Here is a 258,675-nt window from a genome sequence, read left to right on the forward strand (position 1 = left end):
ATATCCACTCATATGGTGATGATACACATATACGATCACATGTTTAAAGCTTAAAGAAAATGTATTCAATAAAACATATCGTTTCTTTCTGAGCCACAGGTTTCAAACCACTGTGCTTCGTCATACTTATATGTCTGAGTTCTAACTTTTTATTCAATTTGTGGCACACTACGTCTCCTCCATGTAATCGACCGAACGGGACAAAAAGCAGTTAGATGCATCTTACTTCAAATAACAAACATTCCTATAAATATATAAAAATGTACCAAAACAGTGATCAGTCAATTTACAAAAATATGTTATAAAGTTCAAGTGTAATGATATGAAGTTGATTACATAACTATTACGGTACATGATATATATATAGTCATAGAGGAAATATATTCATATTTTCTAAAATGTACATAGTAGTACTTATGAAAAGGTTCTTGGATGAAGTATATTTCAGTAACTATTTGTGTCTCTCTTGCAATGGCAGGTATTGTAATCTCGTCCCGAATGAAATGTCAACATATCCATAACAATAACCCAGCAAGTCGCCATCACCTACTGCAAACACAGCACGCCCCCGCGTGACGTCCAGTTGACACAACTCATTGACGGCTCCTCAAAATAATGTGACAGCGGCTCCTGGCTCCTCTGTTTGCTCTCTGATCAGCCTCATTCAACAACCAGCGCCATGCAACAGATGGTCGGCGCCTGTTTGTGTACATACGGCACATATTTAGGTCAGGTACGCGCCGCGGCCGCTGGTTGCCATGGGAACTGGGCATCAAACATGACAGCGATATCTCGGTGAGAAGTTTCCTCCTCTCACACCTCTCGTTCCCCCTCAGCTGGCTACCCGTACGGATTATGTGGGAACATTCACCTGGGGGGGGGGTTATTGTCGTCGAAACGGGCTGCGCGTGCACGGCTTCGCTCTGCTGGTGATGGAGACGAAGCTTCGCTTTGGTCAATAATCCAACACGCATCTGCTGCAGCCGGAAGCACATCGGCGTTGCCGTTGCTGCCTTTGGCCTGAATGTACAGTACAAAATCCCTACTCCCCCCACTTTGACCTGGATTATCATCTCCACCTCACACTTTGCCGCCTGTCTCGGACCCCTTTGCGAATGCCTGTGCGTGACCTTGGGTGACTGAGTGAACACAAAGGGATTCTCCCTGTCTCTGCCTGTCTCCTTCCATCCCACACACACACACACACACACACAAACATGCGCTGTGCATGGTAAGCGCACGTGATTGGATTCAGTGAGCTGCTGATGCATGTTGAATGCTGATGAGATTCTCTGGGTGGTTTCTGAAAAAAAAAAAAAAAAAAAAGAGGAGAAGCGATAAAAAGCTTCCTCTGTGCCGGCAGGAAGGAGAGAAGAGAGAGAGAGGAGGAGAGAAAACGGACCCAGCAGAATATTCATCAACGTCAGAACCCTCATTTCCAGGTCACACCGCGCACGTCCAATCACGCATGACGCGCGCAGGTGGAAACACCTCCACGCGCCCTCACCGTTACTCTGCGGGATGCGCCAATGCCTTTACTCATCACATGATGCCGCAGTGGAATTGTACACAGACCTGCTTTGTCCCACTTTTTCTCTTTTAATGTCTGTTCAGGCTAATGAGGTGAAACATTAGCTTGAGGGACCACCGGGGAAGCTTTCGGGGTCAACAGCACGCAGAGTCCTTTTTGGTGTGAGATCGCTGCAGATTGCGTATTCATGCCCAGGATGATCAGGGGCATCGGTCGCCAAGCCGGGGTTTGCTTTTGCTCCTCGCTTCTCTTATTGTCAACAATGCAAGAAAAATAATAAAATAAACGTCCAAGTATTTCCTGTGTTTTGTAAAGCCTGATATTGCTTATTGTTCTGTGCCATAGATTTAAATTGCTGTCCTAAACTATTAAAAACACATCAGTGAGTCACATCATTGCCCCAGGTGATAACTTCCATTATAACAGTGAACAAGGCAACTGTTTATAGACAGTCCCACAGGTCTGCTGCTGCTGCTATAAATGCTTTGACTCTGAATGCGCATCAATCCACTGCGGCAAATAGTCCCCAGGAAAATACACTCTTTCCTCCTGTTTGGGAGACATGTTTTAAAAACTACAGTGGAACAGGAACATCGTTTTCATTTAACAGACACTCGTGATCTGATCTTGGCTTGTGTTGAAATAAGGATGTTCGGCGAGTTTCCACTGACCTAAATTCAAACAAGTCAACGCAGACCATCTTTTTTTTTGCCACACAGGACACGACCAGCGGCCTCGTGGGGGATCTCTTGACTGTCAATTAGAACCCCCACCCACTCTCTCTCTTAAGTGTTAGCTATCCCTCAACTGGTTGGACATTTAATGGGACAAAGGCTTAGTAAATCGTCCCCCGGAGACCCCTAAAGAAAATGTGTTATTGTTAAAAGACTCACAAGGTCAACTTGCAGCGAAAAGAATTTCCCCTCAGGTTAATTTAGACTGCGGTCCGAGCAGAACGTAATGCCCTGTTGTGAATGAGACTATTGAAATATAGCAACGGCGCGGTGTGACGGACTTGAGAGTGTGTTTGGTCATCCATTCCGCTGTGTTATTTGACGACGCCTGCTGCAGTGTTTGGTCCGTCTGGAAGTTGTTCCCTCTGGGTGCTGCTGCTGAAATCCACCTGACGGTTAGAGTCGGGCACGACGCCGTCTGTCCGCACTTCCAACAACATGACTCGACGCTCGCATTCAATCTCCGGCACACTCAAACAAGTGACATGGCAGCGTGCTGTGTTTTGCCTGCGTGTGGATTCAGATTTCTTTGAGTGACTCGGTGTTGTTTCTTGAAAAGGATGTGCTGAGCCAAAGACATCTGTGTGTCCAGAGTATGCAAAGGTGGCACGTTTTGATAGATGAATATCTCAAATATTTTCATTCCTGAACAGATATTCCTTCACTTGATGTATTACACTTATTTGGTGTAATAAAGATTTGTCAATGTTGATTCATTTTCTGTTGGCTGAGATTTATTCGTTTCACATTCTCCTCAACCAATTATGGTTTAAGTATTAAATTAAACCATAATTGACTCAATAATGATTCTGTTGGACAGACGAGCCTGTGATAAATCTTCATTTAGATGAAGTTGATCTCCATCTCACATCTGAGGAGCATCTTCCCAGATTACCTGTAGGTTAAAATATTTTTCCAAATATGAATGAATATGAAGCAGTGAGTCATTGATGACATCATGTCATCATTGATGACTCACTGCTTAGATGTCATTGCATCTGCATTCATAATTGCACAAACATTATACCATATTATACCTAAAGAGGCCGGAGGAATTAGGTGTACTTTGCCAACGAGGTGGTTGACTCTTGAAAAGCGAGCGGCGTTATGACAGAAGTTCTATTAAAATGTTCAAGTACCTGCTCGCTCTGCAGCGGCATGCACACGCCATAAACAACATGTGTACGTCACGGACATTTAACAACACTAAATACACACAGCCTTCAACAGCAAACAAAGAGCTTCACATTAATGGTGTCACCTCAGGAAACATTTCTGTTTATTTGGCCCAGCTGACAGTTTTTGTCCACCAGACCACAATAATACACCAGATAAAAGACAGCGATGTGCTTATAGCGCCATCTTGTGTGGCTTAAAGGTATTAAAGTTTAAAGGTTATTAACGGTTTCTTTACCGAAGCTTTAAAAAAACACATTTAAAAAGTAGCTTTGGCTGTCAAAAATGAAACTAGAAAATATAAGACATTTTCTTACACGTGTTCTGACACATTTCTATGTTCCTTTGCCGTTTAGCAACCACATGTCTTTTTTCCGACAACAAAGAATGTTCTTTTCTCACCTCTTCTGACATCAACGGACAAATAATCTGCCACACAAACGCACATGCGATCTTATCTTTACTGTTAGAAGCTCGTGTTAACCGTTGAAGGACTGTGAAGTTTGTTCACATGATGGTCCACCAACAACATGTTCACTTCCTTTAATACATGTGAATGTTGATTATAAGAATCAACTTTGGGCATATGAGCTGCCCATTTAATGCAACATTTAACTATTTAAACTTGAGATCAGGCTAAACCTCTAAACTGAGATCACAAAGGCCATCTGATGTTTAAGATTGATATCAAGACAGTTTAATAGTTAGCTTTCATCTCCAAGATGCGCACCAGCAGTGATATTTACCTGATGCTTGGGGAGAATATTGTTCTCAATGCTTTATTTGTTATTTCATTTTAAATGATATACTATTTTCAGTGAAAGAGGGGTTTGGAAAGGTTAACTCAGAGATTTTTTAATGTGTTCATTTCAAGAAAATAAGAAGGAAGCAATACGTCATGTTCCTTGTAGTTCCTTTATTGAGGAAACTGATTTTTTGCATTTCAACATAATGTAAAGTCCCCGACCACGCGGCAACATCCCTGGAACAGATTGCAGAATCGAAACTTTTGAATTACTAGGACAGAAAACCATATCACCACAAACCCAGCAAGTTATGGTTCATTTTCCAGGTCAAATCTAGTGTTGTATTGAGGAAGAGTTTTCAGGTATTTGTACTTTACCTGAGTATTTACGTTTCAAACTACTCCACGATATTCCAGAGAGAAGACTCTCATTCAACATTTGACTGTTTGTTGAGGCCCAAAATACTAATATTCCTGTACTTTTACTTCAGAAAGATTTCACTTGTACTTGCGTGGAGTACTTTGACATCTCTGTATACTTTTAATAAAGTAAATGATCACTTAACGGAACAGAATGAGTCAAAAGTCTACGGATAACTGTAGTGTCTTTAGAGTTTGTCAAAACCATGATAATACTCTCAAGAACTGCTGCTTCCGGATCTACACTCACGGGGCGCCAATAATCCAATCGTTTTGGTACGACATCATCATTATAATCTCATTTTCAGGTGATAATTTGATTCAAAGTTATTGTGTCCTTATCATGCAGCTATTTCCTGTGTCATGGTGACATCCTCTTTTTTTCTTTAGTTTGATTTTACAGTTTTTTCTCTTCTTATCTTTACAAATATAAAGCCAGAACCTGAACAACCAAAGTCCCATGAAATATTTTGACCTTTCTGAATCTCTCCAGAAGCCCAAACGCGTCTTCTTTTATTCTAGTGTCTCCCATAAACCCTCCGCGTGTGGCCAGGGGCCAGGGGCCCCCCGCCGGGGCCTTTTTTTTTTCTTTTTTTTACGAGGCTTCCTGGGGAAGAACTCGAGAGCCTTTCCCGGGAGAAACAAAACAAGGAATCAGCTGCTTTGCCGCGTGGACATTTGCGCACAAACGTCGATAACGTCGCACTTTGACCTCCCGCTTCTGTCGGGTTTTGCCGGTGTTTCATCTTCAGCTGGTGGAGAGCTGAATGAGCCTTGGAGAGAAAACAAGAAAGAAAAAAAAAAAAGAGAAGCCCCCCCCCCTCTCCCTCCCTCCTCCCCCCCGCCTGACCGCCCACAGTCCGGGGGGAGAAAGTGCTGCTTTGTGAATGAAGGGAGCGGCGGAGGACACAAGAGCAACTTCACCGGAATCGTTCCGCACGTCCTCGGACCGGAGGAGCCGCGCGCAGCTGCAGGAGCACCGGGAGGACGACGCGGGTAAGTCCCGGCGACAGGAAGCGGACACACGGGCTTTATTCCCCGTCTCCTTTCCGGCGGGTAGATGCGCGCACGGCCGCCGGGCCGTGACCGGAATTAATGTGCGGCGATGCGGGGAGCGAACTCCCGCAAACTCACTCCGTCGTTTTGAAGACGCCTGTTTGTGTTTTTATCCTTTTATCGATGCTCCAACGTTTGTTTTTCCCCCTGAAAAAGGGATCTGTCGGGTGAACTAAAGTAGCTGCTTTCAGACACTTTGTAACCATCGCGAGTGATGATGATCCTTTTTTTCAGCCGAGCTGCTCCCATTTTGACACCCGACCCGAGTTTATTCACGCAACTAAAAACTAAACGAAAAAGCATTTCACGGTTTCGTGCAAACTTTCCGTCTGCTTCTCGGTGCGTTTCGCAACGTCAAAGTGACTCATGCCGAAGACGTGCGCTCCCAATGTCAGCAGGAGCAGAAAACCAGCCCATAGAAGACTCATTCATGACACCCAGGGAGTCTGCGAGTAGTAAACACCCGATTTCACCATCACTCCTTCCTGCTAGATGGTTTCCTGGTGTTGCTCGATCGTTCGCTCCGTTATTCTGTCTCACAGAGAAATACAACTTTTGTGTTTTGTCTTTTTTTTTTCCTGCAGAAGCTCCCTCGTCTGGTTATTTGTGGGGGAGCTGCAAGTCATGGCGGCGCGTTGGGCCTGCGTGGCTTGCCTCAGCCTGCTGGCGGTAGTCAGCGGTGACCCCTGCCTCATCATCAGCGAGATCAACGCCGACAACCCCCGGCTGGACACCACGGAGTTCGTGGAGCTGTACCACACCGGTGGGCAGCGGGCGTCCCTGGACGGCTACACCCTGGTGTTCTACAACGGCAATGGAAACGTCGCCTACAAGGTGCTGGACCTCAAAGGCCACAGCACGGACGACCGGGGGTTCTTCCTGGTGGGCTCCGTGGACATGCTGCCCAAACCCGCCATCCTGCTGCCCCCCAACACGGTCCAGAACGGCCCGGACGCCATCGTCCTCTACCACACGTCCGCCTCTCGCTACGGCGAGAAGATGAACGTCACGTCCCTGGGGATGGTGGACGCCGTCGTGTACATGACCCGCCGCACCGGCGGCGCGGAGTTCCTCGCCGAGACCCTGACGCCGGGGGAGCCGGCCTTCGTCGAGGACGAGGCGGCCCTCGAGGGGGACGAGTCGATCGAGAGGTGCCTGCTGTCCGAGGATCGCTGGGGCTTTCAGGTGTCCTCACCCTCCCCGGGTCAGAGGAACAACTGCACCCCGCCCGCCGGCCAGGCGCCCATCCCCGTCATCACCGAGCTGAAGCTGGGAGCGGGGCAGGTGGACGGGTTCGTGGAGCTGACGGAGGCTCCGGCCGCCGGGCCCCTGGTGCTGGTGGTGTTGGATGGGAGAACGGACCGGGTCAGCGTGAGCGTGGACGTGAACGTGGACACCTCCAGCAACGGGTTGATCTCCATGACCATCGAGAAGACCTACATGAAAGGTCAGTGTTGCCTCGGTGGCCCGGGCACTCGTAGACGTTTCCGCCCTTCGGTCCATCGGGTTTCACGCTTGAAAAGCTTTGTGTTCCATCTTCCTTCATTCTTTGTCCCTCTTCTGGTTTCTCCTCAGGAGATGAGTCGGGGGCGGTGGCCGTGTACGGTGGCAGAGCCTCAGATTTCCCCGCGGGCAGCCAACTGAGCCAGATACAGCCTCTAGATGCATTCGTGTTCGCTGGACCCGGAAACAAGCCCAGTGCCAACCTCACAGAGACTCTCATCCCGGGCAGGGAGCCCTACCAGCTCAGCCACAGGCAAGACGCCGCCATGGCGCTCTGCTCCTTTTCTATTTCCATAAGCGAACCCCCTTCCCCTCCATTCGGATGCAGCACTTACGAGATATGGGGAGAATCGGGGCGAGTTTGGTGAAGCTCTTTCAGATGCGTTAGTAACAGTCAGTGGTTATTTGTCACGGGTCACGGGTTGTGAAATACTGTTAAAAGACGGTTCCTCTTTGTTAATGATTTTCTTTTAGGTGTCAGATTTGGACGTAATGCGTCATACAACAAGTCAATGGGGTAGTGAGTAAAGTTCGTCACGCTCACAATGGTTGTTAACCACATTCCCCATCTTGGTTAGCATGTTAGCATTGGCCAAATATCCATGGCGGTTATTGGTCATAAATCAAACTATTGCCCCATTGCGAAATGTTTCACACAACCAAAACCAATTTTAATATTCTAACCCTGCAAACTAAGGCTGATCTTTTTTTTTCCTCATTTTATTTCTTCTTGTCAGTTTGAGAGAAGGAGGCTTCTACCTGAGTCGCTGCGGCGTGGCCACCTGGGCCAGAGATCCTGGTGTATTCTGGGAGGCCCCTCAAACACCCGCACAGCCCAACCAGTGCCCCTGGCCTAAGATCTGCCCGCACAGCAATGGTGAGCCTTTCAATTTGCTTTAACATTATTTAGATCTGTTTGTTGTTTTTTCTAATCGGTCACTTCCGAGGAGAAAAGGCCACGAGGTGATTAGAACGAGTCCTTCACCTTCACGGATGGAGACTGTTGTTGGATACTTAGTGTGGACCTGCAAACACAGATACTTTCAACTAGAGTTCTCATTTTAATCCCGAGGAACCGCGGGGTAAATCTCAGAGATACGTCGACATTAAAGGCCGCTGACCTGCGAGAAGCTGCAGGTTCTACCCTTCACCAGCTGAGGAGCAAATCTTAATCACCACGACTCATCAGCAACTGAAAGTTGCAGACTTTGAAACATTCATCAGCCAGATTAAGGACACATTTGGAGATATTAAGATCTTTTCTTTTACTTCACCTTTAACCAGCAGCACGCCGGTCGGGGACACATTACGATAATCCAACTGTGGGAAAGGTTCATGTCTTATTGAGTCCTCGGCAAGTCAACAATGTCAATCCAAGGAGGCGGAGGTTGTTTTTAACTATAGTCACTTAAATTCTGTCTTTCTGATGAATGTGTTGACAGATTATTGTTTCATTAGCATTAAAAGAAGTGTTTTCCCATAAACTCTTTGGTGAAAGAACAATGCCAGTGTAAAGACAAATAAAAAAACAATGTCCGTTTATAGTCCATAGATATAAAGTTAAGCATACATCATTTAATACAAAGTCTCTTTATATAATAAGTGATTAAATAAAATGACATTGTGTTTAAAATGTCATAGTCTTTGATCTTATCACAATTAATACATATTTAAAATGTATTAATATAAAATTCTATATCTGTATATTGTATTTAATATCATTATGCAACACCGCCATCTATTGCCGGAGTATTGTAGCGTAGAGTTAAAGCTTCACTAACTTCTAAAAATAATGTTAATATCTCTGGACGTCCCTTTTTATAATCCAAGTTATAAACAAAGCAGCCAGTCATATGTTGTTTGATGAATCCCCAAAATCCAAGTGAAGTAAAGTAAAACTGCCAATTGACAGCTTTCTGTTCCGCTCTAGTGACTCCGGGAGGAACCGATTCACCCTCTCACCTCCCGCCCTGGGGCAACAGTGACTTCCTGATCAATGAGCTGAACACCGACACACCTGGCGCAGCTGAGGACGGCGAGTACATTGAACTGTGGCACCCGTCGGGGCGCCGGGTCTCCCTGCAGGGCGTCTGGATACTGCTGTTCAGCGCGCACAACAACAGACCCTACAGGGAGATCAGCCTGAGTGGACACTTCACCACGTCTAAGGGCTACTTCCTGCTGGGCAGCGACAGGTTGGTGCCCGCTCCGTCCCTCCGCCTGCCGCCCAACACCATCCAGAACGGACCGGACGCCGTGGCGCTCTATCGCAGCCCGTACGGTCCGCCGTCAGCCGCACAGAGGGGGATCCCGACCGTCGGCCTGCTGGATGCAGTGGTGTACCGGCAGAGAGGATCGGACAAGGAGGCGCAGGAGCTGAGTAAAGCTCTGACCCCGGGTCAGCTGCCTCTGCTGGAGGATCCGGAGGTTCTGGCCGGTGATGAGGCCCTGAGCCGCTGTAGAGGCCTTTACCCCTTTGACCTGTCTGCTTTTTCAGTGAGTACCAGCAGTAGAAGCCATGCTACATTTTAAAAAAAAACTATTTTTCTCTCATTTGAATTGATGCAGATGTGTCCTTGTGCTTGAATCCTAAATATCTGAAATGCATCAACCAGGTGGCTCCAACCACACCTCTGAGGGAGAACAGCTGCCCCCGCCCCCCTCCAGCCCCCGAGGGCGTGGTCATCAGCGAGGTGGCCAGCGGCCACTGGACCAACCACAGCCAGCAGAGGGCCTTCGTGGAGCTGCACGGGCCCCCCGCGACGGACCTGCGCGGCCTGGTGCTCTCCGTGTTCGACCAGGAGCGCAGCGGCACCGTCATTGCTCTTCCTCTCACCGGCTCCGTCGACCAGGACGGATTTTACATCGTTGGAAACGTCACCGGCGCAGGTGAGGAAAGGAGGAGGCCGCGTCGTTCAGGGTTGGATCCCTTCTAGGAAAGAAAATGTCCGGCCATCATTCTCGCCCACACTCCTTCCCCCCTCCCCCTCTGTCCCGCGTAGATCAGACCTTCCTGGAGGGCTCCGTCTTCCCGGCACGCGGAGCCGTGGTCCTCTGCTACGACCTGTTCAGCGTCTGTAGGGCCGGCACTGCCCTGACCAACTCCAGTCTCAGGGACGTACTGGTGTTCAGTGAAAACCAGCAGCTGCTCTCCTCTCTTTCCGCCGCCAGAGGGAGACAAGTCCTTCCAGCTGCCAGGTGAGTGCAGAAAGAAATCCAGCAACCCGAACGAAGCGACCGCGCTTAAAGGTTTGAACCCTTTACACTCGTTATTTAATCTTTAAACCAATTAAGGCTATAAGCGGACCGCTGAAAATGCCATGTAGAGGCCTTCACCTAATTATCTTGATTAGGCTCAAGTTACAGATGGACACATTCTGGTCAAGAACTTTGGTTCTTGCTAAGTTTTAATAAAGAAAACCGCTCTCTCTCTCTTTTAGCAACGGAAGATTACCATGGAAACTAACCATGGCAAATCAATCTGAGCAGCCCGCCTACAAACCACTCCGTATTCTAGGCATCTTACAGTTCACAATACTAACAAACATGTTAAAACACCTCGACATCTATAGTTACTCCTTTTTATTTGAGATCTAGGAAAGCTTTTAACCAGAATGAACACGATCTTTTATTCCATCAGCATGTGGGATTTTCAGCAAGTGATTTGGCTCCAAGTGGAAAACGGTTTGCAGGTGAACAGTTCAATCAGTCACAATCAACTCCGTCAAAGGTGACTCTTCACCTCGGGTAACCAATTTCCTGTGAAAAGCTCTTGATCCCTGACTGATTATGTTGGTTATAGCTTATAGCGATGTACATGAGACCGGTTGTCCAGGGTCACCAAAATTAAGCTCAGTGAGAGCCGGACTAATGTTGTCAAGTGTGACGAATACCAAGAGATGCATTCAAACACGGTTTAAATATCCCAAAGCTCTTTTGCGTATTGAAATAATTGACAGAATATATTATTACTGCATACAATGCATACAAAACATCCATGTCATTTGTTTTTGGTGTGGCTTTGTCATCCCTATTACGGCACGATTTATACGTCTGTATTCATGCATGTTTTGCACGTGCAGGTCGGTGGAAGATGGTCCTGTTTCGCTGAGCCGGTGTTCCTGCTGCGAGGTGAGGAGCCCCTCCTCCTGGACGAGCTCTTCGCCCACACCTCGGGGCACCAACCTCTGTCCGAGCGCCGCCTTCTCGAGTCACATCGACCTATGCCTGGGACCCCTGTCCAGCGACTGGCAGGAGCCGTCGGCAGGTGAGGCGTCATAGCTTGAATTGAGTTGTACAAAATGTGGAAGACGGGTGCCGACAATGCCGATTCTATCGCTTGCTGTGGCCGTTCGTTTTCATTTCTATACGTGATACTAATAATAACTAATAATACTTAATGTTGGAACTGATTAGAAAAGTAACTTGCTTGTGTAATGGTCATATTAAGCATGCCTTAATACAGCTGACTCTCTTCCCCATGTTTCCTAGACTGCGGAGGTCTGATCCAGGGGAGGAAGGTTGCAGAGGTGGCTGATTACCTGGAGCAGAGGTGTCACTGTGGTATCTCTGCTTTGTCTCTCCAAGGTGAGGCCCTCACTATAAATGGAAATCTCCTGCTTTCTGTGAACTCGTCCTTCCAGTTAATCGAAAAAAGAAAAATTTGACTCTGTGGGAGAGAACTGGATGTCGCTGTTACCATGGAGTTGTAAAGTGAGGGTAATTGAGCTGTTATGTAGAGCAGCTAGATTCTGAGTGTAGTGTGGCAAGTAATTCTCACAACACATCCCTGTGTGGCCCGAGAACCGAACTCACAGATTCTACCAAGCACAGCCTGAACAATCCTAGACATATCTGTAATTAAACGTTTTGTCTTTCTCTGCGTGCACAAGGAGCCAACTTCTCCTGTGTGTCCGGGTGGCTCCGAGTGCGGGGCGACATCCGGGCGCTGTCGGACCACCAGCAGGCCCTCATCACCCAGACCTCCCGCGTGGGGCTTTCGTCCGCAGAGGGCGACGCCTGCTCTGCTCCGACCATGGACCGCTACACGAGCACAGGTCAGCGGCCGCAGAGGACGAGGCGATTTCCGACTGAAGCAGCAGACCGCTGGTGTTTGTCGTTAAGGGGAAAATGTGTGATTGCAAAGTGAAAAAAGACCTACCTGCTGCTTTAAGGATTCGTCGGGTTCTTTTTTTTAATTACCATGTTGTGTTGAAAGGTATCTGTCTGGAAAGTGTAGCTGACTTTTAACTTGATTCTCCTAGCGTCTGCCCTGGGGCTGCAGATAGGCCTCGTCGTAGCAGTGCTGCTGCTGCTTGCACTGGGAGCTGCTCTCTTCACATATTTCTACAGGAGGAGGTGAGAACTCTTATTCTGTGGTCTCTCTCTCTGCTCTGCTGGATGTGCCTCATTACTTCAAAAAGGGTAAAAAATGTAATCAACACCTATAGCAGCTTTTCACTTTTTAATTAGTGAGCTTTAGAGGTGTCGGTAGGCAGATTTCTTTTAATTTAGAGGGTTGGCCGAGCTGCCAATTTCCAGTCTGTGCTAAGTGGAGTAAAAGCATTGTACAGCTGTGATTTTGAGGTCCGTGTTAGAGACCCTCTTGGTAGTCTACGCTAACAAAGGACGGGCATAAAGGGAGTCTGTGTCCCAGGGTACAGATTCATCAACCAGCTCCTGCTTTTTCTCGCCCCTATAAAAACAACCTTGTTGTGTGTGTGTGTGTGTGTGTGTGTTCTAACGATTGTCTCCGTGCCCAGGCGCCCTCAGGACTACTGCACCATGGAGCTGAGCGAACACGCGGAGGGGCTGAGCGACCTATAATCCAGGCATCTGGAAGCGCTTGCGTGCCACGGGTGGGCTTGAGCGGCGAGAGAAGATGGTAATGAGAGGTTACTCTGACCTGTGCGTTGCTGATTGTGCGGTTGTTTTGGAGCGAGTGCCGCCACGCTCACTCTCTCCTTCTGTGTGTCTGTGGAAGATTTCTGACAAATCGAGTGGTTCCTGTTTCCGTTGACAGCGTGGTGGGTTCCGATGTGTGGGAAATAGGATATTTCATGGCACCGGTGACAGAAATCCCATGAAATGTTTTAAAAAATAACGTCTTTTTTTTTTTTAAAGGTTGGTGTACAACCTTTGCCTATGAACAGTGCTGGTTGCTCCTTTTAAAGGGAACAAAGTTCTTTTAAAGTACTCGAGCCCTAACCGGTCATTTTTATTGACTTTACTTGTGGAAAAAAAAAAAAACCTTTTGAAATGAAAAAGTTTAAACAACCATGTTATGCAGGACGCGCTGTAAACTAAATGGCCTGCGTCCCGTCGTCAGCTGGTACGGCGTTTTAACAACCAACTCTTTAACGAAGACAATATTCGTCAAGCTCCTGTTTAATCGCGGAAACGATTGACTTCCTGCTGTTTTCCTGCTACGTGCTGTCAAAGTCCATTTAAGACTCGAGTCCCTCACGGGGCGTCTTTTAAATGTGAACGTCTTTAGCTAACTTGTGATGAGTGTCTGTAACCACTTTTGTATGCTTACTTAAAGCTGTTTACATGTTCTTGAAAGTTTATGAAAAAGGAATGTGAGAGGGCAATTTCTTGAATGACCAGTGTTTTGTTTTTTTTCACAAATGAGGGATTGCTGAAGAAAATCACAGCAACTTGTTTAATGTGTGCGGGTTTTTTTTTTTCGCGGCCCAGAAGTTCCACTGTGCCTTTGTACCTGTGTGTGTCATATGATCAGCTGACCCATTTATTTGAGTGTAAATACCATGGACATGTTTTGAGTGAGCAGGAGCAATCATTGCCAATCTGAAGGGATAACTTATTGTGGAAATACAGAAAGATTCGGCGGGATCGCAGTAGAGCGCAAAATATTTTGATTAAATAATTTGGATTCATTTCATTTTGTTCTTTAGATCTTAAAAATATATAAAAGTTTGAAAGGAATCACGAACTTGTCAGTACAAAGCGGCACGAAAAAAGCTCCATTTTTAATATTGTTGAAGTGTAATACCTTTTATTTGTTTGCTTTAATCGTCTTTGTGAGGAAACTTCCCGCCTCCTGGATCGTTTTCCTCACATTTAATGTCTCAGTATTGACATTGACACCTACCACTGTCATGCAAAATGAACCCAATGAAAGAAAATTCACTTTCACTGCGTCTGAAAAAACACTGTTTAAAACCAGCAAAGTCACTCAAATGAAGACTCCCATTTTGTTGTGCAATGTTTATACAATGACTTCTAATGTAAAAGTCTATATATCTTTATGGTTGCGTCTAACGGTACATTTATAAACAAAACATTTAAAGCAAAAAGCAGGAGCAGATTGCAGCTCAACGTGGGACACTTCTGCTCAGAGCACTTGTTTATTTGCACTGACAACAAGTGAAAGAAAACTAAAGTATACTTCTTTTGAGGTACTAACATCGTGTACATGCAGAATATTTCACAGGAAACTTTGGAAAGAAAAAACATTGTTTTTGTCAACACCTGATTTCTAAGCTTTCCTCACTGTGTTTGCCTTCCAGTTTACTTTACCCCCCCGCTCTCCTTCGAATGCCGCGCACATGTAGCAGGTTTGAAATAAAACACGTCCGCAGTTGTGCAATTCTTTCGTTGCCGCTTGCCAGTTGACTCGTCCTGTGCTCCGTCACCGCTTTCTTTTTGCATACATCCTCCGCTGCTTAAATGCTCAAACACATAATTATAATGATCACTTCCCGCTGCTCTCTGGCAGCAGATGCACTCACCAACTACTTGTCTTTCTGTTTGGATGTGGTTGTGTATAATTGGAGCGTATACGTTCCCTCGGCTCTGCTTCTGGGATTTGCGGTACCTACATAAATGTGTATTATTATGCTTCCTTCCTGCCAACAGAAATTTGGAGAATCGTCTCTCTGCTCTTTACAATTATTGTACCAGCGGCTCTGTGGATCGCGCGTCTGCAGCGGTGCTTTCTGAGACGTTTCAAACTCTTTTGTTCCTCTCTCCGAGGAGCCTTGAGAGCGGCGAATCGTGCCTCATCTCAACCCTCATCTCAACTCTCATCTCAACTCTCATCTCAACCCTCATCTCAACCCTCATCTGCGAGATTCGTTCATATGGAGGAAACCAGAGAGTAGTATAAAACTCTCGGGCCTTCGCGTGCCGCCGTCAGCCGGTTCTTTGCTGTCTGTCTGCTCAACCTGCTAACCACAACACAGGAAGGCAGATGAGACAGACGGCAGGGAGGAGCTGCAGAACAAAACGGCACCTCGAGCAGCGGGACGCTGCCGTGTGTGTTTCCTCTTGTCTCTGAGTCTTCCCGTCCGCACTTGTCCTTCACCTGCCTTTTTGTGAGCGAACTATGGTCCATTCTGCACGGTGCGTCCGTGACGTGCGTCCCGCGTCCTTTGACACATTCGTACGCCTTCAAGAAGCCCAAGGTGAGTCGCCAGAGCTTCGTGCACTGCGCCGTGCCCGTTTAACCTTTCACAGCCGCAGAAGAATGGAAATGGAATAAGAGGAGAAACTTTACTAAGAGCGTCGATACGCCTGACTGCTGCTGACAAAACGACACGTTTTATTCTATTTACAAGCCAACCTGGATGTTTTCCACTTTCTGGTGTGTCTGCGCCGTGCACATCATAGCATTCATTGTTACTGTTGAATAATGTAACTATCATTAATGCTTCTGTCGCTCCGCTCTCACAGTAGTGTGCTATTAAGTCGCATGAGAAAGAAATGAAGTATGTAAAGTTTACAGCGGAAGCTGGCGCGTCGAGTTCTTCTGAGTATTTCAAACAGCTTCCTTGTGTCAGAACAGACGTGATGAGAAACAAACCACACAGGAAGGCGTCTGCCATTTCCCGTTACTGCTCAGTAACCTCAGACATCATTTGAATTTATGTTTGCAGAACTTTCACTTCATCTTTGGATTTCAATAATACTAATAGTATACCTTCAAGTGGTAATTTCAAACCAAGATATGCAATCGAATGTGGTTTGCAAAGGCTTAAACATCGATATGAGGAAAAATGCAAAAGATGGTGTCAGGCCTTTCAAGTTGTCTGGAATATGAGTATGTATTTTTTCTGATTTCATCTTACAACGCAACATTTTAATGAGACATAATGAATTCTTATTGATGTAAGTATCAAAATAATAAGCTTCCATTAGCTTTTTCACATAAGTACAAGAACCGTCGGAAAATGTTAGAAAATCGGACCATAATGTCTGTTTTCACAGCTTCCAGCTGATGATGAATGGTAGATTTTTATAGTTTAAAGACCACATGCTTTTATGGCGGGCAGGCTTTAGGGCTCAAAGGGTGAAATGAATACGGACACGTATGTATTTCTTTTCCGACAGACTTACTGAATCAGTACTACGTGACTTAATACACCTTATAAGCAATAACGATTATGGAGCATTAAGTGTTGGGAAGATATTGAGGCATCTGTTCATTTTCTCACCTCCCTTCACATTCTATCAGGTCCAGTTCCACAGTGTGTGTACGTAACGTAATTCTGTATCGTGCAGACCCGAACAGGAACATCTGAGGGCAGAAAGTATCCAACCTTCTGATGGAGAGGAAGGCCCTCTACGATTCTATCCTGGACCGAAGCAAACGCATCACGTGGCAGGACGACTGCTACGTGGACCTTCAGTCCGCATCCTGCTCGGCCGCTTCACGGGCAGAAACCGAGGGTAAGAGGTTTCCGAACGTTACCATTGTAAGGAAGAAAAAACACAACGGTATCAGCAACCAGTCCTTTGTGTAGAGGGTGGATGAGAGGACGATGAAGGGTAAAAGAAGGAATGTGTGAGAAGAGTCCAGATCTTTCAAATGTAAATATATCAAGTAAAAGTATGAGGTAAAAAAACAATGATCCCCATTTTTATAATTCTAAAGATGAATCTTGAATATTAAGCCACAGAGATGAAATTATATTATTATGGTCATATTATACCAGTGGAGCAACCGGAGCTTTGATTAATGAAATCTAATGGATTGAGAGATTTTCCTTTGTGTTTAAAGTACGACTGTTAGAAGAGACAGTCACACAGTGCACATAAGCACAGTTTAAAATATATATACACACATACATGCATGTATATACTGTATATTATCAAGAAGATCTCAGAAATAACTTCTTCACAGGTTTCATCTGAGCTCCGCTTTGGTTTTAGATCTTGACTGGATCCAAAAGCATCAAGACCTGCTGCAACGCTTCTCTACGGCCTCCTTCCTGGAGGTGATGTTAGCCCACCTGAGAAAGGTGGATGCGGTGAGTTCAGCCGAGGAGACAAAGATCAGGGGAGCGACGCGGCTGCACGACCAGGTCAACATGGTCACAACTATTGTCACCGCCAAGGGCGCTCAGAGTTCGGACGCACTGCGGGGCTTCATCGAGAGCTCCGATTCCCAGGTGGCCCAGCTCGTCATCAACCACGGTGAGGAAAGGGATTTGCTCTCTTTGTATGTCTTTGTATGCCTCTTCTAAACTGGGGAAGATATTCCAGGCAAAGTCAGGGTGAGGGTTTGATGCCTGAGTCGTCTTAAAAACTCCTCGGAAAGAACTTTGCAGCCCTCCTCGTGATTACAATCCATTACCTTGCATCCAACAACTTGGTAATCAGAAGATATTAATATGAGCCGGTTTTCTTTTCCGCAGATGCCATGGTGAAGGAGCACAAAGAGGTGCTCCTACGGAGATGCGAGCAGAGCAGAGACAGAGATTCAGTCAGCTGCCCGAAACTGAACGTCTGCTCGAGAACTTTACTTCTGGTTGACGGGCTTTCCGACATCCAGCAGAAGGAACACGACTTAATGCAAGTGGGGGCGACTCGAGGCAGGAAGAGAAATCATCTCAGACAGCTGGGGCTGACCAAACTCTTGGAGCCCCTCACACGGGTCAGTTTGCCACCCCGGGTCTCCCTCACGGTCGGGGTGGCCGGTATCGGCAAGACGACCTGGGTCCGGCACTTTGTCAGGCAGTGGAGCCAAGGGCTCATCTGTGCGGACGTGAGCTTCGTCTTGCCGTTCGCTGTTTGTGAGCTGAACTCGGTGGAGAAAGTCTCCGCTGAGAAGCTGGTGAAACTGGCTTTTCCTCATTTGACGGACCCCAGCGTGGTCCTGAGCAGCTCCTGCCGCACACTGCTAATACTTGATGGCTTGGACGAATTCCGCTGCTCCGCAAATTTTGCCGACGCAGCTTCTTGTAGCGACCCGAAGAAAGAGGTGTCCATCGATGACCTGGTTACTAACATCATCCGGGGAAATCTGCTCCCTGACGCGGCGGTGTGGGTGACCTGCAGGCCGAGAGTGGCCTCGCTCATCCCTGGAGGTTTGGTCGACAGGGTGACTGAGATCCCGGGATTCAGCCCGCAAGACATCCGCCTCTTCCTCGACCACCACTTCTCCGAAAGGGACTTTGGCAGTAAAATATGGACGCACTTGGAGTCCCACAAAATCCTTATGGTGATGTGCTACATACCCAGCGTCTGCTGGATCGTGGCCGAGACTCTGGTGTACATCATGCGGAGCGAAACGGACGAGAGCCTTCCGAGGACTTGCACAGAGCTGTACGCTCACTTTTGCTCCATGAAGGCGGAAGCCGGCGAACCGAGAGGCAGGGAGCCTGTAAAGATGGAGCAGCTCCACGGGAGCAACCGTAAACTGCTGGGGAACCTCGGACGACTAGCCTTCTATGGGCTGCTCAAACATAAGTACACCTTCAGCGAGCAGGACCTCAGGGCCTACGGAATAGATCTCCTGTTAGGTCAGGGCAGTCTTGGTACTGGAGTTCTTGTCCGGGAGGAGTTGGCCATATGCACAACATACCGGTTCACTCATTTGACTCTGCAGGAGTTTCTTGCGGCTACTTTTTACCATATCTCCTCCAAGCGGGCCATCTTCGACCTGTTCTCAGAGAGCACCATGTCCTGGCCCAAGATTGGTTTCCAGAACCACTTCAGAAGCGCCTTTCAGCACTCGCAACAAGCTGAAGACGGTCACTTGGATGTGTTTGTGCGCTTCCTGACGGGCCTGCTGAGCCCGGCGGCGCTGAAGCCTCTGGCTGGACTCCTGGCCGTGGGAAAAGACGAGGGAAACCAGAAGGCGTTCGCCGCGGGGTTCCTACAGGGCCTCTTGGTCGGCGGAGGGGCCGTGGTGTCCCTACGCGCAGTCAATCTGGCTTATTGTTTACACGAGCTGCAGCACGCGGAGCTGTTGCGCAGTGTCGAGGAAGACTTGCAGCTCGGCAGCCTTGCGGGGAAGCTAACGAGGGCCCACTGCGTGGTGCTGGGGTACCTTCTGCACGTGTCCCCAGAGTGCAGCGAGCAGACCAACCTGACAGGCTCTCTGAACTACGCGACGGTGAAATGTCTGCTCCCGCAGCTGCTGTACTGCAGCTATCTCAGGTCAGCGCCGTCTCCCTGTGCACTGAAACTCAGAGGACAGAGTGAGAAGTGAAACGTCTCGCTCCGTCTACTCCACAGGTTGGAGAATAATCACTTCAAAGATGATGTCATGGAGTTGCTGGGAAGCCTGCTGAGTGCCAAAGACTGCCATATCCAGAAAATGAGGTGAGACCACACTTAACAGCCCCGAAGCACTGACTTGCCCGGTTGCTCGTATGTTGGTGACACAGAAATGGATTCATATTTTGTTGATGTGTGTGTATGCGATGGTGACCTCTTTTATTTACTCCCCCAGTTTGGCGGAGAACGCCATCGGTAACAAAGGCGCCAAAGCCCTGAGTCGCGCCCTCTTGGTGAACCGGACGCTAACGTCTCTCAAGTGCGATTCCTTACAAATAACGATAAATGTCACACTGTGCGCTTATCTCAAAGTGTCTCTAACACAAATATGTGTCAAATATTTGCCTTCACAAATAGGAAGTGAGACATGGTATTTCTATTATGATTCTCTATATCATCTAACCAGCAAATGTAATGTAATTTAGTTTGCGGAACAACAACATTGGCTCCAAAGGTACAAGGTTCCTGGCAGAAGCTCTGAAAATGAACCAAGTCCTGGTATCAATTAAGTGAGTAAATTTGCAATTTGGTTTTAGTTCATGCAAACAATTATGTTACAAGAGGTCAAAGCACACTTTTAATTTCGTCTCACTGCTTAATTTCCGCTAATCTTCAGCTTCCAGAACAATGCAATCGAGGAGGAAGGTGCTCAGGCCCTTGCAGAAGTACTGCACTGCAACCGCAAACTAGTCTCTCTCAAGTGAGTAATGCCTGGCGTTCCCCTTTCTTTGTGTGCATATCCTGTGTGCACTGTGTGCCCGTGTTCATACTAACAATGAAGAGTATTTATACATTTTTCTTACATGCATTTAATAATTCAGCATACGGAAGAATACAATTGGAGCTGGCGGAGCCAAAAGGATCGCAGAGGCGCTGAAGACGAACCGGACGCTCACAAAGCTGATGTAATCTTGTATTTATTTATTCACTGTGCTGATTTTGATCATTTCACACTGTATAATGTGCATTCATGCAGAAATGTTACACACCAACTTGGGGCTCAATTTGTCGTGCTAACAAAGCATCAATACTGTATAAAATCATCCAGTAACTGGGTCACATACTGATCATGAAGTCATCATGATGATAATTTAACTTTTTCTTAATGTGTCCAGTCTGTTTCTATTCTCGCCTGCAGTCTTTGCAGTAACCAGCTTGGGGACAGAGGGGCGATCGCTCTGGCAGAGGCGTTGGCAGTCAACCACACTCTGCTCTCACTCCAGTCAGTACTTTGTGCAAATGAACCTCATTAGCATTATTCCTCACTCACTATTCAAAGGTCTACTGCCGTTGCTTTTTAACACCGTCGATGGAATACGAGACAGCTCGTGATTCACTACTTGTGTGTTGATACTTTCAGACTTCAGAGTAACTCAATCAGCAACAAGGGGATGACCGCATTGACCAAAGCTCTCCGGCTCAACCGGGGCCTTGTCTCCTTGAAGTGAGTACACATGTTAAGACACCTGTGTTGAGTTAAAGAACCCGAGACGTCAATATGAGAGGCAGCACTTGCTTAAGAAGGAGATTCACGACATTTGAAAGCTGTGTTGGAGTTGAGTACTTAAAACTCCGAAAAGCATTTTTGTTTTGTGTAGCACGGTAATAAATCAACAATAAGGGATTGAGATTTTAGATTGAAAACAAAACATGAAATCAGAGGACTGGAAGCGGACGACATAGTACACGCAGTTTTTTTTTCATTCATTTATTTTTTTAATTTCACAAATTGAAGCTGTAGAGTAAACAGATGATCTGACAACTGCCTCTTGCCTGTGAGGCGAGAGTCTGTAGATGTTTAAATCGGGCAGCAAGAAACTAATATTCTAATCAACAACGTCTAATTTGTCATTATTACCTAGCAGGGGGTCCCAGCAGGGGGGGGTTTGTGACGTTGGCCAGAGATGAGCCAGCTGTTTCTCCAGTATTTTTGCAATGCTAAGCTATAAGCTAAGCGGCTGCCGTCTTCAGCTTCATATTTACTGTAACTCTGTTAAAGAGGATTTTATCGTCATTGTGGTGATAAAACAACAATTTTGTTTGTTTGCCCCAACAAACAATACACAAAAGATATAAACACACAACTCTTGTTCTCTCACGTGCCGTCTCTCCGTCAGCTTGAGGGAGAACTCCATCGGGGTGGAGGGAGCCAAGAACATGGCCCATGCTCTCCACGAGAACAACTGTCTGCAGGAGCTCGAGTGAGTCCCCCCTCAGTCAAAGCTTTGTCAGATAATAAGTCATACTTATGGGTTCCCACTATTGTGCCATAAAGGATATTTCTTTTTTCTTCACTGTAGCCGCCGTCAAGCTGAATAAATAACAGACTTTTAATCCCACCAAATTGTGACACCCAACTTGTTTTAGACAAGATCTTGTGATTGTGTTTGTACTGTTTATTTATTGTGTTGTGTGTTTGTACCTCAGTCTCACAGCCAACCTGTTGCACGATGAAGGGGTGCAAGCTATAGCCGGCGCGATCAAGTTCAATCGCGGCCTCACCTCTCTGCAGTAAGTGAGGCTTTTAAATAAAACAGCTTGCCTGCATCACACGCTTTGTTTGCTTTGAAAATAATCCAGAGCCAATACTGTCGCCGGTACAAGCGTCGACTTAATGACCACCAGCATCAACAGCAATTACTTTCAAGACTGCCAACACCTCTCAATGTGGACGAGTTACTTTAGTAGAATATAATCGGGTTGGTTTTTTTGTGGAATGAAACATTTTTTCAATGCAAAATGACTATTAAGATATATTAATATTTATTGCCCTTGCCTGGGTTATATAATAAAAAAAACAGACTTTGCCCCACATTCAATCTCCTGCACCTGTCTGTCTCTTTTCACAGTCTTCAGTGGAACTTCATCAAGTGCTCTGCCACTAAAGCGCTGGCCCACGCTCTCCTCTCCAACGGCACCATGCAGCTCTTGGAGTAAGTCCAACGGTTCAGAACTCTACGTCCAAACAGCGGACCGGAAGGATGGGATCGTCCCCGTCGTCCTTTCCTGCTCTCTACACAAATGTCACTGGTCTGAACCAGGTCTTATGAGCCACTAATACGTCGTGTGGGATTCCGGTCCCATGGTGGGTCGTATTTACATTCGCCACCTGTGTGTTTGTGTCTCCGTCTCTTCTGCAGTCTACAGGAGAACGCAATCGGAAACGAAGGCGTCATCTTCCTGGCCGAGGCCCTGAAGACCAACGCCTCCCTGCGTACATTATGGTTGGCATTGCATGTTTAGATCTTCAACGAATGACCCAAGCCACTTTTTAAACAAACACATGACTTTATAAAGTTTTTAAAAAATCGAAATTTGGAATTCAACAAAATCCTCTGCACGTGTGACAACATGTTGTTTTCTATTACTTTCCTCTGTGTGTGTTCTGCGTTCTGCCTCTTTAGTCTTCAGGGAGTCTCCGCGAGCACAAGTGGCGCGATTGCGATGGCGGAGGCTCTGACGACCAACCGAACCCTGCAGACGTTGGAGTGAGTCCAGCCGCCTTCTCGAGTCAAACTGTTCCTTTTGCTATTTGGCATTCAGCCACATAAAAGCTACTCACTTCAAATCCAGCAGAGCTCAATCAAGCCTCTCAGTAGAGTTTATGTTTTCCTCTTCCTGTCAGTTATTGAATCTAAGGGAATTTTTTTGGGGTTCAGCGTTGTGATGGAAAGTTACTGAGACCAAGAAGGAATTTACATCAGTGAGAGGGAAAGTAGCAAAAGAGGAATCATTGTAAGCTGCAGGGTTGACCATTGAGAATATGGAGGCATCATTGTAAAGCCGGTTGACTTGCAGGACTCAATCAATTATCTTCTTGCCTTTTGATCGTCTACTTGACTGTAGTTCAAAGACTTCTGTTCTTTTTTAGCATTATAAGGAGCTTCAAGTGAGTTCAGTGCTGTGCTCACTTCACAAACTCTGTGTGCCTCTTCTTGCAAGGATAAACCCGTTAAAATAATTTTGGTTTATTCAGACCATCTGCAAAGGTGATGACAATGATATTGAGTTTTTTCATCCCAGTGTTGACCAATGTTTTTTTTAATAATCATTTATAATAATTGTATTTCCTATTTATTCAATTAGGCAATATATACTTAATGTGGATCACTGTACATCCAATACAGCCAGGTACTGTTATACAGTCACACTGAGTAATTGATTTATTAATATTAATGTGGTCTTTCAACATTGATTTGGTCTTCATTACCAGCTCAACTCATTGAAGTGCATCTCAGTGTGTATTTAATCAACTTTATCCCAAAAAAAGACATAAATCACAACACAGCAGAAACAAGTAAGACCAAGAAGATGACATGTGTCATTCCTCATACTGTATGTGTGCATCCGCTATTGCTGTGTTGACAGCTGATGCTGATGACAGCACGTTTCCCATTGTTTCAGTCTACGTGGCAACGCTGTGGGGATGGAGGGAGCGAAGGCTCTGGCTAACGCGCTGAAGAGCAACCGAAGCCTCAAGTCGCTGAAGTAAGTCCCAACTGCAGTTCGTCCGCGATCCATGCGAGACAATATGTCTCTATTTCCCTGGGAAATGTTGCTATATTAATGATGCATTACAATTTGTAAGCAGCAAAACAACGATTATCATTAGAGAACAAACAAAGACAAATGAGCAGAGGGAATAATAAAAGAGCGTTTTTTTTCAGCCATATCATTAAAATATCTTGCTCCTAGCCCTTTGTTGGCTGATCGGTTGGCCATAGCTGAAATAATGTACAACAAGGACTCTAAGTGAATAGCGCTGGACGAAAAGGAGACGACGGTCTGCTGAAGTCATAGCTAATGTCACTCACCTGGTTTATTACTTCAATAATTGAGAATGCAGGGCGAGAAAGGACATCCTTCTGCCAAAGGCAACATTATAGCAGCGTGAAAATACATGCTCGTAGTAGCGTCTATGCATCACAGTAGTTGGAACCTTTAAGATTACCACGGGGTGTAAACCACCCACTTGCTCTCCAGGAGACGGGCATTGCCCCAAGCACACGAGCTGATCAGCAATGCAGGGCCATGTGGAGCGGGACGCTGAGGACGGTGGGAGGCCCAAGAGGGAGAAGCATTGTTTGTTTTTTTCCATCAACATGAAAGAATATCCATAAATAGAATCAAATTACTTGGTTTATATTTCTCGTCAGTCGTGTTGTGGGAGAGCAGAGGTTATCTTCGGACGGGAACAGTGTGCAGTCTGGCATTGAAATGCTGCCACTTGGTTGGAAAAACGAGAAATGAATCCCATCACACATCTGTGGAAACACCAATGCTGTACTTGCTGCAGGTGCAATTAAACTAAACAATCCTTTTGTAACCTTTTTGCTGTGAAGGAGTTTACATGAGCTGCAGACGGTCTGTTAAAAACAACCAAATAACTCGTTATATATACATACTCAATTTTCTGTGCAAGCTCAAATTAGAGCAAAAACATGATTATGCGTGCACACAGCGCTTTCAATGGTACGCCGCTTTATTAAGATTAAGCTCCTCAGGTAAAGTATTTCTGCACTGAGCGTGAGGCAGCAGACTCCCACGAGCCTGACAACAGTGAGCTCAAATTATTTAGTCTCTCCCGCTCAAGATTTATTCTCCATGTTTGTCCACTGAAAGTGAGAGTTAAAAACCTCTATATGCGCTGCACGTCCTGTTTGTTATTTTCAAATCCTGCGCTTTGCATCGAAAATAAAAGCTTTCCACTAAACATTTGATTGACATTTTTGTGCACCGTCAGCCTTCAGGAGAACTCTCTGGGTATGGACGGAGCCATATTCATTGCAACAGCCTTGAAGGGAAACCACCAATTGACTTACATCAAGTGAGTCTTTTTTTCAACATATAGAGGTTATTACATGACGCAATGCTGCTTTCATCACAACCCGTATTCTTAGTTTGCAGGGGAATGGCATTGGAGAATCAGGAGCGAAGGTCATATCTGATGCTATAAGAGCCAGCGCTTCGGGCTGTGTGGTGGACATCTGACCAAGGAACCAGGAAAGCTGCTCATGTAACAATTACAGGACGCAGTGCTGCCAGAAGTGGGTGTATGCAATGTAGTTAAAGCTGTATATTGGTGCTGGATATCACTCTGTGACTGTTTTAGATATTCACATATCTATTATGATATTATTACTATGTAAGGAACACAGCATGCACACATCATATATGAGGTGGAGCAGCAGTCCTCTTGTCTTTCTTGTTTCATTTGTCAATGTGTACATTTGCCCAATCAATCCGGTGTACAGCAATAAAATGGACTCTGACATTTAAACAGTTGTATTCCCCTTTTCGTTTAAAAAAGGTCAAAGATCGGTCGAGATGGTCGCTACAAAATGACAAAACTCATGAACGCACTTCACAAAGACTGAAGCGGCTCCACAACTTCAACGTCTTTTGTATTCGAGAATAGAAAAAATTATTTGCACTATCCTGCACCTTTTAAATTCAGTTCATTCATGTTTAAATGTCAACCAGAGATGAACTATTATGTATTTTTCTCCTCTTCTAATAAGTGAAATGTGTGTGCAGGAACTCTCTGTGTGTCCCTGCACACTGCGTTAACATTGGGCTCTTCTATGTCATTTTGGATGTGAGTTTGCTCAAAAGACTTCACATATAATCGTTCTCCGTCATCCTTCAGTTGTAGTTATAGGTTCAGATACAACGGCGACGTGTTGTAGACGGCCACAGTAGAAATGAAACAAGAAAAAGAGAAATGCAACAAAGGATTCAAATCGAGGACATTGTGTTTCATGGTTGGCATTAGAGTATCAAAGTCTAAATAGACACAAAATGGGACAATATTTACGTGAGTTTGCGTGAACTTCTCAAGCTGGCAAGTATGTGTCCGCCGCTTCCATTGTTAAAAATTGTTGCTCCATCCGTCCCCATTTAATGGGTAGTGTGCACAAATGAAGTAGCTGCCATATGAAATGTGCCTTGAATGAAACCTGTAATGACTTATTTTTTTTGGACACTTGGGGAAAGTGAAAAGAAGACACAAATACGGCAGAGTTACAAATCCCAAGTGATTTGGTTTATTTAAACAAAAGGCCTGAACTAAAAAAAAAAGGTCATGTCTCATTGGCCTTATATTATTATATTATTATTATTTGTGCCAGGAGACATTTGGCCGCGACGCAGGTGAGTGTTGATGGTTTTGGAGGGAAAGGGATCATTTGTTGCAGTATTTTTGTTACCGATCAGACCGATCGCTCCACATAAAAATCAATACTGAAATCCTTTATACAACTGGTCAAAGTTAACATGTAAAGGTTAAGAGCTGAGAAACAACATCACGATAACAGGCCGCAGGATCAGAGTCCAATCGAAGCACTCGCAGATGGGTCGAGATCCTGCCGCTCAATTCATCCTCTCAATAAACTAAAATAATATTGATCTGTTTGTCTCAGCAACACACACTTTCTGAGTAAAACAAACAAAAACACAGTCTCGCATATGATGTTGAAATCCATATATTCTGTCATGCTTCCTATTCTTTTATTCTTACTCAAATAGAGAAACCTGCGTTAACGTGTTTTGGGGGCTGTAATTGTTGTGTGTCATTGTGTGTGTGAATTGTACGGGTGCCCAGGTGACTCAATCAGTACAGTCGTGATAAAAAAAATCAAACACAGCAATGTTGTCTTGGATGAATTTGCAGGTAACACATGTTGCGATGCACTGTAGCACAATGTAAGATAAAATAAGATAAAATAAGATAAACTCTTAGACCGTTTTGTTTTGGACCCTTTGTAGAACCGCTAATAAATGCGCAGAAGACACAAACTGTCCATTTGATCAATCTCTCATCTGATCTCCCCATTCAACAAATAGCAGCCTGCTTGCTCCCGTGTTCGCGTCTCCTGCAGCGGATGAGGTGATTATTCGAAAGCACTTTGCGCACCAGCAAATTGCGCGCAAACTGCGCGCAAACCGCGCGCGTCACGCACGCAGCTTTCCGGAGCGAGTGTTTAGTTCACCGCCGCTTCTGTGCCGGCAGCTGCCTCCTTCTCCACGGACCTGTTGTCTGTAAGTCTTCCTCTTCTTTTGTTCTCATTCAAATAAAAGCTGTTTTCGTGCACAATGTGCACCCAGATAAAAGGGAGTGATCCAAAAAATGCGTTTAATAAGCATCGTTTGCTTTACTCATGTGCATTGTCTTTATCTTTCTTACAACTTGATTTAGGTCAGGCAATGAGGAATAGAGTAATATATGTATACATGATATGATGTTATATATCTTTGAAGATAATTACTAAATGTCTACTTTTGTGATATTTGTCGCTATTTAATGCCTCCAGTCTTTGGAAGTGCTAAAACAAGCATTTAGCAGCAAAACAGCAACCCCCATATATGCACAACCACTAACAACCCTTCAGCCAGACTACATCATTATTAGCTACCGCATGATGGTAATTCCTTTATTTCAATTCCCATTCAGACTCAGTGGCTGTCATGGACTCTGTATCCCCAAAGCTTCACTGCTTGTTGAGTCACACTAGTTATTTTAACATTGTTTTCTTTTCAATGATCTAACATTTTGGGGTTAAAACAAATCTGCAGTCTCGTTCTTGAAATATTTTGGTGTTTTTGAGAAAGGAGATTACGTAAAGCTCTGGTCTCATAATAATGACTTTAAATGACACATTGTTATCAACGTTATCGGCGGTCAAACTACTTTTTTAATGTAACGCGTCATCACGTCACACCAAAGACAAACTGCCATGAGGCCTTTCCTGTGCGGCCTCGTTCCTCGGGCCGCAACAAGTGACCGTTTATTCCCAAATGAAGTGAGTGATTTGGCTGTTGAGGCGCAGCGGCGGGCCAGAGGGGGGTGCTCGCTAATTTGCTTCCACTAGAAGGGCCAAATATAACAGAAGGGATAAATATGACAGGACGCGCCGTAGCACACCGAGAGCCCACTGAGTGTAAGAAACACATCCTGTCTCCTATTTGAAGGAGGAACGCACATCTTTTTCAAATTATACACTTCAGAATCACGCTTTACTTAAACTTAATTGCTTTGAAGACATCCATCACAACATATCAGCCGTCAATGGAAGACGTATGCAGTCACGATGAAGTTGTAGAGCGTTAGTTTTTTAAAAAATACATATTGTTGTGTTCCTACAAGACAGTCGTGGTACCTGGATCCCAGCGATGTGGTGTGTTTATCCTGGAAAACTGACAAGCAGCCTTTTTATTGTTTGAAGAGGAGATTCCATCAATGCGCCGTTTAAAACGTGAAAAAACATTATGCATTTCATTTGCATATTGGAATAGATTTGGTGCTTCGCCGTAATTGAAGTAAAAATGCAGGTTGCTCGGATGCTCGAGCTTCACTGAGCGAAACGATTGTTCATTGATCTGTAAATGGACGTTGATGCAACTGTGTGCAATAATTAGCATGGATTCTGGATTTTCCAATGAGAAAGTAATTTATTTATGATGACAGACTAAATGTTGTTTTTTTTATGTCTAAGTGTCTTTCTTTTTGCTTGTTTTCCTCAGAAAGTGTGGCACTTCAACGTGTGTCTGCGTCTAATGCGAAGCAGAACACAACCTTGATTTCTTTCGTACCAATTGTTGAACACCAGACTTCTAACGTACGGGATACAGCAAACCTCCGTTGGCCACGCATTCAAACCACCGCCGGTTTAACTATGTACAAACTGTACATATAAGCTCACTGAACTTACTTAAAATCTACTCTTTCAGCTGTTCTGTTCTCCTTCCTGCTCTCGGTCTTCTACAAAATCGGCAATGATGGACAGGTCACAATACACAAAGTCTTTGGTCTGCTCACTGCTTCTCATGCTGCAAAAGGTCAGTTTTGAAAAAATACACTAAAACATTGTTCTTTTTGATGGAGCGTTTGACAGATACGGACGCTTGTTGAAGTAAAATGTTGGATTTTTTGATATTGCCTTACAGTGTGAGACGGCCAGCGGGAAAGTCTTAGAGGAGACTTATCGGAAGTGGGTTCAGTATAAAGAAGACTGTGTCAGAATGATAGAAAATGAGCCGTTTCTTCAAGGTACAAACTCCCGTCCACAACTCATCCTGCAAATGGCAAGTGGTGGAAGAGGAGAGGAAAGATAAACATGGCTTTTCGTTGGTTTGTCCTCCTAGCTGGCTTGTTCTGCAACAGGACATTTGACATATACGCGTGCTGGCCAGATACTCCCGCCGGCTCCATGGTCAACATCTCGTGTCCTTTCTACCTGCCCTGGTACGATCAAGGTAGCTCGCCCCCCCTTTTCAGTGTTTTTATCGTGCCTGAGTATCGCATCTTTGCTCTGTAACGCTGTGACCGCTGTGACGCTGGCGATGAGAAAGCGGGTAACGGTTGAAGGACTGACTGGCTGTTTCTCCTCAAGTCGCTCGCGGGGTTGTGCGTCGCCTGTGTGGCTCCAACGGCAGCTGGGAGAGAGATGCCAGCGGGCACGTGTGGAGGGACATGACCCAGTGTGAGGAGGAGAAAGAGGTCCAGTCTCAAGAGGTACGGACCACCGAGACGTCACCAACTTCGGGGTTTAGATTACATGAGCATTTGGACTACAGACGATTCTTTATTATCTTTGATTATGTATTAAGGGAGACACACCCATTTGTTTAGCAATCAAATAACCCACTGAACACAAATGAATTTGAGGGTTATTGGCAGAAATTGTGCAAATTGTACAATGTGACTGAAAAATAGGTTCAAATTTAACTTTTCTAAACTCTTTTTTTCTATTGTTTTTATGCCACTGATTTACAAAGTTCTTAACCAATACCAGAAAACATTGAAATCCTAAATACACACAAGTGCTCCTAAAATTCCTAATCAATATCTAATTTACAAGAGTAAAATATCTGATCTAAATTATATCGTTTCATATGGGGCTGTGCAATGACATTTGTCCAATTCCTAGATCTCTGCATTGGCTTCCAGTTAAGTATAATTATAAAAAGCTTATAGCCTAGTTATTATTATTAGTAGTAGTAGTAGTGCAACTAATTCCAGCTGTTTGATTCGCTCTCCATGGATCTAACATATGAGCTGTAATCATTTTGGAAACCAAGCTAAAGACACAGCGTTTCATTCATCATTTCTTACAGCATTCTAGGTATTTAACTCATTTAGTTTTATACGGTAAAGTGGTGTATAGATAAATACGTCTACCTGATATTGTGTGAAAAATACAAAATGGGTTCAGGATGTACATCCATCCAGATCGTCTTACCGTTAGTAGAAGGAAGTTACTGTATGAGGTCCTACTTCCCAGAAGTGACGGGAGGGGATTTGTCTTCCCAGCTGTGGGTGAAACAACTGATGGTGAGCTTCAGGATGTTGTACACGGCGGGCTACTCGCTGTCCCTCTTCACGCTGGTGACGGCTCTTATTGTGCTGCTCAGCTTTAGGTAAGCTGTCAGAGAGCAAACAGCCCATCAGATGATTGGCTGTATTATTCAGAGTACTTATCAGATAACAAAGAAATGGCAGGTAACCATTAAAGTAAATGTTGAATGGAATCAGCAGAACTAGATTTTGCTGTTATATGGGAACTAAAACAATGGCGTTACATCTCAATATGAAAATAATCCAAATTAATGAAATAGATGAAATAGTGTGTCTTTTCAGGTCAGGTGAAAACAATGAAACATTCAAGGATTCCTATTTAATGGCTCTACTTTCTGCTGTAAATGAACCCCAACAGGAAACTGCATTGCACCAGGAACTACATCCACGCTAACCTCTTCATGTCCCTCATCCTACGAGCAGTATCCGTCATTGTTAAGGACACCATGCTGGAACGCCACTGGGGAAGAGAAATCCTAAAACACGGAGACGTGAGTGAGATGCTCAGTCACCAGGTGGGTCTCGAGGTGTAGCGAAGAAGGTTGGCTGTTCAACCATTTTCCTTTTGTGTAATTGTTTGTGTTTATTTCCTCCAGGCCGCCATTGGCTGCAGGGCGGCACAGGTGATGATGCAGTACTGTGTCCTGGCCAATCACTATTGGTTCTTTGGAGAGGCAATTTATTTGTACTCGGTGCTTATTGCCTCGGTGTTCATCGACAACAACAAATACTTACCGTACATCTGTGTGGGCTGGGGTAGGTTCCACTATTCACAGAGCACGCATCGTAACAGCAGTGGGTCTTTTTGTGGATGCATGCAAAGGAGAGGCTTACATAGCGTCCACCTGTGATGTGGTTTTTGAAAGCACCTGCAGCACTGTTTTCAATCATGAACAATTTATTCTGTACTTAGGAACTCCACTTCTATTTGTGGTTCCTTGGGCAGTGATGAAGCAATTGAAAGAAAACAAGGAGTAAGTGCGTGTGCAGCGGTTCCCTCGTGCGCCGGCTCACTCTGTGAATTATGAACTGCTGCATTTTGTTCTCAGGTGCTGGGCTGTCAATGAAAACATGAACTACTGGTGGATCATTCGTTTCCCAATCCTCCTTGTGTCACTGGTAAGGACGACTTGTTTGAATAGTTCTCTCAGACTCGTCATCCGACACCCCGGTGTCCTCTGTAAAATGTATTGCATAATGCAGATTTTTTTTACTCTAGATACGGGAATTCATATTTAGATTTTCTAATCAACAGATCAACTTTTTGATTTTCATGAAGATCCTGAAGGTCATTCTTTCAAAATTACGAGCCAGCAACCAAAGTGGATACCCTGATTATAAACTTCGGTAAGTTGTCTCAGCACATTTTTAATGATGATAACTTCAATTCAATTTATCATCTTTTTGTGTCTTTTTTTTTTTTAAACCGAGGCCACAACTCTACTGTCTGTGTGTCCTGTTAGGCTTGCCAAGGCGACCCTTACCCTCATCCCTCTGTTTGGGGTTCATGAGGTTGTGTTCATCTTTGTGACAGATGAGCAGACAACAGGGGTCCTGCGCTACATTAAAGTCTTTTTCACCCTTTTCCTAAATTCATTTCAGGTGAGTTCAGTTGGACCGGAAACCAGCGGTTTGTTATTGCTGAAACGTTAAAACAATGTAACCATCCAGACATGATTCATTATGTTGCTGTGCAGTGAATATAGTAAACTTTTCGATGGCCTCTTTGCAGGGCTTCCTGGTGGCGGTACTCTACTGCTATGCCAACAAAGAGGTTTGTTGTTTCATCTTGTATTCCCATTTCATTTTATGGATTCTTCACAGACGGTACACTTATTAACATAGTGTTAACTTTCTGTTTCCATGAAATTGATGGCTGACCTCCTCCCATGTGCAGGTAAGGACAGAGCTGAAGAGGAAGTTACGCAGCTGGAGGACCGAGGCTGGGATCGCATGCTGTGCACAGTGACTAGCTGTTCACGACGGTCGAGTTGAAACCTTCTCCATCGCCACGGTGCCGGAGCGCAACAGGTCCTCCGCCACAACAACGAGGGCAATGCCAGATGGTTCACCCACTCCCGAGAGTTCGCTTACTTTGAGACGGCAAGTTCAGAAGACTCCAACGCTGCCCGATGCTTTTCCGCAGCACTGTCTGTCAGTGGCAAATACAGACAGCGCCGTGCAGCAAGGGGGTCAGCTTCTCCCTGGACAATCATCTGTAGAAATGCAGGTTTCATTCCTCATCCACCTCCAAGACCCAGTAGTGTTACTCCCAAATGTTGTGAATATAGACTCAGATTGAAAACATTTTTGCATTCACTGTATTTAAAAAAGATATGTGGTTTGCTGTGAATGTGTAAAATTGTGAATCCGTCTGTGAATAGGTCATTGTTATTCAAACACGATACGTCTTAAATGCAAAGGCAATAGGAATACAAGGATATAGGATGTCTAGGTTTACTTTTGTTTGTGATGAAGGAAGTGTTGTTTCAGGATGGGTTATTCATTGTCAATGTCACTTAAATATGATTAATGGATAGAATGAACAAAATAATAAATAATCGACAATAAAGTCGAAATAAACGTTGTGTACATTTTTAAACTGCTAAGTTGATCCACACCGGAACCATAAATGTCTTCTCTACAACGCATTTGCCCCACAGTCCACATGTGAACTCCATTACCCAGAAGCCCCCCCGGGGAACGCGACGCAGTGACGTCACACACGCCGTAACCAGCGCGGAGCTTGGAGCGGGAAGTAACGTTATACGAACGCTGCGAATCAGCACCGAACTGCCGTTTCCTCGGTAACGTGACCCGGGCCGCCTGGAAAAAGGTCACAGTGGCGTGAAGCTACGCGTGTGGTCGTGTAGGCTGCTCACAAACGGTCATGTAATAGTTGGTGGTTAGCTTGTTTTGTCCCAGCTAACGTCTCAGCTAACGTTACTCGAGTTTAAACAAGTTGACGCGAGACCGAGGAAGCAACAGGTGGCGAAATTCGTCACCCATGGCCTCTAAAGGTAAAGCGGACTTTAAAGCCCTCGAATAAAGTTGCTATGTCAGAATGGATCAAAGTTTGCAACAAACTGTCATGGTTCACAGGTTGGCAGCATCCTTACGTCAACATATTCAAACATGTCAAAGTGGAGGACTGGAGAAGGTCCGCAAGAGAGGGGGACGTGTCAACATACAAGGTGAGCCCGCACACGACTTAAAGTTATACTTTACCCCCCAAACTATGTTTTGAAACATTGGATTTGGCTTGAAAGTTGCACAAAACAGCTGCATGGCCACACGTATTATGTGATTCTGTTTGGAGTGTCGCTTCTAACAACAAGTCTTCACACCAAAGTTGTTTTTTTTCTTCTGTCCTCTTTTGCTGAAATCCCCCAGGACAAGAGACTCAAGTGTTCGGTGTTCAGGATCAGGGGTCCTGTTCCTGCCAACAGCTACATCCGGGTACCCAAAGGCAGCGGCCAGTCTCTGGGGCTGCTGGGGCGCTACTTCTACCTCCTCTTCCGGCCCGCTCCCGGCAAACACTTTGTGGTCCAGCTGGATGTTTCCGCGGAGGTATCCGACCCCAGCGTGTGCATGTGTGTGATGCAATCAGGTGTATTGTTGGACCCAAGCTATCTCAGCGGGCCTGTAGTTTTTGGGGGGGATTTCAATAGAAACTAATCGCCAATGCCCCCTTTCTTTTTTCACGCATTCTTTGTTTGAATTCTTTATTTGAAATTGTGCCATTTCAATGTGTTGCTTTTTTCTACTAATTCATGCCGGTGGATGGATTCAGGTCCTTTGTAGTGTGTCACATTGATATACGTGCTGTAGATGTTGGTATTTTAATACAATTCAAAAGAAAACGTTAGACAACATGTATCTACTATACATTTATGTACGTGAAGACCTCTTTCCCTCATTAAAAGAAGCATCATGTTTTCTTCTCCTCTCTCTTTGTGTGCTGTGATGTGTAGGACGGCCAAGTGGTCCGCATCTCTTTTTCCAACATGTTCAAAGAGTTTAAGTTCACCGCTACCTCGCTTCAGTTTCCTTTCCTCTGCGGATCTGCAAAGGATTCAGTCTATGAAAACACTGCCAGATCTGCAAGGCGAGGTAAATATACGAGCTATTGTACAAATGCATTTGCTTTGTATATAATGTGAGTAATCTTCCAGTAATAACTGTACTCATGTTATTGTTTTCCAGGTTTCGTGGGTCCGGCCCCCACTTCAGTGCGTTGGACCTGTTTGATGCTGGATCTGCAGTACATCCTCTCTGTCTACCTCAACCGCTGCTACAGTCAACTTAGGAGCATTAAGCTTTGTGCCAACATGGCAGTGAAAAACATGTTTACCAGCGACCTGCTGCTAAACCCAGGTGGGACTCAGACTTTGTTGTCCTGTTCGAGGGAAAGGAGATGCCACGGTCTCAACAGAGCCGAACATGAGTGCATGATAAACTACAGCGCCTTCATCCACTCCATACAAACACGCCTCAGCACATTGCCGCTACGCACATGACAGTTACTGGGGTGTTTTGTTGTGTGACGCTGGGGGGAAATATATTGTATTGTATATTTATACTTATTTTCCATTTGTGAATATCTCCAGTAGTCTACATGTTTGAGGATAATACAAATAATGCCACGTATTCAGCTTTTAAGGTCCCTTAAGTGCAGAAATATAATGCTCACAGGCTTCATTTATTTAGGAATTAAGGAGCCTCATTATTTTGAAATTCATTGCTTGTCGAAAAAATATCCTTCAGGTGAATTTAGAGAATGTTTTAGGAGCCCTTTTTTTTTAGAGGAAAAGATATATTTTCTTCACATGCCATTCATTTAGTTTCCTACTGCATCTTCAGATTTCAACACCGCAGTGCGCTCTAAGTGGGTGTGTGACTTTGGTTCTGTACATTCGTCTCTTTTAAACAGGCGTTTCCTTCAGCGAAGCAAAGATGATGGGTCTGGCTTCTTCTCAGGGAACAGGTCCTATTCCCAGGGACATGTCCTATCCTGTGCCTGACGGGGGCTCCTGGCATGACCTCTATGATCATATCAGGTAATGTGACGCACACAATGCCCTTCACTCAAATAGTGCTAAAAATAAATCTGCCCTAAACACTAGTGTCCGTATTATCTGGGAAATTATTTTTGGTAGTAATTTGTTGTTTTCATCCCCATTGGAAATGTATTTTTCCATATTGCATAGGTGCTATATTTTATATATAGGAGTTATTTCCACTTAGATAATGCAATATTTCTAGTCTTTATCATATGCATTTAAGAATTCTGAAAAATGACCTGCTTCTGTCCCTGTGTGTTATTATGAAGTCCCTTATCTTCCCCCACCCCAACAGGTTTCCCTCAAAGGGAACAAAATTACCATTCCACTCCATCCAAAAAGGCCATCTCCAGCCCGAGGATAGTAAGTGACGCATTAACATACTGTTTGGGATCTTCTTCATGCAATATATTTCCTGCTTTTTGCAACACATTCTAATTCTAATTTGTTTTTACAATGTTGTTCTGCTCCACACATTAATGATAAACAAACATCAGGAATATATTGTCGATAACTGTCTACCTTTTCCTTTCTTTTCCAGATTGTGTCTCGAACCCAAGAATTAGAGAAGAGTGTAGCGGTGTCAGCCTCAGCAAACCAGTTAAAGACAGAGTGTCTCTCATTCAGCAGATTACCTCTCCAAATTCAGTGAGACTAAATGCATAATCAGCTTGGAATTTAACAGTGAAGATGTGGCAAATGTCAGGTTTCTCCTTCTGCCTCCTCAGCTCTTGTGGAATCGAACACCCAGGGTGACGGACATACCGGACCTCGGCGGTGTACTGAATGATGACCGGCTTTTCCATAACGACGGGCAGCATCAGAAGGAGCCAACGTGCTGCAGTTCGCAGCCGTCTCCAATCAGGCCTCCCTGGGACACCGATTACGGGGGAGTTCATGTGCATATTCATGCCGAGGACGGCTTCAGCAAACATGAGGAGGGAAGTGAAGAGGAGGTGAAGCTTATTATCGACTAAATTCACCCCCGAAATCCAATAAATCACACTCATCTCTTTGGACATTACACCCAATGCATTCCAGTTCCTCGGATGCAGTATTTTTTCTTTTTTCTTCTTCTTTTTTTTGGAAACACTATAAATCTTGTTTTATTCCCAGTTTGTGTGCGCTCCAGTTCCACATGCCGTCCATCTATCATTGTCCAAAGAACCCGGACAGAAGGTGAGAGAAATGAAACCAGCTGCTGTTCATCATTTGTTTGAGAGCTCATAACAAGCCTTTCACTGTTCTTTCTGAACCCTCCTTGTTAGAAGCTGCTTCCAGACCCGATTCTCGGGCTCAGTCGGATCATCGGCTTCGGAGGAGCCACTACTAAATGTGTATGCTCACGCTGAGTTAAATTGTTATCGGACGGGCTTCACATATTTGGGAATCTTGAGGGTCACAAATAACTGGCATTTAATCAAAAGCCTAATGGAGGTCTAACAGCCGTACTTGATTGCACTGCAGGCCCTGTGGAGCAGATCAGGTGATGCCGTGGTGTATCCGTGTCACGCAATTATCGTCTCCATGAAAATATCGTCGAACCAGCAGAGGTTCTTCATCGGTCACACTGATAAGGTCGGTTGCCGTGCACCCTCCCATCCGGTCCATGCTGGTCCTCATTTTGTGTTCACCTTGTTGAACCTAAATAAGTGTGATAGCCCTCAGTCCCGGCCTCATGATGAAATTGTATTCTGAAAAGTTAGAGCATTTTGTTGTGTTTTTGTGTGTGCTTTTTAGGTATCTGCACTGGCTTTTAACGGCAACACAACACTTCTGGCCTCAGCCCAAACTGGCAACCACAGTGTGGTTCGAGTGTGGAACTACCACGGAGGAAACTGTCTGGCCATGTGCAGGATTCATGCTCATTCATTATCATCTCTTAGGTAACCAAAAGCACACACAGCCCTGTAAGATACGATGGTGTAAGTCTTGAGATGCACTTACAAAAGCAGGTCTGAGCTTTTTTACATTAGCGCTCACTCACAAAACCTTTTCTTTTCTGTCCGTGGGCCTTTCTGAAGCTTCTCGTACGGTGGCGGTATTCTCTGTGGAGTGGGTAAGGATGGCCACAATAAAACAGTAAGAGACACAAATACATTTTTCCCTCTTCAAAATTCAAGGGCTTATTATTTTCATTGCAAATAACAGTGATGAGAAGAAGCTGTGACTAGATTCTGTCGGCAGAGCCGTGGGTGTAACTAGACCCAGACGAGAGAGTGCTAAGCAACACCACGTGTCATTACCTGGGTTGATATCATTTCAAATGGCATGTTTTAAAGCAGCTCGCCTATTTTCGCTCGCGATTAAAATGCATGACTGAGAGAACCTGCAACCTGACGGTCGTTACGCTGATCCAACCTTTCATAGATGGTGGTGGTGTGGAACACTTCTAACGTTGGTAAAGGGGGACAGGTGACCGTCTTGGCCAAAGCACACACAGATGTGGACATCATCACCATGAAGGTTGCCTTCTTTGATGAAACAAGGTATCCTCTCCTCTGTTCACACAACGCTTGTGTATTTATGTTGTTTAGACAACATTACATACTTGGGAACATGTTTTGTGCATGCGTTCAAACATCTGCTGCAAATATTTAATTTAGATTTATTTCATTCGTACTCCTTTTGGAATTAGGAGTTCTGCAAAGCTGGTTCTGTTAATCCTGTCGCTGTCTCACGACCAATCCACATTCAAACTAACACACTCGCAAAATCAGTCGTTCTCAGTAAACGGCAGGATAGATGGATATGGTGCAAGAATTTTAACGAGTAGAGGCAAAACCTAAAGGAGCAATACCAATCTACCAGCCACTTCATTTATCAGTATCAATAGACAATTACCAGCATAAGCCACCATGTTCTGAACATGGTTTCACTGTAACAAAATACTCACATTTGCTGATAAGAGCGCTGCTCTGCATCAGGAAGCAAGTGCTGTGAATCGTGGAAACAATTCCATTAATCCTTTTTAAAAATCCTTTTGGAGGGAGGACGATGATGATTACAGAGACGGGGACGCACTCCAGCCTTCGCCGAGTGCATTCATGAGAGAGACAGATGGGTGGTGGGCTGTAACTATTGCATGCACTGTTTATGTAAGACCGAGTGTCCATATTGGCCTTTTGGCCTCCTACATCTGGTTCCCATGCCCCTGTGAGCCGGTGGTTGAGGTAAAAAGCTTCTGGCTTCAGCCGGAATGAGACGTCCGCACGGCGACTTAGAACTGCGCTGCTTTCAGGATGGTCTCATGTGGTCGCGAAAATATCCGCCTGTGGCGAGTGAGGAACGGGGCGCTGCGTTCCTGTCCAGTCAACCTGGGTGAATACCACTCGCTGGACTTCACTGATGTGACCTTTGAGGAGGGAAATCCCTCCAACCAGCATGTTGAAGAACGCACACTGTGAGTTAGCAAAACAGACACTGACAGCATCCACGTTTACCTAATAAGTCTGCGCCCGATCCAAATGCACTGTTGAATGATTGCTATTTCCTTTTTGTGATTGTCTTGCATTAGATTCGCCAGCAGTCGGAGTGGCTTCATCTTTGAGATCGACTACAGCAGGGTTGTAATTAGGAATGTCAGGAGGCTGTTGCCTGCACAGCAGCAGCATGCAAACCGCAGGGAGAAATTGACTTTTAACACCGGTATGTTCTTTAGTTGTTTTAAAGCAGGTGTTTGGTATAAGAAATCCAATCCACGTTTTAAGAGTGTGTGTGTGTGTGTGTGTGTGTCCCAGGTCCAGGCATTGCCATCAACAGCATCAGTGTGTCCTCCTCGTTTTGTTTCACGGGCTCTGAAGATGGCTTCCTGCGTCTGTGGCCCCATGATTTTTCCACTGTCTTCCTGGAGGCTGGTGTGTGTAATGTTTACCTGCAGACAGGTTTCAATATGTACATGTGTCCGACATGTGTATGTGTGCACCATCCTCACACGGACCAAACAATGACTCGGACACATGTCGATGTTTTGAAGAGCACGAGGGACCCGTGAGCCTGGTGTCAGTCTCACCAGACGGCCTTCAGGTGCTGGCAGCCACGTCCACCGGGAGCCTGGGCTTCCTCGATGTGAGCAGCCGTGGTTACAACACGCTGATGAGGTCGCACACGGACACCGTGCTCGGCTTCAGTGTGGACGGCATCCGCCGGCAACTCACGACCGCCTCATCCGATGGCACAGTGCGCATCTGGAATATGGATTCCTTGCAGCAGGTCAATCAATAACACATTCATCTGTTTTCGGACACCTTGTATTTTTTCACCCTTTTATTATCATCAAATTGACAAACTGATGCCCAAATTCTTATTGTTGGAAATTGTATTTATCTTTATCTTTCTGATTTAAAGAAGCTCCACTGATAAGTATCTCTTTAGCAAAAGTAACTGCCTGTGTTACCATCGCTTTGCCCTCGCCTTATTCACCCTCCAACTGACTGTCTCTCTGCTGTCTCCTGTGCTTAGTTGTATGATTTCGTGTCAGAGGACGGTCCTTGTTCAGTGGCCTTCCATCCCAGAGAGCAGCTCTTATCTTGTGGCTTCAGCTCCGGCATCGTCAGAGTCTTGGACGTCTCCAGTGCCAAGATGCTGGCTGAGCACAAGTACGTGTGGGACAATTACTAAATGCCATTATTTCGATATGTCAAAGTCTGTGCATTAATTGAACACAGAGCCAGATATGGTTTTTAGCTGCGGGCTACGCAACTACGAGAAGCCACAATATCATTGTCATTATGACTACAAGGTCCAAAATACTCCATAACGCGACTGGAATAGTAAGCCTGCTTTGGCACTGCCTTTGTGCGCTTGTTTCTCCATGTGTATTTATTATAGGCACCACAGAGGCGACGTGGTGGCACTCGCCTTCTCTCCGGATGGGGAGTTAATGTACAGTGCTGACTCTCAGGGCTCTTTGGCACTTTACAACGCTTCTGAGGAAAACCACAACCTCATCAGAGTTGTGTGTATGTACACACACACACACAGGCACAAACGATCGTGCAGCCAAGTTCAACGCCATCGTGGTTTGATTCCCTTTGTACCCGTTTGGGTAGGTAACGCGTTGGCCCGAGGCACGGAGCGCGCTCCGGACGCTCTCACGGTGAGCAGTGACAGCCGCTGTCTGGCTTTCATCGGACCCTCGGAGCACGTCGTCACCATCGCGGACTCGCGCTCTCTGGATGAGGTACCTCGGACACTGTCGGCACCGTGTCATCTGCCGCGCTGCAAACTGTAGATCATATTTTATGTAACAGTTCTGAAGGAGTCAGGAGGCAGCACACCCCTTTTGAGCAAACCTAGAAGACGTACCCGAGAATAAAAAATAGTTCCATGTTGTTGTTGCGTCCTTTCGTTTTCCGTCTCTGTCTAGTTGCTCCACGTAGACGTGAGTATTTTGGACGTGCACAGCCCCTGTCTCGACTCTGCACTGAGGGTCTGCTTCTCGCCGGCCTCCACTGAACACTTGTTGGTCGCCACATCGGCGAACAAGATCCTCTGGGTCAGCACCAAGACAGGCCGCCTGCTCCGAGAGGTGAGCATGCAGGGTGTCAAATGAAAGACTTACTGAGAGGGTCCACGGCTGAGTGCATATACCTGAGCCTGAAACGAGAAAGTTTATCGTCACCCTCATTATATATCTCTGTTGTTGACAGGCGTCCAAGGTGCACAAACACCAGTGCTCGTCTCTGGCTGTGAGCGAGGACAGTCGATTCCTGCTGACAGCTGGACACAACGCGTTGAAAGTGTGGGATTATGACATGCAGGCCGATATTAGCTCACAGGTAATCAACACTGTGCCCTCTTGGTTGAATGGATTTATTTCAATTGGCTTTTGATAAAAGCGTCAGCTTAATGTAATGTTTTAGTGAATTGAGCCTCTGGTTGTTAATGTGAATTCTATCTCTACTAAATGCTTTGAATTTAACCTGTCAATCAAGACATATAGACATACAATTCAACGTGGTTCTCCTCACCAGATGTTCATAGGCCACAGTCAGCCCATCAGCCAGGTGAGCTTCACCCCCGACCAACTGGGCGTAGTCTCAGTGGGAGACGCCATATTCCTCTGGGACTTCCTGGCACATCCCGCCGACTCCTTGACAGACAGTCGGTAATAACGATATCTGGAGAATGTTTGAATCTCTTTGATAAGAGTAAAGTGTGTTACACTTTAACAAGTTTCCCTCTATTGACACTCACAGTTCCTCTCTAAGATTAGGCTCCATCTCGGCTCTTAAATCAGGTAACTTGTCAGTTTACATGTTTGTACTCGTGCTTTAATAATAGATCAGATGAACCCTGATTCCAAGGCGGTTACCGATGAAATAAATCATTGATGGACTTTTTCATGTAACAGTTCAGCCTGACGTTGGTGGAGTTCAGTCTTCCAATGGGATGCCTCGACTGACGGCACCCCTCCCCTCCTCCCCGCCGCCCCGACTGGACATCGGCACGCTAGGACGAGTTGACCAGCGGAGTGAGCTCACTTGTTCCCAGCAGCACACCCTTTAAGTTAACTGTATATTTAGCACATACACATTTGTATGGTGTTTGTCAAGTGTTCGTCAAGTGTTCAGGTGTCTCTTGCTAAAAGTGTACCTGAGTGGTTCATGTCCGCTTCATTTACACATATACGGTTTGGGTTTAGCTTCCTACTGTGAGGTAGAGTTAGCAAAGTTTAAAATCACTGGTTTACCAACTAATATCTTAGCCTGTGGCAATATATACCAAACGTTTTTTTGCGGTGTTCCTTAGCAACAGATTCTCCCTCAACACATCAAGAGGGAATTTGTCGCTAATACCAGAGGGGTTTGATTGGCGCTGGGACTTTATTTAGTTTATCGTCACCCTCAGCCATATATTCTTTCTGTTATCCTCCTACAGCTTTGCGCTCCTCTCCGGTTGGTGACGACACCTCGACCACCCGAACGGCTTCGGTCCCACGTTCAGGTTCTTCCTCTGAGCTCAGACCTGCCTCTTTCCTGCAAGTAACAGAGCTGGTCAACCCATTATCCGTGAACGCAGGTCACACGGATGCTGGTAAGTGCCCCGCTGCATTGTCCTGCATTAACAGTCCTGCAACGCTTTTATGTTGTTGTTTTTTTCCTTCTATTTTATCATTCAGTTGAGTTGAAAGGGAAGAAGCCAGCACGTCCTGACTGTTACCGGCACTTTGTCCCTCGTTTCAACACCTCCACTCTTGATCAGGTAGAGGCTATTGTGCCTTTGTTCACTCACCGGGGGACCTGGTGTGTTTGGTGCTTTTGTGTTAATGTCGTCTCTCATCCAGGCCGCTGTGGCTCCTCAGCCAGGAGAAGAGGCCATAAAGCTGAAAGCAGTGATCGGCTACAATGGCAACGGGCGTGGCAACATGGTGTGGAGCGCTGACCAAGGTCCTTATAATCCACTGAAAGCAAAACAAAAAACGAGTTATGAAAGAAGTCTTACGTCACACAGTAATAAACAAAATAAAAGATACAGAAATTGGTGTTTGTTTCATGCCTGCTTTAAAAAAAAAAATCTAAAAAGGGTTGTTTTTTTACCAATCATCAATTTCTGTTGCAGGTTTGTTTGCGTACTCGTGTGGCTGCGTGGTGGTGGTGGAGTACCTGCACACAGGAAGTCAGAGACACCTGCAGGGCCACAGCGGGGAGATCTCTTGTCTAGCGGTCACAAATGATGCAAAGGTATTGTTCATAGTTCTAGACTCTAAGATTCCTTAGAAATGCAGGTGTTTTGTGGTCTCTATATGTCCCATTGACTCCATGCCCAAAGAACTAGTTGTCTCATTCTACGTTTAGTATTCTACATACTGTGGACATTTGTTCCCACGGATAACCATCACAGCAGATGGTGAACATGCGTTTCATGTCTGAAGGCCATTGCTACTTGATTAGTTCCAGCAGGAGGTCAGGAATGTACTCGCCTCTGTCGTTAAGCAAAGCCAGAGGAGCTGTAAGAAACCGTCATCCTTTGATCCGTTATCGCCAGGAGGCAAGCGGAGGGGACGTCTTATCGGGAGAGTGATGGACTCTCAAATTGATTGAATTCCAGTCAATATCCACGACCACAGATGCTACGAGCGACTTCTTTCAGTTGTTAGAAGTCTGTGCACTATTGTAACATTATATGTAGAATTGGCGCTTGGACTGGCGGGATGCTAATTGGTGGTATAAAGTTGGTTTTCAATCAGCCAGGAAACGCCGTTACGTCTGAGAGGCTTCTCAGTCAGACAGCAGATGGCAAATGGGCAAGTGGAGCCGGGGATCGGACCAAAGGACCCCTTAAGGTGTCGATTAAACATCCAGGGGATCACACCGAGGTCTCACAAAGGCCGATAAATCATGACACACACTCCGTTATGGCTTTTAAATATGTTTAGTCCTGTTTCCTATGGAATCATAGATGAAAAAATAAAGGCGCCATTTTACTTCCTGTGTAGATCGTGGCATCAGCTGCTGGCGGCAGGAATGGGTGCAGGAGCCTCATCTGCATTTGGGACATCCAGAACGGAACTTGTCGCAAGACCGTCTCCCACCACAGGGGGGCAGTGCAGAGTCTCGCTTTCTCCCGGGACGATCGCTTCTTTCTCTCTGCCGGTCAGTCAAATTGAAGTTGGACTATATCGATCATCGCTCAGCGCTTCCAACTTAATGTGAAAAGAAGAAAAGTGTACCACTGCGTCTTTCCAAACACGTAGGGGACTTTTCTGACCCAGAAGTGGCTCTGTGGAGCACCAAGACCTTCAAGCTGCTCTCCAGTGTTAGGATGTCGGGACCGATCCACGACGCAGCCTTCAGCCCCTCCACAGCCAGCCAGCTGGGCTGTGTGGGCAGCCACGGCGTCTACTTCTGCCTCATGCACACGCACGGCTTGGATGTGGACCTCCAGGTAAATGACCACAGGAATACGCGTTTGATCATTTAGGAGAGAGTGGTTGGCTCCTGACCCGGTGTTGGCTTATAGCGTGCCATCAATGTATTCTGTTCCAGTACTTAGTATGTCAGAATTACAGAGCTTTGAGTTATCTTTGCTTTGGTACCTGAGGATTCATCACTCCTTCCCATGTGTAGGTGGAGCAGGTGAAGACGCCGGTAGAGCTGGGTGACGTGGAGCTGACGGCTCTGTGCTACCACATGGACTCGTTACTGTTCACCGCCACCAATCGAGGACACGTCGGCGTCTGGGACGTAAACACACGGCGCTGCCTCATGACCTGGGAAGCTGATGAGGGGGAGATTGGTACAAAATGGAGCCTCTGTATATTTTAACTAGCAAATTTGGCTCCATGCCCATTTACGGTTCTCAAAGAAAGAAAAAATTCAAAAGAGTTTTTATTGTTTAATCTTTGTGAGTCACGTTTCATGTATCCTGGTTGTAGGCTTCTACACATGGTTCTTGGATTGATGTTTCTTTGTATAGGAGTGCTGCTGTGTCGAGGGAACCGTCTTTTGACAGGCAGCAACACCCGCTGGTTGCGACTGTGGGAGGTCGATGCTTTACGAGGCATGAAGCCTCAGGAAAACAACTGCCATGTTGAAGACAGGTCTGTACGTAGTTGATTGTCCAATAAGTCTTCTTGTTTCTTATCTTGGCGGTGTCCTCTTTCCTTAAATCGTCTCAGGTGATGAATGCGTACTTGCCGTACAGAAATCAGTTAGTGTCACCGGTGTTTCATTGTCATCAGTCAGCATAGGAGAACCTCATGAAGACGGTATAATGTATCTGATACATATAAATCACATATATGTGTATTTATAAAATATATGCCGGTGTATATATTTATATATAATAATATATTGAAGTTCCGTCTGATCGTAAATTGGTCGTGTCAAACAAGCGGTCCATGTCTTCTGGTGTGCTCTCCAGTGGGGCCACGGTGGTGTTGGGGCAGGAGATGATGCTGGACGGGACGACCATCAGTGCGGCCTTTGATAACGCCATGGACATGGGCATCGTTGGTACCACGGCGGGAACCCTCTGGTACATCAACTGGTCAGACAACAGCAGCATCCGGCTGGTCAGCGGGCACAAGACCGAGGTACCAGTGCCAAATGATTCCAATAGCTATAATTCTAAGATGTGTCTAATGAACAAATACCACATAACCTTCTCTGTGTAATTTATTGTACTGATAGTAGATCACACCTCAAGGAAGAACGTTTTTTCATATCCTACTCAGTGCAGTATGGAAACAAAGACGTTTGAATTTAAGTAAAAAGGAATGCAAAAACTTACAATTTCAGCTGTGCTTTTAATCTATATTGTCTTTTAATTGGCCTTTAGTTGTATTGCTGAAATAAGCAGAATACAGAAAAGCCCTGCAACCAACAGGAAGGTGCAGATAAGACGGGTGAGACATGAACACGGAGAACCCGTATTTACGTCCTCTGTGCTGTCCAGGTCAATGATGTGGTTTTCAGCGCCGACGAAGGACATTTCGCGACCTGCAGCGAGGACGGCAGCGTGAGGGTGTGGTCGGTCCCCAGCAACGAACTGGTGGTGCAGTTTCAGGTGCTCAGTCGGGTGAGGGAATACTCTTAGTATTCACCAGTACTGCCAGTGTGACATACTTTATTATTAAACTAATCAACTGGTCTCCTAGCCGATTAACCCCATACGCCCCTTAAATAACACTCGCCTCTGTTTTGTTTGTTTTCCTGTGCGTCAGGCCTGCGGCTGTGTATGCTGGAGCCCTTCCTCCAGTAGGGAGAGTGCACGCGTGGCAGCGGGATACAGCGACGGGACCCTGCGGATCTTCAGGCTTTCGTCTTCCGAGATGGAGATGAAGCTGCATCCCCATCAAGTGGCCGTCACTGCAGTGCAGTACTCTGCTGCCGGTGAGAGAGGATGGATGTAGTTAAATAACCGACATCTTCTGTATCTACTATGACGGCACAACTTACTTTGCGAGGCGTTACTTCATGATGACGTGTTGGAAGGAGCAGCTGGTTAGCGCCGGTCTTCTTTTCGTAATTGGTTCATGTTTTTAGGAGAAGAGGCAGAATGAGGTTGAGCTGTAGTCGTCAAACACAAATAGAACGATGCAAATGATCAAAGGACTGGTCAAAGCACGGTCGGGTAGTCAGGAGAAGAACTTTAAAGACCCATGATCTATTTCATGTTCTTGCAGTAAGTTTATCTGTTTAATTAAAGCAGCTGTGTTTCGTCGAGTCGGGCATCAAAACTCATTTTGGCCCCCTACAGGTGATGTGATCCTCTCAGCGGGGAAGAGCGGTCTGATCGCTGTCAGCAGCGCAGTGAATGGAGAAACCATGCGTATCATCAAGGACCACAAAGGAGCAGCGATTACCAGCATGCAGTGCGTGAAAGAACAGGTCGGCTCACCGAATCCGGTCGAGGAGTGAAGCTCTAACGGCGCGTCAAATGGCAGCGCAATGGGACTAGTGAGCGGTCCGATTGGCCCCTCGGGAACAACGATGGCAGTTATCAACCTTAAACATTTAGAAATGAGGCCTTTCCAAAAATAAAGGAAGAAAAGGATTCTATTTAGAATGTTGATTAATAATAATAAGACAAAAGCCCATTGTCTATATCCAGGCTGTGAATACTTTTCTGAATACCGCTGTGAATTTATCTTTACAAATCAGGTCTAAAAAGGACTTTATGTATCGTATAACGTACACAGCTACTGGTTCTCCAGTAACACTGCTCTTGATTGGCTTCCTGCCTTCTTGGTATTACACACATTACTACAACACATTATGAATCTTATGGTGCCAATTAAACGCAAAGTAAAAAGGGCTCACTGACCCCTTTTGGGGGTTCATTTGATACTTTGGGACATTTTGTTTTTCATTTTTTCAGTCCCTAAAACAGTTTCCTCTAATCCTCAGTGTCAGAGTTTGGGGCTGGAAGGCAACGAGATGTGGTTAGCTGCCAGTGCCGACAGACGCGTCAGTGTGTGGGCTGCCGACTGGTCAAAGGACAAATGCGATCTGCTTGACTGGCTGACGTTTCCTGCTCCGGCCTATTTTGGGGTACTTTCTGTGTTTTAAGTAGTAATTGATGGTAATAATGACTTAAAATACCTGGCATTAATTTGCATGCAGAGGTTCCCTTCCAGTCATTGCATTCTGAATGTATTAAACCTAAAACATTGTTTTTACATTAGTCAGCATGTTGTTGCAACCCAAAACACGCCTTGTCCATATCTAATGTTTTCCTAAACCTGTTGTGCTGCAGGATGACAGCCCACCTCTCAGTCTGGCTGCTTTCTGGCCTGCTGACCCGGGCCTGGTGGTCTACACGGGCTACGGAGTAGAGAAGGAGCTCTGCTTCTACAGCCTGGCTAGAAAACAGGTACCCCCCCCCCCCCGCCTCAACTCCTCTCCTGCTGGGTTGATTCTGCTGGGCGTAATCTCATATAATGTGTTGTTGTTTTTTTATAACAGATAATGAAGAAGATTGACCTGCCCGACTGGGCCACATGCTTTAGCCTGTCCCGTAAGAGTCCGCTCATAGCCGTGGGGTCAAAGGGTAAGCTCGGGGCCGTTGTTTTTTTCGCGGTGTCAGTCCTTCTGAGCTCTAGTTACATTAATGAAATTAGATTTCAACGGTAAAAGTTTCGGGCATGTTTTGTGAACGACTTCTCTCTACATGTCCTGTGGTTTCACCAGCGCGAGTGTTGAAGGTGATCGAGTCGACCAGTGGAAGGTTCCAGGACTTCCTGCAGCACAGCGACTCACTGCGAACATGTCACTTCTCTCCTTCCGGGACGCTGCTCTTCACTGCAGCCTTTAACGAGATCCTGCTGTGGGAGGTGCTGGGCTTCTGACGGCCTCCGAGGGCCTCACAGCTGTTTTCATTTAGATTTTATGTGTTTATATTGTTCCATATTTATTTTTTTCATAAATCTGTAGAGAAATCGTAATGATTTCAGAGAAGCTTTGTGTGAGATTTTCCAGGAGTTTTTCTTTCATGCGAATGGTTTTAGAGTACATTTTTGTTGTTGTATGTTGTCATTTCTATTTTTTTAACAATTTAGGTGGAAAGTTGTATACCCGAGTCTTTTATTGCTTAAAATAAATGACAAAAAACAGAAGTTCTCTTGTTTATTTACTCTCTGAGCAGAGAAGCTTCCATCATGGTGAAGAGTGCCATTCAGTCTTTAGGCAAAGACAAATTTGAATATGTTTATTTGGGGGAGGGGGGCATAAAGTCTCATCGGCGATTAAGATGCAGCCATAAATGATTCTACTGAGTTCAGAGCAGGAGTACAAGCCTTTCAGCATTTACATAATATAATGAGTAAACATGTACTATAAGTAAGTAGTACACTTACAGGCTGTTTTTTTCAGTGGTAAATAGAATCTGTGTAGTCTGCTGTGGGATTATATATCAAAAAACATCATGAGGAAATCTGTATTGTAAAATGACTCCATCTGTGTGAAAGGAGTGCTAGAGTCAAAGGCGTTACGTTTACTTGTCTTTCCAACCAGAACGATGGAGGACCGACATACTGTTCAGAACATTTTGCATAAATCATCTTGGATTTCCATTTTTGTGAATAGACACAAAAGTCTTTCTGTCCGGCTTTGAATTCAGGCTTCACAATTTGAATGACAGGCGCCCTAATCACCCTGTAAAGAGAGCGCAATTATGTGGGACAACTATAATAGTGTCATTGAGAGCTCAAGTCATCCTCTCCATTGTCTCCCTTCTTTATTAGTTGGAGTTTATTGTATGGAATTCACGTGAATCTTCCTGTAAAAAAAAACAAAAAAATGTTGATTTCCTTTAAAGAACAAGAACAAGGGCAGGTTTGGGCAGGAAAATATGATATTCAGCTGCTGAGAATCACCACAGAAATGCCAGTCTGATGTGACTCTTATAAGTGTTTGCAAAACTACTCATTCTTGGTTGAAATGTCACCGGATGTAGAGCTTTATTCAAATTGTTTCAACAAGCTTTGACCCTTCAAACCTACATTGTTCACATCACTCTCATGAATAAACGGTGTAGTACAGTACATGCACAAGGTCGTGGTGTAGTAACAGGTTGTTTTGGGGATCTCAGGGCGGCTGCAGGGTGTTGGTCCTGCCAGCAGGGGGCGTGGTTTCACCCTCCTGTTTGAACCGGAATGATACGGTTTCACCTTGGACGCACAACGCTGCGGAGAGCCGCACGTTTCATTTCAGCTGGAAATTCAGTATTCAAATGAACGATAAATGTCCGTGTAGGACCGAAGCGCGTCTGACTGTTGGTCCAACGGAGGAGAAACATGAAACAAGACGTCAGGATTCTCCTGCTGGGGGAGCGTAAGTGACAGCTGACAACAAGCTAACGCACTAGCGCTAGCAAACATTAGCTATCGAAGCTAACGCTCGAAGTTGCTAGTTAACAGTTAGCGGAGTTTATCTCGGCTTCTCCTGGTGGAGATACCTCTTTTAAAATGGAACATTTATGTCTGCACTAACATTCTTTCTACGACGTGGTCCCTTTCCAAATGTTGATTACCGCTTAGCTTTAGAGTAACTTTGTTAACGGGGCTAACTAACTTATAGCTGACGTTAAGTTAACGTTAAGCTAGCTAACTATGGTTGGGTAACTTAACTTAGCTACCGAGCAGGAGTTCGTAAACGAGTCGGGTGAGTGAAAGTGTCCATTTCACAATAAGTATTATTATTTGTCTGCTGTTTAAAATGTTCACCATGACTCATGGCAGCAAACAAACGGCAACTTCAACGCCAAATCCTGCTGACGGTTAACGCACTTAGCATCAACTACCGTTAAGTTACTTATAATGTGGCCGTGCTTTACCAAAAGTAGCTGTGCGTTAAAACACAGAGTAACGGTTCAGACTGCTCTGTAACGTTGCATATCAACGTGTAGTTGAATCAACCAGCTAAATTCAACGTTAGAATACAGCAGTGTTTACTTCGTGTCATATTTAGCAGCATCTCCTGCCATATCGCAGCATTTAACGTCACGCAACGTTAAATGACTTAAAGATACGTGACAAAGTGCTGACCAGCTAGCAGCAGAAAGCTGTGCACTTCAATTCATCACACGGTCCAAGTGGATCGGAGCGTCTTTCTCTGGCAGCTTCTCTCATGCTCTGCATGTTGTCTCCTCCTGCAGCCAAAGTGGGCAAGACCTCCCTCATCATGTCTTTGGTTGGAGAGGAATTCCCAGAGGAGGTGAGCGACATCTCAACCGCATGAAAGCTGTGGGACCTTGTGGCTCTCATAGTCTGTGTGTTAACCCCAGGTTGCTCCTGCTGTGCACAGTGTCTGTGCTGTATGCAGCACACTGCAGACATGCAAACACATTGTTTGTAGGGGACGTCACATACGTCAACATACAACACCATTTTTTTTTTCATTTTGCAGCAAACTCACACTCTTTATTTTGTCCTTTTGCAAGAACTACTTATAAGATCTATTACAAATGAGTTATTTAAAATCTCATGTTTCATAGTAGTCGTTGATCTACTAATTCCATCATATGGCTCATTATGTTACAAATCCCAAATGGTTCCGCTGGAGTTTAAAATTTACGGAAAAGTTTGAATGTAACATGAGGTTTCGCTTGCAACTATTGTGACTTTGGCAGCATGTTTTTGCTTTGTTTGACATGACAAGTTATTCTGTTTTAGTGTGTGCTATGTGGCCGGTATAGTGTTTGATTTTAGATTATTTTAATTACACTTGCTGTCAAATGCATACTATTTTAAGTACACCAAAAGGTTGAGTATTTTTCTAAATCACACATATGGTATAATCACTAATACATTTTTAATACGGTTTTATAGTTTAATGTTGATCTCCAGAGCCATTGCACCATTGAGTGCGTGTGTTTGTCTTTTGGGAGGTTGGCTGATTAAGTGAGGGCTGATCATTTGTTTCTGAAAGGTTCCGCCCAGAGCTGAAGAGATCACCATCCCTGCCGACGTGACTCCTGAGAAGGTGCCCACACACATAGTGGACTACTCAGGTAACATCACCTGGAGCCTAATGCACAGGACTGCCATGGTTCATAACCAGTGACTGGTCGCTGTGCGTGTTGCAAATTAACACACCAGCTGTAAGACAACTCTGTGTGTTTGTTTGAACAGAAACGTCTGAGTATCATGACTAATATCTGTGTATGTTTGTTCTTAACAGAAAAAGAGCAGAGTGACGAAGTCCTGAGAAATGAGGTCATAAAGGTGTGTACACCATACACGACTAATGAACACACTGAACACAATTTGCTATGAAGAATTAAATCAAACCCAGCTGCACTGACGCATTAAATTTGACTGAAATTATCCTGAGTAATGCGGTGCCACCAATGCTTAGGAATTACAACAATAACCTGTATAAATGGAAATAATTGTTTCCCCGTTTAGTGACAATTTAGCTTGGACCGTTTCTAGGAGGTATTCACTCCATTTAGACCATATCTTGTTTATAGTTGTTTCTCAATAAGGTCCCTCACAGCTTTCTCTCCCCCACACAGGCCAATGTGGTGTGTGTTGTCTATGATGTCACCAATGAGGACACAATAGAGAAGGTAGTAACCTGCTGCTTTGTGTACATTGTCTAGATCTGTACAACCATTACATAAACTGTATATCACAATTGTTGCATTTAGTTCAATTGTTGCATTTAATTAATGCATTTAAAACACCAATTGTTTCTGCCACTTGTTTTTCAGATCAAAACTAAATGGATTCCTTTAGTTAATGGAGATGCAGAGAAAGGGAACAAGTATGTATGCAGTTGATGGGTCTGTGCTACGTGCCCATTAACTGCCCTTTGCTTTGCCCACCTAATCCCACCTAAGAGCATCAGCAAAATGCCCAGAGCCTGGGGGGGAGCACTGCATACGAGTGTTATTGAGCGCTACCCTTTTCCATGTGTTTGATCAGAGTTCCTATCATCCTTGTGGGAAACAAGTCGGATCTGCGCTGTGGCAGCTCAATGGAAACCATTCTGCCCATCATGAACCAGTTCTCTGAGATTGAGACATGTGTTGAGGTGAGACGTGTCCAGTGTGCGTGTCCGCAGCCTGTTTGCACCTGCTAACTGTAGCATTGAGATACACGTTGTCTAACCTTTCTATCTATATACTCTCGCCGTTTTCTCTTTCAAGTGTTCTGCAAAGAACTTGAAAAACATTTCCGAGCTGTTCTACTATGCACAGAAGGCAGTTCTTCACCCCACCGCCCCTCTATATGACCCCGAGGACAAACAGGTCAGATCATTTTAGAAAGGTGTTGCCAACTGTGAATTCTCTGTCGCTCTCAGTCAACCTATTTCCGCCTCATTAGAAAAAGATTGATTGAATCTTAAAGAGATATTTTGTCGTCTTGTATTTGTCCCCAGCTGAAACCACTGTGTGTTCGGGCCCTTAGCCGGATATTTTACATCTCTGACCAGGACAATGACCGGATCCTCAGCGACGCCGAACTCAACTGCTTTCAGGTAAATGAAGTTATGTTATTTTTAGCACTGGATTTCACAAAAACCACGTGTCTGCTATAAAATGACCTATTTTTATCCGTAGAAATCCTGTTTTGGGAATCCTCTGGCACCTCAAGCCTTAGAAGATGTGAAGACAGTAGTTTGGAAGAACACCAGTGATGGAGTGCAGGACAATGGCTTGACCCTAAATGGTAACAGTCACTATGACAACATGCCGCTTCTCAGTGGTCTGGTTTCAAGGCTACATGCAGCTAAAGACTTGTGCGCCTCCTCTTTCAGGTTTCTTGTTCCTTAATACGTTATTCATCCAGAGGGGCCGACATGAAACCACGTGGACTATCCTCAGGAAGTTTGGTTATGACGACAACCTTGAACTGACTGATGATTACCTTTATCCCGAGTAAGCTTGAGACTCTATTGTACTGTATCTGTACTGACGCGTACTGCTGATAACTAGTATTACGACAGGCTGTATTGGGTTGTTGGAGAATAAATATGTCTCCTCAGTTTCCATTCGGCTTTATATTTATAGCGCGTGTATTCCCAACTAGGAGTGCCCGGGTATCTAAATGTCTAACTGTTTTTATGTTGTCAGACTACGAGTTCCTGTCGGTTGTACCACAGAGTTCAATCATTTAGGTCACCAGTTTCTCCAGCGGCTGTTTGACAAGTACGATGAAGTGAGTAGTGAACTTAGTCTTTAGTCCCAATGTCCCAATGGGGAGTCAATTGTAACATTTAAATGATGCGAGGCCATTGAAACAATTCGAGCATTATTGAATATATTGGAGGGAAGTATTTCCATGTACCATTCAATGAAGGAGGTTCTGCTCAGGTGACCTGTGTTCCCCCTCAGGACAAAGACTCTGCCCTGTCGCCGGCGGAGCTTAGGAACCTGTTCTGCGTGTGTCCTTACATGCCGTGGGGTGCAGAGGTCTGCATGGCAGTCCCAACGACAGACGAGGGCTTCATCTCTAACCAGGGCTTCCTCTGTCAGTGGACGTGAGTCTCTCACTTGTGTTGTTAATGATTTCCCGTGATAGAATGCGGTAGGCTTTCACTTTGGTGCACTTTCATGCAATGCATGCCCCACGAGGTCACGTAGATGTCAATCCCTTCACATGCAGGCTCTCTGCGTACTTAGACATCCATCGTTGCCTGGAGCACCTGGGATACCTCGGCTACCCAATCCTCACTGAGCAGGCGTCACAGACTGCAGCCATCACAGGTGTGTGTGCCAGAATAGTATGTTATTTGTAAATGTCATTTTGAAGGTTGTTGTTGTGTGTCTTGTGCGCGTTGACTGAAAGACTGATTCCTTTTTGGGGATTGATAATTGAACTTTGTAGTGTTTTTTGTAGTTGTGTCTCCGTGCAGATGTACTGTGTAGGAACACTTGAAGGAGTCTGAGGCCATTTGTCAGGAAAGCTTAGTCCAGATCGCGGAGTGTGACGTAATGTGTCTCACTACTGCCAATCCCACACATTCTGTGTCGGAGGTCAGCACCTTTTTAGGTGACCCCGCTGTAGATGCCACGGAGGCCAGTAAGCCACAGAGATTATCACTGATCTTTTAACAAGGGGACTAGTTACTGGTTGTAGCATGTGTCTGCTTACTGTTTGTTAATGTGCTGAATAAACCTTTTGTTTAGTAGTGTTGTTGTTAATTGTGATTCTACATGTATGCTAGCCCCTTGCTCTCAGTTGGCTTATCAGAAACACGTTTGTATTTGATGGATGGAAATGTTTGACCTGTTGTTGATGTGAGGCAGCGTTTCAGCTGTAAACTTGCAGCTAAGCTAATCAAACCGGCGGGGTGGTAGCGCTGTGCGTTTGAGCATTGTGTTGATATTTGGTGGTTGTGCTTGTCTACGTGTGCAGTCACTCCGGAGAAAGAGGTGGACCTGGAGAAACGGCAGTCGCAGCGGTCGGTGTTTCTCTGCAAGGTGATCGGACCTCGGGGGACCGGCAAGACCGCCTTTCTGCGGGCCTTCGTGGGCCGCAACGTTTCGGTATGAAACCATCTGCTGGTCTGGAAATGAAAATCCGTCCGTTTTGCGTTATTAAACTGTGAAACTTTGTTTAAGTGCTTTGGTTCTCCTGTAATCATTTTCTCTTTTTGGCCTTTTACAGAACAAACTGCATACCAGCGGTGCCTTTTCCCCCTACGCCATAAACACTGTGCAAGTGAGCAACCAGGAGAAGTACCTCATAGTAAGTACCTCCCATCCTAATGTATACACTTAACCTCTGACCCTGATTAAGGCCAAGGGCCCTCTCCCTCCCACCCCTCCCTGTGCAGCTCAAAGAGGTGGACGTGGAGGTGGAGTTCCTGAAGGCATCAGACGCCAACTGTGACGTTGCTTGTCTCATGTATGATGTCAGCGACCCACATTCCTTTGACTATTGTGCCAGTATATACAAGGTGAGGAACAACAATCACAGAAGCATTTGAATCCATTTATGTTGGCTGCCCGTCAGTTTGTGCTGCTGTTGACAGAAAGTCGGCCAAGTTAGTAACGTAGTACTGCTGCCGTCAGCAGCTTCCACCACTCGTCATTTATCTGCTGATAATACTGTGGAGGAAGAGCAGCAAAGGCGAGAACGGGGAACAGAGATTTCTTTGCTTGGATCAATGACAACGTAGCTGAGAGCAACACACGGCTGGAGGAAGCCATTGCAATTAGAAAGAAGTTCCCATAAGAGAAAGATGAAGACAGTTGACATCTACAGGAAGAAATGGCTTCACCAACGTTTTATCTAAATAAACAAACATTTCATCTTTCGAACTTTGACAGATCCGTGTCCATGTTAGAGATTCATACTTTACTTCACTTTGTTTTGTCCTAAAAAAGGTTTATATGAACTTCATCATGATGACTCTTAATCCCACTTGTCACTTAGCAACACTACATGGAGAGCACCATCCCATGTGTGCTGGTCGCCTCCAAGGTGGACCTTCCCGAGGTCAAGCAGTTCCACGGGATGACTCCAGCCGAGTTCTGTTATAAACACCAGCTGCCTCCACCTCTGCCCTTCTCCAGCACGTTCCTCGACTCCACCAGCAAGAACCTCTACACCAGGCTGGCCTGGACAGCAGCTTACCCGTACGTTGTTAACAGAGTACTGCTCCAAAGTAAAGTCACTCCCCTGCAAAATATCGAGATCAGTTGCAGGAGAAGATAGTTTGAACCGTTGAGGTTAGCTATCTGTATACATGTAGCTAGCCGGGCTTTTGCTTTGCTTTAGTTGTGTTGCATTGTGGGTCTGAACCTTCAATACCTTTTTTTTTTTTTTTTCCTCACCACGCAGACACCTGAATGGTTCCAGCATGAGCAGCACATCCTTCTGGCTGAGGGTGGCGTTGGGCTCGGCCGTGGTCGCAGTTCTCGGCTTTGCCGTCTTCAAAGCCGTCGGCAGACTTAAATGATCGACAGGCGGCTGAGCTTCTTCTTTCTCTCCCCCGAAGGCCCCAATGAAACTCTTCATGTCTCTGCTCCTCTTCCTCCCCTCTGAGTCAGTCGATTGCAGCACTCCAAAGGCAACTGGAAGCTGGTGGTCATTTCATTCCCATTTCTCTGCCTTACGTTGTCCGACCGGGGGAAGCAGGAGTTTGCCCGTCACCCCCCCGGTGCATTGACACAAAGTATTGTGCTTTATCAAAGCGTAGGAAATGAAGCAAGAAAGTCCTTTCTGTTTTCAATTATGTGTTGGCTCTAAATGTTGGGATTGGAGAGTTTTTAATGAATATGCTGTATTTCTTACACATAGTATAAAAATGCCGTAAGACCAGACTGAAGAACCAAAGGTTGGCACATGGAACCTTTTTTTTTATAGCTTGTTTACTGAGTCGCTGCTACTGAATATCTCCAATGGATTACTCTTCCTTCTCACTATGCTAGATATTCTCTGATTTGCCAAATAACTGCAGTAATGAGTAGGAGAAGCATGTTCTTGCCTCCTCATCTGCTGCGGCAGGGAGAGATGTGCATGAGGAATGGTTGTATTTTGGTGCAGGAAAAGTAAAAGTAGGCCCAGCGAACCACAACTAGCTGGTCAGATTGATTTTTGCTGGTTTCTGTTCACATTGAAATGGAATTCCTTGGTGTGACTTTTTTTTTTATGGATATGCTCTGTTGCGTCCACTTTGACCTTCATGCTTTTAATCTGCCACTGCATTGTTTTCCAACACGACTCAGTTGTGTGTGTTTTGTTGCTTAATTTAGCTCGGGACCTGCTGTTTCTGCAGGACACGCTCCTGTGACCTATAAATATGGCCGATTTTCTTATAGAAACTGAAGTGATTCAGATTGGGAGCTTTTGCCCAAAAGACATTATGGGTGTTGGGATGAAAAATGAATGTTGTGCTTCCAACCTCCAGTATTCACCTTGTTGATTCCTTGTATCTATTTTTAAAGCTGATGCATTTTGATTGAATTTTGTTTTTAATTCATACACATCAATCAGACTCCACACACGGTTTGTTTACTATTAACGTTCCACATTCCCTGTTCTCTGCATCACAACGCTGAGCTAAAAGCCATGGGTTCCAAAGGTAGAACACCTCTGTGCTGATAATATCGATGTCGGGTTACTCGCGCAGAAGCAACACCAATCACCACACGCGTCGTCATCATCTTGAGGTGAGTCCGGATGCATTTCTTTCATCACTCAGTCTGAAGCTTAGTTTCACGACACCAGATCTTTCTTTACGTAAATCACTGCCGATGGTAATTGCGTGCGTGGGCGTGCGTGCGTACTCATCAGTTGCACGCGTGTGTCTCGGCAGCACTCAATCGAGGAGTCGTCGCATCTCGGAAGTCGCCACCAGGTGGCGCCGTTGCGTCTCAGGTGAGAGGTCACGTGGTGCGCGCTGGGCGTGTCTGCAAAGCTGCTCAGTGAAAAGGGGGCCCGACAGCAGTGACGTGCTACAGCAGAATGGCCGCAAATAGGTGTATTTTAAACGCGAGGCCTCAACCAGTAGAGATGATTCCACCCGCCAGTAAACATTTGCTTTGACCACGGCGTCATATCTCAAAGAAACTAACGGTTCATTTCCCCGTGAAATATTCCCGGTGCACAGGAAGGTTCTGCGCGGCCCCTGTGGCTGGTTGGTGAAGTAGTTTAAAGGCCGTTGAGAGCGCAGTTGTGGCCATTTACACGATATTAACACGCGGTGACAAACTGAAAAAGTTTGTATCCTTTTATGGTTGAAATGCACTTATTTTAAGTCGCTTTGGATGAACTAAATAAAAACGCGCAGCATTCACAGGTCAGATCCGTCGCTGCTGCGTTTCCACCCACGGAATGAAAACCCTCGCATCCATTCGGTGGCTTTGTCCGTTTCTGCTCTTCAGCTTGTCGCCAAAGAGCTGGAATGTAATTCAGTGCGATTCATTAATTGACACGTCCGTTATTTAATACGCTGCAACGCATTCTTTAATATCCACAGAACTCTCATTGTAATAAACTGACCGACACGTTTCGTAGAAGCTGACAAAGGTTTATTGAATTGCAGTAAAGTGTCTGAACGCAGTGGGATGTTTGTGTGTAATATTCTGAATGGAGCCTTCAGGAGGACCATGTCCGCTCCGGCGCGGCCCCGCGCGCTGACAATGCCTCCTGGATGTACGTTCTTCCTCCTCCTGCTTTTAAACACCCCTGTTTAGCCAGTATGCATTCACGGGTTAAATATATATTAACAGCATTATTAACGCTCGCAATGATTTCTACAGCATCTACAAGCAATAGTGTAACGCGGGGGAGAAACTACTAATAAACAGCGTAAGTTTCCATTACAAAAATAATACATATACGAAAACATTTCCATAAGTATTTACAGCGACTCTCTGATATTGTCCCTTTTTTTTTTTTACTTCTTCTTGGCCGGTTTGGCTCCCTTTTTGGGCGCCTTTCCCTTGGGCTTGGCGACTCTCCTCGCCGGTTTCGCCTTGGACTTCACCGCCTTGCTCGCCTTCTTCGCCGGCGTCTTCGCCGGCGTCTTCACCGGCGCCTTCTTGGCTTTCGCCGGGGTCGCCTTCCTCGCGACCTTCTTCACTTTCTTCGCGGCGGCCTTCTTGGGCTTCTCCGGCGTCTTGGCCACTTTCTTGGGCTTGGCCGCCTTTTTGGGTTTGGAGGGCTTCGCCGCCTTCTTCGCCTTGGCGGGTACCGCCGCCGCAGCCGCCGCCGGCTTGGCGGGCTTCTTGTCGTCCTCCGGTTTGGCCCACCTGAAGGAGCCGGACGCGCCGATGCCTCTGGTGTGGCGCAGGCTCCCGGCCGCCACCAGCCTCCTCAGGGCCAGTTTGATCTGCACGTCGGCGTTCTCGCCCACTTTGTAGTTCTTCCTCACGTACTTCTGGATGGACTGGCGGGACGCGCCGCTCCGGCTGGCGTCGTGCGCGATGGCCGCTCTGATCATCTCCGAGTATTTGGGGTGGGAGGCGGCCTTCTTGGGCTTGGCTGCCTTTTTGGCTTTGGCCGGAGCGGTCGACGTCTCTGCCATGGTGACTTTTCTCGGGGGGGGGGGTAAAAATAAATAAATAAAAAGTCCAGTGGGGGTGTGATTTCTGGCTGTCACACTCCGATCTACACGCACGCTCCCGAAATAAAACTCTCCCCCCCCCCCCGAAGAAAGCCCGAGTTCGGCAGACGGTCTCTCTATTAAAACGCACTCGTGCCGCGTGCGCGCACCGGGATGACTTTGGCGTCTTATTCCACAGGCGGCCTCGCCGAGCCTATGAAGCCTATCCGCGGACGTGATTGAGAACAGCAACTGCCAGCAGCTGATCTAGCGCGGGTCCGCGGAACTGGCGCCGGCCCGTTTGTGTTTCTTCGCCCTGCAACTCCCGCCGAACGCAGATGCCGCGGCGGGGTTCCGACCCGCGGAACCCCGCCGGCCGACGGCGGGGACGTCGGGCTTCACGCGCGCGCGCTTTTCACTCCCCGTCCGCGCCGGCGAACAACTTTTATTCCGGGAAAACCGGCTGGAAGTCACGCGCGCCGCGCACAATTTTGCACAATTCCCGTCAAATTGACCCAAACGGACGGAACCGGGCGGCGAGCCGTCCCGTGCACATCGAAGCCGCGTCTATGCCGCAGCGGGTGCACGCGGTTCCGCCGGGTTCCCGCTGCGTTTTTTGCGTTTAATGCGTCGATACGTTTCCCCAACTAACACACTCCGGCCATTGACTTTGAATGACGTGGTCGAGATTATTTGCTGTTAAACGTCGTATAAATGACATGACGCCACGTGCAAGTTACGGGCGACCCCCGGGACGACGCGGGGGGGGTTACGCGGGTGGAAATGCGGTGGACGGGTTTGCGGGTTTTGCGGGGTGTTCGACAGAACTGCTTATAGGTGTCACGATGGCAGCCGCCACTCGAGGTCCATTGTCAGGAAAGTTGCCAACACCTCAAAAGATCAGGGACTCCGACACCGGATCCAATGAGAGATCCCCGTGTTTCTGAAGGAGGTGCACGTGGCTGCTGTGGGACCAGGTGTTAGTCCAGCTGCAGGACGGGGGGCGGGTTGATGCACTCGAAAAACGAAGGTCCTATAATATAAGGCGCAGTGAGGGTTTTCCTTTGTTCGGGAACTGGCGCATCGTGCACCGACATTAACAGGTCTGACCCCCCGCTGTCCTCCTTTTTACTACGCGGGTCAAAACGCTCCCAAATGACAAACTTTGATAACGTTCTCCTGTTTTATTCCTTATTAAAATAACAGGCCTGATGTCCCTCCATGCAGCGCCATTTTGATTCCTAAAATCACAGCTACCGGATTGGTGCCCCCCCCCTAAGCCCACCCCCGACTTTTGTGCCATGCTATTTTAGTAATTGGACACTTGTTATTTTTAATTAAAATAGACACAATTGGACAATGTGCACGTCCACCTGCTCATTGTCCTCAATGGTGCAAGACAACGTGAGGCTGTTTGTCCACGAGGCTGCAGTGGGACAATCCAACATCTATAATATAATAATAAGCTTTGTTGGTTGTCATCATACAACATGGGACATTCTGAGGCCTCTTCTGTCTTCATGTGTCCTTACGGGGAGTTGATGACGAGTGTTTTTCTTTTGTGGTGCCCGTTTTAAATGGAGGGTGTGTGAGATGGATTGAAGGAGTGAAAGCGAGTATGGGAGGAAGTGAGCGAATGAGTGATTTATTTTATTGATGGACGGGGAGGGTGTAGATGAACGGGTGAGTCGTCCCCATAGCGCGCGTGCATAGCAGAAGGAAGGGGGAGCTAATGGATGAGGGATGAAAGAATGAATGAGTACATTGAGCGCGTGTGGAATACAAATGGCCCAAGTAAAGCAGCGAGGAGCACGTCTATGCATCTACGTCTCCGTGACGTGATCCACGTGGCGGCGGTGGTTGGACGCCTCCCTCCACCAGCCGACAGAGGGACGTGTTCCAAACCTCCTCATCATCTTCATGGCGGTGGTGCTTCCTCCACAGGCGGCTGGTAATTACACATTAACAATTAAACCCTTTTGTCTTTTTCAGACGTGGTGCAATGTTGGAATGTTATTAAACTGAACCGAGTGCTGCTTTATGAGTCAGAAGTTACAAGTTATACGTCTGCACAAGACAACTTCGTCATTGTGTCACGTTGCATCGCTATGCCAGTTTGTAATTTTTAGCGGCCTGAAACCTTCTCAAGTTGTCCTGCCCCAGAGCATTCTGGGTAACATCACCCACTGTTTCACTACTGATGGTATCAAGGCTGTAGATCACTTTGTCCAAAACTGTCCATCACGTGGCCACATGGATCATTTCATGGAGTTTTATTTGTTTGTTTAATTTACTGTGGCGTTGAAAGTCAAATGAACTCAGATCTCTTTTTATTGACTCTGGCTTTATTTAGATAAAGAAAAAATATAATTTATCTTTTTCCTGCTATGAATCCTCGAGGTTTCTTAACACTTTTATGATCTCATCTCTAAACGCATTATATTTTACTCTGAATGCATACATTTGAAAGTAGCACGTTTCTATATCTCTGATGTGCTGAGTCTGCATCCAATATCGTTTCATTTAATGAATCACTCTGCCAGACAATGAAATAAAATTAATTTGTGTGTAAACTGTGTGCGACGGGGTGAAACGCTGGTTCTATTCCAGCAAAGTGTTTATAGTAAAAATGAAACAAATGAATACAGAACAACACATCACTTATAGCAGCTTATTGGCACAAGAAAACTGTATATCCGTATATCCCCGTTTAGTTTTAAAGGGCCCGTTGGGGAAGCGAGAAGGAAGCGAGAAGGACAAGTCGCTGACGCACTGGAGGTTTGAACGCACGTTTGTGCGTCCAGTTGTTGTGGGTTTGCGTTGAGACAACACGTGTGAGCAGGTGTCAGAGGCCGAGTGCTGCACCGCCGAGACAAGGCCGTCTTTTTAAATACACCAAAAGCACATTTAAACAGCTGTTTGTGGTTCTAATGCTCTCTTCATACATGCAACAATTCCCAAATCTATAAGAGCAGGCGAGTATTTCATGCAAACTCCCCTCGGACTGTTTACTGGACTTCTGATCAGTGGGTTTACCAACAGAGGGCAGTAGCAGCTTAATAGATACTATTTGAGTTATTTGCAAACATTGTTATCTCATCCACGGCTTGAACATAATTATCGCTGCAGAAAATAAAGGATACCTTGTTTTGTCAAAGTTACAGTAAACCGTTGCGTAAACGGTCTTAAGCGTGGCCTTAATTCGAGAACGGGGGGTGTTGAGCTCTGATTATTTCAAGTTGACTCTGGTGGGACACTTTTCCTGCTCTGTCAGCACTTTTGAGACACTGCGGTTTGTCCGGGTGGACGTCGGCCAGCTCCGCTGCCCTCAATTCAGGATTTCAACGTTGACCCTGGAGACAGAAAACCTCCTTGACTCAAATAACAAAGGGCACCGGGATTTCAGAAATAACAACGGCTGTTTTCGGAGGCAGAGCTGTGCCAGTACAAGACGTTGATGTTGCAGAAAATAAAGCTTCCCCGTGAATCTAAATTGTGACACTTTTACAGAAATATAAAAAAAAAAAACTCCATTATTTAAAGTTGCTTTCCCTTTCTCCTCTTAATTCTTTCCCCCTTTTCAGCCTCCTTCCTCTCAGTCACTGCTTCCCCTTCCTTTGCCGCTTCCGCTTTGTGTCCCTGGAGATCCTCCCAAGTAGCAGATTGGACCAAAACTGTGTCATTCAGTGACCTGATTCCCCCTTCCTGCCATTTTTTCAACATGCGGGTGATTCCCTCTATTGCACCGCTGCTTTGAATCTGGGGGCTCGAGCGCAAGGCGCCATCGATTTTTATTTCACATAAGTTGAAGTTAACGGATTCCAAACATCCGCCAGAACAACTTTTCTTCCTGATGTATAAAACACACGGTCGGTTGTTTACGGCTGCTGCACAACATCAACACGCCGCTTGTGTGTCCGTGTGTTCTTCACTCAACTCAGATTCATTTTCACTTCCCCTCCTTTGAGATATTGTGTAATAGGGTTTATTTAAGCGTCTCGCACCAAATGTTATATGCTTTCGAGTCTCTACACACCCTGAACAACCGAGATGCTCTAATGACCCCCCCCCCATACGACCCCCCCCAGATCTCTCACGTCCTTACGATCCAGTCCGTCTTCGCTGCGCCGCATTGAGACAACACGTCAACTGTAAATGTAAATGTAATGGGTTTGACTCTTGAAACCTTTGACAGTTTCGGTGAATAGTGCTGTGAATGTACGTTACTTTCTTACTTTCTGTAGTTCATGCGAGCTCATCGGTCCTCTGATGGGGGTCGTGAGGTTACCACGGCAACTGTTGCATCCCCTCAGCAGCAATTGCGATCCGTCTCACTTATGGCAAGTGAATTTGCAAATTCTCCAGCAGCTAATTTGTAATTATCTTACTCACGCTCACAGTATTCTAGACAAACTTGAGCCTTCGTCACAGAGGAGTGTGTCCGGCTGTTGACTTGGACGCTCATTAATAAAGCTCTGTTTGGACTTGGAGTGTTTCAGAAAGGAAACTCCGGGAGCTCTTCCACGTTCAAGGTGGACGATGCCCGATCCGTTGTGACAAATACAGCACACAGTCCGCAGCCTCAGTCTGAGGCGATAAGAGCACAAGACGCATGTCGTGATCAGTATTTCTCACATCGAGCCTTCCTGCCGGCAAGAGGATGGAAGCTTTAAAATCTGGCGCAATAAATAAAGGCTCTTAAACAGCCAGAGGCCCTGTTTGTTACTGAGCCCGAGGCTGAGCTACGCTGCTGCTGCTGCTGAACAAGTCAAAAGGAGAGAAACACCGCTGCCTCAATGCAAGCAGGTGTCAAGCGCAGCCACGTCTTTGTCTGCCATCGGCCTCTCGGGAGCTCGCCGTTTCTTCACGAGTTGAGATTTGCGTCCCTGCTGCGGCTCCCTCACAGGTCACTGCGGATCTGGGCAGCAGAGGAAACCTCCTTTTTGAGGGGGTTTCCTTTTTTAATCATTTGTATTTTCTAACCCTCTTGCTCTGGCGTGGCAGACTTTTCACTGGGCGTCAGGTCCAACAAAAGAGCCCCTTTCCCCCCCCCCCCCCCCCCCCGATTCCGTATAATGAGGGGTTGTATTGGCGATTGTGGGGCTTCTGGTCGGAGGATCAGTGAGCCATCTAAACAGTCTAATTCAATCATGTGTTTGCGCGATTGTGCAGCAGTGCGCACAATGCACAGTGCCGGTGCTTAATTAGCTCAGAGATGTAAAGGGCTGCGGATCTATAGTGTTCACTGTGCTGCAGCCGCTCCATTGGTCTCATATTGTAGTCTGCTTCAGCCCTTAAATGAACACATGGTTTGGACGTCACCGTATGCCTGCGCCTCAGTCGCTTTTGTCTTGTTTACAGTGTGTGGGTTTGTGTGTGTGTGTTTGCTTGACTGTCACAGACCAGACGTGTGTGTGTGTGTGTGTGTGTGTGTGTGTGTGTGTGTGTCTGTGTGTAGTGAGTGCAAAACCGCAGTGGAGCCCATCCCCTGAGCCGCCTCAACTAGCAGAGAAGAGAGGAGCCGCAGGCCGTGGCCACGCCCTCGCCTCCTCCGATTGGAAAAGCGAGGCCGCCTCCCCTCCGCGGCCTCATTGGTATGCAGGCAGCGCAGCGTGTGCATGAGGAGAGGGGGGGAGAGAGAGAGAGAGAGAGAGGTAGCAGCCAGTGCGATGGGATAGAGGAGAGCGAGGAGGAGGAGGAGGAGGAGGAGGAGAGTGAATGAGAGCTGCTGGTCCTGCCTTCGCCCGCCTGGTCGCCCGTCGTCTGCTGAAGCTGGGTTGTTTTTACCGCCGCACCGGCACAGAGCGGAGACGCGGCACCATTCGCACCCACCGTCCACACTGCGTGTGCCGCACAGCGCCGCCAGCTCGGGGGGGGGGGCGAAAAAGAGGCTCACCAGGCTTTCTCCATCACCAAAGGGGGGGGGGGGGGGGGGACGCAGCGGCGAGCGAAGGGGCCTGGCGTTACTATTTAGGCACCAGCTGCCACCTCAACCAAATCCCCCTCCACCTCACCGCATCCTTGACACCGCCACCGCCACCACCTCCGCTCCTCCCTCGCTCCTCCCTATGCCCTTGTCCTCGGCGGCTCCTCTCCCCTCCCTGGCCAGTATATGGATAGAAGCTCCCTGTTTCAGCTCATACAAGAGCAGGTAAGCAAGTGAGCAGGCAGCGGCAGAGGTTTCTATGGTTACGGGCGCCCGGCCACGTCGTCGCCTATCCAGGGACTGAGACGTGGAGGCCCGGGGGGAAGAGCTGATGATTGATAGCAGGGTCTGTTTGCACGGGCGAAATGAGAGCGTGAGACCACTCGACGGACGCAAGCATCATGGAGCCATGTGGGCCCAGAGAATGTGAGGTCAGATCATGGCTTACGGGACGGGACGGGGGGTGTGAGCGAATAGAGGCATGGGCATGCTGTGTGAATCCATGTGTAGACGTATGGGAGCATTCTCCATTCGAGGAATGACACGTGAAACGTTATTGGTCCATTCCAGCTGCAGCATCATGTGTAGCATCCATGCTGTGTGTGCGTCCCCAGTGTTTGTGTTTGCGTACCTGTGAATGCGTTTCCTTGTCTTTTTTTCTGTTCCATGTTGACCACGTCGACAATGTCATCATCTCAGGGGTCACAAGAATCAAACGATTGCAGGATTATTCTGGGTTTTTCATGTCGAGAGGGTCCAGCAGCGGTTCCCGTGGAGACCAGGTCACGGTTTCCCTCCAGAATAGAAGCTGTTATTTGGCTTTAGACTTTTTTTTTTCTGCTGTTGAAAACACAGTGTTAGTGGTCATATTCAGGCCATTGAAAATAATGTTGCTCTTGACGACCGGAGTCCTGCAAAAACTGCTGTTTTTACTGTGCAGTCAGATCTCTGCACCATTTCCAAGAATAATAGACCAGTATGGCTTCGAAAGCAGAGAGCAATATCTATATTTAGAGAGGGCTTCCTGGAGAAGTGCGACTGTGTGTGCGTGTGTGTGCGCGCGTGCATGTGTGTGTCTCCACCTCTGTCTCATGTCTTACATTTAATGCAATCTTGCATTCTGTCCAGCGATTTGATGAATGGGGCTTCTGGCTGACTGACATAGAGATCGGGCTGTCGTTCTGTCCACCAGGGAGGAATCAATTATCTGTTGCTGGTGGTTCAGGGGTCACGAGTGGCCCATCAGCAACGCATTGATCAACACGCTCAACAGCCTTGAGGGAGAAGTGTGTGCATGTTTCTGCCATCATTTGCACAGTTGCTTTTTTACATATCTGGTCATTCATTTACTGCATGAAGACTAAATGGCAACATAGTTATTATCTTCTCTTCATAGACACATTGTGAACACTGCTCGTCCAAACATCGAGCACTGTCCGGTAAAATGTTTATCAGCGTTCCTCGTTCTGGGCACCGTTGTCCCGCCGCCGCTCAGCCGATCCACAGGAGCAGCTGGAGGTCAAGTGCTTCTCGTGAGGGCATCTTGGATTTAACAATCTGCAAAAGGAAGATATTACGGTGTCACTGCATTTTTTTTAATAAGCATTGCGGTTCAAGCTAACGCTTTCTGTCCCCTTTAGTCAGGCACACATTATGCTAAAGACACTAAACTTTTTCACGAATACGCCTCAATTAGAAAACGAGGCGTGTTTAGTTTAAATGTGCTCTGCAGGTATAAAGGAGAGGAGAATTCGCACCCTGGTCACACCGAGCCACATAAAAATGCTGCAGGGAGGAGATGGAGAAAGCAACATTAGCAACGTGAGTTCTTGTTTTATTAGTCTTTGTCTGCAGGAGGTTGCAATGCTGAGCTCAGGCCATTTGTGGCCTATCCAGGCTCACACAGACGCAGCCCCTCTGCTAGTCTTCACATTACAGCGCCGCTGATGGTCGGTAGCACTGAGTACGCTATCACTGGTGAAGATCTCTCCATCTGTCATTTGGTTTTTATTTGATTTATTTATATCCCTCCCATAAGGACTTTGGGAGGGAGTACGGCTCTTATAGACGGTCCCCTTTCCTCACTCTCTGATGCTAATGTACATTGAGCTGTGTTTAAAGACGCCTCCGGCTGTTTGCACCGCGTCTACACGCCAGTAAAAGGTAGCTTTGCATTGCGGGAAAATCCCCTTGCGGTCTCCGATCTAACGGCCATCACATCGCAAAGCGGCGGCAGTAAAATCCCAGCGTAATGACGGGAACAGCGGGGCTTCGTTGTGATAATTACAGAATCAGTGGCCCAGTTGTGGGCGAACGCCAGTGAGTCCTGAGGGCGCCGCAGACGAGTCATTATCCGACGCCATGAAAATATGCTCTGCCCTGTAAGCGCAGCTGCCCTCTGCATACAGACTGCCCTGTTTAAAGTCGACGGTCTTGCTCACAGGGAACAAAGCAGTCTGTAATACCGGCTCTGTGTCGTCAGTGAAAACCCGACCAGTGCTGAAGTTCTGCGTAGATGTCAAACGACTAATGAACGACAAAAAAATAACTGAAATCTCAACGTCTCTACTGCACTCGGCCTGCTGTGACTTGACCTCAGTACAACTCGCTGCGTCTCAGTCCGACCACGAGCTTTGCCGTTTCCTCCCGTGCTGCAGGACTCGTTGCTGAGCCGCCGTGGAGCCGACTGATGCATAGTCTGTGAGTCCGTATAGCGGGCTGGGGTCAGTCTGGGTGTCTGAGGTGGAGGTGATGGAGCAGTCAGCATCCCCCCTCCTCATGTAAACATCTGTATCCCGCGTCCCGTCCGTCTCCTCGTGCTCTTGAAGCAGCCGGGTTTGGTTGCTCCCTCTGACCGACACCTTCGCCTTCCACCCGCGCTCCCGTCTCTCTCCGCCCCACTAATCATCTACGCCACGCTTTCATCTTACTCATTCTCCACCCCGTCAGTCTCTCCCCATCCGTCCGTATTCTGTTTCTCTCTCCGCTCTGTACCCGTTTTCTCCTTTCCTCTTCCTCCCCCCCCCCCCCCGCATCCTCTCCCCTTTGCTTCTATCGCACCAATGTGTCGGGCTGGGGAGGAGTAACGCAAAGAAAAGCGGGACGCGCAGACGACTGGTAACCACGGCAACGCATGCAGCTCGCCAAAGTGTCGCCCCTCGCCAGCGGCGGATCGCTCCCCTTCTCTTCCAGCCCTTTTCCTCTGCTCTTCTCCCCCTCGTCCTCCAGCCTGCCCCCCCCCCCCCCCCCAAAAAAACCCCCCGCCGGCTCTTCTTGCCAGCACTCGTTCATCCCAGTGTGCCTCATCTTACTAAGTGATAACCCCCTAATTGGCCAGCGGGGCCAATCCTCCAGCTCTTTGTATCCTCGGCAGACGGCCTCTCCTGTGCAACCTGGATGAGGCAGTAATCAGGCTCTCTGTTAGAATCTGATCTATGGCCCCTCGGGGGCCAGCGGGATGCAGTGTGTCACGGCCCTCTTATAGAGACGGATGGACGGAACAACGGGCAGTGGCGAGTGGCGTTCTTATTCTCTGTGCATCTCTTCTGGTGTCTCTTTTTATACGTTATCCCCCCCCCCCCCTCCCCGTTTTGTCGACCTAATCGAGCTGCGGCGCTGTTTGATCACGCGCTCCCACGTCTCCCTACGCGGCGTCGCCTCACAGCGGCCGGCGCTGTCTGCCTCCAGCTTCAACAGCCAGTGTTTTAACAAAAGTCCGTGAGGGGGGGGGGATCATCTAAAAATAGAGCCGGGCACGTTTTCTTTAATTTAATTATTAATTCATTTTTTTTGGAGGGCTTAACACTGCTGGGTGTCGGTGCCGAGGCTCTGTGGAGATGTGTGAGGGGCTACGACCAAGAGGGAGGCTATTGAGTATTTGCCATTCGTGCGTGATCCTTGCTGTTGAGTCACATTGACGTGTGGAAAGTATCCAAACAATTGCTTCACTGCATCAACCAGCAGTGAGAAAACGTTTGCATTTAAGCATCATGAAACTAACCAATTATTTGCTGTCTTGCCACAAAAAATATCAGATTAAAAGGATTCTTGTGCTCAACCAGACGATGAAGAAGATGTTCAGAGGGAGATGCACACTTACACCGATGCATTCCCCGATGGGTCCATTGCCCCTCAGTTGGGCCCCGGGTCCAGACTAGACGCGATCCGCCGGTCCAACGCGACGCGAGGTGGGAAAGCTGCTCCCTCCTCCCCGGGGCAGCGAGAAGCCTTTGACTATCTGAGGCCTAACTAGGCCGCGTTAGCGAGGGCTCCTCCCACGCGGCCTCTTTGCGCCGTTTGTCCTCCGGCGCGTCTTCTAAGCCGAGCCGGAGCGATAAACCAACACTCCGTCGCCGAGGCAGTTGTGTACGTTTAGGAGCAGGAGAGGAAAAAAAACAAAAACCCAGTCGTATGTCTGTGAAACCCCTCATCCTGTCACAAACCATCCATTTAATGCCGAGGAAGCCGCAGGTCACCACATATCGGAGCGTTGTGCCCTCGCTGCTACCAACAACAGCAGCCGGCTCGAATTCCTCCAAAGGCATCGCAGAGGCAGCGTGATTTCTGCCTCTGAGCCGAGGCCGTCGGTGTCTTTCCATCTGTCTTCATGAGTACCTTCTACGTGTGACGTGTCTGTGTCTGTGTGTGTGTGTGTGTGTGTGTGTGTGTGTGTGTGTGTGCTTCATCTCTGCAGTGCCGCTCGCCGTTGAAGCACAGATCTGTTAACACGCGCGTAATCAGCGATGTCGTTTTTTTTTTTTTTCTCCTTCCAGCTGGACCCAGACAACACCGGTTTCATCGCAGTGGAGAACTTCACCAGCTTGGTGGAGCACCATGAGCTGCAGCTGGACCCGTCCAAACTGGACATGCTGTTAGCCCTGGTGCAGAGCAATGAAGAGGGGCAGGTGTGCTACCAGGAGCTCATCGAGCTGGTGAGTGGGGACCGGGTGCACGGATCGCAGTGTCCTGGGAAACACACACACACACACACACACACACACACACACACTTCCAGAAAGGTTACAGAATTGATTCGGACTGAGCCGGCCGCCTCTGCAGCGGCGGAAATTGACTCAACCACTCGGGTTGTTGTCCGGCAAAGAGGAGGATCGATCCTCCCACTTAGTGTGTCGGTAGATCCACGCGCTTGACCTCAGCCGCCGCGCACAACACGCACACCGAGCCGAAAGCGACACAATGTAGTCGTCATAAGTCATTCAAATACAGGTAATGTGTGATGGAGCACTAATACATTCTCCTGACATACAGGTGGTCTGCCTGTTCTTTCATTCCCCTTCTTCCCTTGTGCGTCTTTGCCGTTGCTCGTTTGAAATATTACAGCCCTTTTATACGTGAAAGACTCGTCAATGAGCAACTGCATTCCTTCTGCTCCTAGTAATGGAATTCCTGGCATATTTTCACTCCCGTAAGCTCCTGTCTTCTCTCTCTGTTTACCCGTCTCTTGGTTTTTGATCTCTTCCTCCGCCTCGTGTTCCGCTCCCACCGGTTTGTCGCGAGGTCTGTGCTCGCTGCAGTGGGATCGCGGTTGAGGTGCTGCTCCCACATCGCGGCTCTCCACCCGTCCTCTTTCTCCGTCTTCTTCCGCCATGTTGCTGTTTTTTGTTTGATCCAGCCCACTTTGGTGCATTCTCATCTTCCTCTTCCTCAAGCCAATGTAACATCCCTCCTTGACGCCCCCGTTGTTGTGCCTCCTTGAACCCTCAGATCTCTTTGCCTTCTCTTTCATTTCATTTCACTCTGTTTGGGACTTTGTTAGGTGAAGAAAATCTGCCAGCGCCTCCAAAAGCATCAAGGGAGACGCTTTGAAATCTGCCCATCAGCCACATGCAAATGGCCTTCGATTAGTAAACGGAGACGGATATTGACCCCACGTCTGATTGGAAAGATCTGTCTGACACACACACATCTGTGTTCGTGTGTGTGTGTGTGTGTGTGTGCGCGCCCTCATGCCATCCCCGCACTGTGCATGCATACGATTAGAATACATAAAATGAATAATCACGCCATCCTCTTCCTCCATTTCCCTCCCCCTGATCCAAACATACCGTCTCAACCCCAGACAGACTCTCATTCATACACATGACTAATTTAGAGGATATTTAAATGTGGCCCCCCGTCGCCCCGGCGTGAGATGCTGAACGAAATGCGGATTGTCTGAGACGAGCTGCAGGCCGCCGCTCGCACGCCGTTTCCAACCGGGTTCTTCCTCCCTCGCCGCCTTTCTGTTCTCCTCCTCACTCTCTCAGGTCCACATGCGTGTGTGTGCGTGTTTGTGTGTGCGTTTGCTTCTGTGTTACGTCTCCTAACGGGCGTGTTAAACATTTTCTGATTTGTTGTTCTACAAAGTGAATCCACGCTGCTTCCCGCGACCTCAGTGGGTGTAAATGTGTTTGAAGCGCACCGTTAGGCAACAGCCTCTTGTGTGTGTGTGTGTGTGTGTGCGTGTGTGTGTGCGCGTGTGTGTGTGTGCGTGTGTGTTTCTCTGACATCGCTTGTGTTCGACCCATCTTTCATGCAGGCCGATCTCAGCCAGAGGGGTGAATAAGTAACGCTCTGCTAAAACCTCTCTTGGGGAACTATGCACACTTAAGCTCGCACACACACAAACACACACACACACACACACACACACACACACCAACTCATTCACATACACCGACAACAAGTGTGCTCAAAGTCTGTATCTAGCCAGTAATCCACATCCGCGAGACAAACCCGCACACGTTTAGCACCGAAGCGTTTATGATGGGATGCTGTTCACACATGTGAGTGACCATGAACACATTCCTGCAGGTATTAATCTCTTTAAATGGAGTCAACCGATGCTGTCATCTACCAGTTGTGTAATGGAAGAAGTGTGTCATCGTTTTCCTGTTGGTAGTTGGTTGGTAGTCCAAAATGGCTGCCGCGGTTCATTTAGCCGCTAGTGGGTGTATTCCAGAGATTAGAGATCAGAGTTTTCTATTTCCTGGTTGGAGGAAGTCCGGTGCTTAGTGCTTCACTTTTACTTGGAGGATATGAAAGTATAGATCGATGCTTAAGTGATATTTGTGCTTTTCCAGTCATTTGCAGTCACATTGAGTGCATTCGTCTCCGGGGACGCTGCCTATCAACATCGCATCCCAAACCCAACTTTCTGTTTTTCAAATAGACAGCTGGCTAAAAGTGATGCACTTTGCTTAAGAGTCCTGGAGTGAAGGTTGTCAAACCTCCCCCCCCTCCTCCCACCCTCCGTACCGCGATGATTAAACCATAAAGCACGGCTGTGGCAGCAAAAAGGCTGAGGGGGGGAAATAGATGGACTCTCACTTTAAAGGAGTTTGGGCAAGAAAGAGCCCAAGAATGTGGGTCATGTTAGAATCAGAGAGGCTGAGATCCGCACTGATTTAATCTTTTTTTTTTTTTTTGTATCTGCAACGGCCTTTTAAACCACGCCTTTTTTAATTTGTATCTCTAATTGCTATTGAGCGGTGAGGCATTGATCGTGTGCTGTGGCTAAATAATCCATCAAGGACAATGAGAGCAGCACGTACAGTAAACGTCCTGCTGACACCGAAAGGAGGAGGATGGACACTTGCTGTCAGTGAGACGCGTTCAGCTGTCCCTTAAGGGGGGAGGAGGGGGGGCGGGGGGAGGATCTCTTTCTCTCTGTGCTCTCTGTGATCGATTATCCAGGCAGCCTCGTCAGGAAACCTGCGTTGCCCCTCGCTCTCTCACACTCGTCTGTCCGCTTTCACAATGTTTTGGCGGCTCCAACCTGTTCGCCGTCTCTCTGACTGCTGAGTTTGGGGGGGGGGGAAGGCGAAGCGGTAGCTGCGCTCGGCCTCGTCTCCTGGGGACACGTTGGAAATGGGAGCGGTGGAAATGCACTCAGAACGCAGAGACTTCATTTCGAGAAGATAACACGATCATATTTACATCCCTCGACCGCTTTCTCTTTCTTTATGAGAAGCCCACTTACTCTTGTCTGCTGTGACGATTGTTCAAATGAGAAACAAGACGTCTTGCTTCTTGGCGCCACACGCAATCTGAGAACCGAGCTTTTACTTTTGCTTGTACTCCCTCCCTGTAGTGCAGTGTGATTGTGTTTTCCCGGCCTTATTTCCATAGTAAATATGCATCCCTCCATCTGCTCAGCATCGTTCTGGTTATCATGGTGCAACAGGCGCTCGCGTCCTCTCTGCACGACCACCAGCGTACAATTAACCCCCCCGTTAGTCACCACTTCCACGAGGGGAGTTTTTTTTCCTTTCTGTTTTTCCTCAGCAATAATGAAGACATGGCGCTTTTATGAATATTGACCCACAGTTTAATTCACTGTGCTTCCTGCTGTGTCTACATGGGAGTCTGCGAGCAGCAGGACCCGGCTAATGAATCACGATCGGGGGACTTTTAATGGCGCGTTGTGCCTCCCACTGACCCCCCCATGGAGGTTTTGTAACACTTCCTATGAGGCTGCCATGTTGTCTAAGGTTGCTATTATTAGAAACCGGTACGCAAGGTTTATACTGCCACCAGTTCCAGCTGGTTCCAGGAAACAGCATTTCATAAAGTGTCACGTTAGAGCACACATTTTAATTAAAGGATAATTACATTTGTCTTGAAAGCAGCTTTATTGTTTGAATAACAGGAGACTTCAGCCATGTGGCTTTGCTACTGAAGGAAATCTTACCTGGAAAATCACGCATGCTGGCGTTCTTTAAGGAAATGCAGATGTTTGTTAAGGACCCCCGCTGCTCTTGTATATATATATATATATATATATATATATATATATATATATATATATATCGGATGAAAAAGAACCCCGTGTGTTGCCCTCCACACACTCATCTGCCCCAGCTGTCAAAAATAGTGGCATTGTGATAGTTTTCATCCGTAACTTCTATTAAAGAACTTATCAGGAGTTTGTCCCGCTGACCTGCAGGCTGCTTCAGAGCTGCTGCTCACCAAGCAAACCTGGAGTCTGCGATAACACACACAGACACACACACACACACACACACACACACACACGGATTTGCTTTTCAAGGGCAAAATCAAGCCGACAGCCAATTTGTTATGATGTCTGAGCTGCGATCAGATCTGCCGGCAGTCGCGCTTACATTCTGTTTAAATCAAAAACTCTTATAAATTATTTAAGTTTTTTTTTTTTTTTTTATCAGCCCTGAATATTCAGCAGCAGCTCTGTCTTCTCTCCTGTGGCGCATACAACTGATGGTCGGTTGCATATACATGTAACATGGCTTTCATATTCACAGTTTAATTGCAGAGGAGACCAGTCAAAAGTACCTTTGACTGGTCAAATATTAGTTAAATACGCTTTTACAGCATTAAAGTGTTTCACCACCTACTTTCTGGATAAACTATTGTAATATATTCAACTGCACGTTGAGTTAAAGGTGACTTTTCTTTAATTCATCTTATTGCCATCATCTGAAATTGTGTTTCTACCAAACATCTGCATAATGCTGATGAATATTATTTGGCCTATTAGAGGTCCTGTCTTGTGTCAAGGAACATTGAGAGATTGCTGGTGGTAGACAGCAAAGTGGCGTTGACCTCATTTAACCACATCTCTCCCCAAATAATTCCTATTAATGTCCCATTTTTATTTATAGTGCTCATAATGTCATAGTCAAGTTAACAGATTCCCACCCCTCTCCGATATCCGCCCAGTTGTTGCCCACGATAGATTGCGCCGTACTCTCAATAATAAAAGTCTTATGTTTCCCCCCAGATGAGCAGCAAGCGCTCCAGCAGCTTCCGCCGGGCCATCGCCAACGGCCGCCGCACGCTGCAGAGGGAGATCCTGCTGGACGAGACGGGCCTGGGTCTGTACAAGCGCTTCGTCCGCTACGTGGCTTACGAGATCCTGCCCTGCGAGACGGACCGGCGCTGGTACTTCCACCAGAACCGCCTGTGTCCCCCACCTGTCTTCATCGCCGTCGTCACCATCGTGCAGGTGAGCTCTGACGTCGTCCACGTGTCTGCGTTTCAGCCAAGTCTGTTCTGTCGGCTCCATGTGATTTGGCAGTCGAGGCCTTAGTTGGTGCATTAAATGCCATTTCCCCCCCCAAGCTCCAACCCTCCGTCAGCCGGTATGCGAGGGTATTTTTTGTAAGACTTGCAAACCAGGTTGGTCACCAAAGTGACACTAATTAACCGATTATGGTCATTGGTTATCAAGGAGAACCACTCGCACACAAAGATACTGACAAATGGTTTTAGTTTAAATAATAACGTACAGCTTATGCGCCAAGCGTCATCCTTTCCCCTGAAATCATCACAATTCACAGGAAAGAAAGCGCTTTTATATTGCCTCCAAAGGCCACCCAATGGTCCGTAATGATAATGAGATTGTGATGATAACGGTTCATTCGTTTTGATTCGCAGAGACAATGAGTCATTTTTCTATCAAAAGAAATTAATGGAATTGAACCAGATGTGCAATTTTTTTTCTTCTGCGAGCAGCAATCGTCTCCACAAGTCTAATAAGCGTCAGCTGAGGAATAAGTGAAAGACAAAAGAAAGGTCCTGTTACTTTCATGAAGCACAATGAGTTTTGTTTCGCACTTTTGTACCAGCGGTCTGCAGAGAGAAAGCGAGTAATCTCGTGTCAGTCACCAAGTTTGGTGTCATTTCTGCTCCTGGTGCAGATCATCGTGTTCATGTGCTACGGCATCATGCTGAACAAGTGGGTGCTGCAGACCTATCAGCCCGACTTCATGAAGAGCCCCCTGGTCTACCATCCCGGCCACCGCGCGCAAGTGTGGCGCTTCTTCAGCTACATGTTCATGCACGTTGGGTACGTCTGCAGTATCTCACGCCCGTAGGACCGCGTGTTTGTTGCAGGACTAAACCGTTATCTTTTGTGGCGCCTCCTCAGGTTGGAGCAGCTGGGGTTCAATGCTTTGTTGCAGCTGATGATTGGGGTTCCTTTGGAGATGGTCCATGGCATCTTACGAATAAGTCTGCTCTACATGGCAGGAGTGCTGGCCGGTGAGTGTCCTGTTTAAAGCGAGTGTCTCATTGCGCAAAGCAGCGGTTCTCAAGGTGAATGCGGCGGGTGCAACAGAGCCCATTTCTTCTTTTTATATTTCTTTACGTTTCCAAACGACCCGACATTTAATATTTACATCAGCTCATACACTGTATGTGCCATATCATCAGTGCTTTTTAGAATACAATAACTCTACTATAACAGACACACCGGGTGAAAGCTTGAGCTGAAAATGTGTAGTGTCAGTGGCCGTGGGTGCATCGCGGAGTGACGTAGCACGTAGTTTAGATATCCGTGGCAAACGCGGTGACAGTTCTGGGTCATCTGCAGTGCGATATGGACGGTGCTGTGAACACAAGGTTATTGTGTGTTAAGCTCGGTGGTAAAAACAAGCACTCTGAGCGAATGGTGAGAAGTTGCTCTGAGCAATTACGTTGCCGCCGGTTTAACTGCTGCCGTCTCCATTCAGCACTGGACCAATTTCAAAAAATTCTCATCCCCATCAGTCACTTGGACACAATAGCCGCGGCTATAAAACACTGGAGTTCCCCTTTTAAGAGCTTGTATAGAACCAATAGTGCCAATTACGATTACTTTCCTCATCTGCAGTTGAATTTGTCATCATCTTATCCTATTTATATCTGCTGGTGGTCTGCCTGATGGGTTCCATAATAAACCTGCACCAGCTCGGGTCTAGACCTTCAAAAACAACAAATAGTCTCCAAACTGAGAGCAGCGTGATAGATAGATAGATAGATAGATAGATTGATACTTTATTGATCCCTCAAGAGGGAAATTTTGGTATCACAGCAGCATGTACAGGGAAGAAAATAGAATAAAAAGATACACATTATCTACAATATAATGAGAGAAATATTAAATTATTAAATTAAATGAAATAAACTGAAACAAAAGAATAACCTTCCAAAAGAGACAATAATAATAATTTGTAAAAGGAGAAGAGGAAGAGGAAAGAGCAGCAACATCACAGCAGTACAGGGTTATTATTGTCATTATTTAGCCAGGGATGATTTATTGAGTGTTATTGCACTGGATAGGAATGACCTCCTGTATCGGTCCTTGTGACAGCGGAGCTGAAGGAGTCTGTTGGAGAACGTGCTCCGCTGATTCTGGGGCTGAAACCTCATTAACTGGCCTCCTTCAAGCCAGCGAGGACATTCTGATTGTTAGATGTGGTTTCTCGCTGCTGTTTTCTGCTGCTAATGCGTATTTTTCGACAGTCGTATTAACTCTGCTGCAAAAAGCCGTCGTCTCAGGGAACAATTCTTGTAATGAGTTGTAAGGGTTTGTTCGTTCAGTAACGTTAATTTAAGAATTTACCTCAAAATTCTTTATTTATTTTCTCCTGTCTTCTTTCTGCAGGCACAGTAGTAAAAAGCCCTCACTCCCCAACACACACACACACACACACACACACACACACTCCCGAACACTCATGAATTATTGCGGCTTTGATTTATTTTAGCTGTGATCACAGCGAACAGGGGACTTGCAGGAAAAAGTAGCAGAGTGGCGCAGGGTTTCTCTCGGGGGGGATTCTTCTAAGTGCAGTTTCAGATGCTGTTTGGAGATTTAAGCTGCAGCCCGAATTCAAAAAGGAGGAGGAAGCAGCGAGGAGATGGTGATGTTTGTGCCCCTCGAGCCCCGAGTTGAACTACATTCATTACAACTTCTGCGCTCGACTGATCAAAGTATTTAAAAATTAAATTGACGTAGTACTGTGGTGTAATAGTGTGAAACCAGCCTGGAATATGGTTCAATTTCCTTTTTTGCATTTAGCTTTTAACACAACATAATAGATGACTTTCTCCTAAAGTTTGAGGAGGAGCTGAGCTGACCTTTAGCAGTATGATAATTCCACCTTTGGATTCTGGCTGATGGATTTCTCGTGTTTATATTCACGCGGTCTTCTTCTTGCTCGCCGGTTGAATCGAGCCAATCGGCTCCTCCGGCATGCATGTTGTTTTTTTTGCAGTGCAGCTTTCGGGTTGCAGCCGTCGGTGCATCTGCAGCAGCAACCTGCTGCAGGTCTTTATGTGTGTGCTTCAGCTCGCTGCGAGACCTTCTGCACAGCTCGCTTTCACACCGAAAAGAAACGAGAAGATCAAATACGTAAATGTTTTAATGGATCAACACACCTCCCGTGAGAAAATGCACGTCTGCATTCTTTGTTCGAATTGTTAGTGTTCCTTTTTAAAAGAAAACATGGATGAGTCAGACGGCGCTCCATAGCCTCGTTCCGACGCCGTAGTCCTAAAAATAAAGCACGACATTGTGCATTTCGTCCTTGGATGCGACGGAAAGTAATTAGAGAATTCTTCCTGCTAAAGGACAGACGTCGTCCTCTGTCGCTTTGCTGTGCTGCAATGACAGCAGACGGAAAGCAGAGACGAGACGAATGTACAATGTTGAGTCAAGTTGAGTCACGTTCAGCTGCAGCCACAATACACACTTTTTCTCCATGAAATAATAAATCCCCCCTCACCATAAACATTATTACTTTTAATATTCGGTGGCCAGTGGGAATTACATTAATGGAAAGTAATTGTGTGAGTGGAAGGAGGGTAATTACCAAAAAGAATACTTGAGGGCCATTTTAACACCTCTACTATACCTGTAACTAAAGCATCATTGCTGCTTTGTTTAAAAGTGGCTTGAGTGTTAATTAACTTGCAAACATCTCACTAAAAGAAAAGTGTTCTTTTCTGCAGATAATCAACATTTAACTTCAGACTAAAAAGTCACACCATGATGTATGTTTTTCATTTTACACGCTGCACAGACATGTCCAAATAGAAAAACACAAAATATTGTAGAGACAAAAGTCTTTAATAATTTAATTTTAAATAAGGAGTGTTTCTCCCCCCCTTTATGTCCTCAGTCAAACGAAGGATTAGACGTTTGTGGCCCGTGATGGAAACGTGACAAAAAACGCGACTCACTTAAAAGCCTGTAATGTTGAATCCTTTAGCCGCTGATTACTGTCGTTCTGATATCGGCGCCGTTGTGGCCTTTAGCCGAGTGATCTGACTCACCTCAAGCCCATGGAGGCTTATTCACTCTCTACATTACTAGAAGAATTCTGGCTTATTTCTGTGTGTGCTTTATTAATGCACATTGCACATATTAGGCAGAGTAAATATGATAATGTGCTATGTCAGAGAGTAGAGGGCCTTGCTGGTGGACTCTTGGCTTTTATCTTTTTTACTGATTTTGATGTTTTGCTCGAGGCACACAAACTGCAAGGATTTCTATTCCATGAAATCCCAAAAGTTGAGAAATGCAGCTTTCAAAAAGATCCCAAAATCTATTAAAAAATGTTTAATTGAGTTCTTCAATGTTGGATTTTCAATTTGTGAACAGATTGACTTTACGTGGTAAATACTGTTGTTTTGTGTTTTAATGGGAGTGTAAAACTCCCTTCTGGCTTTGATGAAGAGGTTTGTCATCGTGACTCCAAAGGTTTTAGATTTTCTGGGGGAAACGGGAGGTTTTGGCTCCGGCGCTGATGAGTGAGGGCAGAACGGAGACACGAGGCCTCGGGGAACCGCCGGCTGGACGCAGCACTCCGCCTACCTGATGGCTGCTCAGGTGCTCAGCGCGTGGACACATTTAACGGCACGCCGGGCCGACCGGCTGGAGGAGAATCTGTGAGAAGCACTTCAACAGGAAACCGTCACAGCTGCGCGGGTGTCCTTGCCACGCCGTCGCTAAGCGAACACCGAACCGAACACCGAAACGCCCCTCGCTCGCTCTTTGAAACCCCGTCGGCGTCGATTGGCGAGTGATCGTGCAACGTGGTCGCGAGACGAGGTCAGACTCCCGTCCTTCCAGCCGGCAGACGGCTGCGTGGGTCCAAACCCTGACGTGCTCCCCCGGTGGGGTGACCTTGGTGTGTGGCAGCCGGATTATGGTAATCTCCCCCCCCAGACTCCCGCTTATGTCGCGTCCTCAGTCTCACGGAAACACAACTCCAGGAGCATATTTGCACGTCCGCTCACTCATTTCCTAAATTGTGTTCTCCTGCTTCTGTGGTCAAAGGCCATGCTGCATATGCACACACACACACACACACACACACACACACACACACACACACTCTCTCCCCCGGATCAGATATGATTGCACTGTTCTCCTGGTACCGTGCAGAGCTCTGAGGATGTGACTTGCAGAGACGATTGATTTGTTCCTGAGCCCCGTCCCCCCCGGGCTCTACAGAAGCATAAATAAGACCGTGTTCTTCCCCATGTGACACGTTTGGACGGAGCAGAAAACTCTTGAATGAATAAAGTTCCATGACACTGTTTGCTTCTATCCCCTTGGCGACGCGGCCGGTTTGAATGCTCCTCCACACTGAACATCAGTCCCATTTGCAGACTTTGTCTTTGGGTGCTGATGGGTTTTCTTCCCTCCCGTCTGCGCTCCACCAGCTCAGCGAGACGGCTGGAGGTGTTAGATTGGACGAGGACTGATTGCGACTCGTGCTTCTCCACTTAAGGGAAATATCATTGTGCTCTCCCCTATCTCCTTCTGTCTGGGTGACTCAGACGAGTCCTTCTCCTTCCCAGGAGGAAAACCTCTTTAATAGTCCTCCCTCAGTGCGACAGCACTATTACAGTTGAAACGAGGCTTTGAAAAAGATAAATGCAGTTTCAAGCGATGAGCTTTTCAAAAGATCACGTGACCGATGGTCCGCTTGCAGTTGAGTCGCACTGACATTTAGTTATTCCACTCACCTGCGTACAGTGTCTGCTCACATCCCAAAGCCAAAGCAAAGTTCTTCTCTGAAGCAAAAAAAACAAGAAAGCAGCTTGAATGGAAGTGATGCGGTTTATTAGGCAGCAGACGCAGCTGCAGAGACGGCAGCACATCTGTCTGCACGGGACGGATCCGTATGAGGAAATTGAGCACAAATACTGCAACTTCATAAGGGGAAACATTGCCATCGTATGAACGGGAAGAGCTTTCCCTCACTGATACTGTCCTGGGAGAGTTTGACTTCATTATTGAACACAATTGACAGAACTCCGTCACCCAAGATCGTTCTTCTCTCATAACAACACACGACAAGACAGATTAGAGGTTTATCCTCGCAGCGTATACCAAGACTGAATGAACAAACGCACAGCTTGGCATAGAAATATTTTCTTGTATGGGGGACTCGACTTGAATAAATAAAGTATCTTTCATTTTATCCTCTGTTGACTGATTTATCGGCTAAACAACCAAGAAATGTAAACACGAAGTGATTTGCTTCCATCTTCTGTCTTAAAGGAAGTAGATATGTTTTCACTTTGGAGTGAATGAGTTAAAGCTGCACTCATTCATATTTGGATGTTAACAATGTATCATCTAGATTTGTAAATAGTTCAGTTGAGCTAGTTGTAACAGCTCAGCGGTCCATCAGCTTCATGAGCCGACTGACAATGTGAAGAGAATCTAATAATAAAGATGTAATGTCACACCTGCAATAATATAATCAATGCAGTGTGATAGAAAACACATTGGATCATTTGTTGTCTAGACATCTAGTGCCATGGAAACGTCCTTTAAACATGCATTCGACATAATTTGATCGTCCGCAGTCAGCCACACTTCTCCTTGATAGTAAATAGTCTCTGTAATCACAATGAATACTTCCCCACACCGACTAGAGAGCACAGCGTGAAAAGGTTGATACGTGTTTCTGCAGAGGCATATTTTCCACGGATTAGAGGATCTACTTTTGCTCCATCGCGGCCCCTCGGGCCCCGTCGGAGCCCGGCCACGGATCAGCTTACTGCCACTTGTCTGCCCCTCATCCCCCAGAGAGCGGAAACACCGAGCCGACCCGCAGCCGGAGGGCGGCCCGCAGGAACAGTGGTGGCGTTTGACGGAGAGGCTCGGGTTCGCCCCGAGCTGCATCGGGGATTATCACGGCCGTGAGTTCTGGCATCGTTTCCGCTGTCTGCACTGCGGCGCGCTCGTGGATGCTGCAAAACTCACAAAAAAAAAAAAGATTTGAGGATGTTGATGAAGACTTCGGGACGGCGACAAGAAGTAATCTGTGCACGAGCTGGAATGTGTCAGCTCGGCGCTGAAATAATCGCACACCTAAACCCTGAATCTTAAATCCCCCCCGAAGCAGCAGAGCCGTCATGACAGCACTGTTTAATATTCCTCATGAACAGGGAGCCTCTCAAAGCAGAGCGAGCAGCAGAGGGGGGGCGTTTGTTTCCTCCCCACGGACCCCTTCTCTTCCTCTTTGCCGGAGGTCTTCGGTTGTCTCCTCGTCTTCTTTTGGCGCATCACCGACAAGTGTCTCGGTGCAGAGGTGGTCCTGTGTTAACCAAGCAGCGGCTTTGAGACCCTCCAAGAGGCTTCGTTCAAGACGTAATAGATTGTATTGAGATGTAGAAGAACTCGTAAAGTTGCAGCCAAACAAATCTGTTGAACGATTGTGACTATAACTCGATATTGGGCCGACGTCCGTCAGGTGGCCAAGATGTTTATGTGGATCTAGGCGGGTGTATTTGTACACGATGCATTACGGTATCATCAATACAGCATCATTGTGCTTCTAATCTTTCATAAAATAAGATGTTGTCTCTTATCATTCACTTTGCTGAAGCCGGAAGACAAATTCATGAATATGTCAAACTTAATTGCACTGAATCGAGAGCAACAGACGACACAAAACGACGTGTGTGGTTCGCTGCCTGTTGGAACCTGTGACTCTCCAGCTGAAGAGCCTCCTTCCTCTGCGCAGTGAATCCTGGTAGAATGGCCCGAATGCGTCGGGGCGAGATGAGTGACTCAGGATCGCTCTGATAAGCATCCGGCCTTCCATCCTCACGCACACACACACGCACATTATAGATCTGAGTCCACAACTCCAGCGAATCCCAGCCGTGATTAGAAAGGGACGGCTTTGTTTTATCGTCCCTCTCCGCTTCCCTTTATCAGCTCGTTTTGGCGTAATTAACAGTGGCGACTGATTTCTGTTCTACTTCCCAGTGTCTCTGCAAACTGGTGCATTCCGGAGGTACAGCTCAACACACGCGTTATACTGAGATACACAACCATGGACAAAGCCAAACGCACCAATGTGCAGACCAGTGTGAGCTCCATCCTCCATCTTAATCCGAGATATGAGTTTACTGTTACTGTTAAATGGTTTTAATGCAGCATCTTACTGCGGTTCTCACCGGCTGACATTGACGGCAGGAAATTGTCCCTCGCACTCGCTGTTCATTATTTGTGTATAAATGTTTTGCATTTGCAAGCTACAAATAATGTCTTGTGGTTTTATAAACCCCCTGAAGGTCAACTGATGTAGTCCCTGAGGACAAAGGAGGAAGGTGAACTGTGCTGCTGCGTGATGAGTAGTCCGTCCTCTGGTGTCCTCCTGTGTCTCCTCCTAATGCCACCCGGTCTGTCCGTGTCTCTCTCTGCAGGCTCGCTGACCGTGTCCATCACCGACATGCGTGCTCCGGTGGTGGGGGGCTCCGGGGGAGTCTACGCTCTGTGCTCAGCGCATCTGGCCAACGTCGTCATGGTAACCGGCATCATCATCATTGCCTCCATTGTGATTTTCCAAAGTCATTCTTCAGTGGCACTGAAATGTCAAAGGCTTCCACGCGATGTGAGATGGACACCCACAACATGATTTCCATCATTTATAATATATATATATGTACACACACACTATAGACGTGTGTGTATATTCCCTGCTACAGTCATATCACATTGATTTTTTTTATTTATATATTTTACCGCTCAGCTGCTTTTGGAAATATAGCATTGAATATTCCATGTGGCCTCTTCGGAGAAGCTCTTTGAACCTTTTTGTTTAGAACATAACATGTTTTCACTTAATTAATCTAAAGTGAACTGGCATTCCAGAGCCTTGTGTTAATTATTGAGACTGTGTTTATTTACGGCCACTGACGGAGCGCGCGGTGGATTCTCCCGATGCTGCTTGAGAGCTTTTTGTTTTTACAGTATTTATTTGTTTATGTCAGGAGGTTTACATGTGAAACGTCTCGTGCTCTCCAGCTCTCGAGGCGGCGTTGCATCTGACAGACGACGTTAGCTCACGTCGCTGTTCACTCTGGGCAGAGATGGAAATCGGCGCGCGCCGCCGAGCGGAGGCTGTTTGCTCTGAGCAGCTGACAGTTTATTTCCTCTTTTGCCCTCGATGCCGGTTGGTAGCTGGGAAATCCTTTGAGGCGCGTCTCAGTTCTCCTCTCGCGAGTTTTGTGATTTCAAAGGGAAATCTTCAAACCTTGTCAGGTGTCGACCCGGTAAATCCCCGTCCGTCTCCCACCCGACGGCGTCACCCGACTCACGGCTCAGACTAAAACCAGAACCAGAACAAAAATCCCCCCCCCCGTTAGTGTTTGCTTTTCACATTCGCTCTTTCTCTGCGTCTCTTTAGTCTCTGTTTCAATAACGTGACGTCTAGCGGACTAAATGGATTGGCTGCTGTTTGGTTAAAGATCGGCCTTCTGCAGCATCACCACAGCACCACCAGCTCGCTCTCCTCCACAATATTAATCGTGTACGTGTGGAGGTCTTTCAACAGAATGGTGCTTGCTTTGCTTTTAAAGGTCTGGGCAGGTTTTATTTATATTCTTCTGTCTTTTATTGAGCGCGGCCTTCTTTTCTGCTGTGGGAGAGGAGAACAAACACAGGAGAAGAAGAAGTTGGGACGTGATCGGTACGCTCCATCCCAGGACGTAAACGCGTTATTCTAAGCCGGGTTGTTCCTTCCCGCCCTGAAGAATCACAGCGGCGTTGTGTTTGCCATTTTCTCCCCGCCTGTTAAATTATCTTAACCCCAATTAATGTGGTGCCACCGGGCTGGAATCAGTAAGCGGAGAGCAGCCAGGTGAATAATCGCGTCTGTGTGTGTGTGTGTGTGTGTGTGTGTGTAAGTGCTTCGCCGTCTCTCACATCAATCTACGTCGTCACTCTTTTAGTTCTACGTACGACCGGAGGACAGAAACTTGCTCATTCCATCGGTTGTTTTGTTGCACTCATGTGTCCGTCACGGCCTTTGGTGTCGTGACGCTTTATGCTAAACGAGACACATTTTGCTCCGTGTTGCAGAACTGGGCCGGGATGCGTTGTCCCTACAAGCTGCTCCGCATGATCCTGGCGCTGGTTTGCAGTAAGTTGTCCAGATTTACTCTCTGAGCCCTCTGCTTGTGTTCTTGCTGTTGTCATTTTTCGTCTGAAACGCAATGCAAACGTCTCAAAGCTCATCCGAGGACACGGCGCGGTGCGGGACGCTCCGTGGTTAAACATGGTTCTTTGTTTTTTTGAGGCGTCCGAGTCAAAGCACTTGTCTCTCTCCTCGAGGACGGATGCACTGTGACTCTCATTAGTGAGCAATATGTTCCTTCCATCTGTCCCGAGCGGGACGCCCACGAACCGAGAGCGGCGAGTCTCCTCGTGTTTTACGAAACCGAGGATTCAGCTTTTCTCAATAAAATGTGACACACGGTTTCTGTGAGTGGTGCTAAGACCGAATGAACATTTGCTCTGGTTTTATGCTACAAGTATTTATTCAGCTGAGACTGAGACGGTAACAAACAACAGCAAATTACTTAAATTACGTAGATATCTACATTGTGTGAGTTTTCTTTGTCTGCAGAACTGTGGGGAAACATCTACTCCTCTACGCTCGTATTTAGGAAACAACATTAAGACCCCGTTTACACGATGGGAAAACGCATATATATTTTCATGCGTTTTGGCCTTTCATTTACACAAAAACGGAGGTTTTATCACGGAAAACGATCATTTCTAAAGACTCCGGCCAAAGTGGAGATTTCTGAAAACTCAGTTTTTGTGTTTGTAAACGTGTAAATGTGGCCTAAGTCAACTCAGGGATTTGGCTTTTGAAATCTCAAATTTGTGAAATGTATTCACACTCAGATATGTAGCTGATCTCACTGTCAGACTTGTTCCCCACTGCTTCCAGACAGGGTTTGATTAACAGGTTGTTCGGTCACAAGCAGACTACTAAAGCAGTTCTGTCTCTCTTGTCTCCTCTCTCCTCTCCTCTCTCCTGTCTCCTCTCTCCACTCTCTCCTCTCTCCTGTCTCCTCTCCTCCCCTCTCTCCTCTCCTCTCTCTCCCCTCTCCCCTCTCCCCTCTCCCCTCTCCCCTCTCCCCTCTCTCCTCTCTCCTCTCTCCTGTCTCCTCTCTCCTCTCTCCTCTCTCCTCTCTCATCCCCTCTCTCTCCTCTCCCCTCTCATCCCCTCTCTCTCCTCTCCCCTCTCATCCCCTCTCTCCCCTCTCCCCTCTCCTCTCTCTCCTCTCCTCTCTCTCCCCTCTCCCCTCTCCCCTCTCCCCTCTCTCCCCTCTCTCCCCTCTCCCCTCTCCCCTCTCCCCTCTCCCCTCTCTCCTCTCTCCTCTCTCCTCTCTCCTCTCTCATCCCCTCTCTCTCCTCTCCCCTCTCATCCCCTCTCTCTCCTCCCCTCTCTCCTCTCTCCCCTCTCCTCTCTCCTCTCTCCTGTCTCCTGTCTCCTGTCTCCTCTCTCCTCTCTCCTCTCTCCCCTCTCCTGTCTCCTCTCTCCTGTCTCCTGTCTCCTCTCTCCTCTCTCCTCTCTCCTCTCTCTCCTCTCTCATCCCCTCTCCCCTCCCCTTTCTCCCTCTCCTCTCATCCTCTCTCCTCCTCTCTCCTCTCCTCTCTCCTCTCATCCCCCCTCTCTCCTCTCTCTCACCTCCTCTCTCCCCTCTCTCCTCTCTCTCCTCTCTCCTCTCCTCTCATCCCCCCCTCTCTCCTCTCTCCCCTCTCCTCTCTCATCCCCTCTCTCTCCTCTTTCTCCTCTCTCATCCCCTCTCTCCTCTCTCCTCTCTCCTCTCTCCTCTCTCTCCCCTCTCCCCTCTCCCCTCTCTCCTCTCTCCTCGGCAGTGAGCTCAGAGGTGGGTCGGGCCGTCTGGCTTCGCTTCTCGCCCCCGCTGCCCTCCTCGGGGCCCCAGCCCAGCTTCATGGCCCACCTGTCGGGGGCCGTGGTGGGCATCAGCATGGGGCTGTTGATCCTGCGCAGCTACGAGGAGAGCCTGCAGAAGCAGTGCTCCTGGTGGGTCATCGTCTTCTCCTTCATCACCTTTCTCCTCTTTGCCATCTTCTGGAACATCTTTGCATACGAGCTGCTGGGGGTGCAGATACCCCCTCCTCCCTGATGAAGGCCCCGCCCCGACAGCCCCCCCCCCCTCCGCATTCACAATGACCCCCACCCTGCTCCAAACAAAGGTTCCCCTTGGAACACAGTTAGCGTTTCCTCTCATGTTAGCCCCAAAAGGATATGAAATCATTCGAAACTAAAACTCCTTTTTTACAGATACTTTGCAGATCAAAGAAATATGTCTCTTTTATTAAAGAGGGATTACGGTAGCAACGAGTACATGTGAAAGTCCCTCAGATCCATTTTGAAGAGCATAACATCTTTTTTTATATACGTTGAAAACTCACGTGACCAGCACTAAACTTTAAACGAACGTCTTTGCTTTTGGAGTTGATGACCTGCGGGCGGATAGAATAGTTGATGCCTGAAAATGCTTCAAATCACAGCAGCAGCTGCTTTAAAATGACAAACCGAAGGAGCGTTTTGGAAAGAGCACATTTATTTCTAGATGCAGCCGCCACAGAACACAGAAGCGCCCATGAAGTATGATTGCTGATGTGGATTTTTTTAATTCACCGCCTGCTGAAACCCAATTAACAGAACCTTTATCAAATTGTGCTGCTAAGCAGGATCTCCTGCCCGATTATAGAACAATAGTCAAAATTCTTTGCTGTGCAAATGGCTTTCTGGGAGCAGATACAGGAAGAGTGGAGGAATAAAACGCTTTTTAAAAGAACACATGTGGAATACCTTAAAGGCATCGCTGTCATTTTCATTTCACGGGGTCTTAACAAATTAAAAGGCATCCATTTTTATTTCCAAGACTTAACACCTGCACACCTAAGTTTCCTGGACGGTCTGGAACTTGTTGCCGTGTCAAACTTAAACTCCAACTCGCCCGGCGCGCCGTGTAAAATACGCCATGTCATGCTCTGTGGCTCTCAGCGACACACACACACACACACACACACACACACACACACACACTCACACAATACTGGCCTCTGCTTGTTCTCGCTCTGACAGACTGAACTGGGGAGGGCAAAGGATGTGTCATCACCTGACCTCTGACCTTTTTGTCCCAAAGGGCATGTGTCTCCGTCAGGCCCGGTCTATACCTCACTTCTCATTCTAAGGGACTGTATACTTTTGTAAAGGAATGTAAAGAAAAGAAAAAGGTGTTAATGAGCTGTCCCCTTTTTTGATTTGATTGTGGATGTGTATAATGTACGTTCATAACCCTGAGTATATTTATTTGTCTTTCTTTCCTCTTTGAGAGGAAGAGTTTCTAATGGTGCAAATGTCATTCTACGATTGTTCTGATAAATCCTTTGATCCTCTGAAAAGTAGTATTTGTTGACAACCGATTGGCTCAAGCTTGATTTTATAAATCTTCAGTTCTTTACAAAAATAAGCCATAGAAAGAACTAATTGGTAAGAGAAGATGGTTGTCGGTAGCTGCAGTGACACTTTATTTTATTTTGAGTGCGATCAAACATCATTTGTTGATTGTGAATATTCGACAGGTAAACGAAGACAAACTGCGAGTACGAGTCTGTGAAACTCTGCACTGATATTTTCACGTAGCGAAACTCATTTTACAGCTTGTTTGCAGCTTCATTTTACAGGTGCCCACATATCACAACGTCCGCTGCAGCTCGTCTTTAGCAAATAACAAATTCAAGCTTCTGTCATACATTGTCTCCAGTGACTCAAGCTTTATAGAGAGCTGAGGCGAAGAGGGCGATTCCACTTACTCACGCCACTGACTTCCAATCAATAATTCAATTCAATGTCCACTTGCTCACAGAGGGAAAAAATGTATGCGCTTGCCAATTTTTATAGTTAGTTATAAATACATTCCTCTGCATTTGCTTCCTCGTGAAACTGTCAGAAGTAACAAGACTTTGTGTGAAATGAGGAAATCCGTATTAAATAGCCAGAAAAGGCCGTTTTCAGTGGCATTAAAAAATAAAAGATCAGCCAATACATGGTAATGGATCCATGATAGAACTCCTGCGCATACTTGGAAATATTATTGCTTGGCACAGCAAAGATGCAGCGATGAATAATTCATACCCTGTTAGCCTGTAATAAAGATAGAGAGGAGGTTAACGCACCGCCTCCCCTGAAGATTCATAGGAACCAAACAGGTTTGTAAAAAGTGCTGGTGAATGTTTTTCGGAACACATAAACTGTGAATATTTACCCCTCTTGGAAGTACATGAACGGCAAAGGCTTTCATGAAAAAAGACACTGAACTATGGAGGTGAAATGGCTGGTTTTATTTATTTATTTATCTTCTCAGAAAAGCAGACAAGAGCATCGTAAACAGAAGACAATGTGCTGTATGTGTAACTTAAATGACCAGGTGCAGGGAATAAAAAAACCCTCCTGTCTGATAAAAGCCTTCTCCCGCTCTTCAGGGAAATGGGTGATTGAGGCCTGACTGGCACCGTTTGGCTCGACGGTACGCGGCGGTTTGTAGTTTGGGAGGGATGGCAGCGCAGCAGATACGACATTGCTTAAAATGTTAAAAAGTTTTAAAAAATAATTTATAAAGAGCCTCTGCAGCGTTCCCAGTGTCGGGATGATGCGCGGCTGTTGCCGGGATACAGCGGAGCCTAAACAGGACATCTTCCTTCAATAAGTGGATCTGACAAGCTGCATGATGTTAATCTCATTGCTGCCGTTTGAGTGACACATTTGTTTTCGACCGTATAGGAGAGGTGGCGTGAGCTGAGTGGGAGCAGACTATTAATAACATGTGATCCATCACTTCGTATAATCCCCCCCCTTCCCCCCCTCCCCTTGGTGGGTCTCTATACAGCTATGACTGCGATATGAGGTCATTCTAAAAGGTCAAAGCCGTTGCATCGGAGTCTCACGTGACCACACGAGCTGCAAGAATGCAACATACTTGACAGGTTTCTTATATTCTTGTTCCTGTATTTTGTCATATGTGGGCTTTTCCTTTTCCTTTCCTTTTGCACCTATGATGTACTTGACTGACATGTTTCCATGTGCCATATTCTCTACTGCCATAAACATTCGTTGATGCTCTTTTTTTTTTTTTTGTACCTCCCAATGCCAATCCATCTTGCGGTTATGCCCAATGCCTTGTTCTCATATCTGCGCCCGATGCTAAACACCACTTTGCGTTAGCTGGCAGCTGTTTGGTGTTTTACTTACGTGATCATGCACACAATCTATATGAGACATTGATATTAGTAAATATAAATACAGTAGTACAACAAGATGGCCAGGTTGCCTTTTCTTAGTGTTTGTGGCTACTTAGATATCTCCCTGCAGGTAAAGCGGGATATTAAACCTGGACTTTGGAACTTGAAATGACGGCCCCCAAAGGTGCAGATGTTTGGCTTTAGTTCTGAGAATACTCTGGATATTGATGCATTAAAAAAGTTAAATGTGTTAAGATTTAGATTTTGGGGGTATGTTTTCTAGTTTGGAACAGAGAACAAGTTTTCAAGTCTTATCAAAGTTAAGGATCATTTTTATTTTCCCCAAAAACTGCCTGAGCCACTCGGTGTCATGCAAATATCAACAGGAAGTTTCCTAAAATTACTAATTTCCCTCGGAAGGTTTAGAAGTAAAGAAAATAAAGTAATATCTGTGCTGTTGTTAGATTTTCATGAGTTGCTTACTTGAATTGATAAAAAAAAATGGTGCCAAGCCAACTCGGTTCAATCTCTCAGACCAGACGGGAGATTTACCAACGCAGCGTTTACAAAAAGAAAAAGAAGCTATTTTTCTCGGGCATCAGGAAACTAAAGGAAAACTAAATTAAATATGGATAATTTATATCAAAGTCATTAATTATTTCACAATCTACTGTACTTTTTAAATGTTCTGAAGGGAACCATTTTATATTGTGTATATATATGAATATATTGTTTTATTTTGTACTGTCCATTGTACTTGGCTTTAATTTAGAAACTATAAATAAAGAACAATACTGTGGCAATGTCAAACTGCTGTTTTTAGTGTTTCAGCACAAAACCATTATTGTGCTGCAACTTACAACTGTATGTCTAAACTACATGATACCAAACTAAAAAATGCAAATACTCAATGTAGTCAATTTTATATGAAGGCTTTATTATGGAAAAAAAACAAAATAAACTGACAATAAAGCAAATTTAATGTAAAAATATTTGTGGAATACTTGGTTTTTATCTTGTTTTGAGCTTTTTTGTCGGTCTCTGGTCGACTTTGACGTCTGGGCACTTCTTCACACTGCTGGCCTTCACATCTACGTCCTCTGGGGTTGGGGGCTGGTGCTGTTTGGCTGTGGTCCATGCCCACAAGCACAACTCCAGCCTGTGGGGGGTCCAGTCCTGCTGGGGATCCACTGGGGACGAGATGAGAGGCCAGAAATCAAATCCCGATATGCGGTGCATAAAAACTGAGCCCTGCTTCTTAATGTTTTGAGCCCGAGGACGTTCAGCAAATGCTTCATAAGCGGATGGTGTATTTGTTAGTTCACCTTTGTTTAGTTTTTCAGTGCGCTCGACCATTTTGCCCAAGTAGAGCGCGTAGTGCTTGGCTGTGTATTGGACGGGCTTTAGTCCTGGTACGCTCTCCGTGGCTTCATCGGACATGAATGCTGCCTGTTCTGGAGCTCCTGCTGCCAACACAGCTGGAACAAAGTAGACCATCAGTCCAAAGCCATGGGTGCCTCCACGAGGTGAATGCAAACAACACACAGCAGGGAGTCCCGGCCACTCGGCTCCCCCATGTACAGACTGCTCTGTGCTTTAAAAGTGTCACAAAGATGTGTGATCGATAAGAACACTTGAGCTCTTATCATATTGAGGCATATTCGTTTGTTCTGTTGTGCTGACCTGAAGCGGTCGCCGGGCCCACTCCCTTCAGACAGCACAGCTCCGCGATCGCTGCCGGCACATCAGGCAGGAGGCCGAAGGCCTTTCTGGAACATTTCTCCACGGCGCACTCGCTGTTGGAAGCCACCAGCTGCTGCAGCCTCGGCCTGAACTTCCCTCTCTGAGTGAGAGTGAAAGCGCGCACACACACACACACACACACACACACACACACACACACACAGGGCCCCTCAAGGACGCAGCTGATGCACTGATAGCGCGAGTGACTCTTCATAGCTATCCGTCAAAGCTATTTGATCCCGGGGGGGGGTTATAATGTCAGAACAACACTTACAGTGAGCTTCCACTCCATCAGTTTCACCAGCTCCGATTGAGTGACGTGTTTATCAGGTCGACCTGATATGAGTTTGGGCAGCTCCTCCTGGTACCTGTCCCATTTTCAGAACCTTTAATCTTATTCACAAATCAAAAGGTTAATTCAAGTGCATTTCACACATTTACAGTTACTTTGTCTCATTTCTACATTTATAAATGTAGATATATATTTTTTCATCAACATATTTTTCATTTGTCATGGAGGTAACTGACATGATGGGACAGTCATCAAAGTGAAAATAATTAATTTTGAATGACTCAGAGATAACAAGTTATGTATGTCTGTTGCTGCTAGGATTAATGATTTACCACTTGTCGAGGTGAAGCAGCTTTCCAGGTTTCTTGCTGTTGGACTTTGCCTCCACTGCATCCCAATAGCTCGCATACGCACTCCTCCATGTTTCTGGGTCCTCGCGTGGAAACAGGGCGCTCATGTCAGCTGAGAGATCACAACATCACCCGGTCAGCTTTTAAAAAGTCTGTTCTACGCGGATTTACTGCAGCTTTATGCCACGGCGACCTTCGTTTGGAGGACAGCTTGAAACAAAATAAAAACAAAGCCCGATTTCGCCCCTAAAACGGCTGAGCGAGTTGTGGCGGAGTCACGTGGCGATGCTGATGTTATGAGATGCCACTTTCATTAGAGAAGGAGAAGAAGAGAGAGAATTACTACTTCCACTAGAGAAGAAGAAGAAGAGAGAAAAAAAATCTACTACTTCCGGTGCCGCAAGCGTTGAGCAACAACCTCAGAAGGTTCGTCACCTGAGATACTTTTAATCGACTTTGCGTGGACCCCAAGTAGAATATATAAATACACGTATGCCTCTTACAACTATCTAACTTTCTGATATACTTGCAAAACTTGTGTCGTGCGCGTTTTGTCTGCGCGGAAGTACTCGGTAGCTAGGTTAGCCTGCTAGCTTTAGCATCACATTCCAGTCGTGTTCGCGGTGCGCGCTGTGGATTCATTGAGTTCAGCTGTGTGAAGCCTCTAAAGCGATGGAACTGACGGATGCACGTCCCGCATCTCAAACATCTCAAATGTTACCCTGTTTCTGAGGAAAGTGAACTACCGTCCACGCACGAAATCCAGCGTGTGACATTATTTTACCAGTTGAGTTGAATAGTCTCAATGTGATTTAAATGGCATTCCACTGGAGGGACGAGGCTTTCCCACTCAGTTTGTTTACACTATAATAATATTTTAATATAATAATCTTCTTAAAGCAGCAATTAATCAATCAGCTGCTCGAGGGAGAAGCTGGTCGACGCAAACCAAACTTCAGCACAGGAGAATGTTAGTTAGAGAAAACGAAACCGAAGTTAACAATGATAATCTGCCAGTATTCAGATCTTGAAATGTGTCTGAAAATAAAACACTAAATAAAGTGACATACAGTATTTGTATGGAATTTTAGCTTCCCCATAATGACGAGATGTTTGTATTTAATGGTCAGTTTTAGCTTCCACGTCTTCGGGACCAAAGTGTATCTAGATAACGGCTCATCTGACAATTCGATGTCTCTTTGTTTGTAATGAACGTAAAATATCTTTCGACACAGATAATGCTGTAAGCGCATTGCGATGCCAAACTCTCGCTAGTATTTGGCTCTCATGGGAGCACATGAAGAGGACTCTGTGCTGCTGCAGACGTTGACGAGGCCGGCAGTTCTTCGAAAAGTAAGTTGTGTCATCTAAAATGTTAAACACACGTAAATGTTGCTCTCACTGCCACCATCAAGTTCTGTTTACATCTGACATTGTAGGACGCCACCTTCTGGGGGATTGTTGAACTGCTTCAAAAACCTTTTTACATCTCGCTCGGATTCTGTTTTTTCAGTAACGCTGGCTATGTTAACATAATGCGTCTTGGGTTTAAGTAAAGTCTATGTTCTCCGCTTCAGGAACATGGAAAAGATGTCACGGGTCACCACGGCGCACAGCAGCGCCATCAGTGGCCGAACTATGTTCTGCCACTTGGACGCTCCTGCCAACGCCATCAGCGTGTGCCGGGACGCCACGCAGGTGGTGGTTGCCGGCCGCAACATCTTCAAGGTCTACGCGCTGGAGGAAGAGCAGTTTGTGGAGAAGCTGAATCTGCGCGTCGGCCGCAAGCCGTCCCTCAACTTTAGCTGTGCGGACGTGATGTGGCACCAGATGGAGGAGAACCTGCTGGCCACCGCGGCCACCAACGGGGCGGTGGTCACCTGGAACCTGGGCAAGCCCTCTCGTAACAAGCAGGACCAGCTGTTCACAGAGCACAAACGCACCGTCAACAAGGTGTGCTTCCACCCCACGGAGGTCTACATGCTGCTGAGTGGCTCGCAGGACGGCTTCATGAAGTGTTTCGACCTGCGCAAGAAGGAGTCCGTCAGCACCTTCTCCGGTGACGTGTTTAGTCATAAGCATCGGATTATCTGTATAAACTTAAGTCTTTGCAGTGTTGTGTCCTGGAAATGTTTTGACATTATTCCGCCTCCCCCGCCTCCTCCCTCAGGCCAGTCGGAGAGTGTAAGAGACGTCCAGTTCAGCATTAAGGATTATTTCACATTTGCTGCAACCTTTGAGAACGGCAACGTCCAGGTGTGGGACATCAGGCGGCCGGACCGCTACGAGCGAATGTTCACGGCGCACACGGGCCCCGTGTTCTGCTGCGACTGGCACCCCGATGACCGGTAAGTTAAAGCGCCTTTTCTTCGACAAACACGGAAATTGGAGCTTTTCCTTTCTACAGATCGCCCTCTGTTCCTGTTTTTAGGGGATGGCTGGCGACAGGGGGCAGGGACAAGATGGTGAAAGTGTGGGACATGACCACGACCCGGGCCAAGGAGATCTTTTGTGTCCAGACCATCGCCTCAGTGGCGCGGGTTAAGTGGCGGCCTGAGAAGAAGTTTCACTTGGCCACCTGTTCCATGATGGTGGATCACAACATCTACGTGTGGGATGTCCGCAGACCTTTCATCCCCTTCGCCACGTTCGAGGAACACAAGGATGTGACCACTGGTATTGTGTGGCGTCACCAGCACGACCCCCATTTCCTGCTCTCGGGCTCGAAGGACAGCACGCTCTACCAACACATGTTCAAGGACGCCACGCGTCCCGTGGACAAGGCCAACCCCGAGGGTCTGTGCTTTGGACTCTTCGGGGACTTGGCCTTTGCCGCCAAAGAGAGTCTGATCAGCAGCGACGCCAACAGAAAGCCTTACCCGGGGGGCGACCGGCGCTACCCCATCTTTTTCTTCAAGAAGCCCGACCCGACTGAACAGTTTGCCCACGTGTCCAGCGCCCTCAGTGTCTTTGAGACGGACTTGGACAGCAACCGCATGGACTGGTTTGTCAAGACGGCGCAACTCTACCTCCTCTGTGGGAAGCCGTTCGCCGAGCTGTGCGATCACAATGCCGAGGTGGCCCGAGAACTCAAAAGACCTCAGGTCAGCCCGATCAATGCAAACAATCTTATTTTTTAAAATAATTTAGTCCAGTTTTCAATTTAAGTGGCACTTTGACAGATGAGTTAAAATGTTGAAACATTGCTGTAAAACAATAACACCTTTCACCCTTGTTACTTACTGTTAAATGATTAATTGGTTACAGTAACGTCACGTTTTGACACATTACTTTCAATAGTACTCTTATACAGTATGTGTTTAGCAATCTTTTTTTTTTTAATACAAAGGTTTCTACAACATGGACCATGTTGAGAATTATGTTCTCTGACCCAGCAAACCCGACCACGCCCGGTCTAAAAGTGGGCACCTTGCCTTTAATGAACAGGTAGGTTATCTTCTTTGTCCGCCATTATAAATCCCGTGATCTCCGTCATCGCCTGATGCTGATGTACGCCGTGCTTTCAGCTTCAACATGAAGGACATGAGTTCGGGGATGGGCACGGAGAGAGGACTGGAGCGCTGTAAAGGGGAGAGCAGGCAGGACAACATCCACATGGACCTGGGGAACTTGCACATAAGCAATAACAATGAAGGTGAGATTGGTCGTTTAAACTTTGAGACTTGTGTTTTTCCTTACGTCCTGACATTCGAGACTTAGGACGGGATGTCTGTTTGGCTTCCCTTCAGAAAACGAGGAGACGGAGGGCAGCGAGGGCCAGGCCGAGTACATGTTCGGTGATGCCGAGTTAGACGACGACGACCTCTACTCCATGGAGCACGAAAACCAAACCGGTGAGTCCTAACCCCGTGTCGGGGGACACTTTATCACTTCCTCCGTGCTCAGCGCGCTTTAGACTGATCTCATCTGCGCTCCTTTTGCCCCAGTAGAAGAGCAGGAGTGCACGCTGCCTCAGGAGGCCTTCCAACTGCGCCACGAGATCATGGACAACCCGTCTGCCCCCGAGCACCTCCAGCAGGACAAGGCCGACTCGCCGCACGTCAGCGGCAACGAGGCAGAAGTCACGTTTCTGACGCCCATCGAGTCCTTCTCCCTCATCTCCATTTCGCAACCGCTGTTTAGCCCACAGTTGCCTGCCAGCTTCTTCTGTCCCATTGTGCGGGAGATGCTGAGCTACTACGCCGAGCAGGGCGACGTGCAGATGGCCGTGTCTGTGCTCATCGTCTTGGGGGACAGGATCCGTAAGGAGATCGATGACCTCACCCAGGTAAGACCAACCGCATTAGAGTAATTCATGGTGGGGGACGCTCGAGCACCAACACAACATCGCAGTTTGGAAAACCCAAATCCCGATGCAGCTGTGCTTCCGTTGCAGGAGCACTGGTACATGTCCTACATAGATCTGTTACAGCGATTCGAGTTGTGGAACGTGTCTAATGAGGTCATCAAGTTGAGCACGTGCAGCGCCATCACCTGCCTGAACCAGGCGTCTACAACGCTTCACATCAACTGCAGCAACTGCAAGCGGCCGATGAGCAACAGGGGCTGGATCTGTGACAGGTACGAGCCGGTTCCCCTGGGGGTCCGCCTGTGCACTGGTGTTTTTAGTCGCGGGGGTTGTTACACGGGCCTCTGACATGCGCCTGGCGTCTCTCCCGTAGGTGCCACCAGTGTGCCAGCGTCTGTGCCGTGTGCCACCACGTGGTCAAGGGACTGTTTGTGTGGTGTCAGGGCTGCAGCCACGGCGGGCACCTGGAACACATTATGAACTGGCTGAAGAGCAGCGGCCACTGTCCCGCTGGCTGCGGCCACCTTTGTGAGTACACCTGAGCCCCGCCTGTGGGCGCCGTTCCCACAGCCCGGGGCGCTCCGCGGGATCCGGAGGGAGATCGAGCCTGAAGCACATTCCTCCCCGTGGGCCTGCAGCCGCTAATCGGCCTCCGCTTGTGTTGGTTTGAAGTGAGATAAAGAAAAAAAAAAAAGGGTGTACGGCGTCTGGAGGAAGAGGGTTTTATGCGCTCTCCTGGACGGCCGTTCAACAGCAAACGCATTCATGTTTGAATTCAGCCAATGGTGGTTGTGCTTATAAGCAAATGTTACAACAGATATTTTACAGAATGACTATATATTTTTGTTAATTCACACTTGCTGCATTTTACATTGTTTTTAAACCCCTCAGTGGAATCCTGAAGGCTGTAAAGCAGTAATTGCCCGTTGAATGTTCATGTTTGTACATAATGGTTTGTTATATTGAAGGAGTGTAGATAATGTTAAATTAATTTATATAAGAAATGGCTCTATTCAGGCAATACACTTGATTCAATCCTTGACCAGTGATGTCCGTTTTGTCAATTACATTACATTTAACAGAAAGCGCCTGAAGTGTTTTTTAGCTTTTCTAATGAATCCCAGCTGACGTAGCCTCAATACATGGAGCCAGCTGCAGGTTCCAATGACCTGGATTCACCGCCCTCCCCCGGTGCGAGCGACGCAGTCGGGATAAACACTTGTGTTCGAGGGTACCTTAGTGCGTAAAGAACAACACACTACTTCATTCATTTTCCCCAAACACACGTCACTCTTCTGGGGCCCAGAACTCCGACTGGCTACCAGCCAACGTCTCAAGCCTCGAGTCCACCGGCCAGACGGCAGCGGAGAGAGAGAGAGACACGCGAGAGAAGTTTGGGAGCCAGCGGGGACGACCTCCACAGAACAGCTTTGTCTTGGCTCAAGTGTGATTGTTTGCCGCTAGAATCCCCGTTGCGTCCCAGTTCTGTTTATCCTGGTTGGCGGATTTAACGATGCTTGTGGTGTAAATCATCACTGAGAGATTCCACGCCAGTCTCAATTCCAAACACTTTTGGCACATTTACATTCTGGGTGCTGCTCGGCAAACAAAAGCGTTTGTCCTCATCTCCTGTCTGTCCTCACTGCTACTGTAACCATCATTTTAGTTTCTCAGTTCATTCAAAAACCCACAGGCTTTAGGTTGATGTTTTATCTGAGCAGCAACTGGTCAACACATCTCTTCCCCGCCGAGGCCCCCCGAGCACTACAGAGGACTTTCAGATGCCCGAGGACATCCGTCCGGAGGGAAGTCCTTGACCCAGAAGCTCAGTCTGCAAAGAACGGCCTTGTAGTTTCAGCCAATTAAGTGAAGTGACTCAGCGAGGGGGGAAAAAAGAAGTAAGGATCAGAGAAGCCTAGATTACCTGGAGTGTGGTGCATTGCTCAATGAGAACCATGAATCCAATTAAAGGTTTAATAAGTAAAGAAATAACTGTCGTAAATCATTTAAATCAACTATCCTCGGTGCTATTTGTTGCCCTAATGCATGCTTAAGATTACAACGGATCATTTAAATTCATTTTTTCTGTGTACATTCACGTAGCTCGGCTTCTTCACACTCAACTTCCAGGCGACGAGATTCTAATACAGCAAAGACAATCTGGCATTTTATAGATATGGGACAATTTGGGGGTTAGAAGGGTCACGTTTGGAAAGCTACAAAGTAAATCTGACCGTAGTGTAGTTCTGTACAAGTGGCGGTTCGCACACTTCTTGAATGCATTCAGCAGGACGTTATTGTCAAACGACGGCATACAAATACAATATTATTCAAATAAAGTTCATATAACTCTGCGGAGTCTTAACTGTGACTTCCTCTTCAGCTTGTGGCACCCACATCATTTAAGGCCCATTTCATGTTGAAAGCGTGCAGCTCTAGAAACGCTTCACAGTAGAACGGCCGCTTCCTTCTCTCAACACCACCGGACAGCATCGTGCAGCAGCTGCCGTCGCTCTTGGCTTTGTCCGGCGCGCTCGGGTCCATTGGCCAATCCGGGAGGAGCAGCGGGTCAGCTGATTTCCCCCCTCGGCGGGATGGGCCTCGTCCTCGGCCACCTCGTTGCAGTGAGATTGTTCAGGGTGGTTCGATCACCCTCCGTCGAATGTTGGCGAGAAGCCTCCTCGGAACAAGAGCACGGTTATTTTCTCTAGATTTACCAGTGGTAGAACTTTTCAGCGCTTTTTGTTTTTTGCTTTTTGTCAAAAGTAATCACCTGCAGGCGTTACGGCCGCTCCCAGCTGTCGGAGACTTTTTCGGGGGCACTGAGTCGCCTCAGACTGTGAAGCACCGTGTGGAGGGTCTCCGCTGTGATGATGAAACGAGCCGACGGCAGAATCAGCACAAAAAAACACCGCCGCGGACGACACAAAAACCACCGAGCTGCTCGCCGTCTTACCCAGTTCTTCTTCGTGAGAAGCCATCTTCTTTACTAACTCGGCAACACCGGAGCTCCCACCAGCTGCAATGAAACAACGTACAATAATTAATTTATTAATTCCAGAAGGTAAGAAGGAGTTCCCCAGCGGAGGCCACCTCCACTCACCTTCCCCGCCGTCTTCTGCGGCGGTGAGGCAGGAGAGCAGTTCGGCGCTGCAGGCCCGGGACTTGGCCAGTGTGGCGCTCATCTCCTGCGCTAGCCGGTGGTTCTCCACCAGCTCCGCGTGGACCCTCCTCCAGGCCATCTTGTCCTCCATCAGACACCCCTCCATCACCGTACGCAGCTCCTTCTCCTGAGACACTTGGCTCTGAAGGCTCTCCGCCTCCTCGCAGTGCTAGACGAGGAGAAAGTCAGTTCAACGGGGCTGAAAGACGTTCCGGGTCGGGTCGGGAAGTGTGAAGCGGTTGCGTGAGTGTTACTTTGTGTAGCTGAATGGCCATCTCCTGCATCTCCGCCTCCAGCTGGTCGGCGTAGGCCTGTTCCAGAGCCTCGCCGGGTGGTCGCGCGTTGCTGTGCCATCTCGCTATGGCCGAGGTCATCTTCCGCTTGGGTCCGAACAGTCTGTAGGGCAAGAACGGGTTCAGCGTGTTACGAGTACAACAAAGGCTTTCGTGAGTTAAAAAAGGGAAAGTGTCTCTTACGTGATCCCTATTTCTTTGAGATCGTTCTCGGTCAGAGTGAGAAATATCCGCAGGTCGATGTCTTGCTCTTCAAGAACCGGGAGATACTTAGAGAAGCCAATTTGTTCCAAGAACTCTGCCAGATCCTGCAGAAATAGAATAGACGGCTCATGAGCCCACACACCATTATGGGTCCAAATATGAACGCATTAGAAAGTAAGCAAACGTAGACGTGCCTTTGGACCGGTGTAAGAGGGTGGAAGACCCCCATGGGGGAGCTTCCCACAGTTCCCCGTACCGCTTGATTGCGATGCATTGTTGCTTCCGTGGCGACTCTTCCCTTTGGAGTGATGGCCCTTATTTAGCCGGCGAGAGCTGCTCTTTTTGCACTGGTCGGAGTCCTGTTTGGAGAAAAGGAACGCCGTGTCAGAGCGCAGTCTGGTGCCCGACTCCCAGGGCGAGCTGCCGTGCTCCCGCGGTCACCTCGTTACTCTCCACCGAGCCTTCCCATTTGAGGCCGATCACATGAGGGAGGCCTTCGCTGCTGCTGCTGCTGCTCCTCATGGTGGGCATGTCGTTTTCGAAGAACGGACTGTCGTCTGTGGCGGGGATCACAACATATTGGATTGCTTTGATCGCCGAGGACTTCCGGGTCTTCCCCCTGTCACAAAGCCCTCGTAACCGTGTGGCTCTCACCTCTGCTGCTGTTGCTCTGGCCGTCCAGCTCGTTTATGGGCGAGGTCACGTCGCGAAAGCATATTTCCTCACTCTGTTCACCGGCGTCGCGAATCGTCTTGAAGTTCTGAGGCGTCGCGGGAGGCTCTGAGGAGAAAAGTGGAATTAACAAACTACATTTTTCTGAATGTATGCTAAGAGTTTGTATTTCCCTTTTCAGAAACTTTAGTTTAATATGACCCTACAGCTAGTGAGGCTACAGGGTCGAACGCCGGACCGCTTATTATTATTATTACCAGACGTTTTGCTGGTGCCTCCCACTCGAAACTTGGCAATGGCCTGGGGGCCATCGTGGATGCTAACGCCTTTGACTCGGTTTCGACCCGGCCTGGTCCGTGGGGGTGCGCTGTCCGAGTCCTCGGAGGAGCTCAGGTCCTCAAAATGTCCTGACGAGTTGGAACACGCACAGAAAAACAAATGAATCAATCAAAATGAATATATAAAAGACATGGGATGCGACTATATTCAGTGGAAATATGCAATGCTTTAACCACCGTTACCTAGTTTGTTCCTTGGCGAATGCGAGTCAATGAGGCTGACGATCTTGGTAAAGCCGTATAACATGGCCAGAGCACGGGCAGTCTCTCCTTTGCTGCTACGCTCGTCCACTTTAACCTTCTGCTAACGATCCAAACAAAGCAGATTTGTAGACCATGAAGTCTTTGCTGTGATATTCATCCCCCAGCCTCAGATGCGTACAACCCTAACCCACTCACATGATCGAGCAGGTACTGAACAATGATTTCATGTCCCGAAGCAGCAGCCTCCATCAGGGTAGTGAAACCGGAGCCCGGCTCCCTGCGGATGCGAGAAGAAGCAATGACAACGTGTCTGAACCTCTGGAGTGAATGAATGGAGACACTCACTTGGCGTTGGCGTCGGCATTGTTATCCAGCAGGAAGCGGACCATCTGCTGGTGTCCTGTGCTCGTGCAGTGGAACAGAGCGGTCCAGCCTTGAGAGTCCTTCAACTCCAACTCTGCACCGTGCTGTCGGGAAAAGAAAAACAAGAAGCCTTTGTGAATAACACTGTTAAAATAAAGAACCGTGAATCCAGAAAAATAGGAGTATAGCTTGAATTCAACCAGAGATTGCAGATGTACGTCATCCTGTGAATTTGTTTGATCCAGATTTATGCTTTATGCATTTACCTGAAGCAGAAAGTATGCGATGCTTTCATTCCCACAGCTTGCCGCCAGCATCAAAGGGGTTAATCCTTTGTCAGTGGTCGCATTTACATTCACGCCGGCCTCCAGCAGGAGATTTGCGATGTTGTCGTGGCCGATGTAAGACGCGTACATCAGTGGGGTCCACCCTCCGATGTTTTTGCCGTTCAGGTCCATCTCGCGCCTGAAAGCACACAAGATCATCGTTGTGGAGAGCGGCTTAGGGAGCCTCGATTACCTCATATTCTACAACTACAGCGATCGACGCACATTAACGAGGCGGCGGCTGAAACCAACACATCTGGTGACCGTAACACCATTCAGGCACCCACTTGTTAATACACTCCGCCACCACGTCGTACTGGCCGATGGAGGAGGCGGTGTGGAGGTCCAGGGGGACGTGCAGCTCCTCGGGTCTCACCAGGGACTCGCCCAGCCACAGGGACAGGCTGGACCCCAGCTGCTCCGACTCGCTGGCCTCGTCACTCAGTTCCGACATGTTTCTTCCTCTTCGCTCGTCCCTCCACGCGCCTGCAGACCGAGGGGGCCCTGAGACATGAAACAAGTTGTATTACGTAATGAGCAGACCACCCATGTGTTCTGATGATTAGGTTCCCCCGAGTTTCTCTTGAGAAGAACCATCATTTCATTTTTTTTTTCCTCCACTAGAAATAGAAATCAAGGTTTCCCACGTTTCAATCTGAATCATCTCGTTGTACTTTCTGAGCTATGTTTCATGCATTTATTGCCTGGAAATGGCATATTTACAAATATGTCATCAATCATAACAGGAAAATAAAGGAGGACTCCACTGAGTGTCAGAATTATTATACAAACACGCATTTCACATGAAGAAAATCCATCATCCAATAAACATTCCGCTGATCCTCACAGCGAATCTCTCCCCTAGAGCCTTTAGCTAGCTAGCATTAGCTGGAGCCTCCAACTTTACCCTTTAACTTCACGTTAGTTAAATAAATGTAACCCTCGGGCATGAACCAGCACTCACCTAATTACATAACATTAATCAGATTAAACAAATTCACATGGCAACACTTAACCAACAAATAAGTTAGAATATAGGCGAACATCTGGCGTTAGAAACTTAACTTACAGGTACTGTTAAGTTTGTTTTCCCAACGGCTGACGCCTTCCTGTTTAGTGTGTCACGCTCAAATGGGCTCGTGTGGAATCAACTCCACCCCCCTTTCTTCTTTAGATGGTGACGTCACCGTTAAACTTTCAGAACCCGTTATGCACTAATACAGTCACAATGAAGTTGAAATCCGTTCATTCTTTATTTTACAGATTCATTTTTTTTAAACTAAAGGGATGATTGAAGTTCTGAAAATGTTCAGGTAAACAGCTGCAATGCTAAATGTAATAACATGATTAAGTGACAAATGACATAACATTACATTAGGGTTTCTGGTCTTGCTCAGGGACACTTCGACATGAGACATGGAGCAGCCAGGGTTGAAACCACCAACCTAACCCTGACATCTCCCGCATGACACAACCCATGAACCACTACATGTCTTAATGTGACGTTATGAATAAAAATGCATGTTCACCACGCTTATTAATTACACCTTCAAATGTTTGCAATAATTACCAAGCAACATTCTGTTACCGCTGTGACCTTCACCTAACAACACACCCGCAGAATGATAAAGTAGCTGCTGCTGAGGAAAAATGTTATACTTTCACACATACACCTATTTAAAAAATAAAAAGCATGCGAGAATACAAAAATCCTTTATTGAGACTGTTGTTACAAGTAGTCAGCAATTTAAAAGTTTGAATATTTCAAGTGTCTCCGGGGCTGGATCACAGAAAATTGAAGTGAAAGGCCTCCTTTGATGAGGTGAAGACAAAAGCGGAGGTCTCCTCCTGCGTCTTTGCACTCAGGTCCGTGTCCTGCACGTCGTCCAGCTTCTCCGCTGCGGCGGGGGTCTGCTTGACCACGGCCCTCCGGTGGAATAATGGTTTCTTTGGAGATTGTGAAACAACTTTTACCTCAGCTGATGCAATTTCTGTTGAAAATAGAGAAATCTTTTTCGATCAACAGAACTTTGACCTAACTTGACATTTCTTTAACCGTTTTATTTGTATTTACTAGTCAAATAACTCTACTGCTGCAATCCACGTACCACTCTGTATGAGTCTGTACTGCCTGCTCTTCTCCTCGTCCATTTTCTTCCTGTAATCTCCGGTCATGGCTCTCATCACCTGCCTCTTCTTGGCCAGGGGAGCTTTTGAGCTTCGTAGAGTCTTCAGGGCACGGGAGGCTTCCTCTTCTGCCGGGAGAAAACACGGTATGACCATGCGTGCTGTGTAGAACAGTGTGCAAAGCATGTTTTGCTCACGGATCACCGATGGAGTAAACGCCATACTCTGTTTAGGTGCAATCTTCTGGGTCGAAATGGAACATTCCAGCTGCTCGATGCACCAGTCCAGCTGTCTGCTCAGCTGCTCCTCAGCACTCTGAAACACACAAATCCGTTGATCGACTTGAACATGCAATGATTCACTTAAACAAAATAACTCAATACTGACCAGCTCTGCGTCCTCGCCGCCTCGACCCCCCTCAGCTGAAGTTGCCGCCTGCTGTGCCTCTGTGCTGTCTGAGGGGTTGTTCTTTCCAGATTTGTTCTTCTTCTTCTTCTTTGGTTTTGATTGCAGTGAAGGCTCGGGTGGGGGGTTAGCCCCCCGCGGGGGGGAAGGCTTCGCCTCTCGGACGGCGTGTTGGCTGCTCGCAGAGGCGATGTCTCCGGTATCTGTCGTCTCCATGTTTTCCAGCGGAGGAATTTGAAAGTCGAAGGCAAAATCAGAGCCGGGTCCTGTGAGGGATGCGAGGCCGGCTGCGGGTTGGAACCCGGCGGGTGATGGAGACGTTTTCTCTTGAAGGGGTGGAGAACTGTCAGGGAGGAAGTTAAATCTAAAAGCGTCGTCACCGCGAGTCCAGAGGAGCTTGTCAGCTCTGTCGTCACCACGACCAGAGATGTTTGGCTTTGGTTCAATATCTGTTGAGGGAACATACACACCCAACTTTGTTGCATAAATTACCTTTAATCGTCTTTTTATTTAAATTCAGAACATAATCCAACGTCGTTAAAAAGCATTTTATGATTTGGATCATTTCAGTTCAAAATTGAAATTCAAATGAAACATTTTCTCAAAAGGATTATACGTCTTTTTCCTCAAAGACGTCCTACAATAGACCACACGTGCACAGTGTGAGGAGTATGTTTGGCTGCAGTTAAGTAAGATCTGATGTACCTACAACCAGCAGCTCTTCCGCTGCCATAATGTCACTTCCAGATGTTCAGGTGAACAGCATCTGTTGCTGAGGTGTTCAGCTCGACGCTTCGGGAGAACAAACTCGCTCAGAGGTTTCAGACAATATTTGTGAAATAGATCTATTTTCTGTTCGTTATTGTTGCGCTGGGAAAGACTTACCCGCGGTGTCACTGGATAACGAGTCCGTGCGGGGATAACTCCCCACCGACTGACGTTCCACCTGGTGGTGTTCCCTCCCGCCAGTTCCTGAGCGCAATTAAGTTTGAAATTAAGGCCCCAGTTCTAACGATTTAACTTTGGCAGCCTAAAAAACAACATCATGAAAAACAAAATTAAGGTACAAGAGAATATTTGAAGGAATTAAAGAACAAAACAAACATTGTAGCAATGTAGAGATGACAACAGCAAGCTATAGTAATGTTTCATCATAAACAGGCTTGATACACTGTATGGTGATAAAGATGATTTACAATAGTAAACAACATATGATAATCTCCACCATAATAATAATATTAATACATTTTAATAATTAAACACCATATGTGTTTTAAAAAAGGTTCATTTCTCACAAGCGTGTTGATGGTTGTCTGCATTCTGTCTCATTTCGCAGCTGGACCTTTCTCTTCGAAACAAGCACAAAGGATCAGATTGTTTGTGTCAGTCTGTTGTCGTGATGCTTGGCCACCGTCCGGAGTGTTACCAAACAGATGCTGATCTAACAAAGCTATGGGGGCATTACCAATGTACAGAATGATCCATCAGGGCCCTGTCACCAGAAGCCTAACGCTGAATTTGTTCGTGACACTCAGTACAAACAGGTTTTCACACAAAGAGTGTGTTTATTTCATTTTTTCACTTTTCTCTTTTTTGTTACTGTAAGAGATCAATGAAGCCTAGCGCTGAAACGAACATCAACTCCAAAATGTTACGCATTATGAAGAATCAGTTTCCGGTTGATGAATGAATGAAAAACATTTTGAAAATGCTTCACTCTATGAGCGTTCTCCTAAATGCAGGGGCAGTGATTGTCCTTTCTCCCTCCACCAATCACAGTCCGTCAGAGATTTGAGTTTGGACCAATCCTGTTGGTTCGGAGGCGGGATTTCGGAGCGACGCGCCTCTGTGGCTATAAATACCACCTCTCGCGCCCTCCGCTCAGTGTAGAAGACTGACGTGACCACAACTCAGGCGATTTAACAGGCAAACAAACACACAAGGTAACTGTTTACTTGTGGTTTACTACATTTATTTTTTTCGTCGTCAACAATACGTTATAGTTGGGTCCCCGGCTGTTTGTAAGCGTTAAAATACGGCTGGACTGGCGGTTATCGACGCCATAGCTAGAACGGTTAGGCTATTGTTTATTGTTGGCTAACGTTACATTTGAGATGCTAAGTTATATTGAAACGTAGACTTTTTGTTAAACCGCGTGCTATTAAAACTAAGCTTTACTTCATGTAAATGGTGTACCAGTCTTCTGTATTGTTAAACCCTTACCGGTAGTGATAGCTAGCTGGCGCCATTTTGCAACGGTCGGTGTTAGCTTAGCTTTAAATCCGCTCGCTTCGGCAAAGAAACGTGTGTTTGTCGTGTGGCTTAATGGTGGCTCGCTTAGGACGGCTCGTTTTTGTTACCGTCTAACCGCCGGTGTAACGGTAGAGTGGATTCTATACCGGCATTTTAGGAAGTGTCCCCTGGCAGAAGGACTTTCCGCCAAGTTGCATGCTTTCTGTAGTACGGTCAACCCCGATAATTAACTTGATTGAGAATCTTTTAAGTTAACGTTATGGTCTATTCGACGATGTCGTTTATGACTGAGTGACAACGGAGAAACGGCTAAATAGTGGATAGGGCGGTTATTGTACGATTTCTTTTGCAATTAATGTTGTAGGACATTGGTCTATTTTACTGTTTGTTTTTCCTCATCCTTTTTTGTGTTTTTCTCCAGACCGCAGGTGAAATATGGCTCGTACCAAGCAGACCGCTCGTAAATCCACCGGAGGAAAGGCGCCTAGGAAGCAGCTGGCCACTAAGGCTGCGAGGAAAAGCGCGCCATCCACTGGCGGGGTGAAGAAGCCCCACAGATACAGGTGACCATACACATGTTGATAAGTCATGGTCGCCGTGATGTTGCAAGGCCGCCCGGGGCAACGTTCAACCACGTGTATTTCGTTAAGTGATGAGAGGTGGTTTTGGGGTCCTAATGTATCTCATCCTGGGTTGTCTAGGCCCGGTACTGTTGCTCTGCGTGAGATCCGTCGTTATCAGAAGTCCACGGAGCTGCTCATCAGGAAGCTGCCTTTCCAGCGACTTGTGAGGGAAATCGCTCAAGATTTCAAGACAGATCTGCGTTTCCAGAGTGCAGCTATTGGTGCCCTGCAGGTGAGGTGGCATTTGCTTTCAGATTTGTAGTTAAAACGCTTGAGAGGCGACCCTGAATTAAGGAATCTCTTTGCTTTTCTTCTCAATGTAGGAAGCCAGTGAGGCATACTTGGTTGGACTGTTTGAGGACACCAACCTGTGCGCTATTCACGCCAAGAGGGTTACGATCATGCCCAAGGACATTCAGCTGGCCAGGCGAATTCGAGGAGAGCGTGCATAAATACTTGGATTTTATTGTTTTAGTAGGGGGTGGGTGGGGGAGGGTTGGTATGGGGGGTTGTTTTGTAAATCTTGGAACTATTGCCAGCATGTGTACCACCTAATCTTTCATGTGTAGTTTAGGCATGTTTTCCTTCTACTTCATTTTATCTTTTGACTTTCTCCCTGACTGTCTCATTCACTGTAGAGTAGCGCTTCATATTTGAAAAACAAATTTCCCCTTTGCCTTTTCTCAGGTTCGCAAATTATTTTAGAATCTACCATTTCATCCTGTGTGCATGTCATGGGATTTCTTTTTGTGCTGTAAATAAACTTTCCGCTACCTCACAGCAGTGACTACATGTTTATTTACAAACATTAAGGGTTAAAAATGAGTTTACATAACTTTGGTAACAACATTGACACTGTTTAGATTTCAAGCGCGCACTGAAGTATAACCAGAAATGTACGTGCAAATAAAAATCCAATCCAGGGGTTTACATCTTTAATGTAGAACAAATTGCAAAAGAAAATAGAACGCTTCTGGGTTCGGTTACATTGGATGGCATCGGTGCTGCACCTTAGTGGTTGGGCAAAGAATGCCTGACAGTTCACAATAAATATATCGACATATAAACACGGTCCACATTTTGCTCATTTCTCTTGAGGTTTGTCCTCCACGTCATCAGAAAGTAAGCCAGGCAGACGCTCGAACAGGTGCTTCTCCAGCTTTACGTCAATATCTGTCTGGGCTCTCAGTGCACACCACAGAAGGAAGCCGGTGAGACCCAGGCTGATGGGGAGAACTTTCCACCAGGGCCGCTTGTACTGGCTCCCCAAAGAGCTCTCAACTTTCCATGTCCGGTGACTGGCTTTACTGGTGGAGAACTTGATGGGTTCATTGACCTCTTTATCCCCATCTTTGGACTCCGCCAATGCCTGTGAGCTCAGCGCTAGGGGACGCACAGGGTTCACTCTGCGAAACAAAAGTATTATAATCCACTGTAAAATAATACAATCTGTCAATAGAAGCAGTTCTACTGCAAACCTAGTACTTTCGGTTTCTGAAACTGGGCTATATATGTAGATTTACGTGATAGACATTAAAGAATCCAATCGAAATAGTTTAAGTCAGGTTTTGACTTAAAAGAAAAATCCAAATTTGTACACTAATTGCTCCATTAACAAAACAAGTCCGGAGTCATTTATATGATCTGTGACAAATCCTGGTAGCAGAAATTAAACCCATGATGTAATATCTCGCGGGGTCAGACAATTGTCTAGCTGATGTGAATTTAGGCCATTCTGAAAAGAACAATGAGTGTTTCTGGTGCTTCAGTCCTCTGGGCTAGAAAGTTCTAGTCAGCCGGCAATCATTTTCGGACCAAACCCAATGAAGAAAACCTGCAATTTTCTAATCACACAGGAGTTGTATGTGATTAAATTACACTACAGGTCACATTGAGTTATGATGCGTTCAGTTTCTTCGGTAAAAAACACAATCGGGCGTTACGTTCGTTGTGTGTTCACATCAAATAGACCGTTGAGATGGGAACTTAAGACATAAATGAATGTCACGTGTGACCTTATTGGTGTTGCGTTACGTCCAAGTGTCTATTCTTTGCTCAAAGACAGCTACGAAACGCGACGGATGATACCCGAAATTACGGCAGCGACCTCTTAGCAGAAATGATACCACCGGTAGTTTACAGTGTTGGACGGAACCGACCCGACTTGTGTCATTGAACCAACGTGGTTTGTACGGACTCGCTAACGTCACTCACCCGGATATCGGAGCGGCCTTGTGAAGAAAAACCGCTCGACCGAGAGAAGCGCGCATCAGGCCGGCGAACACGCGTCCTGTGGGTGAAGACATCTGGGGCGACTGGTCATCTTAGGACACCCGCCGGCAGGTTAAATAAACCGGAGGGGTTTTCTTACAAAACGCACCCGGCTGAGGTCACGTAACAAAACGCGGTGCAACCTCGAAGTCCTTCCGGTGCGGCCGTCGAACTCCGATGAGGACAGTTCCGCTAAGAGTGTTGTTTGATCTATAATCACTACATATTATATTATTATATTATCCGTTCCATTATATTATTGTTATTACGACAATATTATATTTCTATTGTTAACGTGATTGACGATTCAACTTGCCAGAACAGTGTATATAGGATATCATCTCGTTTTGCATGACTTTAGTTCAGGGTACATTTAGTAGCTGCTCTGGAGCTATATAGATATAGAATATATAAAACTGGGGAGGGAAAGATGTGTAGAGATATGTAGAGAAAAATATATTTATATTTACAATCTATAATTTAGATAAGGTGGTCTTAGTTTTGCCTACTTCTACTGTATGTTTTCACACTTTAACAATGCTCAACATAAAATTCAGTTTTCTTCTTTGTGTTCTAAATTGGCGGTGTTATTCCCTGTTTCGGGCTTAAATATATTTACGAACTACAAGCAATTCCTGAGCCACCATCGCTTTTGCGAAACGCGTTGTACAGTAACATGTGTGATAATATAAATACCACAGATGCTGAGGGCTACTGAAGCCGTCGTATCTGTCAACCAATCACAGAGCCAGAAATAATATTCGTCCAATCACGATACAGCTACGCAACAAGACTTCCGGGTTGAGTTCCCATGCTCGATTTGTGCTTTTCAGATCTTCACACGTTGTTTTCGCAGTTCAAGTAAGCATCAATCTGTTTAATCGTCATGGTATTCCGTTCATTTTTGGTCCATGTTTGAGTTTCATTGGATGCATTATTTGTATGTGGTGGTGTAGAAAAGTAACCAGCTGAAGTGGGTATTTGGCTTGAAAAACGGTTTACATGTGTTGAGTATTCATATTGAGATGCGGTTGGGGTCAAACGCGCGTCTAGTTCTCTTTTTATTTTCCTTAAATGTAATATGTTCAAATGAAGTCACGTCATGAATGAGCCTCACTATCTGTCCATTTATTACTACCAATAGAATATCACGTTACGCGTTCCTGTTGTTTAATTACGTGCTCATGTCTTTTCTTTGAAGGAAAATAAATAAATCATGACCAAAGACAACTCTTCGATAAATCCCAGCAAAAGGAAGAAACAGACTTCAAATGTCACGGTTCATGCGGAAGAAACAACGGACACCAAAGTAAAAAAGAAAAAAAAGCTTCATGCAGAAGAAACAACGGACACCAAAGTAACAAAGAAAAAAAAGCTTCATGCAGAAGAAACAACGGACACCAAAGTAAAAAAGAAAAAAAAGCTGCACGTTGAGGTGAGAAGCACAATGCATCTTTTACTGCTTCTGGTGTAACAAAATGAAATGTATTAAAAATGAATAAGGCATGATTGTTTATTTAATTTAATCCAGGAGGCTCCAGAACAGATTCCTGATGTGACAATCGAAACCAGCGAGAGAAAGCGGAAGAAGAAAAAGAAGGCAAAGCAAAGTGAGGTACGGATGGTGAGGCTTTAATGTGCGGTCTAGCTCTGTCGGTGGCATTCTGCATGGCCCTCTGTGTTTGCAGCCGGTACATAGATGGATTTCCTGGAGGCTGACATGTGCGGCTTGCTCCACCTGGTCCTCAGTTTCTCCTGAAAAGTTTCCCCAAGGAAGCTGTAGATGAGCGGGTTCAGGCAACTGTTCGAAAAGGCCCCCAGCCTGACGGCGTGGCCTGTCAAGGGGTAGTCCTGCCACACGCTGGCGTGGCTCGTGCCACCTCTTAAGAGGTGAAAACTCACAAACACATTCTCCGGGAGCCAGCAGAGGAAGAAGACCAGCACGGCCGCCGAGATCATCCGCAGGGCTTTCTGCCTGCCAGGCAGCTGCCGATGGCCGTCTCGGCCCCTCTGGCTCCGCCGGAGCACCCGTGCTATTTGGGAGTAGCACACGCCCAGGATGCAGAAGGGCAGCACGAAGCCCAGCATGACCTCCAGCCACTGAATCTGCTTGACGTTTGCGAAGCAGAAGTGGAGTTCTCCGACGTGCTGCCGCTGCGCTGCAGCGAAAGGAAGCACGGTGAGCAAAGACGAGCACACCCAGATGATGCAGCAGCTGAGGCGCGGGTGCGGCATCCTGCGCCCGATTGAGCCCGTCAGGGCAACGAAGCGGTCGAGGCTCATCCACGTTAGGAAGAAGACACTGCTGTACATGTTGACCTGCTGGAACAGCTTCATTAAGGTGCAGAGGCCGGGCTTGTTGTAGTAGCCCTGCCTGAGGTTCAACACCTCGATCAGGGAGTCGACAACGAGCAAGATGTCGGCCGCCGCCAGGTTCACAAAGTAGAGGTCCGGGCCTGTCAAGTGGCCCGTGTGGCTCAGGTTCACCACTAGGATCAGGATGTTGCCGAGGAAGCCCACCGGGAACAGGAAGATGATGTAGATGCTGGAGAGGAAGAGGCTGACGAGATAAAGCTCGCCAATCTCTGGTGTTGCCCTCAAAAAATTTGAGACCATGGCCTTCGTTTCATTTATCTGATCGCTGACGACTACGTGGTCCACGCACATGGTGGTCGTGTCCATATTACACTCGATTGGGTTCTACTGGGGACCCTTTTCCGCGGCTTTAGCCCCAGTTGAGACGGATGTCATCTGTGTTTGCCTCTTGGGTGCGTAGAGATGACCACTTTTTGAACTAGACGGGGAGGAGAAGGGCCGTAAGTAGTGATTTCAGCTTCTCCAGAGTGGGACTAGGTTTGACTGAATAGACTGAATCATGTTTACATGATCAATACATCACAATAAAACAATCATGTATATTAGTTAATTTTCATTATGGGGCAATTCAGGATTAATTCATATTTCTTGTCTGTATGTAATCCCTGAAGTCGTACACAATGTCATTCAAGGTCACCATACAAGATAACTAAGTAGTTAATTATTGTCTTACGGGTTTGTTGTTGCTTCTGTTAAAGTGCAGCATTTCAGAGAAATGATTTCAGAGTGAAGATTGGAGACAATGCTGTAAAGTAAACCTACGACCTCCTCTGTCTATTTTTGGATAGAAAATCACAATAGTGGTTCCGTCTGCTGGTCTCGGGTTTTAGCAGCCATGAATTAAAAAAAAAAAAAAAAAGGTCAAAAAATTGCGTTGCTCGCTGCAGACTTTACTGCACAATGGTCCCATTTTCTCTCCCCATCATAGAAATAATACAGACGTGCCTGGAAAAGCTTAAACAAATCTCTATCTTGTGCTGCAGCAATAATGCTGCATTTAACCGATACATGAAGTCAAATAGAAGGAAGACGTCCGGTAGCTTTGATGTTAATTACGTGGTGATTTCGTATAAAAGCGTACCTGGGTTTCCTTGCGCTGCATCGTGCCGCTGTAGTGCTCCTTGTCCTCGTGAGGTGACTTTGAAAGCGAGCGTCACGTTAAATCCGGAGAAGTGTTGTGGTCCCACCCAGCGAGCGCTGACACAATGCAGGCGCACACACAGACATTGTGTCTTCTCAGCCAAACAAGAGCAAATGTTGCTCTGTAGCATTTTTTTTTATTTTACTACATCACATAAATAATTGTCTAAATGTTATAGCAGACAGAGTTAGTTGCTAGTTTGCTGATGCTGAAGTGTGGACGCGATTATGGTTGTGGAATGTTAAAATATATAAATATGGGAGTCGGGGATCTTTAAGAAAAGTCACACCAACAGTTTATTTACACTAAACAAGCTGAAGGAGCATCCCACTTCATTTCTTTAGACTACATCAAATAATGTGTTGAGCTTTTGTTGCAGTTTGCAGGAAGTGGTTTGAGGCTCTTGACGATTTCCCATTTTAATGTATTTAAGACTTTCTGACATTCCTATAAGGAGTAGTGCACGTTTTGATCATTTAAGGCAAGGCGATTTTATTTGTATAGCGCTTTTCATACACAAGGCAGACTCAAAGTGCTTCACATCATAACATTTCATACAATAAAGTGAAATAAAATGCAGGAATTAATTTCAATTTAAGTGTTACTATGATTTTATACAGTGTGAAATCACAGTACGACTTTTCCTGCTGGTCCCCGGCTTTGTGCGACATGTGATCCATGTCGGCCAGGTATTCCTAGAACTGCTGCCCATCAATACCGTAAAGGAGCAGGAAAGCTGAGGGTGACACGTGTCCGCCTCGTTGGGGGGATTTTTAACGGCTCTCAAAATAATTGCGTGAAAAATATTGACACATTTTGACTGACTTTTCCTTGACGAAAAGTTTCCTCTGTGTCCTTCTGGGATTTGCTCCCTGTTTTTTCCCTTGGCGATTCGTTTAAATGGGCTTTTGTGCAAATTGTGTTTATGGAAACTGTTTTGCGAAGGAGGAGGTTTGTGAGCAGACGGGAGAAAGAATCGCACCGACTACCAACAGCAAGTCCTTGTTTAATATTCTCAATTATAGTTTATTGCAACAGTGACTACAAATTGTTCAAAATGCATAACATTCATTTATTTTTTTGACAAAAAAAATCCTATTTAAACATATTTGCTGACTGGCACTAAAAGCAAATGCATGCGTTTAAAAACATTTAAGCAAACACTCATTCAAAGGATGCTTACGTCTTCATTGGGATGCAGCGGAGGGGTTGTGCTCTGCTGACAGAGTCTTCATCCTCTACGCCTCGATGTCCTGCAGCGTGTCTGAGATCTCGATGTGCGGCGCGATGATGTTTCTGTGCGGTTGCGTGCGCCCCGGCCCTCTGCAGCAGTCCCTCAGCTGCCTGAAGGCCCCCCGGAGACCCTCCCGGCGCGGCCGGTTCACCAGCAGCACCAGCAGCAGGCTGGCGCCGCTCCCCGAGAACAGCACCAGCTCGGCCACGCTGAGGAACGCCCGTTCCGTCGGCCGCGCCGGCCGATGTAGTCGCGCTCCTCTCGCCAGCGCCACGCCGTAGAAGAGCTGGCAGAAAAACACGACCAGGGCGACCGTCAGGAACACGGGACCCTCCTCGGAGCCGGAGAGGAAGCGTCCTTTGGTCTTCCACTGCCGGACGCAGCCGCCCACCAGGAGACCCGCTAGGCAGGCGAAGGGGATCACGAAGGCCAGGCACAGCCAGGCGGCCGCGTAGGGCTCCCCGCCCTCGCCCGCGTCCATGAAACACCGGCGCTCTTCCTGCAGATCGCCTCGGGGGCCGCGCAGCCCGGCCAGCAGTAGAGAGGTCAGGACCGAAGTCAGGACCACCAGAGCCGCGCAGACCCGAGGCTTCCTCAGCAGGTGGTGGGAGGGCGGATCCAAGGTCAGCACGTAAGCCATGAGCACCAAGACGGACAGGCTGCACATGGAGGTCGTGTTGACGGCGAAGGAGAGCGCAGCGCAGCCCAGAGCGGTGGTGCGCAGGTAATCCGGTCTGTAGGCCACCGCGTGCAGAGAGAGGAGCAGAAGCAGCAGCTGGAGGACGCAGAAGGCCCAGAGGAGGCGGTCGAGCCAAGCCAGCCGCCTCTGGGCCCTGTAGGTCTGGATGAAGCTGTAGAGCAGGAAGCAGCCCGCGACGAAGCCCAGCCCCGCTAAGAAACTGTAGACGTAGTTTGCCCTGGAGGTGATGTTATTGGCTTGGATTTCGTTGAAGATGGAGGTCACTTCTGAAGTGAGGTTCGTCGAGACTGAGCTGTTGGAAAATGGAGGCGTGGTGGTCCTCGCTGTGGAGACCGGTTCCTCGCTGTGATCAGACTGGAGATTGAGAGCGCGAGCCAAATTTAACCTCAGTTAAGGTTGAAATCATTGTTCTAGAATTCTGATGGTGCTATAGGTTTAGCACAACCAGATGTTTTTAAAATCTGTCTACGACCACATGGCCCCCGTTGGCCCCTCTTTGTCCTCCCCCCTTCCAGGACTTGCCTACTATGTAAAAAACACATGTTTCCACTTACCATTTTCTGCTTCCGTCACCCACTCGTCTTGTGTTTTGTATCCGGCAGCCCGACGCTGCTGATTGACTCTGAGCTCACGGAGTGATGCTGGCTGCATGGACTCGGGCGTCGCACTGTGAAGCGGTGCCTATATTTCTGCGGGCGATACCCCGCCAGCATACTTTCAGAATGACTTTGTGGCCATGTGATCAAGTCTTTTCCTCCCCTCCCTCCCTCTTTTTTTTTTTTTTTTTTTTTTTCCATCACTGTGCAGACTGAGGTCTGTTCAATCGGCGCATACTGCGTCCCTTGTTTAACTTCCCGTGACTCCGCCAAAGCAAAGTAACTCAACCAATTTGATTCTGTCTCTTCGGTGAGTTTAAACAAGCGGGCAGATGCCGTTTTACTCACTCCAGCTGAGCGTAAACCACTCGGCCACCACTTCTTCTTTATGGGGCCCCTCCATACAACCGGGTTGAGGTGACGTTTTTTTTTTTCTATTTTGAAGCGTGTGCTGCGGTGTGAGAGTGAGTGCTGGAAATGCAAACCCGAGCGGATGTTGAACACGGTAAGCCTTCAGTGTCGATGGTGACCCGAAGGTGCAGGAAACATCGACGCCCTGAGCTGCAGCGCTACAGGAAGTGATTCAAGCTTCCACATGTGTTCATGCTGTGGCGTAAAAAGGTCACATTCATTTCCCATTTCTATTTCTACCCCAAAAAACATATATAAAAAAAACCTTGAAATGAATCCGATTTGCGCACAAGTTTAATTATTCTTCTAAACACTTCCACAGTTCAAGTTTTATGATGTTTTTGATGTCTGATGAGCCTTTGCTTTGGTCTGACAGACGCACGTCGTGGAGGGAGAAGAGGACCTGAGCCTTGAGGAGAAACGGGTCCTGGAGAGGAAGATGAAGAAGATCCTGAAAAAGGAGGAGAAGAAGAGGCTTAAAGCTGCGGGGGAGACCGAACCGAAAGCTGAAGCCCCCGGACCCATCGCTGGTCAGCAGGCCTTAGACTACCTCACCTGGTAGGAGACGCGCTGCGAGGACGCGTCCTGAACCTAAACCATGTAATGCCATTAGGGACCGCATCCAAAACACAGGACATGCGTGTGTGTTTACTGCTGAGGATGTGTTGCTTCAGCTTGTTAACTGCTGAGGCTGTAGTTTGTGTTGCTGCTTTCGGTATAAGAACTGAAGTTTTGTCTTAATGGGAAACGCCAGTTTATTGTACTCGTCATGAGGAGCAGAACCTTTTCTTTAAAAAGCCTGTGTTGCAAACTTGGTGAATTGACTTTGCAAGATGCTTGTTTAACACACATGCAGCAGAGATCAGACGCTGAACCGTGTGTCCACAAATCAACACGTTTGTTGTAATTGGACTGTGGTGGTTTTCTCTGCAGCTGGGCTGAGAACCGTGCCGAGTGGAGGTTTCAGAAGACCAGGCAGACGTGGTTACTGCAGCACTGCTTTGACTTTGAACAGGTAAAACAAAGGCGCGGTGATGATGATGATGAAGACGAGGGGGGGGTTTTACTCGGCTGAGGTTCACAGTAGGCGGAGATGTTGACCTCAGAGCCATGTCTTCCCATTTGATTCGAAAGAGGGTTGTCGGGATCTCTGATCCACTACATGCATCTCACGGTGTAACGTAAAATGACTTGTTTTAGGGAGCAATTGTCTTTTAATTCAATGTCAATGAAGCATGTTTGCAAATTAAACTACACGATCCTATAAAATCTACTTGCTGCCTCCAGATTTCCGATGAGAAGTTCTCCGTACTGCTCCAGTACCTGGAGGGTCTTTGTGGAGGTTCTAAAGACATCACCGTCCAGAAGGCCTTGGCCCTGGTTGAAGAGTCGGGACAAGCGCCAGAGGACAAAGACGTCCAGCAGAGGGCGCGCCGAGCACGACAAGTCATCCAGCTGCTCTCCTGAACCCACCCACCTCCGAGATATGAAGCCCACTAGGACGAAGTGTGATAGCAGTTTGTTGATCACGCTGGTCCCCAGAAGTGGGGTTAAACATGTTTTATATGCAGCTTTTTGACTGGACTTCCTTTACTTTTGGTAAAGGATGCGTTTTGATTTAATGACCAGTGTTGTTATTTTAACTTTAATGTGTCCCATGTTTTACTTCTATTTCATGCAGACATTGTTGCCTTGCAGTCATCAATCGTACAAGTAACATTAATAGAAGTTATATACAAATTTTGTGTCCTACAAATGTAAATAATTCAGTCCTGTTTCATTATACACTGACGAGAGGAGCCGTGTATCCCCCACAGATGCAACAGAGGGCTCAGTGTACTGGAGTAAAAGGTTTCAGGAATGTATGTTGTCAAAACATGTTTGCGCACGTCGAGGCCCATATTCTTAGTCACTGATCGGAATAACTTCATCCACAAGAATGCTGAACAGAGTCGGATGTGAGTCTCCTACTCAGTACGTGATGCTCCAACTAAATACAGTGGAACGATTCTTCACCTGCAACAGTTTTTAGGATTTTCTTTGAAGTCTAAGGAAACTCTATGAAACGTAAATAAATTCCACAACCACTGGCCTCCTGTTGTACTAAATATCTATATATGGAATGCGGACATCATTTTATTAATGACAAAGACTGACAAAGTTGCACTTTGCATAAAACTTTTTTTTTTCTTCCCCTTTTTCATTGTGATGTGTTCAAATGAACACTTACTATTTAATATCGTGCAGCGAGTGTTTGTTTGGGTCGCTCGCATTGTTCAAAGTCTTTCAGGCGAGGTGCTTTTGGAGAGTTCACTTCCTCTTCACATTGTTCACACCAGATCAAATATTCCGTTGTCTCCCCGCAGGTGCTGATCATCCTTAACGGTAGTAACCACTGTTGCTTCTGCATCATCTGCAACGAATGGAAATGATATTACTCTTTAGGATAAGATATTCCTTTATTTGTCCGAAAGATCGTGGCAGCAAAGTGGACAGTACCGTACATAGATTAAACAAAGAATAATTAACTTACTTTGCTTTGAATCAAAAGGAATGTTGTGTTGAGTGAGGAGAGCTTGAAGTCGCTCAATCTCTTCTCTCTGCTTTTGAAAATCCTTTAAAAAAAAGACAGACAAAAAAAGTTTCTGTCAGACAGAGTAGTTTTGTATGATCATACGTGAGGTTGTTGACCTTTATTCTGAAAAGCATAAGTGTACACACCTCTGTACACTTCTGTAGAGAGTTGTGTGTTTCTGAATTGGCTGCAACTTCTGGTTGCTTTTTAACTTTTTGGCTCTTCAGGAGGCCGGCGTCCTCAAAAATATCCTTCAAAAGATTGTTGTATCCCTGCAGGAAATGTGCATCGTGTAACCAAAACTGGACTACAAATGCTGAACAAGAGGGGCTGAGCGTTTAGGTGAAAATAACTAATTATATAATTTGCCAAAGTAGTCTTTACCTGCTCAGTGATGAGTCCTTCATAGCGAGCCTGCTCAGCTTCATCCCATTCCCTTTGGAGCTTCTCACTCAGTGTTGGATACACTTGTAAAAAAAAAAAAGGCATACAAATGAAAAGAAATCCCAAATCAAACCACCTCCCCTCGCTGACTTGTGCTGTGGTTGTTTTGTCTCACCTAAAAGCGAATGCGGATGGCAAACAAGTGGGGTCTCAAAGGTTATCCAGTACACACAAGTACTGGGCTCTGAGACTTGAGCCAGCTTGCTGCTTGCACTGCAGACGAAAATCACCTACAGAGAAATGAAAATAAACAAGTCACACTCACCTTCTGGAGTTCAAACTATGGATTTAAAAAAGGGACACTGCTTTTGAGTTGCTCAATTGATTAAAATCAATCTGTTTCAATGGCTCTGGTCGTGACTGCTCAAAACTGAGTTTCAAAATGAAATTCTCAAACTCGTTAAGCTCTTCTATATTTAAGAAGATTTACCTTTGTTTCCCTGTTTCTCGTTCCACAGGCGTCCCCGTCTCTCATCCACATGCCTGTGAACGTGTTGTTTGCCATTTCCCACTCCTGCCAGATCCTGTTAGAAACACGCAAACGGAACGACAAACCCACACCGTATTACCAGTTATTCAAATATTGAAGCTGATCGTAGACAATATAATGCACAGAGCCACATCTTACCCAAGTATCCCACTGTAGGCATTCCATCTAAATGACTGTTCGTGTTGGGTGATGTTGTGAAAGGGACACAATTCATATTTATACCTGCGAAATTACCCAGGAACACAAATATCCTTTTAGGTTCTTCCACACATGTAACAGCAGCGGGCCAGTGGAAATAGGGGAGCACATGCGATATAAAATACTTGCGTTGACTCTGTGAGACTGAAGCACTTCCCAGCAAGCCGATGTAAGTGTGCAGGGCCTTGAGGGGGACATTGGTGTTGGTACGAGTAGGGGTCAGTGACTGAGTCGATCCACAGAAAACATCTAGACAACTCAACCTTTGAAATATTTACAACACAGTATTAAATTAAATGAAGGCTTTACAGTCAAACTATCCACCTGAGACTGGGGAAGGAGTCACTCGAGGCTGTAGTCTGCTTCCTTGAGCCAGAAAATGATTGTTCAACCTAAACACAGAAAATCAGTCAGAAGGCCCCCGGCAACGAGCTTCACAGTGGGAACAATATTTTCCTCAACGTACCCAAATGTGTTTGGCTCCTCTACTATCTTCATTTTACCGGCGAGTGCATGCAATGCTGAAAACAAGTTGAAGGGCTCAAATCAATTACTAACACACAGCAGTACCACAGTCCAATGTGCAGCATATGCTTCAGTATTACTGGCATTATGAATGAATGCTCCCGGCGGAGTATCAGCACTTACTGAAAAGCGACACGCAGACCACCCACGGCCTCAGTAAACGACGTACCCCGCGATACAAACGCTGCGTCGCTGTCATTTCACTGAGTAAAATGCGCTATCGGTTGTTTTCACGAACACTTCCTGCTTTGCTGCTCGTTCGTCAGATGACGAGTCACGTGACGAAAATGAGATCTGCGCATGCGCGTTCTACGTGTGGGGGGGGGGGACAACGACGTGTTTCCCACGCGCCGCAGACATCTAAACAACTGTAAAAGCGTGTAAAAAGACGGGAGCGATAGACGCAAACTAGAGCCAGAAGTGTTGTGACAATCCATTTGAACGTTTGACCGTCGAGCCTCCGGATAGAACACGAAACGTGTACTTTTGGCGAGCAGCACAGGACGAACTGGTGTGTGTGTGTGTGTTTGTTTTATAGCTAGCTAGCGGGCTAGCAGCTAATGTCAGAGACAAGCCGGTGGAGCGGTGCGTTCGGTTCGATACGAGCTGTAATCTGATCACTGGTTGCAACATGGGGAGAAAGAAACAGGGCGCGTTGTTGCGTCCTGGCAACAAGGGCAAAGACAAAAGGCACAAGATGAAGGGGAAAACCTTAGAGGCCTTTACAGAAGATATGCACACTGCTTTTGAAGGTAATCATGGTTTAATAATAATCAATGTTATGTCCTAATTGTGTAACAAAATACAGTGGCTTACCTTTCTTATTTGAATGATTGAAACCCTTTGACTATTAGTGTTATATTGCCATATTGTAAGCATTTTGTTTTACTTAAATATCATTCAGAAAAAAAGTGCAGTGGAGGGAGGGCGCTTTAAAATGTACATTAATCCTCTGTGCTTTTCAGCAAGTCTTCACGTAGAGGAGGGAGCAGAGGCCCCCCAGGTGAAAATGCCATGTCCACTTGCCATGTGGGAGTTGGGTCACTGCGACCCCAAACGTTGTACTGGCAGGAAGTTGGCACGCAAGGGCTTTGTGCACAACCTGCGCCTCAACCAGAGATTTAATGGACTCGTACTGAGTCCCATGGGCACAAAGTATGTGACGCCAGCAGACAGGTGTGCATTTTTGTATCATTATAACACATCATGATGAGTCATAAACAAGCCCTAACCTGAGACACAAACGAGTTAATTAATCCATCTTTTGTTTTATACGCAGAGAGATTGTGGCTAAAAATGGTTTAGCAGTGATCGATTGTTCCTGGGCTAAACTGGAGGAGACGCCCTTCAATAAGATGGTCGGCACTCATCCCAGGTTGCTGCCATTCCTTGTAGCTGCCAACCCGGTCAACTACGGAAAGCCCTGCAAGTTATCTTGTGTTGAGGCTTTTGCTGCCACATTCTGCATTGTCGGTAAGGCCTCGGCTAGTTAGTTACTCAGGAATGATGTCCTATATTCTCTTCCTGTTTGTGATTTCCTGGTGCGGGTCATGGCAGTGAGACTCTAACATACTGTATCTGATTCTTTGCAGGTTTTGAAGAACTAGCAATGCTCTTGTTGAATAAGTTCAAGTGGGGGACTGTGTTCCTTGATCTCAATAAAGATCTGCTGGAACGATATGCTGCATGTCAGTCAGAGGAAGAGCTGCTCACGGTGGAAAAAGAATATCTCGCGTCCGACCCAACGGATGAGGAGGAGTTTGGTAAATTGGGGGAGAAAGAACTCTACTGTACCAATGTATTTATTTATTTAGATAGTTGGGGTTATTTGAGTTTTGTTCCCACATCGGTCGTGGAATCTTTTCTGCATAGTGGAAAAATCATTACAAACTACATTTCTTTAGAAAAATTGGACCAAAATGTGATTATAAGTCTATTGCATAATTTGTTTTCCTATGGTGACTCACTGCTGATTATTTTATGTCATATAAGGCTTTCAAGCTGCATTTTCGTATGATAATATAATTCACTGGTCATTCTGACATTATAAACATTGAAGGAGGAGTTTCTTCTATTGTTTCCTAGACTGACTATCAATAATGCAACAGGTCATTGCAATTCATTTCATTTGATGAATAAGACAATATTGGCAGTGATTCAGAGGCCTCTCCAATTGTCTCCAGCAAGTCTGGCAAAGTGCGCGATACACAGAAGGATTCATTTTTTGGCTGAGTGATGGAGGTCATCACTCATTATTGTTTCTGAATTTTCTTAAAAGATTATTATCTACCTCACAGATCCATTCGATCTGACCTCTGGAGTACGATGCAGGAATCTCAACAGACCTCCGTGGTAAGCGTTACATTTTCGCATACACTGTTTGCGAACCTTGTAGTTATGAACAAATGAAGTATTAGAACTGATTAAGTAATTTTACTGCTGCATTTGGTCAAATATTATATTCTGCATTTGTAGGATGTCACTTTATACAACTTTACGAAAATATACCTGTACATTCAGTTTATTCTCCATATTACTATGTTTTAATAACTGTATTAATGTATATAGTGCACCCGAAGAGGAGGATTCTACTGATGACACCTCAGAAGAGGAGGAGGAGGAGGAGGAGGATGAAAATGATGTGGAAGAAGATGAAAAAGCCAAGAGCAGTGAGTCAAGAACAGTTTCAAATCATCATGAAGAGGAAGCGGCAGGATCGAAGTCCCCACAATAAAGCACATTTCAACTATGGATTTTATTTTACTTCAAGGGACTGGCAAAACTTTTCAAAGCTCATGAATCGTTCATCACCTGAAGGCTATTTGTGGTCATGCCGTTTTGTACAAGCTTATAAAAAAGAGAAATGTATAAAATAAACTACGTTTGTCATGTAAACCCTGACTTAATAAATTAATCTATACGAAAGTTGAAGAAGCCTGGGGAGTTAAAATGGTGTAACAAAACAAAAATAAAAAATAAACTAATGAGAAACCTCTGTAGAATGCATAATTTGTGCATCTACAGCTTGTTGGTAACGTTACCGGCTGCAGCCGAGTGAATAAACCCCGGCGCCCGTCGGCAGGATGAAGTTCAGCAGGTTGTAAATGTGGCGAGGGGGGCGGACACAGCGGGACTCTCCTCTGCTGTCCTGCGGTAACATTGTTGTGGAACGACGTCACAGCTCGAAAATGAAGGCGCAGAGGCAGCCATTACTGGAGCTTCTCTAATTATTTTATTCCAAATAAATACTCGAAGAAAACTCCCATGGCAAGGGCCAAAAGTCAGCTGGTGAGTGTCGCGCCTCTGAAAAGAATAACGGTTCGAAGCCGGTGCTGAAAATGTTGAGTGTGGCGGGTGTTTGACAACAAATAGTTACGCGGGGCCTTCATGTGAAGAGCGGTGCTAGCTGCAGTGGAGCGTCTAGCGCTACGACCCGCTAGCATCGTTAGCTCGCTAATGTTGGCTAACACAACACCCAATGTTTGCTAAGTTACGTTCTAACGGACTCTTATAACACCAGGCTTATATCATGAGAAAATGTTATTTTAATTGGCCCGTGTTGGTTAAGCGTTGAAAACTGCTCGCTTGTGGATTTAAGGGATGTATGACCATTCCCCCTTGGCCAGTAACGTTATCTGTTGGCTGACGTTAGCTAAACATGTTCGCGCTTTCGAACGATGCTCCTGCTTGCTAACAAGCTAACAGTAGCTTCATTGCGTCTCCCCCCCCCCACCTCCCCCTCGGCCAGAAGCAAGCTTTTTACAGTGAACTCTTCGTATTTCGATTGTCAACTCATTCACTTTCAAATGTTGACATCCATGTCGGCTCGTCAAATTCGACCGTGGCGGAGTAAAGTTATTTGTGAAAATGGCATAATGTTTGGAACTTAACGTCACTTGTTACCTGGCTTGCTAACGTTAGCTAATTGACTGGCTGTTGGCGTTAAGTTTATAATTCGCTGTCAGCGATGGCCGGCTTTATTTGACAAGGCAGCAGGAGCTAACGTTAGCTTGCTAGCAGGCGTTAGTTAGCAAAGAAAGTTCGCAAAGGCCTGTTGTTGCCCTAGCAGTTAGGGTTGGGTTAACGTTAGCTGACATGGTTCTTACACACATTACGTGGTTGATCCGTGGTAATGGTTCAGTAGATGGTGACACGGCTAACGTTAATAGTTGGAAACCACACAGTCAAGTACGGGATAAAGCAGCTAAGAGGCCACACCTTGGTTTCGAATGAGAAGAAGCTTGGCTAACTGAACCAGCTAACGTTAACTACCATTAACAGAGTTTTTAACTGAACAACATCGGCACTGATCGTTACAGTGGTTCAGTAACCTCGGTACAAGCACCGAATAGTTTGTTGGAAAGCATAACCTTTCGTTTCTGTTATCTTCAAGTACTCCGCAATGATTTAGTGGTTTTCTTGTACGTGCTGGTTTGCCTTAACAACCTTTCAGTTTGACCATGTAGCTGGATACAAATGTGGATGTGTTCAGTGCATCGTGGTAGTCGGTCACATGAAAGCAGTGACTTTGACAACCTAAACACTGGAGGGTGGGACCGCCAGGCTCACAAGAGGCTTCCCCAACAGCGCTGTGTCCTCATCGATGCTAGACTTTGCTCCTCAAAGGCTCTCACTTGAAATTGTATATTTAACTTCAAGATATCCTACCTAAAGGACTGCTCAAGTCGTCAGCTTGTATGATCCAGATCTCATCTAGTTTTACTTACAGAAATGGCTGGAAAAGGTTGTCCAACTGTTCATTTGCATTATTTTCATTACAGTTTGAAGGACTATAAAATGCCACACATTTGTTTATTTAATTTGTGTTTTCCAGTATGTCATTCTTTATTATACACTATTGTGTTATCCTATTTATAGGCTTTCTGGTATAACTATAGTGCACTACTAGGAAGCTGTTGTGAAATCTGTTTTCATCGAATGAAAGACAGCTGTTGTTATTGTTATATTGTAGTATTTTATTACCGTTATGCACATGGTTGCTAGATTTGATTGGCCCAAACTTGCCAACATTTGTTTCTGGGTGCGCCAAAAGGTGTAATCTTCGAGTAGGTCTTCCATATTTCTCAAAAGAAGATATATTTAAATCGTGTGTGTAAATTACCCAGCTTACTGATATGTTCTTAATGTTCTCTCTCCTCTTCCAGTATGATGTTGTGCCCATTCAGCCCAGCGTTGTCATCTGTTCCTGCTCGCATCCATCAATGGTAAGAAACCACGCTGACTCCTGCTCGCCACTTGCTATCCCAGGCGCAAGCAGTAGCCACTGTCCCGGCATACAGGGCTCACCCTCAGAGCCCCGTGCTGTTGGAGCGTCTGCAAGCAGCCAGGGCTCAGACATCAGGACGCAGCCGGCCATGCAGACCCCTCAGCCACGCAAGAAGAAGCCAGAGGACTTCAGATTTGGCAGGATACTGGGAGAGGGCTCCTTCTCGACGGTACGTAACTTGCATTCCATGCTGTTGGATTTTACCTGGGTAGATGTTTCCACATGCTAGCATTCTTTTGATTCATGTGCTTAGATCCTCAGTTCTTTTGAGAGTAATAGACCAAACTAGCCCGATAAGTTGGAAGATTTTCTCTGGAGTCAAACAAGAAACCAACATACGGTGTTGTTGTTTTTCTGTTCTTTGACCCTTAGGTTGTTTTGGCGAGAGAGCAGGGAACGGGAAAAGAATATGCAAGTAAGTAATAATGCACCAGCAGACCCTAGTCAAGATGGAAAAGTTATTCTTATTATTAAAAGTTATATTTACTAATATATCCTAAAATTGTCTTTCTCTCCACTAGTTAAGATTTTAGAGAAGCGCCATATTGTGAAGGCGAACAAAGCCCAGTACGTGAAAAGAGAAAGGGATTTGATGTCAAATCTAGAACACCCATTCTTCGTCAAGCTCTACTTCACATTTCAAGATGATGAGAAGTTGTGTATCCTTCTTATAAGTTTGTCAAGGCATGTGGCACATGAACCACTTGCCTTATGTTTTATTGTGGATGTGTTGAAGAAAATCTTTGTTTGTACTTTTTACCGATGGCCTTTTAGTAATCCTTCTTCCTTAACTAGCTGTCCTTAGATTTTGGCCTCAGCTACGCTAAGAATGGCGAGCTGCTGAAATACATTCGCAAAATCGGTTCTTTTGATGAGACCTGTACTAGATTCTATTCAGCTGAAATAGTTTGTGCTCTGGAATACTTACACAATAAGGGGATAATACACAGGTAAGACTTGCTTGTTTTATTCATTTTGCTTTTTTGGGGTAATTTTCAAATCTAGTTTGTTTCCCTCTTAATTACATCTGGATTTGTCGCATTTCAGAGATCTGAAACCAGAGAATATTCTCCTGAGTGAAGACATGCACATTCAGATAACAGATTTTGGGACAGCAAAACAGTTATCATCAGACAGTAAACAAGGTATAACAACAATCTTGATTTACTTAAACATAAAGTACAAGTGTGGTAGTTGCTTGACTTTAGCATTTTACTGGTACTGTGAAGTTATACGTGTCTTTTTGCAATTTATTTCCACTCTTTGGTAGCGAGAGCAAACTCCTTTGTCGGAACAGCACAGTACGTGTCTCCAGAGCTACTAACAGAGAAATCTGCTTGCAAGAGGTATGAGCTTTGGTCATGACACAACTGTACAGTTGCCAATCATTGTTGTTTTAATGTTAGTGTTGTGTTGGCCACAACAAAAAATGTTGGCCAAACCACATTCCAACTTCATTCCCCTCTCTGTTTTCCATTTTTTAGCTCTGACCTCTGGGCCTTGGGATGTATTACCTATCAGCTGGTGGCTGGTTTACCACCTTTCAGAGCTGGGTGAGTACTATGTTGACGTTAATTGCCAATATTTCCATTGATTGGTTGTATCATTGAGCTACAAGTGACAATCATGCCTCTGATCCTGCAAACAACAGTTCACCAAGACTCACTATTTTTTTCTTCCTATATCTCATTTGTTGCAGAAATGAGTACCTAATATTCCAGAAGATAATAAAGCTGGAGTATGAATTCCCAGAGAAATTCTTCCCCAAAGCCAAGGATCTTGTCAAACAGCTTTTGGTAGGTCATCAAGTCGTTGGTTAGTTAGTGTTGGTTATTTACACAATAGAAGTGCATGACTCATCTTTTCTTTTTTCTTTTAGTCTCTGGACCCTTCCAAGCGGATTGGGTGTGAAGAGATGGGAGGCTACGACCCTTTGAGGCAGCACCCCTTCTTTGACACTATCTCCTGGAGTGACCTACACCTACAGACACCCCCCAAGCTCACCCCCTACCTGCCAGCCATGTCTGAGGATGATGAGGACTGCTATGGAAACGTAAGATATATTTTAGCACAGTTTCCCAAAATCCTGAAGAGACCGCAAACATCACTTCAAACCTTTTTCTCAACCGTCCCATTTCCAAACTCAGTATGATGACCTCCTGAGCCAGTTCAGCAACATGCAGGTGGCCCAGTCCAGCTCCACACACTCCCTGTCGCCACACGAGTCCACACCCCCGCAGAGGTCCAGCAGCAACATTGAGCAGTACATTCATGACCTGGACAATAACTCTTTTGAGTTGGACCTGCAGTTCACTGTAGAAGAGAAGCAGCTGTTGCTGGACAAACAGACCACTGGAAACCCCTGGTAACACTTATCAATCCATGTGTTTTGAGTCCTGTTTGTCATTTTATGTAAACCTGAGTTGTTCTTGGATTCAATCGTTGTTAATCTTTGAAAAATGTTGAAATCCTGTAAGATTTCTTTTGTAGAAAAATGTATGTTTTGAGGTAAACGGACTGTATCAGCAGTCTGATGTTGCTTATTTACACAGGCACCAGTTTGTGGAGAATAACCTGATCCTGAAGATGGGCCCAGTGGATAAAAGGAAGGTGTGTGAATTCTATTTACTTTATCTTTTTTAAGTCAGGTCTTCTCGCGGATATTCTTTCTGCCAGCTACACTGTACAGTGGCGGTGTAGTAGATGTCTGTAGTAAAATGTAAAAATGCTTTCTACTTTGCATGGTATTTCTCAGACTGAGATAGAAAGTAAAAGGGAGCAGAGTGCTGTGCACAGGAAAGCCTCACAGCCCCCTCTGTTGGTGAACCGATGACTTGAGACGTGTTGCATTCCATTGCAGGGTCTGTTTGCCAGACGGAGACAGCTGCTTCTCACTGAAGGACCACACCTGTATTACGTGGATCCTGTAAACAAGGTCCTGAAAGGGGAGATTCCTTGGTCCCTAGAGCTACGCCCTGAGGCCAAGAACTTCAAAACCTTCTTTGTTCACACGGTATATTACTTTTACTGTTGCTTTCTTTCCACTTTATTCTCCTCCAGCTGCTTGTTGATACTCTGCATTCGATTACAATTTCTCCTTCTAATGTAGTTTACTTTTTTATCTCCCAATGTTTTTGCAGCCTAACCGAACATACTATTTGATGGACCCAAGCGGAAATGCAGACAGATGGTGCAAGAAGATCCAGGAAGTGTGGAGAAAGATCTATCAGAGGCCCCAAAATCCAGGCCTATAGGAGCACAGTCCCTCTTGTGGCCACTCCTCTTTAACTCTGAGGCCAATCACTGAGCAGAGTAACACCTTCTTTAGTGCCCTTCATCACCGCAATGTAAACAAAATCTTAGAGACGCTGGCATCTAGACCTTGTTTGTTTTCCTGAGTAGAACCATGGGGAAAAATACAACTTTGGATTCAGGGTTGCTTTGCTTGTTCTTTGTGCTCTCTGTGAGGCTTCTACTGCATTTTTCCTTGTATGGATGATGAGACTGCCACCATGCACATCTGCTTTTTGTACATTCTGCACGGGGGAAGAGAAGGGCAAGCTTGTCCAATAGAGGGACTCAGGCTTGGCTACCGCTAGGACTATCTCAAATGCAAGGACTGGTTTCCTGCTCAAATGATACCATAACACAAAATCTAGCTTTTGTGCACCACAGCCGACCCTGATATCTTAATTAAACCATATCCTATTCCTTCATCACATGCGCAGGCTGTGGTCGGACCCCACTTCAACAGCATAATACTCCGTGGTTTTAACAGATACTGTAAGCTGTCTCACGTGTTTCCCAAACTCAAATCCTATATATATATATTTTGTCAGAGCCCAAGTGTTTCCCACGCTATTTAAGTTGTATTTCTTTAGTCTCTTGAAACTTGCTTATTGCAGCGAAACTAAGGACTTGATGTTACAAGGCAGAGTTCCTGCCTTGGAACAGGAACTGGCACAGCCGTTACTTAGGATGTGTTGCTAACGGGGGGGGGGCGGGTAAACATGCCACTAGCTTCTACGTCCTAATCCTAACGCTTCTCTTTCCTGCATGGCCGGTTTTGTAGCTCAGCCTTTTCCGCTTCTCTCTCCCAGGGCACTGGAGGTATAGTTTTTTTTTCAAGTTTAAAGGTGGGTATTTTTGACTGCATTGGTAACCATCGTGTATTTTATCGGATGATTTGGCTGTTCTGTACCATTCACTGGCTACTTCTTTGTGATGTGAATCCTACAACTTCTTTTTTCGGTGGGATAGTCTGCTCATCTTCAGTTGGTCCTATTGGAAACTAAATCGTATGTGCTGACCACCCCATGCTGAACGGAGAACCCTTCATCTGCAGTGATACATATATACACACAAACGCACACTATCATTCTCCGAAGCAATCACAGTAACGCTGTTGTCCCCGGACAAGATGGCAGAACCGCCTCATCGGGTTCGTTGGCCCATTTTGTTTTTCACCCTGGCGTTTGGCCCAATAGAAATTAAAGCGACTGATTTAACTTGTGCTCTTGTTTTAGCAGTATGTATTATCATAATGCTTTTAATTTTTGACATATTACCTTAAGGTCCTTTCCAAAGGTCCTCTTCCTCCAGCTGAGTCTGTGTGTGCAGTGTGTGACTGGAGTACAGGTGAATAGGACCCTGGGGCCTGGGGCTCAATGTGGTTGGATGTCAGTAAAAAGATATCTATCTGATCCAAATAACCGATGAAATTGCTGTATCTGTCTATAAAGTCGAGGAAGCACTAGAGTAGTGTTTTCTTCTAGTTAGCGAAATTGTTTGAATCGAGTCGATGGCAGTCGGTTACATTGTGTGCGGAACGCTCGACCTGGCTTGTAACTGACTAGAACTGTGATGTACAGATGATGTATTATTAAAATCTGAAGCAAGTAATGCAATGATATTAGGATACAGTTTTTGTATTTTTATTCTTGTATAAGGTTATTTGATGGCTATTGTTTAGCCTCTAGTTCATTCTGTGTTATTTAAATTCTAATATATGAATCATTTGGATTGAAGTCATGTTCAGGGGCCATGTTGTGTATGTATTGAGATGTAAAGCCTTTGAATGTGAATAATTATTGTAAACTATAATATTTTACAGCTTTTTTCTTACTATATCATACATTTTCTATTTGCTCAGTGATTTAATCATATTCTGATAATTTAATGAATCGGTTCATTCTCTCTCTGATTATTTGTGCGCTAGGTCAGTAGATGTTGAATGATGAATTTTCCACTTAATGCTTGGTAGTCCAGTAATTAAAGCATGTAGGGATTTAGGCATACAAATAAGACGTGTGTCCTGTCTTCTGTTATCAGCCACAGTCATGACACCGTGTAAGCAGCAGCATTCAGCGGCATCTCACATTTTGCAACATGTAAATAAAGTACCGGCCCATTATCAGCGCTTCTGTGTCGTGGCGATTACTTCGAGAGAAAAAAAAAAAGAAGAAAAAAAATCCCCTGCACCACCAAATGAGATCTGCAGGCTGCAGGTCGGTGTCAGGAGACCGCTGCGCCGCACCGACGGAGCGCCGCTTCGCCTCTCGGGGCTGTTTACGGTAAAAGCGTGTCAGCGTGAGGTGGGTCGGTAGGAGTGGCGCTGGCATCCTGCTTTGCATGAACCGTCGGGACTCCCCGAGTTAGTGGCCGCAGTCGAGATATTTCCTGTCAGCCGCACACAGCCGAGGCGACGGAGACGGAGAAGAAGAGGAAGAAGAAGAAGAGGGGATGGCCGAGAACAGCTGCGAGGCGAGCGGCTCCGTCCACCGGAGATGTCCGGCCCATTCACCGACGGAGAGACACGTCTCGCCGGGGGCCGGGGCGGCCAAATGGATCCGACTGAACGTCGGGGGGACGTATTTTTTAACGACGAGACAGACTCTCTGTCGAGATCCAAAATCCTTCCTCTACAGACTGAGCCAGGCTGACCCCGAGCTCGACTCTGACAAGGTAAATGCTAAGCTAGCTAGCACCAGAGTTAGGAGCGCTGTTGGTTCACTCTTACTTTCCTTAAGTTTATTTTGATCACGGTGTCGTCGAGCAACCGCGGGGTCTGGTTACGTTGCGTGTCCGCTTTGCTTAACCGGAGGCCCCGCTTTGTGGAAATGTGTTATTCACACTTTGTGCGAAGTCCCACTTCTGTAGCTAACTAGCATTAGCACGCTACGCTAGCTAGCGTCAGATTCCGACAGTCCCCGCATGACATCCGATCTCGCCGTTAGCTCGTGTGAGTGTGAGTGTGAGAGAGAATAGCCGCCTCAGAAAGTCTTTCTAAAATACAAAATACGCTGATCTGTGCGGTTTGAGGTGCTTGATTGTTGTAAACAGTTTGCATCTTCTCCTGAGGAGGAGAACATCCAAGTGTCCCGAGGAGAGTTGTGAACTTTCCCATCGGAGGCCGATGTGTCAAACGCTGACAGCGACCATTCTGCTCCTTTTTTTTAAAATTCAACTTTAACTGTAAACGTCTTTTTTAAACATTCAACGTCAACTATTTCCCCTGGGCGTATCAGTCCAACACTTGTGCTATGACCCACGTCTACTTTAGAACGATTCGTGCCAATTTAAACCCTTTATTTTCGCACGGAAACCCTTCTCTGTTCCAGCAGAGTGGAGTCCCCTGGTGACCGGCCGCACGTGGGAGCCCTCGTTGTGAGTCTGTTTGCGTGCACTTGCATCATCCTCTGTGTGCTAACGAGCACATCGGGCCTTTGCCAAGTGGAGTGAGGTGCTGCTGACAGCCGAGAGCTGCATCAAGTCGCTCTGCCTGAATGGCCTTAATGCTCCAGAAGCAGGCGTCTCTTTGTTTGTCCAAAGCCCGGTCCGAACAGCTGTGTGTGTGTGTCTAAGGCCGCTGGCTCAGTCAAACACAATGGGAGTAGTATAATGTGTTTTTTTTTTTTGTCGTTGGTTTTACTGCCCCATTATCCATTGTTGTCGTCTACCGGCACCTCTGCCCTCCTAAGCCGAGGCCGTGGCTCATCTCCTATTTTCATGCAAATAACTTAATCTCCAAATAATCAGCTTGCTTTTTTGTCAGGTTATCCTCCCGCGGGCATCGGATCAGTCCAACTAAATCCTTTTGTCTTAAGTGTGTATCGGACTCGAGCCCGTTGATGTCTGACGGCTTCCAGGAAAGAACGGGTTAATGGATATTATTTCACTTGCCGCTGTGTCTAAAACAATTTCCATTGACACGATTTCTTTTAATCAGCGACGCAGCCGAGATGGCCGTCTTTTTTTTCTTCGTATTTGCATAACGATGACCGCATGCAAAGAGGAAGCCCGGCAGAGCAGCGGATCAGCGAAGAGCGCTGTTTTTGTGCGACTGCCGTGTTGTGTTTCCCGGCCGAGGAAAAGGCCGACTCGCTCCAGCGGGACTCCTGAGGAGAACTGCATTATTCATGTTGTTGACTTGCACACTGCGCAGGCCTCTTTATTTATACGTTTCCAAACCGTCTACACCAGAATAGACGTCCTTCTCCTTTTTTGACTTGTGAGAATACCTGATGCTGCAGAAAGCGGTTATCGATTTTGTCCAACCAGCGAGCAGAATGTTGCACATCAGCGGGCGTCGTTCCCGCCGGCAAACTGCTGCTTTCGCGCCGCTCCGCTCAAGACCACTCGAGCAGAGAACCAACGTTCAGGCGTTGAGGACTGCATCCATTTTTAAAGCACTGCATCACGAAGGGTCCTTGTTCCCCCAACGTCTCTATTCTTTTCATATGTATATCCGACAGAAGTTCTTCCGTCGTCACGTGTGATTTGAAATCGGTTCCCATTTAGCTTAGAGTGCGTAGAGTCTGGGGACGCCATGGGAGGCCGTGTCAATATTTAACGGCGATAATTCCTCCTCCTTCCTTTGTGGCTCAACGGGGCAGTGCAGAATAATAGCCGCATATCAGGTGTTGTCTGAAGGGCGATCCCATTGGCTCTATTGGTCTAAAGTGTGCACCTTTTGATTGTTGTAACCTCGTGTTACCCGATCGGTATTGTGCGGGAGAAAGTTCGGGGTTTCTGTGATTTCATGGTTTGCCAGCTTAGTCGCGGAGCTGCTCATCCGCCTCTGACTTTAACAGCAGTGCTCGTCGGGGCCTTTTGAACGGAGCTTCTCCTTTTTGACGGCTCATTGTTCCGCAGAACGCGCTAATGGCGTTTCCTTTTTTCGGAGTTGAGAATGGTTGAAAGCCAAGACTGTTCTTCCCGCCCTTCATGAAAGGTTGAGCTCCTTGAGATGCATGTTGTTAAATGTCTTTAACTATGAGATGGTTTCGCATGATGTAGCCTTGAAGTGATGCGTTCATTATTTAAAAGTTGAAGGGCACTTTGACTAAGCCATTACTGCCCGTCCTCCAGAGGGTCTCCTGGCTCCGGCTCCACGAGCATCGTTCTTCCACTTGGCTAAGTAGCCGGAGTCACGTGACTCATCAGATCTACTGCAACGTCTTTTAAGTGGTGGTTCTGCAGCACGTTCGTACTGCAGTGGAGGCTGAGCGGCGTGTTGTAATGCTTTATCGGGTCTGAGCAAACCCCGGAAAGACTTCACCGCTGTTGTTGTTCCTCTTTGATAACCAACCAGCACGTGATGTACCGCTTGGAAGTCTCTCATACGGCATTTAGCGGTTATACCGACACCTGCCTCGGGTCGCATGTGGGAATCAAGCAACGCAATGTTCGGGTGTCGATGTGTCTGCGAAAAAAGCCTCACTGGACATCCATGCTGAAGGGTGGGTCGCCATGACGTTTCCTGTGGGAGGATGTGTGTGAAATGATAAGCCGAATACTCAAAGCCCCCCGCGGCCCCCCTTCTAGTTTGCTTCTGTTTACCTTCATTTCAAGTTCTCCTTGGCTTGAATCCAGTCCCAGTTGTGCCTACTCTACATCGTCTTAATGTTGCTTATAAATCAACCCTTTAATATTCATAGACGAGGAGCTGGTTTTGTTTCATTATCACACTGGTATTATAACCCCGACATGGTGAAGTTCCTCTGAGCATCACCCCCCCCTCCCCTCCTATGTCTGTTGCCCAGTGGGCCCCCGGAGACACAAGCTTTTTTGTCTTTCATTAAAGACACTGTGCCCTTTGTGTATATGCCCCCCCCCATTAGAGCCCCCCATTATCAGCGTTTTCTGAAGTGGGACGCTGTCCCCCCTGAATGCCCCGGAGGTGCACGCTTGAGGCCCGGCGCCAGGCCGGGAAGCAGAAGGTCTGCAGGGTTGGAGGACCCGTGCGCTACCTCCAGTGTTCTTCTAGGCCGCCTGTAGTAGTTTATTTTTCTAACGCGGTCGGCCGTTTCCCAGCAGACGTTTTGACGCGTCGCAGGCGGTCCGGGGGGCCGGCCGATGGCGCTCAGCTGTCACCTTCCCAAATGCTGCTAGGAGGCAAGGTCAACGGATCGCATTCATCTGGTGATGATCACGGTGGTGCCGTTGTTCTGTGTTACGTGGCGTGCAGCTTGAATGTAGTGAGCGGTGCAGCTCCACTCAGGGCCTCCGTGTGCTGCGTGTGGATGTAAGGAACAGACACTGGGCAGCAGGACCAGAATAGAGCTCCATTAGCCTCCAGTTGGATATTTTTGCACTGGAAAGGAGGTCAACCAGCACGGGGGGGGGGGGCTCTGGTTCATTACAAAAGAAAATGCTCTGGGACCTTTTTGTCATTATTGAAAAGCTGAATAGGTTACGGGTTGAGCCTCTGAAGACGTCCTTCGTTGTGGTCTCGTATGTTCCGCGTGTGGTCGCGGCCCGCGGAGTGGGACCGTATCGCTTTGCCATCAATGCGGATTGATGGGAGTGCCGTCCGGCGCCGACGAGGCCTCGTCGTTGGTTCCGAGCCGCGCTGCTTCCTCCTGGTCCCCCGCGGTGGATTCAACTCGCCGTCCCACATCTTTTTATCTTCTGCTCTAATTGTTTCGGCCTCCCGTGAGACGAAGGCGCTCTAATCAAGGCACTTGCAGAAATAGGGGAATACCCAGTAGTTGTGAAGCAATCCGGATCAAACCCACGGCCCGTGGGAATAGTGGCGTGACGTCCCCCGAGCTGTGGCACGTGTGGTGGTTATCACCACTTCTCACTGATGCACGACGGGGGATGTCCGCCCCCCCCCCCCCCCCCCCCCCACAGATTAGGTTTTGATTAAGATACACGCATGCTCTTTGAAAAGTTTCGAAAAAGAGTCAGAGTGGAGTTTTTGAAATCTCTTTTTTTATCCGTGTACTTTTCCCTTCAAACGCATCACTGTCAGTGACTGTCAGAGTGTTTCTGGTCATCTCACCTTCCTCCTTCTCCACATCTCAGGATGAAACTGGTGCCTATCTAATAGACCGAGACCCCACGTACTTCGGGCCGGTGCTCAACTACCTGAGACATGGAAAGCTGGTGCTCAACAGGGACTTGGCAGAGGAAGGTAACGTCTCTGTGCAATACGTATTCCAAATACACTTGTCTGCCTGCGCAATGATTTGTTTTCAACCTTTTTAAGGTCATTATTGTTGCTCGATCATTGTGAAAATTGAAATAAATCAAGGCAGCTACGTACACGTGTGTCACATTTGACTGGTCCCGTGCAGATTCTCACACAAAATGCTTCTTAAGGCTGAACCTTAAAGGAAAAAGCCCCTTTTAGTCACCGCAGTCACTCTTCTTTTTTACCATCTCAGGTGTGTTGGAGGAGGCCGAGTTCTACAACATCACATCATTAATCAAGCTCCTCAAGGACAAGATCAGGGACCGCGACTGTAAAACGTCACAGGTACATGAAGTTCTTATTAACAACCCTGTTCCTTTTATCCCTTCTGGGTGTTTCTCCCCCCTTTTTGATGCCGCTGCTCCCATGTGTGCTCCTCCCTCTCAGGTGCCGGTGAAGCACGTTTACCGCGTGCTGCAGTGCCAGGAGGAGGAGCTCACGCAGATGGTGTCCACCATGTCCGACGGCTGGAAGTTTGAACAGGTGAATCTCTTCCTGCGGGGCTTCCGTTGGCAAACCTCCTTCCCGCGTGCTCCACGCACCCCGCTCTGCTCACTCTGACCCCCCCCCCATAATGGAACTGGCCCTAAAGGCCAAACAGCAAATCCCATCTCTCTCTCTCTGTCCGCATACGTGATCCGGGCATCCCTTCTGTGCTCTGATTGGTCGTTGCAGCTTGTCAGTATAGGTTACGGGCGGGCCCACCAGTCAGAGTTTCTGCTGATTGTGTCAAGGGAGGTGAAGGGAGAGGAGTCTGCTTTGCCAAACAACAGCGGAGAGGTGTGTCTAACCACTTTCTGTCCCCGGGCCGGTCACTGCATGGTCCCCGTGTCCTCCACACGCACCCCGTCGGCCGCCGTTTGTCCCACACACACACACACACACACATGTGGCTGTTGGTCCTCTTTGTTTTCAGTTGATTCTCCCCGATGTTCATTCGTGCTGCTTGCTCGCCAGTGAGGCCACGACTCCTTGTCTTGTCTGTGTTTTTGATGTCCTATGCTTTAAAAAAAATGTTTTACGTTTTCAGGACCGTCAACCGCTTTGTGTGTTGTGCTTTCATGTAGCCGCTTGGCTGTTTTGTGGGCTGCGCTGTAATATAGGGGTTGTTTAAAAGTGAAATGTGGTGTTATCTTTTAACTGACACAGACTCTAACAATAGGAAGGAATAGTTTACAGGGATTCCTGATCGGCCGGAGCTGCCGAAAGCTTCTATTTCTAAGGAGAAACTACACTCCGTATATTATATGTGAATAAAGGGACCTCTGCATCTCCCATTAGAGCTGAAATCTCTCCAATCGCCTTACAAAGGTCAGATGGGGAAACTCCTTTCCTCATGCAAAGCCCGAAGCTCGGCCGTCAGATCAGGAAAGTCTGCAGGGGAGACAAGCTGCCGGTTTAAGATTCCACTAATAAACAATCTGTCGACATGTTTTTCCACCCAGAAACTCGTTGACTCGTTAGCAGCATGACGGGTGTAATCCGTGGAAGCCGGTAGAGATTACGAGGTCCTTTTTCGCTGCGTCGACGCTCGCTGTGAGGAGGATTGCTCAACAACAACAAGTGCGAGGCAGCGCCGGCTAATGAGGCGAGGCAGCGCCGGCTAATGAGGCGACGCGTGTCTGAACATGCACAGTGTGCGCGCAGCCTGCAGAGTACACTTAGCATGCAGCAGGAAGCCGGTGGTTCAGGAACAGGAGTCACCTTTTGCGGATTGTTCTTATGAGATCTCCTCTGCCGTTGGCCCGATGGCGTGTTTACGGACGCCATGTGATGGATGTTCTCATGCAAAGTCACTGACCACGTTTCCCCACGCTCGTACGGTCGTCGCGCACGCTGCCCACCGGGCTTCCACCCGAGCGCTCATTCGCACGCCGGCGCTCCCAAACCTCTGGGAGAGGTTCAAGGTTACAACATCTGGCCCCAGAGACGCGTGGACCGGAGGAGCCACCGACGAGAAACCGAGAAGGCAGATGTTCTGTCTGGTATTGATACGGTTAATATGGCAGTCGAGGCAGCGAGGAAACTCCACTTGAAACAACGTGAACATGTCAGTCAAAGAGCTGAAACACGCAGCGGGTGTTACTGATGGAGTGATGTCGTTTGCTCCTCCATTTGCTCTGTGGGAGATGATGATGTTTTCACTGTAAACCAGCATGGTCCTTTCAAGTCAAATCCACTGTTTCCTTCCTGTGAGTCCCTGCACTTTGTGTTCACTCCTCTTATTACCATTATTCCCTATCTGTTCTTTTGTTTCTGTCTATTTTACTTTGTCTGGTCTTTCGATCTTCATTGATGTTTCATTTTGTTTCTGAAGGCCGGGCCGGCCTTTCTCCTGAGATGTGCAGCTACTTCTAACGCACGAGTACCTCCCTTTTGAAACGGATTCCCACGTCTTGTCTTTGGTGTATTTGTTGAAGGGGGGGTTCCCCTGTTGGCCGAGTGGCGTCTCCACGACGTTCTGCGTCGGAGCCTCGGAGGAGCTCAATGCGTCTGTAGCTCGTATCGTACGATGTAGTCAACAAAGACGAGACGATTCATGGTGAAAACAAACACAAACCACACTCCACGATCGCTCCGGTCCGTACGAGCCGCGTGGAGCCGCGTCTCATTCCGGAAGCTCCAACGCGATACACCGGTGTGGAGGCCGCGTTACTCCTTCGTCTACTTCACCAGACGGCTGATTCCTCCTCTTCTGCTCTCGTGTGCGTGTGTGTGTGTGTGTCTCCAGCTGGTCAGCATAGGCTCCTCTTACAACTACGGCAACGAGGACCAGTCCGAGTTCCTGTGCGTGGTCTCCAAGGAGCTGCACAACCAGTCCTACGGCACCAACAGCAAGCCCAGTGAGAAGGCCAAGGTAAGCGCGTCAGCACACCGCCGTGGATGCTTGGCGGTTAGGGGGGGGGGGGTGAAGGCGCACTGCTACACACGACCAACACATCTTTCATCAAAAGCAGAAATTAGAAGTCGGTCATAATTTCCTCCCGCGGGTCTGTTTTGTAGTGAAAACATTTCATTTCAAGTTTCTATGCAAAAATGTAAGTTGTCAAGATAAAATTTAAACACATATTTACCCTTTTCACAAAGTTTTTCCCAGTTCTCAAACAATATTCAGCCGTCGGTCGCTGCGCTGAATCTGAATACTGAATACACCCCTGAGCCAGATTAACTTGGGTGATTCCCGCACTGCTCCTTGTGGGTGCTGCATGTCGTGGTCTTCTTCAGCCGGTGGAGTTCTTCCTGTGTGTGACGGAAAAGGAATAAATGGGAGCGATTTGCGCGGTTAAAACAACTTGATTCTGAATCACTTTTCTCTTTTTACGACTCTTGTTTGTGTCCTGAGCAGGATGGTGATGAAGCATCGTGTCGCGCTGCTATTATAATATATATATACACACACAATATTACTGTAGGCTCTGCTGGTTCAGTCCTGCATCTCCTCTTTAGATCCAAGTCTTTTCAAACCAGGAGGGTCAATGTGTTTTTCTTCATTCTATCGTTTTCTGGTCCCTGCAGATCCTTCAGGAACGAGGTTCCCGGATGTGAAGAGGACTCAGTATTATGAGCTCCGGGTGTTATGATGCTAACATATCATCTTTGTGGAAGAACGTTTGGCACAATGCAGATTTAAAGGAGTCCTGTGCATTTGTTGTGTGTTTTTCTCTTTTTTTTGTTTTTTTTTATTTCTTGATGTAAATAAGTCTGTTTACTGACAATTTGTGCCTGTGCATCGAAACTGGACCTTTTTTATTTTGAATTAGCGCCAAGTTCTTTTTAATTTTTTTTTTTTCTTCAAATAAGGAATTTCAATCTAGAAATGTTTTACGCTAGAATACGGCCGTCATCATACAAGGCCAACGATTCACTCAGGGTCATCCGTTGACTTAAATCATCCTCTTCACGGCTCTGCCAAGGGATCAATCCTTATGATCATTGTTTAGAACCCTTTAAGGGAGTTGAGTTTATTCAGCACCTGTTAAGCAGTTATTTAAATGTGACATTCACCCCAAAACAAATCCATAAAACCTTTTCCAACAGTTATGCTGAGATTTGTGATCATGAGGATGAGCTATACAACACGAGCGTTTGCAGATGCATTTAAAACGTTTTACGTGACATTAAGTCAGCCAGTCATCTGAGGAGCTTTTACTGGCGATGAGCGATTGACACGTAATGAACAGGACGATGAAAGCGGCGTTTTCACACGGAACAGATCCGCTGACTTCAGAAAGATCGTATATATCTGCTTAATGTCGTCCTTTTATTGCTTGAAAAGTGGACTTTCTGACCACACGTTCTACTTAAGTTCTATTATTATACAGTTAAGTATTACACATTTAATCACACGTCATCGTTCAAAATGCCGTTTCAAAGTAAGAGTTCCGCTGCTCCTGCGAACGTGAGACTTTAATGTGAAGCAGTAAATTGCTCTCTAAGTGTTTTAAAAAACACATTTGTATAACTTTATCTTGCCTGACACTTTTGGAACTCCTCATGTTCAGAAGTCTACAGTTAACTGCCAAAATATTCAAACGTGTTTTAATAATGTGAATTCTGTTTTTAAACTGACTTGTTTCTCGTCGGGACAAATATTCTTGAGAAAACGGCGTTTTTAAAATAAGATTTTCTGAGTTTTAGTTTATTGTTTGAGGGGACATCGTGTTTGATTAAAATCTTTTTTTTTAGGGGCAACAGTCGCTCGAAGGCCGAAGTCAAGGACTTTCTTTTCGTAACCAGAGGGTTTTGTTTTGATGTAAATAATACAAATTCAATATTAATATTTAACTCTTCAAAAAAACAAACTGCACGTTTTGTACACTGTAGAGAAAACACAACTTGAAACCACAGTTGTTTATACTGGACGATTTTTGACAACGTTAACTTCTGTTTTGCATTGTTTGTACAGGATTTCTGAGTTAAGATTGAAACCGCTGATGCTGAACACGGTGTCTTTCACTGAGAACATGCCTATAACATGTTTTGATAACAAAGCTATACTTGGTTGTCTATGAAGTTGACTGTTACATTTAAAAACAAATGTGTTTTTCCTGCGTTGTGATTCTTCTGAGCATTTTGACTTGTAGATTTCGTACACAGCATTACAAGCACTACAGTGGGAATCAGCACTGTGCACATTGCTAACAAGCCTGTAATGTTGGTGTAAATCCTGCATTTCAGAACACGGTTTCTTTTTTCTTTTTTTTTTTTTTAATAGGAGGTTGTTTTCAGGTTTGATGTGTGATTTTTGATAGTTTGGATAAAAATCCTTATGTGTTGCCTTTTTCCCCCCAACGACCAAATCCCATGTCCTATATGTACCGTACACGTTAGTGTCAGGGATGAGTAAACTTTTATCAATGCTGACACACTATGTACATATAGACTTCTTAAAGACACACAAACCTCCATTTACTCTCATGTACACGTATACACTTGATTAAAACAATTTTTATATTGTTGCAAAAAACAAGTATGGATGCATGTTTTTGATATAGCTACACACACACACACAAACACACACACAAGGGCTTTTAAAGTGCAACATTTCAAATCTGCAAAGAGGTTCAATCAAAGACTGGATTTCCTGCCAGAGTTAGGCTATGTTTACATTTGCTATAGTATTCTGAAGCCTTCCAATTATATACTGTCTTGCACTTCCTCTCACACACGTTAACGTTTGTCTTGATTTGTGTAACGCACCCCCCCCCCCACTCCACATGAACCGAGCACGGACGTGCTGACTGATAAGTTCCTCTCTCCACTGCTTGCAGCCTACGGAGCGTCGCAGACAATCAGGATTTCCGCCCTCTCTGATGGCCCAGATGCTCACTTTTCATTTTGGGGTCCTTTTTCAGTCTTTTTTTTAAATTTTTTTATCCTGCAATGAGATTTAAAGTGTTCTGGTTTGGTTTGTTCAGTTGTAATTTCATTGACGTCGCAAACAGGCCGTCTAGTTGAGCATTTGGCATCAGTTATCATTTCATGTCACGGATAAACTTATCAAATCTGTAGCCTGATGCTAATAAGTGCCCAGTTTGTGTTGCATTCATGTCATAAGCCAGAGACACTGTAGTGCATGATTGAAGTTTATCACACTTGTAATCAGAGCAAAGGAATGTGATATTTTTACTCAATCTTGCAATTACATTAATGAATAAGGTTCTCTTATCACTACATAGATCACTTCTATATGATCTTATGCAACGTAAAATATGTACGAACTAAGTATGAGGTTAATGGGCTATATCTATACGGTCTTGCATAGGGTAAACCCAATAAAAATGTTGTCATTCATACATTTGTGTAGGGTTTTTATTCACCTTAAGCTGTGTTTATTAATCGCATCACTATAATTGTCCTTTCACATGTAGATGGGAAAAGTGAGAGAACCAATCATTTTATTGTACGAACAGCGACCTCTTGTGTCAGTACCTCAGAAATCATGCCGCTGCCCTTTAGTTGCCTGGAAACATGCCTGTCTATTTTATAGACTCTACTCTTTTAACAAGTCGGCACAAAACAGTGTTCAAGTATATTGACTAAAGATAATATGGATCAGTTTAATCCAAACTCTCTAGATTGTGTGGACATTGTGTGGTTTGAATTGTCGAACGTAAACGGCGCCTTCAACGGCTTTGGTCTTTGGTCCGACAAAGATGACATACAAGACAAGATAGAAACCTCCCGCTTTTGCGATAATTCGACATTTCTCGCCTGACACGATATATATATATATTTAAAAAAAATACTTTTTACCTCATATAACTAATCAAATTGCAGCTGGCAGATATTCCGAACAATATACATAATACATCTCGCAGAAAGCCATTTCATAATACTACAGATTAAACTCCAACGGACGTTGTGCGGTTTGAAGTAAGTGTAAAGTAATAAACAAATAAACGGTACAGTCGTACGACTAATTCAGACGTTTTTTAGAGGTAAACGCGCAGCCATGAGCCCAAATTGCACATTGCGAGGGAAATATTTGCCCCACTGTAGCTCGGGGTATTTAAGCAAAGACGGAAGTGAGGGACGGATGACTGTTTCATTTCGCTGTTTCTGTGTCTCTGGAGTCGGAGCGGTTGGTTTTTCAGGAGGGAAACTTTACAAGGTTTGCCGGGATTTGACCACGATTAATTCATTTCGCCTAATAACCAGAGCCGGTGCGCCATACCGAAAGGTAAGCGCACGCCTCGACTACCGAACGTGTTGATTCAGTCGTGTTTAGTCATGTTTTACCCGCTTCAGTTTGCGCCATTTTCGCTAGTTTTGTAATGCACAAATGTGCGCCTTTTCGCTCTGGCGTTCTTTGTCCCTGTGTTTTAATGGCTCGTGAAGGGCTCCGCCACCGCACAACATCTCACATCACTCGCTACCAACCACGATTATACACCTATAAGCGTCATAAGACGGCCGGTTATCCCCATTCTGTCACCCAAAGAATGTGTTGAAATCAAGCGCAATTGCGCATTTTTGTGCTGCACCAGGCCGTGTCAAGACGCTAACGGCACCAGCGCCTGTTGGGATACAACACGAATCTGGCGCACATGAGTTAGCTCATCAAGCTAACCGGCTAGCTTGCTAGCCAAATAGCTCAGCACAGTCAGGTTGTTGACACCTGTGTTGACAGCGTGTTTTTAAAATAAAGCTCTACGAACGTTCGGGGAAGTTAAGTTGTTGTGGTTTAATTTCCGCAGAGCCTTTAAAGTTTGACAAATCATTTTAAATATGGTTTATATGTTGTGGACATGTGACGTTATCACCAGAGGCTAACTAGCCGCCGTATCGTTAGCGGACAAGTCTGTTCAAACGATGCTATAAAACATTGTATATTTAGGCTGAGGATGAAACGTCTGTAACATGTGGAGAACAACTCGTGTGAAGTTCGCTAATGCTGCGGGGACAGTTGGCCGCCGTTGCTCAGCCTGTTTTTAAGTTCTATCCACTTCATCGATCCTATGAGGAACATTAGTGCCAATTAAGGCTCCTAATTGGCTTTGAGGCGGACCGGCACCAATGAGCCGCTGAGCCGCTGCTGTGAACTCGTACAGTCAAGTTTGTGTAAGTGTCCTAATTTGCAATGGTGTCATGTTTGGTTTACTATGGACCACTCTCCCTTTTTAACAGTTGCATACCACAGTTTGCCAATTTCCTAATTAATAATTTGTGTGCGATTAGGTTTTGAAAGTGAATCCCAGATGCGAGTCGGACCTCGTTCTGAATGGTTCGCATTAAATTCACCCTCCTTTCATTCCAGGAGTCCACGAGTCATGTCGGGCATTGCATTGAGCCGGCTTGCACAGGAGCGCAAGGCATGGCGGAAGGACCATCCTTTCGTAAGTGACTGTTAATGCTGTGAGAAGCACCTGTCCTGGGGGTGGGGTGAGGGGGTCTCACTCCAGGCCTCCACTAAACACAGATACCATAAACTGTTTACACTGTCCTGTGGAATTTTTCAGGGATTTGTTGCCGTACCCACAAAAAATCCTGATGGAACCATGAATCTCATGAATTGGGAGTGTGCGATTCCTGGGAAGAAAGGGGTAATGTGTTTTACTGCCTGTTTGCATTAATAAGAAATGTGCTTTACGCTCTTGTGCGGTTTGTTGTTTACGCGACTAATGGTTGTGTGTCTCCTCAGACTCCGTGGGAAGGAGGCTTGTTCAAACTGCGCATGTTGTTCAAGGATGACTATCCTTCTTCACCTCCAAAATGTGAGTAACGGTGTCTGACCTGTGCTCGGCTGTGACTGCATTTTTAGTTCTATATCACACCCTGTTATTAGCAGGTCCTTGTTATTAGCAGATACTTGTAGAAGCCTACATTATGGAACTAGTGGCCAATCCGACCTCCCTTTGAAACTTGGCCAAAAAGAATTCTGAATCTTTACCAACATGATGACGTCCTTGTAGTGCCGAAGACGGCCCTTTATAGCTACGGTCTTAGAGTCCGCTAAAGTGGTAGTCTTATCTTGGTTATGATCGGTTCAAGGAAGAAGCACATCTAACATCGTCATGGTAACTGTTTCCATTCATTTTATTAAGAAGTTTGGATGTTGGCTGGCGGCTCATAAATGTCCCTTTGCTGTTCCTTTAACAGAATACTATTATACTATTGTGTGTTGAGTGATAACCATAATGCATCTTACACTTTCTTGTGTTTTAGGTAAATTTGAGCCCCCACTCTTTCACCCGAATGTGTATCCATCAGGCACAGTATGCCTATCTATTCTAGAGGAGGACAAGGACTGGAGACCAGCCATCACAATAAAGCAGGTTTGAATTGACCCGCATGCAACAAAAACATTACTGCGTTTTCTGAAATAGTTCATTTAAAACTTGAAGACTTTCAGCCGGGGAAAGGTTCTGATTATAGAACTTAAAATGTATACGTCACATAACAAAAACTAATAAGTCAATATTTATTGGCTGGTGGAAAATGTATGTAACTGATGTAACTATTTAACATTAAATGTAACTGACTTGAACTTAAGTGATCAACTAATAGAACAAGCAAACAAAAAAAAAAGACAAAACTGGGAACTTGTCTATTTCTCCTGCAGATCTTATTAGGTATTCAGGAACTCCTAAATGAACCAAATATCCAGGATCCAGCCCAAGCAGAGGCTTACACAATCTACTGGTAAGTGATTACACATTACATCTTTTCCCTAACGGGACAAGAAAATGTAAAAAATGCTCGGGGATTTACAAAGTAGCTCTCGTGAAAAGAGGCCACGGAGCTGAAGTCACTCTGGGCTGATACGATAAAAACCCAAAACGGACGCTTACTTAACCACGAGTACCTACGTGGTTTCTGGGAAGTTCAGTGTGAAACACAAAATAACTATTTAGCCAAATAGGCCATATTACACGCTTCAAACTAAACAACCAAATATCATAATCCATAATCATTCAAACATTTCTAGCTCTCTACACTTCCTTCATTAAACAAAAACAGAAAACAGAAATATGTAGTCTGGTTTATTATAAAACAGAAAACGTCCTCTTATGCATTGGGATGTATGCGTGCGTGCGTGTGTGTGTGTGTGTGTGTGTGAGAGCAATCGGTGCACAATGATAACTGCTATTTTTAACCCTTTTCCAGCCAAAACAGAGTAGAATATGAAAAAAGAGTTCGAGCACAAGCCAAAAAATTCTCCCCCTCGTAAGGGCGAAGACTTGCTCCGCTGTGGCAGAAGGAATTTAACAAGAATCACCTCCCCGCTCGGTCTCAATGAATGTGCTCCTCTCACACCAGGACTTGCTTAAAGACTTCTATTTAAACTCCACACATTCTGTGCCATCCGACCCACCTTTTTTCTTTTTTCCGTTGTTCTTAATTGCCAGTTGGTGCGTGATGCTGGGAGGGGGATGGGCGCTCCGGCACCCTGGTCATTTCTTTTTAAACATTAATTGTCTTATGTGGTGCGAGGGACGAAGCTCGGTACCAGTTTCATCAACTCCGTGCAGGCTGGCTGTCATCAATGTTCAAAGAAGATTTTTGTTTCTGTTTTATATTGCTCTTTTACAGGGTCTATTCCTTATGCCCCCCCTTTAATTTTCCATGAATTTAATGTAAAATCCGCTTATTTCATTGTCAGTATTTCAACTGCTGTATAATGAATGGCACTTTTATACTGTTGTATCTCACTAGTGTCTCTAGATGGCTCTGTCTAAATTCTTTCCCAGGTTTTCTATTCCGCATGCTGTAATATACGATAGAATCTGCTGCCTTGGCTGTCCTTTTGTTATTCAGAGTGTTTGCTATGAAATAAATAAAAATGGCCACGATGACTGAGGCAGGTAGGCTTACTTCTGTATCAGACTTTAAGGTTATATGGTGCTTTGTTCATGTATGTGTTGGCGTAAATAAAACTTTCTACAAAATGTTAGAATTTTTATTTAATAAACAGCAAACCATCTCCCGTCAAGCGCGTCTTATGATAGCAACATGTCATGTTGTTTTTAGCGTGAAGCATTTAATGCTGTAAATGTGTGTAGTTGAACCTCCGGTTGCATTTCAACTTTCTGAGACGTTTTTTAAATTTTTTTTACTGCGATGTTCCCAACTGGTCAGCTTATGCTTCAGTACCGGCCTCCGCTCTGAGGGCCCCCGTCGGGCAGGCTTTGGTTGTAGGGGCCCCCCCGGTCCTCTGCTGTGCCTGTCGGACCCTTCTGGAAGGCGCTCAGCGTGCAGTACTCGTTGCAGTACATGGGGCAGTACTTCTCCAGCCAGCAGCCGGAGTCTCCCTCCGCGTGGCCCCCCGGGGGCAACGGCGGCGGCGGCGGCGCCATGGAGCTCACGGCGTACGGGACCCCCAGGAGGCTGACGTTGTTGTACGCGCTGCCCTCCGTGAACTGGTGGTGGAATTGAGCCTGGCTTTCTTTTTCTTCTTCCTCCTCCTCCTCCTCTGGGACGCCGCACTCGGTGAAGGTGTCGATTTGGAGAATTTCCTCGGCCTTCAGCATGTCTGCCGTGTTTTCTTCTGTAACCGCCCAGCTCTGTAATCGGACGTGTTCAAGTAAGCTGTCGTGAGATAATAGTATTTTATTTTAAGCCCAATTTACCTTGAAATCGCCCTGGCAGTCGCTGTTCGGCGTCAGGAAGTAGAGTGCTGGAGTTGGGATGAAGGCCCCCTTCCTCCACCTTCACATTGAGTGTGCGTTAGTTGTAGGAATTGTTAAACTGTACCGAGGAATCGCTGGAAGGAGACCTTACTTCTTCACTGGAGCGTAGCAGAAAAGCAGGACTAACGACGCCACCACGCAGAGCGGGACGAGAACCTTCACCAGTCCAGAAACCAGCGTGTTGGATGGCAACTCTGGATGGACATTCAGGCAGTACAACCATTTGAAGGGCGTTTTGTAACGGATTTACAGTTGGTGCAGATCTTCATTAAGCTCAGATCAGCTGACTCGTTGGAGACTCACCCGTCACAGCCGGCGGTGTGTCCCAGTAGACCTCAGACGACCAGTCGCTCCAGTGGCCCTTGAAGAACGCCTGATCGGGACTGGACCGCACTCTGGCAGCATACTTGGTGTTTGGCACAAAGTTGTCGTCGTCCACAGAGAGGTTCAACAAGTTGGTGCGGAGGGTGTGCGGTAACGCCTGGAATACAGATGTAAAGCTAAAGGGAGTAGTACGGACTTCTGTCCAATCAGCAGGATGTTCATATACATATAAATAAAAGGGCTGTCGTGATAAACTGAGAAGTCAGCGGCCGTCGTTAGTCAGAATCGTGTTATTTGTGCTCATGCAGGGTAAAGGAAAAAAAATAATTAGGGTAAGCTCATGAACAACACAATCCTAGTCGCTCTTTGTGGCAAGATTACAAGTCAAATCCTGGATAATGATTTCTGGAGGACGGGTGGGGGCTTAAAAGCCCCCGCTTTTGGGGGGGAATCAGTGGATTTTTGGCAATTTGATTAAATGTGTTCTTGCTATGTATTCATCTTGAGCTCTTTTTGTGGTAGAGTCCCGTATAGTTTAAGACCATCACATATTAAATCCCTTCGGTTTAAAGCCATCTGATAAACAGAAAAACAAGACCCCGAATCCCGGCGGCCGCTTTGTCTCACGTCGCGCGCGTGTCCCCGCTCGTGGTAACGCAGCTGGTACTCGAGGGCCTGGACCAGGCCGGTGACGTCATCGTAGGGCTCGTAGGTGCTCGTCCACGTGAAGAGGTGCCGGCTGGCGTTGCGGCGCACGGCGAGGCCTCGCGGCGCGTTCGGCTTGACTGCGGAGGAGGTCAGAGGTCAATGGGCACGAGCGGGCGTCGCGTTTGCGGCGTGCGTGCGTGCGTGCGTGTGAGAGCGGTGCGCGGCTCACTGTTAAGCGCCGGGTTGTATTTGTCCCCCAGCCGCTCGCAGGCGTCCGACCCCTCCGGCCGCCGGTGACAGAGCGACACCGCGTAACGGTCCAGATCCTGAAAGGTCGCCTCGTCCTCCGCGTCCTCGTCGTCTGGCGTCGGGTTGTGAGTTTTGATGGAGCAGCAGAATTCCTCCCCGGTGTTTGTCAGCGGGCACGCGAATGTCGTTCTGCACACAACAGTAAGGAGGCACAACGTCACATTCCAGGCCATCCGGTATTCCTGAATGCCGGGGGGTGTGTGGGTCGTCGGGGGGGGGGGGGGGTGAAGGGACTCACCCGTCGTGCGTTTCCGTGAAGGTGAGCCAGTAGCGGCTGCGGCCGTCCGGCTGCACGATGCTCAGGCTGCAGTTGATGGTGAACAGGTAGTCGTTCACACACTGAAGGTTTCGGTACACAACTGAAAAAGTAATGTTTAGTTTTTTTTTTCGGATTGAAAGCCGAGATCCAAGTTAAGGATCCTTCGTGGTTTTAGGTTTAATTTTAAATCATGGAGTTTTTTTCTTTATGAATACCATCCGGTTAAAGAGCCCTTAATGACGTTTCAAACGGCAGACTTTAAGCTTCCATCGCTTCCTTATGAGGGAGCTCAGAAAAAACAATTAATGTCCATATGAAATTGTGTTATGGTGGTTTTTTCTTCTTTTTTAAAAACTTTTGTAAAATGTACAATGCTTCAACAGGTATTATTTACCTACCAGCATGTAAATCTGCTTGTATCCTGGTTTATTGTAAAAAAAAAAAAAAAAAGAACCAACACCACATTAACAAAATATATGGATGTTTTCCTTTGAAACATTAGCCAACTTTTCAGGTCAAATAGTACAAACAGTATAATAAAGCGCGTGCTATTTGCTCAATATATTACAAATCATCTTACATTTTACATTTTGGGCTTTTGTCCCAACGAGCGGATTAAAAGCGCAATCTGATCCCAACGATTCGGTTTCAACAAGAAGCAAACGGACCGGGACAGAACCTGCGGGGGCGCCGGCGGACGCGAGCAGAAGCACCGGCAGCAGCGTCCTCAGGCCGGGCGCGCGGCGCGGGTCCATCGCTTGCGGAGCCTCCAGACGTCGCGTCGGCACCGAGAGGTCTCCGCGCCGGCGGCGGTTTATCAGTGGGGCCGCAGAAGAGGGAGGAGCCCGCAGCCGAGTCGCTGCTGTGCGCGCTGATAGAAATCACTCACGCGTCTCTGCGGGGAGAGGATGTGTTTCTTCTTTTTTAAATTAATTTTAAAGAGAGCGGTTGAAAAGGGAAAGTGTGTGAAGGGGGCGGTCGGCCCTTCAGTTTAAATAAAACAGAAAGTAGAATCGTCCTCGCGACCCTTTTGCACTCTGCACCGCGCCTTGTTGTTCCTTTTAGTCCAGCATTGATGGCTTCTTTTGCTTTTAAAAACCATTTCTCCGGGTGGTCCTTTAATCTCTTCTCCGATGATATCGTCACTGTGGTGAGATTCATTTCAATCCGTGAGCCAGAGACACGACACTAACGCGTGCAGCTTGCATGACAAAAGGCTGCAAAGACTCTTCTCTCAAAGACACAAATGCTCCTTTAAAACTTGAATTGACACGAGTGTGATTGTGTAGAGAAATCGCACACGGGCATACAATTCATATACATACATCAACTAATCTTCTGCATTCACAACAAACAGCTTTGTCTGCATGTTAAAACCCCCTCTTTAGATAACAAACAGGCATCTCACCAGTTGACCACTGAGCCTTTATTGGAGCTGCTCAAGTCTAAATGTGAATTATCGTGCCACCTGTTTTGGAACGTGTGGCAGTGACAGGAGATGAATGTGGGTTGTGTGCTGATTTCTATAAAAGAATACCGACAGATTCGTTTTGAGTTTGCAGCTTAGATGCATGTAGATGTAGATGCATGAAGTTATAACTCGTAGACCAGTTGACTGTCTCGCGTTGCATTTCGCTGTTGATCAGGAAGACGCAAACTTTCAGGAAAGAACAGGTTTTATTCAAATGCAAGAATCTTAATTTGTGTCCCCAAAGCATCAGGATATTGTCACCGTGTCAACTTCATCACTCATCGCACTTGCAGTAAAGGTTAAAAGTCAAAACGGGTCGACACTCTCACGCTCCTTTTTATAACTGCACACATAAACCTCTGAATGACAAGTAAGAACACATCGTGTTACCACACAGGCAGTCACCTCCACGTGATAACCAAGGTATCACTTTAATGTTGCGCTTTGCCGCCCAGAATATCTGCAAACCTCTGATCACGCTACAATAGAGCGTGAAGTAGGCCTATTTTTATCCGTGGAAAACCAAAATGACTTTCTGTCCTCCTCGTGTGAACTAGTGTTGAAAAGGAGCTTGAGATCAGCAAAGAAGCAAATAAATATCTTTAAGTCTTTATTGCACAAGAGCAGAAACCTTTTGCAGTGCCGCAGCATCTGATATAAGTTTGTTTTTGTACTTTGATAAGAAAGCTTCCTTCTGCGTGGCGTAGACTGAAAAAAGAGAGCAGCCCTGGAAATAACACGTAATCTGATGAAGATCTGAGTAGATGATTACGGCACAAAGTTGTTAAGGCTTTGGAAAAACTCTAAAATCATAATATTAGAATTCAAACAAGTCGACACATTCTATTATTTTCTAGTATTATTATTTACTTATCTGTCGAATACAAAAATAAGTTAAATTACCTTAAATAACCTGCACGTATGAAACGAGTCCATTCTCAAGTCTATGGATTTTATTTTCCACATATTATTGTATACAAAGTCTTGCAATGTAACAGGATACAAAACATGAAAAATGACCCCGCGCAAAATGATGGGTATGGTTTGTACTTATTTAGCTCGTGCACACCGGCATTGGTTCACTCACAAGCCAGTTTACCGTCGAATGAGGACAGGGCGATGGCGAAGGCCTGCAGGGCGCACATGGGGAACCGGTAATCCATGGAGAAGACGTCCTCCGCCACGCGGCCAAACTGCATCACGATGTAATCCTCTGCAGCAGGGGGCAGAAGAGGAAGACGCGGGGGAATAAGTCACATGGAATAAAGACGAGGCGGCCATTGTCCTGGTTGGGGGGGGGGGGGGGGGCGTCTTACCGTTGTCGGGGTGGATGATCTGGAAGTTCTTGACGGAGGCCTGGGTGACGCGGCCGTGGAAGTTGAGCACGTACGACTGAGTGTGTTCGTTCCAGCTGGGGGATTTGTTGAGCAGCGTGACCAGTTTGTCCGTGTTGTTGTTGGCGTGGCGCGCCAGCAGAGTCTCCGCTTCCTACAAAGAGACGGCCAGTCGGTCCCTCCGGCGTATTTCACACTCGCTAAAGTCACCAAAAGGGGTTGTGTTGTTGTGAGCTTACGCTTTGGGGACGAATGGACACCCTTTCATCGTTCTCCAGCATGCCGGGGATGATCACCGTCATTTTCCTGGGACCCTTGAATCCCAGCACGTTTGTCTCCTGCAATGTGAGAGCCAATCGTATCACAGGTTTCATCTCTTCATGTGGGACGGGAGACGGTAGAAGTTTGCGCTTACGTAACAAATTGCGGCCAGCTCTTGTCGCACGGATTCACACTCTTTGACGAAGGGCTTTTTCTCGGGGTTTTCGCCTTCGTCGTAGACCGTGAACTTTGTCCCCAGAACATTGGACCTGAAACAATCAGATCAGTGAATGATCTGGAATTATCTATAAGGTTAAAAGGTCAGAAAAAGCAAAACAACCACGGGGTGCAATCGACTCCGTGTAAAATCATTGCAATCATCATCAATCATCATCTCAACAAAAATCACTGAGGAATTCCATGAATGCCCCCAAAAATGTACACTCAGGATCCCATAAATAAGTAGAGAAGCGCTTGTTTTGTTTGATTCTTAATGTTTTCTGAGGGATAATTCACTCGTAAGTAGGATATTGAAACGCCAACCGCACACCTCAGTTTTCCTATGTAGCAGTTCGTATCTCTGGACAGATTGGTCGGGTCGGTGGAGATGAGATAGTTGGATGTCTTGCACTTCTTCCTCTTCCTGCCTGCCATCAGGAACACCTTGGTGAGGACACAGAGAAACGCACGGTGAAAAGAGCTCCGCACGGAAACGCCGCCATCCCGACGTTGGCTGGTGTCGAGGTGCCGACCCTTTTGCCGTCCTCCTTCTCCATGTGGAGGTAGTACGTCGGGTAGATGCCCTTCTCCATGCCTCGCCTGTCCCTGGTGACCCTGCACTCGATGGTCACGTCTCGGGGGGCCGGACGCAAAGAGAACTTCTCGAGGTCCTCCACTGACATCGGAGACGCCGACTGCAACAAGAGAGAGGGAATGATTCTCCTGCACGCTGTGCGACAGATCCAACAAGGCTGATTTGCTTCCGAGAAAACACAAAACGCTTTTTTTTTTTCTGCTTTGCGAACGTCTCACTCTTTCATTGGATTCGCAGTCGGAAGAAGAGGAACTCTCCCTGTAGTTGGAGTTGAGGGAAGCGAGGCTCGGCGTAGCTCTCTCTGCTTTCTTTGTCCTCTTTCCCGTTTTCTCCTTCACCCGGGTTTCTTCGTTTTTCTTCTCCTCGCTTATTTGGCACCTGGCTGCATGATGACACACACAAATACATTCCTCACCCGCGGCTTCACGGCATTACGGACCCTGCAGGGCGCCCGGGCCAGATCGTCGCTCACATGTGTTGAGTGTTTTCTTCTTCTGAGGCGATCGAGGCAGAGCCGCCTGGGCCTCCTCTTCATTGCTGCTTTCGTCACATTTATTCCTCTTCGGACTCGTCATCTCCATCCCTGACTCTGTCTCCCGGGCTGCAGGGAGTTGGAAGTCCTGGGACGACACCTCCTGCAAGTGATTCTCTGCAAAAGAGGAGACAAACGCCATAAAAGCTGTACCGTGTATTCATAGTAGTGCTAAATATTAAGTTACTTTTCCGCTCTTGCTTGGCAGACTTGTTTGTCTTCTGTTGGTCTTCAGATTCTTTCATCTTGTCTTTCTTCTTGTTTTTTTTCTCCTTCTCTTTGTCCTTTTCATCGTCCTGCTCCATCGCTGTTGGAGAGCACAGCAGTCATTGATTTATTCCTGCTCCTTTGCTGCCCATGTGCATACATATTCAGAGTGATGTGGTCACGGACCACAAGGGGCCCAAGAAGGTGGGAATACATATTTATTATTTACCTTTGAACTCTTGACACACACTGTTTTAATCGTAATCTTGCATAAACACACACAAACATACAGAATACCTCCACGAATAAAGACAAAACCACCAAATGAGAACCAAACATTGTGCTTTCTTTATCCTCACGCATGGCTTTATCTTTTTTCACGTCTTTCTTCTTGGTCCTTTTCCCCTCCGTCTGAGCCTCCGCCTCCCGCTTCCCCTCGGCCTCTTCGTCGATCTCCCAGTTCATTTCCTTGGGAGCGACCTGATTCTCTGAAGGAACCTCATCACACGTCACGCTTGTTGTCGTGTCAAACTCCCCTAACGTGATCTCGTCGAGTGGGTTATCATGGGCGTGCTCAACTTGATCTGCGGAACGCAAAAAAAACCAAAGCATGCATTTAATACAATTTAAGACACTGGACTGAGCTTCACATTCTGGACTTGCACAAAGGAACACGAGTGGTGGTGACACCCACCACTCAGGGACGCGTTGCTGAGGGACTGGTTGATCAACAGCGGCGTTTCATCAGATCGGACAGATTTGTGCTTCCTCTGGCGAGCGTCCCGGTTGGCCACCACCATCTGGGAATCCGCCCGCTTCTTTTGCTGTTTTTTCATCAAAAGGGTCCTCTGCGGAAGAATTGAGTAGTGAGTTTAGGATTCAACTCAATGTTCATGCGTGTGGCTACAACTACGGAATAAAATAAGGACTCTAATGGCCGGTTTATTTATTTCATTTAAAGGGACCATGTAGTGAAACGTCACCATTTGATGCCCTGTTCCAGATTAAAGCTTTGAATAATTTGTCCCTCTGCAGTCATAACAAGGACAACACAATGAGAAACATTAATGGGTGAAGAACAAAATACTAAACCCTGAACCCTGTTGTGAGGTTTGGGTTTCGCTGCATGTGTTCACATGCTCGCCAAGAGAAAGCTTCAGTGTTTTCTTTTCATATTCCGGCTGATGCAAATTTTAAAAAGGCAAAGCAGTATTGTTTTTTTTTTTGTGCGGCATGAAAGGAAGACAACTGCATTTCTTTTTGCAACCACGCGTTGGCCAGAATTACCTATTCTAATACAATAAAATGACATATATTGGTTGTAGCTATATTTTAAAGGTAGTTGCTGCTTACTATTTTAATCATTCTGATTACTTCTACCACTGGTGGCATCGTACTCTCCATACGAGGACAGCGCATGAAGGCTTTGCTGCACCACACAGCAGGTGGTTCTGACACAGGTAACACAGCTCCATCCACTTATCTCAACAAAGAACTAGTTCTCCTCCAGTCAGTGTGGATGTTGCTGATATTTTTGAATAAAAGAAACACGGATAGCTTCCAAAGTCAGGAGGCCCATCTCGTTTGTCAGGTAATTGAAGTGAATTGTAGTCTAGCCATATATATTTGGCCAATGTCACGTGTAAATGAAATAAAACGCGTAAATAACCCTCGTCTATTTACCTGGTTGTCAAGCTTCTGTTGTCGCATGTCGGGGTCCTCCATGTCTGCGTCAAAGACTCGCTGCTAATTACAATCAGTAGATAATTAAGGACCGTAGATAATTAACGACAGGCGACTTAGAAAGAGCTGAAATCCAGCGTTGATGTTCAGCGCGAGAAACCGCTCAGTTTCCAAAACAAAGGGAGAGGGAACTGGAATACGGACGCGCGCGTGGCGCGTTGCGTCTCCGTGGACAGTCTGTCCACCTGCGAGCAGCAGAAGGCAAAGTGGATTAAAGGGGGATAATGTTCTTAAAGTGTGCGGCAGGCTCCCGCTCCCTGTTTACCGCCAGCATCTCCCGGTGGGGGGGCGGGGGGGGGGCGGGGGGGGGAGACACGCCGAGGCCGTCGGACGTCCCCCTGTTCTCCGCCGTCGCACCGCGACTCACCTGCGCCGCTTCTGAACTCCGGTCTTTTTCTCAAACTCCCGCAAAACGAGAAAACTAGAAGAGACGTCGAGCATCACCGGCGCGGAACCGGGTCACCCGGTTGCCATGGATACGGCTGCCATAACAGCGGCGAAGAGCCGGGATTTAAAGCACTAATAATAATAACAATAATAACAACGACCAAAAACAAAGCAGTGTCTTCATCACAACATTCAAATTAAAATGCTCACAGTTGTATCTGTTACGGACAGCTTAATTAGATGCACTGATTTTTTTAAAAACCTATTTATTTTCACAGATGCAACTCAATTACCTCTTAAAGGTTTAGTTTGTTGTAATATGTTTCTGTTGTTATTATTATTAGCCGTGTTTTGGTATACTTAGTATTTGCACACGTATTTGTTGTTTTTATTTGTGCATTAAAACGTTTGTGACGCACTATACTTTACTCCTTCTTTTCCCTCGGACTTGACCTACAGCCAAAGCGATGGAACGTAATGTTGTACTTGTAGTGATGTGGCAGTTAGTACGAATTGAATTGTATATGTTAAACGTTCCATCCTTAGGACACGCTGAACCGGAAGGGGAGACAGTGGGTTTACTGTTGCTAGGATACGCCGAGGTGACCAAACAGGAAGTGCTCCGGCGTCACTGGACCCGACAAAGTCACGCAAACATTGCGTTTTCGTTAAATACTTTTTTGTGCTCGTGATTTGATCCATTGATTAAATTGAAGTATATATTATTTTTAAGCCAAATCATTCACACTTGTGTTTTTCAGCGGTTAGTTTTCCGTTTGCTCAATTGCTAATTGAAAAAAACAGGGAAATGGACACGGAATCAAAGGTATGAGCGAACGATATATGTTTATTTTATTAGCAGAATGTGTGGCTCAGCAGTATGATCCTATTCATCTGACCTTTTATATTTTGTAATCATGTGATCCCACTATAAAGTGTTACACTAGATACAGCTTTTGCGTCAAGGATTTCTTTATAATAACATTGTTTTATTATTTGGTACCACAGGCCCTGAAAGCTAAAGTCATGCTATGGTGAGAGTTGTGCCTGTTATCTGGATTCGTGTTTCTTTACGCCCTGAACGACTACCTTCTAACAGTCCTTTTCATGCGTGTTTTTAGGACGGATGTCAGCTACCATGAGATGGAGGAGATGGACCAAATGCAGTCCATTCCTGATCTGGAGAGGTCTTTGTCTTTTTATGATCAGAATATATATCTATTTTAACATAATTACACACACACACAAAAGACACATTTCTGTGACACCTTATGTTTTCTGCGGCAGGTGTTTATGCAGCGTGTTGGGAGTCCACCTCCCTGAACCCAAAAGAGGAGTTCTGCTGGAGATGTATGTCCAGGCCGTGCTTTTTGGCAGAGAGTGCAACTTTAAAAAGGAACAAACCTCGGCTCTTTTGTCCATCATGAAGTCTATCCATGAGGCTAACATAGGTTAGACAAGTTGTTTTATTATCAGACATTTAAGAACCACGCAGATAATGCGCCTTAACTTTGTATCAGATGCTTTTGGAACTATTGCCTTGCAGAAACTCCACTTAACAACATAGAACAGTGTGTGGAATACGCCATGGATCTACTTCTCTGTCACTCAGTCAGGGTCTGTAAACAATCTTTTAACTTTTAATATCACTTTAAAACATAAATTCCTATGAAATTAAATCGAGATGCTTCTGTGTGCTGCCTCACCACAGCGCCCCCCCTTCAGTATCAACATCTTCAGCTTCGAGGAGGTGGGATGTATATTAAAATACATCCACAACAGCTATGTGAGACATTACAAACTCTACAAATATATTTTCACCAAACAGGTGAGAACTGTACATGAGTTTTTCTGCACAAGTTGTTTCAAGTCACTTCTGCCAACAATTCATTTTTATTCTACTCGACTTTCCTGATGTGAAATTTTCAGTGTGAGTTCAGTGTATGACTTTTTCACAGGTAAAACTGGATTTATCTCTAACTTACTCAGACCAGGATGAACCCACCAAGACGGATTCCTCCGCTCCAGGTAATTACAGTTTAACAGCTCCTTTAGAATCACAAAAGTTGAACTGAACATCTGTACCAAATTGAATTATATATTTAAATACTTTACTTGCACTAGAGGTTGAAAATCTGATGGAAAAAGCAACAGAAGCCGCACCAACGACAGAAAGTTCTCCTCAAACAGAAGAAGCAGAAGGAACCAAACTTGGTAGAATCAAAAATCCTAAACGGACTGTGCAAAGAAAAAGTCAAATGCACCTTGAATAACTTACATTTTCTCCCCACCAGGTTACTCAGAACAGGAGGCCCTGACTGAGCACGAGGTCAGAGAGCAGATGGTGCTGGTGTAGAATAGAAAAATAAATAGATAGAAATAGAATGAAAGATATTGCAGATCATCATTTGACCAATAAAGCTCAAACCTTAGTTTTATTATCAATAAAACTTTGTTTTTTCATATACATCATATCTGCATTTGTACAATTACAATTTCTCAGAGAGGCACTTTACGTTAAAGTGCCTCTCATTGAACTGAAGAATGAACCGGGTACGGAATGATGTTGGTTAAATAGAGTCACTCATTTAAACTACATGTTCACAGTTGGTTTAAGTGGGTTTCTGACTAAGGAATGTCTGCATGCACGATAGCTGCAGGTTACTCTCCCGAAAACCCTCCAAACACTATACTTAAACAGTCACGTGTCTTTCAGTACCTATTTATAACACAGCAACATCAGTAAATTGTAACATTATGTATGTTAGAAATGATTCACTGTCCACTTCAGCCACGTAGTGTTTAGAAACACGTCACCTACTCAGTTATTACTGACCATTAACTGGTAATATTCATAAATACACCAAATGCACCTTATATGTGATGTGTTATTTCAAATGATTGTGCAATATATCCGCAACTGCAAACATTATGGCCCGACAAGCACTTTCAAAAAGCCACAAACGTGGATCAATGAGTGGATAAGATAAGATGTGCATGCTTAACTTGCAAAACCACGACGCGCATCAACAAGGCACGCAGACGTCCCGGCCCCTGAATCCTCATTTTAAAATTAAACGCAGTAATTTGAGGTCACAAACACTGACGTGACAGCGCCTGTAAATGTTTAAATAAAAAAATCGGTGCGCTCAGGAATGAGCCGGACCTTTTTATGTTTCAAAGTCCTCCAGGCCCAGCAGCATGATTTTGGCCGTGTTCTGAAAGAGGGCGGCTCGGTTCTGCTGCTCCCCTTTCTTCACCCAGTGGCCGTAGATGCGGAAGGCGCAGCCGTCGATGAGTTTGCGCACACCGCGGAGGGAGTACGGATCTCTGGCCAGCACCTCGCGGGTCAGCGGCCGAGTCCTGCGGTACCGGCCGTACATCCTGATGCAGGCCAGCACGCTCACTATCAACACCTGAGGGGGTCCAGGACAGGAAATAAGAGAGAGTGCAGAGGCTTGGAGTTTAAAATCACCTGCCATGAAAATAAAGAATTGAGTAGCGACCCTGTGACTCACCCTAAATGTCTTTCTGGGGCTAAAGAGACGCACATCCTCCCTCTGGTACTGCCTGAAGAAGGGATGCGCGAGAGCTTGCTCAGCGGTGAGACGGACAGCTGGTTCCACCACCAGAAGCCTCGATATCTGAGCAACACGAGCAGAATGATTGAAAATCAGGACTTTTGTGATACTGTTGAAGCTGCAGGAGACAACAGCGGTTAAACCTAAAGTAGGAGAGATAAAAGGGCAACGATCCCGCTGTCATTTAGATCAGCTTACCAGATCTTTCACGGTGTCAGAGCGATCGTCCCACTCGGGTGAGCTGAACTGATAGCGGCCCTCCATGATCATCCTCAGCATCAGCATCTGCTTGCGATGCCAGAAGGGCGGCGAGCCGGCCAGAAGGGTGAAAAGGATCACGCCACACGCCCAGCTGTCCCACGCGGTTATCAAAACAGGTGAGCGGGGATTAGAAATAAAATCCAGGATTGTGCAGATTTAAAGGTTTCACCATATAGAGGTTATAGACAACGGAAAAGTCTTACAGATCGACCTCTTGGCCATAGCCGGGGTGCATTTCATCCATGGAACATTTCAGTATTTCAGGGGCCAGGTAACCGGGGGTCCCACAGAGCTCTGATACAAATAGAATAATAAATAACATAATAGGAAAAATGTATCCTTCTAAACTCGGACTGAAGAAATGATCTACATATATAAACAGATCATCAATTTATTGTACGTTACCTCTAAGCTTTTCTCCGGGTGGCAGTTGAACAGAGAAACCAAAGTCGGACAGTTTGATGTGTCCTTGGTCATCGAGGAGAATGTTCTCAGGCTTTAAGTCCCGGTGGACGATGTTGAAGGAGTGAAGGTACTGCACGGCCTCCAACAAGGCTCGCATCATACTCCTTTAGAGCAATACTTTACATTACCACTTTTATATTTGACCTATAAAAAAAGTATTTGGTGTTCTTGCCAAGCAGCAACATTTATTTGCAACGCTAGGAAAAGATGCTCTAAAGAAACTTTTAGAGATGTGTGATATGAATGATTCAGTTTGAAAATGTTCAGCCAATATTTCAATTGTAGATTAGTTGGCATGAGTGAGCTTAAAACCTGCAGATCACCAGAGAGCGACATGCTGCCAGAATAAACTGGATTATGTTGTGCATTGATGATGATGCTCACCTGGTTTCCTTCTCACTCAAAGTAACTTTTTCCGTGAGGTAGTCAAACAGCTCTCCTCGCCTCATGCTGTCAATGAAAACATGAGAGTGAAACCATCCTACTAGGAATTCACGAGTATTCATTCACATAAAAAGGGAGGATTTGTGAAGGATTTCAGCTATTTGTTGCAATACTCACAGGTCAAAAACCAAAAATATGAAGGTTGTGGACTCGTAGGAATCAATGAGAGTGACTAAAGACAATCAGCAGAACACACACACACAAATAAGTTTCAACACACGTTTATGTGAACAGAAAAGGTAAAGAGTCTCGCTTTTCAAAAGAGCAGAGCAACGTACTGATGGAGGAGTGTCCCTTCACCATGTTGAGGACCTGGATCTCCTTCAGCGTGGAGGTCTTCACCTCCTCCAGCTGCAGCACCGTCATCTTCTCCGCAGTGATCTCGATGATCTTCACCGCCAGCTCTTGACCCGTGTGCCTGTGCACACACCGGCGCACCACGCTGCTCACCCCCCTGAGGCGCCATCGGTCAGAGGTCATTCATGTTCTTTTTTTTTGTTTGTTTTTTATATTCACACGTCACCTGTTATTTTTGCGGGGACTCACCTGCCGATGACCTCTTTGGGGTCATATTTCTGGTAGAACTCCTTGGCTCCCACCCAGTCCGGTAATTCATCTCCAACAACGAAGTCTTTGGTCATGGTGACACGGTGCGAATCTAGAATTAAAGCAAACTGTTACGTAACAGTGCTGCGCGGTCTAAAAACAGGAAGCGTCGATCTTTCTCCTGACATGGAGGTCTGTAGTTACTCGGCTTCGTTCTTCTTCTCGCTACACACGCGCGTCTCCTCTCGGTTGCGACTCGATGCCCCCGTTATCGTGAAGCCAGTCCGAGGGGACCGATGAAGGCTAGCGACGTGCAGCTAGCTTACCGACACAGCGGTGTTTACATTCTGCTCGCTTTCCTCGAAACTGTCTGTTGTCCGTCGATACCCGATGTGGCGACACCGCCCCCACGAGGCCAGGCAGGGAGTTGCATTAATAGGTTGAGGTGTGTTTAATTTAAAATGTACATATATGTATATATTTTGGTTGTTTGTGTTCAAGTTGCTATATTTCAAGATGTCCCTTAAATACAGATAACCGGGTATTCGTGTTTTTTCTCTTTTCTTGATAAACAGAAAAAAGATGAAAATAAATAGTTATGCGGAAGTAGATTGTCGTCATTTCCTGTAGGTTCTCTGGATGCACTGAGTTGTATTTCCAACCGCTTCTTGTGAAGGTTTGTGGTGGTTATACTTGTGAGAAAACGATCTAAAAATGTATTAGTGTGTATAGTATTTTTTCAGAACACCTTACGCTTGCAGTGACAGCACGGGAATAACAATAGTGGCCACCAGTCATTAATTACTCTGGACAAAGAGCCAGCTAGCCAACTGACGCTAAGAGTTAACATTAGCAATAGCATGTAGCTAGCGCTGACGGCTCGCTAACGTTCGTCGATCTTCGCAGAAAGGCCAAATGGAAACGAGTCGGTAGATTTCCATGCAAGTGCTTACACATTAGCGGTCTTCATAAGCGTACGGGGACGCGGATTGGACCATCAGTTGGACCATCAGTTTTCGGAGACCGTTAGGAGTCAGTGGCCCTGTGGCTAATGCCGTTGCTAGCTGTCATCAAATGAATGAGTTTTCCATTTTCAGACCGATTCAATACAAATAATCATTTTTAAAGAGGTGCTGGATCTGTATTGACGTAACGTTGAATATCACATGTGATATTTGTTTTCTCACAGGGGAAGGAAAGATGTCAGGTGCTGGGGGAGGAAAACGTCCCTCGGGTGGGGACAGCCCCCCTGGCCCACCTGAGAAGAAAAGCAAAAAAGAGGAAAAAACCACCACGACCCTCATTGAGCCAATACGCATAGCTGGGGTCTCCTCCACGGTCAGCTGTTTGTGTTTACTTCCCTGTAGTCCACTTACTACTAATACCAAGACCAGGACGACTTACGCGTGTGTGTTTGTTCCCTGCAGGAGGAAATGGACATGAAGGTCCTCCAGTTCAAGAATAAGAAGCTGTGTGAGCGCTTGGAGCAGAGACAGACCATGGAGGATGAGTTACGAGAAAAAATTGAGAAGCTGGAGAAGAGACAAGCAACAGATGACACCACCCTGCTTATTGTCAACCGCTACTGGTCGCAGGTACCTGTTCACATGATTATATTGGTTTAATCTAACGGTACATTGGTTTTGCCTTACTTTCATTCAGTATGTTGGGGGGTGTAATTGATCCGTTTGGTTGAAATTAGACAACGATATTTAAATCCTCGTGTTGGTGATTTGCAGTTGGACCAGAATGTTCACGTTCTACGCAAACGCATTGAGCCGGATCCTCCTGTGACATCCACCCCTGCCCCACCTGCGCCCCCACTGCCTGAATCCACACCAATCGAGGAAGATGGACTGAGCCTGGCCACGCCAGCTTCTGCTGTGCCCCCTCCTCCCCTGCCAGAGGGCCACTATGAAGGGGACCAAGCAGAGGAGCGTCAGGAAGAGAAGAAGCAGCCCCCTCTTCCTACTGGCTCAGAAGAGTTGTTGACACCCACAGACTCGCCACACGACTCATCAGCAGGTAAACCACGTTCTGTCGATATAATGGGTTCTGTGATCACAGGCTGAATTAAATCAAATATAATAGACATGCAAAAGAACACCAATACTGTGCAGGATAGTCATAGATGTATAAGATGATTAGTTCTGTATTTACTATTACAAATCACGGATGGGTCCGAGTGCAGGAACAATGTCTTCTGAAAGTCTTTTTAGAGACGAGAGAAACTCTCATGTGAGTTTCTCCGTCCCTTTTTTATTTCAAAGAGCTTGTAGAATTCTTGGCAATGTGTGAGCAATTATATTATAATTATAATTATTTTTTATTTTTTATTCAGAGCATGCTCAATTATTGATGTTATTCTATGGATTTGTAATCAATTATTTAATTGTATTATTATTTTGTCATGCTGTACCAACTCCACACAGTTTCCAATTTTCTTCTTCTTTCTTTCTTCTTCTTTGATGAGATTTGTTGTATTGTGGTTTGTTCTTCTGGTTTTAACCCCATCTTGCTTGTTTTCAGATGCGTTGCTACCCGCCGCTCCACTCAGTGAGAATGCCAAAGGCTTCCTGGCTACACTGGAGCACAGCAGCGAGGAGGAGCTCACCCTCCGCTTACAAGACCGCATGCAGTTCAGCAAGGAAGCCATCGCCTGCTTGGTCTGTGTCTTTGACCGGCTGCACAGCCGCATCGACAACATGTGCAAGCAGGTCCAGGCTGCAGGTAACTGAACATATGCTCGTTACTGACAAAAGCTAATATGATAAGCCATTGACACGAACATGCAAATGAGAAGAGGATCATCAGCAGCACATTGTATATCCTACAGGAAAACCAATAGACCATTCATGGTTTCATACGTCACTATTGCGTTGTTGGAGTGTTTCGCCACTTGTTAGCTCAACTCTGATTTGGCAAACAATCTTGATCCCCATCGGCAGCGTTTGAGGACGACAGTCAGTCTGACATCGTCCATGTGAACCACACTCTGCTGGACGAGAACACTCGACTGCGAGACCTGGCCACTCTGCTGCAGGGTCGACACCACAAGATGTCCATGGAGGTACGATGTCCGTAGTTCTGCTGGTTTGTTTCAGCGGTTATGAAGAATGTTTGGGCTTGTGTGTAGCTATGAGTGGTGTGTATCAGAAATAGTTTGAGTATTTGAATGAGCGTATTGATACAGGCGTTTGTGCGTACGTAACCTTTGCTTATAGATGATACTTGTCGGGTCTTTTCCCCCCATTGCAGTACAATGAGTTGGTGGACAAGGTGACCAGCTCCGAGACCAAAGTGTCCGAGATGGAAACGACCGTGGAGGACTTGCAGTGGGACATCGAGAAACTCCGCAACAGGGAACAGAAGCTCAACAAACATCTGGCCGAAGCCATGGAGCAGGTGCGTTTGAATAAAAATGTCTTTCACTGTCTTCGTTCGCACGTGTCTGTCCAAGCGTTGATGTGTGTCTAGCCGGCTGTTATTGGTGATGCACGTCTTGCTGTTGATGCGCATTAGCTGCCTTGCGGTTGAATAAAAACTAAACTCCAGACTCTCGGTTGACGCGTCTCTAAGGGGCCGGCCACATGTTTCATCGGAAGGATAAGAAGAGCCGTCATGTGCAGACTATCCCATTACAGCTTGATGTCTTCCGGCTCTCTCTGACTAGGGTCCGTCTGTACGACCACAGACTCTTGTATGATCCTATCAGCGCTCCTTTATATCCGGGTTGGCTTAATGGATCTTAAGCTAGTCGTGTTTAAACGTGACGCTTGTTTCGTGTGCAGCAGTGATTATGTGGTTATGAGAGAAGACGCAGTCGTCATCTTTCCCCAGAACAAGCAGGGTTTCAACCAGCAGAGGACAGTATGCGTCCATGTCTACAACAAATTAAAATACTGTGCATCAGGACGTTAAGATTACGACCTCAATCTGCCAACAGAACTACTTAAACCCAAATACATTGGTTTTCCAGACGGGCTCTTTTTTATTTATTTTTTTAAAATCTGTCCTATAATGTATGTGGGTGTTTTGTTCTTTTATGTTGTTTTTTTTCCCACATGCTCACTTGTCGGTCGTCCACAGCTCAAGTCTGGATACAGCAGCAGCGGCAGCTCAGGAGGACTTCCTGGAGGCCAAATTACACTGAACATCCAGAAGGTGAGCATTCAGACAAAGGGACCCTTATCAGTTACGTTTGTGTGTAATATCTCCACCGTGGCCCATAACCTACTTCAGATGCCAGTTTAATGTTTAACACCCTGCGCTTTTTCTTCTCTAGTTTGAGAGTCTCAACGCCGAACTGGAGCATAACCAAGAGTTGGCTAATAGCCGCATGGCCGAGTTGGAGAAGCTGCAGGTGGAGCTGCAGGAGGCAGTAAGAGAGAGTGAGAAGCTCAAGGTGAATAGTTGCATTGAGCGCGTTGGTAACACTGTGTCCATTTTATCTCCATCTTGTACATTTGTGGAGGAAATCGTGTGTTGACACACTCCCAGTGCTCAACCTTCACCGTCCGCTCCTGGTTTCTCAGATGGACTTGCGGAATATTCCAGAGGAGGTTGTGAAGGAGACTCTGGAGTACAAATGTCTCCAGTCCCAGTTCTCGCTTTTGTACAATGAGTCTCTCGGGGTGAAAACCCAGCTGGATGAGGCACGGGCCCTGCTGCTCACTGCCAAGAACGCCCACCTCCGACAGATTGAGCACATGGAGGTAACTTCACGTGTCAAACCGGATCGCTTTAGTAGATGAATGTGTTCTTCATCACAGGAAATGTTGAAGACCAGTTTGTCTGGATTTCTTTGTCCAATCAACTTATACATGGATTTGTGTATTTTGACCCCCACAACAAATATCTTGCGGTTTCCTTCTGTTTAGAGTGATGAGCTGTCCCTTCAGAAGAAGCTGCGGACGGAGGTGATCCAGCTGGAGGACACGCTGGCCCAGGTGCGCAAAGAGTACGAGATGCTGCGCATCGAGTTTGAGCAGAACCTGGCAGCCAACGAGCAAGCAGGTACCTTTTCTCTCGACGGGAAAGGGAAACCAACGTTAGCGTGTCGTGCATTTGTAAGGCTGTACATTTTACTCCGAAATGGATTAAGACTTTACGGGAATAAACCCGCTCGTCCTTTTGTCTCCTCCCTCTCAGGACCAATCAACAGAGAGATGCGACACTTGATCAGCAGCCTTCAGAACCACAACTTGCAGTTGAAAGGCGACGTGCAGCGCTATAAAAGGAAGCTGCGGGAAACACAGATGGAGATCAACAAGGTAGATGTTACACATCTGTTCTCGTTTGTAGTGGTATTTTTCATCCAACCAATGTGACTTTGTTTAACAGTAAAATGTACAAATTTGTTTGACTCCATCAGCAGTTGCGCTATCAAAGCGGCGACGCGGGCGTTCTGACTATAGAAGAGACGACGAGCGACAGCATCGAAGTGAAGAAAGAAGAAGAGGAGGACCAGGAGGAGGAGGAGGAGAGGAGGAAAGAACTGGAGCGACAACGTGCTCGGGAGAGAGAGCGAGAGCGAGAGACTGAGCGGGAACGCGAGAGGGAGCGCGAGAGAGAGCGGCAGCGCGGCGACGAGCTGAAGAGAAAAGACTCCGACACGCTGAAGATGCTGCGGGTGGAGCTGAAGTACATCCCCTTTCTGCTCTCATCCGCTTAAACACGATCTACATCTGTATTCTTAAAATAAAGTTTGATCTTTGTCTCTGTTGAACCATCAGGAAAGCTCAGGAGTCCCAGAAAGAGATGAAGCTCTTGTTAGACATGTATAAGTCGGCTCCGAAGGAGCAGAGGGACAAAGTGCAGCTCATGGCAGCTGAACGCAAATCTAAAGCCGAGGTTTGTCCTTCTGTCTTCTAGTCAAACTTTTGCACATTTCATTTTTTTTTTTTTTTTTGCATCTCACGTGTCCTGTGTGGAAATGAGCAGGTGGACGAGCTGAGGATGCGAGTGCGCGAGCTGGAGGAGAGGGAGAGGAAGGAAAGCAAGAAGCTGGCGGATGAAGATGCCCTCAGGAAGATCAGAGTGGCAGAAGAGACCATCGAGCATCTGCAAAAGAAGCTGGCTGCAACAAAGCAGGTATGTGCGGCTTTTTTTCAAAACGCATCAGCGCGCGTGAGGCAGGAGGCGGAGCCTGTGTTCCGCTGCTCCTGTCACCCGAATGCTGTGAAAAGCAGAAGTGACTGAATCTTTTTTTTGTTTTCTTTGCAACCGTCAAACATCGTTTTGCAGCAGCTTTAACCCAAACATGCAGACACACATCCAGCACTTTTGTTCCCAGCAGTAAATTGGCATGTGTTTCATGCCTCTCTTTTTAAACGTGTTAAGAATTGCGGATGTGATGGAATGAGACACGGAGCCTCGTGTGGAACACTGATTCAAACCTTTGGGAAAGCACCAGATATGAATGTGAACGAGCCAGCTGTGCTGTGACTATTTGCCTGAGACAGAAGTTCTACTAATCTAAGACAAAAAAAGAGGAATTGAAAGCTGACGCCTTTGCTTCGAATCTAAATCTAATCAGCTGGTTTTTATTTTTTTCAATAACTTAAAAAAAAAACTTCGTTCTTGTCTGAACTATCGGTTATAAATATACAAACATCTTTGCACTCAATCTGTGAACATTCAACAGTGCCGTTGAAAACATTGAAGAAGCCATTTTGGTTTGTGCAACATGTGACAGTTGAATGATCGTAACCTTGTTAATACAACTCTAATCACAAGAATAGTTCATTTACTTTTTTAGTCGTCACACTTTTCTAAGTTGCTGCAGATGAATGTTCCGTGGGTCAGCGTGAGGACAAAGGAAGATGCTGTGAAATGGCCACGCCGACATTTTAATGAGGAAATATATAGATGTCGCAATCGGGTTGAGTCACCTCGATGGATTCAAAGTATGTTAAACATCGAGCTCACTCACTCCGCTCTGCTGTCTTGTAAACGATGAGATGCTTTTACGGAATTTCATTAGAGGTGGATGAGCGCGTTCGCTGACTGGAATCCAGCGCTCGTTTAGTTGTGTAATCGTAAAAGCATAGCCGCGTAGATGGAGGGCCACACCCACATGACTTCGTCTTATACAGACACAATAATATTTATACGCGCAGATGTTGACCTTATTGCTTCATTGAAGATGCGTATCTCATAGTAGGATTAAGCGAGGGGGATCCGTCGCCTCCGGCTCCTCGTGTCTCTCCACTTTGGTCCGAAGCAAACGACTGAGACCTCCTGCATCCTCCTAAAATAATGCAGCCCTCCTTTCAGTTAGCTCTGAGACTCTAATTAAAAAAAGATAGTTATGACGGTGTATCCAGCTGTTTTACTGTTGTTCCACCACATTCTATGCTTAACACATGTTAACATCTGAAAGTCTACTGCTTCTCATGCTCGGGAGGCCCGACAGGAGGCAAATTACCACAACAACACAATGTGGGATTAATGCCGATGTATTCGGCTCTTTGCGTTTGCCCTCTCGTCTGGTGTAATGCACAGTAACTAAACTAATTCAGACTCGGATGTGTTTGATTTGTTTGCTTTGGTTTTTTGCTGCCAGCGTTTAAGTTCGCAGACTGACGATTTGACAAAACCATCCAATAAACAAACAATCATTTAGTTTGTGGCCCCAGTGACCCAGTGAGTGGGGAGCAGAACTGCAGACTACTGATAGTCATAATGGGCTCATGAAGACGTCACATGTCATACTGTAGTTTAACAAATTGAACTGTATTATTGATTAATGCTGATAAGACTCATAACTGTTAAAATGAATTGTTACATAGTAAATTAATACGTTGGTTTGAGTGTAGAAAAATGTTTCTACATTAAGTAGTTAATGTAGAATCCGTGTTTGTTTTTTTTTAAGAAAGAAAAGGCCCCAGTGCTTTTTAAGGCCGATCCCTTTCTGTCATTGTTTTTGATCCCTGACACGTCTGTCTTTCGAGGAGGAGGAAGCCCTGCTCAGCGAGATGGATGTGACGGGCCAGGCCTTCGAGGACATGCAGGAGCAGAACAGCCGCTTGTTGCAGCAGCTCCGGGAGAAGGACGACGCCAACTTCAAGCTGATGAGCGAGCGGATCAAATCCAACCAGATCTACAAGCTGCTGAAGGAGGAGAAGGAGGAGTTGGCCGACCAAGTGCTCACATTCAAAACCCAGGTGACGAGCCGCTTCTTGACCCGCGAGCAGCCGAGTCGTTAGCGTTGTCGCGGCACCTCATTAGTCCCCGTGTCCGTCACTCTGCAGGTCGACGCCCAGCTGTTGGTTGTGCAGAAGCTGGAGGAGAAGGAGGGAATCCTGCAGAGCGCCCTGGCTGCTCTGGAGAAGGAGCTGTCGGTCCGGACGCAAGCTCTGGAACTCAACAAGAGGAAGGTGTGAAGAGAAACGCCATCAGTCATTTAGTCAGCTCTTGCATTTAAGGTTCGCCGATCAGCAGAGTATTTGATTGCTGCCGGATGACTACTCCCCCAAATATAAACACGGCATTTGAAGGATCCGTGTGGTGGCGTGCGCCAAATTGTATAATGATGGACCACACATTGCCAATCTGGTTTGTTTGGGTTCGCATGAAAAGTTCTGACATCTGAGACTTCTGGTTTCCTTCCACAAAACATTGTATTCATGAAGCTGCAATTGAAGCCACCTGCATAGTAATTGTTAACATTTGTCAAGTACTTGTCAAAACCGCATCTCTCTCTCTGTGTCTCTCTCACTTTGTGTATGTGTGTGTCTGTGTGTGCGTGTGTGTGTGTGTGGGGGGGCGGGAAGCCACAAAGAGGATCAAAAAAACCTACAAACTGTATGTTGTGGAAAATAGTCGTCAGAGCTGGAAATGATTCCCAATCTGCAGTGAACAGGGTTCAAAAGCAATGGTGCTATTTCTCAGTTGCTACTGGACTGAAACGTTTAAAGTTGGCAGAGATGAATGTCTAGTTGTGTTCATATCGTACTACCAGCACACTTACAGCTCAGGAATTTCATTGGGTCTTTTAAAAAACATTTTATTGAGTGTGTCCGGTTGCTTTCCTCCTGCAGGCGGTGGAGGCTGCCCAGCTGGCAGAAGACCTGAAGGTGCAGCTGGAGCACACGCAGGCCAAGCTTAAGGAGATCCAGGTGTCCGTGGCTGAGAACCGCACCGCCCGGGAGCGGGAGAGCAGCAACCTGAAACGAGCGCAGGTACGTCCCAAGTTTCCCGATAGCGCTGTGAACTCCGCAAAGTGGCTCCTCGGGATGCGATTGGGAGAAGCCGTCGGGGGTCCTCGTGTGAAACAAAACGCCTCTCCTGGTGCCTTCTAGGAGGATCTGTCCAGGCTGAGACGGAAGCTGGAGAAACAAAAGAAGGTGGAGGTGTACTCTGATGCCGACGAGATCCTGCAGGAGGAGATCAACCAGTACAAGGTGAGGAAAAGGAGGGGTTTGCCTTCAATTCAGAGAAATGTGTTTGTGGTTAGGGAAAAATAAAGAAGTAGACTGTAGTTCACAGAAAGATTACAGTTCGGACAAAGAAATGTGCTTTTTTCCCCCCCATTTGTTCCATAAAGTGACCTCATACCTCCACAGAAACCTCACTGTGTCGTGATTTGGAGAAGCTTGCCTGTGTTAACTCCTGCGTCCATGTCGTAAAGGGCTCGTGTGTCTGTGCATTAATCCGTCTGCAGGCCAAGCTGCGCTGCCCCTGCTGCAACACGCGGGACAAGGAGACGGTGCTCACCAAGTGCTTCCACGTCTTCTGCTACGAGTGCCTGAAGATGCGCTACGACACCCGGCAGAGGAAGTGCCCCAAGTGCAACTGTGCCTTCGGCGCCAACGACTTTCACCGCATCTACATCACCTAGTTCGCCGAGAGGCGGAAGGTGGAGAAAAGAGAGCCGGCGGGCGGAACCAAAGGAGAGAAACTAACCAGCCAGAGGAGCTGAAGACTTGTTCAAAGGGGCTGATGCGATGTGGTTCCCTGGTTAATCTCTTTGGAAAGACTTGTTTTTACAGCATCGTTGCTCATTTGGTGACCAAACCGATAGTGACACATCCGACTGAAAGTGTTGTGCTATAGTTAATAAACAGTTGTTTGTGCACACAGTGATAGTTTCACACGTTGAGCTGCTCTGCACTAGTTTTCTGTCCCCCTCGTCTTAAAAACCAGCTGGGCCCAGTTTTAAATACTTCTTTCGCTTAACGTGTTCGCCTGGATCTCCAGAGACACACGGTGCATCTCAATGAAGCGTTTCTTTGCGTACTTGTCACGCTGGTCGTCAGAAATTCCGTAAAAGCGGTGAAGCGGAAATAGTATAAATTTCCAAATTAGAAGAAGCCATGATTTAGAGTGCATGTGTAAACCTAAATATGCTTCTAATATATCAAATACAAGAGAAAAGCTCTTGGGCTTTTTTATAACCATGCGTAAAAGAGACGTCAGCGAGTTTGGCCCCCAGTCAGCGCATACAGCAGAGTTTGGATCACCTTGGCCAAGGTCCTGTGTGTGTGTGCGCCCTGTTGCCATGGTTACTATGGGAGAGTTTGACACAACATCTGCAGCTTACACTGCCTCATTACTGACGAATTCACTGCAGTGGAAAGTCTGCTCATATGGGTGTCCTTAGCGGGCCGCTGTGCTCCAGCTCCTCTCTCGGAGGCTCTCCTGAAGGTTAGCCCGTGACGGCAGAGCACAAAAACATCTGGTCAACAACAGGCCTCTTACCTAATTGATCCAACGAAAGCCCTTTTTGCTCCGTTCGGATGATGTGAACGGAGCACTGGGAGGCTGGGCAGCGTCTGTTTGACGTTAGCGCTTGTGGGAAAGGCGGATCGCGTCATGTAACACAAACCAAAAGCTTCAGGCTGCAGAGAAAAACAGCGCGTACGTGAGAAAACATCTAACCGGCGTTCTAACAGTTGAGCGAGGCAACCTCCATGGAGCCCCAAAAATAACCAGACGGGCGGCTGTACATTAGCAGTGGTTGTTTACTTATATATATATATATATATATATATATATATATATATATATATATATATATATATATATATATGCATTGCATTGCATAACCTGTCATGAATAAATAAGCAGTTTTGACTTTTGTGCTCAGTGATGGTTTTGTATGTCGCAGTAACTGCCGATGAGGCCCCGATGGCCCCGCGGGGCCCCGCGTCCACCGGCTCCGCCGTCCGCATATTTGCGCAGCGGCACCGGGCTACACCCAGTCCCGGACGTCAACAACCACCACCCTGCGCCGCGGAGCCTCGCGTGCACTGCGCCACAAACGCAAACACCGTGCAGATGTTTTGGCATCTGCCGAGGGCCACTCTTTGAGTGACGGACGCGTGTCTCGAGTTTTGCTTTAAGAGGCTTTAGAAGCTGGTGGTTTTTCTGGAGGAGGTCATCGGTTTCTGCCTCCCCTCTCTCTCCCCCCCCCCCCGCCTCTCCCCCCTCTCCCCGGTGGGCTCGTGCCAGAGAGTTGTGCTTCTTGGCCGCGAGGAGGGGATGACGCCGACAGGCGTGGTAATAACAATGAGAACACTATTAAGACCAGACTGCGCGGAATCTGGTAAAAAAAAAAAAAAAAAAGAAAGAGACAAACGTGGAGAAGAAGCCGCGGCCGTAAAATATGAAATGTGTGCTTTTAAACGTTGATTCCCGAGGGGGGAGTTTCTTTCTTTTTTGAAAAACTTTTGCCTTGAAGCGACGCAAACGAGCCCGCACGCTGCGCCGGAGGAGTTTCCTGTCGAGCCGGGGAGCGCGCACGGAGAATCCGGGCAGCAGAGCACATAGGAAATGACTCATAGGACTCCGACTGTTCGCGTGGGTGTGTGTGTGCGCGCTCGCGTGCGGGTGCGCGTGCGCGCTAATAAAACAGGGCTCGGGCTCCGTGCGGCTGACTCACTCCGATGCGCTGCCGCCTCTCCCCCCCTCGTCCCGGACGCCAGCACGGGCTGTTTTAAACCCGATGAGCTTTCGGGACGCGAGCAGCCCGGCAGCGAGCAGCTCTCCCCCCGCGCGCCTCATGGCTCCCGGCGCCCCGCGCGCGCTCTGCGCGCTCATCATAGCGGCCGCGACGCATTTCTACGCCGTCGGCGCACAGAAAAGTAAGTCCGACCACGTTTTATTCTCACGCCCGTTACAGCCGGCTTGTTTCTCGGGAGTCTACACACCTCCTCTTTGTTTTTAAACGTGCTTTATTACTTTATTAAGCGCTGGTCCGGTCTCCCTGTGATGATCGACAGATACTTTATCCACGGGTCGTTCTAATGGGGTCAGATAGTGGGTCTGCTCGTAAAGCCGCTTCCTTTACCAGCTGCGTTTCCCACCGGTTCCGCATTCCGATCGCCTTATTTCACCCCGTCCTCCCGTGGCTCTGGTGCCGCATGGAGAAGGCGCACTGCCGCTGTCCGCTTCCTTCAAATGTGTGTCGTTGTTTTATTAGAGAAAGTCACTTGTGTTTGTTTTCACCCGAGAGCCTGAAACGTTGAATGACTGTCGCGGGGTTAGAGTGATTCAAACGTTAGTTAACGCGTTTTTCAACCCACTTAGTGAAAACATGCTCGCAGGGTCCAGATTCTAGAGACCGTGTCCACATCTGGACATCAGCTGTTGGTCCCCCACCCCTCCTCTCTCTCCAACCCATGACAAAACACAGGCCTCACACCCCGAAAAACACCCTTTGTCAGGCAGCTAGGAGACATAACACAAGAACTACTCCAAACCGGGTCTAGTTCCTCTTGAGTGCTGAAGCATAATTAACCTCTGCGGTATTCAGCACAACATTGACTCTTTAAAGCTGTGAAACTTTAAAGCTGAGATCAATATCATGGTGGAAATTTAATCTGCAGTTTCAGGTTGTGGTCTGACTCACTCGTCGAACGCTACGACGACTCCTCGGGTGTGGTTTCGGTCTCGATGGAGGTCGGCCACAGGTCAAAGGCTCGGTTCCTCTTTGTGAACTTTTGAACCCTGACGCGTGAGTCCGGATGGACCCGGCGGACTGTATGAGGCGGCGAAGTCATCTGGAGATGCTCACGAGAGCGGTGACACATTTTTGCCGCGACCACAGCTATGAGACGAGTCGGCCCGGCTCTGCGGGCCGGGGTGGGTCTCTTGGGGGGGGGATCATGGGGGGGTCACTTTTCGGGGCTTTTGGAGTCCAGAGCATGTGGCTGTAACGCAACCGGAGAGTCAGAGGTCAAAAGGCCTCAAACAAGGTTCTATTCAGCGAGAGTCTTGTGTCTTTTATCTTTTAGATTTGTCGACTGGGAAAAGCAGGCCGGGAAACCGACTGAACCAGACTGGTTTTACTTTTTATCCAACAGGAATCTTTTGCATCCGTTGATGACCAGGTTTCCTCACGAGCTCCTTTAACTTGTGGGATTCCTCATGGCTCGATTCTTGGACCCATTTTATGTTTTCTGTATGAGCTCTCGGGGGGCACCGGATCCAGAAATGTGCTGTTTTTTTGTGCTTGTGCTTGTATGATGACAAATTACTAATTGAGAAAACATCTTCAAACCGCTCATCCTTCATAGAGGGTCGCAGGGGGGCTGAAGTCAATCCCATAACAGAGCTTTCTATTCTAATGTTTTGCCCACTTAATCTTTCTGATAGCTGCATTTGATTCAGATGATCAGTAGATAACAGTCAAACATTTACTTCTTAGTGATCAGGTACTTACTATATTCTTTTTAATTAAACTTAAGGAATCAGAGAAGCGTTTTTGATGCATCGTTGGTTCCTTGGCTTGATGTCACAACTTTCATTACCTGGTGTTGTTGTTGTTGCTGAAGCTGCACCAGCTTCCAGTACATCCAGCTGAATACTTCAGTCTTTCGTCAGTGTCGTTTCTTGGTTTTGGCACTGCGGTTAGAGACGAGACGGTTTTGATTATGCCAGTTACCACAAATGATGAGTCACGGTCTGCATGCAAATCAATGTCTGACATTGAGAAGAAAAATAGTTATTATCATATTACAATTTCCTGTCACTCCATTTGTAACTTCGTTTCATACATCATGGTATAGGCCGACATGTGTTGTAATATTGTTTTATTAGGCGTAGTTTTTCAGTGCGATGTCTAAAAAATTCATTACTTTTTGCACGATCTCGGGTTGTCGATACACAAGCCAGGAACCGGCAGAGAAAACAACACAATGTTGAATAACTTAAACAGTTTCTGCACCAACCCGGCTATTGCTGTTGGCTAATCCCTTCCTCACAATGTGGGCCGTGCACAGCGTTGATTGTTCAGCTGCCACCAGAAGAGACGCGGCGGTCCATTGTGTTCACAGGAGCAGACACCGAGCAGAGATTACACACTTCTCACAGACGTGTTTGTTCATTCTCTGGAAGTCGCACACGTACGCACGCGCAAAACAATTCAACGGAAGCCCTCTGAAGACGCATCCTGCTCCTCGCGCGCTCGCTGCTCATGCAGCCAAACTTACTGAGTAATTCTCCCTCTTGCATCAGCACTGTGACCCGTAGGAATTTCCCACTTTCGTTTTTTTTTTTTTTTTTATGAGAAGAAGAAGAAAACCACAGAGTTCCTCAGATGTCCTGTCCAAGTCAAACCTTCAGCTGCGTTAATGCGCCTGTCCTATAAGTAACCCACTCACTGCTTATTTATTTAGTTTTTATTTTATCCCCTAATATCACCTCCACGTCACAATATTTTGTTGTTTGTCTGATAAAATGTGAAAAGTGTTTTTCCCTTAAAACTTACTAACTTATTATGTCTGACTTTTTTCTGCGTGCAGGTCAGTGTGGAAAGTTTGAGTTCTTGAACTCAGATCTAGGCGTGTGCTTGCCGTGCTCGTCGTGTAAGCAGTACCCAAAGACCCCGTCGTGCAACACGTGTAAGACATTAAATTGTTACGGCAAACGGCGGGTTCATACAACTAAATCCTTTTCTTTCCCCGCGGTTTAATCTCTTTCTATACGACCAACAGGTAAATCTGTGGATCAGACGCCTGACGTGTGGAAGCTGGCGGCCATCACCAGCTTCTCGGTGCTCGCCGTCGTGCTGGTCGGGGCGGCGCTGATCATCGGGGTCATGGTGCATCGCCGCAGGTCACACAAAAGGCCTCTGCGTGGTGAGACCTACATTTAATACATGCGATGGTTTTATGCTCTTATTTTATGCTCTGACTTGTGAGGTAATTTCAACACATTTTCACATTTTTTTTAATCTACGTTTTTACTATTAAACATTTCTTCTCATTTGTTCTCAGAATGTTTTCATGAAATATTATCCTACTTATTTATGTTATCCTTTTGCTAGGTTGTCGGGGTAAAATGCTAATCTTTGTCTTGATCTATTGCAGACCCCATTGAAGAAACGGCGGGGCCACTTTACCAGGCTTAAACCTTACAGTAGGTACACAAGAATATTCACAACATGAAGTATTTTAGACAGAAAATATTTAATGATATTCTTTCGTTGAGAATAAAGTGTTCTGTACTTTGTGAACCTACCTTTAATTGCCCATAATTTGACGCGTGATCTTTGTCGCAGCCTCGACCTGATCTGGAGACAGATGCCCCAGAACCAAAGAGCGACTGGTTCAGAGCGACCGCGACGCAGGTCAAAGGATCTCCTCGCCAGAATACGACAATTTTAATTTATCGTGGCTGTTGAGTAAAGTGACGTGCATTATATTAGTGGCATCACTCTCAGATGTTGTGTGCCTTCACGTCCCACTTAGATAACGTCTCCGTCTGGAAGACCCTTGTGGTTTTTACAGATGTTTGATCAGAAGACTGCAGTCCTTTTCTTCACAGAGGTTTTTCTGACGTAGCTCATCTCCCGCTGCGCTGCAGTGTGACCTCCGGCCATAATGTGACCTGCAGGTCACTTAAAGATGAATAACATGTACTGTGAGGCACATCAAGGCCGTTTGAATGTATTCCAGCCTTCTTCCCTGCCTGTATGTGCGAGCACCTGCTCTTACAGCAAAGCGTCAAGGTGTCTTCTCTTCACTGTTACTTAGGACAACGAAACAAAGACCCTCTATTGCAGGTTTTCACTATATATCTTTTTTTTGGTCTGATTATTTCTCTGCCACAACACCAGATTTAACCGGTCCCGTTGTTGCCGGCCGGGACAGAACACTAGACTGACGTGTGGGGATGTTAGTGCGCTGTAGTGAAACATTTGGCTCCTACGTTGCTTTGGTGGAGCAACGCGATCACTCTGCTCACCGGCTCGTTATCGTCACACATCTCAAGAAACACGTGGCGATGTCTGTTCGTGGGTTTTTTGAGTTGTTGTCCTCCATTTCTTCAGTTCAGGACGTCCTTCTGTCTTCGTCAGCGTAACCGATGTATTCCACGCGGCCGATGAGGTTTCAGGTCATATTTTGGATTTGTCAGCTCGTGGGTGAAGTGCTTGTCCTTTGGCAGCACCATTAGGGAATTACTTAAAACACAGACACTCCCTCTCGTTTTATATATATATATACATATATATTATTTATTTGTATGAATCTTGTGTTGTTTTCCATACATTTCATGTGACAAGCACATTTTTAAAGGGACTCTAGTGAAGATTTTTGTTACACTTCAACCAGGCCAGCTGAGCAATAATTTACATTTTCCGCTAACTTCTCTTGCATTTTATTCCCAATGTATATACTGTACATGCACTGGCTTCTTCTATGGAATGCAATCTTATAAACTGCTTTGTATACCAAATGTATTTTCACAATAAAACTGACAACTTCCCATAGAAGTCTTGTTTAAATGCAAACAGCAAAAAACGCTCTTTTCTGCTAAGTAACATTTATTTTAAGGATCCTAATATGCAAATCATGGGTTATGTTGTTGAATAGTGACAAGTCACAAGAAATGCATAAATAGATCATGGTAATATCTATAATTAAAATAAAGACATTATAGTATGTCAGAAAATCTGTCAAATACTAGTTGACTAAGCCTAAAAAAAATCCTTGAAATAGTAAATTATATTTTGTCAAAAATAATAAAGGCATAGAATTGTTAAAAATACACGTGAACAGGTCATTGTGTAACATAAGCAAATGTTATTAAAAGACATAGCAATGAAAATCAAAGTTTGTTATAAAAAATAGAAAATGTCACAGTAAACCATGTGATGAAATAATGTCTTGAAGAATTTATAGTCTGTTCGAATGTCTGTGGCGTATTGGTATTACAGAATGTAATAAAGTTGTGGTAAAATGTCCAAAATATTACGTAGCATAGTATTCAATCAAAAACCATTCAAGTCATATCAAAGGATGTCATAGTATAATACATAAAAATGTCATAATTATATAATTACAGCGCTACAAAGTCACATAGAAAGTAATGTTAGTTTGTCATAAAAACGACGATTGTTCAATATACCTATACAGAAAATCATTTGACAATAAACAAACATTGTATTTCTTTCAGTCTTTTAATTAATTTGAAATAGTTTGAACTGCAATGATTCTTATTTTCTAAACTAGGTGCTAACAAACAAGTAGTCTATGCAGTGACAAAATACTAGATAAAATATGAATGAAGTAGTGAGCAGGCGTTGAAATCAAATCATGTGGTAAATATCTTTTTTTAATACACAATAGCAGTTTTCTCCTACCCAAAAAAATCTTAATTTACATAAATCCAACGGATAATTACCGTAAAATATTTACAGAGAACTGAGATTCACACACGCCACAAATAACCGGCTGTGATTGTACACAGTGACGGGAGATCGGATGGAGAACGTTGTTAGAAAATAAAGTAATTAAAGTTGATGGTTTCAACTCAAATGTGCACGTGTCGTTTTACATGTAGGCTACCGTGGCATCAGGAAATCTATGGTTCAGTAACAGCATCTCAATCATGACAAATAATACATGTGGGATTTTAAATAATGTCAGAAAGCGTCAGATGGCGAGTGGTCGTGGTTCTTCAAGGCTAGCGTAGGTATTCCGACGGCACTGTACTGGGAACAATGGTGAGACAAAACCAAAGGACTCTTAAACAATACTTTACGCATATTGCTTGGATAAACTAAGTTGAGGTGAACTATCGCCCGGGTGAAAACGGATTATTAAGAGACTTCCTGTCCTCTTATGCTACAAGCGTCTCGTCTTTAAATGTGCAAATAGAACTCGGAAAACAACAAACGGCAGAGAAACAAAATTTCCTGGAGAAAACAGCTTCTGGAAAAACCACAAAGTAAAACCTTAAAATTGATGCTTCAGCCATTCTGTCCGTCTCTCCACAGTTACAGTGTGTTCTCTGCAATGAGGCATTACGTAGTTAGTAGGCAGGACGTCCCGTGAGGTATTTCATACTTCTGACCAGTGCCAAACAGCATGAACTGGAACGTGTGAGGCATAAAGTCTCATTTCAGACTACTAGGAAAAAAGGCAAGAACCAGGTGCTTCCTTTGACAAAAGAAACCAGTAAAGGAACAACAGGCCGGTTTGGACAACGTGGCAACTTAAAAGTGGATCGCAGACTCGACAGCCAATGAGAAACGGGTTCGTCCACGAAGCCACGCCCCTCTGTAGTGACACTCGTGCTCGGAAGCAATTTGTTAGTTACAATGTATTTTGAAACAATTTATATTAGTTCATGTTCCTTCACGGGAACAACATGGAGCCGTTTTATTTCTTGTAATACTTTTGCCAATCGACTGCGTTTAGTTCGTCAGCAGCGCTTCAACCGTCTGTGGCCGAGGAGATTCACAGATTACAAAAAGGAGAAAGAAATGGTGTTATGGAGCGGATGATTTTAAATCAGCGTTTATAACAAGTACAGTGAGAGGAGGTTTGTTCCCATTTAACTGAACAAAGGGTTCACCAGGAATCTGAACAGCGATCGTATGTGTTGAAATGGAAGAAATGAAAATAAAAAGGCTCCCGTCGGACACGGATTACCTGCGATGTTTTACACATCAGGTGTGTTCCTTTAGAAGGTTTACCTGAGCGCCGCCAACGTCCGGCTGATTCATTCCTGCCTGTTTTAACTAAGAAGTAATGATTAAATACTCGGACGACAGATGAAGGTCCTTAAAGGCTACATGAGTTTTAGAACAACTTTTTCCATGGAACGCTTTTCTAATAAAATATGTACATAAAATAAAAAGGAATAAATTAATTAAAAAAAACGCATTTCTTTTCATATTATTAACAGTACAACTATTTACTTGATAATGTTTTCAGAAAATAACTTTGCCACTGACCTTTTGACACACCCAGAGGTATTCGACTTAACAACCGGCCCAGTGTGACACTGACAAAAGGATTCAGAGATAAATATAGTTTGTATATATTTAGTTTCCTAAGGAACTTACAGAGGCACTGAACACAATTCTACATAGTAAGAGAGGAGCAATCACGCGCAGCACTGTCTTACCACAACACGCTGTCTGTGTTAATGTTCTCACGTGGACCCGGCCTGTTCACTCCTCTGCTCACTCCGGTCGGGCGGGTCGTCACTGAGGAATGAGCGCCGCCCCGGATTCTGGGATCCTCTGTATTCATGGAAAACATTCAGGCCTTACTGAAAGCTGACTAAAACCCTCAGGAGACCTTTGGGTCACGTCAACATCGGTTGTGGGCGTAAGACTGGAAGTCGGTGATAAAAAAAGTGCATGTCCTCAATGGAGCGTTGGTCTTTTTGTTGTTGTTGAAAATACTGCTTTACAATTATCGATAGAGGGTTGAAGAACATAAATAAAAGGAGCGCTCGTCTTCTCCTCTCGTACGCTCCGGGAATCCCACTTTAGAGAAAAGACCCCATGTCGAGGTCCATGAAGGAGTCGGCATCCATGGTGCTGAAAGAGGAGTCGTAGTTCTGGCTGTTCTGGTGCATCTTCTGGTGGTGCCGCAGGTTGGACTTGCTGGAAAAGCTCTTGTCGCACAGCGGGCAGGCGAACGGCTTCTCTTTGGTGTGGATCCGTCGGTGGCATATGAGCTGCGTGGACACGCGGAACGCCTTCCCGCACTCCAGACACTGGTAGCGCTTGGGCTCCGTGTGAATCCGCCGGTGGTTTTTGAGGGCCATCAGGTTGGTGAACTCTTTCTGGCAGACGGAGCAGAAGAAGGAGCCCGTCTTGTGGCTGTTCTTGTGGTTGAGGAGGGAGCCGGCGTGGCGGTAAGTGCGGCCGCAGTGCTCGCACGCGTGGCTCTTCTCCTCCGCGCCGGAGGCCTCGTTGCTCGTCTGGGAATTGGTGACGCGTCCCGGAACGTGGGACAGAGGCGGCGGGGCCTGCTCGCGCATCTCGTCGATCCCCAGGGTCGGATTCATTCTTCTCGAGTCCCAGCAAACGTCGACGCCCTCGGCTTCAGCCGCGCCTGGTTGAAAGGAGTCCTGATCCCCGTGCCGCGTGTCCTGGTGCTGCTGGTAGCTCGCTGCGTTGGGAAAGCTCTGCTGGCAAGGGCTGCAGACCACCGACTGGTCCTTAGAGTGCACCTCCATGTGGCTCTGCAGGTGTGCCACCAGGCAGAAGGTCTTGCCGCACTCGGGGCAGCAGTGACGCCTCATCATGGAGTGTATCTGCAGAGTGAGAGGATCGGGAAAGGTCTGGAGACACAAGGTGCAGTGGTGGAGGTTTTCGGAGTGTGTCTTTTTATGGTTGAGGAGAGAGCCGGCGTGGCGGTAGGAACGCCCACACAGGTCACACCTGCAGCGGGGATACGTTCATATTCAATGCCTCAGATTTCACTTTTTCAAATCAACCAGCAAATTACTTAATATTATAAATATTACCAATATTAAACATTACTTAACTGTCTAAGTAACAGCCTGATCCAGATCTGGCGATAAAAATGTGTGGATGAAGCAGCAACTTGTTTACTTTTTCTACCGTTATGAAATGTAAGGGGCGGGACAAATATATGTAATAGGCTGGGGACATTTCACTGTTCAAAACAAGACCGGTCATTGAATTTTGCTTTAAAAAAAAAGGAAGCTGTATTAAAAGGAGCCGGACGACGACTAATGTCTCACAGGAACTCACATGAAGCACTTGTCCCCCCTCTCGGACTGCTGGACTCCAGCCCTCGGGGAGTTCTCCTGGCCTCTGCGGCATCGGTGCCTCTTCAGGCCCGACCTGCCCTGGAAGCTCTTGTCACACGCGGGGCAGCTGAATTGACTCGCGACCCGACTGTGGACCCTCTGGTGGTTGTGCAGGATACTGGCGAGGCGGAAGGCCTTTCCACACGTGAGACACGCGTACTTTTTCTTCTGTGTGTGGATGCGCGTGTGATTGCGCAGCGCCATGGGGTTGGTGAAAGGCTTCGAGCAGAAGGAGCAGCTGAAGCTTCCCGTCTTGTGGGTGTTTTTGTGGTTCAGGAGCGAGCCGGCGTGACGGTAGCTGCGATCGCATATGCTGCACGTGAACGGCCGCTCCTCTTTATCTGCAGCCACGTCTGTTTGCGCATCACCGCTGCCTGAATGTCCATCACAGGTGTGCGCTGTCAGGAGGTCAGCGGAGAGAAAGGCCTGCTTGCATTGGTTGCATTTAAGGGCTCTGGATTTCGGGCCCCGCCTGCTTCTGGTCCCAACTCTTCGGAGGTCTCCACACACGTGGGCCAACAGCTGCTTCTTTCCCCTGAAGCCCTTTCTGCAGTTTTGACAGGAGTGCTTTTTATACGCAAAGTGGGTGCGCAGGTGGTTCTTCATTGCAAGTTGATTGGAGTAAGTGTTGTTACAAACAGAACAGTAGTATTCGCCCGTTTTATGAGAGTTCCTGTGGTTGACCAGACTTCCCGCGTGGCGGTATGTTCGTCCGCACTGGTCACAGGCAAAAGGCCGCGGGTCTCCAGTGTCCTCTGATTTGACTGCGGTCTCGCACCTTGCTTGCCCTCTCCTGGCTCCCCGTGGCTGCTTGCAGCGTCGAGAGGAGGACAAAGCCTGTCTGGCATTTGAAGTTACCGACTGCATTCCTACATCTGGCTTGGTCCCGTTCATCTGCATGAGGGCCTGGATCTGGTCGTTGAGATCCTGGATCTTGGCTTGGTTCTCTTTGTGCCTCCTCAGGTGATTCAAGAGCTGCTTCTGAATTTTGAAGGCTTTCCCACACTCATGACAAGTGTGCCTGGATAAGGAGGAGGAGGAAAGCATGTGGTTCATTGTGTTTGACATCTCTACAACATAAACAAATAAAAGTTCCACAAGAAACTCAAAAAGGTTGTTGGCTCAACGCTGACTCATAAGTCCTAATAAACAGCGTTATTCAACAATGAATGGCATGTCTACATGTATGGCGGATGGGTACTAACCTCTTAATATCAAAGTGGGACCGCTGATGGTTTTTGAGGGCCAACAGGTTGTAGAAGCGCTTCTGGCAGATGAGGCATCTGAATACACCCGTTTTGTGGGACTTTTTGTGGTTGAGGAGGGAGCCGGCGTGTCTGTACGAACGGCCACACTGATCACATTTGTACTGACGATCCAAAGTTTTGTTTGAGTTACTCGCGTCCTCGTGGCCGGCACCATCGTTTGTTTTCATTCCCTCCTCACGATGTGTCGACTCAACCGTCCTCTCAGCTGTGCAACCATGGTTTTCAAGATGATGGTAGCTGGTGCAGAAGATGCCACAGCTGCCACAGATGATACTCGGAGCTTCCTCTTTTCCTACAGATACACCACCGTCGCTCGTGTTTATATGATTTACATCATCTACCTGGTCCTTTTTGTGAAGGACCTGATGGATGATCATGTCTTGCCTATTTGCAAAGCTTTCTCCACACGTGCTACAGATCATCATCTCTCCAGGCTCAACGTCTTTCATTTCTTCGTGGGAGGACATGGAGGAAGGCCCTGAGCTCACGGGAGTACCATGGGACTGTGTGTGACCTCGGAGATGGCCCCTGAGAGCCCGCATGCTCGTGTAGTTGTTCCTACATATAGAGCATTGATAAAGATCTCCATCATCGTCATCATCTGCTGCCTCCTCCTCCTCAGCATCACCACCCTCATTCAGCTGATCAATGCTCATATTGTCATGGAAGTTCTGTTCAAAGTAACTTTGGTCGTGGCTACCATTTAGACCATGGAACTCAACATTACTCCCTGGGTTTCCGATAAAGCGGTGACCATTACTCTCCTGGAAATTCAGATTACTGTCATAGTCACTGCTAGTAGTGCTGTGTCGCTGCTGCAGCAGTGGGCAACTGTGAGACTTAATCCCTGCGATATCTGCGAATATCTCCCCACAGTCTGCACACATGTGCCTCTGCATTGGGTGTTCGTTGTGAGGTAGATGCATGACGTCCTGGGAAAAGTCCTGTTTAAACGGCTCACGGTACAAAGCACCATTGCTGCGGTCAACTCCGTTCCCCGGATTCATACCAAGAACGGTAGTAGCGCCATCCTCCTCCTCGTCTTGAGAGGAGAAGCAGCCCTGTTGGCTGTCGTGGGTCAGCGGCTCCGAGGAGAGCCAGTCCCCCTCAGCGGTGAGACCAACAGATGCCGACTGAGCTTTGTGGAGACGGAGATGACTTTTTAGGGCCGCTAGATGAGGATAGCTCTTTCTGCAGATGGAACATTGGTAAATGCCGACCTGATGTGACCTTTTGTGGTTGATGAGGCTCCCGGAGTGCCGGTAGCTTTTACCGCAGACTCGACACCTGAAAGGACGCTCATGAGAATCTTCATTTGAAGTCTCTTCCGTTTCAAGTGCATCGTCAGAGTTTTGCATCAGGGCAGGATTGAGAATGCTTGTGTCTATGATAGGGGGTTCTCCCTGAGTGCTATTGAAGGGAGGCGTTTCGTTATCGGTGCAGTCAGAGTACACCTGCCCGTTACTTCTAATCAGCTCCTGTCGCTGATCAAAGCCGTGGTTATCTATTGATGATACGGAGGGAATATTATTTAGTGGAGATGCATAAAAATTTGACTCAGGCGAAGCAATACTGTTGTCATATGATCTATTGTGGCTCTCTGACAAGGTATCATGAAGACCGAACGACAGAGATGAAGAGTTATGCATTTGGATGTGTTCTTGGAACTCTTCATCATTGGGGAATAGTACCTGACACAAATGGCAAAAATTTACAGGAGCCTCGTGGCTCTGAGGTGAAAACTGGTCGAGGGGTGTGCTCGTGTAGGACCCACCCATTGAATCGGGGTCTGCCCCGCTTCTTGTCTTGTGAGTTCTCTGGTGGCTGTAGAGGGCAGCCATGTTGTTGAACAGCTTGAAACACACGGTGCACTCAAACATTCCTACTTGGTGAGTCTTTTTATGGTTGGTCAGGCTTCGATGGTGTATGTAGGACTTGTCACACAAATCACATCTATACGGTCGAGTTGCTGCACCATCGGACGTCTCAAATTGGGGATTATAAACGGCGTCCATCTCCTCGTCAGCCGGGCTATTTTCTGTAGAAGTCCGGCCGCTGCCTGACGGCTCACTTGGATCATTTTCAATTTCATCTGTGGGATATTCCATGTCTACCGTCCGGTATGACTTGTCCTTTACTCGCCTGGCAAGATGGACCCGCTGGTGTGTGGTCAGCTGTGTTGCCAGACGAAAAGCTTTCCCACATTCGGCACAAGAGTATTTTTTCTGGTAAGTGTGGCTCCGGAGATGACTCTTCAGGGCCAAAGCGTTAGAGTTTTCTTTAGCGCAGATGTTACATCGAAAAGAACCCACTTCGTGAGTTTTTTTGTGGTTAGCTAGGCTACCGGCGTGCCTATAGCCGCGCCCGCATTCATCACATTTAAATTTGCGTTCTTCTTCTTCTTGAAGGTGCGCATCCATGTGCTCGAGCAGGCTGGGCATATTGGAACACACCATGCCACATTGTTTGCAAGGAAAACCTGTTGTCCTGCCAGGATCTTGCACTGCCATTACAAGATAGCACCAGACACAGAGTGTGTGAAAATGCAGAGGGGAAATGCATTAGATGCATTTATCGTCCTTGTGCAAAGAGGATTTAAATTGAGTTGCAAGCGATGCCCAGTGACGTAGCAAGGCAGAAGATGTTGACAACCAGATCCTCACAATCATGAGAGTGACTTAGATTTAGAAGGAGCTGTTGAGGACAGAAGAGATGCCAGTTAGTGCGGTGGTAAACACACAAAACAATATATGCAACAGTATCCGGTATTATGACAGGACGTTTAACGTTACAAAACGTGCAAATAACCTTTCGTGAATTATTCCAAATGAGTGAAAGGTGTATTCATTAATCATAATACAATTCAAATCGACATCTGAACCTGTAACGTTACATCTACGCGTGTTATTTATGTAGCATTAGCCTAAAGAGCATAGTGTTTATGCCTCACGGCGACATATCCTTGCTTTAAATCTATTAAATGTAAATTAATCTTTTTAAATACCAGCCGACATACTTAACTTTACATGCGTCAACTGCTGCAAGTAATCAGTGTCATCGACAGACGTATTAAGTTGAAAATATTTAGGGAGAAACGGTAACCACCCTACCATGTTTGTTCTATACATCTGCACCAGCATGCTAACAGAAATAGCTATGTCAATAAACCGGGAAACGCCTCTATCTCTACGGATTCATTGCCACACGGAAACACATTTTTCCCGAGATTGTAAATAAAACTGTCATCGTCGCTTGATACGGGAGAGCGGACAGGTTAACCACAACTACATTTGTATAATAGGGGCCGAACGTTAGCACGATACCAGCTAGCACCATCGCGGCTAGCTAAACAAACATTGCACCAAAAAGCCAAGGAGTCGTTTTAAATGAGTCACAACGTCAGCAAATATGTCAAACTAAATACCTGCAGCAGTACTGATTCAATGACAGCCTCCGAGTATATTTCCATTTATTATTTTGAAAACGTTATTTTTGTTTAAAAGGCAACCCCCTTTTTTCAATTGTCTTTTTTCTTCCATTCTCATTTTCACATTGCTCGCGTTGCTAGGAAACAGGAAATGTGCAGCAGCGAAATGCTTCCCCCTCGAAAGTAACGTCGGATAGACTTAAAGTCAAATTAAGAAAACAGCGGTGAGCTCAATGCTAAATAAACCACAAAGAACATTAACATGAAAATAAGTTAAAGATAATTGTACTACTCTGTGGCTAGTTGTCGTTTAAAGAACATCAACTTCTGAAAACTAGTTAACGTTACGTTAGCTTGATGTAGCGGAAGCTTACGTTAGCTCTGCCATTGCCTTCAGAGCATTTCCTTCTTATCTTAGCTTCAAATACAAACACTTGTTTCCACTATGGCAGGCGACCCGGTAGCTTCATAAGAACTACCGCGTTTCATTAGGATTTTTTTGTACATTTATTACGTGTCTTATCTTGACATTTTTAAACACAATACGCATTAAAATGTTGCACACTCGGCTTGCCGAGAGCTTTCGTCATCATGGTCCTAGCGCCGTCCCACACCCCGCAGCCAGTCAACAGCCATCACCTTGTGTCCCGCGAAGCTTCTCCAGGATTTATCGTCCAACTGCTAATGTCCTGAATCAGGTAAGTAAACCCGTTTGTTTCATTAACGCGCACACGGAAGTTAATGTTCGCCAAGTGCATTCCGCAATATCACGGCCGTTGTGGTGACGACACTGCCGGAGTGTCGAAGAATCGCTGCAGCCGGTCCTAAAGCCAGCCATTTTGAGTCAAGTTAAAAGTGTTTAGCGAGACCGCTGGCGAGGAAAGCGACGCCACGTACGCGTCTCGTATGCCGTCGCTGGCTCCGCCGGACCGGCTCGCGATCTTTGATCCTCGCGCACGTGCCCGTGATTCCCGCACCGTGTTCGCTGTCACCGCGTTGTCGACTTCCTTTGGCATCCGCGCGGTTAGCTTATTGTCCCTGAGGTCCTAATGCCAGCCATTTTGTGATTTAATGCCCACCAATATATGTTTATTTCATCATTGGCCATTGTCACTTTTGACCTGCTGTCCTCTCACGGACTGCGTCTGGGGATAACCTCTCCGTCTCGTAGCCGTATGCTCCTGAACATCTCTGTATACAATAATATCAGTTGTTATAATTAATATAACACTTTAATTTGCAGGTGTAATGATGGCCTCTCCTCAGCCCGGCGCCCCCGCTGCACCGGACCAAGAGAGCCAGCGAGAGGAAGAGGTGCCTCCAAAGAAACGTGGCAGAGGCAGGCCTCCGAAAGCCAAACCGTCCTTCAAATGCCCCGCGTGCACGGAGGCTTTCGGGAACCTGTCGGCACTGAGGAGCCACAAGCTGTCAGCGCACGCGAAGGAAGGTCCGCAGCAGCAGCAGCCGCCGCAGCAGCACCACCCGTGTTCCCAGTGCACTAAAACATTCTCCAGCAAGGCTCAACTCTCAAAGCACGAGCGCACCCACTCGGCCCAGCGCCCCTTCCAGTGTCCCGACTGTCACAAGGCCTACAAGACCCCCACAGAGCTGCGCAACCACAGCCGCTCTCACACCGGGGAGAAACCCTTCGTGTGCACAGAGTGCGGCAAGGCCTTCATGCAGGCGATATGCCTGAGGATCCACATGACGCAGCACAGCGGAGAGCGGCCGTTCTCTTGCCGCCAGTGCTCCAAGAGCTACCCGACCCTGTCCAAGCTGAAGGTGCACATGCGCTCTCACACCGGAGAAAAGCCTTACTTCTGTGCCGAGTGCGGCAAGAGTTTCGCCGATCCTTCGGTGTTTCGGAAGCACAGGAGGAACCACCAAGGCCACCGGCCGTACGCCTGCGACGAGTGCGGCAAGACGTACACAGAGCTGAAGGATCTTAAAAACCACGAGCGCTCCCACACCGGAGAAAAGCCCTACCTGTGCTCCGACTGCGGCAAGGCTTTCTCCCGCTCCTCGTCCCTCGCCTGCCACCAGCGCATCCACTCCCAGAAGAAGCCCTATCAGTGCGAGCAGTGCGGTAAAGGCTTCACCCAGCTCTCCTCCTACCAGTCCCACCTGCGCACCCACTCCGGGGAGAAGCCGTTCCTCTGCCCGCAGTGCGGCAAGATGTTCTCCGACCCCTCCAGCTTCCGCCGCCACCAGCGAGCCCACCAAGGCTTCAAGCCGTACCCCTGCGACAAGTGCTCCAAGAGGTTCCGGCAGCCCGCCGACCTGGCCGTGCACGAGCGCGTTCACTCCGGGGAGCGGCCTTACAAATGCCAGAGCTGCGACAAAGCCTTCGTGGCGTCCTGGGACCTGCGGCGCCACATGCTGGTCCACACGGGCCTCAGGCCCTTCTCCTGCACCGAGTGCGACAAGTCGTTCGCCGAGCGCTCCAGCCTCAACAAGCACCGGCGCGTGCACTCCGGGGAGCGGCCTTTCAAGTGCGAGGAGTGCCTGAAGTCGTTCGTGGTGTCCTCAAGCCTGCGCAAACATGAGAGGACTCACCTGGCTGAGCAACAACAACAACAACAACAACAACAGGAGGAGGAGGCAGAAGCCGGGTCGGCCTTCCCCACAGACACGACTCTCCCTCAGTTCTCCTGCACCCACTGCGACGCCACGTTCGGGAGCTGGGATGAAGTGCAGTCGCACGAGAGCCTTCACGCGGTCGACTCCGCCCCCCCGGCCGCCGCCGCCAAGGTCGCGCCCGGCTCGCACGTCTGCGAGAGCTGCCGGGCGGAGTTCGAGCGGCCGGCGGACCTGCGGGAGCACGAGAAGCAGCACCCCAAGCCGAGGCCGCACGTCTGCGGCAGCTGCAGCAGAGGCTTCCTCAACAAATCGGGGCTGCGTAAGCACCAGAGGATCCACTCGTCCACCAAGCCGCACAGCTGCCCTCGCTGCGGCAAGGCCTTCCTGTTCGCCGCCTACCTCCGCAAGCACCTGCGGACGCACGCCGACGCGGCCGAGCCCGCCGAGCGGCTCAGCGACCTGAACATCATACACACCGACCCGCTGCCGTCTCCTCCGCCCACCGGCGAGGCGACGCCGCCCGCCGGCGCTCCGCCACCCCCGGCGGCTCCAGCGGCCGTGCCCGTGATGGGGTATCAGACTGTGCCGGAGTACCTGGTCAAAGACGAGGGGCTTTGAGGTTCGAGCCTGTAGCCGGGGGGTCTTCCTAGTGTTCTTTTTCAAGAAACCTTTACAAAAAAGCAGTGTTGTTTGTGTGTACTGTCAGCGCTTTGCCACTTGTTGTATTGCCCGGACGTGTCAAAGATGTTACGTATGCTGGTCATGTTTTAAAATATATGCTGCGTCGCTTACTATGGAATCTGTTATCTGTAATCTCTTCATTACCACATGTGGTGTTGCAAACATGTAAGCTGATCACTCGAGTGTTTTTATAAAGCCTTTTCTGCTAATGTAATTCTCCTCTGAAATTACATTTTTTATCGGAACAAAGTTGTCTGTTTCACCGCGTAAGTATTGGCATTATTTAATGTAAAATCTGTTCGGTGGAAAGAAAGGAAGTCTGTTGCATTCCAAAATGTTTAATTGGATGAGTTACATTTTATACAAATAAAAAAAGATGTGCGAGGTTTTAGTGGTCACTTTGTTACACGTGTTGAGTATATCTCCAAATACACCAAAAGCCGTTATAGTTTAAGTGTAAATAGTTATTTTATACTTATAGAATTCCTTAAACCTATGAGCTTGATTGGTCCTAAATCCCTCCGTTAATCATATTCTGGGGCTGTTTATTCAGCCGGATGATACAAATCAAACAGTGTTTTTTTTTTTTTCCTCGTCCTTTATGACACCAGCTGCTTCCACGTGGACGAAAGCGGAAGCTCAGGTCACAGTTTCTGTTTGTCCTTCAGCGAGATGGTCTTCCTGTTGCTGCGCATCATCGTGTAGAACAGAGCGGCGCCGGCGTCTGTGACGGCCTGGCGGGAGGAGAAAAGTTAATAAAATATGGGCAATAAGTATTTAATTATCAAATACACAAGATGAATTCATTACCTGCGACTCTAAAACGTCACATTCTGTCTAGAAAAAGAGGAAGAGAACAAAGTTTAGTGTGATGTTTTTAACTAACGTAAGACATTGAAGCTGAGGACGAATACTGAGGACTCACTCTGGTGATGTCATCTTTCTGTCCGTATATTGGCTCCATGGTTTTAATCCATTCCTGGTATTGGTGGTCCTCTGCACTGTGATTGTGCTCCCTGCAGACAGAAGCAGATTCACTTTGTACACGCAAACTGTAAATAATCTCTTACTGGTGGCGCTTATGAACCCTTGAATTAGAAGATAATATTAACCAGTTTGAGCTCAAAACTTGATCAATAAAAAAAGGTTAATCTGATCTGAAATCCAAGATATTGTCAATAATGTATATTCATATTTTCGTCATGTGACCTGCACAATTGTTTTTTTTCATAAAGATAATCTGGCCTCTTTAAATCCATGTGTCGTACATCAGGATCAAGTAACACACTCACACACTCTCATCCCTCCTGTCACTCACATTGCCTTCTCGATCAGCTTCCTCTGCACCTCTCCTTCCTTCCTGGCGTCGAGGAGGCGGCCTCTGACGGCGAGGGCGGCGCTGGCCTGTGAGGAGTTGAGCTGAATGATGGCGAGGGAGAGCGTGGACAGGGCCGCCGAGCTGAGCGGGAGGGCGACGCCGTTATCGCACCAGTGCCTCTTAACATTACAGCCGCGAACATTGTTAACAACGTGAACGCGCACACTTTGGAGCGCCGGACCGCAACTCGGCGTCGACTTCAGCGGCTCATTTGCTCTGTGACTAACCGTTAGAATGGATGACCAGTGGGAATTTATAAATATTCCCCGTGACGTGAAGGGTTCCGTATCTCGGCAACAAGCGCTTCGCTCAAAGCTTCAGCGCGATTGGTGTAAAACGATCGTTATCACCTGTCGTCGGTAACATCTCGGCTTGTGGTGATCACCCGGAGCATCGTCTGTCCCTTCCTCTGCCTGTAGCGGATCTGCAGCTGGATGAAGACACGGTTCCCAACAGCCGGCGCTGTAGGGAACCACGGAGAAACACACAAACATGGATCCACGGGTGCACGCGCACTGGTAGACGCGCTCGGCAGCGAGGCGGTTCTTCTCACCGGCGGCGTCCTGCTCCCGGGCACCAAACTGGAAGGTGATCTCTGTGTCCGGGTCCACGTTCCCCACCTCTCTGGTCCCTTTGGGCCCGGCCTCCTTCTCTCCTCTCACGTGCCTGGACCGGAGGAGGACATCGGCCGGCGTTAATGGCGCCGTTGAACGTTAGCGGCGAGGCGCTTACGGAGCGGATCTCACAGTGATCGGGGCAGCAGCAACGTGACGGTGCAATGCGTGGCTATCATCCTGTTCTCGATGATCTCTTCAAACTCGGAGTGCAACCTCTTGGGACTTGCTACCACCACCTAGAAGGAAAGAAAGCGCAGACGATGACATCAAATGAGTGATATATATATATATATATATCCATAAATGAACAATAGGGGTACTTCAAATAATAGTAGGACAAACGTTGACATGCAGAACTTACTGTCCCTCCAGTGCGCTCAGAGAGTCTTCCCAGCTCGTCCAGCCGGCAGTCTGTCCCCTCTATGGACAGCACGGACACCGTCACACTGCGGAAACGAGCACATTTCAGCACGAACCTCATCGGAGTGTATTATTGCATCTCTGACGATGAGATGTTTGCCAAACCCTCGACTGGCGGCATAGTCCCCCAGGTCCTGGTAGAATATGGTGGAGGAGAGGAGCGTGCGAGCGTCATTGTCCTCTAGCTCCAGATCACCCAACTCTGTGTTGGCCTTTCCATCTGTACAGAGAATGACCTTGGAGATCAGCAGGGATAGCGAGGTCAGGATAGTATTGGTTTTTAGCGAATGGACAGATGAAAAGTGACACGTGGCTGCTTAAGGAGTCAAAAATGAACACGTACGACAGGTCACCTGATACGGTAAATGAGACCAAACCCACCTTGGACCCTGGCTGTCTGGAGGCGATCTCAATCGTCAGGAGCGCAGCAGGACCGAGCGCTGTGGTGCCACCGTGACGTAATCTAAACGGAACACTGTTATTCAAGTTTTACCAGACACAACCCTTGGCAAGGAATTCAAAAGGTATTTAATGTATCTTCCTTCAATGGCAACTACCTCAGTCTAGTGAAATCGACTCGGTCAGCCCTATTACTATTCAATAGAATTAAAAAACAGCTCTCCGTCTCTTCTCTTACCCCATGACTTGTCTCTGGAAGTAATCCTTGTTCTGGGAGAGCGGAGGTGGAGTCGGGAAACCGGCCGCCTCCTCTCTCAGAAAGTCGCAGTTATTTAACTCGGCACTGCTCAGAGACTGAGACGCGAAGTTCTCATTTCCATGCATTGTCACCTGGTGACGGAAACATGATACGATACGGGATGTAGACTAAAGCAAGCGTACGTCCAAATCGATGGCGGGGATCAAGGCCTCTTGGGGACGGCCTGCGTACCTGACTGTTGAAGGTGACGAGTCCCAGTCGGATGTCCGGCTGCTGCTCGCTCAGTCTCTGAACGCACCGCAACACGGCCTCCAGAACAAACTGTTTGGAGGACGTTCATCTCCCGTCATCACCCGAAACGCCATTAAAATACAAAAAAAAATAAAAAAAAGACTCACCTGGAGGCGGGTTTTGTGTACGACCTGTCCTCCCTCCGTGACCTTGAAAAAACAAAAGGAAACTGAAACACCACCGAGCGGATTTTAGAACGCCGGCCGTCCCGAGCGGCCCCATGGCGCCAGGGCGGTTAGCGGATCGGCGTCGGCCCACCGGGTTTCACCTGAGAGGTGGTGCTCATGGAGCCCGAGGTGTCGATGCAGAAGAGCAGCAGACCGTCGGCGGCGCACAGGGCCTCTTCGTCGGGACGCAGCAGATAGAGGACGTCCTGGGGACACCGTGGCGTGCTGGGAGTGCTGGGCTGGCAGAAGTAACAGTCATTGATCTGTAGTTCAGCACGAGGAGAGAACGCAAGTCTGTGTCAATCAAACCGGCCCCAGTCGTCCATCGTTTCATTACGCGGAGATCGATAAGGCTTCAGCTTCTCCTGAGTATCCATTACAAGGAAATGTACACATATGAAATGCACGACTCTTCGTCCTACACCTATTTAGAACGTTCAGAATATAGATTGAATTAAATATAGGGTGTCATTACCACATTGTCATAGCAGGGGTCCGTCACGGCGCCGCATGTGGAGCAGAAGGTGGGTTCCCCCTGTGTGGTCTGACCTGTAAACATGTGCAAACATTCGTTGTCATCTTGCCGATTGAAAACCAAGGGGCACATAACGGGGGTTTTACAGCGATCCTAAGAGTTTACTGACCCGTTTCCTCTGAGAGTAATTTTTGCAAACTGACGAGCAGCACGTTTGGATTCCCGGGCAGCGGCTCCTTACCTGCCGATTGGTAGTTGGGAACAAGAAAAACATTTGAAACTAAGCACCTGGTGGTGTGGGTCGTTTGTAATGACAAACAGCGTGACAGAGCTTGTTGCTCTTTACCAGCAGACGGCGAGGCGAGGGATGCGTCCGAGGACGGTCCAGACAACAGCGTCAGGTATTCTGGCTCCCAAAATGGAGCTACAGGAGGAGGGCAGAACGGAATGAGACCAGGACGTTCCTCCACAGAGCTTCTGCTACTGATACTGCCAAAAGACACAAAAGCTGCCCAGTTACCCGACACCTCCAGCCGCTTCATGTCGACCCGAAGGCCTTCCGGCGTGGCGTACGAGTAGCTCGGGTCTGAAGGTCGTTCTTTTAAATCGGTCTCGTCCGGGAGGTTGTGGGTAAAGCGGCTGGAGGGAGGGGACCGGTTTTTCATGTGCGGCGGCAGGAGCGCTTGGGGAGGCAGACGGGAGAAGTGCGTTGAAGGAACGATTGACCCAAGCGGCATGAGCCGTCACTCAGAGTGGGAGTTTACAGCCTTAAAGGACTAGTTCACGCAAATTCTCTCACAGTACCTTTTTTTACCACCGCTTTATCAGGATTTTCAGCCACAGTCACATAAAATTGACTCTTCGTTGGTGCTTTGGCTTCTGCAGACTTCGTTGGAAGGGGAGGGGGAGGATGGCGAGGACGCCACCGGTTAACGGGAAGAAGAGCTAAAAAGCGAAGACACAAAACAGGAAACACACAGCGGCCGTTAATCTGAGAGCAGCCGATTAAACGGCGAATGTGAGCGCAGACAAAACCACCACCGGTGCAGCGATGACCTTTGAGCCGTGAAGAAAATGGTGACTCAGGCGGCAGATGGCTTTGACTGAGAAAAGCAGAGTATCTGAAAGGAATCTGCCTCTAAAACAAGACAGGGGAGGCTGTGCGCGTGTCACGTTACATAATGGTATGTAATGTGATGGTATTTTTGAGTTCGGCCTTCCTGCCGAGGATGGAAACGACAGCTTTGTGTCTGCTCCCGTGTGTCTTCACACAGGTAGCAGCTGTCCCTGGAACGAGTAGCAGTGAGGCAGAGAGCTTCTTGTGTTTGGAGGAGGCCACACCTGAGAGCTTGGTGGGATTCGATCGGTTGGCGTCCCGCTGGGTCACCGACGGCGGCACGTACACGAATCCACAGGCAAACTCCATTGTGAGGCTCCCTGCTGAGGGAGGGGGAGAGAGAGAGGGAGAGAGAGAGAGGAGGCTATCAAAGGAAGACACCCGACACCACACCTTAATACTCGCACTAATAACAGCGAGCAACATTCCTCTTTAAAGATGTCGACACCCCTTTAATTAAGAGGCGCTCAATTCAATCCGCATCCGATGAAGGCCGGCCTTCGTCTGTTGTACCGCAACATAAACCCAACATATCTGCAGCAAAGCAGCACTTACCCACTGGTGCGGAGTGCTGTGAATGCTGGCAGAACAGTGGAATAACAAACAGGTCTCTGAGATGTTTCTCTCGTTACGTCTCACACATCTCGTCCAACTCGTTTGTTTGCTCGGCTGTGTGTCCACGGAGCCACAGAGTTGTGTTGCTTATTGCACAACGCCGGTTGAACGTTTCAAGCCTGATAATAAAAAGGGTGGAATAATGGAGGCGGTGAAACCGGGCAATAAAAGGTCGAAGGTCAAAAGGATATTAAAGTCCTAAACATACAACTAAATACATTTAATGACATGCTATGTTATTACTACTGTAATGTAACATCATGTATTGTTCTTTAGGAATGGCTACAAGACCTCTGTGTACCAAATGACGTCTCCTCGCTCTGGTTAGGTGATGGAATGCAGGTGCGACCGACGCCATGTGCCCAGTGGCTGCAGCACCTGCACCAGGTAACACACTCCCTCCATCGCCTCCCCCAAACCGAGCCTGGGGCTCCGCCTCCTGGGCTCCGCCCCCTGGATCCGCCCCCCTGGAATCTGCTCTTCCCCCTGGTTCGCCCCAAGACATGTAAAATCTATTTTTTTTACCCATTGTGTTGTTTTGTCTTGTGTTTTAGTATTCTAACAAGTGTAAACTCCTTTTAAAAAGCGGTGGCAAGATGAAGAGTGACAGGGTCACCTGGGTCAATAGTCACACACACACACACACACACACACACACACACACCTACACACGCGCTATCATCGCAACAAAGCATCAACCAAATGGATTAGAGGCAAAACAACAATTCTTTTATTTTGAAAATCAATTCCCTCAGACATAGTAACCTCTATGTGTCTCCACATAATACTTAAGTAAACATTAACCGTGTGTGCTCCCATCATTGTAACCTGGGTAAACATCATTTATGGATATCAGATGTCCTAATTATTACGAACTATTGACTCAAACATGATAAATAAATATCCTCTCTTGTTCTCTTTTGTTTTGACATGCATGCAAACACACGTAAACACTTGCACATATACACATGTAGCTTCTGCACAAACTGTATATTTAGTCTTGGATAATTCATATTGCAGAAGCACTCAAACCAAAGATGGTTAGAAAATGAAAGCCTTAACAAATATAACATTTCAAAGTGAGGGGAAACAGATTGTTCGAGTTATATATTATACAACAAAAATTGTTATTTTTTGGAAGATTTTTAAATAACTAAATAAGGACAGAACAAAGTCTATTTGACTGTGTGACGTCACTCTACAACTTCGACGTAATTCGCTGGGTAGAAGCCTTCTTTTCCTCCGCTGAGGACTCCTCGACACCACCCCTGGTCGTCCTCCTCCTCCACCTTCAGGAACACTTCTCCTGCGGGTCACAGGGAACATCCGCCCGTCAATCACGACACACACGGTGGTTATCTGTCGAAACTTTATTTAATATATTTTAGTTTAAAAAATAATATTTCAGAGATTATTTGTTTGATTGACTGAATGTGAATGTCTTTTTGTAATTTCAGCGCGTTATCAGACCGAATGTAATGCACACAAAGCTAAACTATAAAGCATTTTTGTTTTACTCTCCGTACTTCGCTCTACCAAACATATATTTTCATATTTGGGTAAAACTGTCACACGTTTTAAATGTTCAAAATGTTTAAAACTTTAAAACAGTTGAATTCCAAATTCTATAATAACCTTTAGACAAAATGTAATTCCAGTAATCGGCGAGAAACTGGACTTTTCTTCTTTCTTCTGCTTTAATACTTGGTTAAAAACGTACATAAACCCTGTTATAGTTTTAAAACATTGGAAACAACACATCCGAGTGTCGTCACATCACACTTTAGGTGTCACCTGCTTTGAAGGACAGCTCATCGCCCTCCTCGCCCACGTAGTCATACATCGCTCGCACCTTCACGCCCCCGATCATCACACTAACAGAGCGACGACACGGATGTTTGAACAATCCGGAATAAACAAACGGGAATAGGAATGAAAATATATATATATAATACTTGTTAAACATTTAAAGAACCAAAACTTTAATACTTACGGACGATTTTCTCTTTTTTGTTTCTGTTCTCTTTTCTTTCTGTTTAGTTTTTTTATTGGCGGGACCCATTCCTGAAAAAAACAAGTACAAGTTTAGGTTTCGACTTGATCAACGCTTCCACAACTGGAGGGAAACAGCCACGCATTGCAATATGCACCAGATACGGCATTTATGTATCATTCCACTGGTTGTCACGTACAGCGATCTTTGGCCAGTCGGTGGGCATGCCGGGACCGTGGTTGTTCTTCCACCACTTCAGGTCGTCTTCCTCGTTGATGGACATCAGCGTGTGGTGGAGCTCACTGTACACCGCCTTCACACTGACACGAGGACACAATGAATACTCGCCGCTCTGCGCCGAAGCGGTCGCCGGGGCGGCTGCTCACCTCTCGTCGTTGGTGACGTCAAGATGCCGGTGGATGGAGAGGAAGGCCTGCTTCAGAAAGCTGATCCTCTTCCTCTCCTCTTCCTGCGCCTCGTCAAAAATGGCTTCCATCTCCTCCATGTAGCGAGGGGTGTAGGAAGTCGCATCCTCCAGGAGCTTCTCATAGCGGCCTCTGATCTGCAGCCGGAGCACAAGAACAATCTTAAGGGGGAAAAGTAGGGTAAGTGTGTAACTCATCTGCTGCTCTTTCCTGTTGCCATGTTGAGCCACATAAACACTGCAGAGCGGAACAATAACACGTCTCCATACAAGGCAAGTGCTTGGAAGGGGAAGCGCCCGACGCTTGGGTTTAGAGCGGAGTCTTTCTTGGAATGCGACATGTTTGACTTGGTGGAATGCCGTGATTCAGTAATTGGGAATTTAAATGCGCCGTGAACGAGGCCCCTTGTTTAACGCGCGTGACCTGGGTTTGAGTGGCGCAGTGTGTAAAGATCCTTTCCTCACCTTTTCCTTCTCTTCCGTGATCTTCTCTCTGGCCTCCGTGACTTTCTGCTTTTTCTCCGGACTCAACTCAGTGTTTTCGTTTGCTTGCTTTTCTTTGTCGAGCGCTGCCTGCTCCCTCTGGCAGGACTTGTGATATGCGACACGGGCCGTCTCCAGCTGTTGGATACACATTCACACACATGTAGGTTATTTACTTGGAGGAGGATTTGCCTACTAGCTGCCGTGAGTCCGTCCAAAGGTTTAAAAAAAAGGAAATGTGCCCCCCCGGTCTAAATGTCACTAATTAATATGTGGTATCTTATTCAGTGGATGAACATCAGCTTTCCTCGTCTAACATGTGGGGGATGTTGCGGATGCCAAACCGCCTTAAATCCACAATTTGTCAATTTAACTCTTTTTGAATGATCAGACAGATTTTACCAGCACAACTTTTATGACTCTCTCCTGGTTTTATCTGTATATTTAGTGTAAAGACTTGACAGAACGGTGTTTCTTTCTGCTCTAAAGAATATTCAGGGCGTTAATAACCATGTTTACTGTTCATAGATGCAGTGAATGTCTACCTGAGATGAGCACATGTTAAAAAATGACTCCCTTTGCTGATAAAGACCATGAAATGCGCCAAAGAGGGACCTCCTGACCTCCATCACATGTCACGCACCTTCATCAGCTTTTGGGACCAGGGCTTCTGCGCACGGGAGAAACTCGTCTTGTTGTTGTGGCTCTCCCTGAAGCCACACAAGATCTTCTTTGGAAAGATCTCCTTCTGCCAGGTTTTAACGCGGCCGCCTTCCTCCACCATGAGGGACTGGGAGATGGAGGAGTGGAGGGCGGACAGGCGCTCGGTGGAGGTGAAGAAGCACTGCCACGCCCTCATGAGCGAGCCGTAAAGTGGCCCTGGGGAAAGGAGAGAGAGAGTCTCAAACGAGCACAGTTTAGAGGACACGATGAGCCGCCGGAGATGATCGCAGAGACGTTTTTGGGGCTCCTCCGTCACGCCGCTTCTCATACTCACGGGAATCCACTATGGACTTCCACTTGCTGCTCCACTGGCTGAGCTGCTGGGCGTACTGCTTCTCCACCTTCGCTCTCTCCGTGAAACAGGCCACGATGTCGTTGCAGGCCTGGAAGGACTTCTCGGTTCGGTGCACCGTGCGCACGTAGTTCCCCGGCTGAGAGCAGGAGCGGTGACGGCATGTGAGTACTTTCATAACACACGTGGGAACTGATTTGTTTGAACTAGCTTTTCCCTTGTACGGCGGCGTCGTGACATCGTAAATATAGTCCTCACCATCCAGAAGCTCTGTTTCTTGGCATCCTCCGGCGGCTCTTTGGGAAGGCTCGCCATGGTAGGGAGCGCGTCTGCCTCGGGGAGCGACAGATAGCTGTGTTATACGGGGGAGAGTTGCTCGACGGGTTAAGATGCGCAACAAGCGACGAATGAAAGCCTTTTATTGGCCGACCGGTGACATCGGTAATCACGGGGGTTGGGCGTCCACGCGGTGTAATATGCAGATGGCGCTGGTTGGCTTCCTCATTGACAGATCTGTTCCGTTTGCGTGGCAGATAAGTCAGATGTGAGAGATATTCAGGCTGAAGGCTTGTGTGTGTGTGTGTTTGGTTCAGATCCTATTGCCATAACAACTTTGATGATTCGGACCAGGCGTTATTTACACTGTACAGTGCTGGGATACATGCACGCACCCCCCCCCCCCCCACACCCCCCCGCCTCGGGAAGGGGAGGGCCAGGCTGGAATTCACAGGGGTGGGATCTGCCAGTAGGAATAGAACAGCTGCTCCGGCATTCTTCCTGTTGCCTTCCCAAAATAAACAGCGCGGAAAGGTCATCTTTCCCCCTCGCTGTGACTAACACGAGGCCTATTACACCCAACCGCCGCCCGCCCTGACTCCTCCCGCCGTTCGATCCGGAGATCAGGACCCCGGGAGCACCTTTTCTGAATGCAGGATCTGAAACACATTTTAGCGAGGCTTGCAAAGCCCAAGTGGCGCGTTCGCATCGGAGGGAGATTGAACAAAAAGCCGGGCGATGCAAGCACGAACACGCGAAGGACGCAGTGCCATTCGGGCCTATTCCTGTCTTACAAGTTGACACATTGCCGGCTGAGTAATATGCAAGTGACTTAACCACACCTCATCACAAGACTGAGCTTGAGTTGGACTCGTCCAGGACTCTCTTCCCCTCAGCCTGCGGCAGTAAATGCATCTATCATCACGTTGCTCGTTACTTTTTTTCCGTTACTATGAGGCCCTGCAAGTCCAAACATGGCTCGGCTTGGATTGGGCTTTTCTTCAGGTCGTCCCGCTCGTTTATCCACACGCAGGAAAATGAACAGCGTGTGTGTGTGTGTACTCGTTTTATCTCACAGAAGCATTCACATCCAAAAGTATTTTGACTCTAAAAGTGACTCACAAGCGTTGAAAAAGAAGCCCGAAGTGGCGGCAGAGCAGTCGCGCCTGGAGCACTTACGTTTCTCTCTGAATCACCTCTGATTGCTCGAGTGACCACTTGTTACTGTACGTCAAGGGCCCGGGATTTTCTCTCCTCTTCCCAGTCCGTCTCCCCCCTCTCCCAGTGGGCCTCTCCCCCTATAACGCATGTTTCTGCCTCCCCTCTCTCTCACCCCACTCACTTAAAGTTACACACACACACACACTCACACACGCGTTGGTTGTTGATTCTAAAAGTGGGCGTGAGACTCGGAGAAAAAGCGTGCAAAAGAAAATGAGCCGAATCAGAGCCTTTGAGGGATAATCACTGCTCTTCTAATTGGCTTAAAGGGACGAAGGAACTTACCTCTTCTGTCTCTCTTCTCCTGTGGACTCGGACGTTTTGGTTCACAGTCACTCCTCTTCCTCTTCCTCCTCTTCCTCCTACTTTAATCCCATCCTTTGCCCCTTGGACTGGCTTCACTCGCTCTCTGACTGTCACCCTCTCGTGTTCTCTCCACTGTGCTGGCAGAATAAAACAGCTGGAACAACCCCCCCCCCTCCCCCCTGCCCCCCCCCCCCCCTGTCTCTCCACGCCTGCCCCTCCCTCTGGCTCTCTCAATATGGTGCTAATGAGATGCTCAACCTCCTTTTCGGCCGTTCACTGGTCACAGAAACGTGTCAGTGTGGCACCGAGTCATGTGAGCTTATTAGCGGGTGTGTGTGACAGCAGGCGGCAGGGGGGGGGGGGGGGGCGTGAACCGCCACATTAGCCCCCCGTAACCCCCTGCGACCCCTCTGTGGTCGGGCCTAGAAAGAGAGCGGTCCAGTCCTTCTCAGCCTCTTAAAAGCTGTATATGCGTCATATGAGACTCTTTGCACTCTTGTTTCCTGTTCTTTTGAGTCTGTCTGCTTATGGTTGAAATGCACTTGTTGTAAGTCGCTTTGGATAAAAGCGTCAGCTACATGACATGTGATGTAATGTGTCTCAATTACAAAGGTTTAATATCAGTTTATGTCCATTTTTCCGCTACAGAATATGGAACCCTGGAAACAAATAATACAATTATGATTATGGACTAAAACATAACTTTGGAGGGAGTTCATAGAATTTATATTTGGAATTATCTTTGTAAACAGTATATTTATATATTTATTGGATCGTAATTTATAAAGCCTTTATTTTAAAAGAGACATTGTGTCCTCAGACACCTTCGATCTCTACCATAGCAACAACATTTGAGCGAAGATCGGCCTTTACTAGATTCAGTATACGATGCTGCGCCACAATTTGTCTTTAATTCTCGGCCTTTCGTTCTCATTGAACTGGAATAATGGTCAATTTCTTATTTCACGGCCATATGAAGCAAACTGTTTGCTTTTATTCTTTCTCGAGTGACGCCAGAAAACACCAGAAGCTGCAATCACCCCATCATCAGCACAAATAAAGTGCATCATTTTTTGAATCCACACTGTTGTTTGACCCTCATCTGTGTGAGCCAGTGATACTTTTTGATAAAGTTTATTCTATTATTCTATCCATCTATGTATCTATCCATGGAATCTCCCTCGAAGCTGCTTTTCAACAGGCGTCTTTCAGTGAGCTGCACGAATGCAGAAACACGGCTTGCTTTGAATTGAGCCGTCTCATCTTCTCCCTCCCGGCGAGCTCTTCTCTTTGGTCCTATTAGCTCAGGCAGCCTGATGGGAATATAATCCTGGCCCTGAAAACAACGTTGTGTTCATCCACCGCGGGGAGACGAGTTGCTGCCAAATTACTCAATTCAAACACGGCGCTTTAAATTGGATCATAATGTGAATCCGTCAGAAGAGGGAAGTTAAGGAGAAATAAGAATCAAGACAGGTCCACATTTCATTTTAGCATTTATTTCAACACTTTAGTTGTACCTCTATTATATAGTTTATCAGTATATACTTTATTTAATTTAAAGCAAAACTCTATTCATATATATATATATATATGTACCTTTTATCTCTGCATTTTATGCTCATACTGTATGTAGTCATATTCATTATGCATTTTACTAGACCTAAAACACTTAAATCATAGAATACAATGCTTTCTACACTACTGCTCAGTCCTTCCACTTCTCAGAGGGGTCCATGAGGAGATAGCAGTGAGGCCGAGAATAGAGAGTCATAATTTCAAAAACTCACACGGAGAGAATACACATCAACCGGCGTGTGTCGGCTTCGCCGGGGTCACCGCAGGGCGAGCAGTAGAGAAAGCATTTACAGAAAATCAAAAGTAGAACGGAATCCAAACAAAGCTTCAAAGAATTTCTCCACGCTATTTGGAAGACGGAGATTCTCAAACAATTGTTTACATACTTAATATTATTATATTTATTATACTATATTTGTATGTTATCGTTGTCATCATCATCATTACATTTAGATCTATAAATGATGTGTGTTTGCTTGACGGTTAAATTCACTGCAGGGAAATGGTTGAACTGGCATGTTCATAAAAAGGGGGCGTTCCTCTTCAACTCGCGGCAACATTACGTAGCATTTTCTTTACGTTTCGCCTCCTGAAAAAAAGTTTTTAAAAGCGTGTTTATTTTTGAGGGTTAATGTGTGGGACGAAGAAACACTGGGGTTGTTTAAATAGTGAGAAAAAAAAGAAGAAATTCGACCGTGATAAATATGTTTTGGAAAAGGCCTTAGAAAGAGAATGGTGGAGGCCAGTGAATGCATTTTGCTGACAAACACTCACGCACTAAATCAGTCGCACAGGCTCACAGAGGCTGAAGGTTGATGTTCAGGTAGACAGATTAGCAGTAAAAAGCCCTTATTGATCACTGCACCTGCTGTGTGAGCGAGAGCGGTCAACATCATGGCATCGAAGGGGACGGATCCGTCCCTCGACCTGTCCTATGGCAATAAACACCGGTAAAGTTTATTTTTTAAAAGAGACAATTTGCAGTCGAAAATGTCATGCAAACCCTTTTCAATTCCGCTTCTATATATTTCATCTCCTTTCTACAGAATTCTCTGAAAAATAATAAAAAGGTAATTTCACAACAATATAATCTCGATACTTGTACGTCCCCATTATGCACAACTTCAATTCAACAGTTATAAATACCCTGACCAGTTCGAAATGAATGATTGCGATCAGCACTGTGTACAAAACATATGTTTCTACTATAGTAGTGAATCCCGTTTAACATGTAAGATATATATTAAGTGCTCGCAAAGTACATACATACAAAGCTTATTGGGGCATCCTTTGGGGTAATATGGCAAAAATATAAAAAAGAATACCAATATTGTCTACCATTTTATCTATCATCATTTACAAACAGATCTATCATATTCTGACTTTGGCTCCTGGACTCTCGGCCATCGTAAACTCTGATCTGCTTCAAGCTTCAAAACGGATGTTATGATGTCACTTCTTTGAACTCAGACTGATCAATGCTTTTAAACAGCGTATAGTGTGAGAATCAATGTCAGTGTGTGTGAGAATGTGTGTGTGTGTGTGTGTGTGTGTGTGTGTTTGTGAGGGTATGTATATGTGTTTGTTTTTTACAGCACAAAACGGTGAGTTAATTAAACGCCTGTCCAAAAAAAGTTTTAAAATATACGTTCAGTTAAAGAGCATCATTTTCATGTGATATTCTTAACTTCCTTTGACCAAAAATCCCTCCACAAGTTTCAACAATATTCTTGGAATGTGTGGCAAAGAAAAACTAACACATCCATGCAGTCTTAGTCCAACATAACCTGTCAAAGTCCATTCTTCCCATCTTTGTAATTGTCCATCTTTGTCAATTATTTAATGTCCCTTTCTCTCATCTTTGAATCACCCCTTCACTCTCTCAGTCTGTATCTCGGGGAGAAGTAGTGAAATGCAAAGGAGAGGAAGGATGCCTGAGGAGAGAAGGAGGGCAAATCAATGAGAATTAAAATGAGAAGAAACTAAATAAAGGCGGAGCAAACTAAATAGGGTTGATAAAAGTGGTAAATCAAGAGAAAAGGGTGGAAGGGAGGACAAGATAACTTGTGACGAAAGGGGATGACGTGACTGTCCTTCACCATCCAGTGCTTGCCTTTTTGTCCTTCGACCCCATGCCTCTATTTGTTCCAGAGTCCGTTAGTCCTCTCTCACCTGTCTGTGAGTTTCTTCAGCGCCCTCTCGATGTTCATTCGGTGTCCCACGCGTGTCACTCCCAGGTCCAGGAAATCATCCTTGGTGAGCGAAGGCAGATGTGATCCATCTATCTCATTGTCTATAAAACGCTCCCTGTGCTCCGCCAGGTTTAGGTAAGCCAGCCAGTCAGCCACATCGTACTTGGTCCAGTAGGGCAGGGGCTTGACAGCAAAGGGTTTGGCTGGCGGAGGAGGGGTGAGATGGGGATAGTTTAGGCAGGATGGGCTCGGGGGCAAGTGTATGGGGGAGGAGGCTCCAGAGAGAAAATGGGTTGGGGAGAGAGAGCGGGAGACAAGTAAGGGGTTCGCACTTGGCAAACCAGATGGGGAGTACATTGGAGTTGAAGTATTGTAGGGATCTCCTAGAGGGATTCCAGGCAAAGGCGGAGTAAGGGGCCCGGGGAAGTCAAAGGGGTTACTGTAGACAGGTGTAGTGGGAAGGATGGGGAGAGAGGAAGGCCTGGGCGGAGCGGGGTTTGGCTGTTCAGTGTTATAGATGAGAGGACTTGGAGCCCGCCGTCGTGCGACAGAAGAACGCATTTCTTTAGTCGGACTGCATTGGAAATCAAAAGTCTGTCTGCGCATCTTGGACCGATGCTTCGGCGACGTTGGGTAAGGGCAGTAGGTCGGAGAATGGGGAGGGTGTGCAAGCACTGGTGAGGTCGGCATCTGTGGAGACGGGGAGCGGGTCCAGTTGCGCTGAATCGGGACTTGAGTGGATGGAGAGATAGAAGGAGTGGCCGACAGATTTGGTGTCAAGATCTGACGGTGCTGTGGAGAGGAGGTCGGCAATGGCGAGGTAGAGTGGCCAGAAGGGGGGCTATGAAATGCATCAGTGAAATCCGCGGAATACCTGGAAGACAGGCACAAAAAAACTCAGGTAACATATGCAGATATGCAAACTTTAATTTTAAAACAAAGGAACGGTAATGAAAACCAACCAACCTGTGCATGGTGGGGGATTTTGGGATGTGGCTCCAGTCGTCCATGCTCTTCATGCCACTCATGTGTTGTAGCTTGGAGCTTAGCTCATTGATGATGCTCGCCTTCACGCCAGAAAGAGGTGAGTGAAGTCTGCGGCCCTCCAAAGCGATACCACCTCTCTGTACTCCTTCTCCGCTTTGCTCATGCTCCCCAACCTCAACCCAGTTCCCCGACCGGGTGTCTATCTGCCTTTCTAAGCAGGCGGCCAAAGTGGTGTTGAAGCCGTCCTCCATTTTGGATCGACTCTGCTTGCGCTTCCTTTCATCTTCAAATGCTCCATCTAGCCTGATTTCGTCCGGGTTGCTATGCCTGTGCAACTGTAAAGGAGCAGGGTTAGTGCTGTTCTGCCTACGTAGTGCAACAGGCGGGCACCTCCCTCCTCCCTCCTTGTGGTGAGTCATCCTAGGAAACACAGGGTTGGCCAGTTTGGTGCTGTGCAACTCAAACGTTTGTCCACCTGAGTAGGTCGTGCTGGGATCCTGATGCTCACTTCCTCTCTCTCCCTCCCCTCCTTGCCCATCAACTCCGATCCCTCCTCTCTCTCCTCTTGGCCCACTCAACCCTAGCATTTCTAAATGGTGGTCGCTACTGCTGTGGCTGTCCAGCTCCTCAATGCCTGAATCCACCACTGCATCTTGCCAGTCTCCGCTCTTCGGTATGACAGCAGGGTGGTGAGTATGGTCATTGGCTTTGCCCACAGCGCTGAGGCCAGCCTTGTGCCCGGCCATGGTCATACTGTGGTCAAAGGGTCCCAGTGAGGTCGTGGAGGAGGCGGCTGCGGCGGCTGTCATGGTAGTGGTAGCATAGGTCATGGTGGCTGTGAGGACTGCTGTGCCTCTATCCTGGGCCTCGATGTGACCCCCTACTGAGGGGTCGTTAGAACTGCTGTAATAGGTGTGAGAGTGAGACATGGGCTGGGGTCTGTGTAGTGAAGAGGCAGGCAAAGGTGCAGCGATGGTGGTAGTGGCGGACGGAGGGGGAAATATCTGCGGGGACGGATACGATGGGGAAAGAGCTGACTGCGTAAGGTTGGCCACCTCACTGTCGTAGGATGTAAGGCTGGAGGCAGTCGAGTCGCCAGCCTGTGCAGAGGGTTGGGGGGCATTTGAGGACTTGGTAGATGGTAGTGGGGGTGGTGGAGGTGGTGCAGCAGCAGCAGAGCGTGGACTCCGGTGTTGTTGATGCTGCTGAGGATACTCCTGGTCCCTTTCCTTCTTACCATTAGCAAACTCTAAAGGAGGGGGCAAGGGATCCGCAAAGACAAACTCATCATCTACATCTATTGAGGGAGCTGGTGGAGGTAAAACCATCAATCCTAGACCACCTGCACCTGCTCTTGCTTCTCCAATAGTTTTATGTGTCTGTGTAGGGGCTGTTGGGACAGTATACTGAGGGATGTAGCTGGTGTTGGGAGCGCTATCCATCTGCAGAAAGGAAGGTCTTCGAGGAGCGGTTTGAGCCGGCGGTGCAGGAGGCTGCGTGGGTGGAGCAGGTCGGCTGTCATACACCTCCGTTTCTCTTTCTCTTTCCCTCGGGCTCTGTGGGTAATGCTGTGTTGAATACTGACTGGTTCGGTCCTCTGAGAAGCGAACTCTGAGACCCTCCCTGGGTGCTCCCTCCTTTTCTCTTTCCATTCTCTCCCCACCTCCTCCTCCCAAACGTAATATCCTTGGTGACTGTGGCCGGCTGATAGATGCAGGAGAGGTGGTGGCGGTGGGGGAGCTTAGGTTGGTGGGTACAGGGGAAGTGTAGGCCGACTGTGTAGGGGTTGCAAAAAGCGAAGGAGTTGGGGTCTGAACAGGGGTAGGAAACGCCCCGACCGTGGACAGCTGCCGACCAAAGTGTCTCTCCTCTCTTCGTGTCCTTCGGTCATCTTTGAGGGCCCTTTCTCTTGCAGCTAGGGCCAGGCCAAGTGGAGACGAGGGGTCCAGAACTTTCCCTGTAAGTGGGTGGATGAAAGTGGTAGTGGCCTGGGTGCCATACATTGAGGGAGCTGACTTGGGCTGGCCATCCTGACCAAGAACAGGGGAAGAATATTCAGGCAGGCCAAAGGCTGGGGGCATGCTGCTCGAATAGTGGACGTAGCTGTCTCCTGAAAACATGCCCTCATCTATAGACTTGGAGGGCCGTAGACGAGGGGAGGGCACTTCCATTTGTATTCCCTGTAAAGGCTGAATTCTTGCCCCCAGCGCTCCTCCTCCCTCCGCTGCTCCACCCCCTGCCTCACCTTGAATGTCCTCTTCAGACGATAGGAAGAAAGAAGCACTCTTTCTTCTCATATCTCGGAAACGTTCTCTTTCTCTGCGAGCACCTCCTCCTCCGAAGGCCGTACCGTATGTTGACGTGTAGTCCAAGTTTTCCAAGTTTTGCTGCGAGGAAACGGAAGGGGCAACAGTTGATGAAGGCAAGGAAGTGGGCGTAGTGGGCTGAGGTGGCAGGGGGGTGAGTGGTGAGGGTAGACTGGTATTGGGGCTGTCTGAGGTTGTGTCTGCTGAGGTGTGGTTTTCAACATCCTGGGCCGGCTCAGCTTCCATGCTGCTACCCTGGCTGCTTCGCCCGCTGCTGCTGGTGGAGGGTGCTTTGACAATGATGGTGGGAATGGGGATGGAGCTCTTTTCTTTGGCTGCAACTCCTTTTCCTCGGTGCTGTCTCAACCCATCCTCCACTTTTGACTGTTTCATTAGAGCTCCTCGACCACCCCTCCTGGTTGTCCCCCTGCTAACCCCTCCACCTTGCTCCCGGTTGGCTGTATGCGGGTGATGTTGCGGTGCTTGTGGGGCCTTTGGCTTTGCACTTGTTGGCGGTGTAGCACTGCTGTAGCCTCTCCTTAACCCTTCTGTTTTGCCTCCACCTCTCCTAGGAGCCTCCGGCTGTCCTTCAGATTGTCTGCGGAGGGTGGGGACCATGCCTTGCTGGTTCATCCCACCAGGCCCTCCCCTCTCCCAGCCTGCTTGATTAGCATGGCCTGGCTGGGATTGGTAGTGGGCTTGAGATACGGGGGGTATTGGCATAGCAGACCCTCTCCCAGGATGAGGGCCTGCAGATAAAGGCGGTTCGGGAGCAGATGTGTTAGGGGGTGGTGGTATTTCCTCTGGTCCTGGCACTGACAGGCTGCGAGCCAGTTTCATAGCGGGTGGGTGTAGATACTGTCTTTCCTCCTCCGTGACACCTGTGAGAAAAAGAAGACAAAATTGCAAATGAAAAAGGAACTATTGAGCAGGCAGAAATCTTTTCATGACGATTGCATTACCAATAGATTTTTGACGTATCATGACCGCATGCTGAGTGTGGCCGGGTTGAAAATGAGCTTGGTTGTAGCCAAAGCCCGGTCCGGGCTGCACCATACTCACTGATGACTGATGCTCGTAGGGTTGCTTCAATTGCAAAAAAAAAACATTTTGAAAAGGGAGAGAAAAAGAATTTGAAAGGATAAAGGGAGTAAAGAAGGGAGTGGAAACATTAATAACACATAACAAAATCAAATTGATATTGACTGTCAAGCTGATATTACTATACCGCATAATGTAATACAGAAGTAGCAGTCAGTCAGAGTATTGGAGAACCAGGTAACAGAGCATGGATGCATGGACACAAACTGACTCACACTTAAATAAATGCTTTGCAGTGAATGGTCCATTGTGCCTAATTTGGTGCGGGAACAGCAGGAGAAAGTATATTGGAAAAAAAGATTTTTCTAGCATTAGTTCCTTCCATAACTAAATATTTGCTATATCATAAATAAGTGGAAAAACTCTGTAGTGTGTGAATCTGGCATGGAGAGGGATTCATAACTGTACAGCACATCTTAAAATCTTAAAAGTTAGCAGTGCCTGAAGTGTGGTAACGTCCACAATTAAGGCCATTTCCTTTCAATTCTCCACAGTACCTCATTCGAGACGTTGGGAACAATACTCTTGCTCCGGTCCCTCTTGCCTCCGTGACCCCTCTGGCCCTGGTTGTCTGATGTAATAGTGTGTTGGGCAGCAGCCAAGATTTCGTCCAGTTTATCTAAGACAAAGACCCAGCAGGGGCAGGGCAGGGCAAGAGAGGAATGTAGAGCGAAAGTGAGAAGGAACATCAAATAAAGGCAGAAACATAAAAAGAAGGATTCCCTCCCGTCCCCTCGGGGCTTAAAACACTCTTTCAAAGTTCTACAAGAGCGGTGAGCGTGATTTCTTTACTTAGTGCCATCTGATAGACGGTCCTCTTCTTGTCAGGACCAAGAGACGAGTCGTATTCTGTGAAAGAAGAGGGAGAAAGAGCTTCAAACAGGCTAACTTTTAATTAAAGCTAAGGGGCTGATTGGGGAGCGATGATCACGTCTGATATTCACCTGCTTTCTTTTTCCATGAAGACGCAGCTGACATAATTTGGGAGACAGAAATGATGTGTCACTACGAGTGCAGTGTGGTCACGTGTATTAGGTGGATTGCATGGTGGATGAGATACATACTCAGACACAGGTGATGGTGTGAATGCTTATGTGATGAGAGGAATGGGGACGGGGGACGGAAATGATAATGAGATCACACAAATCCGTGATCCTCCCACCTTTGTCCACTGTGCGCAGAAGCATATTTGGTTAAAAAAAACAAACAAACATTTTTTGACCAGAGAGCAGTATCATTTCACAACAATTGTAATTAGAACCTTTCTTCAAATGCATCAAGAGAAGACAAAACTTGTGGTCGTCTTTTTACATGCTCTTTCAAGACAAACCCTCTTCTTAATTATTTGCCTTCACTACTTTGTCCCATCGATCGCCTTACCCATGTCTTCCAGCTCTGATGTCATTGACTTGGAGCGAAGGGCAATGGCGGGAGGAGTCAGTCTTTTAGTCTGCTGCGGGGCTGCCAAGGGAAGCCAGCCAAATGCAGACTTAATGTTCAGTCATCTCGCGTAAACACGCAGTCAACATTTACAACCACATTGCAAAAGGCCTCAGAAAGGTGAAGTGAACACGCAATGAGCGCTATCTTCAAGCCGTAACCATGCGTTGGAAACGATGCGCGTGGAAAGTTTGACTCGTACCTCTCTTCCGAGCGGTGTCCTCCAGTTCAGGGTTTCGAGCGACCATCACGACTTTCACCATGAGGCTGTTGCCGCCCTGCCGGATCATGTTGACCACCTGCCTGTGGCCGACCTTCACCACATCCTGGCCGTTAACCTTACGGACACAACGGCACAGATGGGCCGAATGAAGAATGAGCTGATCCACTTTAATGGCAAAGAATAAATCACACGGTGGGTACAAGCGAGTGGAACTGAAACGCACTTTACAGAAGTACTCGTTGTCTTTAGGTGATGCAGCTTTCCCAAGTCTGAAATATGTTGTTTTCAAAGATTTTTCTTCAAACATCCACCATTTTTCAGGGTTTTTGGACGAGCACAGAAAGAAATTCAGTAAAACACAGTCACAAAGGCTTGGGCAGCTACACCAGTGACTCATGTTAAGTTGAATATTAATTAGCAGATCTGTCAGCGTTAATACTGGTTTGACACTGACAATTTTTATAACTGAATTTCTTTAATCAAATAACCCCCCCAAAAAATCTGCTGCCTGAACATGGATGTAAATATGAAAGGGCAACGGTCGTCAAGCTGGATGCTTTGAATGACGGCCCACGTTGCGAGTAAAAATAACTTTCTCAGTTAGGGGTTTTCTAAGGTGGGGTTGGCATAAATGTATTTTTTTTAATCACAATCGTTTTTGTCTTATTTCACAGAAATCCAATCTGCGCCCATAATCCTAGAAGCTACTTCATTTTCTGATGTGTCCACTTTTCTTCAGGCTCTTTTTGGTTTCCCACATTTCCCACAATAACGTCATTCATTCACATCCATTACTGAGAATACAACTTTCATTTAAAGTCAATTTAGTTTGAGGATTAGTCCAAAATGCATCTTGTCCATATACCTCGATGAGGAAATCTCCCATCCTCAGGCCGGCCCTCCAGGCCACCCCCCCCTCATCGACAGACTCCAGGTACTGCAGCGCGGGGAACGCTGGCGTTGGAGTGAACTCTTCTATGGGAGTCTGAGCTGCAGAGGACCGAAGATGACAAAAGGATGAGCATGAATGGACACAGATAAGAAGAAGAAGCATCTGAAAATGAAGAAGAACTACGGGGAAATAAAAAGAGGGAAAAAAGCATGTGAAATTCATAAAGGCAGAAAACATGATGTGCTGTAGATGTGGCTGAAGAGGCTCACCTTTGGCTCCTCTGAGCACAAAACCAAAGCCCTCATTGTCTTTCTTCTGTAGGAGCACGGTCTTCTCCTTAATGATGTAGTCACTTAGACAGAGTAAAGTAGTAAAGAGGAAAGGAGAAGAACGTTGAGAGAGACAGGGAGAAAAAGACAGATAATAGAAGGGAAACAGAGCTAGATGACTTCTATGGCAACATAGCGGAGTTCTTGTCATGCAAATAAAACATTTAGTGAATGAAAACAGTCACACTGCATCACGTCACGATATCACGCTGCAGCAAAAGAGGTTGGCTTGAGAATGTCATACAAAAAGGTGCTGTTGCACAAAGGGGTTGATGTCAGGGATGCAGTTAGTGTCACAATGGGAGGAAGTGTAAATGAGATGAAATTCCCCACTACGCACTAATCCGGCTAGAGCTGACGAGCACCGCGCTCGGAGGGGACGGCGCCTTAGAAAAACGCACACACACACACACACACACACACTTTGCGATAACGGGCAACTTCCAAATGCACCTAAATTGCTGCATTGGCTTTTAGTGTCTCTGGCAGCTTTATGGATACTGCTTTGTTTTACAGACTACTGGTCACACATTCCACATCAAACCACGGACCACGGGGCTACTGGACAGGCCTCTGATCCTCTTGCAGAAATGATCACAGATCTGAAGCGATCTGGAGCAGCTGTTTGAGCGAGCGCCTTTCGTTATTCTATCCCCGTCTTTTCTAGCCGAGTCGCTTTATGGCCCTTTCTCTAATAAAGTACTTGTTTTGAACGGACTGCACGCTGCCACACACAGCCACATCTCCCGACATCTCAATCCACCCCGGGTTGCGTTAGAGAGAGCAGAGCTGTATGATTTAGGAGGAATTCCAGATATTTCTTTCCCAGGCAGCTGATTTTAGTGTCAGTGTTTGCTCTTCAAGCTAAACCAAACCGACACTCCAGCTGAAATCAAATCAAAGGATTTGCTTTCCTACAATTGTCTTTATTTAGAGTAATATTTGGACGCCCAATAGTGCAGTAGTGCAGTTTTTTCCTTTTGACCTTCCACCTTTTAAATATAATTTTGGGGTGAATTGTGTTTGTGTTCACACGTCAACCTTCGTGAGAAGTAGGGAACACAAATAGTGTTTTGCAGCCGTGAATTGTCGGGCACTGCCTTCTCTTGGGCCTGAGACACATTCTAAATGACAATTATCCTCCGCTTCAGCCAAAAGACCCAAAACCGTGGTGCTAAATCCAACCACAACTGTCTGTAACCCAAACACACCCACTTGATGGTCTTCCTGACTATCAGCACCGCGGGAGGACTTGGCCACGTAACCTTAAAAAACACAAGGTAACATTTAAAAACGTCAACATCTTGATTTATTTCTAAATTAGAACTCTGGCAGAGGACCCCAGCACTCCGACTTCATTCTGCCTCCGCCACTCGTGAAACACCCGTGTGTATACGGCTCCAAAAATAACAAAAGCAGCAATAGAATATTCCACACCGCCTCTTACAGCGCGAAGCCAGCAAGGTTTGGTTTATTCCGGAGTGTGTGTTCAGAGCATGTGATGAGGTATCGCCGATCACGGAGGTACAGCAGAGTCACGAGCGCCGCGGGCCTGAAGATCCAGACTTCGACACCAAGTTGTAACTCTAGCGCCGAACAGACGATCGCTAGTTTTCCCCCCGACTGAGGTCCGTCCCTCGTGTGTTCTCCGTCGACGTTACTGTTTCGCCAACGCACGGCCGCCTTCCAGCCATCTGCTCCTCACACCTCGTTCCCTTTTCTCTCACCCTGTCCTCCACCATGCTTTCCCTCTCTGAGGATCAAAGTAGCAAAGAGTGGGCGGACCGATCCATCGGGCTCTTCATCCGTCCCTTCCTACAAAGGGGGACATGTGGCCTGCGTTGGTCCCCCAGGTGGTCTAAGTTGCGTTGCTGGCTCGCAGTAACACACCTGACTTTCTTCACATATTACAAAGCCCTTTAACTTGTACGTGCACCACATTGACCACTGTTGTCTGGGCAATTAGGGCCATAAAACCTGCAGAGTCCCCGGTTAATCCCCGTTGGCCCTGGAGGAGACACTCTCCTCTGAACGGGCTGCAATGAAGCTGTAAGCCTACTAGAGACCAGAGTTATTATGTTGCCTCCTGAGTCATCCTCTCTTCTACCCACAATTACTGAGGGGGGGGGGGGGGGGGGAGAGAAAAAGCCGCTTTTTAACCATTAACTCGCTGAATGTACCTGCAGATAAGACTGTCTGTGGGTTGGTGGGGGGGGGGGGGGTGTACACAAGCGAGACACACGATGGGTGTTAATGACACACACACGTGGTAGATAGATGGACATATACATAGATAAAGGTGCTCCCACAGCAAGCACAGCTGTGACATCTAAACGTGTACGTTTCATTCAGCGAGTATAGTCACATGCACGCGCACGCGAACGCAGATGCACACAGACGTGCACGGGGATGAGTGGCACCTCAAAATTAGAACTCGAAAGCAACTGACGGATCGCCCGCTTTCCACTTATTGACACATTTGCTTTCATCCTTGCGCTCGGACAAAAAAATTGCCTCCCGTTGGTCACGCTGGGAAGCATCAATGTTAACATGGGACGTGACGACACCATTCTTAAATTCTGAGCCGTCCCGGTGAATGAAAACAGATGTGCTAAAATGAAATGCCGACTCAAAGGGAATGAAACACACCCACGCCGTCTGACGGAAAGCATCGATACGTGCTCCCCTTTCATGCACTAACGCACACGCACGCATCATTCACAGGCACGGAAACAAACGGGCTGCACGGACTCCATTCAACGTCCCCTTCCGTACCACGGATATTCACGCACGAGGGAAAAATACACGTTTTAGACGCACGCACACACACACACACACACACACGCTGACTGGAAGACGCACACGCACAGAATACACAGCTTATCAGTCCATCTTTGAAAAAGCACGACCTCTCAATAGCATCATCTACCTCTCCCCTCTCTCCATTGTCCTCTCCTCACTTCCATAGCCAGCCAATGAATGAGGAAACAGCCGCTACCTGTAAATGAACCACACGCTCCTGTTTCTGGGGCCCAGTGACGGCCACGAAGAAGAGAGGGAGAGAGAGAGATCTCTCTCTTTGCAACCCCCCATTGCCATGTCCCCCCCCCCCCCCCCCCTCCACCTCCCTACCCCTCTCTTGCGCGCGCGCTCTCTCAACCTCCTCCCTCCTCCCTCCTCAGATCCTCCATCCTCCCGGTGTTCCAGCGAGAGCTCGGCCGGAGAGCACCGCGAGAGTGGAGGAGAAGAGGGAGGGAGGGAGAAGAGAATGAGAGAACGGCGTGATGGCCTCTGCACGCCGCGTACTTCAGACCAGAGGAAGACGGTGTGAATGGAAAGAGAGAGAAAACCCGAACGATTATCCCGACAGGGAGCGGCTGTGTGGAGCGTGTGCTCTGGTTGCATGGAGGAAGAGGGTTTGGCTGCAGAAAGGGGAGACGGATGGGGGTGTATTTGCAGCATGGGCATGCGGGAGGGGGGGGTATAAATGTAAGGCGACACAGAGGCGCAGCTGGAATTGCACATCGCAGATAACAGCGAACAGCTGATTCTCACCCTGGATTTACCCACACGCACATTTGCAAACTTTTGTGTGGCTCCCTCCTCTCCTCCAAAGCAGAGCTGTCATCACCGCGCAGGCTGAAAAACACCCTTCCTCTCTCTACGTCTCCCTGAAATAGCATTTGACATTCTCCCAAGTGCCCAGCTGCCGTGACGGAACAATGCCCCGGATCACCTTGCTCTTAATTGAGCGCCACTTCACCACCGCGAGTACACTTAACCAGCTCAGCACAGGTACTGTAACCCCACCGGGCTGCAGCTGCATTAGAGAGAACCCCAGGGGGTCCGTCTCACTGGCCCGAGGACCTAACCATCGCTCGGTGTCTCAGCCTCCTCGTGACTCATCAGCAGGATGATGTACATGCACACAGAGACGCGTTCAGATGCACACCAACTCCCAAACAAACACGCAGAGCTTCACAAAACACAGCTGCAGCTGCCCAGGGCTGAGAAGCACAGCCTCCCCCCCCCTCCCTCCCCTCCCTCCCTACCTTTCATTATGGCATTATTGTGTTCAGTGTAAACAAGCAGCCACAGACGGGAGGGAGGGCGGCATGTGGCTGGATATATCCCAGAGACAAGCGGAGCCAAAAAGGGGGCCGAGCTGGAAAACGACATGGCTGCTCTTTGTGCTTTCAGCGCTGACGTGTTTCGCACAGCGAAACAATGGAGAAGCGGCTGCTCACGGCGAGCAGAGAAACCAGACACGTGCACCTCAAAGCGTGTCGAACAACCGGATCACCTTAAACGGCCCCACAGCCGAACCGCATCGAGTCCACCCTCATTTCAGGGTCTGTTTTCTGAGGTCATGAGGGTTTCGCGGCGACGTTTCTCACCTGGGCCCGTCGGTGCCGTCGTAGGCTCCAACGGTGACGTTACGGAAGAGCTTCCTCTTGGCTTTCTCACTGCGCGTCTCTGCAAAGGCACACGCAGGCAAAACGGACACTCGATTTAAAAACAATGGTCAATGGTTGAGGAAAAAGGAAAAAAACTCCAACCAGTTTCGCGTTACCTGATCGATTGTCTTTGCCGAGAGCCGCCACCTCTTCCACGCAGTCCGATGGAAACCAGCCAGTGCGACCTTTCGCGGTTCCTTCCCAGTATCCTCCCTCGCCGACACTTAACACTGAGTCAGACGGATAAACAGATGGCGCAGAAAGATGGATATCATTTTATTTGGAAGTCGAGTCATGTGTCACAAACTCTTCCACTTGCACTCTTCCATTGTACAGCCCACTGAACATCCTGTCGGTTACAGTAGTTTAAAATGATGTCCGAGGCAGGTTTTTTCTTAGATTCCCATAATCCAACCTCACCTTTGACCCTGTCGCCTTTGTTAAGCGTGAGTTCTTTGTCTCCGCCGGCAGAGTGGCCACGCGTGGCCATGTAAACCCGCCCCGGCACCGCGCTGTACATGCGCTGCATCTGACCTCCTCCACCGCCCGCCGAGGAAGCCCTACAGGGGGAGAGAGAGGGAGAGAGAGGGAGAGAGAGAGAGAGAGAGGCCCTTTCAAAACCAAGAGATAAGAATGTGTTGCACACTGTGGAAAAAACAAGTGAGACAAAGTGGGACGACATGCAGCCTGTCGGCCTGTCCTTCGTCACGCAGTCAGCGGCTGAGTCACGCCAGCAGTAAGAATGCAAATGCAAATCGCATGTCGGACGTGTAGAAAGTGCAAACGCATGGGAATACGTTTGGCATTAACCGGGATTTTTTTTGGTATATTTGTAGCCACACTAGAAATGTTTGAAATGCCTTTGTGTTTAGTCCTCATGAGTCCTCAAGATGGTGAGCGTGGTCATTATTACAGCTGTGCTCATCGTCATGGTAATCACAGCTGTACGGCCTCACGGAGCCACTGGCGAGGCTGTAGACTCTGACGTGTAATGGCTTCCCTTTTAAAACGTATTTCAGGCAGTGATGAGCTCCTCTCTTTTCTCTCCATAACACACTTCAGATTTGTGAGATTCTTGTCCCTCACATGACAAATATATTCACCACCGCTTTCCCTCCCTTCATGTGTATTTTTCCCTCCTCACCCCTGTCGTCCCCTCGGCTGCCGGTGCCTCTCCTCGGTGTCGCTTTGGCCTCCTCTGCCCCGCGATGGGGAGCGGGTGCGGGACCGGGGGCTGCTGGAGCTCCTCATGGCGATGGAGGCCCTTCGTTGGCCCTGCAGGAACACACAAGTCCCACACGGACGGCAAGTCAAAGCTGATCCTGCGACCAACCTAAAGACACCAGCAAAGCTTGTCTATCATCACAAGATCAGCAGATCAGAGCATCCGCCCAACGGTCCTCAGTACCTGTCCCGGGGGGGGATTGGTCGCAGCCTTGTTGGCCGGGGCCAGGGGGTCGGACTGGGTCATGGAGTTATCGCTGTTAGCGCGCAGCAGGGGGTGGGCATGAAGTGAGGGGAGAGGCAGCGTGTGGGCGCTCTCTTTTCGCTTGGGTACATACTTTGGCGATTCCAAAAAGGGCACTGGAGATGGGAGGGGTGAAGGTCAACGGGTGAGGGGGTCAGAGGTGGCGAGTGAGAAGGAGTGAGGGAGGGCAGCGGGGGGGGGGGTTGATGTGACGGGATGAAGCGGAGGGAGGAACCAGGTAGATCGTTAGGGGTAAAGCGGGAGATCGTAAAGGCAAAACACACTGTAATTTCTGAAAGGTTCAAAGAGAATCAGGTGTGGAAGCGCAACACCGGACCGCCGCCTCAGACGGGAGCGTTCGGCGCCATCGCTTACCTACGTCGGCGTCCTTGTGGTTTTTGATGATTTCCCCGAGTTCAAAGTGACCGGACAAAACAGCCAGCTGCGAACGCAAACAAAACCAACATCTCATTAGTTTAGCTACTTAACTATTGATCATCCATTGCTGTTGTGTGTTGTGACACAACTGTTGTTCTGGTTTTGACTGACAGTCGGACCCCTTTACCTGAAAGGGGGTCTGACCCAGCTTGTTCTTTGCCTCCTTGTTTGCTCCCCTGTACAGCAGGACGCGCACACAGCTCTCCTGGTTGTTCGGAGAAGGAAAGCGATGCGTTAACACCTTCATTTGAGGACATCAATCGTAACTATGGCAATAATAGTTTCACGTCAGGGGATTTGTCTCCGTACTTGCCTTGTTGTACAGGGCAGAGATGTGAAGCGCCGTGTTCCCTGAGGCATTTAGAGAGGAGGTTTCCGCCCCGTAAAACAACAGATGCTCCAAGTGCTGCGCAAAACCGTTCTGGCAGGCCTTTATTAAGCCGAATTAAAAGGTACAGAAAGGTGACGAGTTAAAACGATGAGGGTGATTTCATTAATGAGAGTTTCGGCGGAATGCAATTAGGCAGAAACGGAGCGACGAAATCTATTTCAAAAGAGAAACATGCAGGATTGAAAGAAGGTAATGTCCACAATCCATATTTAGACCCGTAATTACTCTTACGTAAAATGCCATGACAACCAGCTAGCAGCACAAACACCAATTTACCAGAATGTCACACGCGATGAGACACAGTGACGCGGTAAGAAAGGCCGCTTGAGTTTATCTAAATGTTCCCCTCATGCCTTTCCTCTGTGCCCTATGACATGTCCGCGGGGACGATGAGATGTCGGGATGAAGACTACCTTATGTATCTCTTCCATTCCAAACTCCTCTTCATCCCTGAGCTGTGGACAGAGGGGGAGGAAGGGAGGAAGGAAGGAGAGAGAATGGAGGCACGGGTGAGGAAGGCTGAAACGAGTGCGAGAAGACACGCCGAGAGCGAGACGGAGGGCGACGGCGAGGGACATCGAGCGCAGAGATCAGACGGGGGGGGACATGCCGGTGTCCCCGCGGGTTACCTGATGGGACTCGTCCCAGCCGTTCTCGTCCCTGGTCCCCAGCCTGGCCCTGTAGTACAGCAGGGTCTCGCAGCAGGAGGTGTCGCCCCCGGTCAGCACGGTGTGGTACAGGGGGGTCAGGCCACAGCGGTCTTTGTAGTTTGGAGACGCTCCGAGGGACAAGAGGGCCTGGCGAAGGATCACAGAGGACGAGGACAGAGTCACTTGTGGATGAAGGTGGAACGGTCCGAGGTTCTGCTGCTGACCGTTGGGCGAATGAAAGTCACGTGAAGATGATGCCAGTGGCCCTCAAAGGCAAAATGCACTGTTCCCAATTGTGAGTGTAATGTTTGACGGAAAGTAACAACGTGAAACTAACCAATGGTTTCACGCCTAAAGCGTTGAGCATCTGTATAAACTTCTAACCACCTTTCTGTACAATGAACACCTGCATTTCATGCGGCATTTGCAATTTATTCACTCCTACACTCAGTTATTTGCATGTACGATGTGCATGTGACTGGCACTAAACAAGATGAATTCTTGTAATAATCATTCTATTCACTTTGTCGCACTATGAATATTGAAAGTACAGCACTTGTTTGCACCACACATGGGACTTTAATTCAAGGTTCTCACCACGAGCGCGGCGTGATTATGGGCCCGAACAGCTTTGTGCACCGGTGTGAAGCCGTCTCTGTTCCTGAAGTCCAGATGAGCGCCACCCAGGACCAGCAGTCGGATGCCCTCCATCGGCAGGCCGGACTGCACGGCCACGCACAGCGGGGTCTCTGACCCGCCGGAGGGGAAGAGCATTTTGTATCACAAACCCCGATACAACCATTGACTTGAAATAGAAGAATGAATCCAGTCAAAGGTGTTATTTTTCACAGGGAACTCACCTCCACTGTCGGGGTCTTGAAAATTTGAATCAAGACCTTTTTCGAGGACTTTTGCCATTTTCTCTATTGCTCCAGTCTGAATGTATTCGAGGAACTTCTTCAGACTGGCCTGAGAATGGCGGAAGAGGAGAGATGAAAACGTCTGACTAGAAACGAGGAGCCCCGGCGATATTCAATAGACACGAGCAAGAAATACCTTCGTGCTGAGTTTGGAGAGCGCCTTTTCATCCAGATTCGTCTGTTTATAAACTCTGGTTTTGTACCTAAACTGAGGACCAGAAAAACAGTGAAAACTGTGACTCATCGTCATCCTGCAACGCAGCTCGGTTGGATGATGAAATGGTGGAAAAAACAAAAATAGTTCTTACTTCAAAAGATGTTTTGAGAACTGAACTTAAAAAAAGTAGAGGATTTAAGTTTCTTGGGAAAAGCTTATTCAAATGTAGAGTAAGGCAGCATTGCAAATGCATCCATGTATATAACTGCATCTGCTAACCAGGTCAGTTTCCTTGTCACCATAGCAACAACTACACATCCACATAAAGCCATATATTTCATATCCTCTGACGTACATAAATAATAGCTGCGTATTTCAAGCATCCAGAGGTGTGTTTGGCCAGGAGCAAACCGGCCTCGTAGGTAATGCTGAGTTGATCTGAGAAGTGGCGGCGGTGACAGCAGGAAATAAACCTGCCCAGAGACCACGCACCGCCAACGCACACGCCATCACTCATGTGTCTGCGGATGCACTCATGGAGCAGCGAGATCCCGTCCTGCCCCCTGCAGCAGCAGTTCCTCATCTGGAACCTCTGCAAGAACCCAAACACTGGGAGCCAAACCCAGAGAGCAGGACGCTTCCCGGCCCCACCCAGCGCACCAACATCTACAGCCGCTGCACCACCAGGGGGCGCTGTCAGACAGTCCTATCGCTGCGTGACAAAATCACACTGACGTCACCACAGCCCACTTCCCTAAACTGGAGGAATGTAACACGATTGGGTGGTTACGTAAAGAGCAGAATGCAATTAAGTCAGCGGATGTAACATTTGTCGTGGTGAACGCGGGAATTCTAATAAAACAGAGTAATTTGTCTGCAATTGCATCAAACAAGAGACGGATGAAAGATGCACACGAGGATGCTGTTGTTCAGAAGTCTCCAAAACAGCATTTATATTCCGAGGGGAATACAATTGAACAGTATCATTTAGGGGATGTTTGTGCTTCGTGGATACTTGAACACACAACCCCAGTTAATGTCAAATCCCGTATGGTCCCACTACTCCCCCCTCCATACCTCCAGGTAGGGCACCCCTTTCTCAAAGGTCTGCGAGTAGTCTCGCAGGAGCCGCTCCTCCTCCAGGAACTTGGCGTCCCGTCCGTCTCCAGCCGGCTGGAAGAGGCCGTAGTTGTAGACGTCCCACAGCGACTCGCTGAGGGAGGAGATGATCTCCTGCTTGGCGCTCCACACCATGCAGTCCTGGTCGAACTGGAGGCACCTCTGAAGAGCAGAGAGGTCAGCTAATGCGTCTCAGCGTACATTTGCAGTAAATGCATGATCAATGGGAAATATTTGGGTCTGGGCAATAAAACAAAAGGAGGCTCGGCGCTAAAATGCCTTTCAGTCCACAGACGTGTCAATGTATTTCAGGCAGGAACACGTTCTTTGAGACATTAGTCAAGACTTCACAGGAGTCCCTATATTTAGTCAGCTTGGTTTAATGGCGAGCCACTGGAATTTGATCATTGCTGATTAATAATGTAGCATGACTGTTTTAACGTCAGTTGGGGAATGATGGATGCATGAGAATGTGACATGTGCAGACTATAAACGCATGACTCTAAATAATGAATCGTCTGTCAAATCCATTGAAACTCAATGACTTATGCTGTCCTTATATCCCGATATGTGGCGGCGGCGGCGGCACATATCGGGGGAGTAGAGAGGGTGTGCCGGGAACCGTAAGGTCGGCGGTTTCGAACCCTGGCTGCTGTGTCCCTGAGCAAGACACCCGACCCCCTAATTGCTCCCGGGCAAAATGTAAACCATGGGTTGAAAATACAATGTCGCTTTGGATAAAAGCGTCAGCTAAATGTAATATGAAGGTCAATTTTAATTTCACATCCCTTTTTCTCTTCACACCCAATCCAGAATTACCGATTCTATAAAGGGATAAATATTTCCCTTTGTGCTTTTCTTTCACTTTGATCTCTCTGTACTGTCCGATTGGCCCTTCAGTCCAGAGGGGGAAAGAACAAACTAGCTTGTAGAGAGGAGCTCATCTCTTACTACACCCCTCTGGGTGTATCATGCGTATGCACTAGTCCTAACCAGATTTCACGGTGATTCGTGCAGCACTGTCCATTTCCTCATATTATTACATTTCCTTGGATTTCCACAGGGGGGGGGGGGGGGGGCGTCTCTTTTGTCCTTTCCTTATTCAACTCTGGAGCCGGAGGGCACAGGTGACCTGGAGCGGGTCCGTAACACCAGGGCCTGAGAGGTCTGAGTGAGATGTTTGCATCCCTGCCATTGTTCCCTCTCAGAGAACTGTAAATAAAAATTGCACAGCTCAGCACACTTTCATGTCCCCTCCGCCGCTCCCCCTCGCTGGGCTGCACTATTTGATGGTGTAGCCAACTCTATTGGCATGGCAACCGCTTCATTAGTGAAGGCAGGCACCCGTTGCCGTGGCAATGGCTTGGTGGTCCCCGGGAGGTAAACCACACGAAGGGGGGTATGCGAGCGTATGTGTGCATGCTTATAAGTGAGTTGTGTGTTTTTCATGGATGTAAATTGTGCAGCGTTGTGTGTTGTGCGGCACAGAGAGTGTGTGTGTGTGAAAGAGAGAGAGAGAACAGATAATCTATGGGAGAGAAGTTCAATGTACACTGTATATTGCTCTGACCACGTTTAGACTGAAAACTTTTATGTTCTGCTTCGCCTTCTGCTAAATTTGACCTACATTGCACGTTTAACCTCTGCCTTTAATCAAACAATTTTAATGAGATTTTAATTTATAATTTTATTTGCTGTTTTTAATTGTCTTTTAATTCCTGCATTTTATTTCGCTTTATTGTATGAAATGTTATGATGTGAAGCACTCTGAGTCTGCCTTGTGTATGAAAAGCGCTATACAAATAAAATTGCCTTGCCTTGCCTATATTAAAGTATTCATTCTGATAGATGCCTTCACATATTCGTTCCTTCCCGGCGTCACTCACTTCCCAGCTCTCCCTAAACTCATTAAAACCTATGAGATAATTAGCAATCACTGTTGTATTGAGGGCAGATATTAGCCGGCATGTGGAACAGTCGACATGTTTGGGGAGTTGGAAATGGAGAAAGGCAGATTAGGGGCGACGGGGTTACAGCGGGGCATCATTTTCACCTGGATAATGCGTGTGTTCAATTCTCACCTGGCGCCGCTGTACAGCGGAGGGAGATCCTGTTAAGTGCGAGTTGACTAACTTCCGTTCTGGAAACTAATTAAGACCTCAGCTGACCCAAGGGAGATGCTCACATGGTGTTGAGCAAATATTACAAGCAAGCTACTATTGTGGCTCCAGTTCCCCTGAGTTCTGCTCAGTGACACATTTGAAACTGAGAGTGTAGATGTCAGCAAACGTGTATTTTGGGCCGTATGTAGACAAAGATCAGAATCACAAATGGTAAATGCTGTATTACCTGAACATTGCAAAGTTGCCCACGCTATTCTTCTTCTATTGCGTTTGTTGAATTACACCCATCCATGTTACTCCCTATATGCTCAAACTACTTCCTCGTTGGGAAGGAAGACTTCTCCTTCAATAGATAACTAGACTTTGTGTTTGATCGAGCGTGAGAATATATAAATATATTTTCTTCAATTTAATTTCCTCACAAATTGCAGATGTGAGGAGCTAAACTTTGCCACATGAGGCTTTCTGGTCACAACCTCATGATAGGGGTCAATTGTTTCACGTGTAGGTGTCTCTTTTTTCACAGTTGCTTGGATGAGAACGTGCACCTACTGTTTGTTTGATGTCAGGAATTCCTATGCGGAAGATCATCATGGTGGGGAAGGAGTCCTCCATGGGCGCCACTGTGGTCATGCTGCGCTCCATGAGAGCTCGTCTCTTCTGCACGGCGTTCGGGCCGGCCTGATGAGTGTGCTGATTGGCTGCGACGGGATAATTCTGTTGCTTATTGGCCGGTTGATGATGTAGCGGGCCTTGATTGGGCAGGTGTGCGATACCACGGCTGCCCAGGTGGCCCGGCCTCGGCGGCCGGTCTGCTCTCTGTCTACCGACCACGATGGCCGCCGGTTTCACCACTTCCCCGCGTTTCCCTTCCCAGGATTGCCGTCCGCCCGTCATTTCCTTCTCCTCCAGATCATCTAGCTCTCCGTTCTCCGCGTCAGGTCCGTCTTCCCCTCCCGTGTTCTCTCTCCCCTGCTCCTCTTCCTCCTCCTCATCCTCCCCATCTCTGTCATCCTGGCCGGGATAAAAGCGCTGGTTATTTCCCAGCATGCTTTGCTGTGCGGGTGTCACTGCAGAGAGGGCTGAGTGACATAGCTGTCATGGAGACAAAACACGGCTATCCCATGAGACCGGCTTCGTCCTTAGAAACATGCTGTGGGAAACAGGCAGAGAAGGACGCAAGGTCATTTAACTTCTTACACTGATAAAGTGAATTCAGCTAAATTAGTGATGTAAAAAGACACGTGCAAGAATAGAAAAATTGGCCACTGGCAATGCTAATAAGTCCACATGTGTGAATGAGCACACTGCTGGTCCACATTTTCCATTTAGCCACTGGGAATGCATCGGGGACATGCAGGCTGATGAGAGACGGGCTATATTTAAAATCTGTAAATCACAGGTTCTTTGCAGAAGAGTTTGATATGAAATGTGTCTTCACATGAGGTCAAGATCATTGCTACTTTGTGGAGATGGAGCTGACCTGCTGCATGTCTGAGGCGCAACCCAGGGCTAACCGCTAAACGTGAGCTCCTTAAAGGAAAACTCCACCCTCACGTACCTGCACAGTGTCGCGCGTCACGTCCACAAGCACGACGTGCATCATCACGACCCTAAAAGGGCCTCAGGGTGGATTTTTGCTTTAAGACTGTGTCATTGCTCCTGTGGTTTTCAGATTTGGCATAATGGCGCCTCCATAGGCCCTGTCCTGGTTTTCGGGGGTCTTGGTCTATAGGGGCTTTGCCATCATGCAGATCTGGACCACTGCCAACTTAATAATGACGGTGAATGACGCAGGGAATCTCCCGCTATCTCATTGGCAGCCGGGTGCTCTGAATATCGTATGATTTGGGAGCCTGAAATAGATGCGTATCGGGACAGATGGAACTCAATAAAATATCAAATGGAATTAGGAAGCAGACAAAATATTTCAATGACAGATCAGCAACATGCAGACACTTAAAGAGTCGATCCGTTTTTAGTAAAATAGGTAGAAAACATGGTGCTGATGAAGGTTAAAGGGCGTGATCGGCGACTATTGACTTATCAACCTCTATTGCGGTCTCTCTATTGGTGACCAGGGACATCGACAGGTGTCTGGCACAGCTTACAGTTGCCTGTAATTGACATAGATAATAATATAGAGATGAAGAAGCCAGCCAGTTTGTCAGAGACCATGTTGACATGACTGTAACAGGAGGAGAGCCTGTGTCTCTTGGCTGGTCCGTTGTGGTTGGAGATGCACATCCTTGGAACGGATAGGTGTCAGAATCAAGCCCAAGGTTTTGGCTTTGGGTTGAGGCAATATTTGTGGCTTTTGACTCCTGTGCAGCGTTTCAAATGAAAGCAAATATTTGAGAAAAGTCGAAAAAGTTTAAAATTGAACTTGCAGACATGTTTCCTGTACTGTTTTTCCTCTTGAGACCTCCCTGATTTATCCTGTGAACCCAACGCGCTGTGGACACCTTGACCCTCAGGTGTAGTAACGTTTAGGCTGAATTTGTAGGAAATATAGGTTTTTTTAAGCAAAGAGATGACCTAGATATTGCTCAGTACATCTATAAAACCCGTCTAGAGCCTGCACATATGTGCTAATATGGTTTGTTTAATGCAATGGAACGATATGCATTACAAGAACCATTTTCTAAATAGCATAATTCAGTCAGCGGTGTTGGATTGACGGCGGTAGATCGGATGCGATGCGTACGTAGTGTGCGAAACACTCCAACCATGGTGTGTTTATGTCTCACTCGTCTGCTAGTTTCTGGGCAAAAGTGCAACACCACCGAGGGATGAGATGCTGCGAGAGTGACATGACGAGATAAGTCACGCGCCGCAGAAGGAGCGGAAAGCCGAAGGAAGGAAATGGTGACCACTTGAGAATAAAGTGTCTAACCACTTATCACACAAAGTGGTTTGATTGATGACTCCCAAATGTTTTTGAGAAAGCGTGTGGCTGGCTAACTAAACTTTTATTCATGGAGATGCTGCCAGCACTGGCAGCATGTGTGAGGGTCTCGGTGCCCATCAATAGCCATGCGTGAGGTCCGCAACGGTCGGCGTTCCTGGCTCACCACGCAGCCCCCACCTGGCCGCTCCTTTGGACGTGCGATTCACAATCAGGCCGAAAACATCACTTAAGAACCGAACAAAAGGTTTCGCAGATTGACGCTATCATTCAAGTACACCAGGAGGGAACAGAGGAGGTTGATTTACGAACAAAGACTCATCAAATATGGAACATCGAGTCCGCGCCAGACAAGATGAGGAAGTCAAAGACGGGCGGAGAGAAGACGGGAGCCAAATAGTTGGGATGTAAAGGCGAAAGGGGGAAATGCACGGGAGGGAAACACGAAGGGAGTTGTCGTTTTGCATAAAGCGGAGTAATCACATTGAGAGGAGTAAAGGTGTGGGGGAGGGAAGGGAGGGTGGGGAGGGGGGGAGGCGGCCGTGACTGGAAGAGCAATGAGAGCGAGTGCAGGGAACTGAGCCGAGATCGGCGGAGATGTGAGGACAGCGGCGCGATGGAGGAGGGTCGCGTTCGAAGTGCAACTCGTCAGGACGGCCTTCCCCCGTCACGGCACTCCTCCGCCCGGGCCGCCCGGCTCCGCGGCCCCCGAGCTGGTGGGTCAGCGCTTTCTTTCTCACGGGGGAGCGTCGGTGGCAGAGAGGAGGGCATTAAACTCTAGACCTTCTGCAGCTTCTCTCAGAAAAAGTCTTTGTTTCTTTATTTCATCCGTTCATTCTAAAGATTGTAAAGAGGCAACGGTGGCGCAGATAAAAAAAAGATAAAAAGAAAAGATCCTCCTTTGATTTCTCCATTTTGTCGTACGCTTGTTCTTTTCCCCTGACCTCATGTGCTCCTGTCTCAAACCGAGGAGAGAACGGGGGACATCTGGAGATCTCAGGAGTTGGCGAGTCCGTCTCCCCGTGGGAAACGGACAGCAGCTTGACTTCTGACGATCTGAAGCCACGCGGAGGCTCACAGAGAGGATTCCAGCGGATTTGGGGGCTCACAGACAGAAAGGAAACGGAGTGAGAGGAAGATGAACAATCAGACACTGATACAATCAGGATAACGAGGACGGATTCCCTCCTTGAGCACCTGGAAGGCGAAGATGGATGCAGAGGTTTGCAGAGAGGGATCAGCGACGTCTCTCGTCTCTACTCGTCTTTGCTGAGATCTTTTCTGCACATCTTGCTTCATGCAAAGCCGCAATGATGGATTTGCCCTGAAAGGTTCCTTGTGAGCAAAACATTACGCAGCACTTTTTTAATGGGATTAGTCAAACTAATTGCAATGTGAACTTCCTTCTGTTTACATAAAGCCACTAGTTTGCTGTGATATCCGGTGTTGCTGTTTGAAGTACAAAGACCTCATGGACAGTTCAACTCACATTTCATCTTTTTGTCTCTCTCTCTTCATCTCACTCGACCACTTACTCTCTCCCTATGTAGGACAGAGCATGCGTATAGATATATTTTCAGTGTATCGGTCCCCGGAAAGTAGAATTGGAGACCATCCAAGGAACAGATTGTCCCACTTTTACGTCCTGCGAAAGTGGAGCAGCCAAGTTCTGTCCTCTATATCTCCGTCTCTCTTTCATTGGGGCCTCCACCCTTCAGCCTCCTTCACACCGCCAGTGACGAGGAACACGGGATGGATGGGATGAGTCACCAAACTGGGGTGGGGGGGGGGGTGGGAGAGGGCTCTGTTTTATGTGAATCGCTGGCCATCAGGTCTGAGGGTGGTGCTCTGACGTAGCAGACAAAGTGGGAGGGGCTAAGCAGGGGATGGATGCCCTACCGTACACAGCATTGGATTCTCCAAAACAAACAGAAGCCTGATAGTCAATCGCATAACTTTGTGTTTATCAAGTGAAAAAATGTAAAAGGTGACCCTGCAAATCATAAATTAATAGAACGATTAAAATGATAAATACATTCAAACCAGTCAGCTCGGTCGGTGGTCTCGTGTAGCTCAAAGTGGGCTCTTTCCCCTCAGACTGGAGAGAAGTGGGTCAGGGTGAAGCGGACGCTGAGGGCCTCGCTGGGGCTAAACTTGGACGGGTGGGCTGGGAGCGTACGCCCCCCCCCCCCCCCGCCCCCCGCGCAACATCCCAGACGGCCCCCTTCCCGTAAATATTGTTTGATACGGTTGCTGCTTTGTCCCACAGCACAACAGGAACTCAAGTCCCCAGATCTAGTTTTGTGTTTGAACATCTACCCGTTGCTGCAATGCCGTCCGTGAGTAAAATACCTGATTTCACGCGGCGTCACTTCTCCTTCCACTCTCCTTTACGTGATATGACAGGAAGTGCGTTAAAATGTCGTTAAGAAACAAAATAAACGAGGAGGAAAGCGCCGATCCAGAGGAAAAACCTTTCAAATGAAAGCGACCATCTTTACAGTTCCTGTTCTAACTTTTTATTCGTGTCCTCGGGGCCTCAAACACAATGAAAGCAGGTCAGACAGTCGCACACACGGTGATGAGCGGCGCGGTTTCGGTGGAATTTATGGCAGATCAACAGCCGCAATCAGTCTGTCCGTCAGTGACAGTTTCACTTACCTTGCACGTCCAGTGACACAGAAGGTGACGACGAGAGACAAAAGTCAACAAGACACTGATGAAATCTGTTAGACGTGGCCGACAAAGTGAGCAGCGGGTGGACGGCTGTCAGGCCGCATCACGGTCAGTCCACCTCCCATGTAATGGGGTGTGATTGGCTTTAAAGACAGGAAGCCCGGTCACTCTCAGCTTTATGCTCTACGAGAACTTAGAAGGGAAAAGAGAGTGTAAAGAAACCCCTGAAATGAATCCAGTATTTGGTATCAAACGCGACCATCACCGGTTTGGGGAGTATTAAATGTGCCGTTTCCATCAGAGAGATTGGGATATCTTTACAACTGCTCGGGACTCCAATCAGATTTTAATTACCTTCTTACGACACTGAATTGAGGCCAGGATTCACCAGCTGGAGGGGCGTCTGACCCCGCTGGCCGCAAACAGGCCGCTCAGCAGCCGGAAGGCTGGACGGCGAGGTTAATTGCAGCCGAGGTTAACTCGTGTTTTCAGGCCGCGGGATTCTCCCCCCGCGGGTTCAAAGGCCTGCAAAATGTTTCCTTTAATCGGTGCGATCTGAAAATCCAGTCGTTCCTTTCTGAGCCATCTTTGCCAGAGTGGACTTGAAGTTTCCTCAGTTCTCCATAACGGGAGATGTGTCGCCGTTTCCATGGCTTAGAGCAATCCTCCACGTGGTTCCCCTGGGGCAAATCTCCCTGTACGTGAAAAGGCGCCGGAGTCTGAGGGGTAACAGCTCTTCCCTCCCGCTTCCTCTTAATGAGCACAACAATACGACTGTCAGCGCCACAAATAACAATTACACCGTCATCGCGAATCATATTAGATGGTTTTATGTGAACGTTTTCTCTAATATGACTTTAAATGTCAGGACCAAGATGGTCCAAGGTGGCGTTTCTTTGCAGTGTGGGTCCTTGGATTAAATGCTAATGTGTGTGTGTGTGAGAGAGAGACTGGAATGGGTTCATTGTTTTCTGTCCCAGTATAATACCCCCATGGGACTGATTTATTTTCTTGTGGGTTTTTGCACCTCTGCTTCACAGTCAGATACTTGCAGCTAATCACGTCTAACTGCTCTCCTCCACAGCAGGGCGCCGTCGCCGAAAATGTTCCCTCAGCACGACCTGCGATCTCCCCATACCGGACCCCCGGAGGATTACTGGGCCACACAGCATCCTCACATCTGCTACCGCCACCGGCCCGCGTGTCGGGGGACGGGGGGGGGAAATAAGTGGGCAGTAATGGTGGAATGAAGAGGGACACACACACATCTCCACTGACGAAGCCGGCTTCCTGGCCAATTCAGTCTAATTCATGTCTTTATTCCTTGCCCTCCATTGTCAGAGTCTTTTGGGATTACACACACATTACTATAATCACTCAGTGGTCCCTCTTTGATAACGTCGCCTGATGTTCTTTGTTCAAACGTGATCAATTGTTCCGTGTTTCTTAGGAAGCCATTAATCTCGGTGTGCCCACTTGGCTTTAAATTGCCTGCCTTCCTTTCCTCCCTTTTCCAAATGAATTCCCGCAGGTTCACTTCGCCAATATAAAGATAAACTTCTAAAGCCAGCAATGCTTGTTGTGCATTACTGTGCGGGGAAGGTCTTAGGAGGCTGTGCAAAGTCAATTATGTTGCATCTAAAGGATGAAAGTGCTGAGAGCTGAGCTGTGTGTGTGTGTGTGTGTGTGTGTGTTATCTGTGGTCCTTAGAGGGTTTCCACCTTTCCACCAGCCGACACCATTAATACTGCCAACAGGTAACAATTTTGACAAGTCGCAGCTATACAGAGCTGTGTGAAATGTGGGTGTTGGTGAGCTCTCGTTTGGTCCCATTAAATGTAATACAAGGCTGCAAGTGTCTGGAGGGTAATAATACAGGAAGGACATAAATGGCACCGGCTTTATATGAGCACAATTAGCGTTGTTGCTTTCTCCTCACTCACAGGGGGATTTCTACCTTATTCCGTCCACATCAATTATACCCAAATTAATTCGGTGCATATATCACTGTGAAACAACAGTTCATAACCTACTTTGTAACTGTGTTGTAAATACTGCAACGCACACTTCTGATTCATAATGAACATGGAATAAACTAGATGAAACAGGGTCTTTAGTCACAGGGGATTCAATTATGGCCACAAAGCAGGATTCAGCAAGAAAGGCTCATTTAGTGAAAGGAACTTTTCTACCATCACTGCCCTCCAGTAAAGAACGGCAACGAGGCAACGAGCCTCACAGTTAGTGTCCCCTAGATGTGTCTTTTTATAATAACAAATGACCTCCGACTGATGTACATAACCTGCATTACAGCTGCTTCATGCTGAGCGTGAAGCACAGCAGCAGAGCTCTCTCATCAGACTTAAAGCGGTTCTGATATGAGAAATTACTCTTTTCTTTGAAGGCTTGGTTGTTCTTTCGCTGTCCCACTTTGCTCTTCTCGCCCAGCTACATAATACTGAGGAATCAGACCTCACAGGACAGTTACATTTCTGCAGTTTTGGTATTTTGTACACTTTGCATTCATTGGTTTAGAGATACACACGTTAGTAGAGTATGAATAAACAAGAGAAAGTAAATACCTTTTAGTCTGCAGTTCAGGCTGTGCGGCTCTGCGTTGTATCCGCAGTGACCTCCTTCACAAGAAAGAGAGTAAAAAAAAGAGCCGGGATGAGAAAAATCAGTGAAAGATCCAGATGATGAAATATAGATGAGGAGAAACACGGAAAAGTGATTTGCTTTTTATCTTCAGCAAAATCACATTTTCACGGCTGCTGGTCTTTAAATGTGCATCGCTGTGAGGCAGCCGAGCCATTGCATTGTGCAGCCCGTCTTTCACACACACACACACACACACACACACACACACACACACACACACACACACATTTCACCTACTCTGTGCCCAGCAGAGAGCGCTCTCTCTCTCTCACTTCAATCTAAGATCTCTCTCCTTCTCCTCTTTATACTTTCACTGTGTTACATCTGTCAGTCCTTCTTTAAGCCTTTAAAAAAATATATATCCGGGTTCTCTTCTATTAAATTATCCCCATGTTTCTCCTCATCTCCGCAGATGTTACCTGTATTCAAGAAACTCGGCTACATCCCTGATTGATCTGTCAGATGAATTAGAACTGGAAAACAAGGGCGAGGGTGTGTAATAATTATTAAAGATATGAATGTACCAGAGAATGTGTTTTGACAGTTTGAAGTATTTGTCATTTGGGCCATACAAAATACAAAATGAAATGAATAGTATCATGTATAGGAATTTGTTTGTAATGATTCTTATGCTCATTAAATTGTTAGAATCTTTACACAGGAGGGTAATACAACAGAAAGTGTTTTCCTAAAGCCGACTGGGGAACATTTGCTGCATGACGCCATGCGATGACGTTTGGTTTGAGGCTGATGTGGACAGCTGCGCGAGGGTTGTATCCTCTCTGCTTTCTTCTTCTGCATCAACATGCATTCCAAGGAGTTAAATAGGGAAAAAGAAAATGGTGCCATGGTGGAATGAGGAATGTAGAGATGCTATTGGAGAAAGAAATCGTGCCTTCAGAAAAGTAAGAGGCCTTCTGACACAAGATAATGTGATTGACTATCAAAGAAAGAGAGCGATAGTACTGGGAATTAATAAGTCATCCAAGAGGAACGCGTGGAGGCCGTTCTGTGTTTCTATTGGAGGAGAATCAGAGTTGCGTGATGTTTGGGCCATGATCAAAAACGGAGTGGGAAAAGGAATTCAGTTAGAATCCCAGTTTTGGTAGACGGAAAATATTGGGCAATCACAAATAAGGAGAAAGCTGCTGTAGGGGAAGAAGTTTGTCAGTGTTCACAGCTGGAGTCATTTCTATGAACTGCACATGCAGAGACAAAAGGACGTTTTAGCAGAACATACGGAAGTTAAAACGAAAAAGGACAATGAAGGTTCACCTCTTTATATGGAGTTCTCAATCCAGGACCTGGACTTTCCTCACAACAGATGGTTTGAAAGACAATGGGAGTGGGCACGTGGGGTCAAAGGTCTCCATAACAGAATTCAGTAGGTCTATATGCAAAAGATTTAATGGCAGACTGTTTCTATTCGCCGCTGAAGTTACGGCAATAATCTTGGGGCTGCAGTGGGTGGAAGAGGTCAGGCCTGAGAGAGGTCATCTGCTCAGACTCTGCTGCAGTATTAAACAAATCAACACGAGAGGATTCAGTGCTGGAAATATCACTGTTAATGTCAAGGCTCCAAAGACTTAGAGAGTTTTCATATGTGCTGGGTTCCTGCACACGAACGTGTGGAGGAAATGAGAGAGCCGACCGGATCTCCAAGGAAACGCTTAAGGTCAAAGAAGAGGAAATATACAGAATATTCCTTTCGGGTCACACATGACTGAACTCCGTTTTTAATGGGAACAGATAAGTGTGATATTTGCAACGATACTGAAGACGTGGAGCGTGTTATGATGAGGTGCCGAAAATAAAACACTGAAAGAAACATGTTGAAGGTTAAAACCTGCCAGCTGGGTAGAAGGTGGAGTGTGGAGGGAGTTCTGGATCGGGGGGGGGGGGGGGGGGGCAGAGTGCTTTAGGGCACTGCTGCAATTTGTCAAAGGAACGGGACCAGGCCGGAGGATCTAGTTGGTAATATGAACAGTACCCTGAATCTGTGCACTCCGGTACAGTAGGTGGCGGTATGAACATAGAGACGTTGGTTGTGATTCCAACCGAAAGATGAAGACAACGCTTTATATCGTCGACTATCGAATTGAATTATTACTGCTGTAAAGTGTTGGCTTAAAAAAAAAAAGTATTTTTCTGTTTTTGCATTGTGATCATTTCAGTTCATTGTTAATAAATGATTTCTTTCTGTATTCCTCCATTACTCGTCAAGAAATATATAAAAAAAAAAAAGTCCTATCTGTTATGTTGGAAAATGTTATGGAATGTCAAAAAAAAATTGAATAAAGTTTAAAAAGTATTCGGACTAAAAATGTTTTAAAAAAAGTCAAATATTATGTTGACAAAATGTAATTTCTCCGAAAAGTCTCACTTGAGATCAACTGGCAAGCAGATGGTCAATCTAGGTTCCTTAAAGCACATTATAACCAACTTTAGCCAAACTAATTGTTGGGTCGTAGTAACAAACCATGACACCTGCTGATTACACCAGAGAATGATTCACAGCACGAGAAACAAAGACACTCAGTCAGCTGCAGGTTTTACTTGCTGCACGTCTCCCTGGCAGGTAAGATCCACTGAAACCACACTGGGATTGCTGGAGTTAAAAGTTGTTTTATATAACAAGATATTAAACAAGGATTGTCTCTAATATAAATAATAAAAGTGATTCCCCTCAAGGATCAGGTTGATTGGTGACTCCAAATTGTGTGAATGTGAGTGTGAATGGTTGTATGTCTCTGTGTAGCCCTGCGATTGGTTGGCGACCAGTCCAGGTTGGACCCCGTCTCTCGCCCGAAGTTGGCTGGGATGGACTCCAGCCCCCCCGCGACCCTGGACAAGCGGTTTGGCGATGGATGGATGGATTCCCCTCAAACTCAGTTTGGCCGAATAAAATAAAGAGCACTACGCACAGAATGTTTTGCTTCATTAACAGAACATATAATATAATTCACTTTCAACAAAAAAAGTGGATCATTGTTGGAATGCATTAAGCATTCCAAGTATTGTTCCTCGAATCTTTATAGAACTTATTTAATATTTTTTATTACTGTATTTATCCTGTTGATTATGTGGAGTATTCTGTAAAATGTAAATAGCAATTAGCAGTAAAAAAAATTAAACAATTATGATTTATTAATTATAAAGTTGATTTTTGTTTATAAAAAAGTATTTTCTTCCCCGATGATTTCTGTGACATTGCACGTAACAAACAATAGTTTATGGAGCTTTGTCATTAGATCCTCCGGGAACAGAAAAAACATTTACGGCAAACACATGGTCGAGAAGATACTCATTCAACGTTACGTGGAATCTGCATGAGGAGGAGGAGGAGGGTCCATGTCTATAAATACCCAACTGAGATCGACCACTTTTCGCACTCGACGCTATTGCAATGCAGAGCAGCAAAGGGACAAACACACAAGACAGACAACACCAAAGTCCAAAGAATAGTGATCGACGCTTGAATCCCACAAAAGAAGAAAAGATAAACCGAAAGTAAAAACATTCCTCCTCTGTTTGGTCCCGGTGACGTCACCCGCTGCTCCGCTTCCAGGGGACGAGGGAAGCTGCAGATAAAGTTGGACCCGCACAGCACAGAAACTGGTTGGAGCTTTAACTCCATTTGCGTGGTGTGAAGCCTCGTTGTCGCCGATCTGCACCCTGGTCCGGATCCCGAAGCAGGAATACGGCCACTGCTCTCCTGGCAGGTAGCAAGGGATACCTGCACCCAACTCTCTTCCCTTGCACAGACCACACACAAGGCATTTAAAGGGGCAATGAACCTATGCCCATCCTGCTCTGCTGAGCACTAGTGGGCATGGGTTCGAATCCTGTTCAGTTCAATCTTTTAATATATATTTTCTTAACTATATTATTTTGTACATGGTTTTGGTAAACGTCACACAATGGCCGTCAAAAAACAATAACCTTTTTTATCCAAATGTGTCGATATAGCGTTGCACATGTTTGGAAGTGTTGTACGACCCGGCCAAGGTAACCAGTTGTTTCAGATCCACTTCACCAAAAGGTTTCCGCCATAGTGATCTACGTCGACGTAATGGATAGATTATGGCAAGGGTGATGTTCCGTCAGTCTCCGTCGCATACAATTGGTGTTTTGATGTTTTGCCCAACGGGGTTCGAATCCAGGTCGTAACGATCTTTCCTTTACTATATTTTCTTAAATAAATGTATTCATACGTGGCTGTGATGTTGTGCTCACTTATACAATCATAAACGCTGCAATGGATATGTCATGCTTTTTGAAGATTTTCAGCAATATTACATTACATTACATGTCATTTAGCTGACGCTTTTATCCAAAGCGACTTACAATAAGTGCATTCAACCATAGGGTACAAACTCAGGAGAACAAGAAACAAGAAAGTGCAATTTCCTCAAATAAGCCAATTCACAATTTGCTATAGATGAGTGATGTTACAAGTACAATTTAAGTGCTACATTTGTTAGTCTTTAGTCGAGGTAGAGTCTGAAGAGGTGTGTCTTTAGTTTGCGGCGGAAGATGTGAAGGCTTTCTGCGGTCCTGGTGTCTTCAGAGAGCTCGTTCCACCATTTCAGAGCAAGGACAGCAAAGAGTCGCAATCTAGTCGAGTGTTTTGCTCTCAGTGAGGGAGGGACGAGTAGTTTTGCAGATGCAGAGCGGAGAGTACGGGTTGGGATGTAGGGTTTGACCATGTCCTGGATGTAAGCTGGACCCGATCCATTCACTGCATGGGACGTGGGCACCAATGTTTTGAACTGGATGCGGGTGGCCACCGGTAGCCAGTGAAGAGAGCGGAGGAGTGGAGTAGTGTGGGAGAATTTAGGTTAAAGACCAGTCGAGCTGCTGCATATGTTTGTGAATGTGTGACGAATCAGGGAACTGAGGTGGACACATCTGCTGCTGTGGAGTAAACACAAACACGCACGCGTAGGGAAACCAGTAGGTGTAAAAACCAGTAGGGGAGTAACACCGGCCGCACACCGGGACAACCGCTCCATGTTCTCTTGGCAGGTAGCAAGGGATACCTGCACCCAACTCCCTTCCCTTGCACAGACCAGACACAGGGCATTTAAAAGGCGCAATGAACCTATGCCCATCCTGCTGTGCTGAGCACTGGTGGGCAACAGCTGGCTCCAACTACCAATTCACCCCGCACACTAACGCTGTTAATATCCTACAAAGCAATGATAGAAGTCTAATCGCCAACGTGCAAGAATTATTTGTGGCTGATCTGAAAGATGTGCCAGACGTTATCTGTATTTATCAGGATCGTCGGGATCCGAACCTGGGTCTCCGTGTAGCAGGCAGATTGCCTACCACTGTGCTACAAGTGATGATGACTCCAATGCAGAGACAGAGAGAGACGAGTTGCTGGTAGGGAATCAAAAAAGGTTTCTTTCTTTGAATAGAGCAGAGGATTCCAGAAGGCTTGACAGCAACTCAAAAATACTTCCAGACAACTAAAAACAAAGTCTGGGCAATTAACAAGGTAACTAAGGGTGTCCAAAAAAGAGGCAACATAATATCTCAAGAACCAAAACAGGATTAACAGAGGTAAAGAATCTAGGCAGAGGTCCTCTTAGAAACTCACATGGCTAAGCTCAACGTGTCAACTTCCCAGACTCTGCAAACACAAGGAAACTCAGGTGGCCTTTTAAAGGCTAGCAAATAAGGCACAGGTGAACACAATGAAAACAATTAAGACAACACACATGTGACAGGAATAACAGGAACACTGAGGACCCCACATGGTCCTTCAGGGTACTGCAGTCCAAAAACCCTGACAGTATTCAAGAAACTAAATCCTCGATTGGACTTTGTCATTTCAGGATGCAGCTCTGTCAGATGTACTAGAACTAGAAAACAAGGGCAAGGGTGTGTAACATTTATAAAAATATACTTAAGCATGTATACATGCTATAGGGAAATGAATGTACCAGAGAATGTGTTTTGTACTCAATCACACTCCCGTGACCACATCACCCCTGTACTCCCCATCTAACAACGGATCAAATACAAAATCCTTCTCCTCACTCACAAAGCCCTCCATAATCAGGCCCCCTTCTACCTCACCGACCTGCTCCACCTCAAGTGGTTCTTTCATCCTGTGTCACAATTAACAAAGTACTGGTTAAGTTCATTTAAGGTGAGGTTTGGTATGCTAGTCCCGACAGCAACTTCCTCAACATGACACAAAACAGACGTTTAAGTGTCCGATCACACTCCACAGCTCATCACTGCTTCTCTTCTCTCCGACAGAGCAATGAGGGCAATACAACGTCTGCTGCTCCTGGCAGGTAAGATCCAGTGAAACTAAACTGGGATTGCTGGGCTTAAAAGTTCATCAGTCATTTTCAACCGCCTATCTGGGGTGAGGGTTGCAGGGGCAACAGTTCCAGCAGGGGACGGGGAATGGAGGGGTAATTCCTATAACATATGCTTTCCGCTCCGGTCCCCTCATACTGTCTTGTCCTATATGCTTTCTGGTCCCCTTCCTTGTACACCGTTGTCCCGTGGTTTGGGCATTGTGGAGCTCCGATGGGTTTTAAAAGCTTCTCTTTACACCAAGAAGCTTGTCAGATCACTGTCCCCTTTCAGCTAAGTTGAGTCATTGAACTCCTGTCTGTGCTTCTGGCTTGTGTTTGATGATTTTGTGTATTCTTTATTTTTGTTCTTGCTAGTCTGTAATAAATACTTATTATCCACAAATTTCCACCACACATGCCTGCATTGACCCTTCATGCAAACTTTTCAAATTTTCTGCATTCACGTCTAGTCGTTTTTGACTCATATCTAAACAAAAGTGAATCCAGAAAGAAAGATCACTCCCTACAAAAGATTTAACTTCAACTTTGAAGCTAAACCTTCATTCAACTTTTCTGCATTCACAGGCTTCTGTGGAAATCGGGCTAAGTTGTCGAGGTCAAACGTTGTTTTGTTGTGATGCTTTGTGATCTTTTTTAACTAATTTCTAAACAAAAATAAACCCGGAAAATAAAATGAAGAGCACTACGCACAGAAGGTTTAGCTTCATTTACCGAACAAATAATATCATTTTATAAAAAGTGGATCATTTTGTCTGAAATCCCCTGTCTTTCTGTTTTGTTAAAACTCTTTAACGAAACAGAATGCAAAACCTTCTCTGTTTAGCACAGAGAAGGTTTTGCATTACCTTCTCTGTTTAGCACAGAGAAGGTTTTGCATTACCTTCTCGGTTTAGCACAGAGAAGGTTTTGCATTAGACTTGAAATGTGTCTGGCTTTAAAATTGAGCATACACACTGTAAAACAATATCTATATCAACATTAAAATATATTATTAATATATTGTACATGCACAACAAAAAAGGTACATAGAGCAACAAAAAGGGTTGAACCTGCTTCAAGGCCTTTTTCCTGAACTGTTTTCCAGAGAAAGAAACCGATGCAGGGCTGGACTCTGGTGGCCATTTCAAGTCACTGATCCAGAGAACAGTATATTAAAAAAAAAGTTCTCAGAATGTTGCTCTCTTAGAAATATGTCAACCATGGCTGTTTTCTAGTTCTCTGAATGTATTTGCATAAAACGTGTTTCAACGTTCGCGCTGTGGGCTCATCTGGGTTCATCTTCTTCTCGTAAAAAGACGACTTATGGAAATATAATAAGTACATTTAGAAAAAAGTAATACACCAAATAAATGTTTAGCTTTATAAAAAGAATTAAGCTTTTTTTTAAATATGCTTTATTATAATACCTTGGTGTGGATGGATGTGTCTGACTACAGTAAGTATGGAAAGTCCCTGTGGAACCAGAAGAGGAAGCTGAAACATCACTTTCGGGTTCGACATGGTACGGGAAATGTTTTTGCCATTTCGGCAGCTCAGCTCAGAGACGTGCATTTTGCTGACACACATCTGTGTACTAGTTAAGTTCATTTAAGGCGAGGTTTGGTATGTTACTTGGAAAGCCTTTTAGTATGGTTTAATATGGTTGCAGAGGGGAAGTATACTTAATAACCTTTGTAGCGTTTCTTGGTGGGCTCGGCTCAGCCCCGACAGCCACTTTCTCAACGTGACTCAAAACAGACGTTTAAGTGTCCGGTCTCACTCCACAGCTCACCACTGCTCCTCTGCGTCTCTACGACAGAGACATGAGGACAATACAGCGCCTGCTGCTCCTGGCAGGTAAGAGCCAGTGAAACTACACCGGGATTGCTGGGGTTAAAAATATTATTTATATACATATAAATATATATATTTATCTGGATATTGGTGATCGAGGGAATTAATACATTTTTCAAATTTCCAAAACTAAATGACAAAAGAATCCAAAGGGTGGTGGGAATCAGTGTGTTCCGAATTCCTCTTTTTGAACTTTGTCTGCTCAGCACTAACTTAGTTTTTTCCACTCTTTCTCTTTCTCTTGACTAATATAATTATAAAAGTGATTCCCCTCAAACTCAGATTGGCCGATCATCGCGTTGCTCCAGCCAGCGTCTCCCTGATCCGCCGGGCTTCATTGATTTTTAATGCAAACTGTTCAAATTGTCTGCATCCACAGGCGGCTTCTGTGGAATTCTGGAAACTAGTCGAGTTCAAACTTTGTCTTGTTGTGACGTTTTTTAACCGGAGAGTTTGGAAAGACAGAAATGGTTCTAAAATGTGATCGTTTTTGACTAATTTCTGTCACGGTGTGGTTCACTTCCTGTCTTATTTTGTAGTTTTCTGCCACTCGTGTCCCCGGGTAACTTCACTTCCTGCCTTGTCATGTCGTCCCCTGTGATCGTCTTAATAGTTTCCACCTGTGTCCAATCACCTGCACCTCCCCTAGTGTATTTAAACCATGTGTGTCTGTTGTCACTTGTCGCGTCATTGTCTTTCGTCACGCATGTTCTTGTCTCCTGTTGCGGATGGCCGTAGGGTCATGCCTGTGTGTTTTTGCCCCTTGGCCTTTTGGATTTTGGATCTTGTAACTATTAAAGTCTTTTGTTTCGGAGAAGTCTGCATTTGAGTCCTGCCTTCCACCCGCACCCCTGACAAATTTCCAATAAAAAATGAACTCAGAAAATAAAATATATTTACTGAAAAAATAATTCGAATTTTATAAAAAGTGGATCATTTTGACTGAAATCCCGTCTTTCTGTTTCGTTATAGAGATTTTGCTACTTGCAAGATGTCAGCAAAAGCCACAAGGTAACCAGCGTCTCGTGTGTCCATAACAACCCTGTGTGGTTCCCCGTAGTGACACAAACCATCTCAATGTCTTTTCTTTGGTCTCCTGCCTCCTCAGTTCAAATGTCACCTCTACTAGAGAAGATCTTTTTAGGGGACTTAATTCTTCTGAGATGTGGCGTCTCCACTGACAGTGAAGTGACATGGTACGTGAACGACACGGTACAAGCGCAGAGGAACCACACCCTGAAGATTGAAGCTGCTGCACCCGAGCACTCAGGCAGGTATCAATGCCAGCATGGCAACGGGCCAAAGAGTGACGACTATCCCATCAACGTCCTGGGTAAATTCACCACGCCAACACACGTATTGCATCCAACTCCCAGTGATGTAAAAGGGAAATATAATTGTATTATTCATCTTTTAACCGTTCAGGTTACGCTCCCAAGGCCACGCTCATCATCCGGACCGGCCAGCCTGTGGTGCGAAACGGAGGCTCAGTCGTCCTGCAGCTGGACTATGACGATGGTGTAAAGGGATGGAAGTGCTGGGTCAACACGGGAGAGCAGACAAAGACTGTTCGACTCAGGCGGAGCGATGAGAAGGCAGTGAGTATGTCCTTTCAACCCAACAGACTGGAAGTGCCAGAGAGCGTTTTCTGGTGTACTAATCAAACTCTCAGGAGCAACCAAATCCGGGTCAGAACCTCAGGTAGGCAGACTGTTATTTTAATTCTCCACTATAGAGGGACATTCTTCACTAGGAACAATCCCTGTTATATTATTCAGCTCAGTGCCGGCCTCAGAAGTCTGTTTTTGTTTTGTTTTACTTTCAGAGAAGGACGTGTGGTTGGAGATGTACCCTCTGCCCGCTGTGGTTGGAGTGAGTCTGACCCTGAAGTGCCTCGCCTGGGGCACCGATAGAGTCACCCGCGCTGTTTTCTACAAAGACAATTCAATCATTCAGGAAACCCAGCAGACGACCTACCAGATCAATAATGTGACAGAATCTACTGGTGGAAGATATAAGTGTGAGGCCACCTACACACACGTGCAACGCACCTCTGGGCCCCCGTACCAAGTGGTCTCCGATGACCAAGATGTGTTTGTCCAAGGTAAACGTAACCAACACACAGCTTTGCTCTTCTGTGGAACACTGTATGCTTTACACACCTTTTCTTCCTCCAGTAGGCGACTCCTGAAGTCTGTCCCCTCCTTTGTCCCTTTTCAGTGTCTCCCATGAGGGCGGTGCTGGACGTCTTTGGGGCCTCTAGCATGTCGTGTTCTTGCCGGCTTTGTCCCGCCGATAGCACCTATCGCTGGTACAAGACAGATAATGGCGAGGCACGGCCGCTTATTGGTTCCAAGCAACGGGTCATGACGCCAGAAGAGAGAGGCACCTACGCATGTCGATTCGTTTGGACCGAGGGGAGGTCCTTGCTCAGCAACGTCCACAGCTGTAAGCTCCTGCTAATTGAATTTGACATGGTTTCCCTTTACATATTATTACAAATACAAAGACTGATCAACAAATGATGCTAAATAAAGTCGCATTGTAAGAATTGCAGAACAGTGTTTTTGATCTTAACCCACGTGCAGAATAAATGTCTGAATCTTTGTGGCATCACATTAACTAATTGAAGAATAATACTAAACCGCTAAAAATATTGAGATATTTATCGATATAAAAATAATGACAAAAGCGGAAAATGTAACTCATATTTACCATTAAAAGATCTCAGTCACAAGCATTTCCACTCACGTATGTTTAATCTCTGTTTCAGATCAACCCAAAGGCATTCCAATTACAGTTATAATTGTGATCGTGGTGGTTCCTCTATTAGTGTGTGTGTGTGCGGGTTTGGTTGTTGTTTACATATTTTATAAGAAGAGAAATACCACTGGTAAGTAACAATTACGTATTCTCCACTTTTTTAATAAACTGATGCCATTAAATAGCACTTCCCTTTTACTTTTAGAACAACTTTACCAGGACGTGCCAATGAGATCTCGCGACACCGCTGACGGCGGATACGATGAGCTGCAGAAAAGTTCCCAAAAGGAGTCCGAGCACGACGCACTGAAGAAACAAGACGTTGGCGAGGGGATCTACCACACCCTGGGGATGGAGGGGGCAGCGGGGGGGGAGTGAGCGTAGGCGGCCATGGGGAAGGACAAGGATTGAGAATATGAGATTGGGGAGACAGCAGAGGAACAAAAGACATAGACACATAGACACACATGAAGGACCGATGGGTCTCAGTAGCTTTTTATTGTTAGAAAAAGTTCATTTTTTCCACAAACCAGAAGAGTCAAGGAATACCTTTGTCCAATCCTTAACATCCAATTCTTTCATCAGAAGTTGACTTTGTGAAGATATAAGGGAAACAGAAGCCCGGGTCATGACCCACAATTGTGAAATTAAAGTTTTACTGGGAGTTAGGAAAAAAAAAGCCAAATAACAAAAATGATATATACTTTATGAATGTATGTTGCATAGCACAGCAGGAAGCAGTTTGCATTTTATTTTATTTTACTGTAGTGTTCTGTAAAATGTAAATAGCCATTAGAAGTAAAAAAGAGAGAATTATGATTTATTAATTATGAAGTTGATTTTTGTTTCTGAAAATGTATTTTCTTCCCCGATGATTTCTGTGACATCGTGTGTAACAAACAATAGTTCATAGTCTGTGCTTTTGCATTCTAAACATAAAACGTCTGTATATCATTGTGCCGAGCAGATATCGGGTTAAAATGCAACTCACCTTTTGGGGGGTGAAATTTAAAATAAATCACTTTCTCTAGCAGGGACCAAGTGAATGTGTTTATCGATGGGATTGTGAGTTGATCCGTGTAGTGGTCGGATGGGTTGAGAGGAGCTTCGTCATTAGATCCTCCGGGAACAAAAGACCCCCCAAACGGTTTGGCCGGACAGGGGGGGGGGACCCCTGTTATAATCATGCTACTTGCGAGTGTTGTGCCAGATTCTCAACACAGTTAGAAAAAACCTTTACGGCAAACACATGGTCGTGAACATACTCATTTAACGTTACGTGGAATCCTCATGAGGAGGAGGAGGAGGAGGAGGAAGAGGAGGGTCCATGTCTATAAATACCCAACTGAAATCGACCACTTTTCGCACTCGACGCTACTGAAATGCAGAGCAGCAAAGGGACAAACACACAAGACAGACAACACCAAAGTCCAAAGAATAGTGATCGACGCTTGAATCCCACAAAAGAAGAAAAGACAAACCGAAAGTAAAAACATTCCTCCTCTGTTTGGTCCCGGTGACGTCAGCCGCTGCTCCGCTTCCAGGGGACGAGGGAAGCTGCAGATAAAGTTGGACCCGCACAGCACAGAAACTGGTTGGAGCTTTAACTCCATTTGCGTGGTGTGAAGCCTCGTAGTCGCCGATCTGCACCCTGGTCCGGATCCCGAAGCAGGAATACGGCCACTGCTCTCCTCCGCGGAACCAGCCGCCAACAGACAGGTAGAACCGGCCGCACACCGGGACAACCGCTCCATGTTCTCCTGGCAGGTAGCAAGGGATACCTGCACCCAACTCCCTTCCCTTGCACAGACCAGACCCAGGGCATTTAAAGGGTCAATGAAATATGATACGAGGGTGTGTAACGGCCCTGCGGACGGCCAATCGGCCGGGGAGCCGATGGGTGTCGGCCCGGAGGGCGGCCAGAACTCTGGCTCGGGGGCGTCGGCTGCAGGACACAAGCCGGGCACCGGTCCAACCCCTGACAGAACCGCCCCGCCCCCCTCAAGGGCCAGATCCCAGATAGCCCTAGAGTTTATAGATATCCGATGGTGGTTGACGCACACGTCTGCAACCTTGGAGTTATGTTTGACAGCAACCTCTCCTACGAACACCATGTCAAACAAATCTCTAGAACTGCCCTTTTCCACCTAAAAAACACAGCCCGTCTGAGCCCATCACTCTCCACATCTGCTGCAGAAACTCTGATCCGGGCCTTCATCACCTCTAGAATAGAATAGCATTATTTATGGCGCATCATCCAAGATCCTAAATAAACTCCAGTACATCCAAAGCTCTGCTGCTCGACTGCTCACCCACTCACACTCCCGTGACCACATCACCCCTGTACTCCCCATCTAACAACGGATCCAATACCAAATCCTTCTCCTCACTCACAAAGCCCTCCATAATCAGGCCCCCTTCTACCTCACCGACCTGCTCCACCTCAAGTGGTTCTTTATTCCTGTGTCACAATTAACAAAGTACTGGTTAAGTTCATTTAAGGTGAGGTTTGGTATGCTAGTCCCGACAGCAACTTCCTCAACATGACACAAAACAGACGTTTAAGTGTCCGATCACACTCCACAGCTCATCACTGCTTCTCTTCTCTCCGACAGAGCAATGAGGGCAATACAACGTCTGCTGCTCCTGGCAGGTAAGATCCAGTGAAACTAAACTGGGATTGCTGGGCTTAAAAGTTCATCAGTCATTTTCAACCGCCCATCTGGGGTGAGGGTTGCAGGGGCAACAGTTCCAGCAGGGGACGGGGAATGGAGGGGTAATTCCTATAACATATGCTTTCCGCTCCGGTCCCCTCATACTGTCTTGTCCTATATGCTTTCTGGTCCCCTTCCTTGTACGCCGTTGTCCCGTGGTTTGGGCATTGTGGAGCTCCGATGGGTTTTAAAAGCTTCTGTTTACACCAAGAAGCTTGTCAGATCTTCCGGCTCCTCGACTAATTTGAGTCATTGAACTCCTGTCTGTGCTTCTGGCTTGTGTTTGATGATTTTGTGTATTCTTTATTTTACTTACTGTTACTTATTATCCACTAATTTCCACCACACATGCCTGCTTGTTTTGTGCGATTTCATATACCTTTATTAACCATTTTGTAATCGATGGGGAAAAACAAATCTCATTTCACATTTGGTAGAGAACACTGAGGGGGAGGCCTTTGATGGATCTCGATGATCGAGGGAATTAATCAATTACTCAAATTTCCAAAACTTACTAAATGACAAAAGAATCCAACGGGCAGCAGAAAGCTGTTTGTTTTGAACTTTGTCTCCTCAGCACAAACTTTTCTCTTATTAGTTCTGTTGGAATAAAAGATGTCACTGTTATTGTCACTAATACAAATAATAAAAGTGATTCCCCTCAAACTCAGTTTGGCCGATCATCACGTTGCTCCAGCCAGCGTCTCCCTGCTATCCGCCGGGCTTCATTGACTCTTCATGCAAACTTTTAAAATTGTCTGCATTCACGTCGTCATTTTTGACTCATTTCATTTGACTCATGAATCCAGAAAATAAAATAAAGAGCACTACCTACAAAATTCAACTTTTGTGCATTCAAAGGCTTCTGTGGAATTATGGAAAACAAGTCGAGGTCAACGTTGTCTTGTTGTGATGCTTTTTACCCAGAGAGGTTGGAAGGACAGATACGCTTCTAAAATGTCTTTTTAGAAACAATCTTTTTTGACAAAGATAAACCCAGAAAATAAAATAAAGAGCACTACGCCAGAAAAAATAATATAATTCGCTGTCAACAAAAAAAGTGGATCATTTTGTCTGAAATCCCCTGTTCTACGTGGAAGAGACTACAGTTTGCTGTGTATTACAGATATTTATTTTAAATAATACCTATTGTGGCTAAAAGTTGTCGCTCTTGGCCTTTCCTTTGTCCCCTATTTATGCGTCCTATTAGTTTTAACCACACAGGGAGATCGGGTCCAGTTGTCCGACGCGCAGCCTTGCCTCCCAACAGAAAACCAGGAGCAAATTGTTGTTCACTTGCTTGTTATTTATTGTAATAAAAAACATAAAAGAAAGATAAGTTGTAAGTCATCAATTGTTTGGATGATGATGCCAATGACCATCAGGCGCAGTCACAGGGCTGAGGCCGAGGTCAAAAACCCATTTCTCCCCCAACCATGCGCCATTCACACCAACTTATAGGAGCGCGCGACTGACCTGTAGGGCCACACTTTAATTATAACACAAATAAAAAAATAGAAATTAGTTATTTAAATATATGGAAATGCAGCTCCTACAATACCTTTTTTTCTGTTTCGTTATAGAGTTTGTGCTCCTTGCAAGATGTCAGCAAAAGCCACAAGGTAACCAGCGTCTTGTGTGTGCAGAAGCTCCATGTTCCCTGCATTACCTCGTGCATAACAACCCTGTGCGGTTCCCCGTAGTGACACAAACCATCTCAATGTCTTTTCTTTGGTCTCCTGCCTCCTCAGTTCAAATCTCACCTCCACTAGAGAAGATCTTTTTAGGGGACCTAATTCTTCTGAGATGTGGCGTCTCCACTGACAGTGAAGTGACATGGTACGTGAACGACACGGTACAAGCGCAGAGGAACCACACCCTGAAGATTGAAGCTGCTGCACCCGAGCACTCAGGCAGGTATCGATGCCAGCATGGCAACGGGTCAAAGAGTGACGACTATCCCATCAACGTCCTGGGTAAATTCACCACGCCAACACACGTATTGCATCCAGCTCCCAGTGATGTAAAAGGGAGATATAATTGTATTATCCATCTTTTAACCGTTCAGGTCATGCTCCCAGTGCCGCGCTCATCATCCGGACCGGCCAGCCTGTGGTGCGGAGCGGAGGCTCAGTCGTCCTGCAGCTGGACTATGACGATGGTGTAAAGGGATGGAAGTGCTGGGTCAACACGGGAGAGCAGACAAAGACTGTTCGACTCAGGGGGAGCGATGAGAAGGCAGTGAATGTGTCCTTTCAATCCAACAGACTGGAAGTGCCAGAGAGCGTTTTCTGGTGTGGTGCTGAAAAACTCAGGAGCAACCAAATCCGGGTCAGAACCTCAGGTAGGCAGACTGTTATTTTAATGCTCCACTATAGAGGGACATTCTTTACTAGGAACAATTTCAAGTCAAGTCAAGTCCTTTTATTTTGTATAGCCCAAAATCTCAAATTATAAATTTGCCTCAGAGGGCTTTACAGTCTGTACACATACAACATCCTCTGCCCCGAAACCCTCCATCGGCACAGGAAAAACTCCCCAAAAAAAATGAAAAAAACCCTTACAAGAGGGAAAAAAGGGAGAACGTCAAAGGAGGGATCCCACTCCCGGGATGGACAGACTACAATGGATGCCATGTGTACAGAATGAACAATGTATAATACATGCAATTCCTATGACAGAAATGATTCAAGTAATTGTGAGTAGTAAGCCAGGCGCACAGCAGGACCACTGCAGGGGCAACCACCATCCACAGAATCCTGTGGGGAGGGAGAGCACAGAGATTTTAGGAGAGGGTAATGTCGGTTTATGAGTAAAGTAATATGATTAATATCTAAAATAATGATGATGGCAGCAGCAGGCGTCAGCATGGCCACGGTAGGTGTCAGGACCAGGGTCCCGAAGGAACCACGATCTACGGAGACCTGATAGGGGAGAAAGCACACAGAAAAAAAACTCCCCGAAAGAAGCCCGGGGTAGTCGTCGTCGTCGGCTCGGGGACACGGGAAACGTCCGGGGTAGTCGTCGTCGGCGGCTCGGGGACACGGGAAACGTCCGGGGTAGTCGTCGTCGGCTCGGGGACACGGGAAACGTCCGGGGTAGTCGTCGTCGTCGGCTCGGGGACACGGGAAACGTCCGGGGTAGTCGTCGGCGGCTCGGGGACACGGGAAACGTCCGGGGTAGTCGTCGGCGGCTCGGGGACACGGGAAACGTCCGGGGTAGTCGTCGGCGGCTCGGGGACACGGGAAACGTCCGGGGTAGTCGTCGGCGGCTCGGGGACACGGGAAACGTCCGTGGTAGTCGGCGGCGGCTCGGGGACACGGGAAACGTCCGGGGTAGTCGTCGTCGGCTCGGGGACACGGGAAACGTCCGGGGTAGTCGTCGGCGGCTCGGGGACACGGGAAACGTCCGGGGTAGTCGTCGGCGGCTCGGGGACACGGGAAACGTCCGGGGTAGTCGTCGTCGGCTCGGGAACACGGGAAACGTCCGGGGTAGTCGTCGTCGGCTCGGGGACACGGGAAACGTCCGGGGTAGTCGTCGTCGGCTCGGGGACACGGGAAACGTCCGGGGTAGTCGTCGTCGGCTCGGGGACACTGGAAACGTCCGGGGTAGTCGGCTCCGGCTCGGGGACACGGAACACCTCCGGCTCGGGGACACTGGAAACGTCCGGGGTAGTCGGCTCCGGCTCGGGGACACGGAACACCTCCAGCTCGGGGACACGGAACACCTCCAGCTCGGGGACACGGAACACCTCCGTAGTCGGCTTCAGCTCGGAGACACGGAACACCTCCGTAGTCGGCTCCAGCTCGGGGACACGGAACACCTCCGTAGTCGGCTCCAGCTCGGGGACACGGAACACCTCCGTAGTCAGCGGCGGCTCAGCCCCCCCCATAACCCACCCCATGGCCCCCCCCTCAAGGGCCGGATCCCAGACGGCCCTCAAATCACCAACGGGAGGGTGGGAGAGGACCATGGGATGGGAGGGAGGGAGTCTGAGTCTCAGAGCGGGGACTGGGGGCGTCGGGGCAGGGACTGGGGGCGTCGGGGCAGGGACTGGCCGAGTCGGGGCTGGGACTGAGAGTCTCGGAGCGGGGACTGGCCGAGTCGGGGCTGGGACTGAGAGTCTCGGAGCGGGGACTGGCCGAGTCGGGGCTGGGACTGAGAGTCTCGGAGCGGGGACTGGCCGCGTCGGGGCAGGGACTGAGAGTCTCGGAGCGGGGACTGGCCGCGTCGGGGCAGGGACTGAGAGTCTCGGAGCGGGGACTGGCCGCGTCGGGGCAGGGACTGAGAGTCTCGGAGCGGGGACTGGCCGCGTCGGGGCAGGGACTGAGAGTCTCGGAGCGGGGACTGGCCGCGTCGGGGCAGGGACTGAGAGTCTCGGAGCGGGGACTGGCCGCGTCGGGGCAGGGACTGAGAGTCTCGGAACGGGAGATCGCTGCGGCGGCCCAGCGGGAACGGGAGATCGCTGCGGCGGCCCAGCGGGAACGGGAGATCGCTGCGGCGGCCCAGCGGGAACGGGAGATCGCTGCGGCGGCCCAGCGGGAACGGGAGATCGCTGCGGCGGCCCAGCGGGAACGGGAGATCGCTGCGGCGGCCCAGCGGGAACGGGAGATCGCTGCGGCGGCCCAGCGGGAACGGGAGATCGCTGCGGCGGCCCAGCGGGAAGTCGGTATTTCCTCCGGCCAGGGCTCCTCATGGGATTTAGGAGATCCCGGAGGTCGAGGCAGGCGAGCTGATAGTCCCTGGGACCGAAGACACAGCTTGTTTTCCGCTGCCAGAAGGGACTTCTTACGTCCAGGTAGTCCGGACCGTAGTCTGGCAGCGCGTCTGCTGAGCCCTTCTTTGGTCGCGTCATTCTGTCAAGGGTGCGGGTGGGAGGCAGGACTCAAACGCAGACTTTGCGGGAAACAAAAGGACTTTAATAGTCAAAGGTCAAAAATCAAAAAGGCCAAGGGGCAAAAACACACAGGCATGCAACTCAAGAGACACGGAAATGCGTGGCGAAAGACAGTGACGCGACAAGTGACACAGGAGACACACGGCTTAAATACACAAGGGAGGTGCAGGTGATTGGACACAGGTGGAAACTATTAAGACGATCACAGGGGATGACGGGACAAGGCAGGAAGTGAAGTTACCCGGGGACACGAGTGGCAGAAAACTACAAAATACAACAGGAAGTGAAACCACATCGTGACAAAAAGAGGAGCTTGATAACTGAAGGCTCTGGCCCCCAGCCTACTTTTTAAAACCCTAGGAACAACAAGTAACCCAGCATCTATGGAGCGCAATCCCTGTTATATTATTCAGCTCAGTGCCGGCCTCAGAAGTCTGTTTTTGTTTTGTTTTACTTTCAGAGAAGGACGTGTCGTTGGAGATGTACCCTCTGCCCGCTGTGGTTGGAGTGAGTCTGACCCTGAAGTGCCTCGCCTGGGGCACCGATAGAGTCACCCGCGCTGTTTTCTACAAAGACAATTCAATCATTCAGGAAAGCCAGGAGCTTACCTACCAGATCAATAATGTGACAGAATCTACTGGTGGAAGATATAAGTGTGAGGCCACCTACACACACGTGCAACGCACCGCTGGGCCCCCGTACCAAGTGGTCTCCGATGACCAAGATGTGTTTGTCCAAGGTAAACGTAACCAACACACAGCTTTGCTCTTCTGTGGAACACTGTATGCTTTACACACCTTTTCTTCCTCCAGTAGGCGACTCCTGAAGTCTGTCCCCTCCTTTGTCCCTTTTCAGTGTCTCCCATGAGGGCGGTGCTGGACGTCTTTGCGGACTCTAGCATGTCGTGTTCTTGTCGGCTTTGTCCCGCCAATAGCACCTATCGCTGGTACAAGATAGATAATGGCCAGGCACGGCTGCTTATTGGTTCCAAGCAACGGGTCATGACGCCAGAAGAGAGAGGCACCTACGCATGTCGATTCGTTTGGACCGAGGGGAGGTCCTTGCTCAGCAACGACTACAGCTGTGAGTTCCTGCTAATTGAATTTTACTTAGTTTCTCTTAACAAGTGTTTTTGATTTTAACCCGCACAAGGGAATAAATGTCTGGATACGTCTGAATCTTTGTGGCATCACAATAACGTTATAGAAGAATAATACTAAACCGCTAAAAATATTGACAAGATCTATGTCAATATTGAAATAATGACAAATGCGGACAATTTAACCCATATTTACATTCACAATCATGTTCCCTCTCTGTTTCAGATCAATCCAAACCCATTCGAATTTGGCTTGTAATTGGTGTGATCGTATTGGTGGTTGTTGGATTAGCAGTGGTTTGCATATGTTTGAAGAAGAGAAATACCACTGTCGGCAAATATGAGCTGGCGCAGAAAGGTCGACCCCGAAATGAGGCCGATACAATACAAATATAATAGCAATATTTCATATAATGCACATAGCCTGCGCCTTTGCATTCTAACATAATCTGTATATCATTGTGTGTGTCAAGAAGATATCAGATTAAAATGCAGTCTCTGGCTTTTGTTTCTAAAAAGCTATTTTTTTTACCGCTGATTTCTGTGACATTGCAAATAACAAATGGCATAATATTGCATAGGCTGTGCTTTTGCATTCTAAAATGCAGTCTCTTGAGAGGGAGTGTCCTCCTTTCCTTTTGTGTGCAATAAATATATTTGATTCCATCCAATTAATGACATATATGTATATATGTATTAAGCATACATGTGTTAACTCTCTAAATGTTAGAAGATAGAAGACAAACAAGAGGACAAAAATGTTCTTTACAATCGTAGCGTCATGTTAAGACACAATCCAGTGCAGCCAGTTCAGCCAGCAGCAATAACTCACCTTTAGGAAAGGTGAGTTACTAAATCACTTTCACTAGCAAGGACCACGCCATCAGCTGAATGCGTTTGACAATATTATTTGCTTGACGTGAGCGATAGGATTGTAAATTGATCCGTCTAGAGGTCGGATGGGTTGTGAGGAGCTGCGTCAGAAAATCCGCCATGGAGGCCGATCACAGTTGACTCCCATGTGTGAGGTGTGATAAGCAACTCGAAGATCTTTGAGATCCAAGTGGATGTAGCGGTGGAATGCTTTCGAGGACCGGCGGCTCATGATTTGGATGAGGTATTCTGGGTTACCGGAGGCTGTAGTCCGGCACTTTGCCAGATTCTGAGGTGAAGAGTGGGTCCGTTGGTGAAAGGCTCTATGATTTTCGAAACTGCACATATGTGGAATAGGTCTCAAATAGACTCGGGGGTGACTGTAAAGACGGGTGTAGGTCAGCCGGATTTGTTGGTTTTCGTTTGCTTTAAGTGGAATGTCATGGTGTCTTCCGAAAGACAGGATAGGCGGCATGTGTTGAACGTGAGAGTTGAAGGGGTAAACGGTCAATGGAATTTTTGGAATAAGCAGATATAACAAAACCTGTCACGTGGACCGGATCAAACGACGGGACGGTTACTTGTATGGTTGTAGAAGCTCTTCAGACGAAAGGCGTTTACGAGTTGAACATCAGTGCTGATCATGGAGGAACTGGCCTCAGAAGGGCCAGGCTTCTGAACCTGGCATGATGGATATCGCATGCAGCATCTTTGTTGATATCTCAACCACTGGGAGTGAATCAGGATGGGCTTGCGAGACCACTCGTGGCTGCACAAGATAGGCCGCAGCTATGATGGGGAAGATTTCGAAGAGTGCGGGAAGTTGCCAGGCAATCTCTCGCAAGCTTTGGAGGCCATCTTTGCTGTGAACCATCTTCTGTTGTAAAAGCCCCCAAAGACCAACAGAAGGAGCTGCATCCGTGTACAAATGTAAATCATGTGCATGTGTGAAGGTGGTTCGCATGTGTGAAGGTGGTTCCAGGAGTGATGGGACAGATGCGTCTAAGAGGTGGAAGATTTCCCTTGAGGAAAGATTTGTAGGGCAGAGTTAAGGTGGCCCAGAAGGAAAGAAGTTGGCGTTTGGTAAATGTATGGCAAAGAGGAAGCTCACTGCTGAACTCAGAAGGTAGGTAGGAAATCATTTAAAGGGGATGGTTTGCAGAGCTATGGAGGGGCGGTCTCGGCCATTCCCTAAACTGAATGTGTTGAGGACGTAAACGTTTTGATGCATGGCAGATGACCAGGGAGGTATCAATGCATGGACAGACGGTGTAGGACGTAGTGATGCATGGAGGGACGACGTATTTAAGCATAGAGGGACAATGTAGAACGCGTCGTTGCGTTGACGGACGCCGGATGATGTATTGAGGGGTTACATTGCAGCGCCGTGTGGTGGTGCTAGTAGCTCCAACTAGCGCGACGGCCATGGATGGTGCCACTGGCAGGCGCGAAGGTCGTCCGGTTGCCAGGGGTTACGCCGAGCTGTTGAGATGGCTGGGAGAGGGCGGTGGGGGTTGTCGGCATCTCGGTGCCATGCTGTGATACGCTGCTATGTCGTTATGCTAAGTTGTTATGCTAAGTTGTTGCGTTACCTTGTTGCGTTACCTTGTTGCGTTACCTTGTTGTATTCCTTGTTGTAATGTAACATTCTTAGTTACATTCTTAGGTTACCTTGTTGTGTTACGTTGTTACATTTTACAGTATGTAAATACTGAAGACTAAAGTTAGCTGTGAGCTCCAACATGGGCCACAAAAGGCGAGACTAAATGTGTCTTTATTATAATATCAAATGACATAACCTTCATTACAGCTGCTTCATGCTGAGCGTGAAGCACAGCAGCAGAGCTCTCTCATCAGACTTAAAGCGGTTCTGATATGAGAAATTACTCTTTTCTTTGAAGGCTTGGTTGTTCTTTCGCTGTCCCACTTTGCTCTTCTCGCCCAGCTACATAATACTGAGGAATCAGACCTCACAGGACAGTTACATTTCTGCAGTTTTGGTATTTTGTACACTTTGCATTCATTGGTTTAGAGATACACACGTTAGTAGAGTATGAATAAACAAGAGAAAGTAAATACCTTTTAGTCTGCAGTTCAGGCTGTGCAGCTCTTTTTTTGGTTTTCACTCTCTCACACACACACACACACACACATTTCACCTACTCTGTGCCCAGCAGAGATCTCTCTCTCTCTCTGTCACTTCAGCTGTTAGATTGATCTTTCTCCTTCCCCACTTCATACTTCTACCATGTTCCATCTGTCAGTCCCTCTTTAAGCTTTTAAAAAATACACCGGGTCCTATTCTATTAAATCCTCCCCATTCTTTTCCTCATCACTCTCTCTCTCTCTCCGTCCTTTTGTCCCTCACTGTTTCATTCTCTCCTTCTCGGTCTCGCATCATCATTTCAGTCACTGTATCAATCAAACACACTTGTCCCGTGATGTGGTTCCGTCCTCTTTATCGTTGCCCGTCTCACACAAACACTGGATGGATTCAGGCTAATGATTCTGTAAATTAAAAAGGGTCTGTTAATCGAATTCACTTATGTAGACACGTTAAGAGTTTCCCCTTGTGGGATCTTACCACGCATAAAGTGAGGTTTTATCCAAATCTGTTTGTAATGCTCACCTGGTTGAAAATTACATTCAAGAGACTAACAGAAAGATAAATAATGTCCCATTTATGCTGAACGATCCACAGATGTCAAAATAACTGTTTTAGTATTTACGGTGAACAGACCATTTAATACATATTCATTGAGTATGACTTCTCCCATGCGGATGGGCTCAATCAAGAGGGAACTTAACAATCATTTAATGCCAAAATATGTCAGACATACAAGGAATTTGAACACATAACGCAACCTCCGCAACCTCTGTGTGATTCTACCACCATACCATGATGCCAGTGCATTGAAGTACATCTCATTTAGCTGAAGCTTTTATCCAAAGCGACTTACAATAAGTGCCGGTATTGAACCAGAAGTATAAAGGGACATGATACTCTATGACGGCGATAATCTCTGCGGTGTTGCACTTGTCTGGAAGCTGTCAGGTGATGGAAGAATGGAAATCAGGGAGTTTCATACAGACCTAATTTCTCTTCACACCTGCCCTCTCACTGCATAAAGTGAGTGTGAATGTTGGTTTTGACTCGTTAAAGAAAAGGTGCGTTGGGAGGTTGTTTCAAACACTGTACTTCAGTGTCAATCTTGTTACCTCAGTCGCTAAGAGAACGCAGATTTAAGTTTCAACATAGGACGTTCTGTGGCTGTTTTAACGCTCCTGATGGATCCTGAGTACACAGTAGAACCACAAAGGGAACAACTTATATAAGAAATTATATATTCTCTTTTTAATATGTGGGATGATACCAAATAAGTTTATGTAATAATTCTTCAGTGAAGTGGTTGAGTGATAACTGCCCTTTTTCCTGCTTAATGGTCGCTCTTAGAGCCCCTCAAAGAGCAGGACAGAGAACACAAGAAGGTTTGCTGGGTTAAAACACATTAACGCACACAATAGTACACTCAGTCACATCCTGCCCCTTGTGCGACACGACACCTGCATTGTGACTGTGGAGGGTGCTCTCCTTTAATGGCGCATCCACTCCGCGTCCGGTGCATTCAGCACATTTCCTCCCAGCCCGGTGCGCTCGGCGCCCATTGTCCTTATTGTGAGAAGGAGACACTGGCTTCCCTCCGTGTGAACGTCTTTCAAGCCAAAGGCAAGGATAGAAAAGTGGGTC

At 46.8% G+C, this 258,675-nt stretch overlaps 34 protein-coding genes and 1 long non-coding RNA gene across 88 annotated transcripts; 20 read left to right on the forward strand and 15 right to left on the reverse strand.

Annotated features, from left to right (window-relative positions):
* The first annotated feature begins 5,051 nt into the window (after positions 1-5,051).
* Positions 5,052-14,780, forward strand: LOC120818936 (uncharacterized). The gene is made up of 12 exons (XM_078102473.1): positions 5,052-5,602; positions 6,247-7,109; positions 7,238-7,418; positions 7,903-8,042; positions 9,096-9,661; positions 9,781-10,054; positions 10,168-10,363; positions 11,248-11,432; positions 11,657-11,752; positions 12,058-12,222; positions 12,430-12,523; positions 12,928-14,780. The coding sequence occupies exons 1-12, from the start codon at positions 5,067-5,069 to the stop codon at positions 12,989-12,991; spliced, it is 3,360 nt and encodes a 1,119-aa protein (XP_077958599.1). The 5' UTR covers positions 5,052-5,066; the 3' UTR covers positions 12,992-14,780.
* Positions 14,781-15,081: 301 nt separating this feature from the next.
* nlrc3 (NLR family, CARD domain containing 3) lies at positions 15,082-25,973 on the forward strand. 3 transcript variants are annotated; one of them, XM_040175839.2, is made up of 19 exons: positions 15,082-15,594; positions 16,691-16,858; positions 17,342-17,605; positions 17,827-19,573; positions 19,652-19,738; positions 19,869-19,952; positions 20,119-20,202; positions 20,310-20,393; positions 20,515-20,598; positions 20,832-20,915; positions 21,054-21,137; positions 21,811-21,894; positions 22,121-22,204; positions 22,543-22,626; positions 22,834-22,917; positions 23,098-23,181; positions 24,098-24,181; positions 25,437-25,520; positions 25,594-25,973. In XM_040175839.2, exons 2-19 carry the CDS (start codon positions 16,735-16,737, stop codon positions 25,682-25,684), a joined length of 3,405 nt encoding a protein of 1,134 aa, XP_040031773.2. In that variant the 5' UTR covers positions 15,082-15,594; positions 16,691-16,734; the 3' UTR covers positions 25,685-25,973. The 3 variants fall into 3 exon arrangements, with proteins under 3 accessions (XP_040031773.2, XP_040031775.2, XP_040031774.2); XM_040175841.2 differs by having other exon boundaries at positions 15,383-15,594; positions 17,313-17,605; XM_040175840.2 differs by lacking the exon at positions 15,082-15,594 and adding an exon at positions 16,119-16,229.
* Positions 25,974-27,641: 1,668 nt separating this feature from the next.
* Positions 27,642-33,621, forward strand: LOC120818937 (glucagon receptor-like). Of its 3 annotated transcripts, XM_078102474.1 has the most exons (15): positions 27,665-27,733; positions 29,216-29,310; positions 29,423-29,530; positions 29,639-29,741; positions 29,837-29,947; positions 30,085-30,206; positions 31,005-31,111; positions 31,408-31,564; positions 31,646-31,805; positions 31,963-32,023; positions 32,099-32,168; positions 32,305-32,396; positions 32,513-32,651; positions 32,782-32,823; positions 32,947-33,621. In XM_078102474.1, exons 3-15 carry the CDS (start codon positions 29,468-29,470, stop codon positions 33,016-33,018), a joined length of 1,299 nt encoding a protein of 432 aa, XP_077958600.1. In that variant the 5' UTR covers positions 27,665-27,733; positions 29,216-29,310; positions 29,423-29,467; the 3' UTR covers positions 33,019-33,621. The 3 variants fall into 3 exon arrangements, with proteins under 3 accessions (XP_040031777.1, XP_077958600.1, XP_077958601.1); XM_040175843.2 differs by lacking the exon at positions 29,216-29,310 and having other exon boundaries at positions 27,642-27,733; XM_078102475.1 differs by lacking the exons at positions 27,665-27,733; positions 29,216-29,310 and having other exon boundaries at positions 29,359-29,530.
* A 95-nt stretch (positions 33,622-33,716) lies between these two features.
* Positions 33,717-49,175, forward strand: wdr90 (WD repeat domain 90). 2 transcript variants are annotated; one of them, XM_040175837.2, is made up of 43 exons: positions 33,717-34,069; positions 34,152-34,243; positions 34,443-34,619; positions 35,024-35,162; positions 35,256-35,426; positions 35,983-36,109; positions 36,408-36,475; positions 36,654-36,760; positions 36,841-37,068; positions 37,229-37,291; positions 37,381-37,449; positions 37,580-37,690; positions 37,853-37,998; positions 38,137-38,194; positions 38,483-38,601; positions 39,354-39,515; positions 39,630-39,760; positions 39,853-39,969; positions 40,089-40,324; positions 40,574-40,710; positions 40,943-41,073; positions 41,164-41,294; positions 41,481-41,642; positions 41,764-41,892; positions 42,088-42,221; positions 42,313-42,353; positions 42,468-42,587; positions 42,995-43,150; positions 43,236-43,318; positions 43,401-43,503; positions 43,676-43,797; positions 44,553-44,709; positions 44,811-45,001; positions 45,184-45,352; positions 45,533-45,656; positions 45,980-46,151; positions 46,514-46,636; positions 46,782-46,950; positions 47,318-47,448; positions 47,968-48,111; positions 48,317-48,433; positions 48,526-48,610; positions 48,751-49,175. In XM_040175837.2, the coding sequence occupies exons 1-43, from the start codon at positions 34,057-34,059 to the stop codon at positions 48,906-48,908; spliced, it is 5,523 nt and encodes a 1,840-aa protein (XP_040031771.2). In that variant the 5' UTR covers positions 33,717-34,056; the 3' UTR covers positions 48,909-49,175. The 2 variants fall into 2 exon arrangements, with proteins under 2 accessions (XP_040031771.2, XP_040031772.2); XM_040175838.2 differs by having other exon boundaries at positions 37,384-37,449.
* Positions 49,176-50,104: 929 nt separating this feature from the next.
* Positions 50,105-57,980, forward strand: rhot2 (ras homolog family member T2). Its single transcript, XM_040175925.2, has 19 exons — positions 50,105-50,391; positions 51,215-51,273; positions 51,988-52,069; positions 52,240-52,283; positions 52,577-52,630; positions 52,775-52,827; positions 52,989-53,097; positions 53,213-53,314; positions 53,446-53,544; positions 53,627-53,735; positions 53,824-53,944; positions 54,140-54,224; positions 54,401-54,546; positions 54,672-54,772; positions 55,425-55,555; positions 55,677-55,757; positions 55,846-55,968; positions 56,448-56,650; positions 56,856-57,980. Exons 1-19 carry the CDS (start codon positions 50,355-50,357, stop codon positions 56,971-56,973), a joined length of 1,857 nt encoding a protein of 618 aa, XP_040031859.2. The 5' UTR covers positions 50,105-50,354; the 3' UTR covers positions 56,974-57,980.
* Positions 57,981-59,030: 1,050 nt separating this feature from the next.
* On the reverse strand, positions 59,031-61,130 carry h1-0 (H1.0 linker histone). The gene has a single exon (XM_040175948.2). The coding sequence runs from the start codon at positions 60,043-60,045 to the stop codon at positions 59,416-59,418; it is 630 nt and encodes a 209-aa protein (XP_040031882.2). The 5' UTR covers positions 60,046-61,130; the 3' UTR covers positions 59,031-59,415.
* Positions 61,131-61,874: 744 nt separating this feature from the next.
* rhbdl1 (rhomboid, veinlet-like 1 (Drosophila)) lies at positions 61,875-89,498 on the forward strand. Of its 7 annotated transcripts, none has more exons than XM_078102480.1 (9): positions 66,079-66,214; positions 67,722-67,810; positions 70,762-70,920; positions 75,750-75,974; positions 76,669-76,817; positions 76,899-77,011; positions 84,470-84,570; positions 86,127-86,187; positions 87,939-89,498. In XM_078102480.1, the coding sequence occupies exons 2-9, from the start codon at positions 67,772-67,774 to the stop codon at positions 88,208-88,210; spliced, it is 1,119 nt and encodes a 372-aa protein (XP_077958606.1). In that variant the 5' UTR covers positions 66,079-66,214; positions 67,722-67,771; the 3' UTR covers positions 88,211-89,498. The 7 variants fall into 7 exon arrangements, with proteins under 7 accessions (XP_040031867.1, XP_040031865.1, XP_040031863.1 ...); XM_040175930.2 differs by lacking the exon at positions 66,079-66,214 and adding an exon at positions 66,333-66,420; XM_040175933.2 differs by lacking the exons at positions 66,079-66,214; positions 67,722-67,810 and adding an exon at positions 61,875-62,014.
* Positions 89,499-92,250: 2,752 nt separating this feature from the next.
* LOC120818990 (uncharacterized) lies at positions 92,251-93,881 on the reverse strand. Its single transcript, XM_040175947.2, has 5 exons — positions 93,702-93,881; positions 93,352-93,445; positions 93,018-93,177; positions 92,660-92,812; positions 92,251-92,524 (listed from the first exon to the last, which is right to left on the reverse strand). The coding sequence occupies exons 1-5, from the start codon at positions 93,824-93,826 to the stop codon at positions 92,346-92,348; spliced, it is 711 nt and encodes a 236-aa protein (XP_040031881.2). The 5' UTR covers positions 93,827-93,881; the 3' UTR covers positions 92,251-92,345.
* A 126-nt stretch (positions 93,882-94,007) lies between these two features.
* wdr24 (WD repeat domain 24) lies at positions 94,008-100,017 on the forward strand. 3 transcript variants are annotated; one of them, XM_040175916.2, is made up of 11 exons: positions 94,008-94,145; positions 94,955-95,072; positions 95,297-95,778; positions 95,890-96,067; positions 96,151-96,823; positions 97,069-97,166; positions 97,247-97,374; positions 97,469-97,573; positions 97,667-98,007; positions 98,116-98,300; positions 98,402-100,017. In XM_040175916.2, the coding sequence occupies exons 3-11, from the start codon at positions 95,301-95,303 to the stop codon at positions 98,568-98,570; spliced, it is 2,355 nt and encodes a 784-aa protein (XP_040031850.1). In that variant the 5' UTR covers positions 94,008-94,145; positions 94,955-95,072; positions 95,297-95,300; the 3' UTR covers positions 98,571-100,017. The 3 variants fall into 3 exon arrangements, with proteins under 3 accessions (XP_040031850.1, XP_040031852.1, XP_040031851.1); XM_040175918.2 differs by having other exon boundaries at positions 97,670-98,007; XM_040175917.2 differs by having other exon boundaries at positions 94,102-94,209.
* anks3 (ankyrin repeat and sterile alpha motif domain containing 3) lies at positions 99,989-104,730 on the reverse strand. 4 transcript variants are annotated; one of them, XM_040175922.2, is made up of 16 exons: positions 104,661-104,730; positions 103,879-104,095; positions 103,532-103,730; positions 103,248-103,369; positions 103,098-103,179; positions 102,882-103,002; positions 102,618-102,767; positions 102,343-102,468; positions 102,130-102,245; positions 101,883-102,047; positions 101,668-101,792; positions 101,446-101,587; positions 101,132-101,360; positions 100,985-101,047; positions 100,802-100,893; positions 99,989-100,705 (listed from the first exon to the last, which is right to left on the reverse strand). In XM_040175922.2, the coding sequence occupies exons 2-15, from the start codon at positions 104,043-104,045 to the stop codon at positions 100,811-100,813; spliced, it is 1,890 nt and encodes a 629-aa protein (XP_040031856.1). In that variant the 5' UTR covers positions 104,046-104,095; positions 104,661-104,730; the 3' UTR covers positions 99,989-100,705; positions 100,802-100,810. The 4 variants fall into 4 exon arrangements, with proteins under 4 accessions (XP_040031856.1, XP_040031858.1, XP_077958604.1 ...); XM_040175924.2 differs by having other exon boundaries at positions 102,882-102,999; positions 104,661-104,726; XM_078102478.1 differs by having other exon boundaries at positions 102,882-102,999; positions 104,556-104,691.
* A 558-nt stretch (positions 104,731-105,288) lies between these two features.
* Positions 105,289-108,450, reverse strand: c5h8orf33 (chromosome 5 C8orf33 homolog). 3 transcript variants are annotated; one of them, XM_078102482.1, is made up of 8 exons: positions 108,347-108,450; positions 107,419-107,471; positions 107,009-107,095; positions 106,829-106,915; positions 106,106-106,572; positions 105,943-106,033; positions 105,700-105,846; positions 105,289-105,582 (listed from the first exon to the last, which is right to left on the reverse strand). In XM_078102482.1, the coding sequence occupies exons 4-8, from the start codon at positions 106,854-106,856 to the stop codon at positions 105,377-105,379; spliced, it is 939 nt and encodes a 312-aa protein (XP_077958608.1). In that variant the 5' UTR covers positions 106,857-106,915; positions 107,009-107,095; positions 107,419-107,471; positions 108,347-108,450; the 3' UTR covers positions 105,289-105,376. The 3 variants fall into 3 exon arrangements, with proteins under 3 accessions (XP_077958608.1, XP_077958609.1, XP_040031871.2); XM_078102483.1 differs by lacking the exon at positions 108,347-108,450 and having other exon boundaries at positions 107,009-107,153; positions 107,419-107,466; XM_040175937.2 differs by lacking the exon at positions 108,347-108,450 and having other exon boundaries at positions 106,829-107,153; positions 107,419-107,466.
* Positions 107,794-109,779, forward strand: h3f3d (H3 histone, family 3D). Its single transcript, XM_040175951.2, has 4 exons — positions 107,794-108,066; positions 108,798-108,939; positions 109,078-109,231; positions 109,323-109,779. The coding sequence occupies exons 2-4, from the start codon at positions 108,812-108,814 to the stop codon at positions 109,449-109,451; spliced, it is 411 nt and encodes a 136-aa protein (XP_040031885.1). The 5' UTR covers positions 107,794-108,066; positions 108,798-108,811; the 3' UTR covers positions 109,452-109,779.
* A 304-nt stretch (positions 109,780-110,083) lies between these two features.
* Positions 110,084-111,305, reverse strand: uqcc4 (ubiquinol-cytochrome c reductase complex assembly factor 4). Its single transcript, XM_040175950.2, has 2 exons — positions 111,214-111,305; positions 110,084-110,405 (listed from the first exon to the last, which is right to left on the reverse strand). The coding sequence occupies exons 1-2, from the start codon at positions 111,303-111,305 to the stop codon at positions 110,084-110,086; spliced, it is 414 nt and encodes a 137-aa protein (XP_040031884.2).
* On the forward strand, positions 110,967-119,820 carry chlsn (cholesin). 2 transcript variants are annotated; one of them, XM_040175944.2, is made up of 6 exons: positions 110,967-112,131; positions 112,472-112,705; positions 112,802-112,885; positions 118,105-118,286; positions 118,662-118,743; positions 119,016-119,820. In XM_040175944.2, the coding sequence occupies exons 2-6, from the start codon at positions 112,487-112,489 to the stop codon at positions 119,193-119,195; spliced, it is 747 nt and encodes a 248-aa protein (XP_040031878.1). In that variant the 5' UTR covers positions 110,967-112,131; positions 112,472-112,486; the 3' UTR covers positions 119,196-119,820. The 2 variants fall into 2 exon arrangements, with proteins under 2 accessions (XP_040031878.1, XP_077958611.1); XM_078102485.1 differs by lacking the exons at positions 110,967-112,131; positions 112,472-112,705; positions 112,802-112,885 and adding an exon at positions 117,621-117,938.
* LOC120818983 (G-protein coupled estrogen receptor 1) lies at positions 112,316-115,004 on the reverse strand. Its single transcript, XM_040175935.2, has 2 exons — positions 114,728-115,004; positions 112,316-114,064 (listed from the first exon to the last, which is right to left on the reverse strand). Exon 2 carries the CDS (start codon positions 113,950-113,952, stop codon positions 112,915-112,917), a length of 1,038 nt encoding a protein of 345 aa, XP_040031869.1. The 5' UTR covers positions 113,953-114,064; positions 114,728-115,004; the 3' UTR covers positions 112,316-112,914.
* On the reverse strand, positions 115,787-117,585 carry LOC120818982 (uncharacterized). Its single transcript, XM_040175934.2, has 2 exons — positions 117,276-117,585; positions 115,787-117,075 (listed from the first exon to the last, which is right to left on the reverse strand). The coding sequence occupies exons 1-2, from the start codon at positions 117,276-117,278 to the stop codon at positions 116,026-116,028; spliced, it is 1,053 nt and encodes a 350-aa protein (XP_040031868.2). The 5' UTR covers positions 117,279-117,585; the 3' UTR covers positions 115,787-116,025.
* On the forward strand, positions 117,503-117,867 carry LOC144407938 (uncharacterized). The gene is made up of 2 exons (XR_013467649.1): positions 117,503-117,627; positions 117,763-117,867. It is a non-coding gene; the product is annotated as an uncharacterized LOC144407938 (long non-coding RNA).
* gnptg (N-acetylglucosamine-1-phosphate transferase subunit gamma) lies at positions 119,358-122,228 on the reverse strand. The gene is made up of 11 exons (XM_040175939.2): positions 122,084-122,228; positions 121,902-121,956; positions 121,760-121,827; positions 121,565-121,619; positions 121,376-121,459; positions 121,178-121,271; positions 120,863-120,977; positions 120,688-120,770; positions 120,450-120,575; positions 120,262-120,343; positions 119,358-120,141 (listed from the first exon to the last, which is right to left on the reverse strand). The coding sequence occupies exons 1-11, from the start codon at positions 122,157-122,159 to the stop codon at positions 120,059-120,061; spliced, it is 921 nt and encodes a 306-aa protein (XP_040031873.1). The 5' UTR covers positions 122,160-122,228; the 3' UTR covers positions 119,358-120,058.
* Positions 122,222-124,855, forward strand: tsr3 (TSR3 ribosome maturation factor). The gene is made up of 6 exons (XM_040175938.2): positions 122,222-122,712; positions 122,926-123,136; positions 123,240-123,433; positions 123,553-123,723; positions 124,258-124,312; positions 124,529-124,855. The coding sequence occupies exons 1-6, from the start codon at positions 122,592-122,594 to the stop codon at positions 124,692-124,694; spliced, it is 918 nt and encodes a 305-aa protein (XP_040031872.2). The 5' UTR covers positions 122,222-122,591; the 3' UTR covers positions 124,695-124,855.
* A 90-nt stretch (positions 124,856-124,945) lies between these two features.
* pdpk1b (3-phosphoinositide dependent protein kinase 1b) lies at positions 124,946-132,666 on the forward strand. 2 transcript variants are annotated; one of them, XM_040175927.2, is made up of 14 exons: positions 124,946-125,248; positions 127,126-127,416; positions 127,620-127,662; positions 127,769-127,906; positions 128,053-128,197; positions 128,295-128,392; positions 128,518-128,593; positions 128,732-128,800; positions 128,947-129,043; positions 129,127-129,300; positions 129,395-129,612; positions 129,800-129,857; positions 130,108-130,260; positions 130,388-132,666. In XM_040175927.2, the coding sequence occupies exons 1-14, from the start codon at positions 125,225-125,227 to the stop codon at positions 130,499-130,501; spliced, it is 1,698 nt and encodes a 565-aa protein (XP_040031861.1). In that variant the 5' UTR covers positions 124,946-125,224; the 3' UTR covers positions 130,502-132,666. The 2 variants fall into 2 exon arrangements, with proteins under 2 accessions (XP_040031861.1, XP_040031860.1); XM_040175926.2 differs by lacking the exon at positions 124,946-125,248 and having other exon boundaries at positions 127,081-127,416.
* Positions 132,667-132,691: 25 nt separating this feature from the next.
* On the forward strand, positions 132,692-144,023 carry kctd5b (potassium channel tetramerization domain containing 5b). 2 transcript variants are annotated; one of them, XM_040175940.2, is made up of 7 exons: positions 132,692-133,211; positions 137,559-137,667; positions 137,921-138,012; positions 138,115-138,210; positions 138,403-138,507; positions 140,459-140,584; positions 141,244-144,023. In XM_040175940.2, exons 1-7 carry the CDS (start codon positions 132,990-132,992, stop codon positions 141,271-141,273), a joined length of 780 nt encoding a protein of 259 aa, XP_040031874.2. In that variant the 5' UTR covers positions 132,692-132,989; the 3' UTR covers positions 141,274-144,023. The 2 variants fall into 2 exon arrangements, with proteins under 2 accessions (XP_040031874.2, XP_040031875.2); XM_040175941.2 differs by lacking the exon at positions 138,403-138,507.
* Positions 144,024-144,591: 568 nt separating this feature from the next.
* On the forward strand, positions 144,592-148,619 carry ube2ib (ubiquitin-conjugating enzyme E2Ib). The gene is made up of 7 exons (XM_040176065.2): positions 144,592-144,910; positions 145,988-146,066; positions 146,190-146,273; positions 146,372-146,444; positions 146,896-147,005; positions 147,293-147,372; positions 147,838-148,619. Exons 2-7 carry the CDS (start codon positions 146,001-146,003, stop codon positions 147,899-147,901), a joined length of 477 nt encoding a protein of 158 aa, XP_040031999.1. The 5' UTR covers positions 144,592-144,910; positions 145,988-146,000; the 3' UTR covers positions 147,902-148,619.
* On the reverse strand, positions 148,617-151,928 carry LOC120819043 (interleukin-21 receptor). Of its 2 annotated transcripts, none has more exons than XM_040176048.2 (8): positions 151,580-151,928; positions 150,880-151,000; positions 150,562-150,770; positions 150,312-150,469; positions 149,664-149,841; positions 149,452-149,554; positions 149,301-149,379; positions 148,617-149,234 (listed from the first exon to the last, which is right to left on the reverse strand). In XM_040176048.2, exons 1-8 carry the CDS (start codon positions 151,653-151,655, stop codon positions 148,818-148,820), a joined length of 1,341 nt encoding a protein of 446 aa, XP_040031982.2. In that variant the 5' UTR covers positions 151,656-151,928; the 3' UTR covers positions 148,617-148,817. The 2 variants fall into 2 exon arrangements, with proteins under 2 accessions (XP_040031982.2, XP_077958617.1); XM_078102491.1 differs by having other exon boundaries at positions 151,481-151,774.
* Positions 150,548-160,116, forward strand: cfap119 (cilia and flagella associated protein 119). Of its 7 annotated transcripts, none has more exons than XM_078102501.1 (10): positions 151,922-152,050; positions 158,411-158,475; positions 158,658-158,683; positions 158,771-158,836; positions 158,937-159,100; positions 159,196-159,266; positions 159,361-159,477; positions 159,608-159,677; positions 159,774-159,863; positions 159,944-160,116. In XM_078102501.1, exons 2-10 carry the CDS (start codon positions 158,458-158,460, stop codon positions 160,003-160,005), a joined length of 684 nt encoding a protein of 227 aa, XP_077958627.1. In that variant the 5' UTR covers positions 151,922-152,050; positions 158,411-158,457; the 3' UTR covers positions 160,006-160,116. The 7 variants fall into 7 exon arrangements, with proteins under 7 accessions (XP_040031996.2, XP_077958627.1, XP_040031995.1 ...); XM_040176061.2 differs by lacking the exon at positions 151,922-152,050 and adding an exon at positions 156,924-157,110; XM_078102503.1 differs by lacking the exons at positions 151,922-152,050; positions 158,658-158,683 and adding an exon at positions 156,953-157,110.
* LOC120819042 (tubby protein homolog) lies at positions 153,312-157,893 on the reverse strand. Of its 2 annotated transcripts, XM_078102489.1 has the most exons (13): positions 157,630-157,893; positions 157,203-157,265; positions 156,214-156,367; positions 155,879-156,103; positions 155,500-155,619; positions 155,253-155,429; positions 154,999-155,162; positions 154,719-154,880; positions 154,517-154,629; positions 154,121-154,235; positions 153,945-154,043; positions 153,688-153,859; positions 153,312-153,584 (listed from the first exon to the last, which is right to left on the reverse strand). In XM_078102489.1, the coding sequence occupies exons 2-13, from the start codon at positions 157,242-157,244 to the stop codon at positions 153,451-153,453; spliced, it is 1,677 nt and encodes a 558-aa protein (XP_077958615.1). In that variant the 5' UTR covers positions 157,245-157,265; positions 157,630-157,893; the 3' UTR covers positions 153,312-153,450. The 2 variants fall into 2 exon arrangements, with proteins under 2 accessions (XP_077958615.1, XP_040031981.2); XM_040176047.2 differs by lacking the exon at positions 157,630-157,893 and having other exon boundaries at positions 157,203-157,556.
* Positions 160,057-163,515, reverse strand: phkg2 (phosphorylase kinase, gamma 2 (testis)). 2 transcript variants are annotated; one of them, XM_040176051.2, is made up of 10 exons: positions 163,151-163,515; positions 162,947-163,058; positions 162,679-162,854; positions 162,518-162,572; positions 162,341-162,406; positions 161,897-162,060; positions 161,695-161,785; positions 161,429-161,582; positions 161,168-161,293; positions 160,057-161,065 (listed from the first exon to the last, which is right to left on the reverse strand). In XM_040176051.2, exons 2-10 carry the CDS (start codon positions 163,039-163,041, stop codon positions 160,820-160,822), a joined length of 1,173 nt encoding a protein of 390 aa, XP_040031985.1. In that variant the 5' UTR covers positions 163,042-163,058; positions 163,151-163,515; the 3' UTR covers positions 160,057-160,819. The 2 variants fall into 2 exon arrangements, with proteins under 2 accessions (XP_040031985.1, XP_040031986.1); XM_040176052.2 differs by having other exon boundaries at positions 163,133-163,346.
* Positions 163,516-163,542: 27 nt separating this feature from the next.
* On the forward strand, positions 163,543-173,031 carry rnf40 (ring finger protein 40). Of its 4 annotated transcripts, none has more exons than XM_040176037.2 (20): positions 163,543-163,622; positions 164,136-164,284; positions 164,374-164,541; positions 164,686-164,971; positions 165,476-165,676; positions 165,895-166,016; positions 166,205-166,351; positions 167,036-167,110; positions 167,232-167,351; positions 167,482-167,661; positions 167,827-167,962; positions 168,098-168,219; positions 168,321-168,589; positions 168,682-168,799; positions 168,890-169,039; positions 170,902-171,114; positions 171,202-171,327; positions 171,991-172,131; positions 172,252-172,353; positions 172,614-173,031. In XM_040176037.2, exons 2-20 carry the CDS (start codon positions 164,147-164,149, stop codon positions 172,788-172,790), a joined length of 2,991 nt encoding a protein of 996 aa, XP_040031971.2. In that variant the 5' UTR covers positions 163,543-163,622; positions 164,136-164,146; the 3' UTR covers positions 172,791-173,031. The 4 variants fall into 4 exon arrangements, with proteins under 4 accessions (XP_040031971.2, XP_040031972.2, XP_040031973.2 ...); XM_040176038.2 differs by having other exon boundaries at positions 170,905-171,114; XM_040176039.2 differs by having other exon boundaries at positions 168,324-168,589.
* A 1,367-nt stretch (positions 173,032-174,398) lies between these two features.
* Positions 174,399-179,942, forward strand: si:rp71-1c10.7 (uncharacterized). 2 transcript variants are annotated; one of them, XM_040176068.2, is made up of 5 exons: positions 174,399-175,035; positions 177,697-177,795; positions 177,889-178,032; positions 178,264-178,316; positions 178,455-179,942. In XM_040176068.2, the coding sequence occupies exons 1-4, from the start codon at positions 174,897-174,899 to the stop codon at positions 178,302-178,304; spliced, it is 423 nt and encodes a 140-aa protein (XP_040032002.1). In that variant the 5' UTR covers positions 174,399-174,896; the 3' UTR covers positions 178,305-178,316; positions 178,455-179,942. The 2 variants fall into 2 exon arrangements, with proteins under 2 accessions (XP_040032002.1, XP_040032001.1); XM_040176067.2 differs by having other exon boundaries at positions 178,264-178,312.
* Positions 179,943-180,337: 395 nt separating this feature from the next.
* On the reverse strand, positions 180,338-189,854 carry znf646 (zinc finger protein 646). 5 transcript variants are annotated; one of them, XR_013467650.1, is made up of 5 exons: positions 189,311-189,649; positions 185,182-187,938; positions 183,918-184,997; positions 182,312-183,581; positions 180,338-182,188 (listed from the first exon to the last, which is right to left on the reverse strand). XR_013467650.1 is itself a non-coding variant. In XM_040176036.2 (4 exons), exons 2-4 carry the CDS (start codon positions 187,752-187,754, stop codon positions 182,681-182,683), a joined length of 4,554 nt encoding a protein of 1,517 aa, XP_040031970.2. In that variant the 5' UTR covers positions 187,755-187,938; positions 189,569-189,854; the 3' UTR covers positions 180,338-182,680. The 5 variants fall into 5 exon arrangements, 3 of the variants coding, with proteins under 3 accessions (XP_040031970.2, XP_040031969.2, XP_040031967.2); XR_005712203.2 differs by lacking the exon at positions 189,311-189,649 and adding an exon at positions 188,669-188,826; XM_040176036.2 differs by having other exon boundaries at positions 180,338-183,581; positions 189,569-189,854.
* Positions 188,794-192,318, forward strand: znf668 (zinc finger protein 668). The gene is made up of 2 exons (XM_040176044.2): positions 188,794-189,369; positions 189,915-192,318. The coding sequence occupies exon 2, from the start codon at positions 189,920-189,922 to the stop codon at positions 191,867-191,869; it is 1,950 nt and encodes a 649-aa protein (XP_040031978.2). The 5' UTR covers positions 188,794-189,369; positions 189,915-189,919; the 3' UTR covers positions 191,870-192,318.
* LOC120819040 (circularly permutated Ras protein 1) lies at positions 192,255-198,078 on the reverse strand. 3 transcript variants are annotated; one of them, XM_040176041.2, is made up of 22 exons: positions 197,972-198,078; positions 197,611-197,789; positions 197,280-197,378; positions 196,743-196,883; positions 196,459-196,620; positions 196,285-196,362; positions 196,108-196,179; positions 195,939-196,012; positions 195,565-195,726; positions 195,404-195,445; positions 195,237-195,326; positions 194,985-195,136; positions 194,729-194,810; positions 194,453-194,583; positions 194,289-194,373; positions 194,057-194,163; positions 193,864-193,976; positions 193,661-193,772; positions 193,251-193,391; positions 192,858-192,948; positions 192,743-192,769; positions 192,255-192,666 (listed from the first exon to the last, which is right to left on the reverse strand). In XM_040176041.2, the coding sequence occupies exons 3-22, from the start codon at positions 197,362-197,364 to the stop codon at positions 192,577-192,579; spliced, it is 2,037 nt and encodes a 678-aa protein (XP_040031975.2). In that variant the 5' UTR covers positions 197,365-197,378; positions 197,611-197,789; positions 197,972-198,078; the 3' UTR covers positions 192,255-192,576. The 3 variants fall into 3 exon arrangements, with proteins under 3 accessions (XP_040031975.2, XP_040031976.2, XP_040031974.2); XM_040176042.2 differs by having other exon boundaries at positions 197,280-197,375; positions 197,962-198,078; XM_040176040.2 differs by having other exon boundaries at positions 197,962-198,078.
* Positions 198,079-198,377: 299 nt separating this feature from the next.
* On the reverse strand, positions 198,378-203,608 carry LOC120819046 (protein kinase C and casein kinase substrate in neurons protein 3). 12 transcript variants are annotated; one of them, XM_040176056.2, is made up of 10 exons: positions 203,368-203,608; positions 201,844-201,914; positions 201,568-201,724; positions 201,214-201,449; positions 200,553-200,708; positions 200,050-200,225; positions 199,863-199,983; positions 199,664-199,734; positions 199,465-199,544; positions 198,378-198,976 (listed from the first exon to the last, which is right to left on the reverse strand). In XM_040176056.2, the coding sequence occupies exons 2-10, from the start codon at positions 201,898-201,900 to the stop codon at positions 198,864-198,866; spliced, it is 1,167 nt and encodes a 388-aa protein (XP_040031990.1). In that variant the 5' UTR covers positions 201,901-201,914; positions 203,368-203,608; the 3' UTR covers positions 198,378-198,863. The 12 variants fall into 12 exon arrangements, with proteins under 12 accessions (XP_040031990.1, XP_040031987.1, XP_077958624.1 ...); XM_040176053.2 differs by having other exon boundaries at positions 201,844-201,937; positions 203,368-203,544; XM_078102498.1 differs by having other exon boundaries at positions 200,050-200,249; positions 203,368-203,535.
* Positions 203,609-204,867: 1,259 nt separating this feature from the next.
* On the reverse strand, positions 204,868-234,454 carry LOC120819037 (SH3 and multiple ankyrin repeat domains protein 1). 2 transcript variants are annotated; one of them, XM_040176027.2, is made up of 28 exons: positions 234,326-234,450; positions 228,211-228,276; positions 226,712-227,312; positions 223,995-224,198; positions 222,897-222,968; positions 222,701-222,809; positions 222,438-222,589; positions 221,820-221,987; positions 221,604-221,645; positions 221,113-221,229; positions 220,927-221,004; positions 220,737-220,803; positions 220,302-220,477; positions 220,038-220,168; positions 219,314-219,453; positions 219,010-219,123; positions 218,834-218,912; positions 214,377-214,459; positions 214,081-214,205; positions 213,195-213,330; positions 212,933-213,013; positions 212,715-212,723; positions 212,497-212,523; positions 212,345-212,401; positions 212,050-212,171; positions 211,414-211,537; positions 208,125-211,332; positions 204,868-208,032 (listed from the first exon to the last, which is right to left on the reverse strand). In XM_040176027.2, exons 3-28 carry the CDS (start codon positions 227,207-227,209, stop codon positions 207,135-207,137), a joined length of 7,017 nt encoding a protein of 2,338 aa, XP_040031961.1. In that variant the 5' UTR covers positions 227,210-227,312; positions 228,211-228,276; positions 234,326-234,450; the 3' UTR covers positions 204,868-207,134. The 2 variants fall into 2 exon arrangements, with proteins under 2 accessions (XP_040031961.1, XP_040031962.1); XM_040176028.2 differs by lacking the exon at positions 228,211-228,276 and having other exon boundaries at positions 234,326-234,454.
* Positions 234,455-237,692: 3,238 nt separating this feature from the next.
* LOC120819307 (leukocyte immunoglobulin-like receptor subfamily B member 2) lies at positions 237,693-246,390 on the forward strand. Of its 2 annotated transcripts, XM_078102492.1 has the most exons (10): positions 237,693-238,126; positions 240,681-240,718; positions 242,515-242,584; positions 243,554-243,592; positions 243,690-243,914; positions 244,007-244,282; positions 244,407-244,685; positions 244,802-245,029; positions 245,355-245,474; positions 245,550-246,390. In XM_078102492.1, the coding sequence occupies exons 3-10, from the start codon at positions 242,551-242,553 to the stop codon at positions 245,720-245,722; spliced, it is 1,374 nt and encodes a 457-aa protein (XP_077958618.1). In that variant the 5' UTR covers positions 237,693-238,126; positions 240,681-240,718; positions 242,515-242,550; the 3' UTR covers positions 245,723-246,390. The 2 variants fall into 2 exon arrangements, with proteins under 2 accessions (XP_077958618.1, XP_040032515.2); XM_040176581.2 differs by lacking the exons at positions 237,693-238,126; positions 240,681-240,718 and adding an exon at positions 242,053-242,249.
* A 264-nt stretch (positions 246,391-246,654) lies between these two features.
* LOC120819309 (vascular cell adhesion protein 1) lies at positions 246,655-254,725 on the forward strand. Its single transcript, XM_078102493.1, has 8 exons — positions 246,655-247,063; positions 247,960-247,997; positions 249,642-249,680; positions 249,810-250,034; positions 250,127-250,402; positions 253,416-253,694; positions 253,811-254,038; positions 254,281-254,725. The coding sequence occupies exons 2-8, from the start codon at positions 247,964-247,966 to the stop codon at positions 254,448-254,450; spliced, it is 1,251 nt and encodes a 416-aa protein (XP_077958619.1). The 5' UTR covers positions 246,655-247,063; positions 247,960-247,963; the 3' UTR covers positions 254,451-254,725.
* Positions 254,726-258,675: the final 3,950 nt, after the last annotated feature.

Source organism: Gasterosteus aculeatus, chromosome 5 (assembly GCF_964276395.1).
Source record: "Gasterosteus aculeatus chromosome 5, fGasAcu3.hap1.1, whole genome shotgun sequence".
NCBI lineage: Eukaryota > Metazoa > Chordata > Actinopteri > Perciformes > Gasterosteidae > Gasterosteus > Gasterosteus aculeatus.

Coding starts and splice junctions, on each gene's coding strand:
- LOC120818936 (XM_078102473.1), top strand. CDS start 5,067: ATGAAATATTTTGACCTTTCTGAATCTCTCCAGAAGCCCAAACGCGTC. Junction 5,603..6,246: donor GCACCGGGAGGACGACGCGG/GTAAGTCCCGGC, acceptor TTTTTCCTGCAG/AAGCTCCCTCGTCTGGTTAT. Junction 10,055..10,167: donor TGGAAACGTCACCGGCGCAG/GTGAGGAAAGGA, acceptor TGTCCCGCGTAG/ATCAGACCTTCCTGGAGGGC.
- nlrc3 (XM_040175839.2), top strand. CDS start 16,735: ATGGAGAGGAAGGCCCTCTACGATTCTATCCTGGACCGAAGCAAACGC. Junction 19,953..20,118: donor CGGACGCTAACGTCTCTCAA/GTGCGATTCCTT, acceptor AATGTAATTTAG/TTTGCGGAACAACAACATTG. Junction 22,918..23,097: donor GCCTCCCTGCGTACATTATG/GTTGGCATTGCA, acceptor CTGCCTCTTTAG/TCTTCAGGGAGTCTCCGCGA.
- LOC120818937 (XM_040175843.2), top strand. CDS start 29,468: ATGATGGACAGGTCACAATACACAAAGTCTTTGGTCTGCTCACTGCTT. Junction 29,742..29,836: donor AAATGAGCCGTTTCTTCAAG/GTACAAACTCCC, acceptor TTGTCCTCCTAG/CTGGCTTGTTCTGCAACAGG. Junction 31,806..31,962: donor GTACATCTGTGTGGGCTGGG/GTAGGTTCCACT, acceptor TTCTGTACTTAG/GAACTCCACTTCTATTTGTG.
- wdr90 (XM_040175837.2), top strand. Junction 41,893..42,087: donor AGGCCGATATTAGCTCACAG/GTAATCAACACT, acceptor TCTCCTCACCAG/ATGTTCATAGGCCACAGTCA. Junction 48,611..48,750: donor CATAGCCGTGGGGTCAAAGG/GTAAGCTCGGGG, acceptor TGGTTTCACCAG/CGCGAGTGTTGAAGGTGATC.
- rhot2 (XM_040175925.2), top strand. CDS start 50,355: ATGAAACAAGACGTCAGGATTCTCCTGCTGGGGGAGC. Junction 54,547..54,671: donor GGCTTCCTCTGTCAGTGGAC/GTGAGTCTCTCA, acceptor CTTCACATGCAG/GCTCTCTGCGTACTTAGACA. Junction 56,651..56,855: donor GCCTGGACAGCAGCTTACCC/GTACGTTGTTAA, acceptor CTCACCACGCAG/ACACCTGAATGGTTCCAGCA.
- h1-0 (XM_040175948.2), bottom strand. CDS start 60,045: ATGGCAGAGACGTCGACCGCTCCGGCCAAAGCCAAAAAGGCAGCCAAG.
- rhbdl1 (XM_040175928.2), top strand. CDS start 67,709: ATGTGCTCTGCAGGTATAAAGGAGAGGAGAATTCGCACCCTGGTCACA. Junction 67,811..70,761: donor GAGAAAGCAACATTAGCAAC/GTGAGTTCTTGT, acceptor TTCTCCTTCCAG/CTGGACCCAGACAACACCGG. Junction 77,012..84,469: donor CATGGCAGGAGTGCTGGCCG/GTGAGTGTCCTG, acceptor CTCTCTCTGCAG/GCTCGCTGACCGTGTCCATC.
- LOC120818990 (XM_040175947.2), bottom strand. CDS start 93,826: ATGAGCGCCCTGTTTCCACGCGAGGACCCAGAAACATGGAGGAGTGCG. Junction 92,813..93,017: donor GGGCCCGGCGACCGCTTCAG/GTCAGCACAACA, acceptor ACTTTGTTCCAG/CTGTGTTGGCAGCAGGAGCT. Junction 92,525..92,659: donor CACTGAAAAACTAAACAAAG/GTGAACTAACAA, acceptor TCTCGTCCCCAG/TGGATCCCCAGCAGGACTGG.
- wdr24 (XM_040175916.2), top strand. CDS start 95,301: ATGGAAAAGATGTCACGGGTCACCACGGCGCACAGCAGCGCCATCAGT. Junction 97,167..97,246: donor ACCTTGCCTTTAATGAACAG/GTAGGTTATCTT, acceptor CCGTGCTTTCAG/CTTCAACATGAAGGACATGA. Junction 97,375..97,468: donor CATAAGCAATAACAATGAAG/GTGAGATTGGTC, acceptor GCTTCCCTTCAG/AAAACGAGGAGACGGAGGGC.
- anks3 (XM_040175922.2), bottom strand. CDS start 104,045: ATGTCGGAACTGAGTGACGAGGCCAGCGAGTCGGAGCAGCTGGGGTCC. Junction 102,469..102,617: donor AGGCACCAGCAAAACGTCTG/GTAATAATAATA, acceptor TTTTCTCCTCAG/AGCCTCCCGCGACGCCTCAG. Junction 102,246..102,342: donor CCAGAGCAACAGCAGCAGAG/GTGAGAGCCACA, acceptor TCCCCGCCACAG/ACGACAGTCCGTTCTTCGAA.
- c5h8orf33 (XM_078102482.1), bottom strand. CDS start 106,856: ATGGCAGCGGAAGAGCTGCTGGTTGTAG. Junction 106,573..106,828: donor GGAAGAGCTGCTGGTTGTAG/GTACATCAGATC, acceptor TTCCCTCAACAG/ATATTGAACCAAAGCCAAAC. Junction 106,034..106,105: donor GCGGCGAGGACGCAGAGCTG/GTCAGTATTGAG, acceptor TGTGTGTTTCAG/AGTGCTGAGGAGCAGCTGAG.
- h3f3d (XM_040175951.2), top strand. CDS start 108,812: ATGGCTCGTACCAAGCAGACCGCTCGTAAATCCACCGGAGGAAAGGCG. Junction 108,940..109,077: donor AAGAAGCCCCACAGATACAG/GTGACCATACAC, acceptor TGGGTTGTCTAG/GCCCGGTACTGTTGCTCTGC. Junction 109,232..109,322: donor CAGCTATTGGTGCCCTGCAG/GTGAGGTGGCAT, acceptor TTCTCAATGTAG/GAAGCCAGTGAGGCATACTT.
- uqcc4 (XM_040175950.2), bottom strand. CDS start 111,305: ATGTCTTCACCCACAGGACGCGTGTTCGCCGGCCTGATGCGCGCTTCT. Junction 110,406..111,213: donor AAGGCCGCTCCGATATCCGG/GTGAGTGACGTT, acceptor TTTGTTTCGCAG/AGTGAACCCTGTGCGTCCCC.
- chlsn (XM_040175944.2), top strand. CDS start 112,487: ATGACCAAAGACAACTCTTCGATAAATCCCAGCAAAAGGAAGAAACAG. Junction 112,706..112,801: donor AAAAAAAGCTGCACGTTGAG/GTGAGAAGCACA, acceptor AATTTAATCCAG/GAGGCTCCAGAACAGATTCC. Junction 118,287..118,661: donor GCCTTAGACTACCTCACCTG/GTAGGAGACGCG, acceptor TTTTCTCTGCAG/CTGGGCTGAGAACCGTGCCG.
- LOC120818983 (XM_040175935.2), bottom strand. CDS start 113,952: ATGGACACGACCACCATGTGCGTGGACCACGTAGTCGTCAGCGATCAG.
- gnptg (XM_040175939.2), bottom strand. CDS start 122,159: ATGACAGCGACGCAGCGTTTGTATCGCGGGGTACGTCGTTTACTGAGG. Junction 120,344..120,449: donor CTCTACAGAAGTGTACAGAG/GTGTGTACACTT, acceptor TTTTTTTTAAAG/GATTTTCAAAAGCAGAGAGA. Junction 120,142..120,261: donor TCCTTTTGATTCAAAGCAAA/GTAAGTTAATTA, acceptor CATTCGTTGCAG/ATGATGCAGAAGCAACAGTG.
- tsr3 (XM_040175938.2), top strand. CDS start 122,592: ATGGGGAGAAAGAAACAGGGCGCGTTGTTGCGTCCTGGCAACAAGGGC. Junction 123,137..123,239: donor TATGTGACGCCAGCAGACAG/GTGTGCATTTTT, acceptor TTTTATACGCAG/AGAGATTGTGGCTAAAAATG. Junction 124,313..124,528: donor AATCTCAACAGACCTCCGTG/GTAAGCGTTACA, acceptor TAATGTATATAG/TGCACCCGAAGAGGAGGATT.
- pdpk1b (XM_040175926.2), top strand. CDS start 127,096: ATGTTCTTAATGTTCTCTCTCCTCTTCCAGTATGATGTTGTGCCCATT. Junction 128,594..128,731: donor GAGAAATCTGCTTGCAAGAG/GTATGAGCTTTG, acceptor TCCATTTTTTAG/CTCTGACCTCTGGGCCTTGG. Junction 129,044..129,126: donor ATCTTGTCAAACAGCTTTTG/GTAGGTCATCAA, acceptor TTTTTCTTTTAG/TCTCTGGACCCTTCCAAGCG.
- kctd5b (XM_040175940.2), top strand. CDS start 132,990: ATGGCCGAGAACAGCTGCGAGGCGAGCGGCTCCGTCCACCGGAGATGT. Junction 138,013..138,114: donor GCGACTGTAAAACGTCACAG/GTACATGAAGTT, acceptor CCTCCCTCTCAG/GTGCCGGTGAAGCACGTTTA. Junction 140,585..141,243: donor AGCCCAGTGAGAAGGCCAAG/GTAAGCGCGTCA, acceptor TGGTCCCTGCAG/ATCCTTCAGGAACGAGGTTC.
- ube2ib (XM_040176065.2), top strand. CDS start 146,001: ATGTCGGGCATTGCATTGAGCCGGCTTGCACAGGAGCGCAAGGCATGG. Junction 146,067..146,189: donor GGCGGAAGGACCATCCTTTC/GTAAGTGACTGT, acceptor GGAATTTTTCAG/GGATTTGTTGCCGTACCCAC. Junction 146,274..146,371: donor CGATTCCTGGGAAGAAAGGG/GTAATGTGTTTT, acceptor GTGTCTCCTCAG/ACTCCGTGGGAAGGAGGCTT.
- LOC120819043 (XM_078102491.1), bottom strand. CDS start 151,655: ATGGACCCGCGCCGCGCGCCCGGCCTGAGGACGCTGCTGCCGGTGCTT. Junction 149,555..149,663: donor CACACCGCCGGCTGTGACGG/GTGAGTCTCCAA, acceptor ATGTCCATCCAG/AGTTGCCATCCAACACGCTG. Junction 149,380..149,451: donor TGCTACGCTCCAGTGAAGAA/GTAAGGTCTCCT, acceptor CTCAATGTGAAG/GTGGAGGAAGGGGGCCTTCA.
- LOC120819042 (XM_078102489.1), bottom strand. CDS start 157,244: ATGGAGGACCCCGACATGCGACAACAGAAGCTTGACAACCAG. Junction 155,163..155,252: donor GAAGAAAACACTCAACACAT/GTGAGCGACGAT, acceptor GTCATCATGCAG/CCAGGTGCCAAATAAGCGAG. Junction 153,585..153,687: donor GATCATCCACCCCGACAACG/GTAAGACGCCCC, acceptor CCCCTGCTGCAG/AGGATTACATCGTGATGCAG.
- cfap119 (XM_078102501.1), top strand. Junction 158,684..158,770: donor AAAGCTAAAGTCATGCTATG/GTGAGAGTTGTG, acceptor GCGTGTTTTTAG/GACGGATGTCAGCTACCATG. Junction 159,864..159,943: donor AGCAGAAGGAACCAAACTTG/GTAGAATCAAAA, acceptor TCTCCCCACCAG/GTTACTCAGAACAGGAGGCC.
- phkg2 (XM_040176051.2), bottom strand. CDS start 163,041: ATGACCAAAGACTTCGTTGTTGGAGATGAATTACCGGACTGGGTGGGA. Junction 161,294..161,428: donor CTGACACCGTGAAAGATCTG/GTAAGCTGATCT, acceptor CGTGTTGCTCAG/ATATCGAGGCTTCTGGTGGT. Junction 161,066..161,167: donor GCCCCAGAAAGACATTTAGG/GTGAGTCACAGG, acceptor GGACCCCCTCAG/GTGTTGATAGTGAGCGTGCT.
- rnf40 (XM_040176037.2), top strand. CDS start 164,147: ATGTCAGGTGCTGGGGGAGGAAAACGTCCCTCGGGTGGGGACAGCCCC. Junction 167,963..168,097: donor GGCAGCCAACGAGCAAGCAG/GTACCTTTTCTC, acceptor CCTCCCTCTCAG/GACCAATCAACAGAGAGATG. Junction 172,132..172,251: donor GCAACCTGAAACGAGCGCAG/GTACGTCCCAAG, acceptor GGTGCCTTCTAG/GAGGATCTGTCCAGGCTGAG.
- si:rp71-1c10.7 (XM_040176068.2), top strand. CDS start 174,897: ATGAGCTTTCGGGACGCGAGCAGCCCGGCAGCGAGCAGCTCTCCCCCC. Junction 175,036..177,696: donor CGCCGTCGGCGCACAGAAAA/GTAAGTCCGACC, acceptor TTCTGCGTGCAG/GTCAGTGTGGAAAGTTTGAG. Junction 178,033..178,263: donor ACACAAAAGGCCTCTGCGTG/GTGAGACCTACA, acceptor GATCTATTGCAG/ACCCCATTGAAGAAACGGCG.
- znf646 (XM_040176036.2), bottom strand. CDS start 187,754: ATGGCAGTGCAAGATCCTGGCAGGACAACAGGTTTTCCTTGCAAACAA. Junction 184,998..185,181: donor TCCCACTTTGATATTAAGAG/GTTAGTACCCAT, acceptor CTCCTTATCCAG/GCACACTTGTCATGAGTGTG. Junction 183,582..183,917: donor AGGGGGGACAAGTGCTTCAT/GTGAGTTCCTGT, acceptor TCCCCGCTGCAG/GTGTGACCTGTGTGGGCGTT.
- znf668 (XM_040176044.2), top strand. CDS start 189,920: ATGATGGCCTCTCCTCAGCCCGGCGCCCCCGCTGCACCGGACCAAGAG.
- LOC120819040 (XM_040176041.2), bottom strand. CDS start 197,364: ATGGAGTTTGCCTGTGGATTCGTGTACGTGCCGCCGTCGGTGACCCAG. Junction 194,374..194,452: donor GACTATGCCGCCAGTCGAGG/GTTTGGCAAACA, acceptor TCGTTTCCGCAG/TGTGACGGTGTCCGTGCTGT. Junction 193,773..193,863: donor CCGGGAGCAGGACGCCGCCG/GTGAGAAGAACC, acceptor GGTTCCCTACAG/CGCCGGCTGTTGGGAACCGT.
- LOC120819046 (XM_078102498.1), bottom strand. CDS start 201,900: ATGGCGAGCCTTCCCAAAGAGCCGCCGGAGGATGCCAAGAAACAGAGC. Junction 201,725..201,843: donor AGAAACAGAGCTTCTGGATG/GTGAGGACTATA, acceptor TCCTGCTCTCAG/CCGGGGAACTACGTGCGCAC. Junction 200,250..200,552: donor TCACGGAAGAGAAGGAAAAG/GTGAGGAAAGGA, acceptor TTCCCCCTTAAG/ATTGTTCTTGTGCTCCGGCT.
- LOC120819037 (XM_040176028.2), bottom strand. CDS start 227,209: ATGCTGGGAAATAACCAGCGCTTTTATCCCGGCCAGGATGACAGAGAT. Junction 221,230..221,603: donor GAATGGAAGAGATACATAAG/GTAGTCTTCATC, acceptor GGCTTAATAAAG/GCCTGCCAGAACGGTTTTGC. Junction 220,478..220,736: donor CCACAAGGACGCCGACGTAG/GTAAGCGATGGC, acceptor TCCCATCTCCAG/TGCCCTTTTTGGAATCGCCA.
- LOC120819307 (XM_040176581.2), top strand. Junction 242,585..243,553: donor GCGCCTGCTGCTCCTGGCAG/GTAAGAGCCAGT, acceptor GTTTCGTTATAG/AGATTTTGCTACTTGCAAGA. Junction 245,475..245,549: donor TAAGAAGAGAAATACCACTG/GTAAGTAACAAT, acceptor TTTTACTTTTAG/AACAACTTTACCAGGACGTG.
- LOC120819309 (XM_078102493.1), top strand. CDS start 247,964: ATGAGGGCAATACAACGTCTGCTGCTCCTGGCAG. Junction 250,035..250,126: donor CTATCCCATCAACGTCCTGG/GTAAATTCACCA, acceptor TTAACCGTTCAG/GTCATGCTCCCAGTGCCGCG. Junction 250,403..253,415: donor AATCCGGGTCAGAACCTCAG/GTAGGCAGACTG, acceptor TTTTACTTTCAG/AGAAGGACGTGTCGTTGGAG.